At 40.7% G+C, this 288358-nt stretch overlaps 3 protein-coding genes and 1 long non-coding RNA gene across 10 annotated transcripts; 3 read left to right on the top strand and 1 right to left on the bottom strand.

Moving 5' to 3' along the window:
* The first annotated feature begins 94484 nt into the window (after positions 1-94484).
* Positions 94485-188176, top strand: ANO5 (anoctamin 5). Of its 7 annotated transcripts, XM_074955183.1 has the most exons (23): positions 94485-94643; positions 118345-118389; positions 121427-121497; positions 127796-127843; positions 133896-133937; positions 135263-135376; positions 151952-152020; positions 153311-153595; positions 154045-154158; positions 156885-157000; positions 157902-158036; positions 159408-159513; positions 159613-159673; positions 161508-161659; positions 167376-167450; positions 168263-168485; positions 171323-171492; positions 175116-175213; positions 175543-175673; positions 177416-177621; positions 180416-180597; positions 183038-183143; positions 184022-188176. In XM_074955183.1, the coding sequence occupies exons 1-23, from the start codon at positions 94583-94585 to the stop codon at positions 184244-184246; spliced, it is 2835 nt and encodes a 944-aa protein (XP_074811284.1). In that variant the 5' UTR covers positions 94485-94582; the 3' UTR covers positions 184247-188176. The 7 variants fall into 7 exon arrangements, with proteins under 7 accessions (XP_074811284.1, XP_074811287.1, XP_074811291.1 ...); XM_074955186.1 differs by lacking the exon at positions 118345-118389 and having other exon boundaries at positions 184022-188175; XM_074955190.1 differs by lacking the exons at positions 118345-118389; positions 133896-133937 and adding an exon at positions 128857-128995 and having other exon boundaries at positions 184022-188175.
* Positions 188177-201755: 13579 nt separating this feature from the next.
* On the top strand, positions 201756-204695 carry LOC141989746 (P2Y purinoceptor 1-like). The gene is made up of 2 exons (XM_074956670.1): positions 201756-201776; positions 203715-204695. The coding sequence occupies exons 1-2, from the start codon at positions 201756-201758 to the stop codon at positions 204693-204695; spliced, it is 1002 nt and encodes a 333-aa protein (XP_074812771.1).
* A 15401-nt stretch (positions 204696-220096) lies between these two features.
* SLC17A6 (solute carrier family 17 member 6) lies at positions 220097-270023 on the top strand. The gene is made up of 12 exons (XM_074955174.1): positions 220097-220635; positions 223502-223754; positions 225271-225389; positions 249213-249327; positions 251198-251285; positions 251399-251485; positions 252859-253001; positions 258068-258217; positions 261027-261159; positions 263611-263721; positions 266539-266666; positions 267939-270023. Exons 1-12 carry the CDS (start codon positions 220550-220552, stop codon positions 268272-268274), a joined length of 1749 nt encoding a protein of 582 aa, XP_074811275.1. The 5' UTR covers positions 220097-220549; the 3' UTR covers positions 268275-270023.
* On the bottom strand, positions 228267-286592 carry LOC141988992 (uncharacterized). The gene is made up of 3 exons (XR_012639883.1): positions 286402-286592; positions 280106-280219; positions 228267-228376 (listed from the first exon to the last, which is right to left on the bottom strand). It is a non-coding gene; the product is annotated as an uncharacterized LOC141988992 (long non-coding RNA).
* Positions 286593-288358: the final 1766 nt, after the last annotated feature.

Genomic DNA, 288358 nt, shown 5'->3' with positions numbered 1-288358 from the left:
TTTTTCATTGCTGCATTGATCATTTAATACAAATGTTTTTCCTGAAAATTGGGCTGTTATCCAGGCATGGGAAATTAAACTTCCAGCTCCACAATTAAAGGCAGCATGCTGATGAATGGGGCAGTGATACTGATTTACTCTGAGTGGTTCTATGACTCAAAGGCATGATGTAAAATATCTTTGCCTCCTTGGCAGAAGCAGCAGGCAGCCTTGAAAAGCCATTGTCACCCTGTTCTCCTTTGCTATCACTCTCACTTAGAAACCTTTACTGTTTATGAACATGAAGAATTTGTGAACAGCACCAATTCTTTCATTCTTTAATTTAAAAACAACCAAAAAATCAAATATTACATGCTTGTGAAGGGCATTATGTCAATGGCCCGCAGGTGGAGGTAGTTTATTTATCCAGAAGAGAGTACAGAATAGGCAATGCCCATACCATTTTCTCCATACTACCTCACTAGTGTGAATAAACTTTGGTCACAAAACAACCTCTTTGTAAAGGATAGGAAATGTCAGTTTCCAGGCCCATTCCGTCTTCCATTTATCTGCTGAAATTGCCAATAAATGTGTTAGCAAGAGGCTGAACCTATAGAGGCTGCTGAAGTTGGAGGGGCAGAATTAGATTAGTCTGGAACTCAGTTCAGATCTGGCATCTGAAACAAAATGGTGGAAGTGCTACCAGAACAGACATCTAAGAATCTGGCAAATTTGCACGGGCTTCTGGAATTTGTAGTTCAATTGAGTGATGCTACCAGCAAAAAAATAGAGCTACTCCTCCTTTTGGATTAGACCCTTTATTGATTAAAGAATAATAAATATCTAATGAGTTGTTTAACTAAATAATTTTCAATTTAGTGGTTGCTCACAAACTCTTTACTTTGAATATTCAGTATTTATAGATTTTTATGTTGGGTGATTGGTCACATGGTATTTCTTCTGTTCCCTTATTGGATAACTGAAAGTTTTTAAATGGAAGACTGAAGAATGAACAACAAATCATGTAACAAATTTTCAGATAAATAAATAAATAAATCAAGTTAAAATATGCAAAACTTCCAAGAGTCACAAACATTTTCATGAATTCATGACAGTCATAAATACTTGAGAATAATCCCAAATCATAACGCACTGACTCTGTGCTTTTATTTGCAAAAGATGTTTTGCAACTCAACCTTAAAGTGGGGTTTAAACTATAACTCCATTCACGCCGGAAGAGTTACACTAAGGGTGCACATCCTGCCATGTTCAGTGTCTCTTATATGATTTTTTAACATGTACAAACAAAAAATAAGAAGGAATAGGGAGGCTGAAGGCTTGAAACTATTAGAATACTGACATTTCCAAATTATTATGACACATGTTCACATAGGTTTAAAATCCTGCTGAATAGTTCATCATTAATATATGAAAGGTGCTCTCTGACACTGTTTTCGAAAGGGTAGATAAAACTGTCATGGAGAGTTTCAATGCTTAAGAATGAATATTAATATAATTGCTCAAAACATTTTAAAAGATCTAAAAAAGCATTTGCTGATTCTTCATCTGTAAGAATATATTGAGGTTGGCATCTATCTCTTGACAACAGTGTGATCAGACCTGTTGCAGTCCCAAGATAATACAATGGTGCCTGCTAGTGCTGCTACAGTTAAGCTTCTGTCAGCATATTCTTTATTAATTCTTGTTTTTGCAGATTTACAACTCCTTAATACCCAGGCATAAGGAAAATATTATATCACGGTTTCCGTGACTTTCAGAGACCGCAGTGACATTTTCCACTTCAGCCCTGGGGTGGGGTCAGAGCTGTCAGCTGGTGGGGGGCCCTGGAGCTCTCAGCTGCCTTAGGTGGTGGGAGACCCTGGAGCCATCTGAACTGAGCCACTGCAGGCAGCAGGAATCCCAGATCTCTGAGCTGCTGGGGTTCTGGAGGGGGACCCAGAGCTGTTGACCATCACCATGGGGGGTGCTGAACCTGCCTTCCCCACAGTGGGGCTCAGCCTCTGTTCCTCCCTCTTGGGCTTCAGTCATTCTCCCATCATCCCCCCCCCCCCAATGTTATTTTTACTAAAGTCGCAGACAGGTCACGGGCTTTCGTGAATTTTTGTTTATTGCCCACAACATGTCTGTGACTTTTACTAAAAGTAACTGTGACAAAATCTTAACCTTACTCATGCATTACTATTAACTCTTGGATGAAACTGGCCATAGAGCATACTGGGGTTTTTTTGTCTGTTGGTGGTGTTTTTTGTTTTTACTATTTGGAGAAAAGGGTGAGGCATATTGTTTTTAATTTTTAATAAACAAATGCTTTTACATTAGAAGTCAACAGCTAGAATTTTGAAGATTTGTCTTTAAAATTCTACAATGCCTCCCATTCCTGCTATGTATGTGCATGGAAAACAACGAATGTTTGAATACTCCTGGGTAGTAACTTTAGTTCCGTAAGGTCTTTGCATATACCTATTAGTACTGACAAGCTAATGGATACACATGATATGGCCACATATGTTCCCTACTGGATGAAATTCAAAGGGCCTATACAAGCCCCTCCACACATCACTTAATTTTATTTAGGACCTTATTTTTAGAGATGCGGAAAATCATCTGTAGCTTAGAGTTTTGATGCTCAGCAACATAGCAATGCAGAAACTTAATGGGGGGTTTGTGTGAGGCATAAATATTCTGGGGGGCCTTGAATGGACCCTGTGAACTGGGATGTATTTAACCAATAAAAGAGAGTAGAATTTTGACCTCACTCTGCAGTTATTAACTTTTTAATACTAGTATCTGTGTAAAAAGATATTATGGAACAATGCGCTGGGATGAATTTCACTCTTTATGCATGATGGATTTTAATTTCATTCTCCTTCAAGTCCTGGATCTCCCCACAGGAGTACAATATTGGAGCTGTGATCAGCTATGCAGATTGGAAAATGGAGTTTTGCCTTTGAAGGGACTTCATAACAAGGAAATATGTTAAGATCCATTTAATAATACTATCATAAAATAGACTAGCATAATACCAAAAGAATACATATATAAGGTACTAATTTGTTCTAGAGGAAAAATAATGCACATTTAGGCACATATTGCTTGCATTGTCACAGTATTTTTCACAAATTAACTCATTAATCCTCTAAGTAATTAATACTAATTATTTACTAGGCTATAATTATGCCAGTCTACTGCCACAATACTAATTAATTGTAAATGTTTTCATGATACACCATAACGTTTTATATGCAGTTCTTATGGTCTGTTATAATGTGCATCTTGAAAAGTCCCTGTAATGCTCACTCCAAAATAGTCTATTATGTTTTTACATGACATGTTGCGAATATTATACTCTAGCAGGTGAATAATATACATGTGCTAAAGTACCTGAAAAAGTCTTTGTTCAACAGTCATTTTCATTGCAACACATTTAGAGATGGGCGAACCAACATGGCCTCATTCCCTCCACTATTTACAATTTTGGGGAACCTGAAAATGCTGAAACACTATTTATTAGTTATTATTGTTTAATATTTGTACTACAGCAGCATGTATGGGCTCCTACTGAGTTTGGGGCCTCGTGGTGCTAAGTCCTGTACAAATGCAGAATAAGAAACAGACACTGTCCAGGAAAGTTTGCAATCTCAGTAGTCAAACAGACAAAGGATAAGGCAGGAAACAGAGACCCAGAGAGGTGAAATGACTTGTCCAAAGTCCCAGATCTTCTGATTCCCAGCACAATGCTATATCCACTAGGCCATGCTACCTTCATTTAAAAGAGTTTTATTGTGGAATTTTTTATTGAAATGGAAGCAGATAGTACTGGAAATCTATTCTTCCATCACTAATGGCCCATCCCATTGGCCAGAAATAGGACAGGGCCCTAGATTCACAGGATAAATAGATATTTAGATTTTTTTTTAATATATGTTATTGGAAATTTAGAACATTAGAAATTTCAAAAAAGAAAACAACAGTGAGATGCACAATGTGATTTACACCCACAAAAGTATGGCTCCATTTGGTTGAAAACACTTGCTTCCCGAGAAACTGTCTCTCTCTCCATTCACTGCCCTACAGGTTGAAGTCATTTTATGCACACTCTTTAATTGTCCCCAGATTTGACTATATAAGGGCTGCTGACAGGGGCTATTCAGTGGGGACAGGTCTACACAACACATTTTTGCCAGGATAGCAATATCAGTCAGGTGAGTGACTTTTTGTGACATGTTTATACTAGTGAAAGCACTAGGTGTATATGCTATACTAGTACATAGTTATCCTGGCAAACCTTTTCTAATGTAGACTAGGCCTGGGATTTTTTGTCAAGCGTTAAAACCCAAGCTTTCAGATAAAGCCCAAGCTTCTTAACCTTCAGCTCATTATGCAAAGCCTACCTATTTGACAATGGTTTCAGATGTTTACAGTTCTGGTCAACAGTTGGAGAAGGTGGCTCTGCTTTTCATTGCAGCAGTCTAAATTTCGAAAGAGCATTTTTTAAAGTACACTGTTGGCACAGCAACATGGTTGTGTTTGTAGTTACATTGAGGTGATGGGCACGTGTATTTTATAAATCGACACTAGACTGTTTCATCTGATTGCCAATTAACTCAAGACAGTTAGCGTGTTGGTTAAGGCTATCATGACCACTCCTTTGGGGGAGTGGAACAAATGCCCCTAGTGTACACATTGTTATTCTGGCAAAACTACGCATTAGCTGGTAGAGCAGGTTTGCTTGGGGGCTTAAATAAGCTGCACCCGCAAAAGCTCATCCACACTAGGAATGCTTTGCTAGTAAAGTATGCCAGAATAGCTGTACTGGCAAGGTACTCCTAGTGTCGACCTGGAATGATGGGCTATTCTTTGCTTCCTCCTTTGTGTTTACCTATGGTAACTGTCAAGCTCTGTGTTAAGTTTGAAGCTATAGTGGGAAGCCATGCAAGAGATGGGCTAGGCAGCATGTGAAAAGTGAAGCATAAAGAGACAGAATATCTTAGGTACATTGTTATTTCCCTTATTCAAATCAACCTCTATGTTTAGTGCCAGAAGACAGTGACACTTTCTGAGATTCTTCACCATTGTGTTGACAGTAGCTGATACAGGGATTCTTAAAATATCTTTGTATCCTGTGTTCTGCAGTAGGACTTCAGCACCACAATAAAGCATAACATTTTAGCCCTGAAGTGTATTTATAGTTAGGAAAGTGATGCTGCAGAAATGACTTTGTGGGGTTCCATATTTATTCTCTCTCGATGACTCTAGATCGAATCAGCTGGGCTTGGAAAACAAAAGATGATGTTTTCAAGTGCCAGCTCTGGCATACTCAAGCAGCAGCATCTGAAAGTGAAGCTGTATTCTTTCTGCCTCTTATATCATCATCAGTCATAAAAATTCTGCTGTAGGAATTTAAATGACATCTTTTGACAGTCTAGAATCCAGCTCAATACTCCACAGCTGTATTGGCTTTGCATGCTAATAATATCAAAACATTAATTTCCATCAGTAAATTAAGCATAAATGACTGGAAGATACAAGATTAATTTTCCATTAATTTGGGCTCAAATACTGCATTTCTTCTGTATCCAAAAGTGCTATTTATTTCAGTGGCGCTTTAGAGGTAAAAGGAATGCAGGATCAGATCCTTTAGCTCTGAATTTTAAAGAGTGAAATCCTGGACCGAGTGACGTCAATAACAACAAGACTCCCACTGACTTCACCAAAAAGTCTTAATTCAAGTCAAATCTTCTCTAATATGAAAGAATTGTCATATAAACTAAACTATATTACAGTGATGCTGCAGTCAGAATGGGAGCTTCGTATATTTATACAAGTGCTCGAGGGACCAATTTACTTAACACTCAGGGTTTGATATTGCCACCCTTACGTTTTGTAATACCTTACTCTGCAATTTATGCTCTGGACACCCATGGGACTCTTGCAGCACTAGGTCCTATTCTGCATGAGTAAGGCTGGAAGAATCTGGTACTTATGCAGTAAGTAATCAAAGTAAGAGAAAGCACTTATCTAGAAAAAGTGCTTTTCTTGGAACTGTTTATTATTTTATTTTGGTTTTCCAAAATGTCATAAATTGATATCTTTTGGACATTTATCAGCATGTGTAACATTGGTGTGTCTCCTTGAGCTACACCAATGGAGTCTGTCAGCTGAACATTTCAGAACAAAGTTTTAGAACAATCCAGGAGCTTCTAATGGGTCTTACAAACAGATATTATAGATCTCAAACTATAACTAAATGCAGGGCAGGCAATGCCCTCAGATGTCTACCAGTAATTAATTACATAGCCTCACAAATATTGGCATACTTAGGTCATCCCTAATAACTGTTAGCAATAAACCTAATTTTCATAAATAACAAACACATACCTACTTTTTATCACTGTTCATTTAACTTATTTCAAAGCCAAATTCTTTTTTGAGTTACACTATGTGACTGCAATAGGCTTGTACAGGGTATAAATCAGCTCAGAATTTGGGCCTAACTTTTGAGCAACTGGATGCGTTCTCTGAATTGGCATGCAACAGAGCACTAAAGCTTTGTTGTCTCGATCTGTGTAAGCCTATGTTTTTCCGTCCCCAAATTTCTGTTGTTGTGGTCAGAGTTGTGGCTGAATATTGAATTGATATGAACATTAGAATGCAATCCATAATCCCATAACCAGGATTCTAAAAAGGTGGGAGTTATTTTTAAACCCATCTGGACTTTCTCATATCATGTCCTCTTTCACCACAACCTAGAGAATGGACTTTCCATTGAAAATTCTATGTCTGGAAAACTAACCTTATAGGGGAATATACCTCTCCTGCAGGACCTGATCATAATTTGATGTTTGAGTTCTTTTCTACAGGTGAAATAAGCAGCAACTTTTACTGACAAGCAGTAAACAAAAATTGTTTTTCTAGATACATAACTTTGATTAAGTAAATTAAAGAAGGCTGACAATCAATAAATACACATGAGGAAGAAAACTGAATAAAATAAACTGGTCTGTTGGTTCTTAGATGAAGTTCATATTTTTATATTTAAGGGAAATACTTTCCAAGTTACCTTTATGGAAAAATTCTGTAGAATGAAACAGTGATTAAACCAACAGAGTTTTATAGATTTGTAACAAGGTAATATCAACACCACACTACTCTAAGACCTATAGAATTTAATAAAGAATTACAGTCTTTGTATAGTTTTTTTGAAATATCCTCTACAATTCTATAGCAGGGATATAATTTTCTATTAAATTTCTATAGGAATTTTACATAAAGGCATATGAGTGTGTGTGTGCGTGCGCGTGAGCCTATATGTTTTGAAATTAATGGGTCCTGTTAGATCTGGGCTCTTCCTCAAAGCTCAGATAGCAATTGTAAAAGAGCACATTTTCTCCTCTGGTAAGAGCAGTGTGACTGTTTCTTTCCAGTATAGACCTTGCTACAATAAACAGTACCATTTGTCACCATGAGATTAGACTATTGCAGTAAAATCTATGTAGCTATTCCAGCTACTCAGGGTAGTGTTTAATCTGCTGATGTTTCTGGATACAATGGAAAGTCTGTCTCCAGGTTTCAGCTACCACTTTTATATACTGCTTTACAGCAAATTCAACTGCTTCTTCCTCTACATTTCTAAAAACACACCATTCCTTACTTTTCCCCATTGCTTAAATCTAAGATCATGCTTTGGTTATCTCATGAATTGACTGCTGGAATTCCTTTTGTGTCTTTGCTTTGCATTCCTCCATTCTGTTTAAATTGCTGTATCCTCTATTCCCACCCTACTCACCAGCTCATTCTTTCTGTTACTGAGCACCATCATTGGCTTCCTCCCCATGTCAGCATCAAACTCTTCATCCTCACCTTGAAAGTTCTACACAGCTCTACCCACTTCACACCTCTGCTCTCATTTCTTACCACTGCCCCTTGTACTCACTCTTTTCTCCTGAATGCTCCCTTTGTCTCTTTCTCTCACTTGTGACTGTCTCCTCACTGCTTGAAGAAGTACCAGCCTTTCGCCTTCACCTCCTCTGTTGAATCCTTCCTCAAAAGTCACTTATTTCTCCTAACTTTCCACCACAAAAGTCCACTTCAGAATGCAATACCTATTTTTGCACCCTGACCATTAGAAAGCATTAAAACAAATTATATGATCTTTCATTGAAAAAATATCTTCTCCCCAGAGTAGTTTTCTCTTTCTCCTAGCACTCTGTTCTCTTGCCTCCTTCCCGTCTCACTCTGTGGTTTATTGTCATGATTCATTAAGTTATCTGTCTAATTTAGACTTGAATCATGAACTTTGTCTTCTTATATGTCTATACAGAGCAAACCACGCTCAAGAAATGGCAATTTTCAACAACTCATAACTTGTCCAAATCTGAGTGGATTGCCAAGGGGCTAACAAAAGGCTAATTATAGTTCCTGCTACAAACCACTGAGGCACTAGAGCGCTTCAAAACAAGTTGGAAGAATTTTTATAATGGAAAGTTTTGGAAAAACTAAATATACTACTCCCTTTACTAAAGTGCCATGCACATCAATGGTGGTATGTAAATAACAGTAATAATAGCTGAAACATCAGCTGCATTGTACAAGAATGAGTTTTATTCATACAATAGCTACATGGTATTTACATTCCACAAACAAAGCTTTTATACATTTGCTCCCAGGGAGAGGTACAATTGTTTACACAACAGAAAAAGAATCATTAAGACATTTATAAAGCACAAAAGAAGATGATGACAGCAAATTTGATCTACCTATTGTCGTATTTATGTTGTAAATGTGAATATGCAACAATGACATTTGCATTCAAAATGCACAGAAAGAATCTTGCATAATGGAATGTACTAAAGCTTATAACTATCTCCACAATGAGCATTAGGTAGTGGGAGCCATGATAGCTGAGAAAATGACCCTGGAGTAAATGGATAAAATTATGGTATTCTGTATATACCCAAAAGCCCAAGGTTCAATTGAAAGACAGCCCAGGGTTGCCAGAAGGTTCCTGGCCATTTGTGAGCCTTTTAATGAATCTGGGCTGAGTTTTAGATTGGCAGTGAAACCCAAAACCAGACAAAAAACTTGACTTATAACTTATTTAGAAGGGTATTATTCAAATTCTCAGGGCTTGACCCTGTAAGGTGCTCATAACCTCTCAGGAGGTACCTTGCAAATTTTGGGCTGTAAATTCATAGGGTTAGATCTGATTTAAGCTACAACAATGTATAATTAGGATAACTGCAGTGGAGTTACTCCATATTTACAATGCCCCGTAGTATGGTGAGTGGCATGTCTTCATTAAAGCGACACTCTTTTTTAAATAATGTCACTTCGGCTGTACTGCAGAGAACAACATGGCCCTGAATAATATAACATGTGGGAAGTGATCTGGAGAAAAATACCAGCCAAAAGAGAGCACTAAGATGGACGACTTAAAAGTATCTCCGTTTTCCCCTCTATGCAGATAGTTTTGAAAAAAGTCCTCATCTGAGTTGCCCCAGTCAATCTGTTCTTTCCAGACTTTCAGGTTTGTCGTTATTAAAAATCAGTTTCACTCCCAAAGGCTATATCTGTAGCACACAATATACTTTTGTAAGCTAGGTTTTATCGCTGGGAGCTCTTTTATCCTCATTTTTCCCCCCACAGAAAGACGCTGCAAATTATTGTCTCTCTTTGCCACCTAGTGGGAAACTTGATTTTACAGTTGCCTTCCAAGCAGCAACTTCCCATTAAAAATAAGGTCATGGAATTCTATATGAGCACAGAAAAGGAAAAGTTCAGGGTTTAATGTCTATGCTGAGTCTTCTGCAGGTGCAACATAGAAGGAGCAGGGTGGAAGGTGGGGAGACAAAAGGTAGCTTTAAGCCATCTCTGGACCTAGACTTTGCATTGCTCTGAGGGCCATTGTAAACACTGTCAGCTCAGAAGCCCCCACAGTGCAAAGTGTTTGGTGCCAAACCTTCCTGCCCTGAAAAAAGCCCCCAACACACCCCTTTCAGTATAGGGCTGCTTATGGTAGCCCTACTGGGAGCATTCTCCCTCAGCTTCTTCCGGCATAGTTTTAGCCCTTATATTCCATGACAGGGTTAGAAAGGGATCAGTGGTTTGGCATACTGGAGTGGTCATGAAGATGCTATCCTTGCTGATAAGTGCATGTAAAGAAAAGACAGACAGAGCCTAATTTTGATCTCACTTACATTGGATTTTCATTACTGATTTCAATGCAGTTACTCCTGATTTTCACCAGTGTAAGGGGCAATGTTCCTCTTTGCCATGTTATAGATTTTGAATTTTGCTTTTCACGTCTGTGTGATCTTGTCTGTTTACATGCGTCAGTTAAGCAATTGCATATAGTGCAGTGTGAGAAGATTGTCCTCTCCCAAGTAAATGGAAAAGCCTTTTGCAAAGCCCTGTACTTACTAATGGGCTAGGGGAAATCAAGGGGACTAGAAACGCTAGGGCAGTTGCATCTCAGTGCCCTGCCCTTCCCCTATTGTTATTGTTTTTTTCCTGGAGAGAATATTGCAGTGAGATAAAAGATTGACCCCAAGCCCCAGCTTTTTAAAGGTATTGAGACACCTGAAGATGCAAATAGGATTTTCAAAAGCACCGAGGAGCCAACTGCCACTGAAACCACTGAAACCACTTAGAACAGGATATGATTTCACATATCAAAAGGGACACCATGGGGCCAGACAAGATGATAGCCAATATAATAGTAAAAAGGCCAACTCTGATACTAGGAGCTGATCCCTTGGACTTGAAAACTGACTCACGGTAAGTTGTAAAGTACCACTGAGGTGGTTTGAAAGTCATGGGGGGGAAGGAAGTTTTCTCATATTGGTGAGAGAACCAAACTTATGGTGAACTTGGAAAAAGGAGGAGGTGGAGTGTGGGCCGGTGGTATCTTGAGGCAGGACTTTTTTGGTTTTGAAGGTATAGAAAGGTTATTAGGAGAACCTAGAAGGGTGGGATTTGCATAACACTGTTTGAACTTGAAGTAGCACCAGTAAAGAGCAACCTTAAAATATCTGTGGATAATTAGGATGGCCAACAAATGTGTATCCAATTTTGGTGAAAAGCTAACAGACAGGAACTGACACTACTTTCTGCCAGCTGGATGAACATGAAACAAGGTTAATTTCAAGTGCATTTAAAATACGAATCGAATGTTTTGTACTTCTCTATTCTCAGTCTATCATAATATGGCCACAAACCCAGCCATTTCAACTAATTTTCTTAAATCAAGGAAATGGCATTTGACATATACTGTTCCTGCTAGTATTGTAATAGGTGCTCAGGCTGATGCAGCACTGTCAGCTAGTAGCTGCCAGTAAACAGCCAGACATTTTTCAGACTGTTACACAGAAAAAAAGTGATATATGCTATCATGTGCCAGCAATGCCCCTCTGCCATGTACATTGGCCAAACCAGACAGTCTCTACGTAAAAGAAGAAATGGACACAAATCAGACGTCAAGAATTATAACATTCAAAAATCAGTCAGAGAACACTTCAATCTCCCTGGTCACTCGATTACAGACCTAAAAGTCGCAATTCTTCAACAAAAAAAAACCTTCAAAAACAGACTCCAACAGGAGACTGCTGAATTGGAATTAATTTGCAAACTGGACACCATTACATTAGGCTTGAATAAAGACTGGGAGTGGATGTGTCATTACACAAAGTAAAACTATTTCCCCATGTTTATTCCCCCTCTCTCCCCCAAGTGTTCCTCATACGTTCTTGTCAACTGCTGGAAATAGCCCACCTTGATTATCAATACAAAAGGTTTTTTTTCTCTCCTGCTGGTAATAGTTCACCCTACCTGATCACTCTCATTACAGTGTGTATGGTAACACCCATTGTTTCATGTTCTCTGTGTATATAAAATCTCCCCACTGTATTTTCCACTGCATGCATCCGATGAAGTGAGCTGTAGCTCACGAAAGCTTATGCTCAAATACATTTGTTTGTCTCTAAGGTGCCACAAGTCCTCCTTTTCTTTTTGCGGATACAGACTAACACGGCTGCTACTCTGAAACCTGTCAGAAAGAAAGTTGTCCATGTCCTCAAGTCCCCCTCCTATATAAAAGATTTACTTAAACAATAGCCTCTTTTCTCTCACTTTCTACCTGATTCAGAGCTATTCTCAGATTGCACTTCTTCTGTAACTTGGATTTCAAATAGTCAGTGCTGGAATTTGATAGACACAGAAATGGTAGCTAATTAGTTTCTGTCAGTTCAATGTCAGCTCTTGCTTTTGCCCCTTTCCCAGTGCTTCACTGAAAGTTGAGGAGGAGGGAAAGCACCTTAATTATGTTCCAGAGTATCAAAGCCATGAACAGCCTCACAATCTGCAGAATATTATTGGCATGAATGGATTGCCTGGAGAGGCAATTTGCAAGTATAATATGTCAAAGCAAGTGTGGGTCTTCCTTGGCAACACATTGTTTTGGTGGAAAGACAGAACATGGATCTGATTCACCTCTCTGTTACTCTGATGTCAGTTCAAGTCAGTGGAGTTACCCAGGTGCCAATGATTGGGTGACTACAGCATAATGGCTTTCAATATTTCTAGTGATCTTGAAAAATGTCTATACTCCACCTAGAGGTACTGCCTTTTGGGGATTTTTGTCAGAACAAGGTGGCAGTGGTAATTCAGAAGGACACACTTTTTTTTTTTTATTTCCATCCCTCCATCCAACATGTGGCGTATTGAAAAAGTGTTTTCTAGATATAGATTATATGGGTTATATCGCCCTTAAAATACATGAATCAGTGTGTGGACTTGAAAAACATTTTAAAACAGCCAGTTTGCATGATCTCTGAAATACATCATCTGACACAATGCTTTTTAAATGTATTTCATTTATAGAATGTCATATTAGAATGTGTTCCAATAACATGCACAGCAGTGCATGAAGCCCTGAATATGCACATAAACTGATCATGTAGTTGCTTGTAGAAGATGCTGTTTAGAGGACTAAATGCTCATGTAATTACTTGTATAAACAATGCATTACATGTTTTTCTCAGCATTACAACGAACACATTTGTCATGCTGCCTGGAGTGACTTACAGCTAAGAATGCCAAATTCAGGACAGACTGTCAGAAAATAGGGCAGACCCTCCAAACTGATGGTGTATTCTATCATTAGATTTCACTAAGTCAGTAACAAATGTGTAATCCTGGATCACTATATTTGTCTTACCATTGAATTGCAGACAGTCCCCTTAAGCATTCCAGTCCATTTTTACCACCCAGACAAAGTGGACTTTATTATGAAAAGTTATTAAAACCCAGTTCACCACATATTGGATTACTTCCAACCCCAAAGGGTCAGTCACATACCCCCACGTCAAAATATACTCAAGATCTCACTAAAGACAACACTGCAATCAAAACTTTTACGAAACTAACTAAAAGTTTATTAACTAAGGAAAGAAATGAGAATTATTAAAAGGTTAAAGCGGATAAAATACATTACAGCTGGATCAGAGTTCGTAGTCCAAATGGTAGCAGAGATAAAGTAATCTACCTGTCTCTTAGAGTCTTTTCATAAGTCCTCAGGCCCAGAGCTTCCCAAAATGGGGTTTTGGGGGCCTTTGTCACTGCATCTAGAACCGCTCTATTAAAGGTGCAGAATCACTCCCAGTGTGCTTTCTTATAATTGAAGACAGTCTAGCAATTGTCCTTAGCCCAGCATTTGTCCTTAGACTTTCCACAGTGGAACTCTTTGAAGTTAACCCTCTACTTCCCATGCATACACAAGTAATCCAGTTAAACTGTTTTACACAAGGCAATTACCGGTCATTCATTATAACATGGATAGATAAGTGAAGACAATACAGGTGACGTGCATTAGTTTCATGCAGTATATACATATATTTGATCTTAAGGTTAATTAAGTACAGGATACAGACATGAAAAAGGACATTGCAACAACGGGTTAATTTAGTTACTTTAGTACACATTAAACAGGATACACATACAATGTAATTAGCATTCAGCTGGTTAATAGTCAATAACATTAGCATTCAACAGACTAGTGAACTGGGACACTTAACACTGCTTTGAGGTCGTGACCTGAGCTCAGCTAGCTGCTAGTGCCACAATGTTCATGTCATGTCAATCATTTGTTAAAAATATATTACAGTGCTATTTTCTATGTTATACTTTATGGCATTTACTAATCGTGGAATAAAGAAAACCTGACGAATGAGCAAAATCTCATTATTGTTTCTGCCTATTCGCTATCTAGAGTGATCACCATATAAAGAGCAGCCTTGGGGTCTCAGGTTGCCAAATTATGCCATCAACCAGGATGCTGGACATTGCAATTTAATGAGGCTAGCAGAGAATTGAATGTTCTTTATATGCAGACATGGAACAATTAGTTAAGCAACATACACCTCAGTGGAGTGCATTGTGTACAACGGCTCTTAGAAATGTACTGATTTTTTTAAATGTGGAAATGATTTTAAAAAAATTTTAAAAATGGAGGCTGAATAGATAGTTATAGCTAAAAACTCACTGGGGAGATGATCAAAGGCACAAATGGGAGTTAGATGCCCAATTCAAACTGATTTTCAATGTGTTATTGAATTATATTCAGCAAATTATTCACTTTTACCTCTTCCCCGCCCCCCAGAAAAGATCTATATTTACTAAGCAAGAAAGAAGAAATGTGCTATGAAATCAGAATCAGTTGAAAATAGATAATTAAGAAACTAGAACATTTATGGTATTGATGAGAGTAGTCCACCGATTATGAAAATTCCCACTGATGTAAATGGGGGTAGCAATTGTTTGCATAGGGACTGCAGATATGGCCTTTTAAAGAACTGTGGTTTCTCTTGTAGTAGAGAAGTTGCAGGACGCTCTTGTAATGAATCAAAAGGGGACTATTTTTACTGAAGCTGTTACCCAGAGAGACCTTGTTGCCCATCCTCACTCTCTTATCACCGAGACTAATACAGATTCAGTGCCTTAGAATCACAGCTCAGGATCTTCATAAATGTAGAACTGAATTAAGCAGACATGGTAAGGATTGTTATCTACACAACAGGACCCTCCTAGAATTCTGAGGCAGGAAAAAAATTGTGTATACACTGAAAAACTTTCCCCTAATTAAAAAAAAAAAAAAGGTAAATTTTTGCTCAAATTTGCAGAACAAATACATATCTTGCAGTAATTCCTTGCATGGAACTCTCCAGGCCTGCTAACGTGTATTATGCATGTATTACAACTACATTACATGTGACAAGGATTCCCCATAGCAGATCATAATGGAAGTTCTTTGGAGAAGATTCTCCTCTTACATTTTCTCTCCAGACTGTTACAGTAACTGGATATCCAGGAAGAGATATGAAATTTCAAACTCGGAAGCTTTCTGCAAGTAAGCATTCTGAAGGCACTAAACTTGAGGATAATAGGAGGACATTATGATTTAATTAAGGACACGCAGCATGGAGCCACAAAAAGGAGATTACACTTAAAGCTAATATATATAGCTGAGAAAGAAACACACATAGTATTAATTAACTAACATAGGAGAGGCCATGGATATAACCAATTGGCCACAAAGTATTACACATAAGAAGTGTCAGTAAATACTTCATTGGAGTTGAGCTAATTAAGTGGATAAAGAGTTGGCTTTGAAAGAGAAGAGAGAAGGTATCAAAGCAGTATGGGATGAAGGAAATTGGTCAGTGAATGCACTTCTATTTGTACAAATATTAACATTAAACATTAGCAGCCCGAAGGAAGAGGAAAGGAAGGTGATTAAATTTGTTAATGAGTTTAATGTAGGGAGGGGTAATCAATAGAAAGCAGGAGGGCAATAAAATTTAGAATGATGTGAACAGATTTGAAGCATCGGCAGGACTAAGTGATTCAGTGTGGAGAAATGTAAAATAATGAGCCTGGGGATAAAAAAGGAGGATTCAAAATACAGCCTTAATGGCCATATGCTCCAAAACATTGAGCAGGAATAGGATCTGGGGTAGTGGCGGATAAAACTCCAAATACTCTTGGCACAATGCTGAACACCAGTAAAAAAGAAATGCAAACAAAACAGTGGAAGATATTGGACCAAATTCAGCTGCAGAATAATCAGGCACAATTTAATTTAATGGGAACTGTGCTCTAGTACAACAAGGCTGAATTTGGCCCACTGAATACAAGCCAAGAGGATTTGGGTAACATTTTATAATGGAGAAGAGGCAAAAATGTCAAATAAATTTTCTGTTTCTCTGTGAGAAGTTGTGATTCTCTCCATTTTATTTATTGGATGTTATTCACCAACAGTTCAGAGAATAATTCTTGGCATGAAGCCTGTAGTCTTTGTACAAGGAATTAATTAATCTGTGGAACCACTCATCTACTTTATGTGATATCTTCCTGTCCCCCGCTTTGATAATTCTTAGAATCAGGTTTCAATATGAATGCATGTGTGGTGAATTTTAAATTTATTTTACATTATTATGCTCTAAAATTTATTTTAAATGGGTAATTTCCATGATCATTCATGCCATTGGACTCATTCACTAGAATATTTGTGGAAAGTTGAGAAAATAAGAGCATGGTATTTTCAGTTTTACACGTGTTTTATATTCCTGAGGGGTGGCTGGGGAAAGCCCAGCGTGATTCTGTCTCTCCTTCTTTTGATAGTTGAGGAAGCTCCTGCCCCATGCAGTGTCCCAGAGTCGGATCCCATAACAAGCCTGGGTGGGAACTTTTGTGGGCAGAACCTGGTCTGTTATGGCTTGGTTTCATTCACCAACTGTTCCAGCTCTTCCCCGTGCAATGTGTGATGATGGTGCCATTTTGGCAGCAGTGTGAACCTGCATCTTTAGAATATTTGTGTTCAGTTATTATTCCGACAGTCTGCTAATATTTTTTCCAGCAGAACATAGATAAGGGAAGGGAAATGGTAATTTATAACAGTGTATAATTCAGCCGAACCTCCACATATTTTAATGAGAGAGTGAAAGGCACATTTCTAGCCCAAAGGCTTTGTCCTTGCTAATTTTACAGCTTCCAAAAAGGGGTTGTTACCAGTCCCTAGTATAATACACCCCACTGCTTTAGTAATATTTCCTTTTACTGCTAATCAGTACTGTGCCAATGGTAATTAGAATTTTATCCACCACTTGCCCCAGATAACACTACTCCTACTCCATGTATTGGAGCATATGGCCATGAAAGATATATGGAAATTTCTTGGCTTTGATCTGCATTGCAATTTCCTGTATTCTTTTTATATGTTGTACAATATCTTAGCACAAAAGAGTTTATTCTGGATACATTAATGATTCTGAGTTTCTTGTTATTCATGATTTCTTAACCTTTACATTACATTATATTTAATGTACCTTTTTAATGTGTTATATGGACCTTCTATTAGACCAGAGGAGCATTTTGGTACAACAAAAGAGTAAAGATTTTCCACTGATAACAAAGTTTCTTTCTCTTTAAGTAATAAAAACCCTACACACTGGGACACTACGTCATGCTTTGGAGCACTTTAAAGGCCTCATGGCAATAAAAGTTATTATGTGTTTTCCCATGAGGGATAGCATCCACAAGTTTGATAATGCTATAGCATTTATTGAACCTACAAATAAATCATAATACACAAGGCTTTCAGGCCGAAGAGGTGCCTTTTTTCAGGTGTATCCATAGAGTGAATAATATGAATTGAGATATTAAAACTGAAATCATATTGAGTCCACACAAGCTGGAGATTCCAACTATTTTCAGTAGAGCAGTGGTTCTTAAACCATGGGTTGGGATCCAAAGTGGATCATGACTCTGTTCTAATGGAGTCACCAGGTCTGGCTTTAGACTTCCTGGGACCAAGGGCTGAAGCCCAAGCCCCACCCCGTGAGGGCAAAGCCTGAGCCCAACTGCCTGTGGCCAAAGCCTGAGGGCTTCAGCCCTGGGTGGTGGGACTCAGGTTACAGGACCTATGCCTGGGGCTGAAGCCATCAGGCTTTGGTCCCCCTGCCTGGGGTGGTGGGGCTCAGGCTTTGGCAGGGCTTGGGTGGGCTCAGGCTTTGGTCCCCACTGTGGTTGTGTAGCAATTTTTGTTGTCAGAAGGGGGTCACAGTGCATTGAAGTTTGAGAAACCCAGCAGTAGAGCCATTACTGTTTTTCCAACGGTGATTATAATGGCTCCAATATGAAAACTGATGAGACTGATGATGTCAGTAGAAATGCCAAGGAATAGCATTTTGAATTTTCCATCTTGAGAATAATATCATAGGGTAAACATGATAAATTCTAACAAACCTTGATATAAAGGTACAATATGACATTTTCAGTTAGGAACAGTATATACTGAGATCCTTCCACTGAAACACTGGGTTTCAGAGTGAAACATTTTGTGGCTTATAGAAGTTACTGAGAAAGGCACAAGTTCACTCAAGTGCCTTCAGTCTAAAAGTATAAAAAGGATTCTTCTGAAAAGGACTACAGATCTGAAATATACCTGAAATTTGACATCTGAGTTGACAATGCTCAGGTCAGATTTTAGCCAAAGCCTAAAACTGCCACAAGGACACCTAAAATGTACAGAGCCCACATTCATTTATTTCATTTGTATAAATTATGAACAGTAGACTAGATTCTCAGCCAATATAAATTGACTCCATCTGATCCAGTGATTCTTAACCCATGGCCCAATCAGCACACATCTGTGGCCTATGTGACATTCTCAGGGCCATTCAGGTAGTATACATATTGTGGGGATGTGGCCCACATAACATACAAAGAGCTGCATATACAACCCACAATGGTAAATAGACTGAGACCATCGATCTGGTCCATTTCTTAAAAACACACTTCACCTATATTCTTTTTTGTACACCAATAGCATTTTGGTCAACTGTAGGGGAGCTTTTAAATTGATCTTAAATTTTTGCTTGGATGGAATTTCCTATAATAAATGCACTGACAGTGCCCCACATTACATATTGTCAACAAGTCACAGGAGAGAGGCAGGGAAGCATTTATCCAACACATTTTAGTCTCATGCTCCTTGCTATACGTCTCCTTCCTCTCCAGAAATAAATACAGGATACTCTCTGCTTTGCTCACCTTTCCTGCCAGCTTATTTCATGAACAAAGGATCTTTCTTGTCTGGGAAAACAAGAGACTGTTAGTGAAAGCACCATATCCTACTCAGTAGCCTAATTTAAAGGTATGGGTGAGTGAGTACGTCAGATTTGTCAATAACTACCCATCTCATAAAGGATAGCTACATTTTGAACTCATTTTTATAAAAGGTCCCCCAGACTTCCCTTATGCATCCATATAGGTGAGTACACTGAATATCTTTCTTCATTTTGTATGGTATCTCTTGAGCTTGATTGAATTGCTCCGGGGGAAGGGCAGTTTGTAACACCCCTTCCTCCAGACTTTAAAGACCTTGTTCTTGAAATACTGAGACAAGGTCTATCCTTGTAATAGCCACAATTCAAGATAATTAAAAGCCATTCATTTTCCTTTCTCAAATTAATTTTAATCAAGCTTAACCATGACACAGAAGAATTGAATAAATATATGTATACATTACATTTTGAAATACTCTCATAAGCAGGAAGCTTTCAAACTATTAATTAGTCTATTGTCACAGGTAGTTGGACTACAAAGGTCTTAATCCAAGCATAGTAATTTACAAATGGGGAAATACAGGATTATCATTTGCACAGGCACATTTTGATGTTGACTTGCAGCACAATTTCCTAAATTTAATGGATGTATTGGAACAAGTTAATATTTGAAAAAGAGAATGGAGGTATTTCATTATACTGTGGTACAGATATTCCCTTTGACAGAGACATTATTGGTAATGGCCTCGAGCCAGGATCTGGCCGTTATCTTATTTGTACAGGGCTGCACTTGAAAATCAGCTTTGAATGCATTATTTTATGGAGTTTAATCATTTTGTTTGTCTACACAGGGGTTCTCAAACTTCATTGCACCATGACCCACATCTGACAACAAAAATTACTTCACGACCCCAGGAGGGTAGACCAAAGCCTGAGCCTGCCCAAGCCCCACTGCCCTGGGTATGGGGGGCCAAAGTCCAAGCCCCACCACTGCGGGCTGGGGGGCCAAAGCTGAAGCTCAAGGGCTTCAGCCCCAGGCAGGGGGCCCGCAACCTGAGTCCTGCTGCCCAGGGCTGAAGCTCTTGGGCTTTGGCTTTGGCCCTGGGTAGTGGGGCTCGGGCTTTGGCCCTGGGCTCAACTAAATCTAAGCCAGCCCTGGAGACCCCATTCAAAGGGGGTCATGAGCCACTTTGGGGTCCCAACCCACAGTTTGAGAACTGCTGGTTGATTTGTTTGTGGAATCCTCAATGAACTAAGGGTTAAATTCACCCCTCTGTAGAGCCAGCAACATGCAAGTCCCACTTAAGCCCTCAAAATAGGGCTTTGGTGGTGCATATACCCTCCACAGGCAGGAATTTCACCTTAAATAATGACCCCTTTTGGAACCAGCTGCTCTACCTTAATCCTAGTAAATTTCTGTTTTGCTAATGAAGGGTCTGCTCTAGGCCTGGTGAAAAATCTACTCAGCTCTCAGTGCCTGTCTTCTTCTTTCACAGAGAAACTGCAGTGATTCTACAGTGTTGAGGCCCTTCTGCAGCCATGGAGTATGGAGGAAATGCATACAGTCCTTAATCCTTTTTCAGGTATTCACTCACAAAAGGAATTGCTGTAATTTGATTTGTTTGCATTGGAACCATTCTTTCAAACAGAGTTATTCCTGTACCAGGCAACCATTGCTTGGGCTTTCCTGTAGACCATGCAGCCTTGATGCAGGCTTAGCACTCAGTCTCTGGTTTCTGTATGGTATTGGTTCTGACTGCCTTTGTCTCTATATTCACTTTCAGGCTAATCTCTGTATTGTGTTCATTCTTTCTGTCTTCAAAAGAGCAGACAGGAACAGGCAGCAGTTTAAAGAAATTCTACGTTTCCTTTGGCACTTGTTTTACAACAGCTGAAGCCTTGGAGGCTATATGGAGTTTATGGTCTGGCTCGATGACCAGCTCCCTGGATGAATCCAATTAACCTTCATTCATATGTTCTCACTGACTCTTCTAGAAGCTTCTCCCACTGTAGCTACAACATTTGACCCTGCCTACCTGCCCCAGCCCCTCCACTCCAACCTTAGTGACAAGGGTGCTCCAAATAAGAGATGACCAAAACTATATTTAAAATTAGTGATGGATTCAGAAGTTCACTTTAGGCAAGCATCTAAACATTCAGATGCTCATACAAACCAATTGAATCTCTAGGGTCTGCAAAACTGAGCTAGAAATCTCATTAAAAAAAGGGAACATACACCAGATTTCTGGCACTTCTGATTCAGCTTTGGCTGCAACCCAAAAGTGCTGAGGTGAGCAAAGGTAGGAGATCATTTTAAGTTAACACAGCTAAGTTTCTCAAGTAGAGGAGTGACTAATGTCTTGCTCCGTGGTTGCATGTAAATAGAATGGATGATGATACATATGTGGGATAGTTATATTTGACAATACATTATTCTTTTTCTCACTAGGAAGCCCTGGCCTTTCATTCTCATTTACATCCTTCTTTAAGGGGGAAATTCGTACACAGATGGGCTGTATGTGGGGGACTCCCACAGGGATTCAGAGGAATTCTTCATACGCTGGAATACCAACTACTGTTGCCCCCACGGGCTCAGCTGGATCTCTTTGCCAGTGGATCTATACAACTATTGATCTTATTGCCAAAAATCCAACATCATTATTAATTAATTATTATTATTTGTGTTACCATAGTGCCTAGGAGGGGGGCATGGACTAGCATTCATGTCACGCTCCCCATCAGTGCCTGGCCCGGGTCGCGGAAGTCAATGATCCAACCAGCTGACCAAATTCTGTGATGAGTCTTGGTCACGTGCCAACTGAGGCATGTTGCACATAAGCTAAGAAGAAGTGCCTAGGAGCCCTAGTCTCTACCAGGACTTCATTGTGCTAGGTGTTGTATATGCACAGAACAAAAAGACAGTCCCTGCCCCAAAGGGCTTAAAATCTAAGCATGTTCCAGTCTATTTGGAGCTGGCACTAGGACTCTCTCTCTATGAGTAATTAATCTGTATTTCTGCAGAGAGATTCCTTCAAGAACAGTGTATTTTACACAACAAATGCATCACACAATATAAAGATGCCCTCTGACAGCACTTGATCACTAGCTTTCAACTACCCAAAGATATATAGCTTGTTATCTTACTGCTTAAGTGCTGATTCAAAATACCAAGATCAATGTATACAAAGCAGCTGAAATGCCACACTCTGGCTTGGAATAGTTTTCATATCATTTCTGTCATATTTACCAGGCATTTCAAGCTACATTGACCTCTGTGACACATATATAGAAAACAGAGATGTCCACTTGTGGGAGGCGGGAAGTGGAATCAGCCTAAAAGACATGTTTCTATGAAAGAGATGGAATTATTCTGTTGCAGAGAAAGAAACGGAAAAAAAGATTTCACTCCATAGAATAGAAGGAAAGTGTTACCATAGTACCAGCAGAATCTTGATACGTACACACACATGAACCTTTCCTGACAAAATAACAACATAAATATACAAGGCAAATGATTTTCAGTTAAATTTTTTCATAGTGTTCTTAAGTAAATGTGTTTCATAAATGTTTTCATTCATATGTATAGTTAACACATAGGAAATCATCCCTATCAGATCTTGCTGTTCATCTCTTTTATTAGCATGTGATGGGAAGAGTATACCTTTGCATTGGCCAAAGTAAAACAAAATATGCTGCACTGACATTATAGAAATATATGGCCTCAAAAGGTGTTGGATGGCTCAGGGGACTGAGAATGAAATGCTGATATTTTCACTTCTAGGATGTTCCTCCAAAATGATAAAAAACTATCCTCCTCTGATCAAACAGATACTTGGCAGTTAAGTGGATGTGAGCTAGATGACAAAGTTAACAGTGATGAAAGTGAATGATTGGGAGTCATGTTGTGTTCCAGTTTATCCAGCTTTATAATGGACATAAGAATGCTTTCCAATTTCACAGGGGTGTTCTCAGACTTAGGTTTTACTTCGGAAGTATTTAGAGGGGAAAAATTATTATTGCCTGATGGATGGGAATGTTATGTAGAGGTACATGTAGAGGTACGTGTCAGGTTGGAACTGGCAAAAGCTGTTACCATCAGATGGCTGTTCGGTGGCTTAATATGAAAATAGTTTGGTGGGTCCAAATCTAATTCTAAGTAGGCAGGTGTTCACATCACAAAAACAAAACAAACAAACAAACAAACTGTCCCAATTGTCATTAATGGCAATCTCAGTTGAAGGACTGACTAAGCCTGGTGACAACATACCTTCTCACACCTGCATCTGGTCCCTCCAGCTCAGGGTTGTAGTAAATTCATAGCACAAATTTTAAATTCAGAAAGAACCATTATGATCATGTATTCCAGGCTACAGATTTTTACTCTGTGACAGATGCATCAAACCCATAACTTAAGGATAAGATAGAACATCTCTTTTTAGAAAGACACCCAATCTTTACCTAAAGACTTGCAGTGATGGGGATGCCATCAGATCCGTAGGTAAGCGGTTCCAGTGGCTAATCGCCCTCACTTAAAAAATTGTGTCTTATTTCTAGTCTGAATTTGTCTAGCTTCAGCTTCCGGACATTGATAAAAAGAATCCTCTACTATCAGAAATCTTCTTTCCATGTAGACTGTGATCGTCATCTCTTAATCTTCTCTTGGCTAAAGTAAGGAGTTTGAGCTGCTTTAGTCTTTCGCTGTAATGCAGGTTTCCCTGATCTTGAATCTTTCTTATAGCTCTTTTCTGAACCCTTTCCAATATTTAAACATCTTGTTTCAAGTGTGGATACCAGAAGTAGACACAATATTCAAGTAACAGTCTCACTAATGCCATACACAAAGGTAACACTACTTCTCGACTCCTATTTGATATCACCCTACTTATAAATACAAGGATCGCATTAGCTCTCTTAGTTACAGCTTTGCACTGGGAGTTCATGTTCAGCTGGTTATCCACCATGACCTCTAAGTCCTTTTCAGAGACAATACTTCCCAGGATATAGTCCATCATCCTGTAAATGTGTAAATTCTTTGTTTGTGGATGTATGACCTTGCATTTGGCTATATTAAAATTCATGCTGTTTAAATGAGCCCAGCTTAACAAGTGATCCAGATGACTCTGTATAATTAACTTATCCTTGGTTGGGCAGTATATGGAGGCTTACATTCCCTCTGCAGTATCTCTGTGCTGTGGATAAAGAAAGGACTTCATCCTCCAGTGCTGCCTGTTTGGCACTTTTCACCAGCATGACATTCACAGAGAATGTAATGAGCAAAATGTTGTAATTCTTAACATTGCTATTTTTAACCCTTTACTTGATTAGTTATACACACACACACACACAGTGTCCTTCCATTACACCTTCCTTTGATAAAATCATCCCCTTTGGATTTCTGAATCACACTGCACACTCCAAATCTGGAACACACATTCATTCCCAACATGCAGTGTCCCATCACTTCCTTTCTGTGACTCTCTCCCCCCTCTTAGTGAACAGTTGTAGGCAAGCAACTGTAAAACAGATGTAGTACTGTGCTTTGTTACTTCCTTTTCAGCCATGCTATATATTATATGCTGGTGAGAAAGAGTATAAATAGAACAGAGCTTCTTTCTCATTACAGTGATTGTAATGGGAATGATAAATGGGTCGAAATAAACCCATTGAGGCTACAGAGATAAGACTGTTATCTCCTCTGATGCTATATCTAACCCAATTTCATTATGTCATTATCTTCCTTGAAATGTAATGGAATTTATGGCAGTTTAAAAGATCTATCCTTGTATATTTTATATATGTTATGATTTCTCTGGCAAAGAAAAGCTCCCATCATCTGATCATGCTGATACTACAAACTTTAACTTGCCTGAAATTCTGCTTTCACAAATGATAAAATAACTAGCTACAGAATAGCGTGTACATTGATCTGCACATGTATAGCCGCTATTGCCTTTTGGTTGTTGGTTACACCTAAAAGATCAGAGATCATGTGTTATGACTTGAACTGAGATGAGTAGTGTAATTAAATGAGACCCAGGAGAGACTGGGGGAAACTGCCTGAAAAGCAAACTCAATTGTTTTGTTTTTTGGGTGGAGTTTGAGAACAGGCTGCCAAATTCGCTGCCCTGGAGAGAGCCTAACAAAAGTCAATAGAGGGTTTACAAGTGGAAAGGGTAATAAAATACACATGCAGCATTAAATTATGTCAAGCTAAATTTCTCTGCCATCAGCACAGAAAGAGCCTGGAGTTCACCAGCATCTGTTTCTGTTGATGCAGAGAAAGGGGTGTATCCAGGAGAAAGAATGGTAACTGAGAACTTCAGTTAGAGCAGGTGACGTGGGGGCACATATGACCACACTGGCATCTTCCCATAACAATAATACTTATTCAGTACTGCTAGTTCTCGTGATTGTATCATGAGTCTAGACATATTTGGTGGTTGGAGTCACACCTCCTGGCGTCAGGTGATTGCTTGAGAATCTCAGTTTTCATTTAAAAAAAAGAAGTCTCTCGTCCTCATGGTTGTGGAGAAAAACTTGAAAATGTGACCTCAGTCTCAAAACACAAACAAATAGAGAGAACCCAATGTTTATTCATGATTTTTTAGTCTTGATTCATGATTTTTTTAACAGTTGGCAATCCTACTTACTGCCTCTAAATCACCTTTTGGCTGAGATCTCATACTGATTAATTCAGTCTGACAACACACTGATAATCTTGGTAAATTATAGCTATTTCCAGAGGAGTATACTGAGCTCTAGCAAGTTTAACTGAAGCCAAACAGTGGGTAAGTGGCAGAGCCAGGAATAGAACCCAGGATCCTGGTGCTAATCACTGGATCATAATTCCTCCCAAATTGGTCTAATAGCACAGTAAGTCTGGTCACTTTGTACTTGACCTAACTTGTAGGAATAATAAAAGGAGGCCCCTCAGTGAATGGTACTGTAATGCAGTGTATTCCATCCAGGACTTTCCAGTAAAATGGTCATCCCCTCTGACAAGAGAAAGAAAACCAAAACTACACAGAATGGTGCACAAACACACACATCCACATTTACTCCGACCTACTTATCTAAATACTGATTCAGTTTTTATGGAAAAATAGGCAAATCCTGCAAGATTTACACAGGTCTTTGTCTTTCTGAGATTGATAAAGTTTGTTCAAGAGAGGATATTGTATGTGGGGTCAATATGATAAGACCTCCCCAAGAATTAGGTGTATTAGCAGGCATTAGGGATGGGATTTCAAAAGTGCTCAGCTTGACCTGAAAGCGCCAATAGCCCTTTTCCTAAGACACAGAGCTTTGTCCTTGTGTCTCTCCTCTTCTCTATTGTACTTCAGCAGGCTCTCTGTTGTCTTTCCATTCCAAAGGTGCCTACATAATTCCTGCGTGTATAGTCTGTATACAGTAAAGTGCTTCAGCATGAAAAGTGCTGTATAAATCTAAGCTATTGTTAATTATGGCTCTCGAAGGAACATCTAGGTAGCCCAGTCTCCAAACTAAACCTACATTAAAGCTGCTATCCTGTATATTCTAAACATTGAGAGTCTTTTTTATATCCCTGTTTAATTCTCGACTGTTGTCAAAGAAATACAGTCACAATTCCTGCGAACTTCTAAAACCTGTGTGAGCCCTCCCTGCTGACTCAACAGCAGCAGTTGACTAAATAAACACTATTTCTTTTGCTGTGCTGAGACTGACACTGCTAGGAGACAAAAAAAAAAAGAAAAAAAGAGAGATTGCTGTATATATAGCTCTAACACAATCACGAACTGGGAGTAGAGAGTGGGGCGTGGGGGGAATCAATGGTTGTCAAATGAAAAAGGCTGAAGCTGCTGGAAAAGAGGTTCTGTTTTCAGGTTTCCAAGAGGTTAAACTATAATATACCAGTGAACAGAGAAGCAGGAGAATATAATCATAATCATGCTTTGTTCTTCTATAGCATCTTTCAAGCAGAAATCTCAAAACACTTGAATTAAGACTTACGACATGCCTGTGAGGTATCTTAGGGGAACAGAGGGGCATCTTCACCCACCATTCAGGATAGAAGATGACAGCAGTTAAATATTGCAAATCAACACTTCATAACAATTTGGATAGTAAAGAACACAGCATACAGTGGGAAAGTGAATCTACAGGGGAATTAACAAAGACAGGATGTAATTGACTGAACTTGAATTGGGTCAAGACATCAGCCCTAACATCCCTAGTGCCTCAAAAAGTGCAATAGGATCATTAATGAGTTCACCTGCCAGAGGTGGTGGTGGAGGTAACATTAGTCCCTTTGACTGAGGGAGTACATCCACTCCTAGTTACTTGGGCTAGCAACTTAGGGTTGCTGCTGCTACTTAATGATGATATTACAGCGGTGACCCGTTTGCTTTCTACCATCTGGCTGGGAGGTTATGACTATCTGGCTTGGAGGTCATGACTCTTCCTTTTGGACGCAGCCTTGCCCCTGTTATCCAGGGACTTGTTACTTTAAGATTAGACTGATCTAACATGCTCTACATGGTCCACAGCTTAAAACCATTTGGAGACTGAAGCTAAGGCAGAATGAAGCTGCTTGCTTAATGAGCGGGGTATCTTGCTGGAAGCATGTGACCCTAGTGCTCCAGGATCTGCATTCTCTGGGTGGAGTTTAAGGTGTTGGCTATGACCTATAAACCCCTACATGGCCTGGGATCAGCCTGCCTGACGGGTCACCTCTATCCCCATGCCATCCTGCCACAGTGCGGTCAGCCAGGGCACTGAAGCCGGATCCCCCTTGCTGATAAGGCATTCTCTGTGAGGGCTCTGGAACTTGCGGCCTCTCTTGGTTTGAAATAGTCCAAAATCAGTGACCTTCCAGACATACTGAATAAGACATCTACTCAATTGGGCTTTTGGAGAAGTTTGAGGTTATGAGTGCGAGTTGACGAAGGGACAGAAAGGAGTTTTTGTAGGTGGCTGACTAGCTGGCTGAGCTCCTGCTGAATTTATCATTTAATGCTGCTGAGATTTAAATTGTATCATTAATGTACCTTAGGGTGCCTAGCGCCTTGAATAGGCAGCTTTTTATTTATTTATTTAGATTTTAAAAATAAATAAGATAACTTGGATTTCAGTTCTACATTGCCTCTGAAAGACAGCACCTCCAGCAGTACACAGCCCCATGCCGAGGTATTGGTTTACTGTTGATTCAGGAGGGAGAGCAGCACTTACTGAATCACCAGTACCACTTCCTGCTGGCTCTAGGTGTTTTGTGGAGGTCTAACTATTCAGCCAGCCCAGTCCAGCTTCACTTGAAAGACCAGTCATGGCCAAGGAAGCCATGAAAGAACCTTTACTTGTACACAATCGCAGCAGCCCCTATACCCAAGGTATTAGAGAAGATGACCTAAAGTTGTGGCTTTTGTGTAACCAATCCTGGGATCCTGTTTTTGATATTCACCACAATTTGGCAAATAAACAGAATCTACCCAATATAAAGGCAGTTGCAAGCTTAGTGAGCAGCTTGGGAGTCTCAAACTGCGATATTCCACATGATAGCCATGGGCAGACATTGGGAGGGGCACGTAGGGGCATTGCCCCCACAACTGTATACTAAAGGTTTTCAAACTGTGGGTGCCCCCTCCAGGAGGATGCAGAGGAACATTCGGGGGGCCACCTAGAGTCGCCACTCATCCCCACAAGTGTTCCTCTGCACTCCGTAGGGGGGTGCTCCCCATAGTTTAAAAACCTCTGGTATAGTTGAGGGGAGGCAAGTGGCACGGCCTGGTGGCTTGGGCCAGCTTTATGTGGCTCCAGGAGGAAAGGGTTCGGGCCAGCTCTACACAATGGAGGGGGAGGGATTTGGGCCAGCCCTGCACAGCAGGGCTCAGGGAGTGCCACCTCCACTCCCTGACTCACTCATTAAGTAAAGTACCACTAACAATCAGCAAATCCGGAAGTTAGACCTATACCTATTATTAATAGTATTAAGTCCCCTATTTCCCCCTCCAAAAAAAATATAGAAGTCACACTATGCGTATGATGATGACCCATTTATTAGTTAATAGTGGAGAGGATGAAGACCTTTCATTTGGAAGCTAAAATAATATACAGATCCTATGAAAGCTAAACAACAACTATCTTAAAACCAACCACAGCACCATTAGTGAGTTTAAAGTGGCTCCTAACCCTCATTTTTAAGCACCTTTGGTGCCCAATACCTCCATTGCTTTCCCAGAATTTCTGCAACCCAGCCAGGATCTACACACACAGAATCATAGAAATGTATTTCTGGAAGGGCTCTTCAGAGGCCACCTAGTCCATTCTCCTGCCCTGAAGCAGGCTAAGTACGCCTACAGCATCCCTTACAGGTGTTTGTCTATCCTGTTCTTAAAAACCTCCAGTGACAAGGATTCCACAATCACCCTAGGTAATTTGTTCCAGTGGTTAAATATTTTTACAGTTAGCACATTTTCCTAATATTCAACCTAAGTTCCCCTTGCTGCAAATTAAACCAATTTCTTCTCATTCTACCCTTCGTGGGCCTGGAGAACAACTGATCACCATCCTGTTTATAACAACCTTTAACATATTTGCAGGTTTATGTCTTCCTTCAGCCATCTTGTCTCTAGACTAAACATGCCCAATTCTTTCAAAAAACTTCTCGTATGTTTTCTAAACCTCATCATTTTTGTTGCTCTCCTCTAGACTCTCTCTGATTTGTTCACATCTTTTTTAAAGTGTGAAGCCCAGAGCTTGATACAATACTCAAGCTAAGGCCTCACTAGTATTTAGTAAAGCAGAACAATGACTTCTTATGTCTTACGTATGATGCTCCTGTTAATATATCCCAGAATGACATTTGCCTTTTTTGCAACAGCATCACACTGTTGACTCATATTCAAATTTGACCCATAGATTCTTTTCTGCAGTACTGCTGCCTAACCAGATATTTTTCATTTTGCACTTCTGCATTTTATTTTTCCTTTCTAAGTCTAGTACTTTTGCACTTGTCTTTATTGAATTTCATCTTGTTGATTTCAGTCCAAGTCTCTAATTTGTTAACATTTAATCCTGTCCTCCAAAGTGTTCACAACCCATTCCATCATGATTTCATCCATAAATGTTATAAATATTCTTTCCACTCTATCAGTGAAGTTGTTAATGAAACTATAAAATAGTGTCGGACCCAGACCAAACCCCTGCAGATCCCACCTGATACATCTTCCGAGTTTGACAGACAACCATTAATAACTATTGTCTGAGTATGGTCTTTCAACCAGTTATGAAACACTGTGACCCAAAGCACCCTGTATTCATACCCTCCACACTATTGTAATAATCACAAAATATGCTTGGAAGGTATGATTTGAAAACTAATAACTCATTCATCATTAATATTCTTGTGTGATTTATGTATGCAATGTATATTAAGAGTTATGAATATATGCTGGAAGCATGACTAAAGTGTGTGTAAACCAGGCATGTCGGGGGAGTTGTTAAACAGGCCTATGCTAAACAAAGGAATATGTGTTTACCTCAATTTACATATAAGCAGTCAACTGTCAAGAGAGCAGGGGGAGCAGATGGCAGGAAACAGAACAATTTGCATTTTAGCAACCAGTGGGGAAAAAGAACATGGAGCTTCCTTCACAACCAGACTCCATGTCGCCTTCCTCACAGCTTGACTGGACTTTACTTTGAGGGGTCACATTCAGAAGAATCTATTTCAAAGCTTCACTGGACTATAAAAGAAAGGGGCTGAGAACCCCAAGTCCTCTCTTTTACCTGAGAAGACAAAGGAACCTCCGTTTTGGGCCTCTGAAAGAGATCCTGACCCAGGCGGGAGTCAGCCACCATCTTGCTGGAAGCCTATGGTTGAGAAACACCATCTTGAACAAAGCCTTGAACTAAACCTTGCTAGATTAAGTTTTAGACTTAAACTAGGGGACGGCTGAGGTCCAACAAGACTGGAGAAGAGGGGAAAAGGAGGACCCGGTGAATTACAAGCCAGTTACCTTCACTCCAATACCTGGAAAGACACTGGAACAAATTAGTAAACAATCAATTTGTTCAAGTCTAGAGCAGTATTTCCCGAACTTGGGACACCACTTCTTCAGGGAAAGCCCCTGGTGGGCTGGGATGGTTTGTTTACCTACCTGGCCGCGGTTCGCTGCTGCAGACCAATGGGGGCTGCGGGAAGCGACACGGGCCGAGGGACGTGCTGGCCTCCCTTCTTGCAGTCCCCATTGGCCTGGAGCAGTAAACAGCGGCCAGTGGGAGCCGCGATTGGCCGAACCTGTGGACGTGGTAGGTAAACAAACTGGCCCGGCCCACCAGGGGCTTTCCCTGAACAAGCGGTGTCCCAAGTTTGGGAAACACTGCTCTAGACTTGAACAAATCGATCATTTACTAATTTGTTCCAGTGTCTTTCCAGGTATTGGAGTGAAGGTAACTGGCTTGTAATTCACCGGGTCCTCCTTTTCCCCTCTATTTGCCCTTCTCCAGTCCTGTTGGACCTCAGCCATCCTCTATGAATTCTCGAAGATAATCACTAATGGTTCCTAGACTATTTCCACTAATTCCTTAAGTACCCTAGTCTGAATTTCATCAGGACCTACTAGCTTAGATACATCTAACTTATCAAAATGTTCTTTTATCCTGTTCTTTTCACATACTGGACTGCTGCTTTTCTATTGCAGCGTGCACATCGGTCAGGGGTTAGTAGGGTCAACTGGCCGAGCTAGAGCTGACATAGTGCAGCATCTCTAGGTTTTACTCAGTTGCTTCTCTGCATTTCTGGAAGCTTCTCTGTCTCAGATGGATGGCTGGGAAAGACATCATTCCCCTCATTCCCTAGAAATGACAGAAGGTCAGAACAAAGGAAGCACCCCAGAGTCTCCACTCCCTGATACACACAGACACCATCTAGAGCAGTGGCTCTCAACCTTTCCAGACTACTATACCCCTTTCAGGAGTCTGATTTGTCTTGCATACCTCCAAGTTACACCTCACTTAAAAACTATTTACTTACAAAATCAGACATAAAATGAAAGTGTCACAGTACACTATTCTGGAAAATTGCTTACTTTCTCATTTTTTACCATGTAATTATAAAATAAATCAATTGGAATATAAATATTGTACTTACATTTCAGTGTATAGTATATAGAGCAGTATAAACAAGTCATTGTTTGTAAAAAATTTAGGTTGTACTGACTTTGCTAGTGCTTTTTATGTAGCCTGTTGTAAAACTAAGTAAATATCAAGATGAGTTGATGTATCCCCTGGAAGACCTCTGTGTAATCCTAGGGTTATGTGTACCCCGGGTTGAGAACCCTTGATCTAAAGGCTGGGATGAGTGGCAATCAAAGGAAACCTGTGACACTTGGTGTGAGTTGGGTGGATTTGGAGTCTTAAAGTTTGCTTGATTTTCAGATTTCAAAATTGAAATGATAGATTTGTATTTTATTTTGTAGAGAAAAGATAGATAGTTAGAATCAAGATGTTATCATATAGTCTGACCAATGCTACGGAGATCAAACTTCAGTGCTGAACTTTTCACTACATAGTCACATCCCTTATTTAACTGACATTACACCTCACTAATCAGTATCCACAACTATAAAGTAATGTATTAGCTTCTATGTTATAAACACATTTGCCCTCTATTGGATAGAATCAGAACTGTAGAGCATATATATGAAGAATCCAATTTTATTGTTCATGAACTGACAAAAAAAATAAAATGATGCTTATTCCAAAATGGGTTCATTTTAATTTTTGCCAACTTATGTTTTTTATTAGCATGAAAGTAAATGAAAAACAGATACTGATTTGCCCTCCTCCAAATTAATGATTTTGAATAAAAGATAATCCAATAATTTTATTACTGTACCATAATTATTGTTTAGTAGAATGGAAAGCAGAAGTTTTATACTAGTATAACATAGCTAGTGTTTTAAAATTCCCCTCCCTGTACATTTGATTATTAAAAATAGATATTTTTTTGTGTGGACGTACAAATTACCCAGTATGAATCCTGACATTTAGCAATTTCAACCTAACTCATCCAGACCTATTTATAAGCAAAGTTCATACTGCTCCCTGAAATCATACTGTGTTTTTAGAGACAGTTTGTGCATACCATCCCCTCCCCTCCCCTGTTCTGCATCCATGTACTTAGATGATCACCACCACGTCTGTGTAAATCTGCGACCACACAAAATTACAATACAAACATCTAGCACAGCAGAAGCATTTACTGGATCAAAAGTCTCTACCATTAAGAATGTTGCTTGTTATTCTCAGTAGAGATAGAAGTAAATGAGAACACCAGATCCAGACACCACGCACACAGCTCAAATCCATCTCTAATTCACATTTTTCAGAGTGGTAGTACAGTTTTGGGGCCAGACTGGGATAAGTAGATAATGACTGCAAGTTGTGTTATATTTGTGTGGAAGGTGGACACAGATGGGTTAAATGATTTATCCAAAGTTTGATAGTCAGTCAATAAGGTCCCAAATCCAGGAGAACTCAAATTCCCATACCAGTCCTAGAACCACAAGAAAAACAAGTATTTTGTAAGCCTCCATTTTGACAATGCATAGGGCCCCTGCATATGCATCTGTGGCTTTTTGCTGCTCTAGTAGCTATTGCAACATGAAAAGGGAATAATTCCATCATATTGGCACTTCCTCTTTTAATTTGCACAGGATTCAACTGTTTTTCCTCTTTCAGCTCTTCAAGAGTTTTATAGGCCTTCAATGAGTAATTAAAAAGGGTGAAGACTTGGTGAGCCTCTGCCAGATGTTGTTTAATTATATGATCACTTAGTCTTTGGGGAAACTAGATGATTGGGATTGTACTTTACGGTCTGGTCTATGTTCTTTTTAAACTTAACTGTTTCAGTAGTTTGTCTTGTGCGGATGCTACACTGAGGAAAAGAACTCTGACTTAATTGGCAGGCTATTTTTTTTCACCTTATCTGTCCTACATTTGCAGCCACATCATGATTATACAGTGCATCATTCTCATTTAAATACCCGGGCTTATTCTCTATGGAAAAGTGAGGGTATATGGCACAGTCTTTACTATGTCTTCCTCATCATAAGTGCTTTCACCTAGCAGATGTTAATGACTTTGTGCTCTTGCCACCATGTGTGCTTTGAAAGGATCTGGTATCTTAATCCCCTCTATCTCGTATGCTTCCTTTATACCAGCAACGTTGCTGTCTGCTGAGAGATAGGAATAATTTTCATTTCTCACGGCACATTCCTATTATGTTTAGTTGTGCCTCACAAAAATACACGTTTCAGAGTGGTAGCCGTGTTAGTTTATATCAGCAAAAAGAACAAGAAGTACTTGTGGCACCTTAGAGACTAACAAATTTATTTGGGCATAAGCTTTTGTTGGCTAAAACCCACTTCATCAGATGCATGGAGCAGAAAATACAGTAAGATTCTATATATATATATATATAGAGAGAGAGAGAGAGAGAGAGAGAGAGAGCATGAACAAGGCAACCCCCATCTTTTCATGTTCTCTGTATATATATATATATCTTCTTACTGTATTTTCCACTCCATACATCTGACAAAAACGCTAGAACTATACTGTATGCATGTACTCTAGGTTGCCTGCCTAGCTTTATGTGCTCCTAATTAATTGCATGGTAGGTCCTTCTCCCTAGAAAAAATTACAGCTCTTTCAGCACAAACCTGTCATAGATTTCTATCTACTGAGTCCACTCTTCTCTTTCAGGCCTTCTTCCCCACAATGGCAAACCTTTGTCTAATCACACTTAAAAAAAATAACCCCTCTCTGTTTCTCCACTGTACTGAATTTAAAAGGCTTCATGAATCCTTGATTACTGATAAACACCGCACTTGCACTGAACATTGTTGTTTAAACCCACTACTGAGGCATTTCTGTTAGGCTCATAACTTTCCAGGCTGTTTCTACAATGATTGCAGCTGACTCTAAGCTATTCTTTTATAAGGCCCACTGGGGTACTACTTCTCATCCCAGGACCCAATCAGGTTTTCTCATTAATTAGGCTGCTTGAGAGCAGCAAGCTGAACATGTTTCCTAATCATGTTAAATGCTGTGCTAGGAGCCTTTCTATGGCTCCTACCTCTCCAAAAGGGCCTTGAAAACGCTTCCTTAATAATATATTCTTGACTGGGTTAAATACAGTTCTACATGGAGAAGGATTCTACTATTGTCTGTGGGAGTGGGGAAGAACTTTTTCTGATATACCCACTGTCCCCCTATTGCCCCTAAATTTCTGCTCCTTTGATCCATCTTTTCTCCCCACTCCTCTGGGGTGGCTGTGTAGTCATGTCTTTGCCTTACTTCCACATATCTCAGACAGTGCTATTTGCTTGCTGCCCTTTTTATTTCTCTGTATATCTCTTTTTATTTCTGTGTTTCTTGGCCCCTCTTTCATTTACCTTGCTTCCCCTCTCTGGTCCCTAATTTTCATACAAGTACCCCTTTTTTCTAGTCAGTTGAGATTTGCAACAAATCCATCATACTGTTCACTAGTTCACCCCCTCAGGACTTTGACTGCTTTTTGAAGTATAGAAGAGTTCTTCCTGATCATAGCCTGAATTCCTTTACTTTCCTCCACAAAAGCCATCCTCTGTAAAGGTTGCTGGTTCAGGGAGGCAGGGCAAGCACAGCCATCTTGTTCTTGGTTTGCCTGAGGTACCCTAATATTGATAGCAAGGGGTGAAAGATCAAAACACAAACTGACAGATTCTGATTTCAGTCATGCAGGTGTAAATCTAGAACACTCCTACTTCTTTTGAAGTCTATGGACCTGATTCTTAGTTGTTCCTTTCCTGTGCTTCAGGCTGGGATGAGGAGAGGGGGCAAAGGTGGCTTTAAATAGCCTTTGCATTCCCATAATTGGGCCTGTGGATGATCCTGCCTATCCCCTGGCAAACATCAGGGCAGCTGCAGGGCTGCACTAATTTACACTCTTTTCCCCAGAGCTCTCTCTAGGCCTTGGGAAGCAGAGAGCAGCTGTAGTGAAATGCACTTTTCTGCCCACTTTGAGTTTCTTTTACGCCATTCTAAAAGCTTAAAGGGATCCGAATGTAACAGAATCAGGGTTGATTCACACTGGCGTAAATGAGATTGTAATCTGGCTCAAGGATTTAGGAACTAGGAGGCCCCTTCTCAGCAGAGAGTATTCTGGAAACTTTTTCTAGAGAAAACAGTAGTAATGAAAATAAGGAGGAATTAAAGATTGCCAACACTTTCTGAGACACTTTCATGAGGTACTTATTATCCATTTTAGGTATTAATGAAGCTCCCATTACCATGGTGTCTGAGCACCTCACCATCTTTAATAATAAGGTAGAGAAATATTATCATCTGTATTTAACAGGTGGAGAACTGAGGTAAGAAGGTAGCATGTAGCAGATTGAACTCAGGCCTCCTAAGTCCTAGATAGAGGACCTAACTACTGGACCCCTCTTCATCCCTGCTAGGCCTCATTCTCATTCTTAAAGGATAGGTAGTTCCATCACTAAACCACCATCAGTATCACCACCAAATTACACCTTTTTGGAAGTATCAGTAGAAAGGCCAAGGTTTAAGAGTCTGATCTTCCCACTGAAGCCAATAAGAGTTTTTATATTGGCTTAAATGGAAACAGGGCCAGGTTTTAAGGGTTTGACCGAAAGCCCTGAGAAGTCAATTGAAAGATGAAGCCTAAGTTTTGTGTAGACACTGGACCACCTTTATGGTATGTCTATACTGAAATGTTAGCCCAGGGCTTGAACTCAGGCTCAAGCCTAACCCCGCTTCTGTCTACACAAATTGCATTAAGCCAGGGTCCCAGGGTTCAAACCTGTGGAGGGCCTGAGTAAAGCTGGGACCCAGGTTTCAAACCCTATTGCTCTGCAATTAGATAAAGCCCCTGTTGACTCACGCTCTGGGAGGCTGCCAAAAGTTTCCCACAATCCCATGGGACGACTTTCTTTGTCCTCTGGACAGTTACGTTTGGTAGACAGTCAAGTTTTCCTACATTGCACCATAAACAAAGGGCTAGAGCAGCCACATTTTGGGAAAGTGCTAGGAAGTCTGCGGTATGGTGCTTGGACTCAGGCCCACATAATGAGGTGTAGATGCTGGAGCCCCAAGTTAGGACACAGGGCTCAGCAATTCCTAACCTCGGGTAACAAATGAGTGTAGATGCACAAAGTCCTAGGTCAACATTCTACTAACCCTGGGTTTACATGGCAGTGCAGACATAGCCTGCGGGTATATCTACACTGCATTAAAACAACCATGGCTGGCCTGTGTCAGCTGACATGAGCTTGGGCTATGAGGCTGTAAAATTGCAGTGCAGATATTTGGGGTTGGTTTGGAGCCCAGGTTCTGGGACATACCCACAGTGGGGAGAGTCCCAAAGCCCAGTTTCCAGCCCAAGCCTGAACACCTACACTGCAATTTTATAGTCCCACAGCCTTATCCCCACCAACCTGAGTCACCTGACACAGGCCAGCCCCAGGTGTTTTATTGCAGTATAGATGTATCCTTAGAGATTACTATTTATATCAGGGTTGAGGCTTTTCTGAGTAATGTTGCCCTCAACTACACAAGCTCTAGGGTGACCAGATAGAAAGTGTGAAAGTCGGGACGGGGTGAGGGGTAATAGGTGCCTATACAAGAAAAAAGCCCCAAATATCGGGACTGTCTGAAAAAAATCTGGTCACCCTAACAAGCTCTAGGGTAGTAAAATGCAATTGAATAACACCTGCACACTGTGGCGATTGGTGCTACATAAATACCTTAAATAGACTCGCTAGCAAAGCCCCCCCAACCTGCAGTAGAGGGAGAGCAGCAACTCACCTGGGGCTTGTAGCAGACCCTACTTGTGGTAAAAGTTGGGACAAGAGTAGGTGAGTATGCTACACTATGTTCTCTCAGCTCCAGGCAGTTGGTTGAAAATTGAAAAAGAATTTGCAAATTTTTTGAATTTTTCTGTTTTGCGGGGTTTGAAGTGGAGAAATAATTTTATTTTAAAAAATTGAAAAATAATTTTGAAAAAAAATCCATATTTTTATTTCCTACATTTTTGCCTTTTCACAAATGAGTACAATAAAATTAACAATGTGTGTGTTGTGGGGTGTTTTGTTGTTTTTCCTTTTTTAATTTTTCCTTTTGATATTTTGCAATATGTCTAAATCTTTTGAAAAGATCCAGACTGGCAGAGTTTTCCTTTTGCTTTTGATACTGTAGCTTTTCCAAAATGGAGGATGTTTTGAGAAGGTATAGAATGGGAAAAGTGGCTGGGAGGGTGGGCAATGAAAGAAAAAGGACAGAAAAATTGAAAGCAAAACAAAACCAAAGTAACCCTGTACGTCATCCATTTTACTGAATTCCATGGTAAAAAGAGGAGAAAGGCAAAACCCAAAAATCTAAAGACTCAAAATGTTGATGTTTTATATTTTGAAACTCCAAAATTTCAATTGTTTGAAATTTTCAATTTTGATGGCTACCTGGACACTTAAAAAAAATTGAAAAATTTTTGTGAACATTTTTATTTTAAAAGAGGCCATTTCTCATTTTTTAAAACGTATAATGAAAAATTTCAACCAGCAGGGCAGATTGCCGTGAGGACATTTGTCTGGAACTGATTTCTGGTTCTACCAACAAAACATCCTCATTAGACTGTAAACCTTCCCTGGAGAATGGTGCAGTGTCAGGTGTGGGGTAACAACAGTATGGCTTCTAAGGTTGCTATAGGAGAAGGAAACCAGTGCACTTGCCAGGGAGAGTATTACAAGATCTTCCTGTTGAAGAAAAATGCATTGGAATGAACTTCTGTGCTTGGATCCCCACACAGAGATTCCATTGACTTCAGTGGGATTCACACGTGTCAAAGGGTAGAATGCAGCTTATGGTGTTTCATTTGCATTGTGGAATCTTTAATCACTTACTCTACCTTTTCAAAAGAAATTAAAATGAGTATATCACTAAACTATGGAACATAAACAACCATTTATCCTTACAATTGGAATAACTCATTTTTTAACCAGACAAACTTAGACTAGGCTTTGTGAGAACCCAAACTTTTTTTTTTAAACACTGAATGTCTGCTATGATGCTGCAGTCCTAGGATAAAGTCCTGTGTACAGTAGGCATCAGAAATGCCACAAATAAAGCTATGGTAGTTCCTTGGAGTCTAATATTTTTTTGTTGCATAGCACTCATTTTCTATTTCCTTCCAAATAGAGGGAAAGATTGATAGAAAGTCCAATTTGCATTTAAATTAAATCATCCACATTTTCTCACATCCTTCGGGGTCTTTGTCACTTATGGCATAAGCTGTAGAATCATAGTCATAGCATTTAAGGCCAGAAGGGATCACCAGATCATCCAGTCTGCTGTATATCACAAGCCTCCAGCACCCATAACCTAAACTCCACAACCAAAATGAGACCAAAGTATTACAGCCCACAGAAGACTAGACTTTTATGTGTCACAGGCAGAGAATAGGAGGGACTGAGGTGCACCAGTGCCCAAGGCCCATGCAGTGGCAGGGAAGTGATTATGTGAGATATACCCAGATAATCCTTGCAAGTGATCCACACTTACATGCTGGGGAGGAAGGTGAAAAAAACCCCTAAGGTCACTGCTGATCTGACTTGGGGGATAATTCCTGACTCCTCAGGTAGTGATCAGTTAGATCCTGAGCATGTGAGCAAGAACCAGCCAGCCAAGCACCTGAGAGAGGATGCTCAATACCATCTTGGACTTCTGGTCCACCCCTCCGCTGTCCCATACCCCCCAGTCTTCGCCATCTCTGATACTTCAGATGAAAGAGAGAAAAAAAAACTTTCTACAACAAATTAGGGTTGAATCCCTTCCAGATCCCTCCCATCCTGGGGAGATGTCAAGAATCCAAGGCTCTGACATTATGGCCATCCTTTTCATGAGTCAGCACTCGAGACCAGTTTATGAACTCAGTTTCACCACTGTAAATGCAGAATCATTCCACTGCCTTTCCTGAAAGCAGATTTTTTTCCCTACTAAGGAAGTAGGCTCTGCTTATTGGCCAATAACTCTTCCCACTTAATGCCTGTTGTATTAATTTAGATGGACTATGTGGGCCCAAAGAGTCAAATGTATTAACATAATCCACACATTGTCAAACATTAAGCAGTTTTAAACATGGTTTGGGCTTTAGAATACAGAGACCACAGTCTGCCATGGCAACACACCATTAAAAATCCTTTTAACCCTTTATTACAGATGCAGGAAAAGAAGGAAAAACCGTTAAAGAATTTCAAAGGTAAATTATAAGGCTTTCATTTTAACAACATTGCTTGCTCCCTTTCCTTTGGGCTGGAGAGAGTTTTAAAAAGAACTTTCCTTCCCTCTCCCCCGCCTTGTTTGACTGTCTTTAAGACAGTATCAAAGATGGTAACAACTGTTCTTTTTTGGGAAAAGTGAAGAAGTTAGTTGAGATGGGCCAGAAGGTGTTATTGCTGCTGCTGTTAAAGTCTGATCTCGTTTCCTAGAGGACAAAACAAGAACACACAAAAAGGGGGGAGAGAAAAGAACAGCAAAGATTGAAAATGCAGCCGCTGTGTCTGATGTTGTCTTTCACTTGCAACCTCACAGCTGGAAAAACACAGGCCCAGTCTTGTCAGCCACTCCACGATCTGAACAACTTGTACCAGCAGCAGGCTGTTTGGAGTACTGGTTTTAGTTGCCTCTCTGGTCACAGGCTTACAGCAGTGCGGCAAAATATGTAGTCTTGCCTACCTAAGCCAGACTCTTATTAAACCAGAAAGCAAAAGGAGAGAGACAGGAAAGAAAATAAATAAGATGGGGGAAGGAAAAGGACACGCTGGCAGTGAGGGGGAGACAAAGTCTCACATCCTAGGTGGTGGTCAGGATTGAGAAGGAGTTGGTGAAGGTGACAGTGTCATCAGGGTCCCTCTCTCTAGTTCAATGTGGTCAGGACATCTCTCAGGATCAGAATGATGAAGGCCTGAGGTCTCAGGAGATGCGGGGGTGGCAGCCATGATGATGAAGCTCTCTCCTTCTCCTTCTCTCATCTTTCAGTCAGCCAGCATTTCAGTTGCCTGCTTTTCCTGCCCACAGTCTTTTTTTGAAGGACCCGAAAAGGGAGCAACAGGTAGAATAGCCCATACCCTCAATATTTTGTCCAATATTTTGTAATTAGGCCTAATTTCCAGCACACCAATTTTGCTTCACTGATTTCTGATCCCACTCTCCTCTTGTTTACCGGGCATGATCTTAACACAGGCCTTGAATCATATCAGTAGGCCTTTTTGTTTGGACTAATTCAATCTCTCTTTTGCATTTGTTGTTATAGGTTATCATGGCAGTTTATGACCTTTTATACGCTTTTTACAGTTGAGCTCACAATTAAGATAAATTTGTAGGCCCAATTATTGCAAAATGCCAGGCTGGTGGAAATTGTCATGGAAGCACTTACAATGCTAGCTGTGCTTCAGGGCCAAATTCTAATGCCATAAAAGTCAATGACAAAACTCCCATTGAATCAGGGGTGAAAGTGAGCCGGTATGGGCCAGTACTGCAACGCTTTAACGTCCCTGCCCCTTTTGGCCTCCCCGGCTGCCGGGGGGAGGGTGGGGGAGGTAGTAGCTACCCTGGGGCCGGCGATTTAAAAGGGCCCGAGACTCCGGATGCCACTGCTGCTACTGCAGCAGCAGCGTCCAGAGCCCATGGCCCTTTAAATCAATACGGGAGCCCTGGGCAACGCGGGCCAGGCGGCCTCGAAGGGCTGGCTGAGGGATGCTTACCCCCAAGCCCTGCCCTTTCCACCCAAGGCCGGGCCCCTTCCAGGGGCCGGAGCCGCCCTGTACCAGTAAGTGTCCTAAGTTACTTTTGTCCCTGTCATAAATATAAAGGGAAGGGTAACCACCTTTCTGTATACAGTGCTATAAAATCCCTCCTGGCCAGAGGCAATATCCTCTTACCTGTAAAGGGTTAAGAAGCTCAGCTAACCTGGCTGGCACCTGATCCAAAGGACCAATAAGGGGACGAGATACTTTCAAATCTTGGGGGGAGGCTTTTGTTTGTGCTCTTTGTTTAGGTGTTTGTTCTCTCTTGGGACAGAGAGAGGCCAGACAGAAATCCATCTTCTCCAACCCATCCTAATCCAAGTCTCCAATATTGCAACCTGTATAGGTAAACCAGGCAAGGCGGATTAGTTTATCTTTTGTTTTATGTGAATTTTCCCTGTGCTAAGAGGGAGGTTTATTCCTGTTTTCTGTAACTTTAAGGTTTTGCCCAGAGGGGGATCCTCTGTATTTTGAATCTGATTACCCTGTAAAGTATTTTCCATCCTGATTTTACAGAGGTGATTCTTTTACCTTTTCTTTAATTAAAATTCTTCTTTTAAGAACCTGATTGATTTTTCATTGTTCTTAAGATCCAAGGGTTTGGGTCTGTGTTCACCTGTACAAATTGGTGAGGATTATTTTCAAGCCTTCCCCAGGAAACGGGGTGTAGGGCTTGGGGGGATATTTTGGGCAAAGACGTCTCCAAGTGGTCTCTTTCCCTGTTCTTTGTTTAAAATGCTTGGTGGTGGCAGCATTCTGTTCAAGGCCAAGGCAAAGTTTGTACCTTGGGGAAGTTTTTAACTTAAGCTGGTAAGAATAAGCTTAGAGGCTCTTTCATGCGGGTCCCCACATCTGTACCCTAGAGTTCAGAGTGGGGAAGGAACCCTGACGGCCCCTGCACTGAATCCAATAGTAACTAAGAGGAAAAAGTGACACTTGCATATGGGATAGCTAGGGGCTAACTCACAACATCCTTACAACTCACTGTGCTTAGAGGGATACACACAGGGCCAGATACTTGAACTCTCATAAGTCCCACAGCTCAATGCAAACTTAAAGCTGCCTTGGTGCAACTGCAGCATACCACTTACATAATGGTCCTCAGATTGTGTGAGGCTGGTATTGTCAGGAGCTGCTTCCCATAGCAGGCGTTTAGGCTGGGGAGAGAACAGCTAGAGATCCCAGTTAGCAGAATTGCTCCTAGAGCCATGAAGGTGCTGTAACTTGCACTGGCGGGAGTTCAGTCTCTGGCAGCCCCCAGAATGGGCATCGGCAAATGGGGGGTGGGGGCTGAAAGGTGGTACAATGCCACCTATGCCTCCCCACTTTCCCAGGTTTGCCATGCATTGCTTGGGAGCACCAGGATTTAGCCCCCAATTTCTTCCTTATTCTTTGGTGTGCTCTACTAACTTGCTGTGCAATGCTTTTCCATTGATCTACTTCTCTGCAGGGGTCCTTAGTTATAGCTAGAAGAAAAATGATCTACCTTGTCCTTTTCACAGTGCCTTTGTTCCTCTGCCCTGTGTAATTATACATGTTAAGTGAGTGGGAAGAAATGGCCAAAGTCTAACATTTTTCCTTTGCAGAACATGACAGAGTTACTTGGGTTGTTGTTGACTAAGTCAGGATTCTGCCCTTTACTGGTTGTTTATTCCATATGAAGAGCTCACATGTGGGCTCTGTCACTGGTATTTGATTCAATTTGTTACTTGGGGCCATTGTCTTGCCTGCTTCAAAGAAGCCTCCAGGCAGCTGTGGTCTGCTGCAATCTTTTCTGACACCCCAAGTAGTACTGATGAGTTTCTATGCACCTGCGGCAATGCAACCTGTCTCTTTGGCAGCCAGAAATGACTGCATTTGGTGTATTGCTTTCCGGCACGGTTCATGTATTCTTTTCTTGGCACAAAATTTTCAACAGGTGTAATCATGCCTTAGGAGGCCCAGGGTACCAGTCCTATAGTAATGGCTCAAAGGAGCTGTGCCTTTAGAAGAAATGACACTTGCATTGTTGTGCAGGCTACTGATCATTGCCTGGCACCTATGCCCCTAAGGCAAGGATCCAAATAACTTGTGAGAAGGCACTTTGCCATCTTAGCAGATGGACATGAGTGCAAGCAGCCAAGAGACTATGTCTGTGCATCCACCATGGCATTGAGGGCATGATTCCTGGCAAAGAATATTGTAACTGCTGTTTATCTTTTGCTTACCAACCTAGGGTTCGGGGAATATATCATTACTAATTGAGGTCTGGGCTGGATTCGGTTTCAAAAAAATTAAATATGACTGTGTAAGACAAGTGTCTAGCTGGTTTGAATCAGGCAGAAAGTCTTGAGAGGGCGCCAAGAGAGGGATCAGGATGAAATCTGCACTGGAGCAGCCCAAATGTTGTGCACATGAAGCAAAGCCAGAAAATGTTGCCATTTTATCAGAGTTATGAAAAGAATGGGGGAGATGAAAAAAGGGAAATCGTTTTTCATTGGCTGGGTTCTTCTGTTTTCTCATGGAACAAAAGTGAAAATTCACATAATAAAGGGGGGAAGATGGGGAAAATTCAGGCTGGATATCAGGAAAACTTCCTCACAGTGAGCTGCATGCATTTATGGCCTCTCTCAAGGGAAGAGATGGAAGCTCTATTGCTTGACAAATGTGATACTTGGAAGGACAAAACTCCGGTAACTATGGGATAGTGAACATGCCTGAAGTGGCAGAGAGATGGCTTAGTTGACCTAACTAGTCTTATCTCTCTAGATTCCCTGATTCACATGGAGTGATATTCACCCTTGTGCAGAGGTCCAGCAGAAGTCCTGTGCTGTGCAACTGTGCCTATAAGTGAGACTTAAGTGGGGCAAAGGTCTCATCTGGCACTCTGTACTGGGGTGAATTTCACCCCTAGAAAGAGACCTAGAGAATATATTATCTTTGCTGTGATATGACACACTTTTACTGGCTGGATCCACCTACATGCAGTGGTGAGCTGGAGCTGGTTCGCACTAGTTCGTGCGAACCGGTTGTTAAATTTTGAAGCCGGTTTAGAACCAGTTGTTAAAGGGATAGGCAAACTGTCCTTTCTGTCCCGCCTGAGCTCTCGACTGGGGAAGCTCCCCTGATAATTTTTACTCACCCAGTGGCACTCCGGGCCTTCGGCAGCACTTCGACAGCAGGTCCTTCAGTGCCGCCGAAGACCCGGAGCGACTGAAGGACGGTGCCATCGAAGTGCTGCCGAAGACCCAGAGTGACTGAAGGAACCGGTTCTTCAGCTTCTGGCAGCTCATCACTGTCTACAAGATCAACAGCACCCAGACTCAGAGCTGAAAGAAATGGGAGACAGACTGAGTACGTATTGACATGGTAAAACAAGGATCATAAAAACATAAAGAGCTTCCATATTGGGTCAGACCATGGTTCATCTTGCATGTATCCTGTCTCCAACAGTGGCCCACCACAGCTTGCTGTAGAGTGTACAGGACAGGGCAATTATGGAGCAATCCAGCCCTGGCTTTCATGCCCAGTTTCTGGTAGTCAGAGGTTTAGGAGGATAGGGTTCCTTCCCTGATCATCTTGGCTAATAGCCATTGATGGACCTATCCTCTGTGAAATAAAACAGTTCTTTTTTTAATCCAGTTGTACCTTTGGCCATTACAACATCCCATGGCAATGAGTTCCACAGGTTACTTGTATGTTTTGTGAAAAAGTACTTCCTCTGTTTGTGTTAAACCTGCTGCCTATTAATTTCATTGGGTGATCCCTGAGAAAGGCTGAAAGGGTAAATAACCCTTATTCTGATTCTGCTAGATGAGTTGAGTGTATGCTCAGCTTCTGCAGCATCAGGTCCATCATGAACAAAATTGCAAACAGTTCATAGTTACATAGTAAAATCTTGCATCTTTGCTTCATCTTGGTGTATTAATAATAGTAACAATATGGAGGAGAGGTATTTGCCTTGCTGATAATACTGATCATAAATAGACAGGGGGGGAAGCAAGTGAATAATACATACAAAACTAAAACTGAAAGGGGACAATTGTAAGCTATTGCAATGTGTAATCTAAATATAGGGCACTCATAGAAAAATATAGCCTAGCAATAGAAAGAGAGAGCCAACAAAGTTATGATCTAGGCATGCTAGATTCCAGAGCCAATGTTCTTTCATACAGGAGGTTATCCATTCAGAATGAATAATAGGACTATTTATTTAACATAATCTTATTTCATGTATCTTCATTTTTATACCCGAAGCTAGCTGAGTCAAACCAAGTTTGAATGTGTAGGGTCGTGTTATGGCTGTCATGGCTGTGACAGCTGTTGGACAGGCTCAGGAAATTCCTCCCCTTCCCCTGACCCCACCAGCACATACATGGGGAAGGCAATGATCATTTGTTAGCTGCACAGGGGAGCTGACTAGTGCTATAGCCATGACCTGGCTCACTCTCCCATCCCCCCCTCATCCCACCCTGCACACACCAGCCAAAGGTTGATTGGTGCCATGGGAGTAAGCATAAGTTATACCAACCACCGTCCCAAGAGATGATGTACACAGAACACTCTGGGGCGTTTCCATAGTTATATGCCTGCTTCTTCACTGCCTGGAAGCCCAGCATGCCTCCCCTTACCAAAGCTCTGCACGTTGCACATGAGAGGCATCATTTAGCCCTTTACTTCAGAGAGTCTTTCCAGCATCTTATTAGTTTTCTAAGAGCAATAGGTATTAAAATGTCTATCAGTATCTTCCAGTTTGGGCTCATCTTTATCTGGCTGAGCAGCCAATTTCATTATAATTATGTTAGAATTTAGATTTATATCGATTTTTGACTTTTTTTAAAAAAAAATATCCCTGTTCCAGGACCCAGAACCTATACGCACAAGGAAATCCATAGGATGTGTGTCTGGCAGTATCAAGAAAAAGTTATGTGGCCAGCACATGACCTTGCACTGATTAGTGTGACATTGCAGATATTTCAGGACACAAGATCAATGAGAATAAGCCTGCAGTTTTGCCTCTTACTGCCTGCTGGTGCAGCATATTCCCTATCATAAATATTTAGGGCCTGATCCAAAATCCAGTGAAGTCATTCGGAGTTTTCCCATCAGCTTCAGTGGACTTTGGACCAGATGCTTAAAGAGAACCAAGAGAGGATCAATATAAGGTGTTATAAATAAGCAGCATCAGTATATACAGCTATTGTTTTCTGTCTTGGTTTTGTGCTTGAGAATGATTAAATTATTTCTGTTTAAATCTCCTTTGAATAGAGTCAATGGAACAGGGACGTGGTGTCAGGAATCGGACAGCTGCAGAAGTGAAGACATGGGTAAAGAAAATGTGGGGTGTCAGGGAGAAGGAGCTTCACTCCTGCTATAGCACTAATAAACCCAGAACATTTAAGGCTACATTGTGATTTAAGGTTTAGCGCTGTGTAATCTGCACCACCCCAAGAGTAATTTAGGAGGCATTGTGCCCCAGAGACACCACTATGAGATACAATTTCCTCCCTGCTTTCTCCTGGGAATAATAATCTACTTTTAGCCCAGTGGCACTGCCCCCCAGAAATTTTTCACATGGTATGCACCAGGGATGCCCATTGCCCCCACTCCTGGCCAGCTCTTCATTGCAGGCACTCACCGCAGCTTCTTTTACTTGTAGTAGGTCTTGAGGCTGTCACTGAGTGAGTCCTGTGGGCAGAGTAGAGGGGACAAGGGCTGCTGAAGTGGAGTGATGCCAAGCAGGCTCCTTAGGGTGGGGAGTCTTGGTGAAAGTGCCAGCCTCAATGCCCCCTCAGGTTTGGCTGCATGATATCTGTCTTGACAGGGGAGGTGGTGGGGCCAAAATTGGGCGAGTGGTCTTGCGACCTGCTGCACAGGAGTTGCAGTACCACTCAAGTTTGGGAACATGTTTCCATCACAAGGGTGGAGTGGCCAAACCTGAGTGGTCTTGTGACTATTGTGCACCAAATTGCAAGACCACTCATCCAATTTTGGCTCTGCCACCCCCATCATGAGGATGTGCCAGAGGACCAATGGTAGACATTGTGTGTGTGATGTGGCACCATGGTTTAGCCTAACCTAACAGTAATTTACTGTCCACCCCTTGCTTACTCAGCTTCTTTGGCCGGTGAGTAGGGGGTGGAGCCAAGGCCCTGTCTATTCTCCGCCCATCCCACAGCTCCCCACCCACCTGTTTCAGACGGGAAGTAAGTGGGACAGTAGCACAGCTTACATCCCAGAAATTATATAGGCATAGGCGCTGGAAGTAGGGACGCTGCTGCACCCCCTGGCTTTAAATGGTTTCCATTATATACAGGATCTGCAGTTTGGTTCAATGGTTCCCAGCACCCCCCTTAAAAATTGTTCCAACACCCATGTATACAGGAGCACAAGGCAGTGTTCTTACTCCTTTGCACAGGCATGCAGTCCTAGTCAGACTCTAGCCCTTAATTAATAAGGGGCTATGCAAAAAAACTCAAGCTACAGTAATTACAGGAAGAGAAGCAGTTGGTGGGCCAGATGTTGCCATAATCACAAGAGAGGCAGCAACAGTGAAGGTAGGGCAGATGATACCACAATGATGATGAGGCACCAGAAAGAAAGGCAGAAAGATACTCTAGTTATGAAAGAGCCGGAGATGGGAGAAAGGGACTAGATACTACAATCAAGGAGTCCAAACCTGCAGTGTTTTCTCAGACGAAACTCCCATTGAGGCTTTGCTTAATAGTGCCAGTAGGATCACACTAATAGTAAAGGTACAGTAGAGGTAAGGGCACATGTTGCAGTAATGGTAGTGGTTGGGGAAATTATTTCATCATTTGTAAAGTTAATACCATTCATATGGATAACTCCTAGTGTAATGGTAAACACATGAGTTTACAGCAGTATGTTGGATTGTTACTGTAGCACTCTGGGTTTTTTTGTTTGTCTTTTAAGTGAAGCTATCGTATTCCTCTGTAACTTCTCCTTATGTTTCTAATCAGAGCAAGCAGTAGCTTTCCTAATTTTTAATCAATAAAAACACTTCTTGTGAGAGCTTGTCATACTATTCATCATGGATTATACTGAATTTTTACTCATGAACATATTTATTGGACCAGATCCTGATCTGCTGTAAATTAGTGCAGCTCCATTGGACTTCCCAATGTATACCAGATGAGTATCTGGCCTGTTATGTGTAAAGTGCTTGCTGAATAATTTTTGTGAACAATTTTCAGCGTATGATTTGTTTGTGAACTATTCTCCCTGAGTTTTCATTATTTGTTATACATAGTGTGTGATTGGTCACCTAAGTCACACGCTGTTGTTTCCTCTTATTCATTGGTTGGCAAACTCTTTAAGCAGAACAATAAAGAATGAAAAATTCCAGATAACATATTGCAAATAAAACACTGTTCAATATGAATACATTCATGCTAAAATTAGTGAAACTTTCAGGATTAGTGAATACTTTTACAAATAAACTGATAGTTGTAGTCCTGAATAAACTCTCATAGGTTTGACTAAGGGCTTGTCTACACTGGCAAGTTTCTGCACAGTAAAGCAGCTTTTTGTGCTCAAACTGCAGATGTGTACAAACTGCCAAACCACTTTGTGCGCAGAAACTCCTCAGTTGCAGTGCTGCAAAAAAAAAACCTCGACGAGAGTCGTAAGGCTATTTCCACAGAGACTCCAGCACTCTGTTGGCAGTGTAGATTGCTTTCAGTGCTGTAATTGGCCTCCGGAGCTGTCCCATAATGCCTCAAGTGACCACTCTGCTCATTGTTCTGAACGTGTGAGAGAGAGAGAGAGATTGTTGTGCAGAGAGCCCAGGGAAGGAGATGGGGGCTGATGTCGGGATTTCCCCCTCCCCCTGCCTCAGGACTGGTTTTTTCCTGCCGCTGTCTGAATTTACAAGACAGCATGCTGACACACTCTCTCCCCCACTCCATACACACACACACACACACACACACTCCCTGTCACACACTCTGCTCCTCCCCGCCCACCCTTCAGTTGAAAAGCAGCTGGCAATGTAGTAGGATGCCCATGGAACAATGAGATTGGGAAACCTGCGTCATGTGACGCTGTGCCTGCCCCATGAGGCATTGCAAACCCTCCCCAAAGCTCCCTGCAGCCAGTTGCACAGTGGAATAGCTACCACAGTGCACTGCCATCTTTGCCGTTGCAAGAGCTGCTAATGTGGATGCGCTCCAGCGTCACAAGGAGCACAGTGTGGACACGCAACAGCGGTTTAATTCCAGTGTTTTAATAAAAGTGGTATAACTTGTGGCGCAAAAACTTGCCAGTGTAGACATACCCTAAGTAATACTATTGTCCCACAAAGAACAGCAGAGGGAAATCAGCCTGTTATGAACTACTGTTTTCACAAACATGTTTTTTCATGATACAACCAATTCTACATCACATCCTAAAATCACATTCACCACCACCCCACACATGCATACAAACTAGCTGATGTGCCACAACTTAATTTTTTATGATAGTTCACAGTGCATGCAGCTGCATTAGAAGACCACCACAAGTCCCCAGCCAGGATGAATGAAATCAATATATTCAGCTTACTTAGGATTTTCTTCAGTTCTCGGCTCTGTGAGCTAAGATCAAGTGTAGCCATTATATGAACAACATTCCCTCATGTCTCAATGTCTGTACTTTGACCCATTAACCTTTTACCCCCAATGGGGGATATTGCAGATTATGTATTCCTTATGCCATCCAATCCTAAACCGAACTTTGCACCCCTTGATAATCTGTACCTTATTCCCTGATAACCAGAAACTTCTACGCTTAAACTCTGTACCATTTTTTCTATTTTAACATCTTAATAAAATTATTAAATCTGTTCTTATCAGTTTAATATCTATGTTAGCCATACCCCCTTGCTGTAGTAGAGGGTTTGTTTGTATTTTCCCGTTCATATCTCATAGGTACGAGGTGACTTGACCTTTTTTTCTGAATGCTAAGAGGCAAAGCTAAAGGTCAGCACTGAGCAGGATTGCATAGCATGAGGGAAAAGAGAAATCTTAAGAACATAACCAGCAACTCAAGATGAATAAGCGGCAAAGAGTCCTGTGGCACATTATAGACTAACAGATGTATGGGAGCATAAGCTTTTGTGGGTGAATACCCACTTCGTCGATACCCGTCTGTTAGTCTATAAGGTGCCACAGGACTCTTTGCCACTTTTACAGATCCAGATTAACATGGCTACCCCTCTGATACTTAAGATGAATAGTACACTATGTCTCATTGGTGATGATGGGCATGAGCCTCTTTTTTTTGTTTGTTTGTTTGTTTTTTGTTTTTCTTAAAGATACATTAGTGCAGAATGAAGCTTTCAGCAGTGAGGGGGAATATATTGGATATTAGGATAGGAAGCCTGGGGGCATGCTGCTGTGAATTCAGGGAACTACTATAATTTATACCAGGTGAGGCTCTGTTTGAGATTCTTTTAGTTAGGGCATGGGACTACGACACAGGAAATCTGAGTTCCATTCCCATCACTGCCTCAGACATTCAGTGTAGGTTTGGGCAAATCACTCAAGCTCTGTGCCACAGTCCTTCCCAACCCCCACAATAATAGCTGCAAATAAATCACAGAAAAGTAAAATGGGAAATACTTATTAACTCATCTTACCCATGGCTAGTCCAGTGTGGGATTGTTTCATGCCAATGTATGGGATCTCAAGTTTTCTGTTTTGTTGGCTCAAGTTACAGCTGCTTCTGCCACCCAAATACATTACATCATTATTCAAATATTTTTAAAAGTGTTGTTTTGTGACAGGTCACATAATTGGCATCTGGACGGTAAAATATCATTGGCAAACAGTATCTTGACTAGTTTTAGTTTAGGATCCACTTTTTGTTCCTTTAAATATTAGATTGTCATCATCATCATGGGCTGAGTAAGAATATCCTGCTCAGAGAAATGTTTTCCTCTTTGCATCAGTATCATTCCTATTGTTGCCTATTGACAAAGGAAGGCTAGTAGGTTACAAACTGTTGTAAGGAGCCATCAAACCAGTGTCTCTGTGGAGCACCTGGTTTTTGCAGAGATGTTAATTGCCCACTTCATTTAACTGATCTCCTGCAACATGTGTTAACTCTTTATGATTAACAATCTGTCCCACCTCTGACACTCTGATTACTTTTTCCAGGCCTGAAGACGAGCTATGTGGAGCTCAAAAGCTTGTCTCTCTCACCAACAGAAGTTGGTTCAATAAAAAATATTACCTCACCCACTTTGTCTCTCTAATATCCTGGGACCAACACAGCTACAATACTGCAAACTACAAAGGAAGTCAAGTGGCACACCTGGGAGTATAACCCAAATGCCTTGACTCCCATTCCTCTACTTTAACCACAGGATGACTGGATTAAACAGAACCTGATGTAATAGATGGACAAATAGAGGAGTTCATAACAACACTAGAATGCCCCAAAAGGAGGGACTCACAAGAGGGGCAAAATGTGTACAGTATAAATTGAATGTACAGTGAACCCTTTTTAAGAGCCTCATTAAAATCATCTAGCAAGGCAGCTATTCGCTGTTGCACAGTTCGCTGGTCAACATGTTAAATAAATTATTGACTTAAAATCCTGCTGGGAACAATAGTCATTAGGCTTTGCCTCCTACTGTACTTAGTTTTGAAGGATCTTAATAGAAAGAAGAGGCTATTGATGTATATTAGGATTATTTAAAAAATGTATTAAATTCTATCTTAATAATAATGACTATCAGCTGTCTCTTGGTCTACAGTAGGAGACACCTGAATTTTCAAGAATAAATTTACCTTCTAAGTATAGTGAATTGCTATTTGATAAAAAGAAAAGGAGTACTTGTGGCACCTTAGAGACTAACCAATTTATTTGAGCATAAGCTTTCGTGAGCTACAGCTCACTTCATCGGATTTGATATTGATTTCTCAATGAGTTTTCACTACTCTTTCCTGCCATTTCACCCATAATAATCTGGGATTGTTTGGTCAGCATATAGGCATGAGTAATTCAGATTTATACTGACAGTGCTAAATGCAAGCTTTTCAATTAGTCTGTGTTGCAGTGAAAATCATATGTATTTTTTAATATGTGTTTTCTCAGATGCAGATGACACTGGCATCTCTGCTGCCCATGGGAACACAGGAAGGGAATGCAGGAAGAGAGAACACAGGAAACCCTTACTGGAACAGACTAATGGTCCATCTAACCCAGAGTCCCATTTCTGACTGTGGCCAATACCCAGTGCTTCAGAGAAGGGTGCAAGAAAGCTCTGATAGATAATTTGGGAATAAACTGCTCAGGGGGGTTGTTGGTTTATGCCATGAAGTGCGACTGTTTATATCCGTTTTAATTTTTTCCCCATCCCATCTAATTTGATTAAAGGTTCTCATTATGCTGATGGTTGGCAATACTGGGATTAGTTAAACTCACATCCTCCTATAAGCTATTTTATTGCTATGCCACTCTCTTCCAACCTCTCAGCATCTAAATTACACTAGCTCAGGCTCAGTTAGATCTCCTTCCACCCATTTACCAACATATATATATATATATATATATATATATATATAAATAAACTGCTGGCCCCTTCACTACAGAATTCCTGAAGAATATAATGAACTCACTCCCATTTTTTAAAAAAATAAACTTATTTTGGCAGGTGGTCGTGGTCTCATGTTCCAAACTGGACTGGCTACAGTCTCCACTCAGACAGCAAATTGTCCCTTTTCATGTATGATTTGAAAGGATTTATACTTAGCTCTACATCTCTTTGGGTTAGGTTCAGGCTTTCTTATAAGCAGATACAAAGATCTTACTATCTCCTTCCCCTCTTCTCCCTCCTCGCCTCAAATAAACTCTCCCCATCACATTCCTTTATAAAAGGAAATTAAAGTCTGAGGCTGTAGCACAAGCAAAGGCGCTATTTACAGCTAGCCCATCACAAAGACAGCAGTGCAAGAGATTTCTACAATGCACCCTGTGCAACATCTGTATTCTCGAGACCCAATTGCTCTCCTCAGTTATTTCCATTTTTTTTTTTGGAATCATGGGAAATCAGTGGCCTTGATTATGTGTTTGTCAAATAGATTGTGATGAACTGCTTGGAAGGATATTTGACTAGTTCTGCATTTGTGCTTTCCAGCAGAAACAGCTCATCAGCTTGGCTGATATATTTCAGCAGTAAGGGCTGGACAAAATGTCATGATGGTGTACAACATTCTGCTGAATGACTTGAAAGGTTTTCTGACCTAATTCACTTTAATTTTCCCTTTTTTTCAAGTGGAGTCTGCCTTAGTAAACCTAGTATGTGACTTACTACTGATTTGGAAGTAAAAATTACAAACATTACTTATGTGAATTACCATGCAATTCATTGAGTGGCAAGTCTTATAAACAGATGCTGAAATAATCTTTCATTAAAGGTATATTAGATGCTAAATTAATCCAAGACACACATTACACTTTGTGTATATATATATATCTGTATGGGGGGAAATAACACATAAAGTTAGGAGTTTGTAATCTGTTATTTAAATGGAACATTAATGTAATAGAAGGTATTTGCTTGTATCAGCAAGACTACCATCATAAATTTTACAGAGTAATCTCTTGCCGTTAATAGCATTTCACAGGACTCATTACAGAGAGCATAGGAAATGTATCCATACACATGTAGAGTGATACCCCATGGATTTTCCCATCCCATAGAACAAATTTGTTTCAAAATTAGAAAGTTGCCTGAGGTGAAAAGTTCAAACTCCAGATTTGGTTTTGCATCTCAGTTTCCCCCAAAGCTTGAGGGTAGGGTATTGTTCTGATCCCAGTTTTTGGTTCAACTCATAATAAAGATAGAGGACTACAGTGAAATTTAATCTGGTTCTGAACATCCACTCAAGTGGAGGAGTGTGTTCAGATTTGGGCTATGGATTTGGTTTCACCTCTATGGATAATAATGCACCTGATTCTCCTCTCATTTACACCTGCCAGTGCAGATCAAGAACAACTCTGCTGAAGTCTGTGAGCCAGATCCTCAACTGATGTGAAACAGAGAAGCTTCATCGACTTCAGTGGAGCTACTCAGACTCACACTAGGTGAGGAGCTGGCCCACTGGAGTTACCCAGTGAGTAAAAGTAATGTAAGTGAGAGAAAAAATCAGATTAATTATGTGGCCTTTATACTTGGCCTGACAAGGTAAAGTACCAAATCTCTGGTTTCAGAGTAGCAGCCGTGTTAGTCTGTATTCGCAAAAAGAAAAGAAGTACTTGTGGCACCTTAGAGAAATGTGTTAGTCTCTTAAGGTGCCACAAGTACTCCTTTTCTTTTTACCAAATCTCTGTAATTTTACCAGTCTGCATTGTATGCTCCCACTAATGAAGCTATGAGGTGCATTCAGCAAGCTATTACCAAAACAAAATTTATTTGTATTCTTTCAGATTCTGAAATACTTAAACTCATTGCAGCCTGCTGGCTTTTAGTTCAATGTGGCTTTCTCATGAGCACCATGTTGAGACATCCTGGCTTTCACTACAGCATGGAATTAGCCCACAGCAAAATCTGGAGAGTGACAGGGCCAGATTTTCACTTACATTAAGGAAATGAAGGGAAGGGGGTGTTCCCTGACCTCTCCTCGCTTGTATTCTTTCCTGGGTTGCTTTTATACTCCAGTAGGATTCCACAGGTAGCTGTGATGCCATGGTCTGACATTACATTATTGTAATGACTATACAGAAAATGTGCCAGTTATGGACTTTTGAGACAATAAGTGTTCAATGGATTTCCTGGGGAATCCCTAGAGAGAAACTAATGCAAATTCCCCACCTCTGGTTATGCAAAAACCCAGCAAGTCTCCCAATCTGGATTAATAGATTGGGTTTGTGCTAGCGCTCTAAAAATAGCTGCGTAGCCAGAGTTTGAAGCTTTTATCTTTTTGTTAGTGGTCAGATCTCTCTAGTATACTAAATGCAATAAAAGATGATGATATCTGTGATACCTACAGAGTTCTCACGTGCACTGCAAACAGCAAGTCAAGATTTTAAGGGACTTTCTTTTAATTTACTTTGAAAGAATTAAAATCATTGCTGAAATGTATAGTCAACTCCGTTTCTTAGGCTTTCCCCAAATACATTATTTTTTACTTGAATGAACTGAGTTGAGTGAGAAAGATTCCCCTGCCCCAATTTTTACGCAACCATTGCCTATCATGTCTAATCAGACATGGCTTTCACTAGCGACTATTTTCCCACAAGTCCAGGTTTATTTCAATTTGTACTATATCCAGCTTTACGGAAGGAATATGGTCTACTGGTAGAGGACACTGGGAGTCAAGACCAACCTAGTTTCAATTCCCAGAATCTTACAGTCACGTCTATTGGATATTGGAGAGAGAGTTCTATTCTGTCTGTCTTGTCTTAGATTTTAAGCAATTTGGGCTCTCATAAAAGTGTTTGTACAGAGCCTCGCAGAAGGGGGCTCTCATCTCTGTAAAGACCTCTCTTCACAACTGTAATACAAATAATAATAATTATAATAAATATTTCCCAGTACTGCCAGCAATGTGCTGTATACTTGGGGCAACCTATCAGTGTCATAGTTTCCCCATCTGTAAAACTGGTATAATAAAGTTTACCTACCTTACCGGGTGTCGTAGAGTTTACTATATTAATGTTTTCAAGAGCTTTGCACGAAACATCTACTGTTAGTAGACTTTTGTTATTTCTCAACAAGTATATGTGTAAAATGGTGACCCAATTCTATGTTGCCTCAAAAAGGTCTTAAATCTGGTAATTCTATAGAACAAAGTGCCATGTCATAAATGAACAAAATGCTATTATTTTTTCCTTAAACGTCTACACTGGCTGAGAGAAGTAGCAAAATGTCAGATCAGTGCTAATTGCAGGTTGCTGGGAATTAGTATTTTTTCAATACTCAGGAATAGTAGGGCCAAACTGACCTCACTCCCACTGAAAACATAACTTGCCTTCTCTTTTCTGTGACTTTGGACACACACTGAAATGCCTTTGTGCTATTAATGGGACATTCTTTTTCAGGTACACAAATTTCAGAATATTTCTGGATTAAATTTCAAGACAGTCATAAATCTATTTTAGAAAATACCTTGACTAGCTGTATAGTGCATGTGTATACGTAACAGTAAATAGTGTTACATAGCAAATTATTGCTTCAAAATTTAAGGGCCACAATCAGACCTACTATAATCAGGAGCAATTTAATTGAAGTCAAGAAGGTCCATTTACACTACATCTTTATTTCATCCTAAAACTTTAGGAAATATGGATAAAATTTGTGACCATGACACTTAGGGCCAGATCTTTAAAGGGATTTAGGCACCTAACCAGACATGTGCCTAAATACACCATGTAGGAACCACCAAAGTTTCTACCTGTTGGCATTTTCAAAGCAGCCTAAGCCTTGCTGCCATCCCACAGCTAACAAGCTGTTCAGAGCCCTAACTCAAGCTGAAGCACTGGAGGCCCCGCAATGGGATTTTTTAAAGGTGTGTGTGTGGAGCGGGGGGAAGTGTCCAATCCTATAAGCATGCACAGAGGAGAAGCAGGCCACCGGTTCTTTCATCTTTAGGACTGAAATTTTCCATGTTTCATGTTTGTTCAAAGGTAATTTATTTTTGCTTCTTATTCTTGTAAATTTGTGCAAACTCCCTTAAGCTGTTGTGGGACCAGATATTCAAAAGAGCTCAGCTCCCATTTAGTTATGTGAATAAGGACCAGATGTTCCAAAGTACACCCAGCAGCTCCCATTGTGATACTTATAGCCAGATTTTCAAAAAAAGCTTGGCGTAAGAGCTGTCCAGCGAATGGAAATCTGTTCCTGTGAAAAAAAATTGCATTTTTACAATTTTCTGTCACAAATCAAGATGAAAACTCAAAAATGTTGAATTTTTTATGGGAAGAGGTTTCTAGGAAAATCACTTTTTGGAAGAAATTAAAGGTATTTCTCCCAGCAAGTGAAATTGGAAAGATCCTTCCAGGCAGGCAGATGGGCAGTCTGTGGAAAATTTTGATTTTCCAAAAAGAGCATTTTCCATTGAAAAATTATTTCACCAGAAAATTCCTGACCAGTTCTGTTTAGCATGTAATGTGCTGAACTCTGGATAATCTGTCTGCTTCTTTGGGTGCCTGCGTAAATGCCAGCTGAACTCTTTTAAATATCCAGCCCTTAGGGTTTTTCCAAATGTAAAAGAACAAAGTTTTCCCATATAACATATATATATTTATTATATGTAATATATAAAATGTTAATCACATTGATCATACAAATACGCCTGAACCTAGAAACAAGAAGCTTAGGGCTTGATCCTGCAAACATTTACAAACCAATGCAATATTAAGCAATGCATCTAGTAAGAATATATAGGATTGGGCCCTTAGATTGTAAATAGGCCTCACTGAGACATATTTTCATGAGTAAGTCTGAAAACAATTAGTTGACTAATAGTAATGTTTGACTAATGAAGCCGCAGTGCAATGGCAGAGCCTGATGAAGCCCTGTTTTCTCTGTGACATGAAGGTGCTTATCTGATCAAAGGTCTGAAAGCACAGATGTTGCTGCTCTTCAAGCTGCTGCTGTGACAATTTATCTGAGGAAATATCTCTCTGAATATATATGAATATGTATATGTAAATATACAATGTAAAATGTATATGTAAATATCTCTCTGAAATATAGAGCAAAATTTTCCAAAAACAAACAAACAACAGAACAAACTCTGCCTTAGTAGTAGAAGCAGGAGAGAATCGTGTGCAAAATTGTCAAATACCTCCATTCATGGTATCACCACAAATTTGGCTGCATTCTCTAATAATTCTATCCTGTCACTTAAAAATATTTCTCTTTTTCAGTTGCCAAACTACAGCCACATAAACAGACACTCTGCTAACCTAGTGTTTTAGGAAACTGTCTCCAGAAGGAGGAGGATCCAGTGGCTGGGAGACAAGCCTTGGCCTTGTGAGGCTGGGTTCAGTTTCCAGCTCTGTGTGACTTTGAGTGAGTCACTCTCTGTGCCTATGTTCTCTGTCTATAAAATGGGGATAACAGTACTTACCTGCTTCAGAGGGGTGTTGTGAGGGTAAAAACATTTAAAGACTGTGAAATGCTCAGACACTATGGTAGTGGAGGCCATATAAGTACCAAAAATAGATGGTAGGAGAACAACAGCAGGAGCAAACATGCTGCACACTTTACAGGGCTTCCTCACCTAAAGTAAAATGCTTTTGTTCTTTCCAGTTCTTTTATGATTTGTAATGCAAAGTACTCTACTTAGGAAGGAACAATCAGTTGGACACATACAAAATGGGAAATGACTGCTAGGAAGGAGTACTGCAGAATGGGATCTGGGGGTCATAGTGGATCACAAGCCAAATATGAGTCAAGAGTGTAACACTGTTGCAAAAAAACCCCAAAAACCCAAACCCCCCCACATCACTGTGAGATGTATTAGTAGGAGTGTTGTAAACCACACATAAGAAGTAATTCTTCCACTCTGCTCTGCACTGATTAGGCCTAAACTGGAGTGTTGTGTCCATTTCTGGGTGCCACTTTTCAGGAAAGTTGTGGACAAATTGGAGAAAGTCTAGAGAAGAGTAACAAAAATTATTAAAGGTCTAGAAAACATGGCCTGTGAGGGAAGATTGAAAAAATTGGATTTGTTTTGTCTGGAGAAGACTGAAGGGGGGACATGATAACACTTTTCAAGTACATAAAAGGTTGTTACAAGGAAGAGGGAGAAGAATTGTTCTTCTTAACCTCTGAGGATAGGACAAGAAGCAACAGGCTTAAATTGCAGCATGGGTGCTTTAAGTTGGACATTACGAAAAACTTCCTTTCAGGGTGGTTAAGAACTGGAATAAATTGCCTAGGGAGGTTGTGGAATCTCTGTCATTGGCGATTTTTAAGAGCAGGTTAGACAAACACCTCTCAGGGACGGTCTAGATAATACTTAGTCCTGCCTTGCACACAGGGGACTGATTAGAAGACCTCTTGAGGTTCCTTGCAATCCTAGAATTCTATGATTCTATGATGGAATTGTGGGGCAGTTTCTCTGCTGTGTCCAGCTTTTGCTAGGTAAAGCTGAGCAATTATAGCTTCCTGATTCCCTGTGCCGGCCCCAATGCAGGTAGGAGGAATCTGCAAACTGCTCTAAGTTGTGCCAATTGGGTATGGTCATACACCAGGATAGCTGAAGTGCATCACTCCCTGACCAAAAACACTCCGTCCCCTGAGCCCAGGACTGCAGAGAGGGAAGGATAGGAGCTGGCTCTGTCAGCTGTCTGCTTGGTGGGCTCCCTCATGCTCTGGGTATCAAGTGGAGGACTAATGGGAGGATTTTGCTCCCATGAGAATCTGTAGAATCTGCTTTTTCTGCTGTTGTCTTGCTGATGTCATTTTAATGAGCAAGCTGCATGCAAGGGATAGAGGAAGTTGTACTGCACAACCAACTATTATGGACCATTTTAGCCAATGACAGAGCAGTTTTGAATCATAAGGAAAGGAGGCATGCCGTCTTCCTTAGATTAAGAGCAGTGCCCACGACATGGTGTTCTGCATAGTGTTTGTTCTGTCACTTGCCTCTGCTACAGTCAAAGGTTCCAGAGAGGGCCTTTGGTCCTGACCCAGGCATGGGATGCTTCTTCCTCTCTTTCTTTTTGCTATATATGGAAGGGAAGATGACCCCTAGCAGACAGCAAGAAATATATGATCACAGAGCATTTGGAAAGGAAGCCTTTTGGGGGGAGAGGGGAGGCGAGGGGCTGAGTTATTTTGCCTTCGCACTTCCTCAAACATAAGAGGTTTTAAGTTTCAACCTTCTGTATATGTTATAAAGAAAATATTCAGTATGTCCTAAAATATTTCCGTCACTGGCAGTAAACAGCAAATTGCTGATATGTGAGAAATTTTGCAAAGTTAATGTCAAATCAGACAATGGCACCTTGAGACAAACTGTGCCATAAAATGACCATGACAATCCTCATAACATGGTCTTTGTACAAAAAGGGAGGCAGTCATCCAAAGAGGCATAAACTCACATGGCAAAAAAGGTGTAATGGGCAAAGTCATACATGAAATTTTGCATTGTTTTTTCAAGCAGAACAAATTGTGTGGATTATGATTTATGCTAAAATTGATCTACTATCAAGTCTGAGTAGACTTGGGATAACACCAGTCACCTTTGATGGAAATTTGATTCTATGTAGACTCTCTGAGCTTTTGATCCATGACAGGCCTTTAAAAGAAATTCAAAAATAAAAAGGAACATCCATTTTTACCCTGCAGTTAATGTTAAAAATTATTTGCACTGTATTACTAAACATAACTTTAAATCTAAAGAGGACATGTAGAGGGGAAATGTTAAGTAGTGTCCACCCCAAATTTGACCTGCTTTAACACTGACCAAATATCTTGACGAATAATTGCACATGCTAAATATCTTTCTGTGCTTGTCCGAATAAAATGGAGAGATACCATTTTGTTGGATGCACAAAACAATCAGTGAGCTCCCCTTGCTGGTTCTGCAGTAGTATTAAGCCAAGAAACACTTTCTTCAGAGAGCTGTCCACATGATGAATGATGCCAGTGCCCAAATAAGGAAGTAAACAAAACAAGTCCTTTTCACCTTAGCACCATTAGGAACACAAGGAAAAAATAACGATGGCCAGATTTTTAAAGGTTTCCATTTGGAAACACCACAAACCAGATTTTCAAACTTAGACACATACAACTACATGCATACCTTTGCACATGCCTTATCCTTGCAAATACCCACTGGCCACATATGGCAAGTTTTCTCCCTATGTGGACAGAAAGATAAGATGATCATGTGGCTGACACTACACATCTCTCAGAAGACCTGGGTTCAGTTGCCAGCTCTACCCCAAATTCCCAGTGTGACTTGAGGCAAGTCATGTAATATCTCTCAGCTTTAGTGTCCTTCCTATAAAATAGGGATGATATATAGTATTTCCTTGGTTAGTATTGTCCATTCAGATTGTAAACTCTTGCAGACAAGGGCTATCTCTTGCTATGTGTTTGTACAGTAGCTAGCACAATGGTACACCATGTGGTTGGGGACTATAGACATTATTGTAATATAAATAAAAATATTTGTGTTTAGAAGTTTGTTTTGAGCATACGTATAAACTACATTGCCTACACCAGAAAGCTGGACCACTTGCTCTGAGACAACTGCCAGTATGTGCTATGCATATTGCATAATTCCAAGCTACTGCCTACTTGCTAGCTTTATATCATAATGTGGGGATGAAGTGGGCACTATAGAAACAGGGCACATCTCTTCTTTCCTGGGTCCTCCCATCCACTGCCTCTGGCTTATTGCTGTTTAGAGCCCCTTCTTGGACCTTAAGACTCCTCTTCCTTCCCATACCTGAACAAAGTGAGGAAAAACTACACTATACATAGCAGCATTCAGTGTATATTGCTCCTGCCAAAAGTGAGAATCAACACTTCATAGAAGCAGTGCAGAGACAAATTGAGCTCCTGACGCCTCAGCATCTGGTGTATCCTGCATTGGCGTATGACAAAAACACAGAAAATAAATCAGTGACCTATATCACTTTTACTTCTTAGCTGGAGATTCCAGTGGAGATGTATATTTTCAAAGCCACCATTAGTGTCAGCACTTTGTTTCCACAATGGGGATGAAATGAGAAGAGCAGGCAAAGAAGAAACAGTGAGTAAATGGGATTCTTTGTATATTGGGACAGTTTGAAATAGTTCCATTGCATTTTCTTAAAAGGTTATTAGTCACTTGTAACAGGATGCACTTGATAAAACTGAGATTTAAGAGATGGGGAGGTTTGAGTTCTAGAAAGTCAACACTTCTGCTTTCACTTCCACAACAACAACAGGGAAAAAGTGACTTATCTGTCAAAAACTCAACACGAAAAGAAATCTGAGTTGCAAATGGATAAAAAGAACATATAAGAGCTAAATGGAGACCATATGATCCATCTTAGATTTAACCTTAATAAACTGATTCACACAACAAAATAACCTTCTCTTCCTCATGCGTGCACTATAGAAAGGGATGTTATTGTTACTAATACTAGCCCAGCATTGTGGATTACAGTAAATTGGACCCATTCTATGCTCACTGCAGGCTCTATAAACAACACTTTTTTGGTACATATCTAGTTATCAGTAGTCTGGGGATATCTGATGAGTACATTTATCGGTGTCATCTAACTGTCATTTAAGACAGTCATTTAAGAGTATTACTAAAGTCAGTAGAAGAGACTTGTAAAGAAAAAAACCAACAGATCCTCAGAACACTGTTAGTGCATACAGACTATGTCAGACAGCTCTTCCAGATTAGAAACTCTTGCTGCAGGCACACACTGTCTGACTGAGCGCAAGCAGCAGCCATCCTCCCTGATAGCATTTGGAATTTCACTCAGGAAGGCACATGGCAGAGGCCCACCAAATTAACAATTTCACCTTTATTAGACTCTCCAAGATTTATTACTCACTTTTCAATTTGAAAAGGTTCCCCCAGGTAATTTCTAAGGAGCGCTTTATTTATTAGTCTTTATTAAGTTGGACCATTTGACAGCTTGTGTGTCACGTTTGAATAACAAAATCTTTGATAGGAGAGGATCAAGTGACCTCTGGTGACTGATATAGAGGAAATTAATTTGATTTGAGCTCAATGCTCCTAGTTTCCATTGTTAACAGAATACAGACAGGCTAATTTACGATATTAGTAGGATCCCTGCACACAGTATGCACAAAGGAGTCTGTCTGGGTCAGTGCTGCAACTTTCATTCATGCAAATACTCCTTACTCCCACAAGTAGGCCCACCGATTTCAATAAGACTACGTGTATGAGTATGGATTACTCGTGTGAGTAAGAATTGTTGATGCCTAAACTTGTGTGTGTGATACTCACAATTTCATTCCACTGATGTATGATAGAAATCTTTTTAGGGCCTGATCCAAAGCTGACTGAAGTCAATGCGAGTCTTCACTGGTATATTTAAGGACAGACACTGAATGATATGTATATTTGTATTATGTACTGAAGCCTATCCAATGCAAAATGCATTGCTCATTAAACCGAAGTCGAGTTTATTATGTCACTGACAGTGAATGCATCAGAAGTTTGGCTAGTTTTATTATTAATTATTGATACTCAATAAAAAAAACAAAACTAGTTTGGCTAGTTTTATAATTAATTATTGATACTCAATAAAAAACAAAACTATGCAGTGAAGTGTTACAGCAAATTTCAATTACGCTCCAGCCGGCCTTTGGGGTAGACAAGTTATATATCTAATCAAATGGGCAAAATTCTTCTCTCTTTTGTCTGTGCAGCCCCACTTCAGTTGCCTTGCCTGGGCCTGACTGCTGAGTTTCGCAGAGAAGTAAAAGTAAGAGGCAACATGGTGAGTGGATGGCTCACTACACCAGGAAACCTGAATTCTTTTCCTGGATCTGTCACTGATCTACTCTGTGACCTTGAGCAAATCATGTCTGTGCCACTGATTCCCATCCCACCTTTCGTCTGCTTAGAACATAAGCTCTTTAGAGCAAGGTCTATATCTTATTACATTATAAAGTGCCTAGCAAAATGCAGCTCTTGGGTGGCACTGCCATGTAAACAATAGTTGCACTGAAAAAACACACATTAAAAGAATGTAAAAGTCAAACACATAAAATTTAGGATGTGCCAGAATTATAGGTGCTCATGCAGACTTGTGCTTCTCTATTATGATACAGGAAAAGACAAGTTTCAGGATCAAGAGAAGAAGAAAAGAAGAGTGTGGCAATGGGAGCAGGAGCAAGAGAGGCAGTCCCAGTTGCAGCAGGAGGAGTAAGGCAGTGAGCTTTCCAGCGCCAGAGGCTTAGAGCATCATTATAATAAAAAAAGGCATAAAACACAAGGAAGGCAGTGGGGAAGCCTATTATCACAGGTATGACCCTGTTGTGAAATGGCCCTCTCAGAACTCTGATGAGAGAGGAACAGACACCAGTTACTGTGAAGTCAATCCCAACGTGGGAGAGAACTGCAGTTCCTTCATCTGTCCTCTCTCCCCTCAGGAGAAAGTGCTACATGACTTCTCCTGACTGAGCCAGGAGGACAGGAGCAACGTATCCACAAGAGTAGGAGACTGATTGTCACAAAAGTACCAAGTGCCTATGGCAGACATGCATGTCAGGCCCAGAAAGGAGCTCTGAGCTAGGGGTAAAGATGATGACTGCGTATGAATGTATGGAGATAATGGACACCCACACTGTGAAAGAAAGAGGGGATGTACAGTTCTGAGAGCAGCTCCTGAAGAGACATCGTCAGGAACTAAGGATGCATCCCAAACTGCCCCACCAATCTGCAAGCCTCAGGCAGGCATGAAATTTGCCCCCCAACACACAGCCCTGTTGGCCTAAATGGAGTCCCCCCCTCTCCCCCAAATATAGAAGTCAAACTACACCTATGTATCCATTCAAAGGCTGCTTAGCTGGCTGAGTGGAATTTGGGCATAAAACCCTCCGGTGCTGGAGGGGCTAGATGAGGGAAATAAATGAGGACACAAAGATAGATCCAGGCATTGATTCAATTATGCAAACAGACTCCATCCCATTTGTGTGCACATATACAAAAGCACAGATACATTTGGAAAGAGACACACACTCAGGCACATGCACAGGCTCCATGTAGTCATGTAAAGACTGCACCAAGACAGTGCATTGATTTTGCTAGTGGATGTTCCATACCACAGGCTATATGGGCTACCTCGAGACTTGTATTTGTAGTGTCTTCCTCATAGATTACTGAATAATGATAAAACCAGCCATAGTTCTGACTCCTCCTGGGCCAGCTGACGTGGGGTGGGATGGTTCTGGCAGCTTGAAGGGAGTGAAATTAATGGGCTGTGTTTCTCAGGTAACAAACTCAATTCATTAGCAAGCATTTGGAATATAGGACCTAACACCAAGGATATCAGTCTGGTTACGCTCTTTAGATCCAGTCACAAGATGAATGTTAAATAACAACAGCAATATAATAAAGTGAGTGAGCCTCACTGGGTTGGAACAGTTGGGATCAGGGTGCATGACTGGCACTACAACTGTGAGATCAGGTAAAATGCATAATGCCATGTCCTTCCTTTCTAGGCCAGGGAGAGAACAGGAAACTCTGCATTGCTGTCAACATGCTCCTAACACTTGCAGCTCTGCAAGCAGCCAATTACTATAACCAGATCTCATGTTTTAGGGCTACAGCTGCTCATTCACAGGATCAGCAAGGATTTTTTTCCCTCTGATGCACAATTGGCAAGATGCATTCTGGGGTCTTTCATCTTCTTCTGAAGCATCAGCCACTGTCCAGACTTGCAGGCAGGACAGAGGGACAAGATGGGTCAATGCTATGAGAAGATACAGTGCATCCTGTGTGCCTAGAAGTTCTGCTGGATAAATCTTGCTCACATGCTCAGGGTCTGTGGATTGCCAGATTTAGGTTGGGAAGGAATTTTCCTTGAGGACAGCTTGGCAGAGACTGTGGTGGTTTTTCATCTTTCTCTGCAGCATGGAGCAGGGATCACATTCCAGGATCATCTGGACATATTTCACCGAATCAGTTCACTGCCAATGCAGGGGCCTCAGGCACTCGTGGCATGTTGGTCTCTCCTGTTCACACACTATGGCACATAACAGTTTAGCCTTCTGAGGACTGGAAAGTGGGCAAGATATTTGCCTCTGATTTGGTCAAATAAAATGAAGCAGGAAAGATTCAGAAGCGAGTTGTCTTTTATCCCTATTTATTTCTAATGTGAGAAACAGAAAGGGCCAGGGATTTACCTTAAGTGAGTGGCAGAGCTGGCAAGTGAGTGGTGGAGCTGGAAACAGAACCCCGCAGTCCTGACTCTGAGATGCACTAACCTTACACCTGGAGAATTATTGACAAGAGGAAAGAATATTCAGCATCAAGAAAGAAGGAGAAAGAGAGAGGCACTGGGAGCAGGAGAGAGAAAAGCTGCCCCATTGCATCAGGAACAGTCAGTATACTGGCAGTTCCAGAACCAGAGAGAGGAGAGGGGACAAAAGCAGCATGAAAAAGAACAGGCACAAAATTCAAGGGGAAAATGTGGGGTGGACAAATACAGATACAGTCCTGCTATTAAAATGGCCCCCTTGAAACCCTGACAAGGGAGGGATGGGATTCCCAGTTAGTCGGAATTTGGAAAACTGTGTAGCCAGTTCCAATGCAGGAAGGAATTGTGGGGCCTTCATTTCTCCCCACTCCTCTCAGGGGAAAGCTTTCTCTCCACTGAACCAGGATGATGGGCATATAGTATCTATGTAAGTTAAAAATGGGGTGTTACAAAGATACCAAATGCCCATGGAAGCTCATGGCAGACACAGCTCAGGCCCAGAAAGCCCAGGGAAAGAGTTCTGAGATAGGGACACAGATGGGGACCATATGGATGAATGGATGGAGATGGTGGATGCCCATGCTGTGGAGGTAAGAGGGGATGTAGGAGCAGGAGGAGTTAGTGCGATGGTGATTACACAGCCAGAGAGATGAGAGGGTAGTCCAGCATGGTAGAATAGCACAGGCCCAAAACTCAATAGGGAAAATGTGGAGGCCCATGAAGGGACGATACCCTGCCATATCCCATTTTCTGTGCAACCTTAATTGGCCCCCAGGTATAAATGCATTATAATACAGTGTTTAATTACATGATCAAATACTTTTCCCACAAGACCCTTGCCTTTTGCAGTGCTCAGGACAGAGAGTGTGCATGATTAGCTAATAAAGGGTTTTTTTATCCTCATTATTCAGTGTGTTCCTCTTAAGAATGTTGCTTAGTTGTATACTGTGCAAATACAAATTGAAGAAAGAGTCAATTGGCAGCAGATTGACTCATACAAGTGTTACAGGTTATTATATCTAACACCCTCTTTATCCGATCCCTTCCACAGTTGTCACAGTATTGCCAACCCAAAGCATTCAAATATTGTGAAAAAAAAATCAAGACTGTCTTAAACGTCATGATGTTTTTAAAAAAAATTATAGATTTTGGGTGTGACAGGTTCCCCCGAGTTGCCACCCGGAACTGGGGTACCACTGAGCCCCCTGACCCACCAGCCTGGGCTCCCTCTAACACGGTACTGATGTGACAAGCTGCAGAGCCCTCCAGCCTGCACTTTCACCAGCATACATACAGGTAGGGACATACCCAGCTGCAGTTACATGCAGGCTCTCTGGCCAGCCCCTGCATAGGAAGGCTACAGTTAAGGCAACTCCCAGCTCCCTAAGCATGCCCCCCTCTGGAGTATAAACCCAAAATTATACAGTCTTGCGCTCACAGGGAGCTGTAGAGCATAAGCTCATAAAATTCACCTCCTCTCTCAATGTGGAGAGGAATATGCAACAGTCCTTTGCCCCTGAGCTAAGATTCCCATACACTTCACTCCAATTCACTGGTTTAAATAAAGCAAAAAAAGTTTATGAACTACAAAAGATAGATTTTAAGTGATTATAAGTGATAGCAAACAGATCAAAGCAGATTACCTAGCAAATAAACATAAACACAAACTAATCTTAATGTACTAAATAGATCTGATATTCTCCCCTAAGAGATGATACAAGCAGGCCGCAGTTTCTTAAGGGGCAAGCTTCATTTGCTTTACAGCTTGGAATCCCCAGGTCTTTCATTCACAGGCTAAAAATCCCTTTAGCCTGGGTCCAGCACTTCCCCCAGTTCAGTCTTTGTTCATCAGGTGTTTCCAGGAGTCTTCTTGTGTGGGGAGTGAAGAACCCCAGATGATGTCACTCCCTGCCTTATATAGCTTTTGCATATGGCAGGAACCCTTTGTTCCCAAAGCTTGGTTCCCAGGGCATTCTGTGGAAAAATACTGACATCCCAAGATGGATTCTAAAGACATGTGGTCTCATCACATGTCCTTGTAGAGTCATAGCAGCCATTACCTGGAGATTGTCTGTAGTGTTCTCAGGAAGGCTCCCCAGGTAGGAGATAAGCTTCTCCTAAGGCCTATTGTTTTTTCCTAATGGCTCATTGCCCTGGATGGGCCCTTCCCCACCCACTATATAGGCTGAAAGCATCTTGTCTAGTGGGCATTATCAAACAACGTGTAACTACATTTGAAATACATATACATAGTCAATATTCATAACTTCAGATACAAAAATGATACATGCAAACAAATAGGATAATCATATTCAGCAAATCGTAACTTTTCCAATGACACCTCACATGTCTTATCTTGTATAAAATGCATTATAATTATGCCATAATCATATCATAATAATATCACTGTGGAGAATATGGGGTGCAGTGTCACATTGGGATTCTTTTTATTTGCTGTCTGGTTTCTGAGAAATGGGGTGCACATCAAGCTTTTCTCTGCAATTGTGAGGGTTAGAAACTTCCATTTTCATGAAAATTGAAAGCTGAGATTTTCCTGTAATCAGGATACACTAGGATCTGGGATGTTAAAATTAGTACTGCAAGACTCATGGTTATTGTGAGATGTGGCAACATGGCAGTCATCCCTATCAAGGCTATGCAATGGGCCAAATTCATCCTTGGAGTAACTCCTTTGGATGGGGAAGGGTCATGTATTTTAGAGTTTGTTGGAGAAAATAAATTAGCGGAGAAATATCTGTACACCTCCTTCTTGGAGTTACTGCTTCTTGTCTCTCTTATATTGGTATAACTCCCCTGACTCGGGTTGACTCATCCCTGATTTACTTCACTGGAATGAGGCCACAGTCTGGATCCCAGTGCCCTTCCTTCCTAACTGGAAGCATTGTGCCTGTCAGCCTGGAGTTGCAGGAGTCATATGCTTGCTGTGCCCTGGCTAAGGGCAAAAAGTTAGTGAGTGGCTGTGATTCTCTAAAACAGACAGAACACATTATCTGCCATTTGCCCCCTCTTCCCCCGCTCCAAAAAATGATACCATATTGCATTTCTTCCCAACAAAACTCTGGCTAGGCTACTAAAAGGCAGAAGAACAACTCAAGAGTGAATGTTCTGCAATGTAATGCAGTGCAATTCTATTCATTACGCACTATAATGCCTCAGTGAATGAAAGAGATCAGGCACGAATGCTTCTTGAAAGGCATCTAACAAGGAAGCAAGGGAGGAACACACCTCTTCAAATTAAACCAATTCATAATACCATCTTCAAATTGCTAGCTATAAATGACAAAGCCTTGTCAATTGTACAGGCATATTAGGGAAAGCTGTAGTCATTATGATATTGACATCATAAAGCAAGAACCACTCTGAAACTACGGAGCAGCACATAAGATCAGCCTCATGCAAAGAATGATTGATTACTTGCAAAGAAGTAAGAAATTACACAGGATAGCTCTTTCCAGGGACTGCATTATTACTCTTGTTTTTAAACCCAAGACAAAGCCTCCGATAATGTTGTGAAATATTGATTTAGAAGAAGAAAAAATCACTTTAACCTGTTGCATCAAAACCCTGCACTTACAGCCCTTTCACTCACAATACAGTGTTGGCTCTTCTCAGTGATATTTATTTTTTGGTTCTGCCTTGTTATTTAAGATGCAACCACTGTTATCTAAAAATGAATACTTTGGACATTCTTCACTCTTTTTAGGTTTAAGTTTCAGTGATGTTATTAAAGGGCCAAAAGTCCTGAGGAATTTACTTTAACAGGAGTTTGGCCAGAGTAAGGATTTCAGGACTAGGCTCAAAGCGTCAGACTCTGATACCTGTACTCATGATGAATACTATTTTACTCCACATTTGTGGGAGCATGTAGGGGTACCAGAATCTGACCAATAGAGATAAGTTTCAGTCAAGCTGTCCTGCAGAGACTCAAGAAAATGGGTACCAACCTCAAAGCAGACTGTTAAGAAGGAGGGTACAAACCCCAAATTGTTTATGAGTTCTATACTTAGATTTCACCAACCAATTATCAAGTGTGAACTCTTCAAGCCACTATAACTACCTTAATGTGGAGTCACAGATAGTCCCTTGGGGTACTCCAAATTATCCTGCCCTGCAGATAAGCTTACTTTTGTGACAGATGGTCCCTTACACCAAAGATTATAGCAATATTCAGGTTACTCCCAGTCACAAAGGATCAATCACTGACCCAGGTCAATTGCACCTGAGATCTCTAAGTGAGATTGTAGCCAATCCTATAATAAACTGTCTAAAGACGTATTAACTAGGAATATGAAATAAGAGAGCTATTTACAAGGTTAGAACATGTAAACATGTATACACACAAATGAGTTCCAGTCTTAAGTTTCAAAAAGCAATAGAAGCTTCTATAATAAGCAAGCTCTAGATGTCCTTTACCGCTAACCCAGGCCAAACACTGGGGATCTGTTGTTTATGCTTAATAATCCTTGCCTCCCAGAGTCCAAGCAGCAAAAAGATACAGTTCGTTCTTGTTAGAGATTTTTATTCCCTTCTCCCAGAGTTCAGGATGATGGGATGAATTCATGCACACCTCTCCTCTTCATCAGGGGAGGGGAGGGAGGAATGCAAATAACAAAATCTTTGTTCTTTGATGTTTCACAGTGGCTCATTTGGTTTCAATGGGCCTTCATGGTGTGCAGGACCTTATACCTTCTGTAGGAAGCCAGCATTTTACATTAATTAATGTTTCTTTCCTGTTTGATGACTTACACAATTAAAGAAGATTACATGCAAACACTTAATATCACCTTATATCATGCTGTACAATTGTTATGAGATTAATATGTTCAGCATCCTACATGCATTTCATAAAGTCTAAACAATAAACAAATTTTTATAATTCTAATATCTATTTTATCAACACTAACACACAGGTAATCCAGACTGGCTCCAGCTATGTATTTGTTAGTGTTCAATTGAGGACTAGGGGACTTTCACAAGTTGGCACCTGGTCTGCCAGCATCATAGTTTCTACCACTGAGCTTGGTGAAAACTGGAAATTCCTTATACACTTAGAATTAAATTCAGGTTCAGGCAAAATGAGTGCAGACAAATGCATGAGTCTGATTTCAAAGGTGACATAAACAATGGGGCACATTATATGTCAGTATATTGGTATGAGTGTAAACAATTGCAACTTTCACCCTGAATGGGTCGATGGGTGAGATTGTGGCAGTAAAAGCAACCAACCAGAGAGCGTGACATGATAACAGAAGATATAAGAGAAAGTAGGGGGTGGGAACCTGCCTTGCTTTGGGTTGTTTTCTATACAAAACATGCTTCAATTTGGACAATTAAGGGAAAAATTAAATGAAAATATGTCAAGTCTTCCTGACAGAGCAAATACCCTCTGGAACAGGCATCTTGAAGTGATTCACAGCACCATCCTCCACAAGCAAGAAATGGGAGAATTTAATGGTGATGGACACTGAAAAAAAGAATCATAACATCTTCTTTATGTTAAGTTGAGGACACATACTTCACTCAGTTCTTATTTAGACCCTTCTGTTGAAAGATATTTCATACCTTCTTCTTCCTGACCCTTGTTCATCCTTGGCCTCTCTATTGGTCCAACCAGCTAGAGCTGGTTGAAAAAGGAGGCAGAGGGGGTAATGAACTTTTCTTTCAAATATTTTTTCCTGGGTCTTTTTGTCAAAATTTTGAAATATGTATAATTCCTGCTGTGCTACTAACAAGGGGGCTTAGTAGTGCAAGTTACCTGGGTGGCTTTGTGAATGTGAGGTAACATTCTCAAAAATGCCTCAGTGAAAGTTAATGGGATTTAGGCTCCTAAATAAATAAGTCACTTTTGAGAATGGGACTTGGGTTTTTTCAAAACTTGTACACAGTAAAGGCTGAACTCACTTCTCTTAAAGCATCAGAAGGCTGTATGTGACTTACTGTACAGCAGACCTGAAAGGTTGTTCTATCACTCATAGGCTGTAGATCCCACCTAAATCAGCCGATCTCCCTAATCTTCCAAATTACTCCAGTAATTTAGAGCAAGAATGTGGCTTGCTTTTTGCCCTGATGCAAGAGAATAAGGAGGTGTAACACACTCACTTAGTTACCTGTGTGGGAAATGTGCACAATGGATCATACCACAGTGGGGAGAGCAGCCTCTGCCAAGCTGCTATTCTCGGTCCTGTGCAGGTGGGCAGGGACTGGGTGGACAAGGACAGGGATGAGAGGACATTTGGCTCCACCCCCAAAGTACTAGCTGTGCAGGAGCTGAGAGGGAAGTAAACTGTGGCAGGAATGGGTCTGGCAAAAATTATTTCCCTCAAGGACCAAAGAGACCAAATTGTGAATTTCTGAGTAATAATTCAGTCCCTAGTCTGCTCCTGAGTCAGCCAGCTACATGTTACCCTTACTGTGAGCAGATTTCTTTCTTACAATCTAGCTCTTGCTATTATTATTTCATGCAAAACTTCCATACTTTTATTATTTGATAACAATGTCTGTATTAACTGTTTATTTGTGATATTTACCTAGATCTCATTTCATTAGAATCATGACAGTTTTCAGAGATACTAATATTTCACTGATCATTATTTTTTAAAAAATACACATATAATAACACTTGAAAGCTGAAAACAAACTTACCACAGATAGAAAAACATATGACTGGTGGAAAACTTTATAGAAAGACATCCATTTGTAGGCCTTGATCCTGCCGTCAGGAGGAAAGACTCACATGCAAAAGGGTTTTCAAAATTAAGTCCATCATTAATACACATCAAGGACCTGATTTTTAGAGATTTAAGTCAATGGAAGCTTTGGATGTTCACAACTGCTTAAAAACAGGCTCCAGTCCTACTGAAAGGTGTGAAGTTTATCCAGCGTAAAACAATTATTATGGCTACTCCTTCCCCCTCATGAGGAATCTTAGAAACAGCACAGCAGTGCACAAAGCATTAGACAACCAATTCATATTATTATTGTTGTTGTTAGTATTAGAACTTGGGAGTTTTGTTACAGCTTAGTGGACTCAAGCAAATGTTGGGTGGATAATATAGAGCAGGTTGTAATGTTACACAAAGTCTTCCATATTCATTTTCTTAGTATGTGAGCAAAGGTTCAGTCTAGGGACCATATCATGTGTTAGTTTTACTATGCAAGTTTCTGTGTAGAGGCAGTGGTTCTTGGAGAATGAGCTGTGTGAAAACAACTGGAGAGTTTGCTCTCTGCTTTGGCCTCTGGTTGGAGTCAATACTTAAAGCTTTCTGGAAACTGTCATTGGGGTTGGGCTGAGTTTCCTGAAAGAAGGACTTGCTCTTTGACTACCTTTGTTCTGAGATTGATGTAAATAAAACAAATGTAAGCAGCGTCTGAATGAGCTCTCCCCTGACACACCTAGTGAGGAGCTGGGGAAAAAGACTTCAGGAACAGACCCTGTTTGCATAGACTTGCCTACTCTGTCTAGCTATACAACATGATTCATAGATTCATAGATATTTAGGTCAGAAGGGACCATTATGATCATCTAGTCCGACCTCCTGCACAATGCAGGCCAAAGAATTTCACCCACCACTCCTGCAAAAAACCTCTCACCTATGTCTGTGCTATTGAAGTCCTCAAATCGTGGTTTAAAGACTTCAAGGAGCAGAGAATCCTCCAGCAAGTGACCCATTCCCCATGCTACAGAGGAAGGTGAAAAACCTCCAGGGCCTCTTCCAATCTGCTCTGGAGGAAAATTCCTTCCCGACCCCAAATATGGCGATCAGCTAAACCCTGAGCATATGGGCAAGATTCATCAGCCAGATACTACAGAAAATTCTTTCCTGGGTAACTCAGATCCCACCCCATCTAATATCCCATCACAGGCCAGTGGGCCTATTTACCATGAATATTTAATTACCAAAACCATGTTATCCCATCATACCATCTCCTCCATAAACTTATCGAGTTTAATTTTAAAGCCAGATAGATCTTTTGCCCCCACTGCTTCCCTTGGAAGACTGTTCCAAATCTTCACTCCTCTGATGGTTAGAAACCTTCGTCTAATTTCTAGTCTAAATTTCCTGGTGGCCAGTTTATATCCATTTGTTCTTGTGTCCACATTGGTACTGAGCTTAAATAATTCTTCTCCCTCTCCAGTATTTATCCCTCTGATATATTTATAGAGAGCAATCATATCTCCCCTCAACCTTCTTTTAGTTAGGCTAAACAAACCAAGCTCCTTGATGAAGTGGCTTTGCCAAAATGATCATTTTGTCTGGTGTTGAGTACTTGAGTGCGGGGGTCATGAAATCATGAAATATTGTTATCAGTGCCGGGTTTACAATGGCACCAGTGGCTCCCTGGAGCCCGGCCCATGCTCAGAAGGGGCCCCCGACTGCTACGCTTGCACTGTGCCCCGAGACTTGCTGGCTCCCCCAGCGCACCACTTGCTCCTCTCGGCCTGTCCGCCGGCTGGCCGAGAGCTCCTCTCTGCCCCCTGGTCCCACCCCCCTGCTCCTCTCTGCCCCCTGGCTGGACCCCAGTGCACCTCTGGCTCCACGCAGTCTCTGCTTCCCACTGCCTGTAGGGCCCTGCCTGTCTCCCCGGAGCTGAGCCTCCTGGGACTGGTGCAGAAGCCTGGCCAGCCTCAGCCACGTGTGAGGAGGGACAGTGGGGGCTTGGCTGGGCCCCTCCAGGCAAGTGTGTCTTGAGGGAACCCACCAGGGGCAGGCCCTGGCCTGGTTGATTGCGCCACTCCCAGGGGGCTGGAGTGATTCCCGGCCCCGGGACTAGCCCTGGCTGCACTGCCAGCTCATCCCAGCAGACAGTCACCTCCCAGCAGGGTTGGTGAGTGCGGCCGGGAGGCAGGGCATGGGGGAGTGGGTCTTTTGGAGGTCTGGGAGGGAGGGTGCTGGGCTGTGAGGGGGCAGAGAAAATGGGTGTGTTGGGGCACTCGGGAGTGCGGGTTCTGTGGGGGGAGCTGGGCAGTTGTGGTGGGGTTGTGGGCAGGGGTGGTATTGTGCAGGACGTTGTGCATTTGCGTGTGGGGATCGGGGTGGGGGGCGCTGGGCATAGTGGGTCTGGTGGGACTCTGGCCATTGGGAGTCGGGAGGGGTGTTGGGCGGGGAGGCTGTGTGGCACGGCATAGGCCCAGCCCTGAGGGGAAGGGGCATGCTGGCAGCACAGGGCCGGGTGGGCCACTGTGTGTCTGACAACTGCTGGTTTGTAAATAGTGCCCTAACACTGGGCAAGCAGGGCTGCCCCTGCCATGCCGTGCCCCATTGCCTCTGGCTGGCCCCTTGCTCTGGGGACTGACCTCCCTGCACCATGCTCCATTGCCTCCATGGGGGCCCACAAATATATTTGGTGGTGGGCCCACAAAAGGTTAATATGGCCCTGATTTGTTACACTTAGCCAAAGAGTCCTAGCCACCATTTGCCCTTCCCCTCTCCAGTGTTTAAAGACAGAGCTAATTAGATTCGATTGAGAATCTTTGTTTCTCTTCAGCAAGGACCAGAGCTGAATCACTGATAAGAAGGTCTGGGGCTCTGCCTTAGACCTGGCGTCAGGACAGTGGTGAAAGGGAAGACAATGGAGAGGCTGTACTGGAAGTGAGGTTCCCTGCTACCTGGTAAAATCACTAAGAGCTGAAATCACTTAGCAATGGAAGCTTAGAACATGGCATCGCAGAAATGGCAGTGAGTGTCCAACAGCGTCAGCATGCAACCAGCAGCAGCAGAGAAAAGCAGTGGTGGCCGTGGTAGCAAACACCCACTTGCAGAGGCACACAGTGACCGTGGAGACATTGATCAATGCCCTCCCCCGCCTTTTCTGGAGTGGGAGCTGAACACCTGAGAACACATTTCTGAACCCTAGGTCTTCGCTTACCAAGGACAGCCAACTGTAGATGGGGTGCAGTGGAGGGATTTGTTAAAAAGACATATGTTTGTCAGACTTTCCCACCTCAAGGTGGGAAACGGAGGCAAAGGACACTGCCCAGTGCACTGTGGGGTCGAGTTTTTGTTGCATCGTTTGAATGTGTTTGAATGTGGTTGTGGTGTTTTCCCAAACTAATGCTTGGTTCCCTTTCCCTTATATTAAAAGTTATCTTTTGTTATACACAGAAACAGTGCTTGTAAGAGGGGAAGTATTGCCACTTAGAGGCGCCCAGGGGTGGTGTTAAGTTTTCTTAGATTACTGGGTGGGGGCTCGAGCTGGTTCTGTTTTGTATTCAGAGGAATCCCTAGACATTGGACCCGGTCCTCATTACTGCCAACTCCACCTGGCAAAAAGGTTACACAAGTCACATTTAGAATATACCCAGACTCCCCTTCCCTGATTTCTCCTCCTCTGGGAAGCAGACCTGCAGGTCTCTGCATATCTGCTACATCTTGGCAGAAGGCTGACATTGGTATCAGAATGGGACACAGGTATCAGAAGAAGGGGCAACAATATCTTTGTTTAGTTCGATGTGTCACCAACTTTCATTAAATAAATAGGAAGTGAGTGATATACTGTATGCTTTGTTTTGTCCAAATATGCAATAAAATACCTAATGAGATTGTATAGCTTAAAAATTGTGATAATAGGTTTGTGATTATGCATTGTGAGGGTGTCGTGTATATGAGCTTAAGCACCAATCCTGTAAATGGATCCATGGAATCTGTGGAGTCCTACTGGAGTACAAGTGTGTTTGAAGGTCTAATTTGATCAGTATATACATTGAGAGGGTTATTATTTTCTGGCTGAGCCACTAAGCTCTTCACTTCATTTTAATACTCTGGCTTTTATACACAGAAGCCCCGTTCACTCTGTTCATAATCCTCTGTTTATGAAATGAATATGTTACTTTAGTTGGTAGCCAGTAATATTCATATCCAGAACCAATATTTAACTAGCTATGTGTTCTTCATATCTATATGTGCACAGTTTATCCAACTATTGCCCTATGTAAATTGACAGAGATAGGTATAAATAAACTCATATAAAACAAGACACACAGGTCAACAGATTCAGCCTCAACAGGAAAGTACATTTTCGTTCCGCCAGAGGGCGCTAAATACTGAAAAAACAGAACTATCCAATTTGAGACCAAACAGAGACAGATTCATCTTTTCACTAGAGGATGAAAAGTGAGTTCAGTAAAAAGGTGCAGCCTCTAAACTTTATGTGGTTAAATAGGCTTTGCTCATCAGCGCTTTGTAGATAGAATCTGGTGACTTGCGAGGGCCTTATCTTGCACTCAGTGAAGTCAATTGTTGCTTTTCTATTAGCTTCAATGGGAGCCCAGGCAGATTGCTAGTGTCCTATGAATACAGCCATCTACATAACCCACCAGAACCTGATTCTGATCATGCTTGGACTAGTATTAATTAAGAATAGTTCACCTGACGTTAATGGAATTACATCAGTGTAAAAGTAGTGTGAGAACAGAATCAGGCCCCATATGTTGTTAATAAATTATGAATATAAAAGAAACTAAATCCAGATTTTTCCCCATAAATGGACCTTTCCCTACCAGCGTGGAGGAGATGGAACCCACCCCCCTTTCACTCCATGGGAAATCTATAGGAAAGTGAATTACCTGGTGTGCCTTAGGGTTTCTTTTGTTTCTGTGGAACTTCCCCTTTTCAGGAGGTTCTGGAGGCAGCTGTGCACTGAGTACAGTCTTACACACTCCTTTACAGCTCGACTCCAGTGAAACTGCAATATCAGAGAGCACAACAGGGGCCTTGATCCAGAAGCACAAGGCATGTGTGTAGATTCCCTTGGTATCTGGTGGATTTCCCATGATGTGTGTGGGTTTCAGGAGAATCATGAAATTGGGGTCTGAACCCCCTGGTTTTTTTCATTGGGGCCAATCCCTCACAAAGATATAATTCAAAACAAGTTCTACAAAGTCAGCATCATATAATTTTCTTCTGCTGCGGGAGAGTGCAATCGGGGACTCTGCTTTCACTTAGATTGGTCACGGTGTAAATCTGGAGTAATTTAGGCAGAGAAGAATTTGGCCCATAAACTGAAAAACCATCACTTTACGAAAATCTCATTTTTTTCTTTTTGCACAATTTGTTTTTCAACCCAGAGCCAAGATCACAAACTGCTAATAACTGATCAACTGAAAAGCACTGACTTTGAAAAAAATACAGTGCATACTTATGTGCCTATTACTACCGGGAGGAACCCTTTATTTCCCTTGAGAGCTGTTTACATCTAACTGCTCTTTATACAGGAAATCTTCAGTGTGCACTGTCATTATTACTATTTCCTGTAGCTTACAGAAGGACTATATACTGTGGTACCTAATTTAAGCAGCTTTCTTCAGAAATGTAGGATATTATATACAAATACATCTCATCAACACACATTACTATATGATTCCAACACACATTACTATATAATTCCAGTCAGAATTAATGTTTAAGTGTCTCTCCAGGTACTGTATATATTCAAAAGAACCAACAAGCTCATTAGGATCTCAAATTAGGGATCTTTAATTTTTTTGGTGGGAGCACATTCATGATATTGGAGTAGGAAACTATTAGTTTTAGGAGTGCAGTTTATGAGCAGTAGAACCTCAGAGCAACAGGACTGTGGATGATTTAGCTATCTGGGGAGCTGTTAAACATTACAAGGGGAAAAATAGCAAGCTGGAGATGAGACTAAAAGGGAAATCAGCTACTCTCCTGTTGCTGTTAGTTCTATTTCAATTCTTGTGATTACATTTTCTAAAGTATGTACAGATGGAGCCTTGCAACTCAGATTTGCACACAGTGCCTGCTTTGAAAATTCAGTCACTCTGAAGTTGACTGAGAAGGTATGATTAGGGAAAACATTGTTTCCAGGTCCCTTGGAGGAATGCAACTGGTAGAATGATTAATTCTCTGTCAAAGCTATGTTGTTTAAACAATACAATGTCATTTAAAATTCTGAGTGCACACAATACCTGGGATCCTGGTTGCACATGGTACTTGAGAAGTACAGAATGCATGAGATCTTGAGTTAGACACCCACACTCTCCTATAAAAGGCATGGGAATTGCCTAGTATAGGAATTGCATCCAGAAAAGCCAGCAGGCTGAGCAGGGAGCTGCCCAAGCTAGCCAACAGGAAAGGCCAAGGGGAAGGTGAGGCCTAAGCCCCCTGCCGCTTAGGACCTTAGGTGCCTAATTCTAGGCCTGGAGGGAAGCTCCTCCCTTTGCTTAGGATTCACAGCCACACACTTTATTGGAGTTAGGTAGCTAAGCCCTTTCTTGCAAAAATCTAAGCGGGAGAAAGTGTTGGTGGTGGTTACCCCCTATAACTTTTCAACAGCACCTAAGCAGCTTAGATCCTAACTCCTATGCTTTGAAAATCCCCCTAGCACCTATCTGCATCTCTAGTCACCTAAATAAGCACTTAGGCACTTTTTAAATTTTTCCCCATAGAGAATAAGAGTCTAGAAGTTCTAACACTTAACAGAAATACTCCTTTAGCTTACATAGTTGAGGCCTCATCTGTGACAGTGAAGGTCCCGGGTTCAGTCCTTGATGATATGTGATACTAGTGGTCATTATATGTAATATACCCAGAGATTTTCTACTTATTTCCATTCTAAAACATAAATACTTACATAAAGCAAATATATCAGCTAAAAATGTTTCAATTAAATCCCACCAATTTCAAAGAATAAAGGACTACAGCCTCTTTTAAGAGACTGGGGAGCACAGGGATTCCTTCCTCTTCATAATAATGGGGGACTGAATCATGCCTATTGTGGGGCTGAAGGATGCTCCATCCTCCCCACATACTGGTCTGTGGAACTTCCTGGCTATGGAGAGATGGGCAGGGAATGTAATTTTAAGGGCTGGTACAGCATGCACACTTTCCAGTCCTCTGGGAGATACTCTTGGATGGTACTGCTCTCTGCCTCCAGCATGGGACACTGTGTAATTTACACGATCTGGCCCCATACCTCAAGAAATCATAAACAAGTTCAATTACAGAGGTTTATTCTTGGAATTCCAGATACAGTGTTTAGAGCTGTATAATAACATGGGGATATAATACAGAACAACTTGCAGCACATGTTGGGTGGAGGAGGGAGGAGACAGCAGATAATTAGAAGACCAGCAACCTAGTTGTAACCACTGGTATTCTTGCCATCCCTGCTCTTGCTGAATCTTAGCATTATAATTGTACCCCCTGTGTACCTAAAACATGTCCCCTGTATTTGAAACTGTGATTAAATTAAAGGCTTAAAGAAACTGTGTCTTTTTAAAGAAAATATTTTGAGTCAGTGAATTGTAGGCAGTAACTTGCAGTTTAATTGCCTTCCTCAACTCACCACGAGCGAGCAAAGTACTTAGGCAACTTTAAGCAGATGAATAGGCCCGTCAGGGGAACTACATGTGCTTAAAGTTGGACACATACTTATATGCTTTGCTGAATCAGGTACATAGTGCTTACTACAGGAAGAGGTGTCCCCCTGAATTTATCACCACATTAATTAATTATTTATTATTATTATTATTATTATTATTATTTGTATTGTGCTAGTCCTGTGAGGCCCCAATCAGGGCCCAATTGTGTCAGGCAGCATATAAGCTTAAAATAAAAGACAGCCCCTGTTGCAACGAGCTTACAGTCTAAGTAGTGTGCTCAGTAGCATTTCTAGTTTTGAGCCCTTATTTTGCATGGCATCCTTCACTGGAAGCTATAAACAGATGTCTACATGGTGCAATAAAGCACATTAGAGGGGTGTGATTTATTGAGCACGCTAATGTGCTGTGCTCTAACTGACTCTGCTGGCATGAACTAAACTGGCATAAACCAGGTACCTTTTAGTTCACACCAGCAAGCTCTGCGCAGGACAGTTAGAGCGCAGCACATTAGAGCGCTCTACAAATCACACTCCCTAATGCGCTTTATCACGCTGTACAAACAAGACCGAAGTTCAGTAATACTGAGCCATACTATGACGTCCATTTTTAATTAGAACATTTATGACCCACAATAGAGATTAAATAAGGGAAGAAGGGAGAAAAATTAAGAGGTCTGAGCAAGAGAAGAAAGAGCATAGATTTTTCAAATCAGATTTGAAAAGGGATGGATTCACTGAGGCCAAAAATATAGGAAGCCTGTTCTAGAAAACAGAAGTGCAGAGAAAGTATACAGAGACACAAAAGAGATGGCTAATGTTATATGGGTGGGAGAGAGACATGAATAACAAGAGACTGGAGTCAATTTTCAAAAGCACTTCAATGACTTAGGAGCCTAAGTCCCATTTTCATAAACGACTTAGGCTATGTCTACACTACCACTTATGTTGGTATAACTGATGTCACTCATGGGTGTGAATAACCACCCCCAAGTGACATAAGTTACATCAACCTACGTGCTGGTAGGATAGCTGGACAATGCTATGTAGGCAGGATAGCTTCTCCTGCCAACATAGCTACCACCACTCTTTGGGGGTGGATTAATTAAGATGACAGGAGAGCATCGGTGCAACTGCGCCACTATAAGCTCTCTAGTGTAGCCATAGCCTTAAGCACTTAAGGCCAATTTTCAAAGGTATTTAGATGCCTAAAGATGCAGATAGGTAACCACCAGGATTTCCAAAGCATCTAAGCTGGTTAGGCACCTAGCTCCCATTGAAATCAATATAGGTCAAATTTTTGAAGGACTTCAAGAACAAGCAAGCAATTTTGAGCTGAATCCTGAAATGAATCGGGCAGTAGTGGAGTAAGAGGATGGGGGAAGGGAAATGTGATTTTGCTTCTTACTATACAATGCCTTTATCTAATGCAGCACCTACAGTAAAGATTATATAGGAACTATCAAAACTGACTAAAAAGATTTGTAGTGCAATCAAACAGAATGCATTCCACATGATAATACATCCCACAGTTCCCCCACTAAAAATAATTATTCTTTTTGATGTTATCCACATTGACTTTAGAGTGTTCCAGTGAATGGTCCAGTGAATGTGTAGAACTGAATGGCTAGGGTAAAAAAATAACTTTGTGGTTACTTCAAATGCAGTAATGGTTTCAAGTAATTTACTGAAACATTAAAAATGGATTAATGGAAGAATTTTTTAGCCAAAATGTAAAGAAATATTTCACTTCCTTTCCCTTCTTGAAGCAAAATAGAGCTAATGAAGTCTGATGTTCATGAAGTCTTTCTTCTGGATAGATCTTTATCTGCTCTAGGCTTTGTTTGAAGTTGCTAGTATTATATTTTGACATTTCATCATGTACCCAATTGTAGTCTATGAGACATATAATAAATACATATAGATAACACTTTGTGTATCTTATAAATACCTCCCGATTTCACCTGACTTTCAGAGTTACTGAGTTATAGATAAGCTTCTTGGCATTCCCCTCTTAAAACAATTTTACTGGACCACTCCATTCCAAACAGGCATCTCAATTTATTTAATTAGTCATCTTGTAACAGTCACAAATAATCTCAGACTTTTTCTTCCATGCAGTCCCATCCTTCCATTCATATTTTCATAGCATTTGAGGCCAGAAGGGGCCATTAGGACATCTAGTCTGACTTTCTGTATATCATAGACCATTAAATTTCATCCGTTACCCTTATATACTGAGTCCAATAATTTGGGTCTGTCATAAATATAAAGGGAAGGGTAAACCCCTTTAAAATCCCTCCTGGCCAGAGGAAATCTCCTCTCACCTGTAAAGGGTTAAGAAGCTAAAGGTAACCTCGCTGGCACCTGACCAAAATGACCAATGAGGAGACAAGATACTTTCAAAAGCTGGTAGGAGGGAGAGAAACAAAGGGTATGTGTGGCTGTCTATATTTTGTCTTTGCCGGAGATAGACCAGGAATGGAGTCTTAGAACTTTTAGTAAGTAATCTAGCTAGGTACGTGTTAGATTATGATTTCTTTAAATGGCTGAGAAAAGAATTGTGCTGAATAGAATAACTATTTCTGTCTGTGTATCTTTTTTGTAACTTAAGGTTTTTGCCTAGAGGGGTTGTCAAGGTTCCTCCCCCACTCTGAACTCTAGGGTACAGATGTGGGGACCTGCATGAAAAACCTCCTAAGCTTATCTTTACCAGCTTAGGTCAAAACTTCCCCAAGGTACAAAATATTCCACCCTTTTGTCCTTGGATTGGCCGCTACCACCACCAAACAAATACTGGTTACTGGGGAAGAGCTGTTTGGGAAGTATTTTGGGGGGAAAGACGTGTCCAAAAACCTTGCACCCCACTTCCTGGACAAGGTTTGGTAAAAAGCCTCACCAATTTGCCTAGGTGACTACAGACCCAGACCCTTGGATCTTAAGAACAATGAACAATCCTCCCAACACTTGCACCCCCCCCTTTCCTGGGAAATGTTGGATAAAAAGCCTCACCAATTTGCATAGGTGACCACAGACCCAAACCCCTGGATCTGAGAACAATGAAAAAGCATTCAGTTTTCTTACAAGAAGACTTTTAATAAAAATAGAATTAGAAATAAGAAATCCCCCCTGTAAAATCAGGATGGTAAATACCTTACAGGGTAATTAGATTCAAAACATAGAGAACCCCTCTAGGCAAAAACCTTAAGTTACAAAAAAGATACACAGACAGAAATAGTTATTCTATTCAGCACAATTCTTTTCTCAGCCATTTAAAGAAATCATAATCTAACACATACCTAGCTAGATGACTTACTAAAAGTTCTAAGACTCCATTCCTGGTCTATCTCCGGCAAAGACAAAATATAGACAGCCACACATACCCTTTGTTTCTCTCCCTCCTACCAGCTTTTGAAAGTATCTTGTCTCCTCATTGGTCATTTTGGTCAGGTGCCAGCGAGGTTACCTTTAGCTTCTTAACCCTTTACAGGTGAGAGGAGATTTCCTCTGGCCAGGAGGGATTTTAAAGGGGTTTACCCTTCCCTTTCTATTTATGACAGGGGTTCTCTATGTTTTGAATCTAATTACCCTGTAAGGTATCTACCATCCTGACTTTACAGGGGGGATTTTTTTTTATTATTTCTGTTTACTTCTATTTCTATTAAAAGTCTTTTTGTAAGAAAACTGAATGCTTTTTCATTGTTCTCAGATCCAAGGGTTTGGGTCTGTGGTCACCTATGCAAATTGGTGAGGCCTTTTTATCCAACATTTCCCTGGAAAGGGGGGGGTGCAAGTGTTGGGAGGATTGTTCATTGTTCTTAAGATCCAAGGGTCTGGGTCTGTAGTCACCTAAGCAAATTGGTGAGGCTTTTTACCAAACCTTGTCCAGGAAGTGGGGTGCAAGGTTTTTGGGAAGTATTTTGGGGGGAAAGACGTGTCCAAACAGCTCTTCCCCAGTAACCAGTATTTGTTTGGTGGTGGTAGTGGCCAATCCAAGGACAAAAGGGTGGAATATTTTGTACCTTGGGGAAGTTTTGACCTAAGCTGGTAAAGATAAACTTAGGAGGTTTTCATGCAGGTCCCCACATCTGTACCCTAGAGTTCAGAGTGGGGGAGGAACCTTGACATGGTGGCATAGCGGTGGGATTAACCTGAAATCATTTTGAGATCCAGTTGAGATTTTTTTGAACTAGAAATACAGATTTTAAAAAAGGAGATTTTTTTTTCTTTCCTTTGGAAAGGAAGTCCATAGCAGCTGAAACTGAAAGCAGCTTGTTTTTTTCTCTGCTTTGTGGCCAAGCAGAGACAAAAGGGGATTATCTTTGTGAATTGCAGGTTTTCTTTGCCTGGAGGCAGGGTACTTAACTCCTGCAGGGAAATTCACAGTCTTCCAACCCAGAGTTTTTTTTCCCCTAAAAGTAAATAGAAGGGGGAGGTGTTCTACCCATTTGCCTGGAGACAAAAGTGGCAGGGTTTTTTTTTTTGGATTTTGATTTTTTACAAGGAGCACAAGTTTAAAAAGGAAACTTGTTTTTTCTTTGGGCTGGGTAAACAGGTTTCCAAGTAGTTGGAAGTTTTTTGCTTTGATTTGGGCCCAGAGCAGAGACAAGGGAATTGTCTTTTTCTGTAGGCTGACAATCACTATCAGAGAATAGGTATTCTATTCCAGCACAGCAAAATTTTACAGCCAAGTTTTGTTTATTTCTAAACTTTGGGTGTAAAGTTAGTTAAAAACAGAGAGGTTAGAATGACCAAATCCGCGGCTCGACTACAGCTGGAATTAGCCAGATTTCAGGCTGAGGAAAGACAAAGGGAACATGAAAGACAGATAGAACTCATGCGGCTGAAGAAGGAGGAGAAGGAACAAGAAAGGGAGGCAGCGAAAGAGGCAGCAAAAGAGGCAGAACAACACCAAGCGGCTGCTCACAGGAGAGCTATGGAAGCAAGGGACAAAGAACTGGAGGAGAAGGAAAAAGAGAGGAAGTATGTGGAGGAGATAGAGAAGATAAAGGCTCAGCAGAATATCCCAACAAACCCTAGCAATCCTTCTCCAAGTACCACTTCCCATCCCAGAAAGTTCCCCACCTACAAGGCAGGCGATGATACTGAGGCCTTCCTAGAAAACTTCGAAAGGGCCTGCCTTGGGTACAACATCTCTACTGACCAATACATGGTAGAGCTGAGGCCACAGCTCAGTGGACCCTTAGCTGAGGTGGCAGCTGAAATGCCTAAAGAACACATGAACAAGTATGAACTGTTTAAATCCAAGGCAAGAGTCAGAATAGGGATAACACCCGAGCAGTCTCGTCGGAGGTTCAGAGCCCTAAGGTGGAAACCAGACGTGTCATTTACCCGACATGCCTACCACATTGTGAAACATTGGGATGCCTGGATATCCGGAGCAAGTGTTGAATCTCCAGTAAATTTGCCCTTCCTAATGCAAATGGAACAATTCTTAGAGGGTGTTCCTGAAGAAATAGAAAGGTACATCCTAGATGGGAAGCCCAAAACTGTAATCGAGGCAGGAGAGATTGGAGCCAGATGGGTGGAGGTGGCAGAGAAGAAAAAAACTGGTCGCAGTTGGAGCAGAGACCAGAAGGGACAACCCCAGGCCACCCCCTATTACCGGGGGCCGCCCAAAGCCCCACCTACCTCCCAAAGAACCCTCCAGACCCCTTATCGTCCCACCACCCCGTTCTCCAGCAACCCTTCTCGCCCCAGTGACCCGTCAGCTGGACGATGTTTTAAATGTAACGAGCTGGGGCATGTAAAGGCCAACTGCCCCAAGAACCCCAACAGATTACAGTTCATTGCACCGGAATCACACCAGAGGTCCACAGGCCCAGATACCTCCCAGATACCCTTGGAGCGGAGGGAAACTGTGAGTGTGGGCGGGAAGAAGGTCACCGCGTGGAGGGACACCGGAGCACAAGTGTCAGCTATCCATGCTTCCTTAGTGGACCCCAAGTTAATCAACCCAGAGATCCAAGTGACAATTCAACCCTTCAAGTCCAACTCTTTCGATTTGCCTACAGCCAAGTTGCCTGTCCAGTACAAGGGCTGGTCAGGAACGTGGACTTTTGCAGTCTATGATGATTATCCCATCCCTATGCTGTTGGGGGAAGACTTGGCCAATCATGTGAAGCAGGCCAAGAGGGTGGGAACGGTCACCCGCAGCCAGGCTAAACAAGCCGTGAGGCCTAGCTCTGTTCCGGAAACTTCTATCAGGACCCGGTCAGAGGTGATGGACCCGGACCCCAGACCAATGTCTGCAACAGCAGTAGTGGATCCAGTCCCAGAGACCCAGACGGAACCAGTCCCAGAACCGGAACCAGCCGAACAACCAACACCAGACCCATTGCCAGCACTGAATCCAGTACTTGCAACCTCAACACCAGAGGGCCCCACCGACCCTGAACTGGTAGCAGCCGATAACCCGACACAAGAGGCTCAGCCGGAGCCTGAATCCCAACATAGTGCACCAGCGGAGAGCGGTTCACAGTCAACAGAAACAGCTCCATCCCCTATATCGCTTCCAGAGGGACCAAGCCTAGGTCCACAATCCAATGAGGAACTGATGTCTCCAGCATCAAGGGAACAGTTCCAGACCGAACAGGAAGCAGATGAAAGCCTCCAGAGAGCTTGGACGGCGGCACGGAGCAACCCACCGCCTCTCAGCTCTTCTAATCGATCCAGGTTTGTTGTAGAAAGAGGACTTTTATACAAGGAAACTCTTTCTGGTGGACACCAGGAAGACTGGCATCCTCAGAGACAGTTGGTAGTTCCAACTAAATACCGGGCCAAGCTCTTGAGCTTAGCCCATGATCACCCTAGTGGCCATGCTGGGGTGAACAGGACCAAAGACCGTTTGGGGGGGTCATTCCACTGGGAGGGAATGGGCAAGGATGTTTCTACCTATGTCCAGTCTTGTGAGGTGTGCCAAAGAGTGGGAAAGCCCCAAGACCAGGTCAAAGCCCCTCTCCAGCCACTCCCCATCATTGAAGTTCCATTTCAGCGAGTAGCTGTGGATATTCTGGGTCCTTTTCCGAAAAAGACACCCAGGGGAAAGCAGTACATACTGACTTTCATGGATTTTGCCACCCGATGGCCGGAAGCAGTAGCTCTAAGCAACACCAGGGCTAAAAGTGTGTGCCAGTCACTAGCAGACATTTTTGCCAGGGTAGGTTGGCCCTCCGACATTCTCACAGATGCAGGGACTAATTTCCTGGCAGGAACTATGAAAAACCTTTGGGAAGCTCATGGGGTAAATCACTCCTTACCACCATCAAACAAATGGCATGGTGGAGAAGTTTAATGGAACTTTGGGGGCCATGATACGTAAATTCGTAAATGAGCACTCCAATGATTGGGACCTAGTGTTGCAGCAGTTGCTCTTTGCCTACAGAGCTGTACCACACCCCAGTTTAGGGTTTTCCCCATTTGAACTTGTATATGGCCGTGAGGTTAAGGGGCCATTGCAGTTGGTGAAGCAGCAATGGGAGGGATTTACACCTTCACCAGGAACTAACATTCTGGACTTTGTAACCAACCTACAAAACACCCTCCGAACCTCTTTAGCCCTTGCTAAAGAAAACTTACAGGATGCTCAAAAAGAGCAAAAAGCCTGGTATGATAAACATGCCAGAGAGCGTTCCTTCAAAGTAGGGGACCAGGTCATGGTCTTAAAGGCGCTCCAGGCCCATAAAATGGAAGCATCGTGGGAAGGGCCGTTCACGGTCCAGGAGCGCCTGGGAGCTGTTAATTATCTCATAGCATTCCCCACCTCCAACCGAAAGCCTAAGGTGTACCATATTAATTCTCTAAAGCCCTTTTATTCCAGAGAATTAAAGGTTTGTCAGTTTACAGCCCAGGGAGGAGACGACGCTGAGTGGCCTGAAGGTGTCTACTACGAAGGGAAATGTGCTGGTGGTGTGGAAGAGGTGAACCTCTCCATGACCCTTGGGCGTATGCAGCGACAGCTCCAGGAGCTGTGCACCAGCTCCAGGAGCTGTGCACTAGCTACGCGCCAACGTTCTCAGCCACCCCAGGACTGACTGAACGGGCATACCACTCCATTGACACAGGTAATGCTCGCCCAATTAGAGTCCAACCTTACCGAGTGTCTCCTCAAGCTAAAACTGCTATAGAACGGGAGATCCGGGATATGTTACAGATGGGGGTAATCCGCCCCTCTGAAAGTGCATGGGCATCTCCAGTGGTTCTAGTTCCCAAACCAGATGGGGAAATACGTTTTTGCGTGGACTACCGTAAGCTAAATGCTGTAACTCGCCCAGACAACTATCCAATGCCACGCACAGATGAACTATTAGAGAAACTGGGACGGGCCCAGTTCATCTCTACCTTGGACTTAACCAAGGGGTACTGGCAGGTACCGCTAGATGAGTCTGCCAAGGAAAGGTCAGCCTTCACCACACATCTCGGGCTGTATGAATTTAATGTACTCCCTTTCGGGCTGCGAAATGCACCCGCCACCTTCCAAAGACTTGTAGATGGTCTCCTAGCGGGATTAGGAGAATATGCAGTCGCCTACCTTGACGATGTGGCCATATTTTTGGATTCCTGGGCAGACCACCTGGAACATCTACAAAAAGTCCTTGAGCGCATAAGGGAGGCAGGACTAACTGTTAAGGCTAAGAAGTGTCAAATAGGCCTAAACAGAGTGACTTACCTTGGACACCAGGTGGGTCAAGGAACTATCAGCCCCCTACAGGCCAAAGTGGATGCTATCCAAAAGTGGCCTGTCCCAAAGTCAAAGAAACAGGTTCAATCCTTTTTAGGCTTGGCCAGTTATTACAGACGATTTGTACCGCACTACAGCCAAATCGCCGCCCCACTGACAGACCTAACCAAAAAGAAACAGCCAAATGCTGTGCAGTGGACCGAAAAGTGTCAGAAGGCCTTTAACAAGCTTAAAGCGACACTCATGTCTGACCCTGTACTAAGGGCCCCAGACTTTGACAAACCGTTCCTAGTAACCACAGATGCATCCAAGCGTGGTGTGGGAGCAGTTTTAATGCAGAAAGGACCTGATCAAGAATTCCACCCTGTAGTGTTTCTCAGCAAAAAACTGTCTGAGAGGGAAAGCAACTGGTCAATCACTGAAAAAGAATGTTACGCCATTGTCTACGCTCTGGAAAAGCTACGCCCATATGTTTGGGGACGGCGTTTCCACCTGCAAACCGACCATGCTGCACTGAAGTGGCTTCACACCGTCAAGGAAACTAACAAAAAACTTCTTCGGTGGAGTTTAGCTCTCCAAGATTTTGATTTCGACATCCAACACATCTCAGGAGCTTCTAACAAAGTGGCTGATGCACTCTCACGTGAAAGTTTCCCAGAATCAACTGGTTAAAATCGTCCTTGAGATGTGGAAAATATTGTTAGTCTTTATGTACTTGGTAGTATATTTAGAGATGCATGTGTCTTATTAACTCTGTTTTTCCTAGAGCTCCAGGAAGAAATCCCAGCCAGTGTTTCACCCTAGCTGAGATTTGGGGGGCGTGTCATAAATATAAAGGGAAGGGTAAACCCCTTTAAAATCCCTCCTGGCCAGAGGAAATCTCCTCTCACCTGTAAAGGGTTAAGAAGCTAAAGGTAACCTCGCTGGCACCTGACCAAAATGACCAATGAGGAGACAAGATACTTTCAAAAGCTGGTAGGAGGGAGAGAAACAAAGGGTATGTGTGTCTGTCTATATTTTGTCTTTGCCGGAGATAGACCAGGAATGGAGTCTTAGAACTTTTAGTAAGTAATCTAGCTAGGTACGTGTTAGATTATGATTTCTTTAAATGGCTGAGAAAAGAATTGTGCTGAATAGAATAACTATTTCTGTCTGTGTATCTTTTTTGTAACTTAAGGTTTTTGCCTAGAGGGGTTCTCTATGTTTTGAATCTAATTACCCTGTAAGGTATCTACCATCCTGACTTTACAGGGGGGATTTTTTTTTATTATTTCTGTTTACTTCTATTTCTATTAAAAGTCTTTTTGTAAGAAAACTGAATGCTTTTTCATTGTTCTCAGATCCAAGGGTTTGGGTCTGTGGTCACCTATGCAAATTGGTGAGGCCTTTTTATCCAACATTTCCCTGGAAAGGGGGGGGTGCAAGTGTTGGGAGGATTGTTCATTGTTCTTAAGATCCAAGGGTCTGGGTCTGTAGTCACCTAAGCAAATTGGTGAGGCTTTTTACCAAACCTTGTCCAGGAAGTGGGGTGCAAGGTTTTTGGGAAGTATTTTGGGGGGAAAGACGTGTCCAAACAGCTCTTCCCCAGTAACCAGTATTTGTTTGGTGGTGGTAGCGGCCAATCCAAGGACAAAAGGGTGGAATATTTTGTACCTTGGGGAAGTTTTGACCTAAGCTGGTAAAGATAAGCTTAGGAGGTTTTCATGCAGGTCCCCACATCTGTACCCTAGAGTTCAGAGTGGGGGAGGAATCTTGACAGGGTCAGACCAAAGTATTTCAGTCCTCTAGAGTCTAAACTGTTGTGTGACACAGGATGAAAACAGGAGAGATCAAGGGGACCCCAATGCTGAAGGCCCCTGCAATGGTAGGGAACTGATTAGGAGAGATATGCCGTGATGATCCTAGAACCTAGCAAGTGATCCACATTTATGCAGAGGAAGGTGAAATCCCACCAAGGTCCCTGACAATCTGACCTGAGAGAATATTTCTTCCCACCTCCAAATCTGATGACCAGAGCTGCAAGTGCTATGTACATGTTGAGGGCAATGCAGGCAATTGTATTCTCCCCATGGCCCATGAGAGGAGGAAATCATAGATTCACAGGTGCACAGACTCCCAGGCCAGAAGACTCCAAGGCCACAACCATCCAGCCTGACCTCTTGCTGTAGAATTTCTCCCAGAAACTGGAGTTAAGCACATCTTTTTTAGAAGGACATTGACTTTAATCATAAACACTCCAGCAATGGTGGGTCCACACCCTCCCCTGGTAAGCAGCTCCAAGGTTTAGTCACCCTCACTGCTATTTCAGTTTATTTCAAGGTTGAATTTATCTAACTTCAACTTCCAGCCATTAGATCCTGTTATGCCTTTATAAGCAAAACCAAAAAGCTCCTCCCACTGTCAGACCACTATTTCTTTCAGGGGGAATTACTTCTCAGTCATTCCTACTAGCTCTGCTTGGTCTAGATCAGTGGTTCTCAACCAGGAATGTGTACCCCTGGGGGTAATTAGTGGTCTTCCAGAGGGTACATCAACTCATCTAGATAGTTGCTTAGTTTTACAACAGGCTACACAAAAAACACTAGCAAAGCCAGTACAAACTAAAATTTCATACAATGACTTGTTTATACTGCTCTATATACTGTACACTGAAATGTAAGTACAATATTTATATTCCAATTGATTTATTTTATAATTACATGATAAAAATGAGAAAGTAAGCAATTTTTCTGTAAGTGTGCTGTGACACTTTTGTATTTTTATGTCTGATTTTGTAAGCAAGTAGTTTTTAAGTGAGGTGAAAGTTGGGGGTACGCAAGACAAATGAGACTCCTGAAAGGGTACAGTAGTCTGAAAAGGTTTGAGAGCCAGTGGTCTAGATCCTTTGGATAAGGATGAGGGCAGACACTGCACGATACAGGGCTTAGTCCTTTATTAGCTTCCAGTCAAACTCCATGTTAGTCCATTTGCAAGATTGTTTTATGCCAGATACTTCCTGTACCAGGCAAATAGCCCAAATACTATATATACATTACTCAGAGGCATGACAGTCATGCAGGTTACAGGGTTTCCCTGTCTGGTTGCCTGCTCCTCCTTAATAGGTGCAGCCAAGAATAATAAATGTTTAATCCTAAACATATTCCATGTGCTTAATCCGACAATAGTGTTCATTCTCCCTAAGGGGAAATTCACTCTAAGGGACTAAACCAAATTGTAACAGCTGGTGTATGATGCCAACTTTCAGGCAGCACTATGGTATGATAGAGAAAAACAGAGAAAGATCTGTATTTATCTACTCTATTCTTTGATTTAATGGCCCCCACATTCTCCTGCTCAGCCAAGAATGCCAACCTTGAATACTTATTTCTCTACTTCTCCTATCAATATTTCTGAACGTTCTTCCACGCGGGGCTTTACACAGCACAAACTCAAGCTGAAAGGTTTCAGAGTAACAGCCGTGTTAGTCTGTATTCGCAAAAAGAAAAGGAGTACTTGTGGCACCTTAGAGACTAACCAATTTATTTGAGCATAAGCTTTCGTGAGCTACAGCTCACTTCATCGGATGCATACTGTGGAAAGTGTAGAAGATCTTTTTATATACACACAAAGAATGAAAAAATACCTCCTCCCACCCCACTCTCCCGCTGGCAATAGCTTATCCAAAGTGATCACTCTCCTTACAATGTGCACGATAATCAAGTTGGGCCATTTCCAGCACAAATCCAGGTTTTCTCACCCCCCCCCCAACACACACACACAAACCCACTCTCCTGCTGGCAATAGGTGGGAGGAGGTATTTTTTCATGCTTTGTGTGTATATAAAAAGATCTTCTACACTTTCCACAGTATGCATCCGATGAAGTGAGCTGTAGCTTACGAAAGCTTATGCTCAAATAAATTGGTTAGTCTCTAAGGTGCCACAAGTACTCCTTTTCTTCAAGCTGAAAGGGCTTTCCTTCTCCACATCCCTCTTCGGAGTCTTTCAAAGGAGAATCACCTGAAATGGTCTCGCTACATGTCTTTCCTGTTCACTGGCTAGTTTGCTTTCTCTTTGAGCAGTTGTAGTGAACAAGGGCCGCTTTCGATAACTCTGCAGCACTCCACGCACCGTGTATTTTTCTAGGTACTAATATTTCAGGACACGTTGTCTCTGCTAAAATGAAGCTCGACCCAGAGATTCTGGCCCTAGAAAAAAGCCAGCCGTATTCTGCCGCTACACCAGCTTCTGGGGCGGAAACAGCAGACGCATGTGATTAAGAGCCCGCGTGTAGGCAAGGAGGGGCATCCCGGCTGCATCACCAGCAGCATGCATCATTGCTGGCACAGGCGCCACTGCCGCCCCCCCCCCGCTCCAGCTGGAGCTGGGAGAAATGCGCAGGCCGCCTACTGCCCGGTAACCCAAGCCCAGCCCCGGGTCAGACCCTGACTCAGCCCGCGCCCCCCTCCGAGCTGACAGCGTAACCCGAAACCCGGGCGGGCGCGGAATCCCGGCGTGCTCCCGGAGCAGGAGCAGGAGCAGGAGCAGCCGGCGAGGGGAGGGGACAGGGAGGAGTGGAAGTGGGAAGGAAAGAAGGGAGGGGTGCTGCTGCCGCCGCCGCCGCCTTGCTCCAGCACCGAGGCGGCTGGGTCTCAGTCTAGCGCAGGGCCCGGTGAGCGGAGCAGCCATGAACAGGCTGGGGAGGAAGGACAACGAGACCCTCATAGAGATGGCGCTGGCCACGGATGGTAGGTGCCTGCAGCCGCGGGGATGGGCGCTGCTGTTTGTCCTCCATGTGTCCACGCCCGGGCTCAGGCTGGCTGCGGCCCCACCCCAGAGCCGGGCGCTCACAGGGGCTTCCCCCCGGGCGGCGCTGCTCCAAAGCCAGCCCTGATCTCTGCCTCCCCGGGCTGGCGGAGTACAGTGCCTGGCCTGGGACCTAACGGTGCCGCCGGCGGCTGGGCGTGGGAGGAGGCTGGGGCGCTGGGCGGTCAGAGCGAGCCGGGGAGCCGTGGCTGCCCTGCCGGGGGCTTGTGGCGACGCTGGGGCCCTGAAGCACCGGCAGCAGCGGGGCATTCCCCCAGGCCTGGGCAGAGAGGGTCCCACGGACGGGGAATAAGGCGTTGGCGGCGGTGCTTTAGGTAGTTTAGGGGCCGCTGGGAGGCCCACGCGCCCCAGTCGGGAGCCGCCTCCTTCTCCCCTATGTTGGAGCCTTCCCCACATCCTTCCCTTCTTCCGAGGTGGGAGACCGCACCTTCCCCGTCCTGGTTGGAGCACGCTCAATGCTTTAGGCACATCAAATCCCGCATCTTGGTAGGGGCTGAGACTAGATGACCCTTGCGGTGCCTTCTAACCCTGTGGTTCAGTAGACCCAGGGTATACAGCTTCCAGCTCTGGTGCAGAACTCTACCTGGGGCCACTGCTTGCTGCTCCCCTCTCTCTGTGCTTTGCTCCGCTTTCTGTAGAGCTTGTCATGCCAATGAATGGACTCCCAGAGAGGCCCCCTGGCTTGAGCAATGATGGGCAGTGGGGCTGCAGCCTGATGCAATTTGGGGACAGGATTAGTCTGTCACAGTGGTTTTCAACCTCTTTTCATTTGCAGACCCCTAAAATATTTCAAATGGAGATGCAGACCCTTTGGGAAATCTTAGACATAGTCTGCACCCCCCCTGGGGTCCATGGACCACAGGTTGAAAACTACTGTTTTATGGTAACCACCATCTTTTGCGGACCCCTTAAGACATAATCTGCAGACCCTAGTTTGAAAACCACTGGTGTGTAATGATTTGCGATCCTGAAGCTAATATTTTTAGGTGCCCGAAGTACTTGTATACACTCCCCCTTTTTTATTAAAACAAATAAACCTCCGGAGGAATATTTATATTTTAAATAAAACTCCTTTGATTTTGATTTTTTGTAATATCCTCTGTAAAGCTTGAAAAGGGAGGCTTTTGCCATATCACAGTGGTCACAAATATTTTTTCTCTTTTGGAATGCAGTTGAAATTAACATGGATGCCATTGTCTAACAGCATAACTTTCTTATTGCTTAGAACAGCAGTCTGCTTCTACTCTCACTAAAGATAATAGAAAATATCCACTGACTTTAGTAGGTGCAGGATGAGATCCATTGTTTGTGCACTAGTATTACAGATTAATAGGAGAGGAATTCTGAAACTGGAGTTTGTTTAATGTTGCTTCAGAGTGCATGAGCATTCCCAAAACAGCAACTATCAGGACTAAAAACAAAACACCACCAAAACACCTATTGAGAATCTAGTGGACTTTCCTCATCAGATTCAAAGTATTGAAATCAATCACATTTTAGCCTTGAAGGCAAGCACTTGACAGTATTGCTTTTAAGGAGTTTGATAGTGAGCAATATCAAATGAAAAATTAACTACCAGGAGCTATTTGCGGTGACAGGTTTTCTGGGTACACAGTTCAGATATCACTAGGTTCACGGTGAGTTTGTGTGTTCTGAAGCTAATGCCCACTGAATATTTGCCCATATTCACATTTGATGGTACTGGAAGGAGTGGGGTATTTGAGCCTGCTGATCAGCAGTACGTTATCGGATCCATTTGGGGAATTCTGTGTGGCTTGTCTTTCCCGCAGTTCACCTAAGCACTGAAATTCATAAGATGTGCCTAAAACTGACCTACTAAAGTACTTCATAACATATTCCAACTAGTTGTTTTTCCTGTAGTAGTCTGAGATTAATTTTTCTGAGATGAAGTTTTCCTCATAAGTAAAAGGAAAGATTAATATTTACAAAGTACACAGTAACTTTTAGGAATAATCCTATTGCATTCATTTTTACCTGTATGTCTCCTTTTATTTATATATATTAATCAAACAGAAAATGTAAGGAGAAGCACACTCTTTTCCTGCTAGTTTTAAGTTTCCATGGTCATATAAAGAATGACAACCCTACCACATAGCAAATGTAACAAATGAGAAACCGTTAATACATATTTTAAAAACTTTTTTGGCAAAATTGGAGTATGGTGAATCCTTTCATTGCTTTAGTTTTTCCACACATTTGCAAAGCAACTTGTAACCATCAGATTCCTAGACAATTTTCTAGGGTTGGGTTTTAGTGTTTGTTAAAGTGTTAACATACAGCTAGTAAACTGCTTCTTCATTTTTTATTTTTTTTGGTAAACATATGCATAATTATCTAGCACCAGAGTATCAGATCTGGTAATGTTTGAGATCATGTCTCCAACAGTATTTTCTTCAACCAGTGAAGAGTACAGTTCTTGCCTCAAGTATTGGCCTCGTTACATCTTCTGTTGGGTTGAGGACATTCTGGATGTACTTGTACAGTACGAAATATCAAGTTATTAATCAATAGCCACAGCTGTTCACCAGTGAGGTAATTACATAGGGGGTCTGTACTTTCATCATGGTTATCTAAATAAATGCCATGACATTAGAAACACTGCAGTATATAAAGATGAGTTTCAAAAATAAAATCACAGTTTTATTAGTTTTACCACACTCTTAGTACTTAGTACTCTTACTACTTCTGAAGGAAAAGCTAAGCAAAACCACTTGCCCACTCTTTAAAACAAAACAAACAACAAAGAGCAAAACACAGACCTAGTCAAGCCTTCTTCATAAAGAAGCAAACAGGGAATAAGATCAATTTTGATTTTTTTTCAGATCATGTAAATTGTCCTTCCACTTCAGAACATTGAATTATTAATGTTTTCCCTAGATGTGCTGCGATACAGATCTTGACCTATATGCACCAATTAAATAATAAAAGTGTAAGGAAACAGAAGCCATCCAAGCTGTATTAGAAGTCACACAAAGTGGGTATGGGTTGATTGGCACAACAGCTCTGCAGAATAGGCCCTATAGTAGAGACATTATATATTTTTACAATGCCTAGCATAAAGGGACCTTGAGCCTTGATTGGATTCTGTAGGGGATTCTGTATTCTAATGCAATTGCTCATGATAATAGCTTCCCACTGAACATGTAGAAGCTTTTCCATGCTATAGGTATTCAGATACTATGGTGATGGGTGACAGTATAAAACCCCTCAACTATATACCCTATTGGCCCTGTATGCAAAGGTCTGTGGCCCTGTGGATCAGGAGAGGCAAAGCAAAGTGAGCAACCTGAGCATATTTTCCTCTAAGCCTGGTTCATATTTGCATCGGAGTTAATGTGCCTTTGCACCTGTTGTACAACTGCAGTCCCTTCAGGCACTTGAGTAGTGGGAGAACAATGATAGTATAAGGGGAGGAAAGTTACAGGTCTACCTGGGACTGCAGCTTCCTGTCTTTGGATTTGGAAGTCCCCCTCAAAGGAGAAGGTTTGGAGTGTAACACTTCAAGGAAGCTGAGTTTCCTAGACTTTCTTGCCTCGGTCCTGTGGTTTTACCACAAGAGGGCAGGGTAATGGTCCCCTATCTTCATGGGTGTGACATGAAGTTTTTTACTGAAGAATTTTATTTCTTACTATTCTCGTAAATTTAAAGGCATGTCAGACATCACTTGGGAAATCTGAAACTAATAATAAAAGGCAGGAGACTGTGGGCATTGGCTGGGAATATTTTTTGAGTAGCAGCTGGCTCTCTCCTTTGTTTTTTACATGAAAAATTAATGATAAAGGTAGCATTGTTGTGGAGTATAGCCCAAGGCTCTGGACTATCAGAAAGCTGGTATACACTTCAGTGCCATGTTGCAGAATGTATTGCTTTCCTGCAGTAGTTCTTCATATTTTGAAGAAGAATTGCATAAACCACATACACAGTTTGAACTCAGAATAATTAATACAACACAAAGAATTTGACAGTAATAACCTAAATTCCAGGACACTTATTTATATTGCTTGTTATCTTATTTGTCTTTTCATATCTGAGAAAGTAAAGTAACAAAATGACAGCAGAAGATAATGTTTTCCCTGAGTGCACTTGTAATGAGTTACTGTAGTCTAATAACTCATTCTGGGCCATATTCTGATCTCATTTAATCCAGGGCAAACTCCACTTATTTCAGTTTAATTACTTGGATTTACACTGGAAAATGAAATTAGAATATTCTGTGTTCAGTCCTACAATAAACTTCAGTAATTGAAGTGATGTATAGAAGAACTGAACAGGATATCCTATTCTAGGAGGATTTGAACTAGAATGGGAAGATTTATTAACCTGAACAATGTTTGAAAAATTACTCTTATGTGCTGAAAAACAAGCCTGTAAGTTTAGAAACAGTTCAGAAAATATGTTTGTAAGAGACAACATAAAAAAAACTCCTTAAAAATCAGAAAACATGTAAATTGTGGATGGGATTTAGTTAATAGAAAAGCTGAGATGTAACTGCGTGTGTCAAAAGTAGATGAACAACTTAAACAGATTTTGGCTAACCAAAAGGACAACAGAAAAATTCAGCGTAGTTTACAATTTGGAACTGGACCCAGCTAACTTCAATATTACTAGTTTATATAAATGCAAATACATATGGTAAGTGTTTTAGTACATTTAATGAGAAAATGAATGTTGCCCTATTTCAACACAGCATTTAAGTATTGTGGAAATCTGCTCCCACTTGGCACAGCACCTAAGCACATGCTTAACTTTAAGCGTGGGGTTAAATCAATTTATTCAGCACATCACTAAAGCATGACTTCAGTGGGATTTAAATACATGCTTACAGTTAAGCAAATGCTTTCATGCTGTGCTGAATCATGGTCTAAATGCAGTTAGGATAATGTCAGGTAAAGTTATTAATTCTTTAGCATGTATGAATTATAAACTTGCTTATGGTGAGTTACAAATGGAGCACTTTCCATATAAAAACATTGTTTCAGGACGAGGAAAGTTGCATGAGGTGAAACTTCAATTTTTTGACCACAACTGGATTGTGTATTAACTTTAAAGTTATCAGAAAAATTAAAACAATTTAGACATAAGTTTGTATGGTATTCAGTCCTGGATTTGGAGGTCTCTGTTCACATGAAGTCTATTTTCCTATTTTCCTGTTAATATTTTATTTTAATTGGGAAAGCGTCACTCCCTTGCCTTTTATTAAGTCTGAATGTACTAGCTCTTTAGCACTCTTAGGACTTGTCTACACTTAAAATGCTTTGGTATCATGGAGATGAGGGAGCAGGCCAGAAATTAGTCTAGATATCCAGCTTGACAGTGCATAACAGAGTAATTGGACCAAATTCTTTTCTGTTGGACATTGGTATAGTTCCACTAAAGTCAATAGAGTTGTGCTCATTTACTCCAATTTGGCCCCATTATTTTAATACATTTTAGCACCCAATCCAATGCTCATTGAAGTAATGGAAAGACTCCCACTCACTTCAGTAGCTATTGGATCACACCTCTCAGTTAATTCTGGTTTAACCTTTGATTTCCATGGAGACATATTGTAATTTCCCATCAATATCCAACAGTCTGGAGTCAGTATCAGAAACTTATCCTGTCTGCTCTCCCCCCACCACACCCCATACTGTTCCCAGTTTTGGGAAGCTCAAGCAGTCAAAACCAAGAGTCAGGTCTGACAATCATAAGATTGGTTTAAAACTCATGAGATTTTAACAAAAAATAATGCCTTTTGGGTTCTTTTAATTTGTCTTTGGCTTAGAGCCTTTTGGGCACATACGAGCCATATTTTCTAGCTTTTCTATTCAACCATGAGGTTAGAAATTTACGTATTTTTTTAAAAATGAAAGTTGAGATTCTCACATAATCCCAGGATTCCAGCAGTTGGGGAGTGAAGAGAAACTCTGCATCCCACAGGACTTCTGATAATGAGAACGGTCAACACTGAGTTCCACTCAAATTAGATGTGTTCATTTGGAAGGCAGCTATTTCATTAGATTTTATTTTAGGGTTGCATCCACTTTGCTTGAGTTCAGATTGGATTCTTTAGAGCCCATCCGATCTAAATGAAAACCTATTAATTTAATTGCCAGCATTTTCCAACAGTGAAATGGTTCCCTTACAAAAACAAAGGGAATTAGTAAACTGAAAATTGCCTTTTTACCAGTCTGTGGAGTATAGTTATTGCTGCATATCTTACACATTTAGATTAGTCAATTCAGTGATTAAAGCCCAATCCTGCAATGGGCTATACATGTGTCAGTTCAGGGACCATCCTTGTGGAACATACTGCAGGAGTGGGGCCTAAACCGTATGCTCTCTTGCTTTATGTGGTGTAGTGAGGAACAGCTTGTGCTAACTCAGGGGTAAAATTGATTGCACACTAAGCTTAGACACCCATATTTGAAAAGTTTGGCCTTAATTACCAAGACCCCAATTCAGCAAAGCAGTTAAGCACCTGCTTAAACTTTAGGCCTAGGTTTTAGTCCATCCCTCTTCATCAGAGCTCTTAAAAGCACACTTAATGTTAACTTTAAGCAGGTGTGCTTTGTTAGCCTTATGTTATGTGCATGTGATGTGTTAGGTGACATGTTTGTACATACATTTTCACTTGACTTCCATGAACATCCATTTGAGCAAAATTTTGTTTGGATGAATGTTGTCTGAAAGCAAATTATGGACCCCTAGACAACATTTGTTTAATCAAGAAAAAAAATTGTAATGAAAAGGAATTTGTCTTGAAGGGATGCAGAAGTATACTTTGCAAACATTAAGTCATCCAATGAGGGAACAGAAACAACACTATGTGAGTTAGGTTGAATAGTGATTTCTGAATATTGAATAATTGTATATTTGCTATGAAGAATCAGCAAAACAACATTAATTGCACAATTTCTAATAATGAAGAAATCTATATAAAATATGTTCTGCTTGTGGACAGTTCATTCATTCAAAGCAGGGAGTTCAGAAGTGCAGCAGTTAAAATTAATGAGACCAAGCAGCAGCAGCAGAAACACATTGGAGCTGTCTGTTTTGGTGTGCAAGTGATTCAAATCTGGATGGTTATCTTTGCAACCATAAAGGCTAGAAACTCTTAAAAAAAAAAAAATGAAAGCTCAGGTGCTGCAGAGGTCAATAGCATTAGTCCCCTTGCTAGTCCAGGATAGCTTCTTACTTGCCCTGAGGTGTGGATTTTTCAAACCCTCTAGTAATTAGTTATGGACCAGTGAGCAGAGGAGAAAAAAATAAAAAAATAAAATTCACATTTGACTTTTCCATCAGCCACCAGCCTTTCTTGTGAGATTTCTACCATTTAAATAACACTTTAAGGTTAGAGTGACTGATACAGATATCTAAGTAAAGCTGAAGGGTGGAATGCTGTCAGCTTGTACAAAATAAAGTCGTATTGATGGTGTTGTATTGTTGACACTCCTGTTGGGGGGAATCTGAATACACATCAAGCTGGAGAAAATATATTAGAGAACATTTTCAGAAGGAGAGTGTTTTCGCATGTGTGTGGTGGGACATGAGGGTATGGGCGTGTGATGAGAATTTCCAGAGGTTTGAAAGGTTTGCTGTTACATACTTTGAAGGCTCCCCAGCCAATCTGGGTCTAAACTTTCACATTAAACCCTTAGAGGTCTGTAATACAACACTGAAGTAAAGCAGTTAGTTCAGTGGCTAATGAACACTCAAGTGGCAGCTTCCTCCAGAGAAAAGGGTGGGGAATCTTTTCTGCAGCTTACTCTTACCAAATATAGACTGAGCTATGCAGCTGACTCATATACATACAGTACATCCGATGTGCCCGTCGCTCCACAGTGCTGAAAAGCGACTCGTGTGTTGTTTAAAAAACCGAAGCCATTGTAAACATTTAGGGCTGGAGTTTTACCTGCCGTAAATTGGTATAGTTACTTGGAAGTAAGTCTGTGTAGCTCCATTGGCTTCCATAGAACTAGACCAAATTACACCATTTGAAAATCTGTTTTGAGATTTGTAGTGCAAGATGGTATCATATGCAGTTGTCTTTTGCAGTCTAGCTAAAGACTTAGAGAACTATAATAGAAATAAAGTAGTTAAATCAAAGTGCACTTTGAGTTTAGAAGCCAAAATTGTTAAGCAATTTGTTTACCAATACATGTAAATCATAGTATGCCACATCCATATTGTATCACTTATGATTCTATTCTATAAATCCTGTTAATCTAGAGAAAAATGCATCGTGTCCCCAGCACTTTTCAATTCTTATCTGGTTTAGCAAACAGCAGCATGCTCCAGGGCAGAATACCAGTACAGTACACATCTGCATTAGCAACATAATCTTCATACTAAAGTACTTCATTATGTAATGTAAGCCATCAGTTTTGGCATTTGTGGCTATCACATCCACACAGTTTGCACACACAGTTCACTGGTTAATTCACAGTCTTCCCCAAATGCAGTGCTGTTGATTGTCCCGCACAAAGCCGTTCCACCACTTATGGCCCCTTGACTCCTCAGTTTAGAAGTGACACATTGGCCAGGGCTTTTTGAATAGCAGTGAATTTCACCCACAAAGAGTTGCAGAGGAGTGTTGAATTTCCTTCTGTGGCTTCTGCTATTTAGCTCCCCTCACACAGCAGAATCATGGCATTTTCATTTCAATTTGAGCCATCCACAGCTGCAGAGGTGCCAAGAATACATCATGTAGCTAAAGGGGGAAAAAAATCCTTTCTGACTTACTAGGGTGCAGCTGCCTCTACATTCCTCTGAGCAAATCTTTTTATACTACTAAAAAATTTAAATACTTTAGAAATAAAGTCTGAAAAGCACTGTAAATGCAGACTAGTTGGCTTTAGTCAACACTCCTTAACTACAAGATGTTGAACTGGAGCATGAGAGGTTTGTTGCTGTTGCCCCGGAGATAAGATTAAGCACTGAGATAAGCTTTTCTAAATGAGCGTATTTCATCCATCAGACATTCTTGGCTGTTCTTACTGTATAAAGTTTGCACTTCTTGCAATATTGAACAGCTGCTACTTAAAATGGAAGGCCAGTGTCACGTGTCTAGATGAGGCAGCTTGCAATGTACTCTTATTCAGTTGATTGGATATTATCCTAAGGAATGATAACTACCAAAAATGCTTTTAAAAATTATACTAAAATGTCAAATATTTAGTTAACAACCCAAGATACTTTAATAAAAGATATTCACAAAAGTAATGAGCCTTCTAAGGAGTTGCAAGTGGTTCTGATCATTGTTAAATAAAGGTATGTAACAGTAACATTATCTCTGACACACAACAGCTTTCTCTACAGATTTATGTTGTTTGAGATAAATAGCAATTCAATGAACATTGGTACTAACTGTTTTATTATCAAGAGACTGAATTAAAGGAGTGATGTGATTGTCGGGTAGGCTTCATTGCATCGCACACTAATGCCCTAGATAAAGCTAATTAGATATTCTCAGTTGTACCTGTGTATGCATGTAGGGACGGAAGAAAAAAATCATCTTGTATTGTTTGGATATTTGTTGCAATTATAACAAGATCTCACCTTTGGAATGTCAAATTTGTTTTTCACTGTAAGGCAGTAATATGCAAAAAGGTCAACAATGTGTGTCAAGGATAATATCTAAGATGGATGGAAACTTAGTTTTTAAAATACTGGTTAAGGACTTATTACTAGGTGTACTATACTCCCAGTGATATGCAACCATTTGTGATAGATTTGTAAAAGTCTACAGCTGGTTAAACATTGGTCATAGAAAAAAACTATTTTGTTTGCCAGTTCTACACCAGGAAAATTACCCTGATGATGTATTTCAGAAAGTTATGGGGACAGATTTTAACCGTAGTTTTCTGAACCAGAGGTGAACAAGGGAAGTCCTGATCTACAGTTGCAGTTAAACTGTGTTCAGCACCAGTTCAGCCACACACATTGTCAACTTTATATCAGCAATGGGTAATGTTTTAGTGTCAATCAGGACTTGAATGCTATTAGATGAATTCAACATACTACAGTAGCACTCTTAATTTTTGGCACTTTACAGTATCAGCAGTCATTAATATCCTAAAATCTTTAAAATAGATGTTTAAAATACTAGTTTTAGTGTATTTAATTGAAAAGGTGTCTTATTGACATACACATGCATTTGAACAAAGTTAAATATTAAACTTAATGTTATCATATAGCTTATATTAAGGTAATGGAGTACGGACAGTTTTGACCATAATACACTGTAGTTGTCAATACTTGCTTCCAAAAAGCTTTGAGGCTTGTCCAAATTAACTCTCTCATATCACCAAGGTTTAATAAATGATAGACTGACCTAAACCAAGTCTACTTACCAGTAGGCACCCCTCTCATGGCTAGGCATGGTAGCTCCTCACTGGGCTAGCACTTCCTAGCTGAAGTCACTCCAGTGCTGTGGCACTTCCTATATCTGGAAACTCATTCAGCAGCTCAGCTGCTCTGGCTAGGTCATAGTCTTTAGTCTACCCTTCCTAGGTCAGCTGTCCAAACTGAAAATCCAAAACTGTTTTTAACAGAAACAAAAATCCTTCTGCCTCTCAGTGCTTCTATATCGTGATGCCAACTTTTCCCAACCTACTCCTAAAAATTTCCCAAATCTGGCGAAATATTCCCAGACTCTGGGAATTTTTTGGCACTAGCTAGTGCTTCTATATCCTGGGAAATTTCCCCAAATCTGGGAATTTGGGAGTAAGATGTTTCACCTTGGGAAATTGCAGGGCAAATTGGGAAACTGTAGGGCACGTGCTGTTAAAAAAATCCCAGATTTGGAGAAATTTCCAAGGATATAGAAGCACTGCTGCCTCTCTGGGACTGTTCGTCAGAGAGCCCTCCATTCAACCTACAGCCTCCTTGCTGGGCTCAGCAACCATTGTGACAGGTTTGTACACCCCATTCTCAGGGCTGGTAGGGGAATCTAGTCCAATTCTCTACTGTAGGTTCCAGCCTAAGGTCCTGTACTGCACTGCTAGGGTCAGCTTCTTGACTCATGTTGAGGTTTTCCCTAGGCCACTTCCTACCTCACCTCTTTACTTTCTCTCTGAGGTGCCCAGTCCCTTCCCTGTTTGTTGAGAGTCTCTCCTAAGCTTCCCTGGAAAGCTTTCTTTTCCTGCTATAAGAAAAGGGGTACTTGTGGCACCTTAGAGACTAACAAATTTATTTGAGCATAAGCTTTCGTGAGCTACAGCTCACTTCAACGGATGCTCAAATAAATTTTTTAAATCCAGTGATTGTCAGAATCCACAGAACAGGCTTAATGTGAGCAGTCACAGCTTGAACTTCCTTGCATAGCTCCGGCACTGAACGACCTGGAGGGGTGAGAAAGTACTCCAGTGACCGTATCCCCGTCTCAGTTGTGGGTCTCTGCCGAAACTGCTAGCAAAGGGTTCAGGTTAGTGCCAGTTGTGGTGTTGCTGCTTGTAATGTGGGTATTTAGATATCATGGGCAGAGATGCTGCAAAATACCTAAGATGGATGGGGCTGGCTTTTATATAAGTTTTGGGAGGTAACCCTGCAGGTGTGTGTGTTTCTCAAGAGCGGGTGGCAGAAACACCTCCTCTCACTCCCAAGATGAAGTGCCCTGGGTGGTGCCTGAGCCTGCCCATTTAGGAGCAAATTCTGCTCTCTTTTACATTGGTGTAATCCAGTCTAACTTCAGTGACTTCGGTGGAGTTATTCTGGATTTACATTGGGATGACTGTGATGTTTTGGGGATCGTCCAGACTGGTCAGGAGCTCTGTCACCACCTACTCTGTAGCTTCAGGGTGTCTTTGTGCCATGTGGCTATGGTTCAGATCCCTGCCACAAGTAGCCAGCCCATAAGCATAAGGTTTCACCCTGGCTTTCATCAGCCTAGTTACTCTTTGCAGGGTGACACCAACAGCCCTTCCAGTCCTGTGTGTTTCCAGATCCATCCTCACCAAGTTCTTAATTATCAAACACTTGGACCGTTCCCAGGTGGTTTGTCACGCCGAAGGTAAGAAACCAATCCACCAGTTACTGTTCACTTGGGCATACACAGTACACACAGTTTTCACACCAGAGACCTGCTTGTCGTCTAAATAAACAAACATTTATTTAATAGAAAAAAACACACTCAAAGATGAAATAATAAGAAAACAAGCATACACAAGTTACACAGAAAATAAACATAATGACTTTACACTTCCATGTTAGATAAAATCCTTTTTCTAATATAAGTTACCTATTGCTTTTAAAAAGTTTCCCAGCAAAACCCCCTAGCTATAGGGGGGATCCAGTATTCAACAGACAGTTTCACTCCCAGAGGCTGTCCCTTGGTTTCTAGATAATTTTCAGTTCAAACTTGTTAGAGAGCTTATTCTTTCACCCGCTTCCTTCCCTGGTCCTTCTCGCATGAACAGAGAGCAACAATACCCGAAGTCCGAAGGTGCAAACAATTCGATGTTTATTGGGGTGAACTTCCAGCAAGCTTAAATACAAGTTCCTTTTTCCTTATTTTCAAATCCCAACTTACTTCCTGTTTGCCCCTAATTTATATAGTAATATTCTTAGCTATACCTTAACCAATCATTCTACTGAAATTTAACTAACCAGTCCTAACATATTGTAACATGATTAGCTAACCAATTATATCCCATCACCTTAATTAGTTTACACCCAGCAAAATTAATTATACAGCAGACAGAAACAATCACAGAACCAGACAGAGACCATGCCAATAAACAATAGCAAAGTGGGAACTATAATGACAAAACAATACAGAAGTGAGGATTTCACATCCCAGTATTGATAAGTGAGTTCTTGCCAGACAGGATGCTATCAAACTAAGTTTCCTTTTACATCTTCCAGGCACTTCCCTTTCTCTGGAGGTGATAGGCACTATCAGGACAGGATTGTATTCCTAACAGCCCAATAGCACCTGATTTCAATGTGACTAGTTTGGAATGTGAGGATGTGACCGTTCACTTCCCAGCTTATGGCTGCCTCTGTCGCTTAGCCAAAGGCCTTAGCCTAAGAACAGGGCCTCAGACTGTCACAGTAAGAGAAGGACCTTACACTGGCAGACAGTGATTTTGATTCTTTCTTTTATACCTCTAACTAGCCAAGTGATAAGAATACACCTAAATTCTTTACAGACAGGCCTGAGTATCTATATCCTAACAAAACTACTTCCATTTTAAAATAGTTTGCAGTTTTTTTCCTCTTCAGTCACTGTAAATATTCAAAGGGGAAAACTCCCTCCATGCTTAGTTTTCAAAGACTGCGGTTTTCTTTTCAGTTTCAAGCTCTTCCCATGTGCTTTGATGCTTTCTTGTTGCTTTTTCTTGAGCTGTACAATAGCTAGGTGCTTTGAGTCAGTTTCATCTGGTAAAGAACACAAGAGCTACCATACTGGGGTCAGACAATGGTCCATCTTGTCTGGTATCTGTCTGTGACAGTGGCTTGTACCAGAGCTTCAGGGAGAGTGCACAAAACAGGGTAATTATGGAGTGATCCAACTCCGCCTTCTGCTCCTGGCTTCTGGCAGTCACCCTGAGCACAGGGTTGCATTGCTGGCCATCTTGGCTAATAGCCATCGATGGACCTATCCTCCATGAACTTATCTAGTTCTTTTTTGAGCCCAGTTATATTTTGGTCATTACAAGATCCCTGGGCAATGAGTTCAACAGGTTTGTTTGTGTTGTGTGAAAAATTACTTCCTTTTGTTTGTATTAATTTCATCAGGTGACTCCTGGTTTTTTATTGTGTGAAAGGGTAAATAACACTTCTCTATTCACTTTTTCCATACAATTCATGATTTTATAGACCTCTGTCATATTCCCCCTTAGTCCTCTCTTTTCTAAACTGAACAGCTCTAATCTTTTTAGTCTCTCCTGGTATGGAAGCTGTTCCTTACCCTTGGAAGGTAGCCTCTCCTTGCCTGATTGCTTCATTGCCCTATTGCAGTGTTTCCCAAACTTGGGACGCTGCTTGTTCAGGGAAAGCCCCTGGCGGGGCCGGCCGGTTTGTTTACCTGCCGCATCCGCAGGTTCGGCTGATCGCGGCTCCCACTGGCCGCGGTTCACTGTGCCCGGCCAATGGGGGCTGCGGGAAGCGGCGGCCAGTACGTCCCTCGGCCCGCGCCATTTCCTGCAGCCCCCGTTGGCTGGTCACAGTGAAGCGCGGCCAGTGGGAGCCGCGATCGGCCGAACCTGCGGATGTGGCAGGTAATCAAACTGGCCCGGCCCGCCAGGGACTTTCCACCTTCTGTTCTCGCTTTGGGGTGTCTGGATCCTGATTGTCACTGAGAGCAAAATTTGGGCCATTGAGTTCATTTTCACACTGAGTTATATTAGGGTTAGATTCTGGTTGTAGATTCTGTGCCTGGTTTCATCCTATCCCTCCTCCTGTGGGGATCCATGTACCACTGTCAGTGCTATCCTAGTGGAGTGCTTGTACTTCCCACTGATTGTTGCTGGCCCCTAGTAAGTAAGCAGGGAGGAACGGTCTGCTGGTGCCCTTTTACCCAGTTGTAATCTGGACCTTATTGTGCAACCCTTGGAATGTTTGTTTTTACATTTGTAATGCAACAGTAACATTCAGATCTATAGATGAAGAATAAATGTAGGGTAAGGAACTAATTATAGTATTTTCTCAGCCAGAGCAGCAGTCACATATTATCTTGCTGGTGTAAATGCTGATCATTTCAGGCTTCAGTTTGAAAACAGACATTTTAAAGGAACGTACGGGTTACTCATGAACATAACCATGTAATATCAAAACTTCATTAATTTACCAGAACTGGTATTTTAAGAACTGATTATTCTGCGTGGAGTTCTTGATTATGGTCAGAACCTTTTTGTATACCCTCTTGGGTATCCGTGACTAATTAAAAGCTTCCAAGCACGTTCTGTTAAGAAGCAAGAATCTTTTTAGGTGTGGTGCAGTTTTATAACGGAATCTCAGGAGATGACGTGGCCTTCTCAGCAAGGTTATAGGGATAACTGTGAAACTTCAGCATTATCAAATACTTGGCAAGAGAGCAGAACACCATCAAGCCATGAAAACTGTAGGTGGGGCACATATATGCAGGCAGCACATCTAAATATATCATAGTCAGGCTTTTAATTTTTCTACAGTCTGTCCTCAAACTATAGAGTGCCCTATAATTTGCTATTCAAAGAGGTTTTCTTAACTATGAGTTAGGATATTGGAGAGCCTGAAGTTGGCAAATTTGTAGTGTTCTGTAAATGTATCATGCTGACAAGTAAAAACTGTAATAGACACGTGTATAGTAAATATCCATTTTCGAGGCCATTGTCAAGTTGAATGTCTGTGCTCACTTCACTTCGTTTTAAAGACTAATGCTTATATCAGATACTGTAAGCTCTGAGGACCATGGTCCATTGCCCAAATCATCTTACTGATTGATGGGAAACATTTCTTTCTGTGATGATCTGGGATCTAGTGCCAGTTCCCAAAAAGTTATCCCATCTCTGTTATAGTATCTTGGGCAAAAAACATGAGCTTTCCAAATTGGGAGTTCACAAAACCAAATAGAAATCGGAAGGTTTTAAAGAGACTGTTTTTAAAAAAAGTCCCAAACAAACAAAACAAAACAACAAAAACAATTTTCTGGTGTTCTGTTTTTGTTATGGCTGCTTTGATTATAAGCATAGAAGGTGAAATCCTGGGCCACTGAAGTCAGTGACAAAACTTGCAATGACTTCCATAGGTCCTGTATTTTACTCATATTTCTGTAGAGGTCGGGTAAAAGAAATGGAATAGATCACCAAACTTGAGCCTGAGAACCAAAAAGTGAGGAAAATAACAAATATAATGTGAAACTGACCAGTTGAATTCCAATGTCGAAATGGAATGAAATTCAAAAAACTTGTCTAGTGAACAGTAAATCTAGGGCCTGGTTTTGCCTTTACTGCTTCTGATCATCTTATTACATCTACAAATTGTACACACACCTAGTCTGTGTAAACCATTTTATTATTATTGTTATCCCATTCACTCTGCTTATTCATTACACCCAGCTGTTACAGTCTTCAAGACTGTCAGCTTTTTGGGGCAGTGACTGTTACTTACTCTGTCTGTACAGTAGCTAGTGCATAGGGTCCCCCACCAGGTTGAGACCACTATATTCTGGGCATCACAGAATGGGGAAGAGATGGCCAGCCCTCTGTGGAGATAGAGGTGGTTAGGGACTATTTAGAAAAGCTGGACGTGCACAAGTCCATGGGGCCGGACGAGTTGCATCCGAGAGTGCTGAAGGAATTGGCGGCTGTGATTGCAGAGCCCTTGGCCATTATCTTTGAAAACTCGTGGCGAACGGGGGAAGTCCCGGATGACTGGAAAAAGGCTAATGTAGTGCCAATCTTTAAAAAAGGGAAGGAGGAGGATCCTGGGAACTACAGGCCAGTCAGCCTCACCTCAGTCCCTGGAAAAATCATGGAGCAGGTCCTCAAAGAATCAATCCTGAAGCACTTACATGAGAGGAAAGTGATCAGGAACAATCAGCATGGGTTCACCAAGGGAAGGTCATGCCTGACTAATCTAATCGCCTTTTATGATGAGATTACTGGTTCTGTGGATGAAGGGAAAGCAGTGGATGTATTGTTTCTTGACTTTAGCAAAGCTTTTGACACGGTCTCCCACAGTATTCTTGTCAGCAAGTTAAGGAAGTATGGGCTGGATGAATGCACTATAAGGTGGGTAGAAAGCTGGCTAGATTGTCGGGCTCAACGGGTAGTGATCAATGGCTCCATGTCTAGTTGGCAGCCGGTGTCAAGTGGTGTGCCCCAGGGGTCGGTCCTGGGGCCGGTTTTGTTCAATATCTTCATAAATGATCTGGAGGATGGTGTGGATTGCACTCTCAGCAAATTTGCGGATGATACTAAACTGGGAGGAGTGGTAGATACGCTGGAGGGGAGGGATAGGATACAGAAGGACCTAGACAAATTGGAGGATTGGGCCAAAAGAAATCTGATGAGGTTCAATAAGGATAAGTGCAGGGTCCTGCACTTAGGATGGAAGAATCCAATGCACCGCTACAGACTAGGGACCGAATGGCTAGGCAGCAGTTCTGCAGAAAAGGACCTAGGGGTGACAGTGGACGAGAAGCTGGATATGAGTCAACAGTGTGCCCTTGTTGCCAAGAAGGCCAATGGCATTTTGGGATGTATAAGTAGGGGCATAGCGAGCAGATCGAGGGACGTGATCGTTCCCCTCTATTCGACACTGGTGAGGCCTCATCTGGAGTACTGTGTCCAGTTTTGGGCCCCACACTACAAGAAGGATGTGGATAAATTGGAGAGAGTCCAGCGAAGGGCAACAAAAATGATTAGGGGTCTAGAGCACATGACTTATGAAGAGAGGCTGAGGGAGCTGGGATTGTTTAGTCTGCGGAAGAGAAGAATGAGGGGGGATTTGATAGCTGCTTTCAACTACCTGAAAGGGGGTTCCAAAGAGGATGGCTCTAGACTGTTCTCAATGGTGGCAGATGACAGAACGAGGAGTAATGGTCTCAAGTTGCAATGGGGGAGGTTTAGATTGGATATTAGGAAAAACTTTTTCACTAAGAGGGTGGTGAAACACTGGAATGCGTTACCTAGGGAGGTGGTAGAATCTCCTTCCTTAGAGGTTTTTAAGGTCAGGCTTGACAAAGCCCTGGCTGGGATGATTTAACTGGGAATTGGTCCTGCTTCGAGCAGGGGGTTGGACTAGATGACCTTCTGGGGTCCCTTCCAACCCTGATATATTCTATGATATACCAATTTAATACAAATAATAAATAATAATAAAATTAACCACTGTGTTAGTTCAATTTTACACCAATATAACTCCAGTGATTTCAGTGGACTTTATAGTATGCAGTACATCATGGCTGCATGCTCATGCAGAATCTCTTCTCTTGAATATAAAGACTGGGGTGGTCCTTGGCACATCTCTATGTGTGCAAGTTAAGCAGGTATCCAGAGCATTTTCATCTTCTTGTGCAGCCACATAGTAATGGAAACATCTGGCCCTGAGGGTATAGAAGATGTAAACAGTACACTACAGTGAAAACAAGTGCATAGTACTTGTTACAGCTGAAATGCACAATTAGATCGGTTTTCAGGAATTCCAGAGTTTGGTATTTTGCCACTCCACCCTTGGGAGGCTTCTTCAGCATCTTGTTTCCCCTTTATTTAAAATACCCCCTAAATGTCTAGCAGTTTAAAAATACTATAGGTTCTCCCTATGTCCAATACCACAATTAAGAATATTCCTTTTTGGAACTGTCATTGATCAATGTAGATGTGTATCATTTTGCAGTATGATCAGCTGATGATACCTGTGACATATAATATGTATGGAATGATATTTTATTATAGCTCACATTGGAAAGAACTCCCAGCACTGCTAGCTATTCAAATACGGGTTGATGTTGAAAAGAGTTGCCAACACCACCACATTAAAATACCATTTAAGTAATGTGCCACTAGACCCTTGTTTGTGGGTTTTTGCAAAAAACAGACCTTTTCCAAAGCTGATGCCTTTTATACCAAAGGGAAGCTTTATAATCCTTTGAAAGAGAGACACAAAGGGTCAAATCCAAGGTCTGTGCTAAAATTCCCATTTATTGCAATGGGAATTTTTCCTGAATAAAGATTGACTAAAAACCGAGTAAGGATTTTAAAATTTGACCTGTGCTGTGTAGGAGATCAAAGACATTGCACAATGATAGACTTTTTCTTTCTGACATATTGTTCTGGATTGCATCAATTTAACATGTTGGAGCTGCCCTTGGCATTCTTTCTAAAATGACAAATGAGATTTTGTTAGTACTGGGAATAATGCCTCTGTCTCCGGTATGTTGATGCCTTGTTACACTATCATTCTTGTAAGTTTTGTTTCTTCTACGTGAGTAACACTTTGTTCTTTGGAACAATTCAACTTGTTTGTCGCGAAGTTTAAAAATAAAGCACTTTTTGTAAATGAAAGTGTCAGTGCAGCAGATAACACTGGCTACACCCTTTAAAAGGGAGGCACAGCTCCTCCTCCAGCATGTTCACCCTCAAGGCTTCTTCCTGAGTCATCTGGGATGCCTCCTGCTGCGGCTGCTAATGGAGTTACTCTGGATTTACACTGATGTGAGAGCAGAATTTACCCCGCATTCACTGTAGAGAGCGAGTATATTTAAGGTTAATTTGGGCTTGGTTTTTAGAGATGGGACACACAGTACAGTACTAATATTGCATTACATAATAGCGGTACCAATGTAAATGTCTGTAGCAGCATCTTATTCCTAGCTGCTCAGGAAAACAGGTATCTCTAGCTAAGAGAGGTTTTGCATCAACTATGTTATCATGAATTCACATAAGGAACATAAGAGGTGATTTCCGTTCCTTCCTTACACTTTGTTTATATTTCTGCTGATTTAGAAACATAACATTTTCTTGTAGCTTATTTACGTACAATATTAATGTATTATATGGTAGCAATTCAGTTCTTTTGATACAAGGGCCCTTTATATGAGGCTATATTATTTTTAATTGCTGTGTTAACTGGACATCTCTGCAATCCCTAGAAAGAGGGAGAGAGAAAACCTGATTAGCAATAAATTATTATCTATTAATTATAGATTATTTATAAGTGTCAGTTCAGATGTGCTAGCTTCTTAATCGTATCTTTAAGGGAGGCTGTGCTACTGGCTCTGTCTGTGTTTTGTGTATGTATTCGTTTGAAAATTGGTCCAGCTTTTCAAGAATATAATGATTGCTGATACAGGGGATGTGCAGTAGCTTTTAGGGCTGAACAGTATGATTTATAAAAAATTTACTTAAGGAGAGTAGATCCAGTACCTCAGTTTCTGTGTGTGCATGTGAAATTGAGTTGGGGGACACGTGCTTAAGTTAAAGGGCTAAATTCATCCATAACTCTATTGATTTCAGTGAAGCTGTACCAAGGTAAGCTTGGCTCTATGTGCAGCAAGACAAACATTATAAATCATGTTGACATCACTAAGAACTCAAACAATGTTTTTTAAATCTACTAAGAAATAGATTGTGTATTTAGGCACAGCTCTGAATGTGTGTAAATCACCAGTTAGGAGTAATCCAAGGAGGCATTGTGTCTCAGAGACATGCTTCAGAGGCACAGTTCACTCTTTGCTTCTCCCTTGCAGAGATTCAGATAGTAATTTATTGCTTATGCAAGCAGCAAGTTGCAACACTCCCCACATTAACTTAAGTGTGCTGGTCAGCATGCTGAATGGAGTCAGAGAGCCACCTCTCCCAGCCCACCTGCTCTAGAGGTCCGGGGTGACCTACCTGCTATGCACCTGGACCCAAAGTCCAGGTAGCCTATGAAAGGGGGCCCAGGGTGTTCTTTTGCAGGCAAATACTCAAAGTCACAGTCTATCCCTATAGTATTTTTAAAGATATTTATAATAAAAGGATGCTACATTTGATTGACCCTCTTGAAAGGAAGGTCCATATTGGGGCTCTGACTGGTTGTCAGTGTTCTTTTGATTTGTGGCCATTTCATTATATCTTTGTATTAGCCAGTAATGTTTTTTTGTTCTCTCTCTCTCTCAGTACTCAGAATTGTGGAGTAAACATTTATTGAATGATCTCTGTGCATCTGGGTTTCCTATAAACATTTATGTTAATGTTTTTCTGGTGACCTTAAACCTGAGCAATGTTTGTTGGGCATGCCTCTCTTTTTGAGTGACAATACTGAATCAGACGCCTGGGTCAAAGATAGAAATGAGTCAAACCATGACTCACTCGGAAGTTTGGCACAGGTTCCACTGTGCTCCTTAGTGCACAGAAGACAAACTATTGATAAATAATTCATTGACTCAGTAAGTTATCATGATGTGAATTTTAATTTACTTTTTGTGTCAGAACAGGCCATGATACTAGAACAATGAGTAGGATTTGGTAAGGCTGTTACCTTAGAGACCTTCTAGGATAACGTTCTGTCTCACTAGTTGAGCATGATGATGGCTAGGGAGTGTTGTACAAAGCAATTATTTCATCCTAGGTACATTATGTTTCCCTTTCCTCTGAAACATCAAGTACTGATTGTGACATTGCACTCCATGTGTTTTATGGAAATATGCTTAAGAGTGTGAATATATTGTAACTGGAATATGCTTTTTATACAAAAGGTCTCTTGTAAGGTATCATTACAAAGCTTATAATCTACTGAGTGTGTTCATCCTATTTGTATGTATGTATGATTTTTGTATCTGAAGCTAGAAATATGAAGTATAACACTGAAGTCCTATTGTAATTATGCAAACTGTGAGCCATTAATGGTGGTTTGGAAGCTTGATGGCTCCCATTGACTAGGACAATTGGTTGTAAATGGCTCTGTTTACTTGTAAGCCTTCCTTCCAGCCAGTGAGTAATGAAGTCTCACAGAACATGTGAACATGTCACATGATCCTGGAATCCATCTTAAACCTGGTGCTTTTCCATTTAGAAGGAGGGGTGGGAACCTAGAGAGAGACAAAGGATTCCCGTATTGTGCCAAAGATATAAAAGGTGGTGGAACAGAACAAAGGAGGCTGCTGGTCATGAGAAATCCCCAAGTTACCACCTGAGCTGGAACTAACAAGGACTGTACCAGGGGAAAGGATTAGGCCCAGACTAGGAGGGAGTCTAGTTTGTGAAAGAAGCTTATTGGAACATCTCTGAGGGTGAGATTTTATCTGTAATCAGTTTCTTAATGTATTAGGCTGAGACTTGCTTGTTTTGTTTTATTTTGCTTGGTAACTTACTTTGTTCTGCCTGTTATTACTTGAAACCACTTAAATCCTACTTTTTATACTTAATAAAATCACTTTTGCTTATTAGTAAACCCAGAGTAAGTGATTAATATCTGGGGGACCAAACAGCTGTGCATATCTCTCTATCAGTGTTATAGAGGGCAGACAGTTTATGAGTTTACCCTGTATACACGTTATCCAGAATAAAATGGATTTATTTGGGGCTTGGATCCCATTGGGAACTGAGTGTCTGGGTGCTGGAGATAGGTGACATGCTGAGCAGTTTTTGGTTAAAGTCTTTGGGGGCATGGACCAGACCTGGGTCTGTGTTGCAGGAGGCTTGTGTGTCTGGCTCAACAAGACAGGGTTCCGGAGTCCCAAGCTGGCAGTGAAAACGGGCTCAGAGTTAATCTCAGCACGTCAGGTGTCAGTCTCAAGGGGGTCTCTGTGACCGAACCTGTCACACTGATTATGACCAGAGACAAGATATTGCAGTAGATCGTCCAGTGGATAGCATCTGGGGTGACAGATATTGTGTGCACGTACTTCTGTGTTTTTCCCCAAACCCAAAACTTTCACAAAGCAATATGGCAGCTAGACTAACGTTTTATCCAGCAGTTTTTTGCTAATTTGAAGGGACAGTTAACTAACTGTTAACTTTAACAGGTATAAAAGGTAGCCTACCTTGACGGTAGTCCCAAGGCTTACCTATATTATTATTTCCATATGTTATTTTTGCTAGAGGTTGATGAGGTCTGAGCACAGGACTGGGAATCAGGAGCTCTTGCATCTTAATCCTGGTTTTGAGTATCTCTTTCTTAGTAGGCGTAGGGCAGTCATTTACCTCTCTACACAGTTTGCTCATCTGTAAATTGAAATGGAAAGTACCTGTAATTCTATGGGTGTGCATACATACAGATAATGAAATACGCCCTGGGATTTGGTTGGCAATACATTTCTACTATTACCTTCTGCAAGCAATGGCTGCTTGTACAACCAAAGTGACAGCTTTGGCCATGGGAGGGCGGGAGGAGGTATAGTGATTAAGGGGTAAAATTTTCAAGTGTCTACGTCCCGTTTTCATAAGTCTTGTTGACTTACAATGGGATGTAGGGTCCTAAATCGCTCAGGTGCTTTTGAAAAATTGCAGTGGGAAGTCATTTCTTTCAGAAACCCCATGTTGTTGACTATGGAACGGCAATAACATTTACTAATATTTAAATGTGGAAAAGTGTCCTTATCTTTCTAGTGTGTACTTCGATAGATGTAGTTTATCCTGTGATTATTTCCTAACTGCTTGAGCCATTGCAGAGGCTGACAGCAATTTATTTGCTTGAATTCTGCATTGTAAGGTGAATCAGTCTATTTATTTTCCAATAGATGTGTTCATTGCATACTCCTTTGAATCTGAAGTCATTTTAGATCTCTGTTTACCTTTATTAGACAATCGAATGTTGAACAGCAAAACAGGGCCTCTGCTGTTTTTGTACTCTGTATGTGTGGGAAAATGCATTCTTTTTTGTCATCTTTGGCAAGCGGAAGTAATGTTTACTGTAGATGTGACTGTCCTTTTCTTGCCGTGTGGCTGTCATGCTGTTTTAGGCTGCTGAATAAGATACTTGTGTAAGAGGGTGAAGGACAAAAATGTGCACTAGAGATTTTTCTTTTAGGAGGTAGTCTTATAAAAACCATGCTGTTTGCTCAGCTGTTAACCCTTTATCTCTAATGGCTTGTTCTGGTTATGGCAGCTTTGTCTGCTGCAACAGGACAGGTCTGTACTAACTGTATCATGATATAAAATGGATGTGACTTTCAGGCTTTTGGTTCTTATTGTAATGTTTTTTCCCTTAAAGATAATATCGCAGTTCTCACCAAGTTCAAGCCATCAAGGTCAGCAGGTATTGTACTAACCAGCAATATGCCTTGTTCTCTTTTGTGTGTGTCATCTTTCAGTTTCTCTCTTTGTTGACATTTGGAATTTAGATCAGTTGTGTCATAGATATTTCATAAAACCAGATCATAGCTCAGTGAGATTGATGGAACCATGTTAAATTTATAACATGTACCTCATACATTCTAATGTAAATTCTTGATTGGAAATAGAGATTGTCCTTATTAATACTATTAAGGAAAGACACTTTTGTTTAAATACAAATGCTGCCAAAAACAGATAGAGCTCTTTTCACTCCCAGCATATGTAATCAGCTACATTAAACTCTGAGTTATAGTTTCCTTTGAATTTAGCATTAAACTCTCCAACTCTACATTCGTGATAATACAACATGATTAAAAATTGTAAGGCTTTCATCCCAGACTGTCATTGTCTAAAGTTCCAGCTTTCTCTTTAGGTATTTTGTGACATGAACAGCTTTGCTTTTCAAATAAATGGGACAAGTATAAGAATACTAATTACTTGTTATCAACAACTATCAAGCAGTCAAATGTTCTTTTTTGTGACATGCCTCTCATGTTAAATGCAGGTCTGTTTTCTGTTGTGTGTTAAGTATTTGTGCTGGGCTGAAGATGTACTGAATTAAAAGGTCAGCGCTGAAGCCTTTTTCCTTGTCTGTACTTCTGAAAATCTAGTGTTATTGTTTTGAAACAAATATTCACCATGGGGATTATGAATCTCTATTTTGAGAAGAGCACAGTTTTGTCTGGTCCTCCAACTGGTACCTAGGGGATAGTGGGATATGAAAGGAAGAAAATAATCTTATTACTCCTGAGCCGAATTTTCAAGGATGCCTTAACACTGGCCTGTAAATTTGCATCAAAAAACGTACATGTGCAGCTCTCCAAATATGGGTACACAAACAAAATTTGTATGTGCAAATTGTGCAGATATCTAACTACAAATTTAACTGTGCTGGCATAACTGCATCGTATAGACAGAGCTTGCACCAACACTGTGGGAACAGCACCTCCCTGAATGACAGTGACTCGGTCAGTGGAAGCATTCTTCCATTGATATATCTGCATCTACACTGGGCGTAGGTTGGCATATGGATTTTTCACACCCTTGCCTGACATAGCTATATTGAGCTAAATGTTAAGTGTAGACCAAGTCTCAGATAATGTTTTATGGGGAAGCTTCTGGATGTGATAGTAAATTAATGTGTCCGTTGTTTAGTATCTCCTCACCTTAGATGGTGAAAATATAAAGAATGTATTTTAGAAACAAGCTTAAATGGACACATATTACTTTAAGAGCATTAAGTTTGCTCTTAAAGATAAAGTAAAGAATTTATTTTTACTCTGAATTGCTTATCATAACTTTTGGAGAAAACCAGATGAGTGCCAGATGAGATTTTGGCATCAGATATGGATACATTTGCAGGCACTAGAAGTGTAATAGATTTGTTACTTAGTTTATACTAGTGAGGAAAAAAATATACAAATAAACCAACACTGAGGTTTGCAACAATTTGTGGAAAGGAAAAAGGCTGATAATGCAGCACTTGATGTGAATTGTCATTCCGTCTTGTCGAGCAACTCAGTGCAATATATGTTTGTCTGTGGTATTTCTTCAAGCGCTTCTGGTAAACTGCATAGGCTTGATTTTAGATGTGCTAAGCCCCCACAGCTAAATTCAAATGAATGGGAGCTACAAGAGCTCAGCACCTCTGAAAATCAGACCCTGTGCACATCTATGTTCTTGGCAATGGAGGGAAATGATGATGATCTTCCCTCTCTATAAATGCCCCAATGTGTGGATCAAATAATTCTCTTATTTCTCTTGTTTCTTTTAAAGGCATATTTTTCCATGGACAGCCAAAAACAAACTGTCTTGTTAACCTTGTGCATGAATGCCTCTTTGTAAAAGTGAAATGCTGAATTGACACTTCAACCCTATAGTGAATACTTGTTTAGCTATATGACTATACAGTTTCATAGTAGCAGAATGTGGAACACACACAATTTTTCAATATTTAATTTTTTTTCTTAATACAAGGAAATCCTATAAAATGTATTTTATTATTTTTTTTTAGAATGAAACCTGAATATAATAAAAAAGTTGACGTTTAAACTTTTAAACATTAATAAAAGAAAAAAACTCAAACAGGGACAGAATCCACGGCCTCCTCATTAGAGTTAGGGCCAATATAAACCCTAGCTCCATCGTGATATTTATTAACTCTGCCCTTGCAGAGCATCTAGCAAGGAGAGGCAGTCAGTCATTCTGGTATTACAGTTCAAGCACAGGTGTGGGTGCAATAGATGACAGTGATATCAACACCAAGCAGTAGTATTGTGGGCTGAGTATACATGTGGTAGGTAATGCTAGCGATCAGTGCTGCTGTCAAAGTAACACCATGAAGTCCCTTTTACTTTTTCTTTAAACGACAAAGAGTTTGGTAATCTGAGCTGTAGTTACCTGTCCTGAGTCTGCCGCCATATCTCCATTACACAGGCATCTGTGATTCACAAAGACCTCTTGTGAAGTTTCAGAGCTATACTCCACTGATTCCCCAACAATGACAGGCCAATTTCAATTTCTAGCCAAGATCCTCATGGAAAATTGAATTTTCAGAACTCAGGCAGCAAGGTTCCCAATATGTGACCTTTATAGATATGATCCTATCAGACGTTCCATGCAAGAATGGATTTTATCTTCTGAGATTTCTGACATTCATTTATCAGAGTTAAATTTATTTCTGTGACTGCAAGGTTACAATGAGGTAGTGGAACTTGAGCACAACACTTGGAGTATTTTGTCTCGGAGGCTACAGGAATCATTTGTGAGGGTAGTTTCTGGTTGTTGTTGAGAAGTACAACTATTTCCCAGCTTTGGCTTTTGATTTTTTTTTTAATGTAAAATTAGTATTTCTAGCTTGATGCATTGAATTTTTGCTTCACTTACACTTTCAAATATAAAAAGGTTTTAAATGGGAAATATATATTTTCATGTGATTTTTTTTTCCCTGCGCTCTTTAGGGGAAGATAGCAATGGACCTCTGTGTGAAACTATTTCAAACACAGAATCAGAACTTCCAAGCAATTCTGAGGTAAGATACAGGGTATGTGCCATTCACTTTTCAAGTTTGTGTACATCAGTTGTAGACAGTAAAGGGAGCACCGCTTTGGGAGATGGAATTAATCTTGATTAATAGTCTGCCTTTAAATGTATTGACATTAGTTTGTCAATCCTGATATAAACACTAATAATATTATCTATGCAACAGCTTCTTCCTTCACTGGTTTTGTGATGAGCAAATCCTACCTTAATATTGTCCCTGTACGTAGCATGATTATGTATTGAATCTTGCAAAAGAGTGTTACAATATATCAACATTAAAAATATGGCAAGCAATTTGGGCTGAAAGTATTTCCAATACCAATCTGAAATCACAGTGCAGTGCCTTGGCAATTGGGAAAACACAAATGCTTCTATATAAGCACAGCACATTGCTTTATGTTACAAAACCTTATGATATTAGCCTGTTGAATGCAAATACGCCTTTGTCTTTTTCTCTGCCCTAGGAATTATTTGAGAGGCAGATGTTGAACTTGGTTATGAAAAGGATAAAGGAAATTGTCTAATTTGGACATGTGAGCCCATCTGCTTAGTATAATGGTGTACAGTTCCATATAATGAAATAACAAAAGGTATAATTGGTTTAACAAAGTTAACAGTATCTCATTTCTAAGTATATACAGTACATTGTTTACTTAAGGAGGAGGAAGGGCATGTTCGCTATTTTTTAATTCAGGTTTAAAAAAAAATCTAAAAAGACAATATTGAAGATGACATTCATTTTTTGTAATGGTTTAATGATTTTTAGGGGATGCTTGGGACATCTAATCCCCCAAGAGTTTCAGGTGTCACAGCAACAGAAATATGTGCCCTAGGAATGTATTCACACGCTTGTTATGAGCCACTAAGCTGAAACCATATCCTTCAAACTTCGGTAGGCCTTTTGCTACTACTATTGAACCACTTCGGTGGTGAAACTTCTCTGTTCTTATCACTAAAAGGCTTACACAGAATTGCTTCCATTTTCTTTGCACTGGTCCCTCAAAAATTGTTACAATAGGAAAATATTAATGGTCCCACTTAAAGGCACAATGCAAAGAGGTTTAGAGAAAGGAATTAAATCATAACATTAAAGGAGAAATGAGAAGACAGCATACTCCTTACATTAGACCTATCAGCTTTGATCAAAACATCACTCCCCTTGGGCTGTCTGTTTTGTTTGGAAGGGAACAGAGGTGCACATTTCAGGGACAGCATGACCAACCATGCTCACTGTGGAAGAGTAACCTATGGGCTTGTTTTTGGTCAGTCATCAAGATGAGCGGTTAGGATTTTATGTTTTCTTATGGAAAGATAATGTCGTTTATTTGTTTGTTTTTTGGGGGGGTTGCATTCATATGGAGTGATTTTCCCCCTGTAATTTGTACCAGTACTTTTATTAAATGATGATTTAATTAAAAACACAAAACAAAAATATAAACAGCTCAAAAAAAAACCACAAACCCACTCAGAAGCTTATCTGGCAACAAAAATCTACAATATTTATTTTTTCTTTCTTACCCATTCTGTTCTTATTTTTCCAGTTTCCCTGCATTTGTGACCTATTTTGGCATTACTTCCCTATTTCTTCCCCTCTCATTTCACTGGGTGGTGGGGTGGGGTAGTCTTGTCTAATTTGCTTCTTTTCTCAGTCTCTCCCAAGCAGGATGCAAGCTCAGTAACATTTGAGTGGAACTTTCTAATTCACAGTGTTTATGTGGGTTTGATATTGTGCAGAACGTGCCCCTTCTTAAATTCAGACCAGTAGCTTTCAAATGACAGGCACTAAATTCCATGAATCTCTCAGGATGCCTTCAGTGCAATGGGAGAAGAAGATCTTAGCAGTTGTCAGAAAACAGCTGATTGGGGAGGAAAGGAAAGGGATTCTTGTAAATAGCTGCAGCAGGGAGGACAGTGTTTCAAATTGCTTTCTATGGTTCTGTCATCTGAGACTGGATGCAATCATAGCATGGATTAGACTATAACCCTGCCTACCAGTCATGTCCAACGTTAATCTTTGTAAACAGACTGCTTGGCAGATGCTCAGGGGATCTTACCTCGATTATCCTTAACTCTCCAAGATACACATAAATAACTCTGAAGCACTCAAGTGACAAACAGGGCTGATTTAAGTTATAATGAGCCTGATTTTCTTATGCATTTTATCCTATCTCATCACTTAGGTGAGTGCAAAGATGGTGGAAAGTGAATGTAAAATGCTACCATTCCAATTTTACATCACTTTTCACACCTGCAATTGATGACGCAAATTGTGAGGCAGTAGAGAATCACTGACTTCATTGCTTTCCAATTCTTTCACTTCAGAAATAGAGGAGAAAAGGGCACAAAAGAAAAACAGTCAGAATTTTTTGGGTTAGAAGGGAAGTTGAAATGGAATTTTTAAATTAATGCCCAATTCAGGTATTGTAGCACAGGGGAAATCAAATCAACCACAGTTCTTTGACCTCTGTGGTAGCTGAACAATACGTATACTTGGGTAGTTTACAGATGGAGCTTTAGTCTAATCTTTGTCTATCTGCTACTGTAGATTCAATTAAGGGATTAATGTTACTTGAACATAGCATTTTTTGGTTTGTTGGTTTTTTTAAAGTTCCTCACCACCGTAGAAGGCAATAGCATTACTCACATAAATCAGGTGGTGAACCTGTTAGAGCTGTGTGAAAATGATGAGAAATTTTTTTGCAAATTTATGCTCCAAAATGTTCATCATTTTGCGTGATTTTGTGTCTAAGAAATTTTGTCTTTTGTGAAGTTTTTGTGAAATTAAAATTTCCATCATGAAAGGCTCTCAGCACCATCATCTCTTACTAAACCAGATCATCAGCTGGTTTAAACTGCTATAGTTCCATTGTAGATAATGATGCTACACAATTTACACCAGTTGAGTGTCTGGAGCATTACTTTTACCTTTTCCCATTTTAGACAGACGTATTTCCAAGTAGAAAAAACGCAAAATGCCACTTTTTGTAAGTGTGAAATCAGATCAGTTTCAAAAACTGGAAATTTTTTTAAAAAAATTGTAATTGTAATTTTTTTCCCCTACAATTCTACCAAATGCATCAGAGAAACATTGCTAGAGGAATACTGTGTATATATTGAGTACAGAAAACATATAAGGTCAGATTTCTAAAGCACTCAGCATTGGGCTAATTCTGCTGCCACTGAAGTCAATGGAAATTTTATCTTTAACTTCAGTGTGAGCCAGTTCTGATTGGTTTTGAAAACCCCATTCATATTTCTTCCTGTTGTTATTGTTTGTATAGTGACAGAGCCAAGGTAACGTGCACAGACATGTGACAAGATCTATGCAAAAGATCTTGCACATTAAGTATATGAGGAGAAGGTATTTCAGCTCTCTGACCAGTTTGACACTTCTGAACTCCAGTAATGTCAGTGAAATTATTCATGGTTTACACCAGCGTACCATGAGAGCAGACTCAGGTCCCCAGCTTGATGAGAAGGTCTTTTAAATTATACGTGTGTGTTTCTAACGACCCGGGAGTTTCTCGGAATCAGGCCCTATCTCCCAGAGGCTACTCAAGCCAAACCGGGAGATTTTAGGCACTGGAAGTCCAGCGATGCAGCGGGGCTAAGGCAGGCTCCCTGCCTGTCCTGACCCCATGCCACTCCTGGAAGCAGCAGTCACATTCCTGTGGCCCCTAAAGGAGACGCAGGGGGTGCCACAAGCTGCCCCTGCCCCCAGTGCCCATTGGCCGCAGTTCCAGGTGCTGGCAGTGCGCACCATGCAGAACCACCTGGCCATGCCTCTGCCTAGGGGCCAGACATGCCAGCCACTTCTGGGAGCAGCGTGGAGCCAGGACAGGCAGGGAGCCTGCCTTAGCCCTGCTGCATCACCGGCTGGGAGCTACCCGAGGTAAGTGCTGCCCGGCTGGAGCCCTCACTCCGAACTCCCTGCCCCAGGTCAGAAACCCCTCCTGCACCCTAACTCCCTTCCAGACCTCGCACCTGTGCCCCAGCCCTGAGCCTCCTCCCACACTCCAAACCCCTTGGCTCCAGCCCAGAGCCCCCTCCTGCACCCCAATCCCCTGCCCCAGCCCTGAGCCCTCTCCAGTACGCAGACTCCCTCTCAGAGCTTGCACCCCAACTCCCTGCCCCAGGCTCAGCCCGTAGCCCCCTCCCACACTCCGAACCCTTCGGCGCACCCCCCCAGCCCAGAGTCCACACGTATTTCCACACCCCAACCCCCTGCCCCAGCCTGGTGAAAGTGATTGAGGGTGGGGGAGAGTGAGCGAGGGAGGGAGGGGGATGGAGTGAGTAGGCCGAGGCCTTGGAGAAGGGGCGGGGCCGGGCAGGGGGCGGGGCAAGAGCGTTTGGGTTTGTGTGATTAGACAGTTGGCAACCGTACTGACTACACTGAGTTGTTGGCTTCATCCTACTTTGTTTCATCTTTGTTCTCTACTGTTTCTTTATCTCTGATTTTTTTTTAAAGTCAAGATTTTATTAAAACAAAGCAGCTGCAGAAGCCAAATGAAGGGTAGTATGGGGCCTGAAACCCATGTTGACAGCTGATCATGGAGGAGATGAAAAATGTGTGAATGCAAATGCAGAAAAACTCAAAAGGGAGAGCAAGTGGAATTGTGCAAACTTGAAAAGGGAGGGCATTTTTCAGATGAAGAGGCTGAAATCCTTAGGGGAACAAAGAAAAGCAAGAATAAGCACTTCCATTGTTCACAAGCTTGCACAGTACTTTCAATTTTTAAACATATTAACTATGTAGTCAGGGGAAACTTTTCCACTGAAGACTGAACTACAAAGATTTAATATACTTCTCTAGCCTTCTTCCACGGCTGCCAATAATGGGCATTGGCATTAACAGCAGCAGGATCAGTCCTCAATGCAGAATTGAGTCAAGGTTAGCATATCAAGGCACGGCATTTGTTTGTATTTGCTCATTTGCTCTTTTCCCTTGTGGAATCATTTTAACCATCAAACAGATTGATCTACATAATGTTGTCTAGGTGGGACTTTGTTATGGGGATTTCTTTTTTCTTGTTTGAAGAAAATATCAAGAATTGGGTTCATTAGCAAAGTAAAGAAAGACAAATATTTGTTTCTTGACTTAAAATTTAAATGCAGACAAAACTTTTATGTTTGCTTTAAATAAATTATATTGATATTTCTATAGTTTTCCCCAGGTAGAATTCTAGTAAATGAAAAAGTGAAAAGTAATAATAAAAACATTGTTTCATTTCATTGTAATTTCATTTCGGTTTTCAAAATTCCGTGTTTATTCCATTTGACTAACAACAAGGTGTTTTTGTTTGTTTGTTTTTTTTACTTTATTTTAATGCACATTATGCAAGATGAGTTATGGGAAATCCATTACCGAAATGCTGTAACTGCACAGTACTAATAAGCAAGGATTTTATGTGATGTAAATAGGCTACTCTGTCCAGCATCAATTCCAGTTGGCAGACAACTGCCATATTTTCACATCATGTGCCATCCTCTGCCATTGCTGGACCACTTTATATCCTACCACATCCCATTGCTTATCTCCATCTTTATGCTGTGATTTAACTTTGGAAACAGATTTGTAAAATGACAGTACAAAAGATTATCACATATTAGAAAAGCATTTTCTATAGTTGTTTTGCAAACTATTGTCTTTTCCATTTTTACAGGCTTGATCCCACAAACTGTCACTGGCACAAGCAATGCTTATTCACACTGGTGGGATCAGGGCATGTGGTTAACTTTGCTCTCATTATTTATCTTGCCTTACTCACCTCAGAAACCAAATCATTTCTCTCATCATACTTGTTTTCATTGTGAGGTGCATGTTGTACTTCTAGTTTACATGGGAAGAATAACTCTGGATGAAGGACTTAAATAACCCTTTCCAAAATTAAGTAGAAAATAGCCTATTTCTATAAGATTTTCCTTTATCGTGTGGTAGACTGTCATGAGTTCCAAAATATTTACTGATTGATTATCATTTTTACAATGGAAAAGCTTAGATATTGGATTGGCACCTTTTTCTAACTGTGCATTTCTCTGTTCTGCTAAACCATGTAAAACATCAGTGGCTATAATCCAAACAACCTGTTTCGTCTGAAGAAGTAAAGATGATGAAATGATTTAGTTAATCTACAGTTTCCTGGGGCTGAAATCCAGCAATCACTCTGCACAACTTTTGACAAAAACAAACCCAAAGCTTCATTGTTTCTGCTGAAATAACTTTTAAAACGTCCTGCTGCCTTTGCATCATCACTAACATTATGTCTTTCCCATGATGCCACTGGCAGGGCCTAAGCAGCACTGAGACTACTTTACTCATCCCTGATCATCAAGTGGTAAGCAGCAAGCAGTATTCATGCTTCCTTGCATGAATTTTTGGTGTCTTCTATTATTGTGTGCCAAAATATAGCCCCGTGAAAATTTTCCAGTTTTTCAAACATGTCCTCATCCTTCAAAAGCTAATCATGTTTTCTCTAGTATGTGAAAGCAAATGTGGATTTGAAGTATTCAGATAGTAGATTGGCCTATGGGCGGCACTTGTGTTTGGTTGCAATCCATAAACCAAGCAAGTTGAAAATGATTATATAACTTAATATGGACAAAATGCAGATGTTAAATGAGAGAACTGGAAAGTTTTTCTTTTATGTTTGTACTCATTGTTTTGTTTGACGAAATAATCTATATAGGGTGTGTTCTAATTCTGGTGTTATTAGTCTATGTAAGTTTGTTTCCTCCTACCGTAATGATCTGTAGTTGTGTCAGAGTCAGCATGATACTTTAAAATGCGTTAAAGATGAAGAAATAATCACTAACATAATTTGAGGTATTTTATGTGCTTGTTTCTTATTGCAATAAGTTGTAAATAATAAGTATAGGCTGCAAATGCAACTAATTAATATTGAAAAATTCTCCAACCTATTCCTTGTTTGCTTCACCAAATATACTACAACACCCGATATACATACTCCCTTCATAAAGCAAAAATAAAGTTTAAATATAAATGGAGAATGACATGCTGAGATGCACTGGAATTGTATGCTTACTTACACTGGGCTCTGGTGTCTTACATTAACACACATTTTCTCTTTTAGCATAGTTTTTTTCTTTGTTTTTTGTTTAAATATTTCCCTGTATCTTCCTAGATTTTCTGTGTATTTTAACTTCAGACCAAAAAGTGCAGGAAATACTTATAAGCATATATTTTTTAAATTGAAAACTTTATTGCAACTTTGTGCTGCTTGCGTGAAGCAAACCTTGAAATTGGGACATTCATGGTCTTAACAAGGTTTATATTACACTTTCCTGGCAAAGTGACAACAACCAATTAAATTATATTGATTCCTTACAGCAAGAAAATGCTACAGAACCTTATGCTAAATGAATCCCTCATGTAATAATTCCATTGGAGTTACTGGAGAACTATACCAGGGATGAATGAATTGGCTCATTGATTTTTGGTGGAGCACATATACATTTGCATGTGCCATGTAAGTGCAGTTACAGAATGTTTTTGTTCTTTAGGAATGACTTTCATTTTAGAGGGGTTTTTTTTAGCAGGAAGAACTTTAATCAGTATCTCTCTCTTTTAGTTTTAAGAAAATGTTTAGCTAATTCTGTTAAAAAGGTGTTTTTTCATGAACATCAGATTCAAAAATTAAACCTAATAAACTCCTGGTGCAAACTGTGTTTGCTTTATGAGCCACTGGAGTTTTTACCCTTATGATTAAGGCTACGTTTTAGTCATGGGTATTTTTAGTAAAAGTCGTGGACAGGTCACAGGCAATAAACAAAAATTCACGGCCCACGACCTGTCCATGACTTGCTGGAGCTGAGGGGTGGGGGAGGCCAAGACTGCCCCAGCAGTGGCCGGTGCGGCTGGCCAAGGGGCCGCCCAAGCTGCGCTGGCGGCCCTGGGGTCAGTCGTGCTGGCAGCTGCAGAAGTCACAGAGGTCCCAAAAAGTCACGGAATCCGTAACACCTGTGATAGACTCGAATCCTTACTTATGATTAGAACGCTGATTCCTGTAATGCAGCTTTCACGTCTTCCTAATTTTCATGCATTTCAGTATCCACAGGGAATATTTCTGCAGTGGATTGTTAATTTGTACAAATTAATAACTAAATTATTTATAGTGTATTAATTTCAAATTGCTATGATATTATCTCAGAGATAAAAACCTACAAACCAGGCTAGAAGTAAGACAGGCATAACTATTCAATAAAAAAACAAACTAAATCATCAGTTTGTAAACATTATTGTTACAAATCTGCAAAATATTCTAAAATTGAATTTATTTTAGGACAGGTGCAATAAAGATTTCAATTCTGAGGGATGTGGGACATTGGCTATTGCCTTCTCCAGCAATGGAGGCCAATAATCGTACAACTCCTAGAGCCAAATTTGAGAGTAATGTTATTGGCATAATTAGCTAGTTAACTTATAAATTATTTTCATATCCTATAGCTCTTCAATACAGTACAACTCTGATTAAGCTAATTGATAAGGCGTCCTTCCTAAAGATTTGAAAATGACTGAAGTACTTCTTAGATTACAGTTGATTTAGTGCCCAAAAGTAGCCATACACTGTGAAAACAAAATGGAACATTATAAAACTATAGATTGGAGGAGCAGAGTTTGAGTCTTTTGTCCCAAGTCTGCAATGTTGGGGCTCTGTGGGATGTTAGGGAATGTGCTAAGGTTGGAAGGGAATCCAGGCTGGGAAGTACTACGTTCCAAAACATGCACCCCCCAGGACCACACAGATTTCTGACTGGAAATAAATGTGGAAATGAATGCTCAAAGTAGAGTTCCCTCTTTGGCTTCCACTGTGTAGACACGTAGGTGGGGAGATGTTTAATGGCAGGATGAATTCTGAGGAATTACTATATTGCCATTGGAAAGGGAGTAGTGCATACAGCAGCATAGACAGGTAGCCTTCCATGTTAATGTGTTGGAATGCAGGATGATAGGATTTTCCTGAAATCATACAGGATTCAATCATCAGTGGCTGTGACATTATCACCTGCTAAATGGTATTGAATGTGTGCGTTTTTTACCTCAGTAATGAGGGATATTTGACAGAATAAGTTAAGGTCAGAACTCTGCATGTTAGTGGGTACTTAATGTTAAGTAAACATTTACAACAGTCACTATCACTTAGTGTGAATCCCAGGTGGGAGCTAAGTCATTTTTATAAAGCACCTTCTGTTATGATTTTTCAGTGGTTGATGCCACATTCAGCAGTTTGCTTTCCCCTCTTGTATTAGTGGTGGCTGGTTTGTTTGCTTTGGATCTGAGGAATGGCGAGAGGTGGTCAGGACTTGTACATAAGTCAAAACAGAATGTGAAATTTGTTTACAGTTGTCCTTAGCTCGAGGGCAGGTTTTGTTTAATTCCAGACCCATATTTTAGTCCAGTTTATAACCTTTATTTTGGATCTGAAGTCCCTGGTATAGGGCTTTAGCTCATACCTATATGAACACTGCAACATGCTGCTAGCAGGGCCATTCTTTGAAGTAGCTGTTAAGACATAGTCCCTTCTGCCAACTTCTGGTGGATGGTTAGATGGAAGATAAAGATTTAGGGTTAAATTATGAACTTAGTTAAAGCAGTGTAACTTTAATAGGCTTGCACTTGCATAATTACATGAAAGGGAAATTTTGCTCTTAATAATAGATAAGTGATAATGCTCAATTACCTGACTGGTCCAAATTTCATAAAATCACATTGCTCTCATATAGGTTATTGGACTGTATCATTGGAGAGTTACTATAGGTGAAGACTGGAAACCAAAAAGTCAAATAATTTTTTTTTTTTTTAAGAATAGTTTCTATTCATCTATCTTACAACTGTTGGATTTATCAGGTTCTTGTAGGCAGTTGTAAACTATGAACATTCTGGGTGACATTTCATAAGCCTCCACCAGTCATCTGTAACACTTGTGAGGTACCTTGTAATTCAGTTATAGATTCCTCCAAGAGTCATATAAATCACATGATATAATAGCTGCTAAATTGAATCAGGATATTAATGAATGTAATAGATAGTTTGTCTCACATCAAATAGATCTGCCATAATTAATAACAGAACTGTTAAGACAGAGAAAATATGAATCTGTCCAACTGCTGCTTTAGAATATACAGCTGATACAAATTACTTTACAGTGGTTTTATATGTGAGCCCCTAAATTTGCACATGCACATAGTGGGCAAGAGTGGTCTTGCTTTTGCTGCAAAATCTAAAAGCAGAAGGTTGGAAGGGCATAATTAATGTGCTAAATAAGAAGGCGTTCCACTAAGTGTTACAGGTAATTATATTTGTGCTGACTGAGAGAGAGAGAGATTCATATGAGTATTTTCCCCATCCTAGATTAGATCCAAACAAATTATAAGATTCTTAGATATCTAAACTGATACTCAGTACTTTATGGACAAGAACAAATTTAATGTTGTTCAGTACCGTGTAACTGTGGTCAGAATTTGGTTCACCTGTGAAACCTTGTGGATTTCACTATAATTGAAGGCCAAATATAGTTGTAGGTGTATTGTAATACCTGAACACTGCTGACCTCAGTGGAAGTTTTGCCTGATTAAGGATTGCAGAATTCAATTGATTTTCTTTGTTTGTGTAGATTTTAATCAGGTTATTTGAGTCAAATGCTGTTCAATGTAGTCAGCTCCCACACAGGTAATTAAAGGCAGAATTTAGCTCCTAGGGCCTGATTTTTAGAAGAGACTTCCCATTCTGAGAGCATAAAATACTGCTGGTGCAATTTTTTCAGGCCAAATACGTATGTGTGCAATTGAAAAATGTGGACAAATTAGGGAGAGTCCAGAGAAGAGCAACAAAAATGCTTAAAGGTCTAGAAAACATGACCTATAAGGGAAGACTGAAAAAAAAGTGGGTTTCTTTAGTCTGGAAAAGAGAAGACAGAGAGGGGACATGATAACAGTTTTCAAGTACGTAAAAGGCTGTTACAAGGAGGAGGGAGAAAAATTGTTTTTCTTAACCTCTTAGGATAGGGCAAGAACCAATGGGTTTAACTTGCAGCAAGGGAGGTTTAGGTTGGACATTGGGAAAAGCTTCCTAACTGTCAGGGTGGTTAAGCACTGGAATAAGTTGTCTAGGGAGGTTGTGGAATCTCCATCATTGTAGATTTTTAAGAGCAGGTTAGACAAACACCTGTCAGGAATGGTCTAGATAATACTTAGTCCTGCCTTGAGTGCAGGGGACTGGACTAGATGACTGCTCAAGGTCCCGTCCAGTCCTATGATTCTATAATACCATTCTGATGGCTATCTGATTCAAATCAAGGATTATATGTCTAAATAACAATAATTGCATCTGTAAGTATTCACCCTCTTATTTATTTGTACCTACAAAATTATAAATGCAAAAGCATATGCTACTCATAAAATTCAGATGCAAAGTGTCTTTTCTTCCCTTTCTTGGATTGCATGTTTTCTGGGATCTTCTCAGTCTTCAGGGGTCGTGGATGCAAAATCATTCTCCAAGACTCCCCATGTTTCTTCTCTAATGAATTAGTCTAGCTTAGTTGGTCTGGTGTAATTATTATACACAAAAGTATTGCTAGTTAATGAACAAGAGGACCAGGGGGAATTAAAGAATAGTTCTGAAAAAGATTATATTGTCACTGTATGTTTCTCTAATTTGAAATATATGGTCAATAATTCTCTGAAAGGTTGGCATATTCTAAAGAAACATAGAAATTGCTACATCAGAACAAACGAAGGGTAGCTGGTCCTGTATCCTGTCTCTAACAGTTACCGATACCACAAGTTAAAAATGAAGACATAGCCCCTCGATTCACTTTTTTTATGTTGTGGAACATAAGGGACATCTCTTTCTTGATCCCATTTAAGATGAATTTATGCCCTGAAGCATAATTTTATCGGATATGGCATTATATAGCTACCCATTTGCTTTTTGTGTGCTGCATGACTCCAAAATAAAGCAAGCCTAAGAAAAAGATGCTTGATCTTTTTATGAGCTACTGCTTGGTTTTGTTGTTACATTTGTGTGCTGATGACCTTTTCTTGGCCTGTTTTGATCTGCTTGACTTTTTAAGTGACCTCATAGTTTGCAACAGGTAGTATTATAGAAATAAAATAAAGAAATTGGGGGATCCTCATTTTTACTTGATGAATGCCAGTTGCTGCATTAGATTTGTTATAATTAAGGATGATATAGCCATGTAGGGCTTGTTTTAATCCCCTCCCCATATGCTTGGAGCCTTATCCTGCCTTTGACTTGGACACAGAATTCTCACTAACTTCACTGTGAGTTCTGTGCTTGGAACAATGTCAAGATTTGGGTCCTTGAAGTGGATGACATGCTTGCTAACTCCTTGTTGGTTGTTCCAACAGACCGGAAAGAGATACAGTCTGTTCCTGAAGCGACGTCTCAGGGTAAAACAGTAATGAATGATACTGCTAGTGGCTTGGATGGCTGTGGTCATAACATGCTTCACTGTGTCATGTCTTTTGTTAATTGGGAGCAAAGTTCATACTCAGATAACTACTTTGCAAGTTTTTAGAGAACTTTTTATGTACTTTGGGGTGTAAACTAGAGCAGAATTTGATCTATAGTTAACAATGACATACCTCCTTCGTACATGATTCTTTTTCCAGCTCTAATAAAATGTAGAATTGAGCCCTAAAAACCAAACTCAGCCCTTGTGTAAACACACGCAACTCTTACTGAAGTCTGTGACACCTAAACCCTTTTAGGCCAGTGTTGAATTTAGCCCAAAGTGTCGGCCTGTGTAGTTTGCTTTATTTTGGTAAGGCAGATTTTCTGGAGTGGGATAATCAGAAAGATCCTGTTTTAGAAAAGTTGTTGTTTCTAGACAAAACATTGTGTTGGATTATCCAAGCCTAACAGTATTGACAAGAGCAGACATGCTGAGGTAGTGATCTTTATTAATTTGAAAGTATAATTTCAGTAGCTCAGTTACACTGATAGAGATTTATGCCATTCTAGCATCCTGCAAATGAAAATGTGAAATTAACTATTAGATTTTTTTTTTTTAAGTACAATTTCCCTGCTCTCCTGGTCCATTGGTCTGGGAGATTTTTTTTAAAGGACGGCAAGTAATAAATTATGTAACCTGTTAAATGTAACCCATATGTTCTTTGTGTTCTAATTATATATGTGCTCATCTAAGTATTGTTGCTTAGCAGTGTTTCTGGACAACTGCTGCTTTAATGAGCCTTGTTTTGAAGTGGAAAGTGCATGGACTTTCTTTACTTTCAGAGTTGCTGTAGTGCCACCTGCTTTCAGGTTTTTAAACTGTGCTCTTGTTTGCCTTTGTTTAAAGGGGCATGCTAATATTTTACCGTGGACACCATACTCTCAGACACTAAATCACTTACCATGATCATTTTTGCAGAAAAGTGTTAAACTGAAAAGAGGCATTTCAGAAGATTGTGAGTGACCTTTAACTATAGCAGTTTTGCCAAGCATTGTTACACTAATGTATATCATTGTATATTGTAGTGTATATAACATTTGTGACACATAAGGTATGTGGATGGGCCATGCATATGTGCAGCCAGTTTTGAGATCACTTCATATGTGGAGCTGTTGTTCAAATTTCACCTGAGTACAGATCTCTTCAGGTCTGAAAAGACTGAAGAACTGAACCAAACTGAGGAAACAACCCTCTCCTCTGCCTGGTTTCGGAGCAATAACAAGATTTGATTTTTAATTATGTTTCTTATGTTCTCCACAGATTAACAAGAGACACCAAAGCAAAGATTCTATTTTCTTCAGGGATGGTGTCCGACGAATTGACTTTGTACTTTCTTATGGGGATGATCCAAATAAAGAAGAGGAAAAGAAGGTGGTAAGTTTCTTTTACAATATCTTCTGAATGATGACCTAGCGTAGACCTGAACCTCCTTACTAAGCCCTTGGAATCATTTGCATGAATTCGACTATGTAAAATCTCATAGCTTGGAAAGAAAGTTCATGCAATATACTGAAGTTTTTGGTGTGGAATTTTGTTGTGAATTAGGACTGATCCTGCAAACTTGTGATCACTCTCAGATCCTGAATATGCTCAGCACCTTGCATGATTGGGTCCTAAAGCCTAACTAATGATTTAATGATATTTATTTATCATTTAATGATATTGTCCTATAATTAGTATACTGATGGTGAAAAGTTTCTAAGTAGTCATAATGAAGCTTTTCTTTTTTCAAGAAGCATGAACTGTGAACAGACTGATGTATGGGAGCAACTGAAATACTTTTATACAGAAGAACTGCAGCCTGATTCTTCTCTCATTGATGACAGTAGAATTTTGACTTCCATTAGAGTAGGACTAGACCTGCAGATGCTGCATTGAACAAGCTTGATTGTCCTTTTAATACCGATAATGGAACAGCAGTCAGTGTCAAAACATCAGAAGCTGAGTTAAAACTAAGAAATTACATCGCAAACTCAATTTACAGCAACTCTAGGTTCCTGGAGATTGAATTATAAATCTCAGATTTCTTTGAAATTGCTATCTTCTGCTACCTTCAGAGCTCCAGATACTCTTCTTCATTATAAGGCGCCTCTTTAAACACTTTGTCTGAAATAATAATATCTAGCTTCTTCCACTTGGTGCTAAATCTCATCTGTCTGCCCAGAGCTTATTACAGGGGATGCGTCTCTTCTCATGTTTTACCCTGGCAGTTGTGATCTACTGATGCTCGACCTTCCTCTGGAAGGCCCTTGAATTTGGAACTAACTCTTGCTCATTGGTTTATTGACCTTCGGAGCATGCTGCAAAACCAATCTATTTCACAGGCTTATGTAGTTTGAATGGGGTGAGTGGGGCTCTGGCGAAGGGGTATAGTTTTGTTGATTGAGAAGGATAGTGAATGTGGCCATTAGTTCAACCAAAAGTCTCATATATGCTTTTAAATGGTATTGTACGTGAGCCCAGAGACATGGATTAGTACATTCAGTAAATCTTAAAACAATTTAATAAATAATTACATAAATAAACGTAGGCATCTTTTCCCTTGGGAAACCAGATTGAACTGCTGCATTTTAATAAATGTTTGCTGCTAGTCATAGTAACTTTTTGTCTGGATTTCCTTATTTGGAAGCATAGTGTAAAAATAATCTTATCTTATAAGAGTTTATTGAAATGAAGATGACTTTGTCCTTGGAATTTGGAACTTAAAGGAGCAAGAGGTTCCTTTAAAACTTTTAGTTTAGGAGTGGAAATAATCCACCCTGAACCTATGAGGTAATTTTTTTCCCCCTCTGCTTGTAACAACACTGAAAATGCTTGGCTCCTGAGGGTGATAGTGCACAGAGACTAAAGTTGACGTAGTCTTTTGGTAGTCACTAGAAGAGGAAGGAATCTTGATTCAGATTTTCCACTGTTTAAAGTACAGAGTCAATTACTAATGCTTTAAAGGGAAAAAATCCAATTTTGGAAAAATTAGTGGCTTAGCCGAGTACTTTTATGTAAGCAGGTGTGAGATATTGGGGACACCATTTATTCCTGGCACTAGCATTTTTATAAATACGTTAGTAAATGCATTGATAGTGTGCTAGCTTCTTAAAAACGTTGATGTTTACCCTTTACAAATAGAATAATGTTTTAGTGTACTGGTTAATAGGAACCATCATTTTATGATGAATGACATGCCTGGGGAGAGACAAAATAAGGCAGGCACCATGAGAAAAAGTAACACTTGATACAGAATCCAGGTTTGATACTGTTGTCCCTACTACTGTGAGTAAGAGCTACATGACTAGGTCCTGCCTTTCCACAGCTGTTGGACACATATTTGTTTAACAGTTAAAGTGTCTAAAATGTAATTTTAGGGTTACACCTACAGGCATTCCTGTATTAAATTAATTTGGTCTATTTACCGGTGTGGTTCATTGATGACTCATATCCCCCCACATCCTCCTGCGGTTTGTGTGATGGATGAGGTCTGTGTGGGGCTGTTAGTGGAAGAGCTTTTATTCCTAATTACTTACTTTATACTCCAAGCACTACAGTCTCAGCACCTGCCCCTTCTAGGCTCTCTGCCTGGCATTTTGCCTCATTGCCAAAGTACTTGTAATTTATTTCCTTTTATTTTTATTATTAAAGCATTCTCATTCCTTTAAAAGCAAGTTTAAAGTGTCCATGAAGTTGGAATCTTCCATACAAGAGGTCATTAAGTGCGAGCATGCTGGGTGTTGCTGCAAAGTCCCAGTTGGAACTCAACACTCAAGTTCCCAGCAAGGCAAAACAGCAAAGGTGGCGACTGTGGGCCACATTTCAGGAAAGAATCAATAAGTGACTCTTCTGTTTTTTTTTGTCTACTTTGATATTTTGGGCTTGACTCAGGCTGTTTACATTGTAAGTTCCGGTATTGCCAGCCTCAGGCGTTTAAAAAAGAAGTCACACGATTGACCTAAAAATGCTAATATTTTTAAATATAGTAAGCTTGGGGTTATTTTGGCTTTTTTAATATGCCTTCACTTTCATTAGAGATTGCATGTGGAATGAGAAATAGGTCTTAACCATATTTTTAAGCATGCTGTACATTTATGGTGCCAAAAATGTTATGTAAGTAACAATAGTATTTTTTCTAAGAAAGGAACAGTAAGGCTGGGCTCTTTAATACATTATCAGCTAAATTTATACTTTCCTATTAAGGAAATAATGCTTTGTTTAAGAGTTTGTGCTCCCTGCACTCTTATGCAAATGTTTAAACAAAAGAGTCCTGTGTTCTAGTTGTAGGAGGCAGAACAGCTGGAAAGATCAGTCCCTGACTTCCAAAACCCTGGAATTTTATTCTTGTAATCTCAATAAACTAAAAAAAAAAAAAAAAATCAAGAAAATAATCAAAAGAGAATGCCCTTTCTTCTGACATCAGCACATCTGTTCTGCACTTTCCTGATTTTACAATCTCGCCTCCTTAGCAGTCCCAACCCAGCCAAAGTGTCTGGAGAGAGTAGAGTTATTATAACAACAACAATCCTGTAAGACCATGCTTGTTTAAAAGCACTCTATTCTATTCTCATATTGATCCTTTGGCTTCTGCATATACAGCAGTATGATTCCCCAGCCAGGATTATCAAGAGGCTCCCTCTTCTACCATATAGCAAGAGGAATAAAAAGATGGAAGAGGAGGCCAGTCAATAGAGAAAAGAAAGAAACAGATATACATACATGATGAATGCTTCAGCACTTCTGCTGTAAACACAAACCCCTACACATTGGGCAGCAATAGTCAACCTCAGGAAACAAGAAGGAAGAGAGGGAGGCTTAATTACCAAGATCACAAGTGGAAAAAGATGAAATAAAACCCCAAGGCAGTAGTTAATTCAAAAGCACAATTGAAAGACTGCACACAATGTGTTCTCTCTAAGAATATGTCTACACTGCAGCTGGGACCCTGCTTCTCAATGTAGGTAGACAGATTTGCTAGCTCAGCTCAAACAAACATGCTAAAAATAGCAGTGTAGCTGGGGGTAATATGGGCAGCAGCTAGACCATGAGTGGGCAAACTACAGCCCGGGGGCCACATCCAGCCCTTCAGACGTTTTAATCCAGCCCTCGAGCTCCTGCTGGGGAGCTGGACCAGGGCTTGCCCCGCTCCATGCATGCCGTGTCTCTGCAACGGATCCTGGAAGCAGCGACATGTCCTCCGTCCGACTCCTATGTGTAGGGGTAACCAGGGGGCTTCACACGCTGCCCCCGCCCCAAGTGTGGCCCCCACAGCTCCCATTGGCCAGGAACTGCAGGGGCGGTGTCTGCGGAAGGGGCAGCGCGCAGAGCCACCTGGCTGCGCCTCTGCGTAGGAGCCAGAGCAGGGACATGCCGCTGCTTCTGGGAGCTGCTTGAGGTAAGTGCTGCCGGGAGCCTACACCCCTGACCCTGTCCTGTGCCCCAACCCCCTGCCCTAGCCCTGAGCCCCCTCCTGCCCTCTGAGCCCCTCGGTCCCAGCCCCACGCCAGAGCCCTCAACCACAGTTGGAGCCCTCACCACCCACCCCCCCACACACCCCAACCTCCTGCCCCAGTTCGGAGCCCCCTCCCACACCCTCAACTCCTCATTTCTTCCCCCCCAGAGCACTCACCCCCCCCCCGCACGCCAACCCCCAATTTTGTGAGCATTCATGGCCCACCATACAATTTCCATACCAGATGTGGCCCTTGGGCCAAAAAGTTTGCCCACCCCTGTTCTAGCTTTACACTGGGAAGGCTACCCTAGCATGCTGCTTCATAAATGTACAACTCAATCAGTAGAGGAATGGAAGAATCTTAAGTAGTTTGTCCAAGAAAATACAGTGAAACATAAATGCATTCCGTAGTGAAAGTCACTGATCAGCGGCATCTCTTATCTGTGTCCTGACTGAGGATATAACTTTGAAGAGTAATAACAAATACTAACTAATGTTCAAATGTCTGTGTGAGGTAGACATTATAGCTACCACCCCTTTTGATTAGATGGGGAAACTCAGGCACAAAGAGTTTAGGGGTATGTCTGCATTGCAGCAGTGAATCTCAGAGCATGGATAAGCTGATTTGGGCTTGCAGGGCTCACGCTCCAAGGCTAAAAATAGCAGTATAAATGTTCCCACTCGGGGTGGAGCCTGGACTCTGAGACCTCCCTCCTTTTGATAGGTCTTAGCTATTCTTTTCGGTAATTAGAATTTTTACTTTACACTATTTTAGGTCTCCTCCCACAACCCCCTCCCCCCCATTATGAATTAAAGCACAGATATGCACTATAGGTGCGTAAACTCACTCAGAGCCAAAATTTTCACTGTAAAAGTTGCTTCAGTACCTAAGTTTTGTCTCTGGGCACGTGCACTGCTGCCTCACACCAATGTCCTGCCTTATCCCCAGAGCAATCCACAAACCAGGGAAAACTAGGAAGAGAAGCATCTTTCTCACCTGTGGAGCCTGATCCAGTGGGCATACTCAGAGGCCATCTGTTGGATTGAATCTCATTCAGAATCTGGCCGGAGGAGGTGGGAGTGCTATTACCGACCTTATAATTTTTAGCCCAATGGTTAGAGAACTCACCTGGGATGTATAAGACCAAGGCTATGGGATATTCTGGTATGGGGCTTCTTCAGTCTCTCCTATGGAAAATGTTCCACTGTGGATAAATAATTAAAGAGTCAATGGAGCAGGGGTACTGGCCCCAGAGTCCCCCATCTCCTGGATAACTGCTCTAACCATCAGGCTATAGAGTCATTCTCTCTCTTGCTCTCTCTGGCCCAATGACTACTGATGTATTTAAATGCTTTAAGCACTGAGCTAAAAGCTATTAGGTGGGCATCTCTTCCTCCTCCTCCAACCATTGTGTGTGGAGTGAGGCAGGGCCCTAACTCATTCTCACAAGAATCAACTTAGGCACCTGTGCCACCTGGTTCCTGGCTGTGAATCACAAGCAGAGATAGGTACCTCCCTGCAGCTTGGATTTAGGCGCCTGTCTCCCTGAAAGGAATGGGGCTTAGATACGCCCCTCTCCTTCACATCTTCCATTGGCTAGTTTAGGTGGCTCCCTGCCTAACTTGCTGGCTTTTGTGGATCACATTCTTAGACACCCATCTCTCCTGATACATTGTCTAGGGAAGGCACCTAACTTAGGCTTTGTGGATTGCATTATTGTTCCTGTGATTTTCGAGGTGCCTAAATCCTTTTGTGGATCCAGGCCCATGCACAGAGCAGGAGTTAATACTTTGTTTAAGCCCAGCCCCTGCTGCAATAAAAGGCTACCACCGTAGGCCTGCCACTGCCAGCAAACAGTCTTCTGAACCACAAACTCCATTGAATTGCAGCTGACGGCGTTGAGAGTTAGAAATACGTGTACTGAAGCTATGACTTTTCCATTCCATGTCCCCATCCTATTTACTCCCACTTCCCCTCCATCAGCATAACTGAATGGGACCATCAGATCTTAAATTTGGAGCAGATCAAACCTGTTTCCCTTCACCAGTTCTCCCAGCAAGGAGAATAGGACTAAAGCCAAAGAAAGAGAGTGGTGCTTTCACAGTTAAATGGCCTGATTTTCATCCTGGTCTTAATGGAACCTCCCTGCTTTGCACTCACAAAATTAGGATTGCGGGCACAGTTTTGTAACAGCAGTGTTTTGTTGTTCTTCGAGTGATTGCTCATGTCTGTTCCACAATAGATGTGTGCGCTTGCCACGTGCACCAGTGCTGGAAGTTTTTCCCCTAGCAATACCCATAGGGGGGAGCATCCCCCGCAACTCCTAGAGTGGCGCCTACCTGGCACAGTATAAGGGGAGCTGTGCGCTCCCCCCACCCTCAGTTCCTTCTTGCCGCTAGTGAAGGTGCGTCGGAAATGCTCTGCTCCAGCTTTGCTGTAGCTCGTCCCCAGAACTGTTCGTTCGTTCAGTGATAGCACTTGTAGTTAGTTACCTGTTTAGTCAGTCAGTGAGCCTGGGATGGGGCATGCCCCGCGCCCCAGGGTTTAAGTTATGCGGCTCTTGTCGGTGTTCTGTGCCAAGAAGTGACCCGCACGCAGATTGTTAGCGCTGTTTGGGAGAAACCCATATCAGCGAAAGGTGCAAGATTTGCAAGTCGTTTAAGTCTCTGACCAAAAGAGAAAGGGACATTAGGCTCCGGGCCATCCTGATGGAGTCGGCGCTGACCCCGACCCCAGCAGGCCGCTCCAAACCAGTACCCGGCACCACGGCATCGGTACGCGGCGACCCTCCAGTGCCATCGACCATTCAGCACTGCTCCCCATCCACGGGGCACGCCAAGAGGGCCAGAAAGACTCCCGCTTCACAGCAGCACCGAGGGAAGTCTGGGACAGAGGCTAGACCCATGTCGGGCAGTCCTCAATCCTCACTGGGCCCCAGGCCTCCGACTCACATTGAGTGGAGTAGCCTGGCCCCTTTGGAACAGGCCTCTCCGGATGCCGTCCACGCCTGAAGCCCTCCAGGTGACCTGGGACGTTATGTCCATGCCGGTGCCCGGAGCGGTGCTAATGTTGGCCCCGTGCTCCAGAGGCAAGCCACCACTGGGATCTCTGCAGTCACCTCCGGCCCGGTACCAGTTTCGGTTGAGGGAATGTTCCCGACACCGGACCTCTCCGGGCAGAGTCCATGTGGATTGCTCTCGACGCCGACCAGACTGTCTGTTTGGGTTCCGGCCGGCTGGGACTTGAGGCACCGCTCGTCCTGAAGGAGCGAATATCGATGGGACCGCAGCGGGCATCGCCATTGGTCCTCGTCTCATAGAGGGTACTGCAGTCGTCACGGCATGGTTGTCGACACCGTTCCCGCTTGGACTCCTGCTCCAAGTCGCAGCCCTGGATGTCGATCGCTAGCGTCTCACCGTCGTGGGTCCGCCCGTCAAGGCTGTTCACGGAGCAGCTGTTACTGTCGGTACCAGTCCTCCACGTTGAGATCGCTGTCCCATGGCCGTCATAGATCCCGGCACCGCTGCTTCTCCCAGTCCAGAGACAGCAGCAGATCTTACGCCATCCCGGTCTCCATTCATAGCCGTCCTTCAATGGGCCAGCCCAGCCAACCCGAACAGCTAGCCCCACCAGTGCCTCAGCAGGTGCAGTGGCACCAAGCATCGTGGCTGGCCCAATGGTACCAGTGGGCACCGTGGCCTCCGGCACAGCCACCGGTGGGAGCTTGCTCGGTGGCTGAAGCTTCGGAAGCACTGTCGGCCTGCCTCTCCAGACCTCTGAGAAAGGAGTCGGTGGGACGTATGTCCTCGGCACCGTGCCCGGAGTCTGACCAGGTGGCGGACCCTCCGTGCCAGCCGACACCCAGAGCATCGCATTGGCCTCTTCGCCCTGCCCGGGAAGGTGATTGTGGCCCTGCCCCCCTCTACCCCAAAGGGGACTTCAGGGCCCACCAAGAACTCTTGAAGAGGGAGGCAGAGGAGATGGAGAAGCCCTCAAACTCCCTGTATAACATGTTGTCCCCATCGGCACTGGGTAGGGTTGCCTTGCCTCTCCATGAAGGGGTGGCTAAGATTTCAAATGCCCTGTGGCAAACACTGGCCTCTTTGGCCCCCATCTCTAAAAAGGTGGAACGCAAGTACTTTGTACCCACTAAGGGGTATGAGTACTTGTATACCAACCTGGTGCCCAACTCCCTGGTGGTCGAGTCGGTCAACCACAGGGAGTGGCAGGATCAGCCGGCCCCGACCCCAAAGAACAAAGACTCTCGGAGACTGGACTCTTTCGGAAGGAAAATTTATCCATCTTTGAGCTTCCAGTTACGAATGGCAAACCTTCAGGATCTCCTGGGCTGGTACGAATTCAAACCTGAAATATGCCCAACATCAGTCTGAGTTTGAGTATGACATCCCTCCATGTCTATTCCACAATAGAAGGTGGGGAACTCCCCAGGTGGATCTATTTGTGACTTGGCAGAACCAGTGATGCCCCCGGTTCTGCTCCAGGCGGGCTTGGAGAGGGACACTATCTCCGATGCCCTTCTCCTGTCAGGCTGGCTTCTCTACGCCTTTCCCCCATTCCCTCTAATCAGCAGGGTCCTGGAGAAGAAAAAGGCAGACAAGGCCTGGGTCCTCCTGATTGCCCTGGCGTGGCCCAGGCAGCTTTGGTATGGGACCCTCACGGGCCTGGCGGTTGCTCCACCATGGCGGTAGCCGCTCCACGCGGACCTGCTCTCTCAGGACCAGGGCCGCTCCTCCACCCCAACCTGACAGCTCTTCACCTCACGGCGTGGCTGCTCAGTGGTTAGGTGGAGAGTAAAGGACGTGGTCAGAGCAGGTTCAGCGCGTCCTCCTCAAAAGTAGACGGCCCTCCACTCGCCGCGCTTATTTGGCTAAATGGTCCCGGTTTTCTAGGTGGGCGGCGGACCAGGGTGTCTCTCCGGTGACCACCCCAATCCAGCTTATCCTTGATTACCTCCTCCACCTGAGGGCCCAGGGCCTGGTGCTGTCATCAGTCAGGGTGCACCTGGCAGTCATATCGGCCTTCCATCCGCCAGTGTAGGGGCACACGGTATTTTCCCATGCTATGACTGGCCGGTTCCTTAAGGGTTTGGACCGACTTTTTCCATATTCTAGACCTCTGGTCCTGCAGTGGGACCTAAACCTGGTGTTGCTCGTCTCACGGGGCCCCCGTTTGAACCACTAGCCACATGCTCCTGGTCTCACCTCTCGTGGAAGGTGGCCTTTCTGGTTGCAGTCTCATCGACCAGGTGAGTCTCGGAGCTCAGGATCCTAACTTCCAAGCCGCCGTACACGGTCTTTCATAAGGACACGGTCTAGCTCCGCCCACACCCGCGTTCCTCCCGAAGGTGGTCTCCGCCTACCACATGGGTCAGGACATTTTTCTACTGGTCCTCTGCCCCAAGCCTTACGCATCCAGTGAGGAGCGCCATCTCCACGTGCTCGATATGCGGTGGGCTCTGGCTTTCTACCTCGAGCGGACCAAGCCATTCAGAAAGTCCTCGCAACTGTTTGTCGCCTCGGCTGAGCGCGCGAGGAGCCAGCCAATTTCCACTCAGCAGCTTTCCAGTTGGATCGCTTTGCGCATCTGTTCCTGTTATGAGCTGGCGGGTGTCCCCCTCAACCCATTGTGAGGGCACACTCGACTTGGGTGCAGGCCTCATTGGCTGCCTTCATGGCCCACGTTCCCATCCAGGACATTTGTAGCGCTGCCATGTGGTCTTCGTTTCACACATTCACCTCGCACTATGCGATCGTCCCCCAAACCAGGGATGACGCGGCTTCAGCAGGGCTGTCCTCAGTCCTGGGAACTTTTGAACTCCTACCCACCTCCAACAGATATAGCTTGGAATCACCTATTGTGGAATACACAAGCAATCACTCGAAGAAGAAAAGACAGTTACCTTTTCCGTAACTGGTATTCTTCGAGATGTGTTGCTCATGTCTATTCCACATCCCACCCTCCTTCCCCTCTGTTGGAGTTGTCTGGTCAGAAGGAACTGAGGGTGGGGAGAGCGCGCAGGGGTCATGGGAGGTGCTTCCCCCACCCCCACGGGTACTGCTAGGGGAAGAACTTGCGGCACTGGTGCACGTGGTGAGCACGTACAGCTATTGTGGAATAGACATGAGCAACACATCTCGAAGAACACCAGTTACGGAAAAGGTAACTGTCTTTTCCCAGAGGTAACTGTCTTTTCCCAAAGTAGACATCATTCAGATGTTTCCTTTTTTGTGCCAAAAATCAGTTCAGGTTTTGAAAATTTGGCCCTAGAAGCACAAACGCGATTGCACAAACATCATTCAGCATGGAGATAGGGTGAAATTCACCCCTGTATTTAGGGCTAGCACAAGGCCTATGTGTACAACTAATGTCCCACTTAAGTCCTATGATGGATAGGTGCTATGCTGCTCTCAGCTCAGAATTTTATCCACAGAGAACAAATCACCATCTGTGGTTTCATATGAATGAAGTACACTCTCAGGCACTGGATTTTGTTTGAAAGGTTACAGAAATCCAGTTCAGTTTGTTGTTGTACAATAATCTCTGGGCAGAGATGTGCAGTCGTCTTACTGCAATACAGTGACTTGGCAGAATTGTACAGGCTAAGAATAGAAACATTCTTAGGAAAGGAATAAAATCTGTGACAGCAGGTTTCTAATGCTCATTCTTGCTTCAGGGAAACAGTTTGTTTTGCATAAATAAGAGTGGGATTAACTTCTTCCTGGCATTTCAACATTGCTATTCAGACAGAGGCACTTTAGATGATAAAGGATATGTGCATCTTTTGTCTTAGCTTCATGCAAAACAAATCCAGATACTACAGACTTAGTGTTTTGCTGATCTCTAGCTCACAGTAGGGAATCTGCCAAGTGAAGTCTTGAGGAAAAATATGCTGTTAAGAAAATGGTCATACTTTTGAGACCAAGCCCTTAAAATGGAATCAGTTTGTTCACAAAAACAACAAGGAGTCTAGTGGCACCTTAAAGACTAACAGATTTATTTGAGCATAAGCTTTCATGCTACCCCCTGATACTTGTCACCATGCAAGGCACTAAGTTTAGCTGTATGGAGTGGAAATCCATCAACCTCAACCAAAAACTCGCACAGATACAGACAGACATCATCTTCCAGCTACCCCCTGATACTTGTCAGTTTGTTCAATTCAGAGTTAACAGGGTATTGTCTTGAGATAAATCCTCAAAGTTACCCTTTGAAACAGATTTGTAAATATTACCTCCATAAAAGGCTTTCTTATGAATAGAGCTTTCCTTATCACTCATGGACCTGAATAGCAAAGTTTGGATATGTATCCGATTCAAACCCTCCCAAAGTCTGGACGTGTTTGTACCTGGGGTTTTGACTCAGGCCTAGTTTTTTCCCCATTTGATCGCCCCTGCCTGTTGATTCCCATTATCTCTACTATTGATTCTCTAATGGCTGTTGTGGAATGCTGCGGTCTATGTAAACAGTGCTTTTTAGTCTCTGGATTCAGTCCAACTCTGAGAAGTGTTCGCGTCAGCTGTCTTGGAAGTTAGACATTTATTTCTAATACTGCTTTGTCTAGGTGACTTTTTAGCAGGCAGCCATCTGGTTAGTTGTTTTAATTTTTCAAACCAAGCTGTCTGATGATGCAGGGAGATGCTGAGTATCCCTAGCATTCACTGAGGGCAAAACTAGATAAAGCCCTAAGATATTGAAATTTGGAGGGCAGTTTTAGTAAATTTTAATCAAATATTCAGTCAGGCTGGATATATTTAAGAAATCTATTGTGATTTATATTCATCAGAGCCTTACTGTATTCATTACAGGTTCCCAGTGATCTAGCACATGTGAAAAGAGAGATTTAAAAAATAATTGGTATTTTAGGGGAAATCCATAAAGTTACTGATTGATTGCATTACCTTTTTCACTTTAATGCAAATGAGCTTATTAATGGGATTTCAGTATATTTATTTTAAGTGCAAAACAGAAACCCACTATCTTGTACATAGCTATATATAACTTTTATTCACAGGGGAAGGGAAAAATTTAAATGCAAAAGATTCAAATCAAAATAATCTATGTAGTAAACTGTTTTTTTGTGTATTGTACTTGACTGTTAAATAAGCCACATGACTGAATCCTAGCCATAAAGCTTTTGGTTAACAGAAGTTAAATTATGTTGTATGTTCAGCAATTTACTTTATATTTCTATTCATTACCTCTGACAGATAGTGTTTATTTTTCTGACTGATCTCACTGCTGTTTTATTTTTATACACACATATTTACTGATTTTATTGATTAAAAAGAGCTACATTTGTTTTTTTAAAAATTCTGACTAGACCTATTTATTTGGGCCTAGAGCAGTGGTTTTCAACCTTTTTTCATTTGTGGACCCCTAAAAAATGTCAAATGCAGAGGAGGACCCCTTTGGAAATGTTACACATGGTCTGTGGACCCCCAGGGGTCTGCATGCCACAGGTTGAAAACCACTGGACTAGAGCGTGCTCTTTACCACCCCATGGGGAGCACCCCAAACTTTGTGCCTCTGGGAGCTCTCATATGGGGAATAATTTATCACACCATTTTATGGGGTGCAGAATCTCCCTGTCTCCAAGGGCTAGCCTGAAGGGACAGAACTATAGTTTCACCCACAGCCTGCCCAGTTTTTGCCCATTTGCTCTAGGGAAGAGCCATTGACGTGAAACTCCTGCGTACCCCTAAACACTGTGAGCTATGTTCTGGGTAGCGTTAATATCGGTTGTGCAAGGGGAGATCCTTACTCTGTCCTATTCCACAGTGCATGACTATAAACAGATAAACACAATCTGGCCTTGTCTGCATTATCACTTGGAGATTAGTATTAAACGTAACATTTTATTGCCTTTTTAAAGTAGAAAAAGTAAATACATTTCCAAAATGTAGGTTTTGGACCTGCATTCCTTTCACACTCAAAATTCAAATTGCCTCAGTGGGAGTTACAGGAGCACAATATATAGAGGACTGACCTTTTGTATTTATGGATCTGATCCTGCCAAGTGCTGAGCACATTCAGCAAAGTACTGAACACCCTATTGGGAACTGAAGATGCTCAGCACTTCATAACATCAAGCCCGTAAATTCCTAACTGAGGGCCAAATTCTACATTGACTTATGCCCTTTGCAACTTCAATTAAGTTAATGGGGTTGCATGAGGCTTAGATTAACACAGAATTTGGTCACATATTTCAGTATTTTTTTGATATAAGAATGTTTGTAATTTTTCTTAGGGCCCAAAATTGCACAGATGGACTTCAGTCGAGACAGGAGTGGATGTTCTACCACACACCAAACTTTTTCAGCATAACAATCTGTTGCTCAAGAGTAGCTTTTTAAAATTTATCTTAAGGGATAATGTGCTGTAAAGTTTAAAAATTAATTTTACTCTATTACCCTTTTTTATTTATTGATTATTGTTACTAACAAACAGCATTGTTATCAAGAGATGGATTTATCTTTATAATATGTGTTTATCTTTCTTAGATAACTGAGAATATATGAGAATGTAATATTATACATTACTTATGTATGATATTAAACCTGCATTAGTTCCCCTGTTCCCATTGGACTTTGGGTCTAATTTAGGTAATCTTCTCAAATATGTTTTCAGATCTAAGTCCACTTTAGGCAGTATATTCATAATGAATCACTTCAGTGTGTATAGGGAATACACGATGGTGTGGTTTGAAATGAAAGTCGTATTAGCATAGATGCGGGATGGGTACACCTTGATCATGAGACGCAAAGCTGGCAGTGAGTTTTGTAGGTCATTCCCTGCGTGCTGATTTTAGTTTATCCCACCCTCACACTGTCATGTATCCTGCATATACTGCATGTGCTCCAGAAAATATCTGTTAGAAACACTTAAGAGAGTTTTTAAGTTATTTTTTCACCTCTCCCTGTCAGTCCCGCGGATGCCATAGTGTTATACCAATAAAATAAAAACCAGCAGGATCTTATTAAAGGGGAAAAGGCAAAATACCACATTTATTGTGAATACAGAAAGAATCATAGTAAGCAGTTAGTTATAGCTATAACATTCCATTCAATTTCATATTTATTCACACATTCATTCATACACACACACACAGGTTCTGCAAGGTTGTTATCATAGTTACCAGCCTTAGAGTTGCTCATGCCAAGCCACTGGCCAGGTGGCCTGGACATGAGGAGGGAGCAGGGCCTTGTCAGAAGATGCACATCTGATGCTCCTGGAAGTTGGTTTGCAGAATCAGACCCCCCCAAAGTTCTCACTTTCTAGAGTCCATTTTTATAGGGGTTTCTTCCTATGCCAGTCTATGGGAATTGCCTCATCATGCTGTTGCTGAATCAATCAGCAGATGTCACATTCCTGACTGCTCCGTGCTGCTAGATGTTATCTTGTTCTTTGGTTCTCCCATTCTTGAGGCTGTTGGGTGGATTCCAGTCTGCCCTCCGGGGGTCCTCTAGTTATTTCCACTTGATGCCTTCTTCAGCCGATGGACACTGGATTCTTAGGCTGGCACCTCCCTGATCATTCAGTTATTATCCACACCAAGCATCCATCCACATATATCCTCTATGCATGTGTCACTTAGGGCTGGTCCTCTGTATACCTGAACCTCCTGAGCAGCACAAAGGATGAAGAGACTGTCCGTAACTTTCCTGCTGATGATTTTGCCAATATGTTTGAGTCCCCAGTGGGCATAGAACCAGCAGAGTTGGCTCCTAATTCTCCTCTTCCCACAGGTTCTAATGCAGGGGCTAGGGAGAGTGAGGAGTTGTTGCTGGCTGTTGCAAAATTAAAGCAGACCCCAGCCTGCTCTAAACTGTATGTAGGGCTGAGACTCAGGGACTGACAATCTCCCCTGTGCTCTATTTAGCTGAGTACCTGCCCCATAACATGGCATCATTTTTAGATAAGCCACCTGAATGTAATGGCTGTCGTACTATCTCACCTTTTCAGTTGCATTGTTTTGTGTTGATCGGATCATCAGCTCAGTGAACTACAATTCTGTGTCTGTGCTATGCTCGTATGGGAGACAGAGAAAATGTAAAGGTCAAAATGATTCCAGCTCAATACATAAAAAGAGTGGGTTTCAGAGTAGCAGCCTTGTTAGTCTGTATTCGCAAAAAGGAAAGGAGTACTTGTGGCATCTTAGAGACTAACCAATTTATTTGAGCAGAAGCTTTCGTGAGCTACAGCTCACTTCATCGGATGCATGCATCCAATGAAGTGAGCTGTAGCTCACGAAAGCTTATGCTCAAATAAATTGGTTAGTCTCTAAGATGCCACAAGTACTCCTTTTCTTTTTATAAAAAGAGTAATTAACCAAATCATAAAAGTCATAGAAGGAAGATATATTTTGTCTCAATAGGAAGTCAGTTTCTAGGAACATAGGACTTGCCATACTGGATCGGGCTGGTAGTCCATCTGGCACAACACTTGGTGTTTCAGAGGAGAGTGCAAGGCTACTGTGATCAGTAAACATACTGATCTATTTAGCATATAGTACCATAAGACGTGGGATCCCCGTTTGACACACAGTCAAATGCAAAAGGAGTATCCTGCATTTCCTAGTGTTCTATGGAATTCTTGCTTTACAAATTGCCTTCATACAGAAATAGTTATGTCTAAAGGAAATTTGGTTGAAAATTAATTTTTTGATGAATGGCCTAAAAGTATTCTGTAGAAATATCTATTCAGTTAAAAAAAAATACATCTAATTGTAGGCCTGATCTTGAAAGCAGTAAGAGTGTTGCCAGTGATTTCTAAAGGAAGCAAGATTGGTATTGCTTATTTAGTTTAAATGATAAATCCAGCATGTAGTGCAATTAGCGACTGTCACCAGGGCCATGCTTCTCCTTTGCTCCAAAGCATGCATTGCCATGCTCAGTCTTTTGCAAGGAGGTTTATTTGCTCAACAGGTAAACAAACCAAAAAACAGTCTTAATTGATTCCTTAGCCTCACGGTCACCCCTCCCAGGAGTCTCTAGTTCTCCTGCTTCTGGCAGTTTACCAGTCTGTCAGTGCTCCCTTCTTAGAGCAACAGCCCCCAGGGCTGCTTTCCTGAGCCCCTTGCTCCAGGGACCCACCACTCCAGTTTGGCTGTCACAATCCATCTCTCCCAGTTGCCCACTAACAGTGCATTTATAGGCCCAGGTGTAGCCCAGCTCTCTTTAATTGGCTGGATTGGGCTCACCTACTCTGGTCTGGGGAGCTAGTCTGAGTCAATACACAGGGACCAGCTACTCTGTGACAGCAACTTTGAAAGAGATTGGTGATTAAAAGGCAACAAAGTAGAATTTTGAAAAAATTACTCTTTGGAATCCAACCTTGCTCCTATTTAGGCAATGACAAAACTCATATTGACTTTGATGGGTACAAGATCAGACCCTATACACAGGGATACAGGGAGGGTTAAAGTTTTTGACAGATGAAGTAAAAACTGCCTCCGCTTCATTTTTTTTAGTAAAGTCTCTTTATGTATCCTCAGGAAAGAAGGCGAGAATTTGAGAAGAATCTACAAAAGGCTGGTCTGGAATTAGAAACAGAAGACAAAAAGGTAAAAAAAACTCAGTGTTCTCGTCATACAGAGCAAATTAGGTCGAAATACCTGAATTTTCGGATTGCTAGAGAATACATTGGTTGGTCTGTTCTGACAAGATTTTATCCACCATTGTATCAGTGGTTCTAAGGGATTTCAGTACTTCAAACTATGAAACTGAAGTTAAATAGGCTAATATAGGAGAAATTTTTCTTGATAAATATTTTAAGCACTGAGAGAAGAGAACTGTTATGCTTCAGGAGGAAGTGATTGTGTTTTACTCAGTAATGAAAAGGAAATGGTCCCAAAATAACTGAACTGTGAGTTCATTTACACAGGGAGACCAGTGTAAAAAGGAACTTCTGATTGGGCCAGATTCTCCCTCCAGCCCCTCCGCACAGCATACCAGTAACATCTATTGAAGTCAATGGGAATTACTCATATCCTGTGGGGGATTAGGATCAGGATGGGAAAAGGCTTGGGGTGGCGGTTGTGTCCATTTGTTTAGTGTTACTTTTCTGCCTCATATGATTTGGACAGCGGAGGGAGTGTTTCTCTGATCAATGTTATCCTTGCTGTACTTGAGAATAGGTGGAGCAAAATAACTTCTGACAAAACCAACAGACTCCATGAGACCCAGAGATGGGGCTCCAGTAAGCCAGTGGTTAAATATTACTGTTTTAGAGTCGGACCCTCACATATACTATGTGCAGAGAAATTCTTAGGGATGTGTGTTGCGGGAATCATTCCTTAGCCTCTGCTGCAAGTAACAGGGTTGCATGCTCTCCATGACTGCTGATTTACAGGGTGTTTTGCAGGGAAATCTGCACACTTGTGGATTCCATGGTCTACACACCAGCAGTTTCAGTAGACCAATCCTAAAACTGCCATCTCTGCTTGGGAGATGGCACAGCACCGTTGCATGCAGGGAGTTTTGACTACTGTGTGGGGTTTCTATACCCTGAATAGCCTGCTCTGTAGAACCACACCATTTCCAATGCATTCAGTGTCTTCTGTGGCCTTTAAGTAGGCTGGAGAATTTGACCTTTAATGTGCAAGTTTGATGCAGTTTGAAATTTCCTCATAAGCCTCTAATCAGTGCAAAGAAGACAGATACCCACTACCATCAATCATACAAGCTTTCTGGCGGAGGGAAATTTTTCCTCCTATTTTTTCAGAATCAATGTAAGCCTTTAAGATAATAAAAGAACAAAGAGAGAAAAGTTTTGGATACCCTCTCACTTGATTTTAATCTAAAAAAACCCACCCCACCTCAGTTTGACCTCAGGCTTAACTCTTCTTGTACAGGAATCTGAAGATGGCAAAACTTATTTTGTGAAGATCCATGCCCCATGGGAGGTTCTGATCACATATGCTGAAGTGCTGAACATTAAAGTGCCCATCAAGGAAAATGATATTCCCTCTACTGCAGAGAACCCATTGGACTGTATGCTTGAACCGTTTAGGCTACCGGAGAAGGTGATGCACCCTGAACCAGACTACTTCACGGCACCCTTCAGCAAAAGTAGGCAGGAGCTCTACCTCATTGAGAATGAGAGCACCTTCTTCTCACCATCCATGAGAAACAGAATAGTATGTATCTCAACCCATCTGTTTACATGTGCATGCAGAATGTAACATAGGCCTGTGGGTGGGTGGGTGACTGGGGATGTGTGTGGTCACATATCAAACACTAAGCTGAGACAGCCATTTGAGTTCTGAATCTACAGAAGGTCGATTACTTTGCTGCTGTATGGTACAGTAACTCTGGATGTTATGTGATGAAATCTGATGTCTATGTATCTTTCTAAGTACAGATTGCATTTGAGAAACCAGTTCTCAGTGGGGCAGCTGGGGCATCCTTGTTCCAGCTGGAGCCTTGAGGATCCTCGAATTTCCCCTATATTGCAGCTACTACAATGCATTACCTTTGAGGGGGATTGGACAGTCCCATCAGCAGTGCTCCATCATCCATCAGTAGAGTGTGGTATTAAACCATATTATAAAAGAAGAGGAGTAAACTCTCTGTGTTTGCATATTAGGTGTACTATATTCTAACACGGTGCCCCTATGGAACAGAAGAAGGGAAGAAAAAGTTTGGGATTAAAAGATTGTTAAGTAATGGCACCTACACAGCTGCTTACCCTCTCCATGATGTAAGTATTTTAGCTTTGCATTCCCAAAGATATATCACAGTCCAGCTTTCCTCCCTCATTTGCTTTGCCTGCTGCAATATTACTGTTTTCAGTTGAAATGTATTTGGTCCCCAACCCCTTCAGCTTTTATTTATTATCTGATCTGTTGCCCTGTGATGTACAAGGAATATCTGCCAGCCCTGTTATGCTGTTTCTGAATGCACTACAGTGCTTTTCCATATGCTCAAGCGTATTGGGTTTACCTAAGTGTTTCAGTCATAGAGTTCAGTATTGTGACTTACACTGGAATGCATTTTATAGATGTTTTTATTTTACATTTTGAGATAAATTATTATAGTAACATATTACAAAGACAGATGAAAACAAGGAAATGAATAACATTTTTAGCTGAGCTCTGTGGGTCATATCTATATGTGGTATAAAATGCCACTGAAGTAGTTACACCAGGGATAAATTTGGCCCTACAGTTTTGTGCGGTCATTTCTCCACATCAGGATGCCCTCTGGTGGCATACTGTCAGTATTGTAAAGTCTGTAAGGATGGTAGCTTTCTCTGTTTTGCTTTAGGGCAGTGGTTCTCAACCTATTTACATATGCAGCTTTCTGTGTGTTATGTGAGCTGCATCCACACAATATATATGCTACCTGTATGACCCTGAGGATGTCACATGGGCTGCAGCTGTGTGTGCGGCCGGCCATGGGTTGAGAACCACTGCTTCAAGGTATGCTTTAAACACGGAATACCTGCATATAGCCCTGCAGCCCCTATTAGTGTAAACAGGAGGGAGCTATGCTACTAAATACCAGTGTATTACAGTGGAAGTTTACCTCCGAGTAGCATTTTTAATTTATTGTTTTTGTGAAGCTCTAATCTAATTCCTTATTTGTTTTTTAATAATTGTTTGAGGGCTGTAGCCCACGAAAGCTTACGCTCTAATAAATTTGTTAGTCTCTAAGGTGCCACAAGTACTCCTGTTCTTTTTGGGGATACAGACTAACACGGCTGCTACTCTGAAACCTATGATGCCTAGTGGCATTTTAAATCACTTGTTTATTTTTTGACAATCCTTTGATAAGTTTCTATCACAACATAAATCTGAGAAAGAAATACTCTGAAAACCAGCAACTTCTGTTGAAAGGAATGGTGCCAGCTACTTGGGTGAATGGGAAGTTTTCTGGTGGTTTTCAGATTTTAAGCTTGGCAGGGTAGGCCCTGTGCAATTAATATGCTTGGCAAGCAGCAATTACATTGTGGGCAACATCAGAAACAAATAATAATCAATAATAGCGGTGGTGCCAAAATACAATTTTGATGCCTTTCCACACAATACCAGTATTAGCAACCTCAAGAGTTTGAAAATTGAGTGAGGCTCCCAGAATAATGATATTGACTTAAAAATCATGAGCTATTTAAAATATAATATGTGTGGTTCTTTTTAACTTACTTTCTGATCTTTGAACCTGTGGGGTGCCCTTCGGTCATATTTACATGCTTTTTCTGAACAAACAATGAGGCCTTTAAAAAAAAAAAAACAGAAGCAGAAATTCTCAAAAAGGGAATGTCTAGAGCTGGAGGTGTGATTCCCAGCTCAAGGAGACATTGCCACTGCAAATAGAGTATAGCCGTGGAGGTGTGAGCCCCAAGAGGGGCTAGCTGCCCCAAGTGTGTACCTAGAGTCTTGGATGGGATTGTACTCAGGGCAGCTAGCTGCTCCCACCACTTAAACCATGTAGCTACACTCTATTTTTAGTGAACTAGCTCAATTATATCTAGTGCAGGTATTTCTCCTCGAGCTGGGAATTACACATCCCAACTCAGAATGTAGACATACCTATAGTCATGTGACTCCAGGAGCTGGGAAAGAAATGCATTTTAAGAAATGCAATAAAAACAGGAGAACTGACAACATTCCAGTACTTCCATCCTATTCATTTCATAGGAAGCTGAAATGATCAGAAAACTCTTCTTATTCCTAGTATTCTGTCATACAATAGGAAAGTCTGTGAAAGTACAGCCTACCATTGAAATGAATTAGTGTGGCAGTCTTATTTTAGTGGATGTTTGCATTATAGCCACAGAAACTGCAGTGATAAACACAGTATAACAATCTCTGAAGAAACAGAAAATAGCTTTACTTTGTGTTATGTGTATATCTTTGCATCTCTCAGTGGAAGGCCCTTGATTATGGAATTTATCAAAAGAACCTGATTCTGACCTGCAAGGAATTTGGACTTGAGTTTGTTTCATGAGGTGGGAATTGTTTGGGGCTCATCTACATCAGGAAAATTTGCACTGATGTAGCTTCACCGCTGCAACCTCCTAATGTAGACAGGTTATACCAATGGAAAACATGGCTTGTACTAGTACAACTTACTCCAGTAACTTACTAGAAGAAATCAGAAGTGCAAGGCCCATTTTCCAAGAGTGCGGCATCCCTACATTAAGAGTTTACATTAAATAGCTATATCAGTGCAATTTTCCTTAATGTCTAACATATGCAGGCCTTTCATGTTGACAAGTGGTCTGTGGGTACATATGTTTTAAAATATTGTGTGTTGAAAGGGCTATTCTAGGGATGAGTTATGATGTTGAGCACCAAGTAATTTTAGGTGGCCCTAAAACTCACCCAGGATGTGTTGCTGTTCAGATTTGCATATTTTAGTGTAATGTGTTAGTCTCCTGATGAGTTTCTTTGTCTCTCCTCTAATCTGCGCACATCCACACAGTGCCAATATTGGAAGAAGGCAAATGATCCAAACTGTGACAATGAGAGATACACATTGTATATGGAATGGGCTAGGTTTTTACGGTTTTACAAGGAGCAGCCTTTGGATCTCATTAGGTAAGGTATGGGCTGTGAAGTGTTCATTGCACATGGCCACAATTCATTGGTTTTCACTGCATTCATTTGTGATTTGTTCCTCCTGGGGATTTTTTTATTTCTTTCTAATGTTTGAGGAAAAACAGGTGCCTAAACAGGCACATGTCTCTGAGAGTACACAATGTATGTTTTATTAGAGACAGGCAAAACTCTTTACTTCAGATCCAAAGCCATTCAAACCAGCCGAATGTAGAAAGGCCAATTTTCCAGATCTGCATCAGATGCAGAAAAAAAATTTGAGGAGTATCCGGTATTTTGTAAAATCAGTTGATCTCTTTCACCGCTTAAGATAGAAATGTTTCAAGAACAGTCAATGAGATTTTGGCACATTGAATCTGAACCTGAAACTTAACTCTAATTAAACCTAAAACCCAGCATAAACCTGCTTGAGATTCAATCAGTGTCTCCTTAGTCCATTTGTTCCTTTAGTAACACACCTTGTTGCCTTTGTTATGATAAATATCGAGTTCTTTTAAAATGATCCATTTGGAGCCATTGTGAACCGTTAGATTTTATACTCTACTATCCCCTTTCGGTGCATAACACAGGTAAATCTGCATTTTCATTATATTGAGAGTGGAGGAAAGAGTTCCTTAAGCAAGGTATTCCTGGAAGGGAAAACAAGGGGTAGCTTCATCTTTTCCCTAAATAAGGTCCATCTTGTGCTTGTTCAACATGCGTAACTCTCATTTATGGGCTAGATTCAGATCTCATTTATACAGCATAAATCATTGGATTTACTATTAGGTGAGGTCAGAAGTTGTCCCATTGTCTTTAGTTTTGCTTGGGTCTTGCCAGTTTTGCCTTTTGTGATTTGCAGTCTTCCTGTGTTTCCCTACCCAATTGTATTCTTTGTGTGCAGGAAGTACTATGGAGAGAAGATTGGAATCTATTTTGCCTGGCTGGGTTTCTACACAGAAATGCTGTTCTTTGCAGCAGTGGTTGGCTTAATCTGTTTTCTGTATGGTTGGTTTACAATGGATGAAAATATGAGCAGGTGAGTGCAACTGCCAAAATTACATTGAAAGAGATATTTTTACCTCGTTTGTTAAAAATCAGGATTATAGTTTTAAAACGTCTAGTTGCATACTGTGTTTTTAGAGTATCACATTTTCATAACAGCTTATGCTCAGTATTTTTTGTATATGTAGAAGTCATAATTTGCATTAACGTTTACCAAAAAAAATCACAAGTTAAAATTATTCTGAAAATACAAAGCCAACTAAAGAATGCAGTTTTGCTCATTATAGAAAAGCAGCAAACATAAAATGTTTTTAAGCAGAGGGGAAAATTCTGCTCTGTTACACCCCGACAACCACCGGTGGCTTAAATGGAGTTGCACAAATAGAGCACAACTGTCCACTGTACAGTAAAAACATATAGTTGGAAGTTGAAATTTTTGTTTTAATTTGGCAAAGGGTTTTCTCTCTGCTCGTATTTGGGCAACGCTGTGGCTGGTAGGGTCCTCAGGATACTGCCATTTCTGCCTGTTTAAGCTTCTCTCCCATAAAGATTGTTTATGTATCACCTGTTCATTGTTTCCTTAGACCCTCCAGTTTTGATCCATCTTGTAGTGAAAGCTATTTTTGCCTGCTTCAGAGGGCCAACAATGGTGAATAATTACCCAAAATGTCCAGGAGCAATGCAGAGAACATGCCCCATCAGAGATGAATCAGACTTCACATGTAGTGGACATTCCAAGTTTGCTTTGGTCTCTGACGTGTATAGCTAAAGAGTACATTCAGGAATGGGTACCTGAGTGCCCTGTTCTGCTGAATTATGCCAGTTTGAGACTTGTGTTATAGTCATACTATCCTACATTCTTCCCGAAAGATCCCTATGCACATTCAGACTTAAATGGTCATTAAAAAGTATACACACAGGTCACTTCACCTAGCCTTGCAATACAGCTGCTTATGATTAAAAAATGGAAGCTGCTTAACATCATACAGCAACACTGCACAACAAAATAGAACAGGAAGTAAAAATAAGAAGCAAGTTGAAGTTACAAAAAGTGCAATGAGATCTTTAATGACCAGATTAGAAAGAACCTTTGTTTATATCTCATCTGAAAGACTGTACATCCAGCACAGTGCCTCCCGAACAGAATGCTGAAGTACTGATTCAGTACTGACACAGAGGGAATCATGGCACCAAGTGAATCACCAACTCCATTTCCAGGAGCAACTGAGTTTTTCCTGGAGGTTTCTCTGACCCTGTTACATTTGTATCAGTGGATGTAACCTTCACACATCATCAGCAAAGCTAAAAACACTTAAGTTTGAACAAGTGAAGCTTTGATCTTTTTCCGAAAGAAATGTCATATTGAGCTTCTGAAGAAAATGTAAAACCATCTTCTTCTCCTCAGCAAAGAAATCTGTGCCACTGCAATTGGAGGAGAGATCATCATGTGTCCTCTTTGTGATGAGAATTGTGAGTACTGGAAGCTAAACACCACATGTGAATCCTCAAAGGTCTGTATCCAACTCTGCAATTATTTATTTGTCATGTTCTGCTTTATTTAAAACTGTTCTGTCACTGAATTGTCCTGTCCCTGTGTGTTTCTGTTACAGTACTCCCATTTGTTCGATAACGTGGCAACACTTTTTTTTGCAATTTTCATGGGCATATGGGGTGAGTATATTTGATAACAAGGTTTAAATAAAGCAATGGGGAGATCTTGACTAAACCTTTCAGGGACATTGGGAAAGCCATTTTGTTTTTCCTTAAATCTAGAAATATTTACCCCATCAAAGAATAAAAATAATTTAAACTTGTGGAGGAATTGCTCTTTACAGAAAACATAACCTAGTGCCTTAAACAACCTACACACCTGCTGCAATGCAATTAAAAGACTGTTTTTGCAGAATTGTTTATCTGCAAGTCACTCTTAATGTTACAATTATTAATTTTCTTTTAATAACCTAATTTGTAGTGAACACATCGCTAGTTTCTTCCCTACATGACAGCAGGTTTTATACAGTTCAGACTGTGTTTTCTCTTTTCTCCTAATCCTTGCAATAAAGTTTCTCTTTCTGACCCTATGAAGCAAATTTCTTCTACTTCTGATTGATGGCTGCCACAAGCAGAAAGTAGTACATAGGCTCAAAGAATGCATTATTATAGGTAGCCTTAGGACCAGGACCCGTACATTGTCCCAGTTTTGCACTAGAGAAATCAGACAATGAGTGTATTTTGAAGATGCAGAAGGCAGATGTATTTAACTGAGTTGTCTTCTCTGTGATGAGACTTCCTGTGAGCATGTATTTGTCTTTGTTTTATTCATACCATTTAACATATCCATTTTAGATACAAAATTCTATTGACTTTGATGCTTGTTCTTTTGTTAAATTTCATATGCATCTTTGTAAATGTCTGTGAGAGCATGCTTATTATTTCCTATTCTTTACCTTAATTAATGAAGAACCTTCTTTCCTGTTTGGGTGACTAAAGCATGAAAGAATGTATCAAATGTCTCAGCCCACCAGAAATAACCATATTACAGAGTTTCCATTATCCCACAAAGGTCTGTCTATCATATGTCTGTTTATCATCTTAGCATCTAGGCACCATCTTTTACACTGGGATCTTTCAGGAAATTTCAGAATGAATAGATTTTTAAGCCTGTGTTCAAGATCTTTCTTACTTTTAAACATTGTCCCTTGAATGGCATAAATAAGTTTGTATTTCCAGAATGCTCTACCAAGGTTTACAGAGCACTACAACATAAACTCTTTCTTGTGTGTGTTTAACCCACAAACTCTTGCCAACTCAGATACAGACATTTCAGATTACCAGAGGTTTACAGCATTTTAGATCAGTTTGTAGAAGGCCTCATCATTTTTTTATATAAATATACACACAAGCCTCTACACACTGCTATTTCAAAAAAGAAAGTTCTTAAACCAGGCTCTCCCTTGACTTTCTGAGAAACATCAAAAGCTCAGTATCTTCAAAACACCATCTTATCAAAATAACCCTCAAAAGAGCATCTGATGCTTCATGTAAAACTTTGGAAAGCATTCTACTGAAAAACAGTTCTGCTTATCTATAGTAAAGATGTTTCCATAATAGATTCTCGTACCCAACAGCCTGATCTGAAATATCCCAGCTTATCTGTTAGTTCTGTGTAGCTGCTTGTGTTTTAACTAATCATTGTAATAAAATGTGTGTGTCTTATCTAGTGTGGTCATGAGGGCTTGCTACTTTGTCATCCTGCGCTCTACTCACATTTACACTTCAATTTACCAATAAATATATCTAATTCATATTACAGTTCTTGGCAGTGAGCTTTCTTGTGTGGCTGATACACTGAATGAACATCAGGCAAATCACATTGAGAGAAGAAGTAACAGAATAGCAATCATGAGACACAGGAGAGAAGGGTTGTTTAATGTGGATGGTATCTAGAACCTACCTGTCAGTTCACTTTTCATAACAGGGCTTATTTGACACTTTTCACTTATAGTAACACTTTTCTTGGAGTTTTGGAAGCGGCGACAAGCTAGACTCAAATATGAATGGGATTTGGTTGATTTTGAAGAGGAACAGCAACAGCTCCAGCTGAGGCCAGAATATGAAGCCAAATGTACCCACAAAAAAAAAAATCCAGTGACTCAGGTAATTTAAAAAAAATGCTCAGTGTGTGAAGATGTCTGTTGAGAGGACACCTAAATGAATAAAACTTCATGCTAAAATTCCATACTAACACTTTTTCGTAATGTGATACTTCTATCTTAGGAACTAGCTAGTATCTAATTGCTGAGTAAAGATCTGTGACACTATGGTGGCAGTGAACCACTTGTATGAGGGCAAAGCAGACTTTCAGGTACTGTGCTACACGAAGCAATGAGGCACATTCTGCTGTCTGTTATACCAGGAGCAATCTGGAGTAAATCCACTCAAGTCAGTGAAATTCTCTCATTTACGGTGGTGTCTGACAGCTGGTTGAAAAATGGATAAGCACTCCAACATTATGGTGATGATGGTTATAGAAGAACCAAGATATATAGAGAGCATCAAAAAGATGTTGCAAACACTTGGTAAAATTATTTTCCTTGTTTGTCGTCAGAATGATTTTGTAGATGAAATTTTTTTCAACAAGCTCTATGTCTGGGAGTAGAGAGTTTGGCATATAGAACTTTATAGGACTAAATTCAGTCAGCCCAGACCCCGTGCAATCTCACTGAACACAATAGAAACACATCAGGTTTAAACTAGGGCAGAATCTGGCCCCATAACTTGTCATTTATTATTTTCTTGCAGCAGGTAGCTGCATGGTAAGTACTGAAATTTTCACTCTTCACATGAATGTAATATGACTATATATACACAGAGAGAGAGAGAGACATTGTGACAAAATTCCTCTTGTGTCTTGGTGGGTCCTGTGCTTATTGGCGGATTTGCTCACCTCAGAGGTTCATGGCAGCCCTCAGTTTGGCCACTTTTGCTAGTGGCTCAAACCTGCCTTTCACTCAGCTAACCTCATCACTGGCCAGCATGGGAAAAGGCAAGGAGAACAATCCCCATAGTCTCTGCTGATCCACCATGTGGGTCAGGGAACAGCCCAGAGACCTTTCCCTCTGGTGGAACCCACAGTCCAGGGAACTCCTCTTGTGTCTGATCAGGAGTTGGGAACCCAGGCCCACCCTCTACTCCGGGTTCCAGCCCTGGGCCCTGTGGAATGCAGCTGTCTAGAGTGCCTCCTGGAACAGCTGTGCGACAGCTACAACTCCCTGGGCTACTTCCCCATGGCCTCCTCCCAACACCTTCTTTATCCTCACCATAGGACCTTCCTCCTGGTGTCTGATAATGCTTGTACTCCTCAGTCCTCCAACAGTACCCCTTCTCAGTCTCAGCTCCTCTCACTCACACACACACACACACACACACACACACACACACACACACACACACACACACACACACACACACACACACACACACACACACACACACACACACACACACAAACTGAAGTGAGGTCCTTTTTAAACTCAGGTGCCCTGATTAGCCAGCCTGCCCTAATAGATTCTAGCAGCTTCTTAATTGGCTCCAGGTGTCCTAATTAGCCTGCCTGCCTGAATTTGTTCCAGCAAGTTCCTTCTTGTTCTGGAACTGCCCCTGGTACCTTACCCAGGGAAAATGGACCTGCTTAATCTGGGACTAATATATCTGCCTTCTAATACTCATTCTCCTGTAGCCATCTGGCCTGAGCCTGTCACAATACACACACACAATGTAGCTAAGGAGAAATGACCATTCAACAGATGTTTGCTGTCTGCATGATAAGGAATGCCGCAAAGCAATGGAAAGTACTAGGTAGAGAAGAGGAAAAGTCTGCTGGACAGAGATAGCAAAAGTCATACTGGCTTTCGGGTTTCCGTGCAGTAGACATTTTTGTTTACTAAAAGGAATGCTGAATACAGAAATAATGATACAGCACAAACTGAAGTATCCCTCCTTTCTATTTCCAGTTGAAACAAACCTATACTTTTTCCAGATGAAAGAAAACACATTTGTTGTCTTCATTGCAGAATGCAATGCAAGACAAATAACTCCTCACACAAACAAGATGCAAAAAAAGTTGGTAGTGTGTTTGTCCTCTGATAGCTAAACTTTGCTTGTGTTAAGTGCTGGGGAAGTAAGCCTTGTGGAGGCCCTTGATATGAGTCTGAAGTTTAATTAGGGATGCAGTTAGATAGTATGTGCTTTTTAGTTTTTCCATTATAAAATTTTTTAAGCCGGTGTTAATTTGTAAGTTTCTAGAATATATGATTGAGATTTCTTGCATTCTGGAATAGCCTCTGTCATCTTAAAGTGGACAGTTTCAGTCACACTCTTTGTCCCTGGAACTATGTTTTAAATGGTTCCTTTTCACCAGTCATGCAAATAGATACATGAAAGTAACACATTATTCAGAGGAAAACTTTCAATTTAGCCATGGCTGTTAAAACAGCATACTGTTATATGAACAACATGGCCCTTCCCTTCAAGCCTCCGTACTTTTTAGGAGAAATATACATTGATCTTTTTTTCTCACTGAGAGTTTTTCTGCTTATGCCAGGGAACCATGGTCATTTTTATGGCTCAGTGTGATATACACTCCAACAGTGAGATAAATATCTCTGAAGATCACACAGCATGACTGCTAGAGCACAAGACCATGGGTGTAGCTCTGTGGAGGTTTTGTTTTTAGATTGATCAAAAGAACATTTCAGGCAAGTACCTGTTTTTGACTACTGGATCAAACTAATTGGAAAGGAACATCTGCCTGTTTAATAATATATGTTGACCTGTGTCCCTGTCTGTGCTTAGGGCTAAATACTTTCCCTTCTTGTATAGCTCCACAGTACCCACAAGGCAGCAGAACCACTGTGGTTCTACTATGTAGGGAGGAAAGGCGATGGGAAAGTCATATAACTCTTGTGTCTTGCAGAGCTGCAGCCTCACTGTCCATGACAAAGCATAGTGGGTTTTGGACAGGGAAGTAAGGGCATGACTAGTGGGCAGTGATTGTGTACATCTACTGGCCTAAAATCCCAGTGTCGGGTCATGGAAGGTGAAGCAAACATAGATGCTTATACAGTTACATATAAGCTATAGTTGCAGAATATCTGGAGCAGTTTTGCTGGTGCCACTGGACTCAGAAAGTATTCCATCGCCCCCAAAAGCATGGTGGACCCTTGTGCAAAATTGTTTATTTTGTCTTTGTACAGGAGATCAGGAGTTGGCCATCAATGTATTTTCTTGTCTCAAACATGAAACATAAGACAGAACAAGAAATCAATCCACAGCTGTTTTTTTTTCTTTGAGCATGTATTGACAGTTGCCATTAAAACCTCAGTTACCTTGTGATCCTTTTCTTTATGACAGAGAGCATTTGTTATCTTTGCAGATTTCCAGAGGCTTTTGTAGCAATCCCTGTCATTGCTCAGCCATAGAAAACTATACAGGTTAGCCACACTGTAGCTTAATTTCCTTTCATTATCTAGTGTGTGATACTGAAAGTGTGAAGGGACATTGGTTTCAAACAGATTAATTTTGCAAACTGAAAAGGTAATATAGATACAGTTCACTGCATTTACAAAGCACTGAGGCTAGCTTTGCATCAATTGTAAAACCAATTTCTCATCACTACTTGCAATGATTCAAGGTCTTTGCCCCTCACTGGATACACTGATGCAGAAATTACCCATTGTGAGAAAGTAATCTTCACCTTGTTTGCTATTTCTGCTGAGTTAGCATCACAATAGTTGATGGTGAAAATACTCAACTAGTTCATAACAGGTCAAATTCTTCTTTCACTGGCTTCAGTATATGTGCAAATGAAGGAGAATTTGGCCCAGAAATTTTAAGGCTTGCTCACTATACAGCATCAGTTCTTAAGTAGGAAACGAACTATGTGTCAAATAGCCTAAAATAGTTCGGAGACAGTCATTCCTAAAACAAAAGTGTGTATCCCTTGTCAGAAATCCTTGAACTGCATATTATGGGCCTAAATAAATCCTCGAATATTTGTATACATCTCACATTAACTTCAATTGTTTTTATAATTCCGTTAAGGAGGAAGCCTTTTATTGTATATTATCACTGAATATAACTTATGCCAATCAAGCTGCAAGAGTGCTCAGAATTATTCATTGATAAAAGTTTAAGTACATTTTAGACAGTCATGTCTCTCCCCCCTCCGGCTCCTAGGCACAGGGGAAGCCAGGGGGCTCCGCACATTGCCCCCGCCCCAAGCGCTGCCCCCGCAGCTCCTATTGGCCTGGAACCATGGCCAATAGGAGCTGCAGGGGCAGCACCTGTGGATGGGGCAGCACGCAGAGCTGCCTGGCCGCACTCCGAGTATGTGCCGGAGGGGGGATGTGCTGCTGCTTCCGGGAGCTGCTTGAGATAAGAGCCTTCCGGAGCCTGCACCCCCAACTGCCTCCCGCACTCCAACCCCCAGCCCTGATCCCCCTCCTACCCGCCAAACCCCTCGGTCCCAGCCTAGAGCACCCTCCTGCACCCCCAACCCCTCATCCCCAGCCCCACCCCAGAGCCTGCGCCCCTAGCTGGAACACCCACACTCCAACCCCCTGCCCTAGCCCGGAGCCCCTCCTGAACCCTGAACTCTTCATTTCTGGCTCCACCCCAGAGCCCGCACCCCCAGCTGGAGCCCTCATCCCCTCCCGCACCCAAACCCCCAATTTTGTGAGCATTCATGGCCTGCCATACAATTTCCATACCCAGATGTGGCCCTTGGGCCAAAGAGTTTGCCCACCCCTGTCCTAGAGAGTTCCACGCTATGGAGATCATATGATTAGATGACCCTTGTGATCTCTTCTAACCATATGATTCTATACCAGCGGGATAGCTTTGTACTGTAGATGCAGCCTATACCATGGAATGTTTCTTTCTGTAAGTGTAGAAACACCACCTCCCTGAATGAAATTATCTATATCAGCGGGAGCTGTCTTCCATCAAGAGACCTGTGTCTACACTGGGGATTTGTTGGCCTAGCGATGTCAGTCAGGGCTGTGGTTTTTTCAGACCCTTAATCAATGTAGCTGTGGTTTTTTCACACCTTTGACCTGTATAACTTTTTCAGTGACCATGCGTAAGTAACATAATTAACAGATTATATGTGCTGTACTAATTTCTCTGCCCTTGGTATTAGTCCTTGTTAATCCATCTGATCTGATATTTTAGGAGTTAGAAATGGTTGCTAAAAAGAGGACTTTACATGAAAATGGGAAACTGTTCTTGTGCTATATGGGAATAATCTTTTGGGTAAGATGTAGCTGCATGATAGTGCAGTTAGATTGGCAACTAATAAACTTAACCATTTCTTCAACTGAAAAAAAGGATTTGAAGAAGTGGAGTAAAATGCTTTGTGGCTGTGTGGAACAACTTAGTGCATCTAAGTAAACATTTATTGTAAGAAACCTTGACTTGAAAAACACTGAAAACAGTCATGAAATTTTGAAGCCAGAGCTGTATTACAACTGACTTGGAACTAAAGCAATAATTCTCTCTTGTTCTCAGAATCAAATACTGTTAATTGGAGGAAGCAAACACAATCGTCCTTCAGGCACTGTGACTGATTTTGTTTAACCTATTCTTCCTGGTTATTGGCTTTATTATTGATACTGTTTATTGGCCTCTTCACTTCTGATTTCTTTGCTACCACATGCAAACAATGCAACATACGTTCTTCAGAATAAAAGGGGTTAAAATGATTTTCATAGGATGTTTGCTTTCACACAGCTGTTCCAGGCATTGTGTGCTGCTTGGGGTCCAAATATGTATGTGGATTGTGAACTGTGCTGTGCTTGCTTGACTGTTGCAGGAGATGGAGCCTTATTTGCCTCTAACTAGCCAGGCTGTACGGTTCTGCATCTCAGGAACTACAGTGTTGTTCTGGGTGAGCATCTTTTTGAATCATCACTTTAACATGTATTATAATCTCTGATCTTCACTATCACGTTAACTTGTATTACAGTGGTTGTTTTAGATCTCCCAATTAATACTATCCTGCATGTTTCCTGCTGTCATGCAAAGTACGCTTTAATTTATATGGAGAAGATAAAGATCTTGAAGATCTATCAGTAACTAATGATTTGGTGAGTTTTGCTAGGTTAGAGCCAACTTTCACCTGGGCTCACCCCTTAGTGTAACCCAATTATCTTTGAAAAAATCTATTCTAATACAGAAAACTGCATGATTATCATGCTTAAAAATAAAAGGGGAATTTTTTTTGGCTAAGATCAAATGTAGTGTCAGTTTGATAGCTATATAAACAGATAGTGAGTTTGCAGGGAGATGGACTACCTATTACTATTATAATTATTATACATTATTTGTATTACCATGCACATAGGCGCCCTAGTCATGGAGCAGAACCTTATTGTGCTAGATGCTGTACAGACCCAGAACAAATAATTTAACAGGTGTTCTCCATCTCTAAGTCTACAGTCCAATGTCTTCCCACATGTGTATTTTGAATAATTAAATTTCAAACTTCTGTTCTGATGAAATACCCTGTTATATTAGTTACATAATCCACCAAAAGTATTTTATCTGTGTACTTTGCATTTCAGTGCTCCTGAACTCATAGCCAAAAGAACTAAAGAAAAAAAAATCTAAAGCATGACCCTATGAATTTCCATTCTTAAAGTGCATGTGCGCAACTGTGTTGTAGTGTAAATATACTCTACATCTCTCTCCTTTCCTTAGATCTCTCTGATCATAGCTAGTATGATAGCTGTGATAGTGTACCGTCTTGCAGTCTATGCTGCCTTTGCCAGCATCATGGAGAATACACAAACTCTGCAACCCATCAGTGGACTACTGACCCCACAGCTGGCAACTTCAGTTACCGCATCATGCCTGAACTTTGTCATGATCATGATACTGAATTTCTTATATGAGAAAATAGCTATCTGGATCACTGATATGGGTAAGCAACTTGCAAGAGAACAAAATTGCCAGGGAGACATTCCGCTCTATAATGGAGTCACTAAAAGTAGAATCTATCTGTTGGGGCCTGATACTGCTTTCCTTGCTCATGCACAATTTCCATTGTGCCCAAGCCCTATAGGTTTGTGGTGAGTCTTTGTCTTGTAACTATGGCTATGCTGGACAAAGTTGAACAATTTCACTCAGTCTACTTGTATCTGAGTAGCTATTGTCATACGTGGCTCTGTCTTGTTATGTGTGTATCTTTTTTTATAATGTCTGCATGTGCTGAAATTATCCTGACACCAAGGCAATCGTGTTCTGAAGTCTAATTAAAAATTATAATTGTGTATAATATTAAACTCTTCAAAGCAAGATCAAACCATCTTGATTTAGCAGAATTTCCTTTAGAAGTCCTGAATATGAACTACCTGTGATTCTAAAAATGGAGCACTGTTTTCTATGTCAAGTAGGACAATTATACCAGTTAAATAAGCGTGCTCCTTAATTTTATTGGCTACAATTGTCTCACCCAGATTTGTACACCTGGATCTCCCTTATGGAAAAGCACTAGGGTGAGGAAAGCTTCCACAGTACTGGAGCCTGTAGATCCAGCATTCATACAGGGAAGAGAGTGGAAACTAGACAGACTGATGGCAGGAACAGGTGGATTTAGGACTGTATCATCTTTTTCCTCATGACTGTGACCAGATGGGGGCCCTGATAGTGCATCTCCAATAGAGCCACGCTGCCCAGGAACTGGAGGATGTTGCTGGAGGCCCATTGCCGACATGGGAGTGTGTATGGTTATTTGCATGATGAGGTGCTTGTAGAAATTTCCTCTCCCAGGGCCCTCTCTGTGTGTTTTTCTTGGGAGGGAACGATCTGATTTCTTATTATTTTTCAGTCCCTCGAAGTTGCTTTGCATTACACAGAGAATGAGTATGTTGCCAAATGTTCAGTTTTAACAAACAAACTAACTAAAAAAGTACTGTCCACTAACATGTTAGTTTGTGAAACTAATGCTAAAGTATTCAGATAGTCTTAATCCTGGCATCATACTTCTAGATTTAAGGATAGGGAGGGGTCCGTCTTGGAGTAAGTCAGTAACACTCTGTGGATTGGACTGTGCACTGTGAGAGTTCACTCTCTTTGCTCCTGCCTGTCTTTATGTAGTCGGAGCTTACCTACTCCCTATTTGTAACGAAATCACAGTGGGAGTTTTGCCATTGGCTTCAGTGTGAGCGGAAGAGGCCCAAGAACACCACATCTAGAACTATAGTTCTGTATTGCTTACTTCTCTGGGATAAATTTGATTGTCTGGCTCTTAACTTTTATTCCCCTTTCTGTCCAATAATGGGATAATAAGCACAAATAAACTACTAAGATAATCATTTGCATAGAAGAGAAAATGATTCCTATTTAATTTGTTTTTTCATCTTCAGATTGAATCCTGCTAAATCCCACTAATACATGCATGAAAGCTCAAACAATCATTTTTTTTATGTCTGCACATTAATGTGAAGGACTAATTCCTTGTCTGTGAAATACCATTGACCTCTGTAAATTAGCTCACACTGTTTTGTGGTGATCAGCTAAAATCAGAAAAGATCATCCACTTCTTTGCTTTTGTGTGACTACTGCCCTCTAATGTTGAGAAGAGAATCTGCACTCTGCTGAGACTTGAAGCTTTAGTGGAAGAAAGGAGTATGAAACATTGGCTATATCTCTCAAGAATGTGTTTTGCCACCTTCATTCCTGAATTATATGTAACAATTAGGCCAAATTTTGCTCTGAGATGCACAGGTTTAATTACCAGTGGAGTCAAAGTTTGAGAGTAAAATTTGAACCCGAATGCAAAATGTGTCACTTCAGTAGTTCTAAGACAAGAGTTCCCAAATATTTTCCTATTGTGACTCCCCTGTTTTTGACTGTCCAATTACTTGAAAGCCCTTTATGGACTCCAGAAATTATTTGTCAGGCCAAACTCAGTAACATTCATGAAGGGAAGAGTAAAGTAGCCCTTTCCCGAAGCCAGCTTCGTCCAGTGTGTCTACCGCGAGATTCGGCCCACTGCTGGCCAGCCTGAGTTCTTGTGGTTTATTTTTCTCTCTCCTCCTGCTCAGAATGGCTATTTATCGAATGTTTATTTTACCAGCGGTGGGATTAGTGCTTTCCACTATTGAGAAAAGCAAACATGATGGAAAACGTGATTATGAGTGGAGCAGAGTCCTCAGTAGCACCCTTGTGGTGTTCACACCAGCATGTTACCTCTTTGCTTCAACTATCTTCCTGACAAATAGGAATCCTTCTTTTGCTCTCACTCACCTTTGGCCTTTCTTTGAAAGGTGCTGAGTACCTACAGCTCCCACTGACTTCACTTAAAGTTATGAGAGCAAAGTACTTTTGAAGATCCGGCCCTATAAAACTGCAGCAAGTGATTCTCTTTCAGGACACAAGAGATCTTCTCCATCTATGCTAGGTTTCTATTTTACTGCCAAAATGGAAACTTTCTCACCCCAGAGGGCACAACCAACAGTTTGGGAAATGCTGCTCTGAGGAATTAAGTGATGAAAGATTCCAAGGTGGAGCTGGTGACAATAGCCGGTATGTGAAAAGGGGGAAATCTGATCTGATTAGCATTTCTAGAATGAGTCCCATGTCCCTCCCTGCTCAGAGCTGTGCTGTGCATAGAGGACATACTGTCTGACAATAGGAATGCTGGCTCCTTACCGTAACGTTGAGATGTTAGAGTACCGAGGGTGACAAACATTTATGAATCTGCATGTTTGAAATGGGCTAACAGGAATCTAAAACTGTTTTATTTTGGTTTCACAGAGATCCCAAGAACTCACCTGGAGTATGAGAACAGACTCACTATGAAGATGTTCCTGTTCCAGTTTGTCAACTACTACTCATCCTGCTTCTATGTGGCTTTCTTCAAAGGGAAATTTGTGGGATACCCTGGCAAATATACATATATGTTTAGTCGCTGGAGAAACGAAGAGGTATGCATTCCTCTGGACTTTAGGAGGAGTATATGTAATAAATACAGTTGGCCAGAGCCTCACCACTGCCTCCATCCCCTTGATACCAGAAGTTTTCTAAATGTAGGAAGGTGCTTGGAATGAATGCTCTGTTGCTGCTCTAAACTGGCACAGGGACCGAACCACCCCTTGACTGTTCCCAGGATCAGAAAGATGAAAAGATAATAGAAAGCTACCTAGGGCCCCCACCCCTTCTCCTTGGGGACACCAAGTGGAGGTCCGGTATATCTGAGGATCTAGAGCTAGATCCTTAAAGGGAACTTAGGGTCAACATTGCAACACTTAACATTTAGGCACCCTGCCACCCAGTAGAATCCACAGCCCTACATTAGCTGCCGAGGCTCCCTATACAGTGGAAGGGGCGAGTTAAGTAGTGAAGAATGGGATTCAGAGAAGCCAGCAAACTGAGAGGGGATATGCCTAAACTACACTATAGGAAATGCAGAGGAGAGGGATGTGGCCTAAGCTCTGCTCCTCAAAGGGAGTTAGGTGCTGGAGGAAGATGCTTGTCTCTACTCGGGATTCACAGCTGTGAACCCTGTCCTGGAGTTAGGCTCCTAAGCCAGCTCAGCTCTTTCTTGCCAAAAAATGATGGTGATTGTGGAGCTCCCTTAGGCCCAGCCATCTTATACCCAGTGATTAGAGCACCTGACCCACTGGACCAGAGAGTGAGAATAACTCTATAGAGTAGCAATTAGTGTATTCTCCTGGAGGACCTGGGCTCCATTCCCTACCCCAATGACTATTTAAGTGTTTTACACAATGTGAAATAGTTTCAGCAGGAGAGATTGAGAGAACCCTCGCCCAGAATAACCCATAGCTCATTGGGCAAGTCACTCACCTGGAAGATGGGAGACCTGGGTTCAAATCCCTGCTGTGAATCAGGCAGAGTGGGGATTTGAACCCAGGTCTCTCATAACCAAGGTGAGTTCTCTAGTCACTGGACTGTTAGTATAGTGGTGACTCTGGCATCATGACCACCTCCAAGGCTGTTGTCACAGTTTGGGGCAACTGCACCTGTACTTCACCTCAGTGGTTCAGCCAGGGAACCCATTCTTGGTCTTTCAGCTTCGCAGCCATTGCCTTTCTTGGAGAGAGATGTGTCTCTCTCTCCCTCCTCACCAGGTATTTCCAGGGTGAACAGTTTCCTGCTTTCACTGTGTTATTCCCAGCGAAAGACAGGCTGCCTAAGCAGATTTCTTTTTCATTCTCTTCTGAGAGACGATACGCAGTGTAATTGCCACAGTTGAAAGTTACCAAAAAGTTCTTTCTAAGCAAGCACATATTCTTCAGGTAAAAGCACTATAGAGAAAACATATTAAAGACAATAAAACCTACACACATGCTAATAGCTTACCAGAGATCACCCCAAGTACAACCTGGGCTCTGGCAGGAGCACTCCTTCAACCTGGGGTTTTCCTGTGGTTTCAAGTTCACCATACCCTTTGCTATGAACAAGAACCCTCAAGAGTAAGAGTCTCTCATTTATCCATCATGGCTCTTTGAAGAGATCATGACCATGTAATTAGCCAACGAGTCTCTGCTCAAAATGCAGTTTCCGAAGGATGGATTTGAGGTGGGTCATTTGCATTCCCCTCACCCCTAAGTATTTCTTAAGAAATCCACTTCACACTTACAGTCCCCAAAAGACCTTTGAAGTTCCTGATACCTTCCAGAGGTTTAATTAATCCTGCCTTCCTCCTAAAGAAGTTCTGTACAATAATACACAGTTTGCATTTTCAATATAAGGGACCCAAAAGGTATTAAACTTAAATCTGTAAGGTTTGCTCAAGTTATGGCAGGATATTGTCGTATTGTCACAGCTGTATTTTGTGCAGGGCTGGATCTGATAGGCATGGCCTAAGGCGACCTCTAAGCCTGCCTACCAGATCAGACCCTGCAGGTAAGATAGTTGGGGAAAATGTGTAGTTTCAGGGTTCTGCCAGAGTTTAGACATGAGCTTGGCTCTGAACAGCTTGGCAAAGTCATGATTTGAACAGTATTGCACATGCCCAAAGAAGTTTGTTCACCACTGGGACTTTACAGGTGAAAATTTAGGTACCTAGGGGGTTTAGATATCTACAGGATTAGGTGGCTGCTGAGTGAGGATTTGGAGGATCTAGATTTTGGATTTATGTGCCTAAAGCAGCAGTTAGGTGCCTAAATCCCTTTCTGGGTCTGGATGTATTTAGCACGTCTCAGGATTTGACCCTTGCTATTTGCCAAGAAGATTAGTCTTTAAAATGTCTGCTCTTTATGAGTGCCACCATGAGAATTTACTGTCCCTAAACAGCATGAGGACCTTGAGCTTCCTTTCCCCATGAACAAGATTATTTTTTATAAATCATTGATGGGCACCTTACTTATCTCAGTGATGTACTGGTTCTGTTTAGTGGGGCCTCTGGCTCTGTGAGTACTGTATGCGGGTGAAGACGGTGCTCCTCTGGGCAGATTAAAGCCATTGTAAATGAAAGTGCTCACTGACATTAAGGTATCTCCACCAGCGTTTTGAACACTGAGGTTAGCATCAAAGAAGACTGGCCTTCTGCTGAATGCAAAACACTTCTAAAAGTTCTGGCTTTGGATATTCATGCGTGACTCCCAGTGAAGCCATGTGTAAACCTCTGAAGGCAGCATTGGGTGTTAAATGTTGCCTGGAGGGCAAGAAGGAGGAAAATAGCTTAAGGCAAACAAAGGGCAGCTATCTTAGCAAAGTTAGGGACTGAAGTCTTCTAGATGTTTTCAGGGCTAGTAAATTCTCTTGGTGGACCTGATAAGGAGCAGAAATTTTAAAAAACTGCAAACAGCGAGGGCCAAATCCTGAGAAGTGCTAAATACATCCAGCTCTCTATGAAGTGAATAGGAGATGCAGTAGTTCAGTAGTTGGGATTTGGCCTCTGGTATTTCGAGGTAAATGGTGCCATGTTGGCATCTCACTGGACTCAATGGGAAAGGCAGGAACTGTTACTGGAGGAAGTTGGAAGACTGCTTATGCCCCATTCACATGCACCCATATAGGGTATGTCTGCACTCAGCTGGGAGCGTAGACTAGGTCTGTTCAAGCTAGCACACTCAAAATAATAGTGTGGATATTGCTGTATGGGCAGTGCCTCAGGCTAGCTACCCAATCTAAGGCCCCACTGGGTTCAATCTCAGGGGGCCAGCCCAAGCCAGTGTCCATGCCTCTACATTCACACTGCTATTTTTAGTGTGCTAGCTTGAGGAGAGCTAGTGCGAGTCCGTCTCCCTGAGCTGTGAGGCACACTCCCAACTGCAGTGTAGATATACCCATAGAGGCCAGTCTAAGCCCTGTTGAGTAACTCTGTCTTTCAAATGGTCTGTATATTTCAATTTTGAAATATTTAACCTAGCACATTTCCTTTTTGGATAAAAATACAACACAGTTTAGCCTTTTGTAACAGTCTCCCCGAAGGTGAATTTTCAGCTGGGAGCTGAAGTGCAAATTACTTCTTTCCCTGAGCACTTTAAGAACTCTTTCTTACATTACATTGTATTTTATTAAGGTGATGGCCAATTTAGTAACTTGCATTACTGCTTTCTCCACAACTTTTTTTTTTGGTCAGTGTGATCCTGCAGGCTGCCTGATTGAATTGACGACACAGCTCACCATAGTTATGGCCGGCAAGCAAATTTGGGGAAATATACAAGAGGCCATTGTACCGTAAGTGATGCCTTACACTGAGCCACTGAGTTTGTAGATGGCTGAAATTAAGGGTGATGAGTAGCATCATTTCACTGGCCAAACTGAGAGGAATGCTGTAGGTAAATGAACTGCAAAAGTGCTGAAAAGTAAATCAAATTTTTAGAGTTCTTTTTGGCTTCTTTTCTGTAGAAGATGTTTGTAAAGACTGTACAGTATGGGAGTGAGGAGTTGGTTTCCTTTGGGGGAAAGAGGTGCTTATGAATCAATTTATAGTGCATAATATATTCTCTAATCATGACTCTATCTTCCCCCCTCCCTTATTGTTCCCATTTCCCCTCCCCACACAGCTGGATTTGGAATTGGTGGGGACGCAGGAAAGCCAGATGTAATCCAGAGAATTTATATAGTCGCTGGGAGCAGGATCATGATCTGCAGAGCTTTGGAGCCTTGGGGCTATTCTATGAATATCTAGAAATGGGTGAGCTGAAAACACAACTTTGAAATGAAGATAAGAAGCTTTGTTATTAGGTTATAAGAGCAGAGCTTTCCAGTTAAAAGTTGGCATGTTCTCTGATAAGTATTGTAAACAGCATAAAATTCACTGATAGAGTTAAATAGGTCAGCCCAATAAATGAAGCTGCCTTTATATTATTATAATGCATTGAGCAAAGTTCTTGTTCATAGTATTATATATCCAAGAACTATTTCTCTCTCAGTTGGATGGTGGATTTGTTATCCACACTGCAGCTCTCTAGTGCATATTCTGCCATTCTTCCTAGGCATAACTTCCACTGATGTCAGTGGAAACTCTGACCATGGGATGAGTGCCAAGTATGCTGTAAGGATCTGCACTGCAGATATGAGACCCACAATGTGGATCAGAGAATCCACTGTGTTTTGGGTCTGCACTGATTTGTGCTCTGATACTACCTAACTGACCAGCAGAGGGAGCATGAGCTAACCAACTGGCACTATTTCTAAAATGATGCCGACATGACAGATGAAACAGTTTGCAAACAGCTAACTAAAAAACCAGAAATTAAGCCCATGAACAATCCAGAAACACTGAAAAAAAACAATGTTTGTCAAATAGAAAGGGCAAAATTTGTTGAAGTTTGCCTGGTGGTGTCCCTCTTAATGCTACTCCTAAGCTGTGCATATAAATCTGTAAATCTTGTTTGGAACTATCTAGCCGCATTCGTGTCATGTAGCCATTTCACCTTGGCCTGTGATCTTGTCAAATCTCACATGCCAACCATGGTCCGGCCTGATCACTACTTGGATGGGAGACCCGCAAGGTAAAAAATAGCTGCTGTTGGTAGTGAAGATGCAGTAGATGTCTTTCCTTCTGCTGAATCATAATTAAACCATTCCCTCAGCATGATTCAGTGACCACTTGGTTGTTGGGGATTATGTTTTTTTGGCTGTGATGGAAAATTGAAGTCCTGACCACAGGTGGTCATGAGATCTCTAATAGCAGTTTTGGAACAGTATTTAACGCCAATATCTTGGTGAAATGTTATGTTGTTTTACATTCTCCTGGAGCTTTAAGTAGATATAATATTCCTTTTCACTTTCTGTGCCTAAACTATTGTGGGGTAGTGTTGGCACAACTGAAAAGGCTGCTACATACCACACCAGAGGAGGTTTGATTTTGGTGATAGCTAAAGTGATTATTGACAGTTCATTACATATGTGTTTAGTGCCACTGGTAAATCTTAATATGAATTAAAAAATTACAAACTATATACATAAATAAACCCATGAACAATAGGGTCACAAGGGGAGAAGCTCAGAATATTTGTTTCTTGTTTGGGAATGAATTAAAATTAATTAAAAACTAAAAGAGGTTGGTCTATAAAATAATTGTATAAATTGGAGGGCTTGAGAGCCAGCATGCAAAGTCTTGCATCAGTCAAAGGCTGGTCAGTCAGACTTTACTGCTTTGTGTATTCAATCTCTTCTCCAAACTGCCGAGTCTTTCAGTTATAACACACACGCATGCTTTTCTTTCTTGAAAGTACTTGGATACTATACTTTTATTAGCACATTGTTGCAATTTAGAAAATTGGTGATATGAATACATTCCACTAGAGTTGTTTTTCACTTGGTAAGGTTATCTTGAATGCTCTGGAATTTCAATAGCATGAATTGTGAACTTAAAGATAATTTCCCTAGAGTTCAAAACAACTGTTGTTCATTTCCCTTCCTCCCATGCAGTCATTCAGTTTGGATTTATTACTCTGTTTGTGGCCTCTTTTCCACTGGCTCCCCTTCTTGCGCTGATGAATAATATCTTGGAGATTCGAGTGGATTCCTGGAAGCTTACCACTCAGTTCAGGAGGCCTGTTGCTGCCAAAGCCCACAGTATAGGAGTTTGGCAAGAAATTCTAAATGGAATGGCCATCTTGTCTGTTGTCACTAACGTAAGTAAACTAACTGTGCTAAGTCCATTTTCTTATAATTCTTTATATTTCCAGGATTTGTAGGTTTTATAATCAGCTTCTACTGTTTTTCATTCTGTATAGAACCAATTCATTATGTGTATAACACCACCATTTGAGTTGCAGTGCAGTGCAGTGATCATAGAATCATAGAAGATTAGGGTTGGAAGAGACCTCAGGAGATCATCTAGTCCAACCCCCTGCACAAAGCAGGACCAACCCCAGCTAAATCATCCCAGCTAGGGCTTTGTCAAGCCAGGCCTTAAAAACCTCTAAAGATGGAGATTCCACCATCTCCCTAGGTAACCCATTCCAGTGCTTCACCACCCTCCTAGTGAAATAGTGTTTCTCAATATCCAACCTAAACCTCCCCCACTGCAACTTGAGACCATTGCTCCTTGTTCTGTCGTCTGCCACCATTTGAGAACAGCCGAGCTCCATCCTCTTTGGAACCTCCCTTCAGGTAGTTGAAGGCTGCTATCAAATCCCCCCTCACTCTTCTGCAGACTAAACAATACCAGTTCCCTCAGCCTCTCCTAATAAGTCATGTGCACCAGCCCCCTAATCATTTTCATTTTCATTTCCCTTCACTGGACTCTCTCCAATTTGTCCACATCCTTTCTTTAGTAGGGGTCGGGGGGGGGGGGGGGGGCAAAACTGGATGCAATACTCCAGATGTGGCCTCACCAGTGCCAAATAGAGGGGAATAATCACTTCCCTCAATCTGCTGGCAACGCTCCTACTAATGCAGCCCAATATGCCGTTTGCCTTCTTGGCAACAAGGGCACACTGTTGACTCTCATCCAACTTCTCGTCCACTGTAATCCCCAGGTCCTTTTCTGCAAAACTGCTGCTTAGCCAGTCAGTCCCCAGCCTGCAGCCGGGCATGGGATTCTTCCGTCCTAAGTGCAGGATTCTACACTTGTCCTTGTTGAACCTCATCAGGTTTCTTTTGGCCCAATCCTCCAATTTGTCTAAGTCACTCTAGACAGTATCCCCAGCCTCCATCATATCTACCTCTCCCCCCAAATTAGTGTCATCTGCAGACTTGCTGAGGGTGCAATTCATCCCATCATCCAGATCATTAATGAAGATGTTGAACAAAACCGGCTCCAGGACTGACCCCTGGGGCACTCCGTTTGATACCGGCTGCCAACTAGACATTGAGCCATTGATCATTACCCATTGAGCCTGACGATCTAGCCAGCTTTCTATCCACCTTATAGTCCATTCGTCCAATCCGTACGTCTTTAATTGCTGGCAAGAATACTGTGGGAGACCGTATCAAAAGCTTTGCTAAAGTCAAGGAATAACAGGTCCACTGCTTTCCCCTCATCCACAGAGCCAGTTATCTCATCATTGAACGCAATCAGGTTGGTCAGGCATTACTGCCCTGGTGAATCCATGTTGACTGTTTCTGATCACCTTCCTCTCCTCCAAGTGTTTCAAAATGGATTTCTGGAGGATCTGCTCCATGATTTTTCCAGGGACTGAGGTGAGGCTGACCAGTCTGTAGTTCCCCGGATTCTCCTTCTTCCCTTTTTTAAAGATGGGCACTACATTAGCCTTTTTCCAGTCGTCTGGAACTTCCCCTGATCGCCATGAGATTTCAAAGATAATGGCCAATGGCTCTGCAATCACATCAGTCAGCACTCTGTTACCTTGCACATGGCCCCATTGAGTTGTGCTCGTCCAGCTTTTCTAAATAGTCTTTAACATGTTCTTTCACCACTGAAGGCTGGTCACCTCCTCCCCATACTGCGCTCCCCAGTGCAGCAGTCTGGGAGCTGACCGTGTCTGCGAAGACCGAGGCAAAAAAAAGCATTGAGTACTTCAGTTTTTTCCACATCATCTGTCACTAGGTTGCTCCCCTTTCAGTATGGGTCCCGCGGTTTCCCTGACGACCTCCTTGTTGCTAACATACCTGTAGAAACCCTTCTTGTTACCCTTCACATCCCTTGCTAACTGCAACTCCAGTTGTGCTTTGGCCTTCCTGATTACACCCCTGCATGCTCAAGCAATATTCTTATACTTCTCCCTAGTCATCTGTCCAAGTTTCCACTTCTTGTAAGCTTCCTTTTTGTGTTTAAGCTCACCGAAGATTTCTCTGTTAAGCCAAGCTGGTTGCCTGCCATATTTGCTATTCCTTCTGCACATCAGGATGGTTTGTTCCTGCACCCTCAATAAGGCTTCTTTAAAATACAGCCAGCTGTCCTGGACTTTTTTCCCCCTTATATTAGCCCCCCAGGGGATCCTGCCCATCCGTTCCCTGAGGGAGTCAAAGTCTGCTTTTCTGAAGTCCAGGGTCCGTATTCTGCTGCTCTCCTTTCTTCCTTTTGATGACATGCAGCTCTCCATTTCCATTTAACTGGAACCAGGTGGTTTGTTCACTTGACTTTCCCAGTGTCTGGCCAGATTGAGGCATGCATGGGAGGTAGTTCACTGAAGCTCAGTTCAGATATGTCATTGGCAGTACCAATTGGCGAAGGGAAACCACAGGAGATGCCCAAGATAATTTCATTCCTTCCATTGAATGATTAATAAGATTCACAATCTATGGGTTCAGTTAGATCCTCAGCTGCTTCTGGATGTCCAGAGAGCAGCAGTGGTTAAAGATACTTTTTATAAACTGAAGACCAATAAAGTGCTGCATCTAGTGTTCCAGCTTCACATGAGACCGTCAAACAGAATCAGATATTTCATTTCAAAGGAAAATATTAAGCGAGACACTAAGTCACTTATGCAGCACGATCTCAAGTTTTGTTTCTTTTTTCAGGCCTTTATTGTAGCCTTCACATCTGATATGATCCCTCGTTTAGTTTACTACTATGCGTATTTTACAAATGAAGATTCACCCATGTCTGGATATATTAACAACAGTCTATCCGTGTTCCAAGTCTCAGATTTTCTAGAGGGAAAGGAGCCTAAAAATAATTCAGAGAACTTTCTCACATGCAGGTTAGTGGTGATTTTAAAAAAAAATTGTCTCTGTGTTTTACATGCAGTTTTCCAAGTAGATAGTTGAGACTTAAATTAATTAGAAAATAGATAGGCCTAATTCTTCAATGTCAGAACTAGTGCAGAATCTAGCTTCCTTTAGAAAATGATTTAGATAATCCCACTAACCACCAAAAATCACTTTTTTTTTTCATTTGAGTCAAAGGGAGTCCAAGTTGGTGTAACTAACAAATGCAAAGGCATGAAAAAGGGCACAGAAAGCAACCAACAGGAGAGACTAAGAATGTATGATTTAAAGCCAGCCCACTTTGGTAATTGCTGGAAATAGGTCTGAAGGTATCGAACTGAATCTAGGGAACCCAGATACTCACCACTCATTATCACCTCTGAATTTGGCTCAGTTTCTAAAACTGATTTTGGTCTATATAAGGGGTGATCAAACTGTGGCTTGCAAACCACATGCGGCTCTTTTACTGTTAAAGTGAGGCTCATGGAGCTCCTCTCACTCCCCCCCATTCTCTACCTACCAGACTGGGCGTGGGGGGGAGCTCAGGACCTCTGCCTTGCTGCGGGGTGTGGGGTAGGGACTTCTGCCCAGCAGAGAGGTGGGCCTCTGGGCTTCAGCCCTGAGGGGCGCACTTGCCGGGGCTTGGGGCTTCCGCAGGAGTGGGGCTGAAGCCCCAGCACCCCGGCAGGCAGGTCCCAGCTCTCAAACTAATGAAGATTATCGTATGCGGTTTGGAGGGCCAGTAAGTTTGGCCACCCCTGGTCTATGTATTGGTCACAAGCAGTTTGATGCAAGTATTCAAAATCCAAGCTCAGCAAGTGAGTTTTGATTGAACACACAGTGCATATGGTGTGGTTCTGTTGCCTGATTGGAATCCTCTTAGAATCAGGTTTAGAATGGAGGCCAGGGTTTTTTTGCTGGATTTCACCAGTTGTGAAGGGAGGCGTTCAGTTTCACGGGTAAAGAAACCAGACATTCTTCAGAGCTTTTCTTTGGGTGTTGAGACCACATTCTGTCACATGTGATGGGGTTCCGGTGTCGTTACTTTTGTCTCAGGATGGCCCAGTCTAATTGTGTTGATTTTGTCTTTGAAGTAAGATGAGATTTCTTTGCAATGGATAGGGCTTGTGTCTGGTTGTGTATAGACAATTAGCCAGTTCACTGCACCGAAAGGTTCTTCTGCATATGACTTGGCTATTGCAATTCTCTGTGAGAAGCTTCTTGAAGCTTCTTTTGTATCTGTACATATGTTTGTAGGTGGCCTGGAGCTGTTCTCTGACTTTTGCTGTGCAGCTTTTGCATACCCAGACCTCCAGCCTTTTTGACTTCTTGCTTAATTTTGTGCAATTCATGAAAGAACCTGGGTGACCTGTGTACGTGGTGTGGAGGTTGGGGTCACTTTGTGGCTAGCTCTTTGATGGTTTAGGTCAGCAGTTGATTATAAAGTTCTTCTCTAACCATAGAGTTTGAGACTGAAGGATCCTGCCTCAGTTTGCATGGGCTTTGGACCATTTGTTCATTATTACAATATGCAAGAAGTTCCGTGCACAGTTCCTGCTATGGAAAATGGATGTTGTGTTTACCCAGCCATAGTGAAAAAATACCCAAAGAATAAGGCCCTGGCATACCACAAGTTTCTCAAGAGCAATGTTGAGCTTCATACTATCATGATGGAGCCCTGCATTTTCAAAGTGATTCTAATGTTGTCGTCTTCTGCCTGGCTTTGCCAAGGTATTTGACATTTTATACAGAAGGGTCAATATCTGCATAAACATATTGGAACATATTCTTAGCTGGTGTACATTAGCATAGACGTATTTTACCAATGGCAGAGGAATTTATGTCCATAAGGTTTCAGTGTATTGGTGAAAAAGCGCGAATTTGTCCATAGTGAAGGAATTGTGGATTGGAGAAGGAACTTCAGAGACATCCATAACAAAAGGGAAACATATGATTGGATACAAAACAAATCCACTTCAGACAGATCATGACTCAGAGTAAAGCTCCAGTAGTCTGTCTTTATCCTGCCATAGATATTAATGCTGAACACACACATGCCTACTCACCCATTGAGCCCTTGATTTGTCCAATAAATCTGTCCATTCTGATACCATTCAATCAGCTTCCATTGTGCTATTCAGCAATGTCCATTATTTGGTCACCACCCGAATACAGTAGTAATCCACATATAAATTTCACTTCTCACACATCCTCAGCCATCCTATGTTGTTGTGAATAAGGGTGCCTGAGCAAACTGGCAATAGAAACAAGTTATAAGGGCTAACCTGTTCCTGCCAAAGAGAACAGAACATTTAGAACAAGATCAAAAGGTTCCTTAAATGACAGCTGTATTGCATGTAAATGTCACTGAGCTTGTAGTCTGTCTCATATTAAATATGACATTTCACCTTTACATTTATTTATATCTAACAGGTACAGAGACTACCGATATCCACCAGGCCATGAGAAGAAATATTTACACACTATGCAGTTTTGGCACATTCTTGCTGCAAAATTGGCCTTTATCATTATAATGGAGGTATGTGCCAATCAGTCTTCTGAAATCAATACATCATACATTCTGTATATAGTTACTATTTTTTTATGAAAGTCAAACAACTGCTGCTAATATCCTGTATTCACTTGCATAAGCGACACAAAGAAAATATCAGCTGTACAAAATAAAGACCAAACCCTTAATTTTCACTCAGTCAAGACTCCCTTTGAAATCAAGAGATTTGGTCCAAAGAAAAGAGCAGAGTTAAATCCTTTTATGCAAATAAGAAAATAACTAAACCACTAGGCCTCCCATATGTATAACTCCCATTGGTTTAGTTGGGAGTGCTGCTTGTGAGAGGACTGCAGTACTGCCTTCTAAAAGGGTTTTAAGATGATGAGCAGCAGCTAAAATTGCTCAAATCAATCATTTTGAGTAGAAAGCCAGCCTTTTGCAGGCTGTCAAAGGAGTAGGGGATTGTTGATTAGCTGTATCCATGGCATGTCCCACTGCGATCCTGTCGGTTCTCACAAGTTGAGCTGGGTCAATATGTGGATGGGATATCTACAAGGAATCACCTAGATGCAGCAGAATGGTGCTGGCGATTCAGAGGGTATCACTCTTCCTCCTGAACCTGTTATGAAGCACTTTGGGATCAAAGTTGGTGTTTAAGTGTAAGGCTGTTTTATAATCTTTTTATTTGTACATAAAATCCAAAAATAGCAGCATGTTTTTGTAACATGATGTGTATCGTTCCAGGACAGTCATATTACAGTATGCTCAGTTTTAAGGGAAAAGAGAAAAAAATTAATAATACCTAGCTCTTATGTAGTGCTTTTTTAGCTGGAGATCTAATTATTCCTTTATTCTATAGTACATCATCATCACGTTCCCTTGCCTCTTTTTTTTTTTTTTGGCAGCATATTGTGTTCATTGTCAAATTCTTTGTGGCCTGGATGATTCCAGACGTTCCAGCAGAGGTAAAAGCCAGAATAAAACGTGAAAAGTTCTTAACACAAAAAATCCTGCATGAATATGAACTCAATAAGCTGAAGCAGAAACTGTGTGAATGCAAGACATATGAAAATATGGAAAAGGAAGTAATTGCCACAGAAGGAAAAGTAGAGTTATCCCAGGCAATGTAGCTGGAGGAGCTATCTGATAGATTTTAGTCTCTGAAACTCTGGTCCTTATTTATCTGTGATCTGCTCAGTATGCAGTTTGTTGAAAGCCATATGATAGTTTTAACCCTTTGCTTTCAGTCCAAAGATTTTAAACATTTGTTTTTCTAAAAGACACCTGTCATTGAGTATTGTAGGCTTGGTAAATTCTATTTCTCAATTTCCCTGTTTTGTAGCTGTTTTGTAGCTACCCTTTGGACTGGACAATGGATAAATCTCATGGGTCTAAAAATCAAAATATTATTTGGAAATCCTGTGACACTGGTTCCCAGCTTAGGGGTTGTGATTCTCCTCAAAAGGTTGTGATCAGGTATATGAGGGTCATGACTACTCTGAGCTTCCCATACTTCTGAATGGGAGAATGAGGGACGGTGCCAACTAGCTCCCAGCTAGATGGCAAGGTATATACTGGACAGCTCCTGCTATGGAAAAGACTGAGAGTGAGTGTCTATAACATCACAACTTAATTAGCTAACATTGGAGGCAGAATGATCTTTTTTTGTATCCACTGCATATCATATATAATATTTGTTCACAGGCTTGCAACTTTTATGCATTTTTTGAGGAACGTGTGTGTTAAAGATATATTGACTTAAATCTACTTCGGATTTTTTAAGGCACAGAATTGAGAGGCTAGTGAAGAAGAAGAATAGTTTAATTTATTTTCAATTTTTTACTCCTAACAGTCCTCATCTGCTAAAGAGTTTCCTCACAATAAAGTTTAAACATTGAAAGTTTGTGGAATAATCTGCTAGTTATAGTACTTTTGCCAGGGTTTGATAGTTTAGTTTAGACTACATCATTTAAGGAAACTTAGCTGTTTTATTTCTTAACTCTAAAAGACATCATTTGAAAAACTATACTAAGTTAATAGGGGCCTGTCCCATCATATGATTTCTGATTGTGCACGTTATCTCTGAGAATGACAACTAAGAGATAAAATGGTTTGAACCGTCTAGTCAGAAATTCTTCAGGAATTAACCACAGGGCTGTGAATTTTGAACAGACCCCAGTGTGGGGAAGCTGGACTGTAATACAGATTGATCTATATATGTCATTGTGTTTGTATGTGAATGTGATTTTAAAGCGATAAAGTTAAGTAGTCTTAGTATTTTAAAAATGCCAAGCAATGTACATTTATGTAGCCATTGTCCTTATAGTAGGAACCCTTGAATTTTTTTGTTTTAAATCTTGCCAAAAAGATTTAAATTTAAGATTTTTTATTTTGCCGTGGGGCTGTTCTGCAAAGGTATGACATATATTCATTGTCAGCTATTTTGCAAGTTAGCTACAAGCTGTTTATGAGCAGTGCCCTGGCTATATAATTTTAATTACAAATATTTTACTGATTTTACTGTATTTTAAAGACATATCAACCTTATGATGCTTAGTGCCTTGTTTATATGCATTTGACACAAGATATGAAAATGCTAGCTGTATAATTAAATGATATAGCATATCTTAAAAGTGAGCCTGCAGGCATCATGAAACTTTGAACCTCCATATGGCAGTGCATAGTGTTGTCTTAGCAATGGCTGCATATGCAAACTTCAGTTTGTCAGTGCTATGCAAAAGAGTGGACAGCACTGTGAAGTGGACTGCGAGCTGAAGAAGCAATGGACTTGCTGTATTCTCCCAAAATAAAGTATGCTAGATAGTCATATTTGGAATTTTAGTATATCTGCACTTTGAAAGTTATAGTTAAATGTACCAGACCAAAACCCCCATCATCTATTTTGCCTTTCAGCTAAAGAACTCGTTGTTTACTAAATCCACAAGTTTTCGGTTCCACTTTTGGTTTTAGCAAAGCAAACTTGTAAATCAGAAAAAGAATATAATAAATATCTGGCTAATTAGCTGATATTTAAAGTTTTAGAGTTTTAAATTTGTGTCTTGGGCAGAACTAACATTACTGGTAGAATTTCTAATGGTAAAATGTTTACCTCTAATGAACATCACATGATTCTCCTACCAGCCAGGAAGGTTAAGCAGATGTACATCTCTTTCCATTGTAAATTCTGCAAGGTGTGCTTTAAGAGCAGAGTGGCAACTGACCAAATTGGATGACTGAATACTCACTGGGCTTTCTCAGCCAGGCTTCCCAGAATCTTTCTTGACTTGAGAGTCCCCAGGGCTACTTCGTTAAATCTATAACATTGGTGATTAGTATATGTGATGAGCTGAGATTGCTCTGTAACATTCATGTAACTTTAAAAATTCTGATTCATTGTAGAAGTGCATGTACAGTTAAGATAAGTCTACTGCTTAAGAACGTATGTTATATTATGAAGTGCAATAAGCCAAAGATTCATTACAATCACTGTAATTCTGTATACTCTACCAAACCATAGTAAACGATACAAGCACTTTGCTGCTTTTTACAGATATTTTACAAATACTGTAAATTAAATGGAGAACTTGCATTATTTGTATTATTTTCATGTTTAAATTATTTTTATAATTTTGTTACTGTTAGCAACTGGCAAAGCATGTGTAATGTAGTAAAGTGAAAAGATACAACATGGCAATGTAACCTCTGAACAAGATGCACAAAAGGTCTGCTTTCAAGTTAAAAACCAGTAAAGTCAGTATCAGATGTTGTATTCATGCAGATTTAAGAGAATGTCAATTACTCTAAGTCTTTGTAGTTTAAAAAGAAAGTCTTAGTTTGCCACACTTGAAAAGTTTCCAGCAGTGTAATTGTGTTGACAATGGTCAATGCGTCTTAAAAAGCAAGAAGGAGAGAAACAAATAACTTAAAGATAAGGATGCAGCAGTGATGTGCAGAAGCACCAGGTAGTAAAACAACAAAGTTGATTTAATACGTGGCCCCATTTCTTACTTCTAGTTCATTTTCTGAAAGAACTTACTATGTAATCTTATATTCTAGGAACATTGGGTTGTTTTCGTCACATACTGTAGTATATATTAAAAAGTGAAAAACTCTGGGATCAGCTTTAAACATACACATATTTTACACTTTAAAGCATCACTTTTTGGCATGCACAAAAAACTATTTAAAAGACAGTAAATTGTCATGAAATTAACAGCGAAATTTACATAAGAAGAGATGGGTCTGAGCTATCTCAGAATTTAACTATTTACCTTTTCTTTGTTAGTGGCTAAGCACTGTTTCAACAAACTTTTATTAGCATAACTAGGGTTATAACCTTTCACAGATTATATTTTTTTTCCTGAAAGGTGTTGCAAAGTGGCAGAAATAAAAGCCATACTGGGAATCTGAAAGTATTAAATATTCTGTGCTGGGTTTTTGTACATTTGAATACATTTGATGTTGAAAATTAATACTGAACGTACAAAATATATACTATGACTGTATATATGTCTCTAAAAGTGTCCTTTAACTGCAATGAAACGAGTTTGGTGTTGTAGCTACTGTAACTTTTAGGCAACCATGGATTACTTCAATAGAATTAGTAAATGAGGAAGATTATTGGCTTTTAAGTATAAAGAGTAACCCAATCAGGGAATTTTTTTCCCCAATATATTGGTTATATTTGTGCTATAGAAAGATTTAACACGCTACGATATAAGCAAATGACCATGAAATAAGCATGCAACCACAAAACACTATACTGTTTTTCTAGCAAATTTTATTACTGTGGTTTATCTTTTTTATGTAAATTGTTTAATCATGTTGCCAGTTTCAGACTGCAGGAGAAAGTGGCAGGGAAGGATAGATTTTCTTACTGAGCTGTTTGCCTCTTTTGCTTCCAACTGATATTGTCATGTAAATGGACTGGTATTTTTGACTGTTAAGTATCGTACTGATGTATATGATTCACTAATCCTGGGATAATTTTTTAAACATTGCATTAAACTAACCTATGTGTACAATACTGAGATTTAAAATGTGTTGGTGAATAAAGCAATGTTTATTTTTTAACTCTACTGTCAATTTTTTTTTTTAAATATTGCTTCTTTTGTTAAATTCAGCGTGTGTCTGGAGTTAAAGGGCTGAGTCTGTGTTCACAGTGCCTCAAAAAAGGTGATATTTGTATTATAGATGATTAATCTTTGATCATCGATTTCACATGACAGTGTATTTAGATTCAACAAAAATACATATCACTGATTAATTCCTTTTAAATACTAAATGCTATAATAGAGAAAGAGTATAGTGGACCTATATCTTGTTTGAAAGAACTAATACAAAATCACAAGATAGAATGATTTATGTAGCTTCATCGTGATTCATAAGAAACCAATTGTAAGGGCCAATTTTTTCTTGTATTGTATGCACTTCCCCTTGACCGATAGGCACGTGTACATCATATCTGAGAGGAGTATATCCCTGAATAATTTATTTGCTAATTCCGAGAACCATGACGACATGAAAAAGCTCACCACGTCCTCCACATTCCAATAACTTTGCTCCTGGTGCACACAGGACTGTACACAAACAGGCTGTCATCTCAGACAGGCTACCTTTTCCTGCACTATTTGAAGCAGTCTCTTTTCTCCTCCTGAACCCAATAACTCAGATGGCGATTTCCTCACATGCTTTCAGCTCCCAGAGTCTGTCCTGCACTAGATACCACTAGTAGAACCAGTGGACCACACATTTGGAATTCACGTTTTTAGAAGTATTTTTGTTAAGATATTGGATCAACTTGTGGTCTCAGTTACAGTTGTGCATCTCCCATTGCTTCTGCAAGAGGCACCAGGATTGACCAATAGCAACTGTAATTACCCCTTAAGTAAAGTATATACCGTTAACTAACTTACGGCATGAGCATAGGCAAGAAGTGCTAAAAAAGGTAAAAGGTTCCTTATGAAGAATTTTTACAGTGCTTTACTCAATGGATTTGTAAACATGAACATATTTTATGCTCTTCTTTCAAACTTATTTGTGACAACAAGCGTCCATCGTAGACACCATGTTTGGCACTCCCACTGGTGAATCTGGAGTCTGGTCCACCATTTGCCAGAGAATTCACTTTATTTTCAACATTCAGCAGATGCTGCCACTATTATTAAACAAAAGGCAACAGGACATCAGATGTTATCAGATGCTCTCTGGGGAAAACTGAAGATGAGTCACAAAAAGCACTTGGGTTGAATTCCATCCAGACTTCAAAGGGGTTTAACTCTAAGAAATGAATAAGTACAGGTGCAGTGACAATATTTGAATGCAAACATAAAATGACACTAGCTTGGGAAAGAATGCTGTGCAAGAGATAAAATAGACAATGTGATTATCTACCATGCTATTGACTCTGTAACCTTATGTTTGGTGGGTTCCTTAACTGGGTATCGAAAGGTAAAGTAACAACAGTAGTAGGAAAGTGAGGGGGAGGAAAGCAGCAGCAGAGAAAGAGAAAAATAAACAGAAAAACTAAGAAAAGGTGAGCAAGGTAGAAGCAGATAAAGTGTAGGGGGATGATTTAGCTATGCCTTGATACATGATCATTATGTTTTATGATAGGGTATCTTTCAGAAGCTCCCAGAAGAAGAATTATTAAAGCTCATTTGACACTCTCAAGAAACAATAGTCTGGCCTTGAAGGCCAGCAGTATAGACACAAAGGGTCAAATCCTGGCTACATTTAATTCAATGAAAAAAACACTCATTGACTTGAGTGGGTCTAGGATTGGACCCAAAAAGGGGTACATTGTAATGGGAAAAATTCATAAAGACTTGTGAGACACATTGTTCAGTCATACAAACAAATCATGGGACCTCGCAGAGGACCCTAGTCTACTGTTGTAACAGGTATGGCAATGTCCTGCAATATCCCTGAAAAACATTATTGAATTAAGATTAAGTATCTTTGGAGTCCATTGTATAAAATGCAAAGGTTATGTATTATTGTGGGCTGGGATGATCAAAGGACTATACTGAACAATGTGCCAGACAAGAATGGTCTTTTGGGACAATATGTGTGAAGTGGATTTCCTGGGAAATATCTAGGAGGATGTGAATAGAAATTCCTCCCTCTACCCCCAAGTTATGCAAAACCCCAGCCTTTTGAAGCTACATCCTGTGAAGGGAGCCGTTGTCTGCTGATCACCTGTTACCTAAAGCCAAGATCAAAGGCCCAAGGTGTATAAAGTGTAGAAGCAGCGAAAGAAAGAGAGGGTTTAAGTGCAGCCATTTAAGTGTCAGAGCCAGAGCAGCACAGAGCCAGTGTGACCTAGCCTTGAGATAACGATGTTTTGAGAAGTGAAAGTGAGAAAATGCTGGTTTAGACAGGACATAACAAACAAATTGCAGATGTTTTTCATTAATGCACGCCACTAAAATGTATAAATGCTTGTGTGATATTGCTTGTACTTTGAAGAAACTGAGGCAAAGATGCTCTCTGTCAGGTGTATACTTCCCTTGCAACTGCTTGAATAAAGCTGTCTCTGATTTTGTTGCTTCCAATCTGAGAGTGGAGTTCGTTTTCTTCCACAAAAGGAAGACTGAACTATTCATGGGTGTGTGTGTTTTGACCTAAGGCTGTTATGAACTTTTAACCACAAAAAAACCCCTTGAGGGCATTTGAAGGACTGACTCTTACCAGAGCCCTTGTTGAAATTGGGTGTGGGATGATCTCTGGTATGTATATTAATATTCACGTAGGTTCTTTTGTTGTTTTAATATCTTTTCTCTGTAATGCTCTCACCTTAAGAATAAATGTGCTTGATTATATGGGGCTGTGTGGTAACTTATAACTGGTAGCAATTACAGTGGTTCATAGTCTCTGGAGAGAAAGCAAAGCACAGGCAGTGATCTGTTTAGGCAGTCTGGCTTGCTGGGGATTGTCACAGTCCAGGGCAACTGCACTTGTATTTCTCCTCAGTAGTCCAGCTGCACAGTTCCCTGCACAGACAGGTTGCCGAAGGACACCTGCTTACTTTCTCTTCAGAGATGGTTAACAGGTCTAATTGCTACAGTTATAAGGTACCACACAAAAAGCACTTCCTATGGAAGCCTACTTTATTCTTAAGATAAAAAGCACTCCAGAAAAAATACATTATAAACAATAAAAGGACCAACACCCATGTCAATAAACACACTGGACTTAATTGCAGCTGTAACATAGATTCTGGCAGGAGCAGTTCTTCAAACCCCCACTCAAGGGGGATTCCCTGGGGTTACAAGTTTATTGCACAAGTTCAGCTCAGTAGAAGCACTCACTCTTATGAGACCTTGGTAGGTCCCAGTGTTTCCAACCCTACCTCAAGGAGGTGGGCCCTCCTTGGACGGGGAGTCCTGGCCGTTTGCTGGAACAGAAAGAAGGCCACGAGCCTGTTTAAAACCAGGCTCTTTCTCCAAAAATTCTTTCTTTGTCTGTTGGTCCCTAGATAATCCAGTCTGAACTAGTATATGTGCACCTCTCCATGGGGGTGGCTTTCAAGGATTGATAATGGAGGAAGTACATAAGCATCCCCCAATCTCCACTAGAGATGGTACAATCACACACACACACACACACACAATTGCATTTTTAATGCCATGTACCCTAAAGGTATTTACCCTAATTCAGTAAGGTTTAACTTTATACACTAAAATTTAACTAAATTCTAAAAGCTTTGTTCAGACTATTACAGGATATTGTCAGTCTGCCGTAGGGATATCACAGTGTAGGCCGGGAACTGTGTAGCCTGGTAAAACTCTGGTCAGGAGGGAGAGAGGTGGGTGCATGCCCAAGATGGTAGCTGAGGAGTCAGGAGCCTACAGTGGGTGCCCTTGGCAGACCACAAGGGGGAAATACAGGTGGAGGTGCCCTGAATTGTGACAACAGTCCCATACTGCCCCCATTAATATAAATGGCAAATTTTCAATGGGGGAAAATATCAAAACTTTTATTTACCAAATACCCAATACCAAGGGCTGCACTCAGAATATACTACTTCTGTTTTTACACAGGGTACAAGAGGAGAAATAGTGCTAGTGCTAGTTTTGGCCACTGCACCTGTGTGTGGCTAGTCAACATACTTCCTTTATGTTCCTCATTTCTCCTATGCAAAAATGGGAAGGGTGTTCTCCATGTATTAGGATATATTCGGATGTCTGACAGGACGACGGTCAAAATGTAATGAACTTATATTAAATATCAGCCACATTCATATTATACATAAATTAATTGTAATTCAATTGTAGAAATGTAAGGGTCCCATCAGTAGGTATGTGGGAAAGCAGCTGCTACAGCTACTGTCTGGAAGGTAGCATGCTACCTCATCAGAATCTGCACAGAAAGTGCTCAGGAACAGTCAGCATGGATTCACCAAGGGCAAGTCATGCCTGACTAATCTAATTGCCTTCTATGACAAGATAACTGGCTCTGTGGATGAGGGGAAAGCAGTGGACCTGTTATTCCTTGACTTTAGCAAAGCTTTTGATACGGTCTCTCATAGTATTCTTGCCAGCAAGTTAAAGTATAGGCTGGATGAATGGAGTATAAGGTGGATAGAAAGCTGGCTAGATCGTCAGGCTCAATGGATAGTGATCAATGGCTCCATGTCTAGTTGGCAGCCGGTATCATGCAGAGTGCCCCAGGGGTCGATCCTGGGGCCGGTTTTGTTCAATATCTTCATTAATGATCTGATTCTGGAGAATGGTGTGGACTGCCCCCTCAGCAAGTCTGCAGATGACACTAAACTGGGAGGAGTGGTAGATACACTGGAGGGTAGGGATAGGATACAGAGGGACCTAGACAAATTAGAGGATTGGGCCAAAAGAAATCTGATGAGGTTCAACAAAGACAAGTGCAGAGTCCTGCACTTAGGACGGAAGAATCCCATGCACCGCGACAGACTAGGGACCGAATGGCTAAGAAGCAGTTCTGCAGAAAAGGACCAAGGGGTTACGGTGGACAAGAAGCTGGATATGAGTCAACAGTGTGCCCTTGTTGCCAAGAAGGCTAACGGCATTTTGGGCTGTATAAATAGGGGCATTGCCAGCAGATCGTGGGACGTGATCGTTCCCCTCTATTCGACATTGGTGAGGCCTCATCTGGAGTACTGTGTCCAGTTTTGGGCCCCACACTACAAGAAGGATGTGGAAAAACTAGAAAGTGTCCAGCGGAGGGCAACAAAAATGATTAGGGGACTGGAACACATGACTTATAAGGAGAGGCTGAGGGAACTGGGATCGTTTAATCTGCAGAAGAGAAGAGTGAGGGGGGGATTTGATAGCTGCTGTCAACTACCTGAAAGGGGGTTCCAAAGAGGATGGATCTAGACTGTTCTCAGTGGTAGCAGATGACAGAACAAGGAGCAATGGTCAGTGGGGAAGGTTTAGGTTGGATATTAGGAAAAACTTTTTCACTAGGAGGATGGTGAAGCCCTGGAATGGGTTACCTAGGAAGGTGGTGGAATCTCCTTCCTTTGAGGTTTTTAAAGTGAGGCTTGATAAAGCCCTGGCTGGGATGATTTAGTTGGGGTTGGTCCTGCTTTGAGCAGGGGGTTGGACTAGATGACCTCCTGAGGTCCCTTCCAACCCTGATATTCTATTATTCTATGATTTCAAATCTGTCTCAAAATGGAGCTCAGCAACACACTGAGAAGATGCACTTGGAAATTGCCTTTTCAAAATTAAAGAGAAGCTGCATCCATAAAGAGAGGGGCTTTTTTGGACCTGACACCCTGGAAGGGTTGGAAGTCAAAGGAACAACACAAATTTTCAACAATTGAACATCTAGCCCTCTGTTTTTAAGCACAGTCTTGGTGTCTTTAAATGGTGACACTGAAACTTAGGTTTTTGTTCTGGTTTAAAATGGTTAATTACCTACTCTCAATTATGCCCATACATGAAATGCTTTATGAATTGCATTGCAATGGTTCAAGGCTGTATTTTGAGAAACTAGCTAGGAGATCAGTGGGGTATGAAATTTGGCAAGGAGAGCTCTACTTTGAAAGATGCCCAAGAACAGTCCTCTGCCCCAATAACTGAAAGTCTTCTTTCTTAATGAGAAATGATAGTCTAAAATGTGAATTAAGTGAGTTCAGTTTCTTTAGCTGTGGGACAAAGCAGTGCTGCAACAGTTAACCAGGAAATAACAGCTTTTTCTCCGAGATTACTAATTGACGTTGATTTGTCATTTTGTAGTCACACAGTCACAGCTGTTGCTTCAGAGTACTGTGCACTAACTGAACAGCCTGGGTCAGGAAAGGAATAGAAATCTGTATAGCTCTGTTCTTAAATGTGGAAAATCTATGGAGTATATATATGAACATAAACAGCTTATTATTCAACTCAGATGGATTTTTGATATACTTTTTGATTTAAATTGGACCATTGCTGGCTGCAAAATACCAGACTAGAAAGTCCAGTAGTCTGATCTGGAATGGATGAAGTGAGCTGTAGCTCACGAAAGCTTATGCTCAAATAAATTGGTTAGTCTCTAAGGTGCCACAAGTACTCCTTTTCTTTTTGCGAATACAGACTCACACGGCTGCTACTCTGAAACCTGATCTGGTATGGTAATTCCTATGTTCCTAGGCACAAGAGCTCCTTGTGGAATGTTCTTTCCACTCACAGGGGCCAGATGCTGATCTGGTACATGGTCAAATCCAGGGTAATCTCATTGATATCCCTGGAGCTACTTCAGATTTACACTGGTGTAACTGAAATCTAACCCAGCCCAGGATCCTTAGGTCTACATTGTAAAAGCTATGAAATCAATAACAGCGTATTTAAAGTAATGGCTGGTTACTTCTAGATGGAAAATAGCTATGTCGCTAATGAGAACTACTAATGTAACACACTGCAAACCATGCTGAAAATGTACACTTTGCAGGGTCTGATTCTATTATTTACACTGGTGTTAGTGAGGCGTAACTCCAGGGCAGTCACTGGAGTTGCACTGGTGCAAAACTGTTGTGAGAGCAAAACAAACTCCATCCATATTGATCTACATACAGTCGAGTGCTAATGTTGTACTGGTAACCACACTCCAATCTTTGCCTATGAGCACTCATTCCTGGCCTCCTAACATACTATCACTAGATCAAATTCTGAGCTTACTGGTGGAAATCTGAAATAACCTAAGTGAAGTTTAACAGTTACTCTGGTTTTACATCATCCTAAGAGCAGAATCTGTCCCACTGAATCCCAGCTCCTTGTAGAACGTATTTCCACAGGCCTATGTGACCTTCTCACATAAAAAAGAAAAGCCTCTCATATTGCTGAATCCCTCCTATGCGAATATTTCAGCTCCATCAGTTTCAGTCCTGCCAGTCACCTATTTTTAGCCTAGTGAACTCCAGTATGCTACCCCTTTCCCAGCCAAGACAGGATTGGCATTTCTCACCTTTACACACAACCTACTTAACATAATAACCTTGGAAGTCTTCACTGGCATCCCATTTCCAACGAGCACAAATGGAGTTCGGCATAGAAAGATGGCATTGAAATATATTGGGGCTGGGACATCATAAATTTCTGCTGACATTATGTGCATTAAGTAGCTGGATCTTTTATAGAAGATTCATGTTTTCCTCCCCCATCTCGGCATACCTGACATGCTTGCCATCAATGCTATGTCCAGCAGCTAAACTGGCCTGCACTCAGCAACAATAAACTTTGGTTCAACAGCCCGTATTCCATTTAGCTCTTATCACATTGGCCTGTGTTGATTTCCCACAACCATTACTTTGTGCAATTTCATAGAGAAAAAATGTTCCGGAAGCATGGACCATATGCTCACTGACTCTTTGCATATATTTTCAAGAGTAGTTTATGGAAGCGGTATAAAAATACCCCATCAGGAATGTACTAAAATGAAAGAACTGCTCGGAAGGTAGAGAGAAGTCTATGTTGTGTTGCCATATAATCACAATGTAACACTTTGCTATCGAGGTCTCTTGAATAAACATTTCAGTTGACTTTATCCCATTAGCAGAGTATCAGTAAACATTGCAGTGATGTAGACAGTTATTTGTTCCCAGGTATTGCCATGTATTCTAGAAACTCTTTGGGTGAAATCCTGACCCCACATGTAAGAACCTTGGCCCAAAGGGATTCTGGTCTTCTTTTATTTCCACATCACCACTGGAAGCTTAGAGTAGGGGCTTTTGGAGGACCATATGCAGGTAGACTGTAGGAAATACCACCCAGCAGGGTCTGTGGGGGGGCCTTCACACCCTACTTATTGGCTGATGCTAGTATTTAGACCAGGAAGCCATTATGGGCAGCTGCCTGAGCAACAATGCAGACTGCTCCAGAATCTGCTCGCTGTAGACCCTAGACTCTGGCTTCTGACCCTGGTTTGTCCTTGACTCTGCCTGCACCGTGGTGCAGGACTCTGAGTTCTTGGCATTCTGAGCCGGCTCAGCCCTGGTACTCATCTCCTGATCACCATTTAGCAGCTGACTGATGCAAACAGGCTGCCCCTAACACCATCAAAGTACAGCTGTGTGAATAACAGATTGTTCAGTTCAATGGCCATACCAAAACGTCTAACTTTAAAAACAAAATTTGTTTCAGATTGAAAAAAACTTATTTCATTTTGGAGATTTAAAAAAAAACCCTCTTTTAAGCATAAACCTGAAGTATATTTTGACACGAAAAGTCTTTTGAACATTTTCTAAATGTAATGTTTTAAATTTTTTTTATTTGAAACAAACATTTTGATTTTTTTAAATTGTGGGGGGAGTTAGAGTGGAGGGAGGTTTAAACCAAAACAATCCTGCAAATTCAACACAAATTTGTGTTGACTCTTTCATAGAAAATAACTAATAGTGAGGAAAATCAGAAACAAAATACAAGAAAATATTTCCTTACACAGCCCACAGAATTCACTGGCCTTGAAAGTCACAGTCAAGTATTGTGGCTGGATTTTTAAAAAAGGCTGGATTTTGCCACCAATGACAGCAGTTATATTTTTTGCATGATAAGTTATAAACCTCATGCTGTTAGATGCAAGCTGCTAGCATACAGAAGTCAGGAAGGATTTCCTCCTTTTTGGCATAGCACTGCACTGCACAGCTGGTTATGTGCATCAGGAAAGATTTTTGGCTTTCTTTGAAGCCATGTAAGAGAAAGGATGCTAAACTCCGTGCTCTAGTTTGCAAATCCTGTAGACCAGATCAGACCCCTATAGCTCTGCTAGTGAAAGAGTCATCCAGGCAATTTCCACTTCTCTATTGGAAGTAGGCTTCAGCTGTCTCTTTGACACTGTCTTCTTACCTCCTTCCTAATGGACATTACAGAGGGCTCGCTATTACTGATCCCAGAGAAAGAGCAGTTTCACACAATGTAATTGGTGCATGTAGCTCATTGGAACACCTAGGCACAATGAGGTGAGTGAAAGGCACCATGGCAGCCTTTAATTAAGATACGACATTGATAAAAAAGATGTAGCCATTGTTTGACTTCACTCATGGTTTGTTCTTAGAATTGTTCAAGAGACAAAATAACTGAACTTAGCTACATTTATTAGCTAAAAACAAAGCAGTACAATATGAAAAGGAGGTATACTAACCTCCTTATGAAAAGGAGATATACAGGAAGCAATTCTTATCTCACAGCATGGTTTAGCTACACAGAAGGTGTACTTCAGTGATATGCATTTTAGCTAGTAGTCTTTTTTCGTATGATTTTTACAAGTTACAAAACTCTTTACATTTCACTAAAATCCAACCCACCAGTTCTTTAACTTGTTGTTTTGTGTTCTGTGGTTTTCTTATGTAGCTCCAAAAAAAGAGATTTCAAATCAGCTGGGTGTAGAGATACATTCTGAGCTGTGCAAGACACACCTCTCATGTAAACCTCTTGGTTTTCACAGGCTTCCTATTTTCTAATGCCAAAACTGACTTCACCTTTGCAAATGTTGTAGGATACTTTATGGGGGTGAACAAAGGTGTGGTGAGTGCATCATATGTTCCATTAACATAATTTCCCAACACATCTCTCATGTATATTATATTAATACCATGCACATAATACCTGTTAATGTGGTGTATACTACGCTTTCCATGTATGTATTCACTGATTCATATCAGTGGACTGGATTCTCACCATAGGAGAACCACCTGCCATTTACACATGGACACACAGCGATGAAAATGTAGTTATAAAGCAATGGCTTCCCCTTTGCTGTGACATAAAACCAAGGGCCAGATTAGATTAAAATGTATGAAAAGCCATGGGAAGACACTTTTTCCTTGAAAAGCTTGATGAAGAATCCGTTATGGTTATACCAAATTGTCCCATTAAGGGGTGGGATGTTCCCCAACACACATAGGAAAGCCACTCTTAAACCTGATAGATCCCAAAGGACCCACACAGTGACCCTATACCTGCATAGTGTCTCTGGGCCCCATAACACATTCCCCCCTTCTCCAGTACCAATGGGGTTGCACTGTTAGGAAACCCTCTAGCTTCAGCTGCCCAGTGTCCACTGGCTGGTCATAGGGAATCTGCTGAAAGACACATCCAGCTTGTGGCTGTGCTGGGAACAATGTGCATCACACCCAGCCTCACCTCCTTACAGTCCCTGACTCTCCCCTCTTCCCCATGTGGAGCCCAGACTTTGCAATACTCTGTCATCAGCCACTTGATTCACTCTGTCTGCGGTCACTCCTCTGCACTGTCAATCACTTGGCATGACTATTTATTTTGCTCTTGCTGACATCAACCATTTCACTCACCTTTCACCAGAGGTTAACCAGAGTCTCTGGCCAGCTGTGTTCCTCTGGCAAGCTAGCAGTGCCCTAGACACAGGATAACGTCTTACTTCGGGCCATAGCTAATACACGTGCGTGTTTACTGTTTCCAGCTGAGCGGTCTGTGTGGTAATGTGCGGTTAAATGCTGAGCAGCCGTATTTGAACCAGAATGTTGCTTCCTGTTCCTGAGAGATGTGTGTGAAGTTTTGGAACTGAAGGGCTGGGAAACATTTTCCCATGGAATTGTGGGATAGAGTGGGCACACTCTGAGCTATGTCCACACTGCAAAATGTCTGAGCTTTGACCCGTCACAGCGGAACTTGGGCTCTGATCCACCCACCTAGCAGGAACCACGGGGATGAGTCCAGAGGGGTTCCTGGCTCAAGTCACACATTTCTGTATGGACAGAAGGGAGGCTTGCGCTTAAACCTGAGTCTGAGCCCAGTCTTAGTGTGATGCGTAGACACCCCTTCCCCCCACCCAACGCGGTTGCAGAGCCCAAGCTCCAACCCAAGACCAAATGTCTATACAGCAGTTTTATAGCGCTGCAGCCTGAACCCCACAAGACTGAAGCAGTTGACACAGGCCAACCAAGGGAGTTTTATTGCAGTGTAGACATACCGTAGGCGCCCCTTTATGCCAACTGGCAAAGGGTGCACCCAACACACTGTCTTTAGATTATTTAGCCAAACAATTTCTTGTAAGGTATATAAAAACTGGTGACATGCTGGTTATTAATATTATTGTGTGATGCATGTACAGTTAGTGTGTAAAGAAATATGTATGTGTGCTGGAAGTATGTTCCTAAAATATGTGCAGCCCAAGCATTCCAAGGAAAGCGAATAAACAATCATAAGCAAAGGAATGTTGTTTCACCCATTTGACTTTGTCTCTAATGTAAATTGAGCAAGGTGAGGCCAGAGACAATGGAAATACATTTACATCTAAGGTAAAAAACATGATTAAGACAATCAAAAAAGCAAATTGAGCAGAGGATGAGGAAGACAGCATGGCATCTACCAGCAGGGGAGAGAAACTTTGTCTGGATTTACTTTGTAAAGAATACAGTTCAAAGGTTTACTGGACTATAAAAGGAAGGGGAAAGAACCCCTTAGTTATCCAAAGGGGGCAACACCCTCTGATTCTGTTAGAGTTGGAGCCTCAGGCCTGAAGGACTGGAGATGCTGCGAACTTGACGTAAGTGAGAAAACTTCCTAGGCAAAGATTGCAATTTACTAAAATTGAGTTTTAGTCACTAGACCAGTGGTTCTTAACCTGGGGTGCACGCACCCCCTGGGGGTGCGAGACATGCCAGATTTTTTAAGAAGGTAAATCATCAAAAACACAAATTAGGCACAGGCACGTAAGTACAACTACTTTGTTTCATCAAACCTATGTATTTATTAATATTATACATTTTTAACGATTACTGTAATATACAAACAAAAAATATATCTAGGTTTAAAGAACTGACCTACTTCAACAATTTTTTATAAGGGGTGCGAGAACATATTTTGATTTTTGATAAGGGGGTGCGAGAACATATTTTGAGACCCAAAGGGATGCAGGCTGCAGTAAAGGTTAAGAACCACTGCACTAGACAGATTGTTTTGTGTCAGAACCGTACCCGTTTCTTTCTCTCTTGCTCGGTATCACTTAAATCTCTGTTCTTTATTACTAAACTTAAACATCTAAACTATAAAACATCTCGGTGCTGTTATATTGAGTTAAAGTGTGAATCTTCAGTTAAACTGAGGGACTGGAGTGTGCACTGTCTCTTTGGAGGCAGCAGACGTAATCATTTCTGTGAGTGTCCAGTGCGAGGGACTGGACACTGCAGAGAGATGTTTCTGGGGGGACACTGGTTCACTGACTGTTACCTGCAAGGCAAAGACTAGCAAAGTCTCTACAAGTTTGCTGGTGAGGTGGACAGGGAGCTGACACACAGTCCAAGCTCCAGCAAAGTATATGCCTTGCTGAGGCAGAGGGGTAACACAGTGACTCACTGTTCTGGCTGTCCTGAGGAAAGAGTCACAGCTGGTGTTATACTTATTGCTGCCGCAGTGATTATATTAGAGAGAGCGAGAGACCTTGTAGGAAATCAAAACAGCAGGAAACCTATTTCTTTGAAATGTAACAGAAGTGCTCAGTGCCAAGGTCATCAGCTAATCATGTGAAGGAAATGACCTCGAAATTAAAAGTCTTTTTGAATTTTATGTTAATGAAACTATGAAGGGGAGGGTTATTCAGAAAACACTTGCAGTGTGAAGACTGATTATCTGAGCAATGAGGGGAAACTGAGGCAACGCATCCAAACTGAGGCAGTGGATGGATTTGAAGCCAGACAAGGTAAGTCCCTGCTTCAGGGACCAACAGAATGCTTGTTATCTTATGACCAGGAGGAGTTTTTAAATTAAAACTACAGTCTGGCAGTAAATCATTCTTTTCTTCTACACAAAAAAAGACAGAGGAGCCAACTTATGGATAATGAACAGGAAGAATTGAAGTTGGGCATGCATAAAAAAGGCTGGTTGTGGGGAAGGTGGGTTTTTTTGTTTTTGCAACTAGCAGCTGAAAGAAATTAGAAGCAAAGGCAGAATTTGGAGCTATACAGAAAATCTGTTTTGACTCACTTTCAGCTTTGGGAAAAAACGCTTCAGATTTCCACCCAGTGTAATCAGACACCTGCCTATGTATGAAACACCCTCCCCTCCTCCTGTGTAGATGCAAAGCCATTATATCTGTGATATTATTCACACATCTGTCATGTCAGGGAGCCGGGCAGTTACCTTAGTAAGTGCGTAATTACAGGAGCAAACAGCTTTACAAAATAGTACAGTATATGGGATGAGGATGGGGAGAACACCTGGCCAGGTAAGTGCTTGCCATGTCTCTCTTTTTTTTGGGTGGTGATGATGTTCATGATTTCATATAAAGCTTGATGTGTGAGGTTTCCTAACTCAGTGTTTAAATACAATTACTATAGTCCAGGCATTCATGGGCAATTCTGGGACTTGATAGTTAACTACTGCAAAAGGTATCAACAGTTTATAGTTCTTAGCCCAAGAAATGAAGTAATGAAGCGACACTGTCATCAAAGAAACACTTTCTTTGTTCCTTTTAGAAATACAGATTTTCATAACTCATTTTAGAATCTCTTCCTTGCAGTCCTGTTACAGTATGGCAGGTGGTGGTAAAGCAATGAAAATAGAGTACAGTCCACAAAACATATAAGAAATAGGGGTGGGGGGAATTGTTTCATTCTTTAATATTGTACATTTAACACAAGTAGATCGTTTCTTATGGTAAGAATTGAGGCTTAGTTTGATTTTTAGAGCCAGATTTTTGCATAATATTATCCATTTCTGTGGGCATTGAATAATTGCTGATTCATTTTGTCCCTGCAATTGTGTGCCCCAAATCAAGGCTTCTCGATGGCTAAGTGAATCAAATATTGAACAAATTATGGCTGGACTGAATATTTGGTACTTAATCCATCTGGCCAGAATGTGATGTCTGTACTCAGGAGGAACAATAATTTACACCAAAGGTACTCCCTTTGAAATCAGTGTGGCTAGTTGTGGATTAACATACTTCTCAATGTGCGTAAGGGTATCACAGTCTAGCCCCTAGTCATTTGTTACTTAGGACAAATTTGAAGACTGTGGCATGAGTCTGGATTGTCCTCTCACACAGTGTAAATCAGGAGTTACTCCACTGAAATCAGTGATGTTACACTGGAATAAGAGGAGAATAAAGTCACAAATCTTTTTCCAGGAGACTAGGGAAAAGTCCATTCCAGAGGTCCTGGTCCCTCACTAATTTCTCTTGATGTGAGAGAGGATAAAATACAAGTTCAGGATTGCAGATCGCTGGAGTCCCCAGAGATTCTTTGCTAAAAGATATAGTCACAGCAAGGGGAACAAAAGACCATATAGAATGACACTTGTTGATGAAGCAGAACTTCTAGATCTCAAGTCGTGCTGGCGACTTTAGTGTACAGCAGTGGATGATTACTTTATTAAGTATATTTTCACACCTTTTCTCTTCATTAACTGTCTGCTCACAGTTTTCTCAAATTTATTTGCTATTCATAATTGTAATTTCTGTGAGTGCATTTTGGTCCATAGCTCCTTTCACATTATGAAGCTCTAGTATATGAAATTCAAGCTTTGTTGACTAGTTTCACTTGGCATATAGGTTACACTGCATGTTTTTGGCCCCTGATTGGATGAGCAGAACTTCTAGAAACAAGTTTTGGTGCAGATAGTGACATCGACAAACTAAAAATATGTTTACCACAATTATGCTCCAATATTTGCTTAAAATTTGCTATTTCTGGAAACACTCCCACCAGCAGACTAGTTTGCTTGGAAGTTCACAGACAGCAAACACAACCTGGATATGAACACTTGCTAAGTGAATTCACTGAAATGAATACTAATGAATACTTTTCATTTTGGCCCCGTTCTAGCAATGAAGAGTCAGAAGAGCTGATTCCCTTCTAGATTGCACTGTTTTAAATCAGGATTAAGTCCACTGAAGTCAGTGGAGTTACATCAGTGTACATGACAGATGAATCAGCCCTGGAGTTACTATTATAGGCCTTGATCTAAAGCCCATAGAAGTCAGTGGGAGTCTCTATTGATTTCAGTGGGCTATGGATCAGAACTATAATGATTTATTTGTCATGACAAGACCAGTTAGCGAAGGCTCAGACATCTCATCTTGGATACGATGGGAGGCGGACAGACTTTATTCAGTTGATAATGTTGAGTTTCAGTGAAACCAGTTTGCTTTTTATTTGGACAGAAAGCAGAGGCAGACTTCTGTGGAAGTGCTGGCACCATCCTAGGCACCATCCAGAGGACTCTCATCCCAGGGACCTTCCTCTTCATCCTGGCTGTGGGACTAACTTTGAACATGCCCATCATCTGGATCCTCGTGTTCCGGGTGAAGCGCTGGAACAGGAGCACTGTTTTCCTTTGTAACTTAGTTTTGGCTGACATCGCTTGGATCTTAACCCTCCCCTTTCTGATCTCCTACCATCTGAATCAGCTTCATTGGATCTTTGGAGATGCTCTTTGTAAGATTACCAGGATAATTTACCATGTTTGCTATTACTGCAGCATCTACTTTGTCACTTGTCTGAGCGTGGATCGCTATTTGGCTATAGTGCATCCGCTAAAGTCTCTGTGGTTGTTGAATAAACAACAGTCACTACTGATTTGCCTCTCCGTATGGGCAGTAACTAGCTTGGCCAGTGTGCCAATCCCCTATGTTGCCAGCACCCAGATATGCCCAGACAACAAAACTATTTGCTCTCTTTATGTATTTTCCAGCTCCACCTATATAACGCTTCCCCTTTCCATGTGCTGCACGGTTGTTGGCTGCTTGCTGCCTTTTGTTGCTATTTGTTACTGTTACTGCAGCAGTGTCAGGACACTGCAAAAGACTGGCCTTCATCACTTTCAGAAAAGGGATAAGCTCACCAAGCTCATGTACTCTGTTCTGATCATTTTTGCACTCCTTTATTTCCCTTACCACCTGTCAAGAAACACCTGCATCTTCTTAAGAGCATTGTGGCCCAATGCCAGTAGGTCCATTGAACATGCAGACACCGTGTTCTTTGTAGAGGTAGCAGTGTGTAGCCTTAATACTTGCATTAACCCTCTCTTCTGTTTCCTGTCAGGAGGGGATTTTCGAGACCAGGTTTGCAAAATAGCCTCCTCTTATTGTCACACCAGAACCTGGAGGAGCCAACAGCAAAGGACATCTGTGTACCCAGTATAACTCCATTCCCTCACAAAACTAATTTTGTCAAGCTGAAAATTATGGGCAAAATTTTAGCCCCATTGAAGTCAACGGCAAAACCCCATTGACTTCAGTTGTCAGTAGTTTACTGTTTATATAGTACCTTGGAGATGCTTTTATCTCTCAGGTTTGTAAGAACCATTAACTGGGGAAATTTAATTCTGGAGATGTGGGAGATGGTTATAAGCAATAAAATTATTCAGGAAGTCCTAGAGTCTAAAATTTGTGTGAATCCTGGTTCCATTTTATTCAAAACACCAAAAATTAAGGAGGTAGTGAGTAGAGCTGGAAAATGAAGTTAATATCGCAAAAAGTATTACTTTTCAAAGGGTTCAAAATGGATCTTTTTTTGGTCAAAATTGATCACGAAATTTTATAAACAAAATTTGTAGCAAATGTGTCATTGAAAATGTTAACAAAATGCATACTGGTATTTTTCATTTACTAGATCCCCCATTCCGATGAACAAATATGTTTGTTTATTTTCAATACTTTGATTTTTTTCAAAAATATTTTAAAAATGTAGTTTTTAAATGAAAACAAAATTGTATGATAATTTTTCATAAATTTTGTTTTGAGAAAAGCCCATCTTGCTACAAAAACTTTTCACTCACAAAAATAAAATACCTTGGGTACAAGAAAATGTCTGCGTCTGGCAATGATTTCAAAGGTTAAGGGGACAGATGCGTGCATTATTTTTGCTCACCTTAAAAAGTAGAGAGTGCCTTTTCTTCTTTCTGGGGCTTCTTGATCCTCCACCAATTCTACCTCATGAGGAATCTACAATTTCTTCATTTTGGTTGCATTGCAGCTACCTGGATTTACTCCTTGTGCAGATTCTCCCTGGCCTACAGAAAAAAATCAGTGTATTGTGATAAGGCTGCAATACCTTTTGAAGCTTATTCATACCAAACATGTTGTGATGGATAACCATCATAGGCCATCTCATTTCTCTAAAAGAACACATACTGAAACTGGGAGATACCAGGTGCTTGGATGCAATCAGGAACCGAAAAGCTTGGTTACACTACCTTTCCTCCTCATCCACAGAGACCAGAATGGGCTTGTTTCTAATCTTCTTTACACTGACATAAATCAAAGGAATTACACCTGAATGAAACTTTTGCAAGTGAGATCAAAATTAGGTCCAGGTGTTTTGCAATCCTTATCAGCCACTTGTTAATCATTTTCATTTTAAAATGTTTATTAGTTGCTTTACATTTTTCCATAACCCTTCATGAAACAGCAAAGGATTCATTAAGAAGAGGTCTTGGAGGAGAGGGTGAAAGAGGCTAAAATCTTAGATGATGGAATCCTTAACTAAATGGAACACATTCATTAAGAATGAATAAAGCCTCATTTTCAGAAGCACTGAACACCCAGAGCTCCCACTGATTTCAGTGGGAGCTCAGCACTTTTGAAAAATCAGGCCACAAAACTAGCTGGAGACAACTTCTGCTTATAGAGTGGCATTCACTCACATGCAGGGGGCCCATACCTTGCCTTTTGCAACACTTTGCTCCTTTACAGGGAAGTGGAGTATGGATAGAATGGCCATTCATGGGCTCCTATCCCAATATGTGCCAAGGAGGGGTTTCATGCTGGCATTCAGATAGCTTACTGGGAGCAGACAGGGAACGAGATAGTGGATCAGCACTTATGAGGATCCAGAACCCAGGCCTAAGGGCTAGCGAGAATCTGCTTTCAGCCCCACAGACTGTCCACAGGTTGAGAAAGGATTTCCAGCCCTTGCATCCCTGAGGAATTCCCTGCATAAGCACCAATGCTTTCTAAGAAGATTCCATTACATTTAAGGTAGTACTTAGCTTCCTGTAGTTGAGTCCCAACAGAGAAATTTGCAGACTTTCTTATAATTCCTTCCCTTCAGTGCCCCACCAAATCCTACTATTTTTCTCTCACTTGACACACACTCCCATTACCATTCAGGATTTATGACTTACTCGCCATGCTTCTAGTCAAGGAGGACTGATGGGGGCTCTCTGTTAATACCGCTTCTTAACTGCCCGGAGGTGGGGTGGCTTTTGAACAACAGGCAATTGATTTATTAAGCTTTTTGGAAAAGAACAGTCAAGGCACAGTGTATATGTGAAGTTAAGATGCCCATGCAGACTGAGACAGACTGCAGTGCTTGATACCTTAGGTGTAATGCTAACCAGATGTGAAGGTACTTCTGGATGATTTATGATGCATACTGATGATGAGGCATGCACCATTCAGAGGGTGATTAATATTCTTGCCATAAATCATATAAAGCAGGCATCATGCAATGAAAATCTGTTGAAGCAAAGAAACCAACTCAGTTTAGAGGGTGACATAATATTAGACTGGCTGGACTCATGGATTCAATAGAGCTCTTTAGCAAGATAAATTGTCTCCAGGGAATGCTGTTTCCATGAACTACAGGTGCCTCCCAGTAGAAGAGAGTGTGAAGGTGAACACAACCATGCAAACAGAAAGGATTTTTAGAAAGTATTTGCATCCCAGAAATTCAGTCTAGGAGTTTGTGGCTAATGAAGAACTTTCAAATTAGTGCTAATAAGAAGTCAAAACTCTATTATTGGCCTGATTCAAAATTCGCTGAAGTCAATGGGAGCCTTTGCAATTAATTCAATGGGCTTTGGATTGGGCCCTTACAAAGGAGCTGACAGCCAAAAGTCATAAATATTTGACAACATGCTCAGTGTGAAAGGAACGGGTGGTCTCCAATTCTTAGTACACAAGTGCTGTGTCACAATTGGCTCTAATTGATACCAATATTGGGAGGCTGAATCTTCATCAGAAACACTGAAGGAGCATGAAGACTGGGCTAGTGTCTAAACCTGAGAGGTGGTGGACATGGTGTTGGGCATATTGCATTGCCCCTGCCCATGCTGTCCATGTTGTGGTGGATAAATGCAGGCAGACAGATGATGACTCCATTTTCCAGGTCTGTTCATCTGACACCTTCTGAGAAAGGGCTCACAAGCAAGTATGAAAAGTCAACTTGCTGTGGCTAAGTCAAGAAACTAAACTGTACAATTAAAATGGAAAAAGACTCTGACACTCTTACTCATGTGGTTCAGTGCTCTTAACTTTGGACCCAGCCTCTTGATTTTAATGGAACTACTTACAGAGTACGGTACTGGTACGGTCACAGTGAATAAAAGCTAGCCCATGGTTCAGAATGAGTGAAACTGTTGAGAGAGAACAAGAAAATAAATAGCGAAGTTTAAGAAGTTATATACTGCAGGAATTAATTATTTACCCAACGAACTCTCCTCCCTCCCTTTGGTGTGATCTCAGTACCTGTGGCAAGCAGCTATAGCACTGCATTTTCAGTGCTCAAACACTGTTCTTTCCTGCCTGTTTATACAGGTCTCATGTTTGACCCCTGCTTTCCTGTAGTTTAATGGATGTTTTTCATGATTAAGACATGCTTAATGTTTTGGAAATGGCCCTTCTATATTCCTGAGCAGGACTTTAGAACACCCTAAGTGAGACAGTCACTGAAGTACCTATGGCAGGTTTAGGACCAGAGCATAAGGAGACAGGACATTTGAGATGTTTAGCTAGGAAAGGGTAGAGTACTACCCAGCAAAACACATTGTGCTTAGTAAAGCTGCTAGATTTTTATATTGAATCAAATCCTCAAATCCCAATTTGATTTTTTTACTAAGGACTTTTTTACAGTCCTTACAGAGGCAAACTCTCCATTGGCTTCAGTAAGAGTGTTGCCCAAGTAAAAACTTCAGGGCTTGTTTTCTTATTATCAATCACTGTTATTTCTTAATCATATATATACTGTAGTGGAAATTTGCATGGCATTTTACACACACACAGAGTAAGATGTGTTCCTTGTCAAGTGATTAAAAAAATTAATCACGATTAATCGTGATTAATCACACCGTTAAACAATAATAGAATACCATTTATTTAAATATTTTTGGATGTTTTCTACATTTTCTAATATATTGATTTCAATTACAACACAGAATACAAAATGTACAGTGCTCACTTTATATTTATTTTTGATTACAAGTATTTGCACTGTAAAAAAACAAAAGAAATAGTATTTTTCAATTCACCTAATACAAGTGCTGTAGTGCAATCTCCTTATCTTGAAAGTTGAACTTAAAAATGTAGAATTATGTACCAAAAAACGCCCCCTGCATTCAAAAAATAAATAATGTAAAATTTTAGAGCCTGCAAGTCCACTCAGTCCTACTTCTTGTTCAACCAATCACTCAGACAAACAAGTTTGTTTACATTTGCATGAGATAATGCTGCCAGTTTCTGGTTTACAGTGTTACCTTAAAGTGAGAACAGGCATTCTCATGGCACCGTTGTAGCCAGCGTTGCAAGATATTTATGTGCCAGATGCGCTAAAGATTGATATGTCCCTTCATGTTTCAACCACCATTCCATGGGACATGTGTCCATGCTGACGATGGGTTCTGCTTAATAACAATCCAAAGCAGTGCGGACCGATGTATGTTCATTTTCATTATCTGAGTCAGATGCCACCAGCAGAAGATGATTTTCTTTGTTGGTGGTTTGGGTTCTGTAGTTTCCACATTGGAGTGTTGCTCTTTTAAGACTTCTGAAAGCATGCTCCACACCTCGTCCCTCTCATATTTTGGAAGGCACTTCAGATTCTGAAACCTTGGGTCGAGTGCTGTAGCTAACTTTAGAAATCTCACATTGGTACCTTCTTTGCGTTTTGTCAGATCTGCAGTGAAAGTGTTCTTAAACTGAACAACACATGCTGGGTCATCATCTGAGACTGCTATAACATGAAATATATGGCAGAAGGTGAGTAAAACAGAGCAGGGGACATACAATTCTCCCCCAAGGAGTTCAATCACAAATGTAATTAATGCATTATTTTTTAATGAGCGTCATCAGCATGGAAGCATGTCCCCTGGAATGCTGGCCAAACATGAAGTGGCATACGAATGTTTAGCATATCTGGCATGTAAATACCTTCCAGTGCCAGCTACAAAAGTGCCATGCAAATGCCTGTTCTCACTTTCTGGTGACATTGTAAATAAGAAGCGGGCAGCATTATCTCCTGTAAATGTAAACAAACGTGTTTGTCTTAGCAATTGGCTAAACAAGAAGTAGGACTGAGTGGACTTGTAGGCTCTGAAGTTTTACATTGTTTTGTTTTTGAGTGCAGTTATATAACAAAAAAAAAATCTACATTTGTAAGTTTCACTTTTATGATAAAGAGATTGCACTACAGTACTTGTATGAAAAATATTATTTCTTTAGTTTATCATTTTTACAGTGCAAATATTTGTAATAAAAATCATATACACTTTGATTTAAATTACAACATGGAATACAAAATACATGAAAATGTAGAAAAATATCCAAAATATTTAATAAATTTCAATTGGTATTCTATTGTTTAACAGTGCAATTAAAACTGCAATTAATCATGATTAATTTTTTAAATTGCGATTCATTTTTTTAAGTTAATTGCATGAATTAACTGCGATTAATCGACAGCCCTAGTTCCTTGCCCTGAAGAGCTTTCATTCTCCACCAGACTTAGTAATTTTATACTGCAGGTTTTCTATAGCCTGGGATATAAGCACATGGAGCCTGGAGTCAATGGGAGTAGGATAAGGACCATGCTCTTGAAGAGGTCAGTAAGGTGCAGGGCCATAGGTTTCCTGAAAGGAGCATACATTGCTCTGTGATACATCAGATCCATCCCATACCAAACATGGGGAATGGTACTTTCCTTCCAATTTGGCCTAGTTGGTCATCTAATTGCACATACCCAATTGCATTTGAAGCCACAGCTTCCTCTAACAAAGCCAAATAGCTCTTCCAGGGCATAGTGGGTCCTTTTCCAACATATAACAAGAATGTTTGTGTATAAAAGGTGTAAAATTAGCCATCATATGATGAAATGAAATAAGATGAACCACATCCCCAGCCTCAGGTTAGTCTGTTCCCCAGAGACACTTGGAAATGAACACTGTGTTCAGGAGAAGCCAATGTTTCCAGTTACACAAGATCATGTCAGGATCACAGATATTTCAAAAGCAATGGAAAACAGAAGGGTGCAGTGTTTCAGTCTCAAACTAACAAGTGTCTTACACCCCTGATCCCTTGTTCCCTTGAACACAGCACAGTCGTCAGCATGCTCATTAGCAGTGTCCTAAAATAAAGCAGAGGTTTTTCTGCCACTTTTAATGATGTACTGTTGAAATGTTCCCAGAGGGAAAACTGAGAAACACCCTAGGTATTCAACAAAGCTCCGGCAATACAGTCATTCTGTTGCAGAGGCTTCCTCAGAACCTTTTAAAAGCTTCATCTCTCCTTTATGTCTTGTGGTAAGAAAAAAGGACATTTATTCTCATGTTCACCTTGAAAAATATGGACTCTTTCCCCAAAGAAGATATCTACCACCATTTACCACTTTAAATATTTATTGTGAAAAAAAAGCCAAACTCTTTCTTGCTCATAGGCAGTGAAAGAATCGTGTTTCAAAAGATAACAGAATATCAATGAAAGCTTCTAACATCAACAAGACCTGAGACAAATAACAACTAGAGTTGACTGGGTATTTTTGTATTGTTGTGGTAATGAGAAAAATGAAATAGAAATTTTCCTCAGAAAATTAAGAGCCATTACAAGATTTTTGTCATCTTAAACTGTTCTTATAAGAAACTTTGCAAGAAAGCACTGTGTCTGTTCAAACAGAATAGCTACATAACAGACAGGAATGACACAGTAGGAGTCAAAGTTGCTCATTAACATAGCGCAGTTATCCTGCTTTTCTAAAAACCTTTAGTTGAGCATCTCCATATATAACAAAACCCCTCCAAAATGGGGTAACCTATTGTGGGGACTTTTTTATGCTTAAGAGGTATTTTTAGAAGTGGAGTGTCAAGGACCCAAAAATGGCCTTTAAAATAATATAAAAGCAACAAAGCAACAAAAGGAAGTTGACACTGTGCTTCTAGAGGGGCTGGGGCTGATCCTTATTTACACAAAACCCCTTTTACACAGCTCTGGCAACATGAAGGTATGCTAAAATAGCATAAATTATATTTATATTCACTTTAAACTCCCCTTTACACTGTCAGAGTGGTGTAAAATAGCCTTAATGTAATTAAGAATAAGCCACGCTCGTCTATTGTATAAGATTTAATTCAACTTTTAAATCCAGCAATAAAGGATGTTATTAAAACACAAACAAAAATAGATTAGATTATATATAATAAGGTAAAATAGAGGTCTTGACAATTTATGATAATTAAATATCTCATAATAGCATTAATAAATGAACACATGTTAACACCAATGTGCTTGGCCAGATTTCAATTTAAGTAATTACTTCTCATTGACTTAAGTTCCACCACCATAAACTTTTGTATTGTGTTCATATGCACTGCTAAAATTGTTGCTGTTTCACCCAGAGGTAGTTGCACTTCGATATGTTCTATTACTGATTGCTAAAGACCTTTGGGATCCTTTGGTATTAAATTTTAGATGAGCACAAGAATGTAAAGCATCAATGTTGCGGTGATAGACAAGAATATAAGAACATAAGAACGGCCATACTGGGTCAGATCAAAGGTCCATCTAGCCCAGTATCCTGTCTTCCAACAGTGGCCAATGCCCGATGCCCCAGAGGGAATGAACAGAACAGGTAATCATCAAGCGATCCATCCCCTGTTGCCCATTCCCAGCTCCTGGCAAACAGAGGCTAGGGACACCATCCCTGCCCACCCTGGCTAACAGCCATTGATGGACTTATCCTCCACGAACTTATCAAGTTCTTTTTTGAACCCTGTTATAGTCTTGGCCTTCACAACATCCTCTGGCAAGGAGTTCCACAGGTTGACTGTGTGTTGTGCGAAAAAAATACTTCCTTTTGTTTGTTTTAAACCTGCTACCTATTAGTTTCATTTGATGACCCCTAGTTTGTGTGTTATGAGAAGAAGTAAATAACACTTCCTTATTTACTTTCTCCACACCAGTCATGATTTTATAGACCTCTATCATATCCCCCCTTAGTCGTCTCTTTTCCAAGCTAAAAAAATCCCAGTTTTATTAATCTCTCCTCATATGGAAGCTTTACCCCTAATAATTTTTGTTGCCCTTTTCTGAACCTTTTCCAATTCCAGTATATCTTTTTTGAGATGGGACAACCACATCTGCATGCAGTATTCAAGATGGGGGAGTACCATGGATTTATATAGAGGCAATATGATATTTTCTGTCTTATTATCTATTCCTTTCTTAATGATTCCCAACATTCTGTTCGGTTTTTTGACTGCTGCTGCACATTGAGTGGATGTTTTCAGAGAACTATCCACAATGACTCCAAGATCTCTTTCTTGAGTGGTAACAGCTAATATAGACCCCATCATTTTATATGTATTGTTGGGATGATGTTTTCCAATGTGCATTACTTTGGATTTATCAACATTGAATTTCATCTGCCATTTTGTTGCCCAATAACCCAGTATTGTGAGATCCTTTTGTAGTTCTTTTCAGTCTGCTTGGGACTTAACTATCTTGAGTAGTATCTGCAAATTTTGCCACCTCACTGTTTATCCTGTTTTCCAGATCATTTATGAATTTGTTGAACAGTACTGGTCCCAATACGGACCCCTGGGAAACACCACTGTTTACCTCTCTTCATTCTGAAAACTGACCATTTATTCCTGCCCTTTCTTTCCTATATTTTAACCAGTTACTAATCCATGAGAGGACCTTCCCTTTTATCCCATAACAACTTACTTTGCTTAAGAGCCTTTGGTGAGGGAGCTTGTCAAAAGCTTTCTGAAAATCTAAGAACAAGTTAAGCAAGCATATTTATTTATAAGGCATAAATAAAATTTATTATATCAGATTTCTCTATAACAAAGCAGAAAAGCTGCAAGTGTTATAATACAGTGCTGCTTTGTTTGACACTTTAACTGGGCTTTGTCAATTGTTCAGAATTTCCGTTATAAGTTTTTGTTCAGTACCTAGCTGTCTATGTTAAAAGTAAACTAGTTGGAAAAAATGAAACTAGAACCTCCCAATGTAGCTTGAAAATTTGTAACTGCAGAGCAGTCAAATATGCTAACCTAAAATCAAACTCTCTCTACGTTCAGGCTGAAATACCATACATACTCTTACAGGAAAAATAAGGAGGAGTCCTTGTGACACCTTAGAGACTAACAAATTTATTTGGGCATAAGCTTTCATGGGCCACAATGACTCCTCATTGTTTTTGCTGATACAGACTAACACGGCTACAACTCTGAAACCTGTTACAGGAAAAACAAAAACTTAGTCCCATTTACATTGTATTATTCGCTTCCACCACCAGATGGCACAAGCAGTGCCTTCAACCAAATAAAGCACGCTCTTGATTCTTGTGTCAAATTAACTTTTGAACCAACCCAGAATCAGATTCTGACATTATAATAAAACCCAAAACTTGAGTGCTTTAAAACAGAAAAACATACCTTTAAATAAATGCTCTGAATTAGTGCAATAATCTCATTTTTCTTTCTTTCTTCTTAGAATTATTAATTTTATACCTTTGCCAAGCAAATGCAGCAACATGGAAGTGGAAGGAGGAGAGAGAGGACTTTGTAGAGAGTCAGTTTTTCCACTGAAAGAGAAAACAGTGACAAAGGGAGTCTCAGAATATTTCCCAATTTAATTTATTCTGTTTACTTTGAACAGAGAGTTTGCCAGCAGAGCTACACACAGAGGATTCTACTTGACAAAAGACTGCACAGTCCAACACTGCAGCCAGCTCCTTGTTAGATCCTTGGTGTCTTTCTCTCTCTGTATCTTTTCTTGTGACCTACCTGTTCCTGTGCTCTCACCCCAAAGCCACAGGACTGTATTTTCAGTAAGCATGGGCTAATTCAGGATAGATCTGAGCATTAACTTTGCTTCTGTCCAGATGCTTAGGAACTCCTCAGTCTGATTCAGCTAAAACCATATTCAGTAGAGCCGCAAGAAGAGAATACTTACAGGGGGCCTTTAAACTGTATCTCAGACTGCTTTGTACTGGTATAGTGGAATAATATATTCCAAAGTATGGCATATGCAGAGACATTATTTATTATTATTTGCCTTTTGGGAACTTCCAGCCACCCCTGTGAGGATCAGGGTCCCACTGTGCTAGATGCTGTGCAGACACACTAGAAGACACCATCCTGTCCTTGAACAGTTTATAATCTAATAAACCAAGCAACATATGGAGGGTGGGGGAACAGGAAGCAATCAATTATATGCAGTTTTAGTACATACATTACAGAACCTCTCAACATAATCCCTCAGTAGCCTTTACTTCCATATTTGCCTGTGTAGGACTGGAGTCATAACCTCAGGAGAAAGCGAGGCTAGCTGGTTATGAAGCAGATCTGCAGCTACTTCTGAGAAGGCACCTCAGGCAAAATCATCAAGGAAGCAATGTTAACCAAGCTGCAACTATATGTGACACTGGCTGGCATTCTGAGTGCTTCAACAACTGGGCTTCAGAGCAGGACACAGCACAGAGACCTCACTAATGGATGTCCTCCTATGACAATGGGTAGAGACCACATTTGGGTTCTTAAATGACTTGATCTTTGCAGCTTTCAACAGAGTTGACCACTGGTTAGGTGCTACTAATCAGGCCTTCAGGACATAGCTGGATCAGCCAAAGGCTGCTCTAAATTCTGCCAAGGACAAGACCAGCACAGACCCCTGATGGGGAGAATGGTGCAAAGATGCATTAAAGCCATCTTTGTGTTTCCTTTTCCTAGCTGTAGCTAAGGATCTGCCACAGGATTTATTTAATGAGCAACCTATTAACATAAAACTAAATTATAAATCAGTGGTTCTCAATTCATGGCCAGTGGGCCACTTGTGGCCCAATCAGCACACAACTGCAGCCCATGTGACATCCTCAGGCCCATACAGGTAGAATATATACTGTGTGGATGTGGCCCACATAAACATAGACTGCTACATATGAGACCCATAGTGGTAAATAGGTCGAGAACCACTGTTATAAATGCACAGGAAATAGATGCCCATAGGTTTAATGAGCTATTGCTTCTTCCAGACAGTCTCCCTTCAATCAATTTCTCTGACCTCACACTTCCTATATGGCCTGACTTCTTTCCAAGAGAGAGTATAGTTCTTTGCATCCCTTTGGGATTTTATAGTTCCCCAGTCCCAAAGGAGGTACCAAACTGCACCATTGTTAAGGTGAAATCCTGGCTTTATTGATGTTAATGGTCAATTGACTTCAATGGACCCAGAATTTCAGACTTAATCTGTGAGCCTTGCTCACACTAGCATCATTCCCAAATTGATTTGGATTCGGTTGCAGTCATGCACCTTACTGCTGAATTTTTATGGGATAAACAATTGTGAGCCTCAAAGAATTGTACTTTATATTATGCTATTTTATTGAAACAGATTTTCAAAGCCTCCAAGGGGCTCTGGATACCCCAAAGTCTCAGGCTGAATGCGAGTGTGTGCGTAGAGGGGAGGGTCTTTTAAATCTTTTAAATTTACATCTACAAAGTTGCACTTTTGTAGATAGGATTCTATCATATAATACCACTTCATTGGTGGATCTGTGTGCATGTCACATAATAAGAAAGGACAATACATTTTGTAATGAGTGATGTAGCTAAAGCAAGGTTGCAGGCAATCTAGAGAATCCAAATATTTTTAAATTAATCAAAAATCACCAATTTATTTCACTGATGCAATCTACAGATATCTAATATGATAACACTGTGCTGTGTTCATCAGTGACACAACTAAATTTAGCAAGCTGAGTCAGACACCCAGTCAGAGATATATATTATCAGGCTGATTCTATAAATCTCTAGATACTATTGTGATGAGTTCTATAGAAAACTTAAGGATGGATAGATCAATATTAATATGAAAAACTGAGCTTTGAAAAACACAGTCATGAACTCTCAGCTTCTATTTTGCTTAATTCATTAGGAATACAGACAGTCAGAAGACATATAGGGAGACTATGCAGTATTTGGGCCATTTCAGGCACCCAAACCTTCAGTTTTCAGTCAGAAAAAAACTTCCATTCACAGGTAGTGGGAATGCTGCCTGATCAAATGGTGCAGGATCAATCATAAATATAATTGTCTGCACTCAGTTCCATGAGAAAAACTTTGGAGATAGGCAGCATCCTGCTGGACTCACACATCATCCCACAATTGTTCCAAGAGCTTCTTTGAGAACAGTGTTCTTATTGGATTATTTGAGACAGATTTATCTGCTTTCAACTAATGTGTGCAAGTGCTATCATAACTGGTATTTACTGCATAAGGGCCTGATCCAAAGCCCACTGAGGTCAATGGAAAAACATCAATTGATTTCAAGTGTGTTGACAGAAAGACTTTAATAATAATAATTAACAATGATTCATATCTTCAGGCCACCAACTAAATAGGTAAATCTCTAGTGTCATTTAAAAGGCTGACTGGTCTGGGCATGTTTTATAGCACTAGCCATCATAGTCTCTTACTACGCAGTTGAAACTGCAGTTGAAACAATAAGTAGAGCTCTCATTGGGAAAGGTCTCAGGAAACTGCCAATATGGTATACACTAGGCATAGTATACCCACTTCAGAACTACCACTGCACCTATGGATGGTCTCATTTTAACTTTCCAAGGTCCATTGTTAGAGTCTATTTTTTATATACGTAAGGAATAGTTCATTTTTTTCAATGAACGAGCACATCAGTCCTCTAACACTATTCTTGGGTGGTATTAGGCTGGATACAGATGGACATCATTAATTATTATTTAGTTCTCCCAAACCAGTGAGCACTCCTTATTCAATGAGCTTTAGTAGTAGCAGTACAATAAATGTGGCAATGCTAAGGAATCCAATTCGGGCTCAGAGCCCATTCATAGTAGGTACTGTGCAAATGAATAACACAAAGATAAGCCTCTGAGGCAGAAACTAATACTATAAAGCCCTGATTTAGAAAAGCACACTTTAAATTTTAGATATGTGCTTAAATGCTTTCCTGAACAGGGATGCTTTTCTGAATCTGAGTCTAGAACATTTCCCCATTACTGACTGAATTATTCTCTATCCCTTCTGCCTCTTGGAAATTTCTATTAATAAATAGGTTTCAGAGTAGCAGCTGTGTTAGTCTGTATTTGCAAAAAGAAAAGGAGGACTTGTGGCACCTTAGAGACTAACAAATTTATTTGAGCATAAGCTTTCGTGAGCTACAGCTCACTTCATCAGATGCATTCAGTGGAAAATACAGTGGGGAGATCAGTGATCTGAATGCATCTGATGAAGTGAGCTGTAGCTCACGAAAGCTTATGCTCAAATAAATTTGTTAGTCTCTAAGGTGCCACAAGTACTCCTTTTCTTTTTATTAATAAACAGGTTGTCAAATATCTGCAATGGTAAACTGGAGAAATGAAGCAAGGTGACCCAATGGACAGATGCAGTTAAAAAATTATGGATGGCAATAGAGACGGTAATAAATCCTAAAGTTCCTTTCAACAAACGAAATGAGAAGTATAAAGAAGGATCTATAATGAAACCTGCACTGAAGGCCACATCCAGTATTTAGCATTCTGTATAAAGCAAAGCTGAATTTCAATATGAGGAAGTATCTTGTTTTAGGAGTATATAGTTTAAATGTACTTTCTATTGTGGTATTTTATGGTGCTTTCATGTCTTTGAAATACCATTACAAACTGGAATCTACTATCATTGCAATAGCGGCAGTGTTATAAGAATTGGCTTTACTGATATGAACGTGCTTTGCTGATGTAAAATATCATTGTCCTTCCACCAGGGGGCAACATTAGTAAAAATATTTAAATAATCCAGAACAATTGTTTTTAGAATATTGTGGCAGGACTATATATTTTAGCAGGAAATTATTCTTTTCACCTTGATTTTAAAAATATTTTATTTATAGAAACTTTTGTTACAGAGAAAGTAAGCAAGTGCAAGGGCTTCAATTTTCAAATAAATTTGTTTTTGGGTACAGAATTATGAATGTCCTTTTTTCTGATCAATAAACATTGTAATAGAAACTTTGAGATGGATTTCATATTGGAAAGAGATCTAAGATAAATGCAATCATCATGATTTAGAAATAAAACGTTACTTTTAACATGTACAATCAACTGCTAGGTGATTAAAACTGATAAATGACTACCAAATTCTGTTTGCAGTGGATGTGTGTACACTGGAAAGCTTGTCTCTTTCTCTAAGAGAAGTTGGTCCAGTAAAAGATATTACTTCGCCCACCTTATCTTTCTACCAAATTCTGGAAAGATAAGATGACCAAACTCTCAGAACGTACCTTGATCACTGCAGTGGTGAAAAAATATCATATGTAAAAGTTATATTAGATATTACACAAAAGTGTCATTAAAGGGCAGGTCACAAAGGTATAAAAATTACACATGTATAAGCGTTAGAAACCATGTGCATGTCTAATATATAGATCTAAATTATGACAATGTATTAGAGAGCTATAAATGTTGAGCTAGAAATAAAATATGATCTTAGGTGGACAGACAGATTCTATCTATTTATGGAGATACAACTGTCAGATGACACCTGGTATTAATATTCCGATGTATTTTGCCATTGGTGCCCTGTTTCTCCAGGGGCTCTGACTGACTACCTTTTGCCACATGATCACGCCCTTTGTTTACATTAACAGCACAATTGAATTAAGTACAATAGCCTCTGCATGCAGCAAACTCCCTCGTAATGCTCTGTAGTCCTTGCCCTGAACAACGGGGTCGGGCTATGCGTCAGAAAAAAGGGGGGGGGGGCTAACGCGAGCGCTCAAAAGTAAATTGTCAGCGTTTCATAAACTCCAGTTTCCCTTTTAGCTGCATCATCCTCTGGAAAACCTGGATGGGGACGATGACACGGCTCCTCTTCGGTTTCCATAGCATCCAGTCTTCAAGCCCCCCGCAATGAATCCGCCCAGTTCCCCATGAAAGTTGGCAGCCCGGGAGGCTCCCGATTGCGCTCTCCCCGGTGCTGAGAACACTCGGGAGCCACGGGCGCTGTCTGTGGTGCTGAAATCACTCGGGCACACTCGGGAGCGACAAAGGGCGCTGGGCGGATTAGAATCACCAACCCCCGACGTGCGAACTGCCCGTCTACTCTAGAGCCTTGCCCTGGGCGCGCTGCCCTGGGAGTAAGTGGCTGCGGACTTGCTCACAGTAATGAAGTGCTAGGGCTGCTATTGTCCGAGAGCTTGGAACTTAGCCGTCAGGTTCTCTCAGGCTGGCACGTGCTGGGCATTGGGAACTTTTGACTTCTTCTTTGGAGTGATAAATTAGATGGCCCTCCCCACCCCCCCCTTTCCCTCCCCCCCCACACCTCTCAATCCCTACGGGTTAGGGAAACGTTCAGCAGAAAACCAGGATTCTAAACACTGGACCATCTTCTCCTAGGAAGTAGGGTCATTCCCCCTGCCAAATCAGCCATGGCACTGCCTCCACCGTCTGCCAATGAGTCCTGCACTTCCGAAAAGACTTTCTAATTGTGGCTCCCAACTCTGTTCTGTTAGGAAAGCCGTGGGTTGCATGTAGCTTGCTCGCTCTCGCTCTCTCTCTCTTTCTCTCTCTGGCTCTCCCCCCTCTCTCTGTCTCCCTCTTGCTCTCTCGCACACACACACATACACACACTGACTCAGGCTCCCTTTATCTGGAGACGCACCGATAGCCATGGGAGAAAAAGTTAGAGATTAAACCAATATGAGCGATCATAGCTGTTCATAGCAGTGCCCTGTTCAACACAGAGTGGAGCCCAGTGAAAACCTCTGGAGGCATGGAGTCGGTAAAACAAAGGATTTTGACCCCCGGCAAGGAGGGAATGAAGAATTTTGCTGGGAAATCGCTCGGTCAACTCTACAGGTAAGAAAGATCTCGGTCCGGGGGCTGGATTTCTTACTGGAAAGAATGGGAGGCTTTCCTTAGCCTAAAATTGCTGGATCAGTTCGAATATACGCTATTTGTGTACGTTAGGTTGCTGATAGACTGATAGCTATTTATAGGTTTTCTTGATATCATCTACAAACTAACGCTACCATTACACTATGGCACCGAAATAACTTGCATAGCTGGCTTGCGGAGGATGTTTTTAAATGTGTCCTAAGAGATTTCCCCCATCTTTCTACCCAGAAATTTGATCTCATTTTAAAAATAGAATCAACAGAGAGCAGCACTCCTGTATTTTTATTTCATTTCAATGCAGGGCACCCGTAGGATCCCTTTCACTTTCCTTAGAGAGCGTATTTTTTTTAAAAAAAATGAAACTATAAAATCATTCCTGATTTCGATTAACCGGTTCCCTTGTGTAACCGCCCGTCAGATGAAGAAAAGCACGGAAATGCATAAATAATTGATAACCGAACGATTTCTCTCTCTGAAGCTAGGACAAATATATTGAGAGAGACACCTTCAATTATTTATCCGTCTGCATAGAAAAGGATCCATTTCTTTTGTAGAAAATGCACAACCGCAATAGATGAAACCATAAAGTTAATCCAGCAATAGGGGGGTGCGTGTATTTCCATCGTCTTCAGGTGTGTGTATAGATGCACGCAACCACACACCTGAAGTGCATTGACACGAAATTTGAACACACCATTCCTCGATTGGATCACACCATTCCATCATAAATGGCTCTGTGAAATCTGACGACTTTGGTGACCCCCCAAAATATGATTTTTTACGAGAAAACTACAAAATAAAAATCGGGAGAATATATTTTCGGACATTTGCGTTTAGAACAAAGTACCCCACTCTCTCCAACGTTATTAGAATTTTCTGAATAAAGCAAAATGAGCGATCGTCTTAATACCTACAGTAGAAGTTGTTTTTCTCCACCTATGCGGCAGTGGAGAATAGGCACAGTATTATTCCAACAATAATGGTACATGATTTACAACTTCCTATATAATTTTGAGAGGAAAGGAAATATGAAGTCAATTATCAAATAAAATGATGCTTTCTATTGTAATAGAAACTAGTACAGTTAGAGTCTAGAAATATATGGTTATTTTACCACCAGCCTACATAAATTCAATCGTTTTAAATTGACTGAAAATATGTAAAATATCTGAAAAACAGAATAAATTAGTATGGGCCTCTCGAATATCATGGGAAATGTACTTTTCTTCTCTACGAATATAACTACAATAATCGAGTTCAGCACTAAATATTCTTCGATAGGTATGAAAACACACCTGCAACTCACAATACCTTCTATATCATATCTCAAACAGGTTTTTAAAGAATGATCTAAATAAGGCACTCTGTGAACTTCCGAGGATTTAACAAATATTCCATCAGGACTAGCCACACTTCAGAGAATCAACGTATAATTTTCTATTCGTAATTTTAAAGTGGAAATAATCTGTTTATTATGTCCCATGATCTTTGCTTCATTTCAGGTGGAATCAAATCAAATCAATTCTGTGCGAAAGCTGGTGCTCAGATTTTATAGTTTGAATAAACCACTTTTAACTATAAAATATATTGTTCTATTTTAATTACATTTTTAAGAGGATGGGGATCTTGCAACCCTGACTCAGGGGAGTAAGCCTTACACCAGTGAATAATAAGAGTAAATTCAACTGAGTACGTGTTGCAGGGCATGGCCCATCCTTTCTTTATACATAATATGAATAATGTTTGGGGTCTGATCCTGCCAGTCGTTACTCACCCATTACTCAGGGGAGTTGACCTGGGTTGAATTACTCACCTGCGGAGAATTGTTCACGTGGGCAAGGATTGGCAGCCTTGGAGGCAAGGCAGCGGTCTAGCAAAATGGAATGTTTGGATGCAGTTTTCAAATACCCTGTTCTGCAGGGGCTGCACTTCTGAGTAGTTAATCGGCCTCTTTTGCATCTTACTGTAATGTGGGGAATGTTTTAGCGATAAACCCAGCACATTTTTTCCTCAAAAAGGCATATTAAGATTTTTCTCCCCTATAAAAATAAAATACACGTACATGTTTTGAAGCATACGGTGTGGGTGCAAATGGCTGCATTGATTCATTATATTATAATCAAAATGTGTAAATATTAATGTATGGATTTTCCTTTAGAAGTTTAAACTTGAAACCCTGGGAGCTTCGATTTAATATTTTGGTAAATATGGGCACTGAGAGCGCAGCGGAAAAAACAGACCTAAAGTAAGTCTAGTTAATAATCAGAGTGCAGATTATTGCATGTAATCTTCACAAATTCATGTTATTAATATTGCAAGGGTATTGAGTCATCTGCAGATGGGTAGTTCTCAAACACTGGCATGTTTCGTTAAAATGGCTATGACAGCCATTTTGCAGATCTGGAATACATAGAAATAATTGCTCATCTTTACAGCATTTCTTCCGCTTCCACATTCACAAGCACTGTAGAACTAATTCCTCTCATATTTATAATGTAATAACAATAGAGTTTAAAACTCCAAGATAATTTTTCATCTCCCAGCAATCCCCTTTGAATTAGACAACATGGCGCCTCTGCAGTGGTTGCAGCTGATGTCTTCTTAATGTCTCCTACATATTTAACCAGAGATCTTTAATGATAGATGAACAGTTCCATCTGCTGCTCCTCCCTCTTTTTGGGGGAAATGAATAATTATGCATCCCACAGGTCTTGCTAAAGAACAACTGAAGGTAATTTTTCAGTCATAGTGACTTTGCCATTCAAGTGACCTGTTCGGGAGAGTTGGCTTCAACTCTCTTGCTTGTCTTTCCCCTTCTGTTGGGCAGAGTCCTAGAGAAGAAACAGAAGCCTGGGGACAACATCGAACTCACAGAAGATGGGAAACCCCTGGAGGCGCCCGTGAAGAAAGCCCCAGTGTGCGACTGTACCTGCTTTGGGCTCCCCCGGAGGTACATCATTGCCATCATGAGTGGACTGGGATTCTGCATCTCTTTTGGAATCCGTTGTAACTTGGGAGTAGCCATCGTGGATATGGTCAATAACAGCACCATACACCGAGGAGGAAAAATTATTAAAGAGGTGGGAATCACTCCCCTTTAATCCCGTAACACGAATATAAACCATAATATCTTCAGGATAGAGTAATAACAAAGAATGAATAGAATAAGTAAGACCCCCTTTAGATTTTTATGATATTTCCAATCATTCTAATAATAACAATAATAAAATCGAGACGGTTTCCTCCTTCTGCTATAATCTGCTCGCTTCTGGGTAGGAGAATCCTACAGTGAACTGCCCCAGAACAACGTCGTATTTTATTTATAACAGAGAGGACAATGATCCAAAGAATGTTGTGTGTGTGTGTGTGGGGGGGGGGAATAAAAGCTCGATTGTGCCTATTTTGTTTTCTTTCTTTCCCAGACCAAGAGGTCATTCCGTGGCACAAGTTTGTGTGCAGATATTTTGCTTTTATACCCAGCTTTGGGGACCTCAATCATTTCGTAAATTAAATGCACGGAATAGAGAACATGAGCATGAATAAACGACTCCAAAGCGGCTGCCCAATTCTCTAAAGGAAATGGAGTGGTTTGTTGCGGAACGTTTGGAAATATCAGGATGAATGAGTTTTGGTTAACAAAATGCAACGTTGTAAAAGTCATCTATGGCCCAATGAGAAAACATTTTTCATTTATAAGGTGCTTAACCATATGTATATCGCCTATGTACACAAAGACAAGAATATATCTGATATGTAAATGTATACGTGTAGAAATGTATACATTTATATATCATATAGAATATATATTTGTGTATATACACATACACGTGTGTACATACACAGAGGGATAAACAGGCAGCTAGATAGACCGATATGGCCGTTTTCGATTCCACTGAGTTCATGCTATAGATATATTCGATGGGCTCCATTGCAAATGCAGGTGATCCACTTACGATGAGCCAAATCATTTTTTTCCCCTCCAAAATACCTTGAAGCACTTTCCTCATTCCCATGTTTGTGAGCTTACCTGCGATGTAGGCAACTGGCTCTCTCTGGGTCTCGCTCTCTCTGTAGAGAGATGTATTACAACTGGCTGTGTGTGCCAGGGAGCGTGAGAGTGAGTGTGAGTCTGAGTGTGTGTTTGTGTGCGGGGGGGGGGCTTTCCTCTCTCCTCCCCTCAACCCCTTCTCTAGACTGGATCGGACAGAAGAAAACACATTTGTTGCCACCCCTTTCTCTAGGAGATTCAAGGGTATCTTTGGTTCCAAGATTCCCATATTTTTAGGGTTAACAGCGATCACGAGATAGAAATCATGTCTCTCCTCTCTCCTCCAGTACTAATGCCAGATTTTTGTAGGCATTCTAGCATATTTGTTCTAGAGACCAATTTTAACGCAAATCGGTTATTATTTTGGCGGTTAGCACCTTGCCCCATTTCTATATCGTATCGGCTAGTAAATGGGCATGTTCAACATTAATCGAAATTCCGCAAAGATTGCCTAGCGTTAAACTATTATTAATAAATGCTTTCGTTTGGCCTGCTTACATCCTTCCTATTTTCTTTCTCCCCTTTCTCCTTGGTTTTTGCACTGGAAGAAAGCGAAGTTTAATTGGGACCCTGAAACCGTTGGCATGATCCATGGCTCTTTTTTCTGGGGATATATAGTCACTCAAATCCCCGGGGGATATATAGCATCCAGACTAGCAGCTAACAGGTAATGACGGTCTAATATAAATATATAAATGTATATAAACAGAAACATGGATACTATACATCGGGTTGCTATGTTTAGATTTTGACTGTTAAAACAGCGGGTATAAATGCAGGCACATTATGCGAAAAGCAGACGGAGCAGGGTGTCTGGTTCGTTAGTGCTATTCTGCTGATGGCTTCCTACAATTGTCATCTGTTGAATTCAGTATAAAGGCAGCTTTCCTCTCTTCTTTATGGCTGCTAGAGGGGCAATAGCGGACGGGCACTTTCCTTCGGCAAAACTCTACTCACTGTAAGTAAGATGAGCCTTTATGGATGGTGTAGACGAGACAAAGTATGTTAGGCTTTGATTCGCAGTATCAACTGCAGCGTGCAAACCAAACATGAACCCCAACCTAACCGTCTGCCTCTGCAAGCCAGCATTTTTTGCTGGCACTGCAGCACATTGAGGCAACAATTATACAGCGAGGAATTATTATTCAACTCAAGTCACCGAGAGGCATATTTCTGAAAAGCATGGGGTATTGAAAAATATGTCTGTGTTCCTCTGTAGTCATTGAAATAATAATACAATAATTTTGAAGGTCAAGAAACAAACATTCGAAATAAATGAAAATGAATCTTGGAATTGTATTTTATTACCATTTTAATTATTTTCTGATTTTATATGGATTTCATGTTTGTTTCTTGTCCTTTAAAATGTATATTGCAATAAAGTTGCTATGATTATTTTTTACTTTATTTAGTTTCCTTTTCACTAAGAGTATCACGATAGAATTTTTCAAAGTTGAAAGACACTGAAATCCCTTTACTTATTTAAATACAATCTTTTTGTAAAAGAAATGGGGAAAATAACAGATATCAGTAGTTATTAATTGGCATGGAACTGAATATAGTCCACTCTGAATAAAATGGAAGAAAAACATGTTTCAATGAGCTTTGCACAATGAAAAGGAAGTGCAGATGGTGCAGGGTCTTAAAGATTCGTTTCTATGGTGTCTGGCAATATTTCAAGCACCCAGGGTGTGATTCCACCTGTTAATTAGATCCACTGAGTATTCAAGACACACGAGGCATTCATATCCATCCTTAATGCCACAGACTCATCATTTGGAGAGGTAGGAAAGGTCCTAGTGCCACTCCTCTCGAGCAGCAATGGACTAGGTACAAATGGATATTCAAAGGGAAGGTGCAGTTTTAGCTCATCACAGGAGTGTGCAACATCAAAGGTAGGACTAGGAGCGTTAGACAGACTTAAACAATGAAGTTCTCTCACCAGGCCATGTTTTTTATTTAAACAAGGACACAAATATACTTGCCAAGCCTGCAGTTCTCTTGAGAGCACAGAGCTCCATTAAAAGATAAATCAATGAATGGTGAGATCCTTAGCTGTGTAAATTAATGTAGCTCTGTTGATGCCCATTTACACCAGCAGAAGTTTTGGTCCATGATTTTGGAAATAAAACAAAAGCAGTGTTAATATATACAGTAACCCAGTATGTTTTTATCTTTTAGTTAAAATGTCCCTTTCCCCAGCTTTCCAATAATAGATTAGAAATATAAAGGCAATTTAAAAAAATTCACAAGAGATCATCCCCTAAAAGGCCTCTATCCATCCAAATACACCACCTTTCTTTTCTGTACCAAATCCTGTAATCTTCATCCAGTCCATTACAATTTACTTCAATGGGAATTTTGCTTTAATAAAGACTGTAGGATCTGAACCAGAGAGTCAAATTCCATTCTTGATTATCCTAGTGCAATTCCATTTAAGTCGTTTGACTCAATACAGAGTTATAAAAGTAGAATCGCAATCAGAATTGGATCAAATAGGTGGAAAACAAAACTTAATTTGTTATTGGCAGGGTGCTGCTGAGTATGCAGGAGCTTGCTTGCTTGATGTTAAGATTCAGTCCAGAAGCCCACTTTTAGCTAATTACAAGGATTTACACATATCTCTAAAATGTCATTAATTTATTAAAATATGGAAAAAATCAAACTCCAGTTAAAACACATTCATGTTCACATCGTGGAATCCTTCCTACAGTCCAGTAATTCTCAATTTAAATTGTAGAATATCTTTATTTTGTTGAACTGAAACACATTAGCCAGGCCTTTAAAGCTGTCCCCCCAAACCATCATCTACTTCCTGCCAAGCTTGAATCATCAATGGTGAGCCAAGCCATGGCTTCTATTTATTTTTCATCTGGTCAATCAATGGAGAGCTTTTTACTGGGATCATGGATTTCTTTGCTAATTGCAGAAATCAAGACATTTGCTGCACGTTGGCTCACTTTCTAATTTATTTGCAGCCTCAGTCACAATTCTTCAGGTTCACTTTTAGTGTCCCATGACAAAGAGGACTGAATAGAGATTTCTAGGATCTGCTTATCTAATTATTTTTGCATGATAGTTTGGCTCATGGTTAATTTCACATTGCAACAGTGAGATTCTTGTTCCTTCAAGAACTGTCTGTTTTTAAATAAGAAATCCATATATCCCTATAATTAGATTGATGTTTTAGTTCAAAGATAAATACATTTACAAGACTGACAATGGTGGCAAAGAAAATAATGGTCTTGGACAATTCAGAAATATATTTTTGAATTGTTCTTGATTGACTCCAATAACATTTTCAGTTTTGAAGTCAATGGGACTATTTGCATGAGTAGCAGGAGCTGGGTTTGGCATTGTATATTTCATTCTGATTTGCATTGTTGACGGACTTTCTAATCCTCTGTTGTGCTGAACACCCTCAACTCCCATTGACTTCAATTCATTTAGTGACTCACAAGACAGAATCAGCACTTTACAAAATCAGGATCAGGCCTTAAGTGCCAAAGCTCATTTTTAACAACGAGTTTCAAACGTTGCATCTCCCTGTGTAGTAGCTAAAAATGGAACAGAGATCCCTTTGGCTAGAATGCAAGAGTCATCTCTTCTCCCAGAGGAGGTTCTGCCATTGGAGGATGTTGATGTGACATCAACCTGCAAACAATGAGAGCAGAGAACAGGAATCTAGGGTTGAACAAAGTCCCAAGGCTTCACATTTCCTCCAAGTAAAGATAATCTTTCCATTGATTAAACCTTAAGATATTAATAGCATGGAGTACAGGGGACCATTCTGGTAGTTTTGTGGCAGTCCTCTGCCACCTAGGATTCAGGACTAACAATTTCTTTCTCCCCAGACTCTCAAGCTCTGGGAATATTGTAGGACTAGTGAGCTCACTTCTGTTCAACTTCTCATATTAAACAACACTACTTTCCTCCCAGGGCTAATTTATACTGGGAATGGAATTAATGGGATTTGCAGAAAGAGAGAGAGATAGATCCTTAGCTGGAGGAAATGTTGTCATGACACAGGGCCCTTGAGGTTGCTGTGGTAAAAGAGGAGAGGTAGATTCCAAGAACTACCCCAGAAAAATGTGCATGCACAAATATACTATAGATCAGTTACAATACCATGCCCATTGCTGGTCTCATGCAAGATGAGCAAGTTCAAGCTCATACTACTTGCCCAAAGGTCTAGAAATGACAAGTATTTATTATTATTGGTTTTACTGGATTCACTCTGGATTTCCTCAGGATAACTTACAGCAAAATGCATCCCAAGGAAGGAGGGTGGGAAATGAGCGCACAATTATATTTGCATTTTTTAAAATTCATTTGAATATTTTCTGTAAAACCAGGAAAATTCCACTGCAGAATTTTGGTATCACTTTTCTGCATTGCTAAATCAACTGAGTCAGAATTCACAATGCAAGTTACTGACAATTGAAAGCCCTAAAAATCATATCTGGATGCTTTTAAAGGTTTGAATGCCAATATTATAGTGGTTCCCCACAAGAGTGCCTAACATTAGGGACTGACAGCATTTCACAGTGTCTGAGTAAATAGCACTCCATGAAATGCTGACTGTTCTCTAACCCTAACCCTCAGAATTTAGAATTAGGCCATAAAAATAATCATGGTTCATCTCAGACCAACAGAGATTTTTAAAGCAAATGCACTTTACACTGATTGAAGCTTTGTTAGATAATAAATAAATGAATATGATTTGTGGTTTGGGAGTTCTTGAGCTCTTATAATTAAAAATGGCTCATATAAAATTGATGACCAAGATGGTTAGGTATTTTATAACCGTGTGGGGGGTGGGATATTTTGGTAAAAACATGCAGAAATTATTTTTCAATAATTAATTTCACTGTCCATTTGTAGCACAGCAATGACATTATACTGAATATTTTCTAAGTATTACCCTTACACCATAGTCTAGAGAAGCTGATGTAGTTTGTTTCGTTTCACGAGTATATCAATTGATTAAACATACATCATAGGATATTAGGGCCCAGTCCTGCAAATCTTAACACATGAACGGTTGTGCTTAAGTCAGAGGGCTCAATTGTTCCTTGAGTTTAACCTCTGCTTGATGCAGGAGAAGGGTATTGGGGAACCAGTTACAATCACTTATTCTGTGCCAGTCCAGACCCATCATTTGTTAGAGCAGCTTAGGGACTGCATTACCTTATGGCACAAGTGCAGATTTCCCTATCAGAATTTAAATCAATGAAAAACTGATAGTACAGTGGAGCTCTATCAATTCCTTTCCCATGTATCCTCTTCCCTATACTAGGGGAGCAGTTGGCACATGAATCAACTCTCCTGGGAGTTCCCACTCCCATCATGGGATTTTCCACTGATGGGTTGCAGCAAGGATCTGGACCCTTTGCATCACCTAAGTGGTACAAAGTGGCTGGAGTGTAATGCAGAATCGGGTCCAAAGTGATAAATCTCATGACAAAGGTTTTACACAACCAACCTCTTACCTTGTAGAGGCAACATTGTCTAATGGGGTGAGAACAGGACTGGACAAAAAGAACTCTTTAGTTCTTATCCTGTGCTAACACTGACTGATGGTGTGAAACAACTCACTTAGGACAGTTCAATGGTGCCATTTAGGCAGGCCATGCATTGTGGGAATCTACTGCCTAATGCCCTAATGGGAAGCTGCAGGAGGAATTCTGATGCAGGGAGACTGATGTCCTCCCAGAGCTCAGTGGCACACAAGAGGAGTGAACCAATATTAACTATTTCCCCTGTTGTGCTGGTCACACTCCAGGAGATAGCGCAGGGGGAGGCATATGGGCCTGACTCCTTCTTGCCGACTCTCACTCCCCTTTTGGGCACTGTGCAGCCCTGGAGGTGAATGGAAGGGATACTCCTATAATTGTGACAGGATCATTCAAATAGAGGAGAGATTCCTTGTGCCTTCCATTTCCAAGCCAGTGCTTGTAAATGAACCAATGCTGATGAACTCATTGGGGGTGCTGTGAGGATTAGCTACTTGTGCATCCTTCAGAGATGTAAATCTCTATCTCTAAGCGCTGAGGGTTAACTGGAGTTTACCTTTAAACTAGAAAAGTAATGAAATTCTGAATTTAGCCTTCTTCTACACTCACACCTCCGTGAATGTTACAGAGGTCTGAGAATAACGTGTGATTTTATGTACCTGTTGTGCTATATAACACCTAAGTGAAAACGTGTGGAACTGTAATATCACTTTCATATTGTTTTGCTGCTTTTGCCAAGCAGAATTCTAATAATCTACGATAGTTAAAATAGGATTTTTAATTGAAAACAACGGGACCACATTCTTATAAGTTAGGCTAAAAATCCAGGGTGAAATCCTGGCTCCATCGAAGCTAATACCAAAATTCCCTTTGACTTCACCACTGATTGATTTCACCACTGATAGACAGCTAGATAGGGTAGGCCCATTGAAGTCAATGGAGCTATGCCAATTTACACTAGCTGAGGAGCTGGTCCCATGTGTGCAATTTCATGCTTAATGTAGGAAAGCAATACTTGTGTTTGTACATGAAAATACGGAGTTGAGCATCCAAGCGACCAATCAGATTCACAACTGGTCATGAGCACAATAAATAAATAAATAAATAAATCCATTCAGCAGGAGTAATTATCAGTCATTGCTTGTGAAAATTTGGTTTTTGAAAATCAAACTATAAAAGAGTTGCATGCTTCTGTTGAGTAAAACAAAGGGTCATGAACATTTTAAATGGTGAGTGTTCAGATGCTAGAACTTTCCCTTATGAAAAATCATGTAAAATATAACAGAAGATAATGATTTTAAAAAAGGAAAGAAACAACCTATGAAATTCTATGGCAATGACATAAGATTTTCTTTCTCTGTTAAATCCCGTGGGTCAGATGGTGTAAATGGGTATAGTTCCATTAAAGCAGCTGGCCTAATATGTTTTTAGTTCATTTCACAGAATGCTGCTGAATTTCTGTAGAACCTTTGTTAATTTAATTTCTATTAAGTTCTATAGCATTTTCTCATGATGGCTTAAATAGAAATATATAAAGCAACCTGTGACTTCAAGCTCTTCCTTTTATTTCAGTTTTTAAAATCCAATTTACCCAAGCAGTAAGGACTGAATTCTGATCACCCTTACTCACAGCAAGTAATCCTTTTTATTCCACTGAGATTACTTGCATGAATAAACTGAGCTATATTCCATACAGATATATCAATGCATTTCTTCCCAAAAGGGCAGAAATATTTTAATCTGAACTGTGGCATTAGAGTGAGAGTGAAATTGTTATTATTGTCACCGATCCCTAATTAGTAAAATAATAATAAAATAATAAATAACAATGTAAAGCCAAATCTTTCTAAACTAAGGTATTCTGAATTCAAAAGTGTGACTGCAGCTTAATATCTTTATATTCACTTTTTTGCAGGATAAATTATTCCACACTCATTTTGTATACAGAAGTAACAAAGTATTCTTATATTTAACATAGAGTATTGTTATATTTAGCAAACAATAAATGAGTCATACTGTAACTGGGATATGTAGGAATGTTTGATTTCCGGTTTGGTTCTGCAAGTTCTAATTTCTTCCCTTCTAATGTAGCTGCATTATAAAATAACCCCTGAGGCTATTCCTGCCAACCCTTCCTTTCATGTTCACTTCACAACCATGCAGATTGAACTGGGCTATGCTGCCAGGCACAGGTGCATGCCGCTTCTGTTTCCAGTCAGAGCAGCCAACACAGCACAAAGCACTAAGAAGTCTCTGTCACCCCACTGTGTTGCAGAGCCTTTTAAGTACCACTCATGAGGGTGGCTGGTGGTGCTGCTCCCTGTGCCATATGGCTCTGGATCCTTCCATTTTTCTGTCAAGAATGATGAAGCCATTTTCACAATTTAACGATTCACCAAGGGATTTGGGTGGGGTTTTTTGTTTGATAAAAGCAGGCCTCAGATGTGTGGCAAAATTAATAATGCAGCCAATCCTTTATTAGATTGGATTAGATGGTGAGGGATCAGCTTTTACATATTAATGTTTCACAAAAGGCTTAAAATAGGATTTAGTATGAGTAGCACACAGACACCTCCCCCATCCCATGTAGCTGCATGAATGGAAATAGCCGGTTTCATCACATTTTTTAGATGATGCGCAAAATTGCTGCTCTGGCACAGCTCGTTGAGATACACCGCATTATTAACAGGACCAGCCTGAAGGCTAACAGCACCATGGACAAGCACAGACAAAACAAAAGCATTAAGGATAAGAGTTCACCTCTAATTTTGGTGGTAGCTTCTTGTATTTGTCTTGCTGAGCAGCTAGGTTGGTAAGCCTTTCTGATATTCATGGAACAATCCCAGTTTTGTTGGGCTTATTCTGTATCATTTGTACTCGGAGGCCATTTCAGCAAAGTAATTAGGCATGTGCTCAACTTTGAACATGAGCCATCCTATTCCTGTTTAAGTAATTAAACATGTGTTTAACTTTGCATCAAATGTTTCCTGAAATACCTTCAGACTAATGCAATGCCATCATCATGTTCTGAAAACGTTGAGAAACGTTAAAGACAATTTGGAGACTATACCTTACAGATCAATCTTGAAGAGTCTATGGAAATGTGAAGTCTCTCTCAATACTTCTAGTGAAGGGTAAATAAAATGGGATTGGAAGAGAACCACTAAATGATATAAATCTTAAACTTATTAAGAAGTTCTGTTTTTCTTCATGGTCAGGACTATGTCAGCTTGGTGACATACCTGCTCCTCACCTTGAAAAGAGTTGTGCTCTTAATGTAAAAAAGATAAGCATTTAAAACAGTATCTCCAAATAGGTGTCTCAGAATTCTTGGACCAAGTTAATTGACCAAATTCTCAAGATCACACACATCAGTGACAATGCTGAACGTCACTCTCCTGTATTGCCATCTAACCCATGAAAATGTTTGCATATGGTGGGCAATGTACAGTGATGGATGGTAGTTTGTCTAAATATTAGGGCTGTCAAGCAATTAAACAAATAAATCGCGCGATTAATCGCAATGTTAAACAAATAAATCGCGCGATTAATCGCAATGTTAAACAATAATAGAATACCATTTATTTAAATATTTTTGGATATTTTCTACATTGTCAAATATATTGATTTCAATTACAGCACAGAATACAAAGTGTACAGTGTTCACTTTATATTTATTTTTGATTATAAATATTTGCACTGTAAAAACAAAAGAAATAGTATTTTTCAATTCACTACTACAAGTACTATAGTGCAACCTCTTTATCATGAAAGTTTAACTTACGAATGTAGAATTATGTACAAGAAAAACCTGCATTCAAAAATAAAACTATGTAAAACTTTAGAGCCTACAAGTCCTTGTTCAGCCAATTGTTCAGACAAACAAGTTTGTTTTCATTTGCAGAAGATAATGCTGCCTGCTTCTTGTTTACAATGTCACTTGAAAGTGAGAACAGGCGTTTGCATGGCACTGTTGTAGTCAGCATCGCAAGATATTTACATGCCAGATGCACTAAAAATTCTTATGTTCCTTGATGCTTCAACCCCTATTCCACAGGACATGCGTCCATGCTGATAACGGGTTCTGCTTGGTAACGATCCAAAGCAGTGCGGGCCGACGCATGTTCATTTTCCTCATCTGAGTCAAATGACTCCACAGAAGGTTGATTTTCTCTCTTGGTGGTTTGGGTTCTGTAGTTTCTGCATCAGAGTGTTGCTTTTTTAAGCCTTCTGAAAGCATGCTCCATGCCTCATCCTTCTTAGGTTTTGGAAGACATTTCAGATTCTTTGCATTTTGTCAAATTTGCAATGAAAGTGTTCTTAAAGCGAACAACATGTGATGGGTCATCATTTGAGACTGCTATAACATGAAATATATGGCAGAATGTGGGTACAACAGAACAGGAGACATAAAATTCTCCCCCAAGGAGTTCAGTCACTAATTTAATTAACACATTATTTTTTAATGAGCGTCATCAGCATGGAAGCATGTCCTCTGGAATGATGGCCAAAGCATGAAGAAGTATATGAATCTTTAGTGCATCTGGCACGTAAATATCTTGCGACGCCAGCTACAACAGTGCCATGCAAATGCCTGTTCTCACTTTCAGGTGAGACTGTAATTAAGACGTGGGCAGCATTATCTCCCGCAAATTAAAAAAACTTGTTTCTCTTAGCGATTGGCTGAATAAGAAGTAGGACTGAGTGGACTTGTAGGCTCTGAAGTTTTACATTGTTTTGTTTGAGTGTAGATATGTAACAAAAAAACCCTACATTTTTAAGTTGCACTTTCATGATAAAGAGATTGAGCTATAGTTGAATTGCACTACACTATGAGGTGAATTGAAAAATACGATTTCTTTTATCATTTTTACAGAGCAAATATTTGTAATAAAAATAATATAAAGTGACCACTGTACACTTTATATTCTGTGTTGTAATTGAAATTGATATATTTGAAAATGAAGAAAAACATCCAAAAATATTTAATAAATTTCAAATGGTATTCACTTGTTTGACAGTGTGATTACTTTTTTTTTGAGTTAATCGCATGAGTTAACTGCGATTAATCGACAGCCCTACTAAATATAGAAGTTATGATTAAATCTGAGAACCATATCTAGTTCTAATTAAGGCTGGATTGTGTACCCATGTTGCTGCGAAGATATAACACCCAAGTTGGACTTCCATGGGACACAGTGCTCCCCAGTAGACATTGTTACTGTGTCTCTCCTTGGCCCCAAGCACACAAGTATGAGCTTAACTTTAAGCATGTGAGTATTCCCATTGACTTCCAGTTAAGCATGTGCTTAAATGCTTTGTTAGACTGTTGTAGAATATGTGATATTCAGGGTCTTTGCAAATTCTCAGGCCTTGAGCCTGCAAGCCCTCGCAGAGCATGCAGTAGAGAAAACAAGGTGGCTGCACCCCAGTGCCAGTGTGAGCAAAGACTTCATGTCAGCACAGTTAGTGTTCTATTTAGTCCTCACACCAAATGAGCAGTGTAGATATCAAATCACTTGTCTTCACTGCAGTTATCTCATTTTATAACTTGGGGTTTCTCCCTAGTTTAAGTCCTGTACGCACACAAAACCTTTTAAATCATGTGTGGTGGTGCTTTTAACTCAAGTTGGCTGGCCCAAGAGGGGGTATAGACTAAGGCCTGAATTAGCATGATTCCTCAGCTGCTAACACAATTACTGTGTATAGTGCACACAGGCTAATTCCACATGAGTACCACTAGTCCTCCAATGCCTTCCCACAATTCTCCCTCTGTGCCTGGAAAAGACAGTTCCCACAATTCACTAGGAAAGAATTAATAGAGTAGCTCATCTTACTGTGGTGCTAAGAAGCATGGAATGTGCATCCAGTATTCTTAGGTCGCACATGAGAGAGTACAGTGCCTGTGTGGACACAGCAACTTGAGTGCTATTTTGCAGTCTGGCTGCTCTTGCTTGTACTAGAGTAACTTGAAAGGACTAACCTGAGAGTTGAGAACATGACTTGTCTGGGAATGTTGTGAAGACCAGAAGTATGACTACCCTCAAAAAAGAATTAGATAAGTTCACGGAGGATAAGTCCATGAGTCGCTATTAGCCAAGATAGTCAGGGATGCAATCCCATGCTCTGGGTGTCCCTAAGCCTCTAACTGCCAGAAGCTGGGACTGGATGACAGGAGGTGGATCAGTCGATAAATTGCCTTGTTCTGTTCATACCCTCTAAAGTGTCTGGCACTGGCCACTGTCGGAAGACCGGATTCTGGGCTAGATGGATCATTGGTCTCACCTAGTATGGCTGTTATGTTACTCTGCAGTGAAAACATACTCTACACCTTCTCTATGGAGGATTAAGCCCTTATGAATCTCTACCTAGGGTGAAATTCACCCACTAGTTTGGCTGTGTGAGTTCTGGATGGACTAGTGTTGAGGGAGAATGTGGGCTGAGTGAGGAGAAGTGGCTGGTCAGTTGGGACCATGAATACACGGACACAGTATTCCTACGCATAATTCATATGGATCACAAATCCTGTTTCCAAGCAAGGGCTGGTGTAGAGTGGTGGCTGTACCCTGCCTGTGGGTTGTCCCAGCAAACCCAATGGTTCTCACACATAAAGCTTGTTTCATTAGGTTTTACATGAGTGTTGTTGTATTTCACCCAGAAGAACTAAGAATGCTGAAATACACCAAAAAGGTATCCACCATATTGCACGTTATCAGTGATGACAGACAGCTCCAGTCTTTGCTTGAAATGATGTGAAGATCACAAAAGGATAGGAAGGGGATGGTGAACAAAAGTAAACAGAGTGGATGTGGGAAATACTGTTCTTCTTGGTGAAAATACTTAGTTCAGTAAATATAGGAAGAGTATAAAAAGGTAGGGGAGTTCCTCTCTCCTAAGGCTTAAAGATACAAGTGTGCAGTGGTGAGAGATCCTGGTGATCATGCAGAAATGCACACCCAATTGCATGCCTAGGGTTGTACATATAGCTGCAGCCATTGCAAGCCAAATTCTGTCATCAGTTATATTGGTATAAATTGCCATTGTGGGCAGCACAGTAGAAACATGTGCTCAGGCTCACTGCAGAGCAATAGTTAATAGAGCAAGCAAGATACTAGGCCATATTAAAAAAAGGGACAGAGAATAATAATGAAGATATCAGAATGCCACTAAAATCACTCAGTGGTATGCTCTCACATTGAATACTGGGTTCAGTTCTGGTCAGCCCATCTCTAAAAAGGGAGTGAACAGAAATAGCAAAGGTCCAGAGAAGGGCAATCACTGTGATTAGAAGCAAGAGAAGGCATCCATATAACGGAAGATTAAAGAGATTATTAGGACTATTTAGTTTAGAGAGGAGATGAATAAGAAGTGACACGATAGTTGCATATTAAATAATGAAGTGTGCAGAAAAGGTCAGTCAGGTGCTCCTAATTAGCCTCTCTCATAATATGTGATCAAGGAGATACCCAGTGAAACCAAGAGGCAACCCTTTAACTCTGGTAGAAGGAAATACATTTTAAAAAAAACAAACACACTGCATTATTATCATGTAGAACTCATTGTAACAAAATATTATTGAGGCAAACAATGTAGTAGGAGTCAGAAAAGGATTAAAATGAAAAGAATATAATCTGCAAATGCATTAGCTGGAATAAAAAGGGATAAGGAACATCTATCCCCATTTTTCAGGACATCAGACACTAACCACCAGGGTTTAGGACAGAACTTTCTCCATTACTGAGAAACATCTGGTACTTGTCAGAGTTGGAGACATGAAACTGGACTAGCCACACCATTGATCTGAACCAGAATGGCAATAACACTTACATTACCAAATCCAGAGTACCAACATTCACTCCAATGGAGTTAATTTCAGAGATTTATATCAGTGTAATTGAATTCATTATTTGGCCCTGCATGTGCAGTTATGACCATCAAAAATGAAAGCAAAAGTAGGCTGTAAATTAGAACTGAATATTGGACCAAATACTTTGCTGGCGTACGTCAGCAGAGAACATGGCCATAATCTGTACAGAATGACACTTTGGGATAAAGCAGCATAAATAAACATACAATTTAGCTAGATGAGATACCTCTGGGTCCTCCACATGGTAAATATATCACAAAACAATTCCACAAAGTATTTTAGATTAAAACACACTGGATTAATTCTAAAAACAGCAAGTGCATCTAAAATCAAGAGAGAAAAGTGGGAATAACAAAATGAGACCAAGTGCTTTAGTTAGGTACTTCGAATGAGCTTCTCTTGTATTGCAACATGATCTACCAGATTATATATGTAAGGACTAAGGCATCCCAAAGTTAATGTATTAGAAAGAATGAGTCAAGACATTAGCTAGACCTAGAAGATTATATTGGGCTGTAAAGTGAAACCCCTGGGTTGAGTGTTACCCTCCCATAGATCAATAAATGTCATCCAGCAATGCCAAAATATACATTCACATTTCAAAACCAGCCTGTGAGCAAACAATGGAGAAGGCAGCTTGATAGTCACATAGGTCCACATCTGGGTCATTAGAGTCAGTGGAAATTTTGCCATTGTCTTCTAAGTGGCTCATAGCAAAATAAATGCAGAAGTTATTATGCATTAGTGATGCACTGGATTGTTAAACTCACCCCTGGAGTTTCACTATGCCACTCAGTCTAGCCCTTCTAGATAATGTCTGGACTCCTTGTGGTGAATCAGTTAGCTTTTGGGTGTTTTGTTCTTTCTTCCACATATGACCTGATGGACCATGTTGCAAAACAAGTGCAGATCACTGAAGTACTAATGCTCTGAACCAGATTTGTATGCACTTGTACCTTGATGCAAACTCAGATGGATTTAGTCTTGACAAAAATAAATTAGTCTGGAGAAAAGAGGAGGCTCAAATACCTGCCTTAAATCCATCAAGGGTGGAATGAGCAGATCATTTGTGGATCCTAGAGAATCTACCAGAAGGAATTATCTTCCACACAGAGGCTTGTTACCTCTATACAGCCCCCTGGCCCACTATCTCTCCTTGAAAGTACAATTCCTATAGTCACTATCCAGGCTACTAAGAACTCCCCATACAGCCTGCTGTCCCCAGAGCCTTCTTGGAGTGGGGGTTCTTAGTGAAGCAGCTTGGGAAAAGATATGTGCAACTGACAACTAAAATTGTGGGAGGTGTAAGTGTTCAGCACATCTCAGGATTTGGCCATCAATGTCTCTCCACATTCTGGGCCAGATCCTGGCCTCTGCTATGTCCCCTGGAATTGTTCTTGCACTGAAAAAGAAATGGAGGGCTGTCTTAAATTTGCTGTATGGGAATTACACAAGGGATTTCCTAGGTTATGTAAAGACAGTGTAGCTAGTCATATACTACCGGCTGCTGGTATTCTGCTGTAGATGTGCCAGGGATAGGAAAGAGTAGGATAGGTTGTGGGCACAGGATGTTACACTCCAGTAATTGTGGGCTGGCAGAATAGTCCCACTGAGCATTATCAACTGGGCAAGTTAAAGCTGCCTTGCTCAACTTGCACTGGGAGATGAACTATCCCCGGCTTTCCCCCAAATCAACATGGTGGAAAGATAGCAGAAAGCAACCTATATTTGTTCCTCAGGTGCTCAGCAATCAGACTTCGAACACATCTAAGGATCTGGTCCTGGGAGTTTTTGCATTTTTAAAAAATAAACTGCTTTCATTTCTAGCAATATTTGTACTTTTCACAAAGGTGGATGCATCATCTGGGAGGAAGGGGTAGTGGCAGGTGCAATAATAGGCATCTTCCCAATCCACCAGCCTATCCACATTTCTGGATGGCAAATACCTTGCTTCTTCCACAGGGAGCAACACTCCCACCTCACTTTGATGGAAGAGTTTGGAGAAACTTTGCAAAGGGAAACTCATGGATTTTCCCTTTTCCTTAATCTGCTCCCCAAGGGTTTTCTGTGGCAACAGAGATCTGGATCTAAGACATCAAAGCACTGAGGAAAAAGTTGTGTAGTACGATATATAGTTGTGTAGTACTAAATCATGAAGTCCTTTTACAGTTTCTACTCAGTACCTCAAACAGGCAAAAACCTCATTGAGTCACATTTGCAAACCTTCATTTCAATAACAAACTATTAATTCACTTTGGCTTTCCCCAAACATTCCATTTTTGTTTTCAAGAATGAATGTGGAAAGGCAACATACTGTGAATACTTGTACAAAGGCATTCACACAAATGTGCACACTGGAAGTATTCACACAATCGTCTGGAAAAGTATGGGAGTTGACCAATCCAGGAGCAGAAACAAGAGTAAGAATGACAAAATTATGAATAGTGAATACTCCAAGAAATGGTGATGATTAGCAGCTTGTAAGTAACAAATAGGCTGTGGATAATTCACTAAGAGAATAAGAAAATAAATGTGTTAAATAAATTGTTTAAGATTTAGGACTTAAAGATTTGGCCAATTAAGAATAAATCGCTGCTTTATTTGCATAATCATTTACAATTAAACACAGTTATAGGCTTCAGTAATATACTAATTGTTATTTTATGATTCTTAAACAAATCCAGGTTCACTTCTTGGCATATAATAACAGGTCTGTTTCTTCTCAGGCTTCTGCTTCATGATCAGAATAAAATGCCATGTATTGTTTTGATGTAATTTACTGTAACAATACAGATATGAATCGTTGTCTCTCTATTTCTGAGAACAACCTTGGAAACAAAAAGCTTCATCTTCAGTATGTAGTTCCTTTTAAATAAAATGGAGCTTGGCAGCTTTGGGGGGCGAAATACTCTTTGTTCCTTTTGTAGTTTAGAAATAGTTATGGATCTGAACCAATTTCCACTGAAGTCAATGGGAGTCTTTCCAACAGCTTCAATGGGAGCCTTGTGTGTATAAATAATTACATTTTTAATGAAATTTCATGAAAAAACCTTCATAATTTTGTTCCGTCATTTGTCACCTGGAAATATCTTTTTAATTATTGTTTTGCATTAAATGGCATGGTTTAGGTTTGAACTCCTTAAACCATTTAGCGTCTTTTAATCTAAAATAATCTCTCTCAAATAACCAAAAAATTTGATTTTCAAAATTAAGGATTTTCTTTAATAGTTGAAAATAATTTATATTTAAAAGGATTCTACATTTTGATTTTCATAGGATTTTTACACAACCTTTTTACATTCTGAGCATAACAGCTATGGTTTATCTAGCAATTTGTCAATGCTATCAGTGAATGGTATCAACAGAACTATGCCAGTTTACACCAGCTGAGAATCTGACCCCTAATCTGTAAGCATATAGAAGTGGCTCTTAGCTTTTGAGTATCATCCTAATAGCTTGCATTCACAGTCTTTGGAGTTAAACACACCTCCACATTATCAACACCACAAAAGGACACCTCCAAACCTGCACTCCTGCTCCGTGTCATATCTCTAACCCAATCAGCCACCCATCTGCCTTTAAGGAATTTGAAACTTTTTTGGCATGTATCTGTACTACCATTATTTTCAGTTCACTTTGGGATCTGGTGTTTCTTCAAAGGCAACAGAAAACAGTGTCTACAACGCTCCACAATACTGTGTAGTCATACAGTGCTAGCTGCACGCCAAAGGCAGCTGACAACAGCAGAGCTGCAGAGCTGTGGGGATGAGAAACCCAGAGATGAAAAACATTTATTCTCTTTCATTTCCCTCAAAGGAGGGCTATGAACCAATCAGTTTAAAGGCAAAACAAACAAAAAAACCAAGTTCCCTCTGCAGCTTCTTTCCATTTTAATCACTTTCTTCCTGAGTCATCATCATCTTTTCTTTCCCCCATTCCCATCTCAACTATTCCAGTTCCTCCTTAAAATTGCTTTTGCTGTTATTACTCCTTGTATTACAGAAGCACAAATAGGCATACCTCTTGGCATTCAAACCTGCCAATGTGTGTTAGCATCAGTGGAACATTGGAGCTCAGTAATCCTAGGTACTACCCCTGGCTTTGGGAGAGGATTGCATCTAGTGATTATAACAGTGATTGGATATAGGATAATCTAAGCCCATAGGTTTGGCACGCTCACTCTGAAAGGGAGTATGGCTGCTTGGATAAGACTTGGGCCTACCTGATAAGTGACCTGAATTATAGTCCCAACATTTCCTGAAGTGACCCTGTGAAATTTATTTCTAAAAAGTGGAGTTAATACTTGGCTGATGTCTACACTTGAGGTACGAGACCTTGTTTGGTAACAAAGGTTATGAAGTGTCCAGAATTATAACTAGCAGAGATGAGACCATAAACGTGTGATTTCCTGTCACCCAGCTTAGTGCATATTCCCCTAGGCTATAGGATATTTGGAGGAGAGGTCTCTCTCTCTCTGAATGCTGCTTGACTTGCTGGTGCAGCAACAGAACAGGTAAACAGATTCCGCTCCAATGTACTATGTCCAAGACAATCCAGTACACCGCAGATCCCCCCAGGATAGGGTCCCCATTATGGTAGGTGCTATTCGCAGTCCCTTCAGTTCCCAGATGTGTTTCAGCAGTGTTTGTGATGGCTTCCATAGACTCCCGTTGGGTCAGGCCCCAGAAGAGAGACTGCAAAAGAATCTAGAGTCTGGGTAAAAAAAAAGTGAAAGTGTCTAGTGACCTAGAAGCCCAAGTGCCACTGACTTTCTCTGAAATGGTGAGGTAATATATGGGTGAGCTGAAAAACCAAGTAGGATGGGGAGCAGTGAGGAAAAGTAAGACAAGAAAAGATGGTGGCAGTTAAGGGAAGGATTGGGAGGGTGGCTTAAATAGAATAATGCAGCGGTAGCAGATGTTTTGAAAAATGGTACTCTTTGGTGCAGGGACCATCTTCTTGTTCTGCATTTGTATAGCTCCTAGCACAATGGGATCTTGATCCACAATGGGGACTCAGAGGTGATACCATAAGGCAAATAATAAATAATAATAATGTCGCTAAGATAATTTGGATAGGAGCTAAGTGTTTTAAATATAATTGGGGGAATCCTGATATTGCTTTAGACATATATGTGTTTTAGAGTAAGATCAGAATATAGTGTGCAAATGAGTGAAATGTAAAAGATCAGAACTTTGATCACAAAGGACATTCATTACTCAGATATTGATCTGGATAGGATTTCAGTAAAAACAGTGGGAAAATATTTCTGGAAATAGTGCGTGTTTACTTTCTTATCTGCTTTGCTGAGCAGAGTACAGGATTAGAGGCAATTCTGAACCTAATTTTATCAGATGAGCCAGGTATGAGAAAGAGGACTGAAGCTAAGGAGCATTTAATGTATATTGATCAGAATATTATTAGAATTTAAAATACTAGCAAGAGTGATAACTAGAAGGAAGCAATCAACCAATTTTGATGTTAAGCAAACTGATTTTGTGGGACTATAACATATTCTGAGAAAATTGCAACTTCATTTCCTATCTGTGGGGGACATCTATTAAAATGGGAACATAAAATATATACTTAGCAATGTTATAAATGAAAACTATCCTGGTTTAGTTCAAACCAGAATAAACGTCAGCTGTGGACTATGTGGTTAGCCAGGGTTATATAAAGTAATAAACAGAAGGCTTATAAAAATATAAACACTCTGCTAATGAGGAAGAATATGAGATCTATGGAGAACAAATAAGCAAAACAAGGTCAAAAGACAGATGAACAAAAGGAAACACTATGTTCAACTGCAAGAAATAATAAGCTGTTTATATATGTGGGTGTGCATAAAAAGGCATAGGCAGATATAGAAGGATATATTTACTCAAGACTTAAGGTAAAATAGAAAACTGGCTCCCCTAAAACAGAAAGGCATTAAAATGGTGCTATTTTTAATTTTGCAACAGAGAATGAGGATAAAGAGCTGCCTAAATCCGGAATAAAAATTTTTGGTGCTGTTTTATCCTAGATTTGAGTTCATATCCATTTAGAATAAAAATAGCAGGGAACAGGTTTTTAAGAGGCTGTGTTAAAGCATGGTACTAGGATTTAAAATAACTTGTTATTAATAGCATTGTGGCGTTCTCTGTTTATTGTGTCATCTGCTTATAAATGCCACTGAATGTTTACTGTTATTTGTAGTTCTAAATAGGTCCCATCTGGGAGATATATGTTTGTGATCATTCTTGCGGGGTGAGGGGGGGGGGGCCTCTTCTAGAAGAGGACAGGTTTAAGGAACCAACTTATATCTGTTTGGTGGAGACTGAAACAAAGGTAATTCTGGGAAATATAGCCTTAAACTGAAAACTAAACCGTGGAAAACAGGCTCTAGGGGCTGCAGTCTGAACTCAGTTACAGCAGTGTAGATTTGGAGTCAGTTCACGAAAGCAAAAATTTATGCTGATTTCTGAATCTCCGGTCAGAGAAAATTTTGGGAATTACATCCTTATAAGGAGGTGGTCATTTCTAACATACTATCGTTCCTGGCCTGACTGCTGAAGGGAATGGTGATTTCCACTGATTGCAACTAGGTTGCATTGATTCACACCAGCTGAGAGTGTAGCCCAAGGAGGCATCAGTGAAAGAACAGATTTAAAAGATGTGCATTATTATTGCACAAGACACTTAGCTAGATGATCTATTCAAAAAATAAAAGGAAAAAAACAAACCAAACCAAAGAGCCCTTCATCCCTACCTATGAATAAAATAAAACTCACCTTGCATTCTGTTTTTGCCACACTTGCATAGGACAGTTACAGTCTATTGCTCTAGAGAGGATGAAAAAACCACTCTAGAGCAATAATAAAAATGCATTTTTAAAACGAAGTTCCTAAGAAGTTGAATTTATTCTCATTTGTAAAAAGAAAAAAAATATTTTAATATGACATCACTGTAGTATGCTTGAATATCTGGGAGGGATCTGATTAAAATGAAAGGAAATGAACTGCACGTGCTTTTGACGGGATTCATCAACCAGGAAACAAAACCTATACATTAAAAAATGAAGAGTTAACACAGAATTCAGACATCTAGAAAAAAAATACAGAAAATGTTGCCAAGCCATGCCATAAATATATCCTATCGGGAGCTAGACATTGTTTAAAGTGTTGATAGTAGACATCAACAAAGAAGAAAAAAAGGGGTGTTGAAAGGTATATAAACAGGGGCCTCTTCCTGTACAGCTGCCCTTTACCAGTTGTCGAAATTAAAAGTACAGTATATTTAATTTCCTATTCAGGGATTTGTATCAATCTGTAGCCTGAAATAGAGATATATGAAACAAACATATCTTTGGAAGAATTCTTCCTTGTAACTAATCATTCCTTCCTGCTTGTTCAGACTAAGGCCTGGTTCTTACTAAGTTTTGGTCATTAGCCAAAGATAATGTTGACAAATGCCTTGGTGACTTCTTTCCTATCAATCAGCTCTAGATGTGATCGCAAAATGTTATGTAATTGGGGTCCCTAGGATTTATTTTAGCAGTACATCTTTTCAAAAATAAATGGCCAAGCCTTGGCCACTGGCTGCATCCTCTTTGTATAGCTCCAGTGGCACAAAGGGGACCCTGGGATGGTGTAATGATAGCATGGCCAGTTGGATGCTACCTGCTCCCATCCCACCATCCACCTAGCATATGGAACATTGTTGGGTGGACAAGTAGCGTGGACCAGGAAAGGAAGGGGACAGAATGCAGAGCCAGAGGATTACTGTGCTCCAGCAATAACTATCCAGTGGAGTGGGGCACCTTCTTCGTCTCTCATAGATAAGTCCCCTGCCTCATCATGGTGTATGCTGTCCTCCTTGGGGAAGCTGGGGATGCGCTTCTCAATATTCTGTGCCACAACTCTGTGGGAAGCACTAACTCTGTGACACTTTCTGGGCTGGAAGCAGAGGATGGGAAAAACAAAGAATCATTTGATTTTAACAATGGGCATTTTTAAAGGAATCAGTTTTTCAATACAAATCCACTTGCAATTACAAGGTGACAGAAAGAAACATAATGAATATCAAGAGACAAAAGGGACAATCATATAAGGCCCAAGACAAAGCCCACTGAGGAATCTTTCCATTGAATTTTGGATCAGACCCATAATAAATGTCAAGAGGTAGGAGAAATGGAAACTAAAATAGACAGCTGAGCTATGTACAGTCCTGCAGACACTTCTGTAGTAGGGAAGCTGAATAGCTTCCTCTTTGTTGGATCTTGTCCTAAAAGACGATATAATCATAGACAATAGTGACTAGACTGAGATCTTGTTATGTAAGTAACTCTTTAAAACATTCAGATTGTTTTCACTCTTACGAGCATCATGTAGATTTTGTATTAACAGACATACCCCACAGGAATTAAGATTATAAACGATCTGGTTTAACCAAAATGATCGCTGTAGGTTTCACACGGTATGTACAAAAGTTGACATTTTTTGGATAAGTGTGGTTTACTTCAGACATTTAGTTAGTGAAAATTTGAGTGCTTTTTGAGCACTGCTGTAGAACTGTTATATAGTCATATAAGCCATTCTGAGCTTTTATAATGAGCAGGCTATGGAAACAAATGACATTTTAGGAAGAATATATAAATTTCACAAAATTGTCGTGGAATACCCACAAAATCATCTATGCTGTAAACTCATTAATTACATGATATCTGCAAACCATTTTAAAGATGAGAAGATCTATATTGTTTACTTTAAGCACTATTATTAAAGGCCAGATTCTCATACACTTTGAAATATTCAGTGGCACCAATAAAACTATTTGAGGAGTAAAATGCTGCTCATAAGGCTGATAAAATTTGGCTCTAAATTAGCAGATGTATTGTATATTGTTTGACTGCAGGATCAAGACTTTGAGGCAAACAGATATTGTAATGAATGTTACAGTGGGTCATTTTCTTAAAGTGAAGAAGAGTTTGAATATTATTGTTATATTTCACATCTGTTTGTTTTAAATATTAACAGGCTACATTGTCAGCTATCCACAGTCAATTACACCGGTGGAAGTCTGTTAACTTCAATAGTTACTTCTGATTTATATCAGCATGAGACAAGAGTCAAGCCCTTGGGGCCTGATTTTCAGGTGTGTTAAGCATATATGAAAGTCAAAAGGAGTTATGGGTGCTAGGTAATTTCAAAATGAGGCCACTAGTTTCCAAGCAGACACTGCGGTTAAAGAGTGTACCTAAGGAAGAGATTACATTACACTACATTAACTATGTTACACTACATTTAAAAAATGATATTTACCCTAATTTGGATGTTTTATTATATTTAAATAGATATAATTAAGAGAATAACAAAACACCTGAAAAATCATGGTATGATATGGTCTAACCAGCAACATTTCCAGAAAGGAATATAGTGTGTCACAATTCTCTTAGGCCATATCTACACTATCACTTATGTCAGCAAAATGTATGCGCTCAGGGGTGTGAAAAAACACCCCTCCCCCAGAGTGACATACGCTTTGCTGGTGTAAGTGGTAATGTGCACAGCGCAATGTCAGTGGGAGAGCTTCTGCCACTAACGTAGCTACCACAGCTTGTTGGGGGTGCTTTAATTATGTCAACAGGAGAGCTATGTCTGTGTAAGGTCTCTAGTATAGACATTGCCTTAGAATTCTTTAAAGGTCTCAGTAAAGTAGTGGGTAAAAGAGAACCTGTTATCATTAATTAGACTTCCAAAAGGCCTTTGATAAGGTCCAGTGCTAGATGCTACTAAAGAAATTGAGTGGACACAGGGTGAGAGGTATTGTGATGGATAAAAATGGGCTAGGAGACTGGAAGCAAAAAGTAGGACTGAAAGGTCAATTTTCATTGTGGCCAAAGGTTAACCATGGGCTGCCTCAAGGTTCCATACTAGGTATCCATGTTGTTTTATATATTTATTAACAGAAAAGAAGAGAGGGGAATGAGAAGTGAGGTAACAACATTTTTAGATGATACAAGGTTATTTATGTTAGTCAAGTCCAAGAAGACTGTGAGGAATTTCAGAGGGACTTAATCAAGCTAGGATAATGGACAACATGATGGCAAATGAAATTCAGTGTTGATAAATGCAAAGTAATGCACACTGGAGGGAAACAATTAAACCAATTGTATACATTACAGAGTTCTAAATTAAAGGTATCAGCTCAGGACCTGAGTGTAGACAACTCCACTGTAGACAACTCAATATGCAGCTGTGATCAAAAAAGGAAACAAGACGTTATAATGCATAAAGAAATGGGATGATAAAAAATAAGAGAACATTATAATGCCTCTATATAAATAAATGGCGTGACCTCTTCTGGAATAGCGTGTGCACTACTGGTCATCCATCTCAAAAAAGGTATTGCTGAATTACAGGAAGTTCAGAGAAAAGTGATGAAAATTATTGCGGACCTGGAAAAAAAATCTTTCATGTGTAGAGAGATTGTAAAGACAGGGATTATTTAAAGTAGAAGGGTGATGAATAAGAGGGGCATGATAAAAATATGTAATGGCAGAGAAGGTAGAACAGGAATTTCTGTTTTCTGTGTCTCATAATGCAAGAACAAAGGGACAGACATTCAATGAAATTAAAAAGATAAGAAATTCAAAATTGATAGGAGAAATTTTTCACACATTTACTTAGACTGTGGAACTCAATGCCACAGGAAGATGCTGAAGTTAAAGTAATTGAAGCCAAGAACTTCGGAAGATAAAAAAGGTGATTGGACATCTATACGGATATCAAGAAGGTTCAGAGTCTTCATAATTACTCATACACATTTTGGAAGGGATATTAAACCTCATGCTTTAGGGCTTAAACCAATCACAAACTGTTACATATCAAGATGAGCCCTATGTGTGGAGGGGGACTGATTACATTGAAGTATACAGTGCTGGCCACTTATCAGGGAATACTGGACTAGATAGACTTAGTCTGCTCCAGTCTGGTAATTTCAATGTTCCTTTATAAAGAATGTTCATTTAACGCATACTGTACATATATGTGTCCACGTGTGTGGGTGTGAAAATTTCTGTTGTTTTGACCACTACTGCAATCATTTCCTCGGTTTTCTTTTACAGGGTGTTTGGGGCTGCTATATTGCTGACTGCCACTCTTAATATGCTAATACCATCTGCTGCTAAGGTGCATTATGGGTGTGTCATCTTTGTCCGCATCTTGCAGGGCCTTGTAGAGGTATGGAAAAGAAGTTGGAGTTACAAGAAAATGTGATTGTGGATGTTCTTTAGTTGCTAACCAGCAGTCTTTGTTATAAGTGAAAAAAAATAGGATTCCAGTTAAGAGTTGAATCCTAGTGCAATGAAATGCAGCTATTTGAACTGTTAGGTCACGTTTTCAATGCATCTTTCTTTCACCTATAAAATTACATTGTAAAATCCACCCCTGTTCAGAGGGCCAGCACAGGGCATACAACACCATTTAATTCCCACTTAAGCCAACACTGCATAGACCTTGATCTGGGGGGTGATCTCCCACACAGGGTAGTTTGTGGACCAGCACCAGAGAATGAGCACTCTCTTTAAAATCAAGTTTGTATTTCTATAATAGGCATTGAGCATGCGCCCATTGACATCAGTAGGAGTTTTGCAACTGAGTTCAATGGGAGCAAGGTCAAGTAAATTTGTATTGTAAATTTGATTGTCTCATGAACATTTTTAGACCAGACTTGAATACATGGTCTCCAGGTCACCAATGAACCAATTTTTGAACGCATCTTATTACATAAAAACCTTAGATTTGGGTGAACAAGCTACGTGCAAGGTGGATAGTTAGTGTACTACCCATATTTCCATGTGCAAGTTAGGTAGTGAGGTATCCAACTATATAAATTTGCATGCACAAATACAGGCCCAGTCTTGCAAATTAATTTATGTAGGCAGAACTTTACACCTCCTGAGGAAGAGGGAAAGAGAGAAAGAAGACTAGGAGATTAAAAAGTAAAACAAGATATTTTTAGACTTGTCCCATTAAACTATTCTCTTTCCCTGTTTGATGGAATTCTGTATGCAAAACTAGCTTCTGAATAGGATTGTGAAGAACATTTGCATGGATTCTGGAAACATCCTAATTGGAGTTTTGCATAACTTGTTGAAAATTCACAAAAAAATGTCCAAGTTGTAAAACAAGAAAAGTTTTGAATTTTAAAATTATGTTCAGTTGAAGATCAAATATTACATTAAAAGAAGGGAAGATACTACTGTTCTAAAAATATGCAAAAATCCAAATTTTAATTTTTAATGTGTAATTAGCTATTAAGTGAAATTTTTGTAAAAACTTACTGTATATTGCAAGGTTGCAAGATGGTCCATAAAAATATTAATAATTCTGAGTGAAATTCCATTATTTTTATACAGTTAAGGCTAAACCTGTGTTGCAGAGAGAACAGTCATATTTGAAAATGAAATCAACTAAAGATTTCAGATTTCCTTTTTCATATGTGCTTAAAAAATTTATTACAACAAAGACAGTGAGAAAGACTTCACTTGCAATATTTGCTAGTCTCCCAGAATCACACTGCTCTTGTTTTCTAGGGTCAGGGTGAAGGTAAAATGGCTGATTTTTAGCTTCTATGTCATTGTACTTTCCAATTACATTACTGGTGGCTAGAACTTAGGATAGCTCAAGTATAGTCTGAGGGAAAAAACTTGGGTTTAGGAGAAGTCAGGAGGCCCAGAGTTCTAATACTGGCTCTGCCATGAATGTGATGGGTGGCCTTGGGCATATACTTCACCTCTGTGCCTCACTTTCCCCACCTATAATTATTGTAACCACCTATTTCACAGGGGCACTGTGAATATTAACTAGTTATTAAAGTACGTATGGTGTAGTAAACATATAGGGCTTGATCCAATTTCCATTCAAATCACTGGGAGTTTTTCCACTGTAAAACGGGAGTTGGATTGTGTCCATGCAGTGCTATAGAAATTCTAGTATAATTATTAGACCATTATTTTCTTTATATTAGTTTTAAACAGAAATAAACGCACAAACAATACACTGACTAATTGATCAGCACATGCTAACTTGTGGAATGCCGACTCCACAGGGTGTCACTTATCCTGCCTGCCATGGGATATGGAGCAAGTGGGCCCCTCCTTTAGAAAGAAGTAGGCTAGCAACCACGTCCTTTTGTGGTAAGCCCCCTTTAATATTGTCCTCTTCTCTTCTCCCCTCCTCCCCCAACAAAATTAAATAGTCCAGTAGAGAATGTATTTCCATTTTCAGTCATGTCTTTCTTGTTTTATAGGTTCCTATGCAGGAGCTGTTATTGCAATGCCTTTAGCTGGGATTCTAGTGCAATATACTGGATGGTCTTCTGTGTTTTATGTGTATGGTATGATAGTTTTTGTTTACCTCCCACCATTAATACAGGAATCTAGTCTGTGCTGTTAACAGCTGCATTGTTAACATAAGATGAAAATAAAGGAAGACTAAAGTTTGAGTCTAAACATACAACCTAGAGAAATAGGTGTTGGAGGAAGGGAAAATGTGAAGGAATTTAAAATTAGAAGAAGAAACAATGGTCTTAAAGAGGAGAAATTTCGGCTGAATGAAAGAGAGAATTACTTTTATGTTGTACAATCACCAATTCATGATGCCTCATTCTCCTCCCATTTACATCAGTGTAAATCAAGAGTAGCTGAACTGAGATTGATTGGCAAATCCTCAGATGGTGTAAGTTAATTAAGCTACACTGATTTACACCAGTAGAGTATATGGCCAATGGAATTAATTATTCAGTGTAAAACTTGTATGAAGTAGAGAAAGATCCCATAAAGAATGAGAATAGATCTGAACTACTGGGAAAGATTTTGAGGAAGTTTGAAAACTGCCCTGCAGTAATGCAGAGAACTGGATTAGATGCCTCAAAGTGGCCACAATTTTTAGGGCTGTATTAGAAATGTATAAGTCAGAAGAAAGACCAAAGCATAATGGTAAAATTTTATATTATATGCATAAACACACGCTCTGCGTAATCCCACTGAAAACATGGGGTGTAAGGCATGGGTTGAATTTAGTCCTAAGGGTTTATTTCTCTAATCTAAAATGGCTTTTAGCCAGAATGAATACCTCTTTATGGTATAATATAATTAACCAAACTAATCACAGGAAAAAATACAGAATACCACACAGCTCTAATTAACACTGTTCATTTCACATGCCTCCTAGTATATCACACCAACAGAATCTAGAAAATTTCACATAAGAACTGTTACATAGACTAGACATTTTTAAACCCATTTCAGTGTTGGTATGAACAGGGAATAAGTTCACTCAAAATGGCACAGAAATGTGGTGGAAACAGTGCCACAATCTTATATCTTTCAGGTAAAAATGTTAGTGTAGTGAATTACTAACAGTGACATAGGATAAGTAGAAATGAAATTTCACTCTAGGTATAATGAAACTCTGAAGCTGTTTCCATGCACTGAAATATACCAGTGGCTATTCAGGACTCAGTGGATTCTTCATTTATAGCAAAGTCATTCTGTAAATGAAATGACAGCCTCATTATGGGCCCAACCTGGTAAACACTTCTCACCGACAGTAAGTGTTTGTGGGATCTGGTCTCTGTGAGAACGACTCCGTAAAGAAGGCAACCCCAAATGCCATTGAAATGAGATGTGCTGGTATTTTTCCTGGTTTGTTGCTTTAGTGCATTTGTATTTCCTTTCAAGGTCCTTCTTCCTTTTACATTTTCAACAGGGAGCTTTGGGTTGGTCTGGTATATGTTTTGGCTTTTGGTGTCATATGAGAGTCCTGCAAAGCACCCAACGATCACAGATGAAGAGCGCAGATACATAGAGGAGAGCATTGGAGAGAGTGCCAACCTCTTAGGTGCAATGGAAGTAAGAACTTTATATATATTTCCATCAATCCATACAGTGGTATCAGATTATAGCATGGTTTTTGGGTGGAGAGGAAAGGGGTAAAATAAACTTAAGATAGGATGTAGTTATTCTAGACAATTCAACTCTCCAGAAAACAAATTCCATCAGACATGTCTGTATGGCTCGTGCTGTTACATAAAGCATACAAGGCTTAACTCTTCCCTCCTTTTAATGGGACTACACATGGAGTAAAGGACTGCTCTATATAAGGGTGACAGTGGATCAAAGCTCTTGATCATGGGAAAAATGGCCTATGCCAAATGAAAAGGGTTTGAGATAACCTTTTCACATAGTTGGCAAATCTCATTAAGCTTTCATTCCTTTAGTTACCATTCCCCAATTATCCCCCTTTGCAGCTTCCTTCACTTCTTTGTTAGCTTCCCAAAGCTTTCTGCTCCCTTCGTATCATCCCCCCCATCTCAACACAATCCTTACTATGTACAGATATCAAGTACATAAATTAGGCTTTGTCCAGTGAGTATATTTTTGCACAATACAACAGAAATATTATGCTATGGAACCGCTGATGTTCAGTTAATCTACATCAGTTGCATTTTTCAGTTACTGATTTTTTTTAAAAAAAAGCTGTTTAAAAGTGGCCTATGCTATGAGTGATTCTGAGGATATTCCTTTAGGAGCCGTGCTGTCTCCCTCACAGGTGCAGAGTAGCTGCCATAGAGGGGAACTTGAAGGTGCTAATCCTCCTTGGAGCAGCATTAACTCCTAATCAGACATTGTCTCTGTGGAGTTTTCCTGATATTGCAGGGAAAGCAGGAGCATGCTGTGGAGTGGGTGTTTCTCCCTCACACTCCACTCCAGATCTAGTGCCTCACCACATGTAGAAACCCTGGGGGTTGTTAGGCTCTAAATGAGGTTTCTAGGTCTAGGACAGATGACCGTGTTTCCATTTCCTTTCCATGCGATCCCTTCCCAACCATTTTACTGTTAAAATGAGGAACAGATAATGTATAGGAGAAATTGGGATACACAATGAGATGCTGAGAAGTAGAATCAGATAGGGCTGCATCACCATCTGGTCTAAGTTCAACTTGTCTGAAAGCTTATGAACTGAGAAAGAGAAGCTCTCACAATTCTGTGCCTCTGACTATTGTTTTTAAATCATACTATTATAGCTTAACTGCAGAGATGTAGGGGGATAATAGTTCTCACCTCACCACAGCTTTGAGAAACAATTGTAACTCCATTATCTAAGGCTGACTTCAGGAAGAAGTCCTCATGATTCCACTGGAGTCTCTTTCCAGTTATAATGAACACCCTTTCAATGAACGGACCTTTGGGCCCTGTGTAGTTTGAGACTGTCCTATACAAATTTACATCTCAGAGAATGCTGTGAAGTCTGGTATGAAATGGAGACATTCCTAACAGCCATTAAGTAAACCTACCATGCAAAATGAGCACTTTCCTATTCCTTTAATTTCTAAAAAGGTTTAAAGAAATAGCTTTACAAATGCTAACTAAGGAAAATCAGCCATTGCTGTTTGTTTCTTAGCTTTCTAGCCTCCTCTCTTACCCTGCCAACCTTTCTAGTCCTACCTTCCTTTATCACTGATTCCCAGAGATCTCTCTTTATAGTATTTTCTAATTGGGTCAGACCATTTGCTCTTGATTGAGCACAGGCTTAGGCCACTTTTCCCATGATCAAGAGCTTTGAGCCACTGTTGACAGCTGCAGTATCCAGTTTGAAATTCAATGGTACTTGTGCTCCTCAATGACATAGGTGCTTTTGAAAATCGCACACTTGATGAAATATTCTTCAGATTGAAATTTTAAACACAACATCTAAGGCTTGTGCAAATATTATTTAAAGAGAAATCAGTATATTCTGCTCAGGTTTGGGTTGGAGATTTCCTGTTTCATTTATTTGTACTTTCATTATTTAAAAATGGATTCAAAATTATATTTGGAAGTGATTAGTCTGTATTAATGGCTTAATTGCTTTTGATATGTGCAGTATGACATTCTTCCCAGGGCATTCACCAGGCCCTCCTCACCAATTAAGACTCACTTAACCCTGTCTAAGGATCTTAAGTAGAACTTAATAGGTGCACAGGGCATTGCACATACTGTATTAGAGTGAGTTTCACCACTTCACTTTGGAACCATGCCAGTTTTCAAGACATAATGGACCTAATCCTACCCTCAGCTGCACCCAGGAAACCTCTTTGAAGTAATTTCCATATAGTCCTATATGGAAGAAACCTGGCCCAATGTGGCGCTCCAGTCAAGTCACTGGGACCTGGATCATCAACTTAAACGTTGTGATAGTGAGCAACACAATGCCTAGAAAAATCACAGGAACAACTGTGTGATCCACAAAGCCTAAGCTGTGTGCCTAGACTCCTTATACAATCATGCCGAGACACAGGCACCTAAGCATATGATACACAAAAGCCAACATGCTAGGTGGGGAGTCCCCTAGATTAATCAGTGGGAGATGCTGAGGGGAGGGCTGTGTCCTAAACCCTGCCAAGAATTAGATGCCTATCTCTGCATGTGATACACAATGAGGAGACCCTCTCCTGGAGTCAGGTGACTTAGGTGCCTAAGTTGTTTCTTGTAAGAATGAGTTAGGTGCCTATTCATTCCACATACAACAGCAGGAGGAGGAGGTTGTTTTGGTGCCACATAACTTTTAATCCAGTGATTGGAGCACTCCCCTGGGGCATAGGAAACCAAGGTTCAATTTCCCTCTCTGCCTGAGGGGGGACCAGGATTTGAACAAGGAGCTCACACACCACTCAGAGGCACCCGTTAATCACAGAGCTATGAGATAGTCTAATGGGGGACCCTCAACCTCTCCTGTTGAAGGTGCTCCACTGTGTTTAACTAATTAAAGAGCCATTGGAGCATGTGTGTGCCCTACCATCAGGCTATTGAGTCATTCTCTCTCTCTGGCCCAGTGACTATTTAAGTCTTTATCCAAAGTGGAATTGCTTTAACAGGCAAGGCCTGGCTCTGTAGTTCAGGGGGTTAGTACTGTGGCCTTGGCAGGCAGGGTGGAAGGTTCAAATCTTGCTAGGGGCCTAGGTAGTAATCTCTGCATGAATTGAAGGAACTCCCTATGAGAATACCCCCTAACCTGCTCTTTAGAGCACTCTCCTGAGAGAGGTGTGGAGCTCCCTGTTTAAATCCTTTCCTGTTCCTCAGATGGTGGTGGAGGCAGAATAGAACCTCAGTCTCCAGCATCCTAGCTGAGCACTCTAACTACTGAGCTAAATGTCATAAGGTGGGGACCACCTGACAGATTTCAAAATGGGACCCAATCTGGTAAGTAGTCACTGAGCATGCCTACCAGATTGGGTCCCAAGAGTGAGACAGGTGCTCCTCTGCCTATCTTCCCCTGGATCCTTTTGGGACTTAGGTAGGTAGGACATAGGTGGCTGAAAGCCTAGAGTGAGGTTGCAGTGCACATGCCCAGAGGCAGAAACTTAGGTGCTGAGGGAACTTTTACCCTGAAAACTTAGGTGCTGAGTGAGTTTAGGTACCTACAGAGTTTGGCAGCAGTGAAGCAGGAGTTTAGTGCATCACAGCATTGCCTAATATGAATGATAGTATTGAGTAAAAAGAAAAGGAGTACTTGTGGCACCTTAGAGACTAACCAATTTATTTGAGCATAAGCTTTCGTGAGCTACAGCTCACTTCATCGGATGCATTCAGTGGAAAATACAGTGAGGAGATTTATATATACACAGAACATGAAAAAATGGGTGTTATCATACACATTGTAAGGAGAGTGATCACTTAAGATGAGCTATTACCAGCAGAGAGTGGGGAGGGGGGGGAAGAAAACCTTTTGTAGTGATAATCAAGGTGGGCCATTTCCAGCAGTTAACAGGAATGTCTGAGGAACAGTGGGGCGGGGGGAAAATAAACATGGGGAAATAGTTTTACTTTGTGTAATGACCCATCCACTCCCAGTCTCTATTCAAGCCTAAGTTAATTGTATCCAGTTTGCAAATTAATTCCAATTCAGCAGTCTCTCGTTGGAGTCTGTTTCTGAAGTCTTTTTGTTGTAATATTGTGACTTTTAGGTCTGTAATCGAGTGACCAGAGAGATTGAAGTGTTCTTCGACTGGTTTATGAATGTTATAATTCCTGACATCTGATTTGTGTCCATTTATTCTTTTACGTAGAGACTGTCCAGTTTGACCAATGTACATGGCAGAGGGGCATTGCTGGCACATGATGGCATATATCACATTGGTAGATGTGCAGGTGAACGAGCCTCTGATAGTGTGGCTGATGTGATTAGGCCCTATGCTGGTGTCCCCTGCATAGATATGTGGAATTTAATTTGCAAACTGGATACAATTAACTTAGGCTTGAATAGAGACTGAGAGTGGATGGGTCATTACACAAAGTAAAACTATTTCCCCATGTTTATTTCCGCCCCCCCCCCTCCCCCCCCGTTCCTCAGACATTCCTGTTAACTGCTGGAAATGGCTCACCTTGATTATCACTACAAAAGGTTTTCTCCCCCCCCCACCCCCGCTCTCCTGCTGGTAATAGCTCATCTTAAGTGATCACTCTCCTTACAGTGTGTATGATAACACCCATTTTTTCATGTTCTGTGTGTATATAAATCTCCTCACTGTATTTTCCACTGAATGCATCCAATGAAGTGAGCTGTAGCTCACGAAAGCTTATGCTCAAATAAATTGGTTAGTCTCTAAGGTGCCACAAGTCCTCCTTTTCTTTTTGCGAATACAGACTAACACAGCCGCTACTCTGAAACCTGTCAGTATTGAGTAAATTTGAGTTGCTTCACTGAATACTATTGCAGACATTTGTCCATTTGCTCAGGTTTCTATGCTAAGTCTTTGATTCTCCACATACTTATGCATATGTTTTACTTTATGAACATTAAAGCCAATGGAACTACTCATGTGTAAAGTTAAGCACCTGTTCCCTTGAACAGTGGCTAAAATAGCATGCATGATAAGGGAAGCGTAATATTCATTAACCAATAAAATATTAACTGGGCTTTTCTTTCCACATTTCAGAAATACAAGACTCCATGGAGAAAATTTTTTACTTCTATGCCTGTCTATGCAATAATTGTTGCAAACTTCTGTAGAAGCTGGACTTTTTATTTGCTGCTTATTAGTCAGCCTGCTTACTTTGAAGAGGTGTTTGGGTTTGAAATAAGCAAGGTATTTTATCATAATGTAACATCAGATATTTTTGAGTAGCAATAACTGGCGAATCATGTTTGTAGATCTTTACTTGGAGTGGGAAAATTGTAAGCACATATTTCCCAGTGTTTTATAATTCTTGAAGCTCCTTTCCAGTGCAGAAAATCACCATTCCTTTTATGTACCAGGATATGTGAGTGAAGTGACAAAACTGAAAAGGGATCGTATCCTTTTGATTAGGCTAAAATTTACACATAGTGCACTTGCTAAAAATTTTTTAAGAGGAAATACTTTATAGTGACTTCTTTGGAGCCATATTGGAACATGACTTTGCACCAGTTTTGGGCGGTGAAGCATGCAAAGTGTTTCTGCCGTGTAGACTGCACAAAGGCCCATCGCAACTGCAGTCCATCAGTGCACCCCCTGGAGACCATGGTGCCCCCAAGACTGTGGGGAAAGTTGCAGGGAAAGTAGGAGCATCCCCTTCCACCTCCCTCCATTGGTCTGGAGAGTACACTGGTAATAAGGGGGACAGCAAGCTGCATCATCCAAAAAAAAAAAAGGTGCAGCTTGCATGGTCCCCTATGCATTGGGGCATTCACCCAGGAATTGCACCTCTCATTCTCCCTGAGGTTGATGCTGTTATGTATCACCCCTTACATGGGTCAGTGGCACAATCTGACCAATAAGGACTGATCCAAAGCAGTCTTTCCATGGAAGTCAGTGAGCAAATCAGGCCCTTGATTTGCCCATTAGATAGATGGAATAATAATTTATCACCTGTGTGTCTTAGGTCCTATGCTGCAAAGAGCGAACAGAAATTTTTCTTAGCTCAAGTGGTAGGGGCCTGAGGTTTTGGTGCAGGAAGGTTTAAATTCTATCCATGTTGTTACTATGAAGGTTCAAGTGTCTATGGCGTGCAGCATATTGAGAACCAGAAAACCCTAAGTAGCCACAGAATTGTTTCAGTATTATAGGATAAAATCACAATTATATTATGGCATTCAGCAGTCATAGATGGGCATAAGCTGCAAAATTCATATCCAGATTCTGCACCACTCACTCTCCCTCAAAGTTCAGATTGAGTTTTGGGTTTAGCCATCACACAGAGAAAGGGACCAGTGGTGAAATTCAGGTCCAGATCCAGGATTGGATTCTGATCACCTATCTTCCCACCTCCAAAAACTGTTTTTGATTCCACCCCCTCCTTAATATACATTATATAATAGTGCAGCTTCAAAGAAAAGTGTGAATGGTCTATGGGAATTTAACACCGCTTCTAACTTTTTCACAGAAGAGGAAATATTAGAAGTTCTAGTTCAAATCCATTGTGCCCTTTCCATTCGCTGATGAACAAGCAACATGGCTGCTTATCATGTTTCACTTGTTTTTGTACAGCAGATAAATTAATCTGGAAATTTAAATGTTAGTCTTCATGTGAGCCTATGAACTGTTCAATGTTCTGGGTTAAGGAAATGAGTCTATTTGGGGGTATTCTAAGAACTTTTTTGTAGTGTATGTTTCTAAAGAAACCTCTTCTATTGGGCATATGATTAGAATGGTCATTTCATATAGAGTTAGTCTTAACGTTTTAGCCCCAAAAATTATTTTAAGAGCTAGATATTCAAACAATGGTCCACCTATTGTAAACCTAGAAAAAAATATTTTTGGCATGAGGACCAATATTTTAGCTGCCTCGCATGGAGCTTGTTTACTGACAGTGGTTGCAACTGAAAAGCCAACATTTACCTGCCAGTATCTTATAGTGGTACCTGAAATACTGCAGCTATTTCCTATTCTAAATACCTGACTAAATTGGAGTAACACCTGCTTTCATCAGGGATGAATCTGGCCATCTGATTAGCTTTCTATCTTGTAAACTACAGCGAAGTACAGAATTTCACACTTCAGATGGAAAAAGGAAGAGATCATTTTCTGCCTTTGATCATAGTGCATTTTGTAAAAGGTATCACAGAAATGCTGTTTCCCCACATACCCTCATTTTTAATATTATCCTTGGCATACATATTTATTATATATTTTCAGTGAAGGATTTTCTGTGAAGTTTTGTGTGTGTATGGAGCCAATCGTATGAAAAATACCACTGATTTACATCTGTGTGTGTCATTAGTGTGTAGCTTACATATGATTTCTAAACATAGAATCATAGAATATCAGGGTTGGAAGGGACCTCAGGAGGTCATCTAGTCCAACCCCCTGCTCAAAGCAGGACCAATCCCCAATCAAATCATCCCAGCCAGGGCTTTGTCAAGCCTGACCTTAAAAACTTCCAAGGAAGGAGATTCTACCACCTCCCTAGGTAACGCAATCCAGTGTTTCACCACCCTCCTAGTGAAAAAGTTTTTCCTAATATCCAACCTAAACCTCCCCCACTGCAACATTGAGTATTCTGGGCCTCATCCTCAATTCCTTGCCCATTACAAAGTTCCACTGGCCTCAATAGGAGTCTGAAAGTTCAAGGAATGTAGATCCAGGACCTCTGTGCTTCTTGATGCTTTTTAGTTCTGAAAACCCCTGACTTAATTTACCTATTGATCTGTATCCTGTGATGTTTAGTACTTAGAGTTCCGTGCATGATTCCCAGTTTGTCTTGCCTATCATTTAGCAGAGAAAATGGCAAGTTACAATCATGCACATTGTCACATTTCACTCATTTAATACAATTAAAATCAAGATGCCTGCTTTAAACACCTACCCTGGACTTGTAGAGAATCAATTAAGTAGTTGTTGATTGCCTGATGCTTCAGAAAATGATAAATCAATATTTTATTATGGTGCCAACACTTCCCATTTGTCATTATTTTAGGTGGGTATGTTATCTGCTTTGCCGCATTTAGTGATGACCATTATTGTGCCTATTGGGGGACAGATTGCAGATTTCCTAAGAAGCAGGCAAATTCTTTCAACCACTACCGTGAGAAAGATAATGAATTGTGGAGGTAAGTCACTCTACGTTATTTATAGGTTTCCCGTATACCTTGAAGTTTGCAGATGATACTAAACTGCTCAAGATAGTTAAGACCAAAGCAGACTGTGAAGAACTTCAAAAAGATCTCACAAAACTAAGTGAGTAGGCAACAAAATGGCAAATGAAATTTAATGTGGATAAATGTAAAGTAATACACATTGGAAAAAATAACCCCAATTATACATACAATATGATGGGGGCTAATTTAGCTACAACTAATCAGGAGAAAGATCTTGGAGTCATCATGGATAGTTCTCTGAAGATGTCCACACAGTGTGCAGCAGCAGTCAAAAAAGCAAACGGGATGTTAGGAATCATTAAAAAAGGGATAGAGAATAAGACAGAGAATATCTTATTGCCCCTATATAAATCCATGGTACGCCCACATCTTGAATGCTGCGTACAGATGTGGTCCCCTCATCTCAAAAAACATATACTGGCATTAGAAAAGGTTCAGAAAAGGGCAACCAAAATGATTACGGGTTATGAGGAGAGATTAAGGAGGCTAGGAAAAGAGGAGACTAAGGGGGGATATGATAGAGGTATATAAAATCATGAGTGGTATGGAGAAAGTGAATAAGGAAAAGTTATTTACTTGTTCCCATAATATAAGAACTAAGGGGCCACCAAATGAAATTAATGGACAGCAGGTTTAAAACAAATAAAAGGAAGTTCTTCTTCACTCAGCACACAGTCAACCTGTGGAACTCCTTGCCTGAGGAGGTTGTGAAGTCTAGGACTATAACAGGGGTTAAAAGAGAACTAGATAAATTCATGGAGGTTAAGTCCATTAATGGCTATTAGCCAGGATTGGTAAGGAATGGTGTCCCTAGCCTCTGTTTGTCAGAGGGTGGAGATGGATGGCAGGAGAGAGATCACTTGGTCATTACCTATTAGGTTCACTCCCTCTGGGGCACCTGGCATTGGCCACTGTGGGTAGACAGGATACTGGGCTGGATGGACCTTTGGTCTGACCCAGTATGGCCATTCTTATGTTCTTATGAATGTGATTTAGAATAGAGTCCATAAATAAATTGCATATGTTCATTTAGGAGCCATGGCTAAGTTAAGTATCACTTTCACCTTTTACTTGTATGATAAAGATGTGGCTATTAAACAAATGTGGTTACTAACTGAAGGTGACCTCCAAGCAGAGATACAAGGTTGTCCACTTATGCCTTCTTATTTCATTCACTGGAGAAATTATTTAGAGAGACAAGGGGACCGTTAGATATTTAAAGGTGCAGATAGAGCCTAGTGAGATTTTCAAAAATGTCTGAGTAGGTTAAGTATTCAAGTGTCATTGACATCAAGGGGGGTTTGGTGACTAACCTGCTTAGGAACTTTTGAAATCCCATCAGACCTATCCACATCTGTAGGCACCAAATGCTTCTGAAAATCGGGCCCAAGATGCCCAGTAGAGTTTCTTTCTCAGGCTCCTTTCCCACTCCTTGATCCTCCCTTTTTTTTCTTCCTGGCCTTTGGGACATAGAGAATTTTACTGAGGGAATGGTGGTTGCCACCATGGGATGAAGGTTTCATACATGTCTTTCCCCTGTTTTATTGCCTCCTGTCTGCCCAGTTTCTCCTCACTGAAATTCAACCCCCTTCTGGTGTAGACATGTGGTAGCCATTACAAAAAGATTACAAAACAGTGGCTTTAATAAGGAGACATTAGAAAAGTTCACACAATGTATGAATGGGTTATAGGCAGAATTCTAGTCTAAGACTTCTTAGAGCTATCTGAAGTTACTCACAGTAGATTAAGGTAAAGGGCTTCCCAACAATTTAGTGTGCACCAAACAACATTATTCAAATGGCTGAATACATACAAATAAATACACTATCACATTATTGACTTCCACAATTGCAGACAGAGTCTAAGTGAAAAATGAAGTAGCGGGGAAAATTGGCCCAGTGTGTGTAATTTTTAGCCGTCTACTGTATACTTCTGTGTGCCCTTGAAAAGTTGTTATATATTCTTTGCATTACTCATAGTCTCAATTTCTAGTGACTGGACATATGAGAAGAGAATATAACTCTTACAATGATACTCCTTCAGTTCGAGGGTGAAATTCATACTTAGGCCCTATGCAGCACTTCAGCCTTTAATACAGATAGCCATAGGGCAAATTTCACCTGCATAATGGAGGTACTGCATTTGGATCACTGTCAAAAGAGACAGACAGTTACAAAAAGCTGGTATGCAAGTACTGAACAAAGAGGTTATTTGACATTGCAAAAGTGTGTGTTTTCTTGGGGGGAAAGAGTTGTATAATTATAATACCAATTAAAATAATGAAATAAAAAAATAATGTTTTTTCACTGCTTTTTCAAAATGAGTACCAGGTCTGGTGCCTTATTGCTTGCACTTTTTAATAGGTAGTTAAAACTGATATGTTTCCTTATATTATTTCCCTAGGTTTTGGTATGGAAGCAACTCTTCTTCTGGTGGTGGGGTATTCTCATAGTAAAGGAATGGCTATTTCATTCTTGGTACTCGCTGTGGGCTTCAGTGGATTTGCCATATCCGGTAAGATACCATTTCTGCTAATAGGGGGAAGTTATTTCATCTCAAGAAAAAGATAATGTGAGGTCCTCACTCAGTTTTCAGTCAGTGACATTAAAATTGAGTAAGAACCTCAGGTTTCAGCCTGGTGTTACTTATTATCATTTTCAGAGAAAAGAACAATGAATACCACATCTTGTATATTATATTTGCTCAAGTATTTCCATTCCCTGCCCCCATATACCCTGCATGTAGATAAATGCAAATATATTACTGTAAATTTTGCTTTGGAATCTGCCTTCCAACAATCTAGCTTGAGTTTTACATGTTGTTTCTACTGTGTATTAAAAAATAATAAAATCAGTTATTGTTTTCTTGATGTAGTGCATATTCAGAAGCTGCTTTCTCTGTTTTAAGGTTCTGCACAACTCCGTTCCTGCCTACATCTCAGCACTCATACTTCCCTTCTCATGCACTTGGCATTACCGGGGTCATCTGCCTTTGCATCATTTTCCCACTGTCATCTTTGCAACCTCTCCCATGCAGGCACAAATGGAGTTAAGCTTTGTGACACTCAGCATTACAATGTGTAACTTTTAGGTGCTTAAAAATCACTGCAATTCAGAAATCTTGAGTTCAACACCTACGTTCCTCTACACTGAATGGGGAGACATAGGCACCTTAGACTGCAATTCACAAAACCCAGCATGCTAGGCAGGCAGTTGCCTAAGCTACCCAATGGGAGATGATGACGATAGGGCTGTATGCTAAGCCCTGCCCCAGTCTTGGAGATAGGCACCTATCTCTGATAGCAATTCTCAGGTGTGAACCTTCTCTTGCAGTCAGGTGCTTACGCTGTTTTAGTAAGTGGCTGGCATGGGACGGGGAGAGGAGCAACAGCTCCCTCATAACTTTCAACCCAATGGCTAAGGTATTCATCCGGGATGGGGAAGACCCCAGGTTTAAGTCTCCCATCCACTTGAGCAGGAAAATGGATTTAAATGGGGCTGTCTTGTGTGAGTGCTCCAACCACTGGGCTATGGGATATTCTGGTGTGGGGCTCCATCAGTCTCTGCCGTTGACCCCTCAATAAATAATTAAAGAGTCACTGGAGCACAGGAACTGGAACTCTCATCTCCCAGCTGAATGCTCTAACCACCAGCCTATAGAGTCATTTTCACATTTGTGCTCTCACTCTTTCTGGGGGGGGGGAGAGAGAGAGAGAGAGAGAGAGAGAGAGAGAGAGAGAGCATTCTAGTCCCCCTATTCTAAAGTCTTTAATTATTTATCCATGGTGGAACAGGTTCAACAGGAGAAACTGAGGAGTTCCCACATCAGACTATCTCATAGCTCAGTGGTTAAAACACCCACTGGAGAGGAAGCAAATCCCTTCTTAGCCACTGGAGGGATTTGGGAGTGGTGGTCTTCCACCTCCCAGCTGAGTACCCTAGCCACTGGGCTAAAATTTATGAGGGAGTTCCACCCTTCCCCCCGCCCTCGGCTGTTGTGTGTGAGTTTGCTGGAGGCCCAGTTCAGTAGGCAACCTCTGAGCATGCCTATGGGGATTGGGCACCTCATGAGATTTAGGTGACTGAACTCCTATCTTCCCCTTGTTTGTGAATCACTCTAGGGCTTAGGAGAGAGAGAGAGAGAGAGAGAGAGAGAGAGATGACTGGACACCTAGAGGGAGGCAGCAGTGTGCATGCCCTGAAGCAGAAACATAGGCACTTAGGGAACTTTTACTGCAAAAAAGTAGGCGCTGATTGAATTTAGGGGCATAGGGGTTTCAGCAGAAGTTTTGTGCATCACAGTGACCCCAAAACTGGGACTTAGGCACCTAACTCCTTTTGTGCACAGAAGTCCTTATATCTGGAACAGCCTCCATGATCATTTATGTTAAACATTTACTGTATCCTTATTCCAATCTCTCATTAAAACCCATTAACCCTGCAAGACCTACCAGCTCTAGTTCTTCTACTGAAACATAACTTAATTCCATCATTATAAAACTCCTCTAAACCTAGTAACAAACAAAATACCTAACTAAGAGAACTTTGTGGCGTGTCCAGTGTTTACCACAAACTTTCTGTAAGAAATTGGGCCCTGAAAGGATGTATTATACTTTATTTTTTATCAGTTGTGCTCCGTACACCATCTATCTTTTTCTCTGATGCCTAGAGATCCTGGTATTCAGATTCTATTTTCATATATTTTTGGTGTTTATTTGGGGGAATTTTAGAGTCTTGTAACTTCCTAGAAACACTTTCTCCCCCCCACAGGATTCTTTGAACAGTGGCAGTCTACATTTGAAAAGAATTTGCTTGTTGGAGTTGCAGGAAATAAACACAAATGTTTTTTTTTACATCAAACAAATATGAAATCTTTTTAAAACAGTCTCCTTTTATTGATTTTATCTTACCCTCCCACACAAAAACAGCCATTACCCTGATGCTTTTTGTGACCAAGAAGATAAATGTGGAGAAAATGAAGAGGAAGTGATATAGGCTGTAACAGGAAGTGACACACACACTCTGTAATTTACAACATGAAAAGGATGTGAATTACACTGCAAGTCCCTCTCTGAGAACTTCCCCCAAAGCCTAATCATTTTGTGGGTTCAATTTCTCTCCTCAGAGTTTGTTTTTTAAACAGATTTTTTTGGGGAAAAATACATTTGGTATCATTTTATAAGCTGGTTTCAGTTTAAACTTAAAACACGAATCTGTCTCATATATTTAGTCTTACTTCACATTGTCCTGTAAAGCACCCCAAAAATGGCTCTCTATAAACAGTCATGGACACATTTTATGGTGGGAATGCACTTTTGTATTTGTGTTGCAGGATTCAATGTCAACCATTTAGACATAGCCCCAAGGTATGCCAGCATCTTAATGGGAATTTCTAATGGAGTTGGGACATTGTCTGGAATGGTTTGCCCTATAATTGTTGGAGCAATGACAAAGAACAAGGTAAGCTGTAATGTGGTTTTCAAAATAATTCTCATTAAATTCAAGTGGAGCAGTTTAATTCCACTAGTATTAAAGACAAAACTCATTCCTAAAATTACTTTCCATATCCCTTAACTTCTGGCTTTATCCACTAACTATCCAGTATTTTGACTTCCTGGAAATCTCTGAGCAACCTTTGTCATATGCCACCTAAGTCAGGAGTCTCCTGCCCCTTGGCTTCCTCAGCTCTGTTGAATTTCCCAGACTGCAACTGTCTTTGTGTGGATATTTATTACCCTCTCTTAAAGTAACCAGCTCCTTCATAAGGCTCGAACCTTTCAGCACACAAACAAGGGTTTAAATTGTTTAGATGGAATTAATAGCAAGTTTGACACATATTTCAAGTATGAATTTTGTACATTTTAAAAAAACGACATTTAAAAAATATTCCCGGATTAAATAGTCCTTGAAACTTTTCATAACTAAAAGTAAAGTACAAAAGGAGAATAAGGTCTAGTGACTGAAAGTACTCATGGAAGAGAGAACAAGTGTAGTGCAGGGGAAAGCAGTAATAAACCTGAATGAATTGGAAGCAGTGCAATTGTTTCATGATACTCTGAAATATAGTGATGTTTTCCTTTTTTAACTGGTTAACATTTTCACTAGGGACGCCCTTTTATCCTCTTTGATGTCAATGGGTGTTTGGCCATAGTTTTCAATGGTTCCAGGATTGAGGCCTAGAACTGGAAACAACAGTCCAGATTCTTTGGTCTAACTGAGCAGTGCTTGACACAGATTTTGCATTTCCCCAAGACTGGGGCCAGGACCTCACCAGCAACACTCTTTTCCCCTCAACCACTGCCACTCCTCTGCCAGATGCCAGCAGGCAGGATTTCCTCAGGCAACGGGATATTTCTCAGGGTGCTAAATATTTTGGGTTTCCAGTTGTTTTGCACTGCACACAGCAGTGTAAGAGAGCTGAAACCGACATGAATATTGGGTCAGATATTTTGGTTAGCTGGTCATGTTGACTTGTGCATATGGATTAATGATAGAGGAGGTCCCTTGTTAATTGATTTTTACAGAAGTTAGCCAATAAGTAACAGAAATCTCCTGCAGTTGTACAAATTGAGTTTTTAGACTACGATTATCAAAGGAACCTGAGGGAGTTAGATGCCCAGGAGTTGGGCTCTTTTGAAAATTATAGCCTCAGTGCCTTAATCAGCCCTTTCAGCTCAGAACAGCCATCCAGTCTGTGCTGCTATTTTGACTTAGCAATACTCTTCTTTACAGACACGTGAAGAGTGGCAGTATGTCTTCCTTATTGCTGCTTTAGTGCATTATGGAGGAGTTATATTCTATGGCATATTTGCTTCGGGAGAGAAACAACCTTGGGCTGACCCTGAACAGACAAGTGAAGAGAAATGTGGTTTTATTCATGAAGATGAACTTGACGAAGAGACAGGGGACATTACTCAGAATTACATAAATTATGGTACCACTAAGTCTTATGGTGCTACGACCCAGGTCAATGGTGGTTGGCCAAATGGTTGGGAGAAGAAAGAAGAATTTGTACAAGAGGAAGTCCAAGACTCATACAGCTATAAGGAAAGAGAAGATTATTCATAACAAATCTCAATATTGGATATATTTTGTAGTGTTTGTGATTAAATTCATTGTGATTGTTTGCACACAAAGAATGTGGTATAAACATGTAAACACATATCAAACAGGAAGGTCTGTTTAAAAATAAGGTTACCATTAAAGTGCAATCTGTACGAATTGTGATATGTCATCACCTCCTCTCGGGTGTATCCATTCTATAAACATTAGAGTTTTAAGGGTTTACTGGTCAAAACTATAGAGGCAACTAGATACTTTCAGTATACATGAGCTAAAGCTCATAATTAAGGATTAAAGCACAACTAACCAACTAAGTTGGCACATCTAATAGTCTATTTAGAAAGCCAAAAGTACTTGATCTTTAAAAAAAATGCACTTATATATTTGTTACACTGTATTGGAAGAGATCATAAACTGATTGTGCTAACTATACACGTTTAATCCGTAAAATGTAGAGATTGTGTGTTTGGTCTAAGACAAGGACTTTCTTCAAGAAGGAAGGATTCAGTCCTAGACATCTATAAGGGGTTGATACATTTCTCTCCAATGGGAATTGGATCAGGCTCTAAAAGGCAGACTGTATATTTATGGTGATTACATGCTGCAGGCTACTCTGTGATAAATAAAAGAATTTATTTGGGTGTTTTATATCAAATGTTTAGGCACAAATTCTTATTTGTATTCTTTACAGAATATAATGAAATTATAGTATGTGTCATGTTCTTCCTTACATTTACCAACCAGTATAAAAACAACATATAATGTTCAATCTGAATTTTCATGCAGACTATAAAACAACTTTTGCAAGAAATGCTTCAGTGTATTTTTAGTTATAGTAAATTACTTTGTACTGGTTGCAAATCACTTTAGAAGAAAAAGAAAGATATAGCCTACCCCCCCCCCCCCATAATCCAAAGAAAAAATTACCGTGAGCAAGTAGCCCTACACAAAATGGATGTATTTGTTTTACAGAATATTTTGAACTAAATGAAAGAAACAGAAAATAATTTAATCATCCTTCTTCTCTTGATAGTTTTCGTATTTTGTCATATTGTGGCACAGTTGTATAAACAGATAAAAGTTTATTGAAGATACTGTAATTATAGAAAATGTTGTTATTTTACAAATCCCTGAATTCAAAAATGTATTTGTCAAATAGAATTATAATGAATGCTGAATATGAGTAACAATCCTCACAATAAACCAAAGTGGCAAATAACTAGTGATGGATTTAGGAAGAGCATTACTTCTACTTTCATTATGCTTATCTTCTCTTAGCATAACTCAAGAAGAATTGCAACATTAGTGTACCAAGCAATAAGTGCAATGCATTATAAAGTGCATAATATTTTAGTCTATATAGTACCTTTATATTAAGCTTGTTGTAGACATTTGGGATTGTTGGGATTAAACCAAACCAAGCCAAATTAAAGTTAGCAACACTTGACCGCTTCTTAATGCTCTAAAAATGACAATGGTGATCCATTTCCCAACTCAAATCAAATGATTATCATTGTATGTAACAATCCATTCTGGATTTTTAATCTGTTCATTGTATTGTGCTAGTGTTTGGAGGCCCTGCTATTGCAATATACAACTTGAGGATTGTTTCTTCTTCTTCTTCTTCTTTTTTTAAATGCAAATCATACCTTGACCTTAAGGAAAAAAATATTTTGCTTTGTGCCTCAAAGTGATGTAAAATGTGACCATAGCTTTTGCTGTGTTTAATGAAAAGATGTGGACTGTGTCACTTTTGTTGCTGCAAAAAGTGTTAATAAAATGCTCTATTTATCCTTTTATATAAAAAAGAGTATTGTAATCTTTTTTGTTTGTTTGGGATGCAGACAAGCATAAACAATTTGAATCATGTTACTACAATTACTTATTCTGGGGTACCTCATGAGCCCTGCTGTGCACCTATGCAGGGGAGCAAAAAGATATAAAGAGCCCTGTGTGGGCTATTCACATCACCTATCTATACACAGATATGTAGTAAGAGAAGCAGCCACTACCAGATTGTTATTCCCCCTTCCCCACTCAGGTGAGCGAGGAGTGTGGGGCAGGGATGGGGAGCAGGTGGAGCAACATGCCAACCAGGGCAGCAGAGCTGGCACACAGAAGGAAGTAATCTGTGCCAGCAAAAAGACTGGTGCACTTTACTACCCCCTGGAATGAATGAGAAGCCAGGCTCATAATATGACTCACAGAGCTGGAACTATTTCCTGCCCTGTTCCTACTACTCTGCCCATTACTTAGGCTAGTACAGTATATAGGGTTGCAATCCATCCCTCTATAGCAGTGGGTCTCAAGCAGGGGTACACATACCCGTGAGGGTACACAGAGGTCTTTCCAGACGATACGTCAACTCATCTAGATAGTTGCCTAGTTTTACAGCAGGCTTCATAAAATGCACTACTGAAGTCAGTACAAACTAAAATTTCATACGACTTGTTTATACTGCTCTATATACTGTACAATGAAATGTAAGTGCAATATTTATATTCCAATTGATTTGTTTTCTAATTCTATGGTAAAAAAGAGAAAGTAAGCCATTTTTCAGCAGTAGTGTGCTGTGACACTTTTGCATTTTTATGTCTGATTTTGTAAGCAAATAGTTTTTAAGTCCAGTGAAACTTGAGGGTATGCAAGACAAATCAGAAATCCTGAAAGGGGTACAGTAGTCTGGAAAGGTTGGGAGCCACTGCTCCATAGACAATCTTAATAGAAATCAGTGAAATTCCACCAGTCCGAGAGTGAGGGTGGGTATTTTTTAATAGGAGCTTAATGGTGTTCAATTGATTTTACCCTGCAGGACAGAAGGAATTGTAGGGCTCAAAAAGATTAGTTTTTGAGAATGATTTTTGTCCCAGACTTTCCCACTCTTAGGCTAGGCTAGTTATTAGAACACAGAGTCAGGTAACATTTGAAGTTATCTTTAATTGCTTCTGTGGGTCAGGGATGTCATGATGGGACCATGCTGAAAGATACAGAAAGAATAATTACAGGTTTCAGAGTAGCAGCCGTGTTAGTCTGTATTTGCAAAAAGAAAAGGAGGACTTGTGGCACCTTAGAGACTAACAAATTTATTTGAGCATAAGCTTTTGAAAGCTTATGCTCAAATAAATTTGTTAGTCTCTAAGGTGCCACAAGTCCTCCTTTTCTTTTTAGAAAGTACAATGAATAGCACCAAGAATACTGTGGTATTATGGTAGAAAGTGGACAACTCTGAAAATGCAACTAATTAACAAAATGAAAATCAACTTGTCTCAGTTTTCAATCTATCTCAAAGCTTCTGTATCTTTAGGAATTATTTCCATCACATACTTGCACTAAGTTTTGGCAATATTTTTTCTTACTAGCTTGACATCTTTTCATTTCTTCAAACAACGGAGGCACTTTAATTTATCTATTAAGTACTGCCCCATTCATCCATTCAGAACTCAGAAACCCAACAATGACCTTATTTTATAGGACTGGGAGAGCTCTGCCATTTTAAAGGAGATTTTTATAGGAACAGGAACACCTTCTGGTTTGCAAATTCTTTAGAACCATTGAAAAGAGTTCTGCATATTTTGCAAAACTTTCTAGAATGTCTGAATATGTAAGACTGGGCAGCGTTGTAATATTCATCCATCATTTAAAACTATAGTCTATATACCACTTTTCATCTTCAAAGCCCTTTATTAACACTAACCTGTAAGCACACAAAGCATCTAGCTGTTTTTTTCTGTCTCTTCAAAGGATATATTCCCTCCCTGAGATCTCTCATTAGTCCTCCACCTCCCTTGACTTTCTCCTCCACTCCATCCCCAGGGTCTCCTGCCTCCTCTCTCTCTCTCTCTCTCACACACCTCCTGGTGCTTTCTAGTTCCCTGAGCATGGGGGAAAGGAATCTACATAGCAGGGCAGGAGGAGGAAGAGCTGTAGGCATCTTCCCTACAGATATGGGGGCTGTTATGCCCCAGGAGCCAGCCAACAGCAACGTGACCTCAGAAATGAAGGGGAGAGAGAGACTATTGTTTGATCCACGAGACCACTAAGCAGGAAGAGGGCATGTTTACGGAAAGGGGAAGCTTTTTCATTTTTAACTCCCCTAGGATGGAGATGGCAGAATTAGGAGGGAAATGAGAAGGAAGTTGAGGGGACGTGTCCCTTTCCCCTCCCATCTTGGTGATTATATGTATGCCTCCCTCTGTTCTAGGCTTTATCTTCACACAGTATCATTACTTAACCGCCCCCCCCCCACACACACCTCTTCAGCCTCTCCTTGACTGTGCTAATTCCAGACCACAAGTCCCAGTCCTTCAATCAGTTCCACTGACTTCAGCTGAACTCTGCATAGGCTTTAAAATACACCTGCCTTGCCTTTTATTCTTCCCTTTATTCCTTGCTGCTTTGCTTACCTGATACATGTGACTTGGTGACTGTCGTGAAAGGAGGGGAAATGAATTCTCACACAAATCTTCACTGTCCCAGTTAGCCTTTAAATTGGCAGCATTAAATAGAGCTCAAAGTCAGTTTTGCCATTGACTTCAGTGGGGCCAGGATTCGACCCTCTATGTCCAATGGCTAAGATCTGTAATGATTTCACATGGATGTTATCACTAGCCTGATGACCACTATGTATATTTGAAGCCACAGTGGCTGACACCCTTTTCTGTTCACATGTACTCTTTGTTGCAGAGATGAAGTTATCATAAAACACTCTCTGCCTTCAGAGGTGGTCATGAAATTTAATGGAGCAAATTCCATGAAAATGCCTTTATATGGAGAAAAAAACCTTCAAGGTAAAGGCTGCATTATAAGTCACAAAAGAATATCTGTGAATCAAAATGAAATTCCCCTTCGGTATGAAGCTTAGAATGGGAACAAATACTGAAGTCAGAATAAATGTCACAGTTCAAAGCTGTTCTGTTTGAAAGATCACATCGTAGTCGTAAGTCACCGCTTCTGAAAGATAAAAATGTTTTGTTCCTTTCAGTGAAAGCTATGTGGGAATTTGAAGACTGAGTATTTATTAGTCCTACTTTAGATTAACTATTTAAGAGCAGGTGCTTTATCCTTGGTTTTCCTTTGCCCCCTCAGCTTGTTTAAAAAATAGCTCATGCTGCCCTCTGAGATTTAAAAGTAAATTATAATTACACCTAGAACTGCACTGGACTACTTTTAATTTGAATATCTATGTACATTCTTTCCAAGCCACCGTCTGTGGCTGATGTTGCTAGTCTAGTTCTTCTTAATAATTTTTCAACATGCTATTGCCTAAGGCACAGCACAGAATAATCACTGACTGGTATTGTGCAATTGTATATATTTACAAGTGTGTATCTGTATAGCGTATGTAATTTATTCAATCCAGCCAGAACCCCTTGTTGTGCTCTTCTCTCACCTTTGGAGGTAACGCTATAGAAAGACTGCTAAGTAATGCACCCTTTTTAGGGTTTTTATACTCCCCCCCAAAAGCAGAGTATTGTTCAAAATTTCTAATTTGGGATTTTGATATATAGCAACCCCTAAGGAAAATGCCATGGATAATCCATCCTCAGGCAAGTCATTGCCTGCAGGAAAGAGAAGACCAATGCTGTCTGAAAGGCAGATGTGACCACACTGGAATTAAACTTTAAATATTAACATTTAAAGATAAGTAAGAAATGACAGAAAGTAAAGGAAAGATGGTGTTTAGAAAGTTTAAATGATTAAATGTAACAAAGCAGCCTAGATTCTCTGCTACATCAAACTTCTGTTCAGGCAGCAGTGAGGGAGGGGACAGGTCAAAGTACTGGTAAAGCTCCCTGATTTTCAGCATGGATCTTGCAGCATCCTGAGTCTAGGGGCTGCTCTAACTTCTGCCAGCTCCCAACAGTCCCTAAGAGACTGTACATCAGATGAGCAAAGCTGGAGCACAGCATGCTCCAGCCACACACCCCCATTGTCCCTCCTGTCTATGATATGCCCTCTGCACAGGAGCTAAGTGACAGTTGACACAGAAGTCAGCCATACCTGCCCCACATCAGTGGAGAACTCCCCCACAGCAGGGAGATTCTCAGCTGGCCAGATATCCTGCGTGCTTTCCAGCCCATCATGATAAACTTATCCAGAATCCATAACTCAAATCACAGTAAATCAAAGTCTTATAACAAAGTGATAAACTTATTCTAATTCTATGCTATTCTGTGGAGGGCAGGGGGTGGTGGGAGTGGCTAGGTTTGGCACTGATATGGATCATGTATCCTTAACACAGGCGCTTATCTATTGCTAGACAAATTATGTCTAAATCAAAAGATTTCTGTCAGTGAGAAATCACACAAAAGTAATGATAAGTTAGATATTGCAACAATGACTTAATTACTTAAATATCAATCCTGTTCAAAATTACCTTCCCAGATAATGACAATTCATAGCCAATCCTTTTCTATTCACATAACACACAAATATCACAAACCAACTTCAGGTATGCACTTGGGGACTGACCCATAGCCCACTGAAACCCTTAAAGACAAAGATATTTCTAATTTTTTTAATTAATTTACCATAGGGCATCTATAACCCAAATCTTTGTTGAAAAGAAACTCTTACATTACCCAAACTACATATTAAACTCTTTGGGACAAATTCTCTGCTGGTTTACATAATTCAATGGATTTATGCTGGCAGCTAATCTGATCCATTATCCAATAGTTCATCACTTATAGTAAATGACTTTTATCCTAATAAATCAAGCTTTTGGTATTGTCTTTGAAGCTGTCATTTTAAATGATTCGATAAATTGGGTGTTTTGAAAAATCTCTCTTCTAAAATTTCCCTAGGTAAGCATGCTGGTTTTAGCTATCTTTTCACTGCATGTAAGCACAGTTGCCTGCTCGAAGCACTATGCTGAACTAGTGCAATGAATATTCCCAGTCTCAGCACTTTTAGCCGCTTATTGACTCAAAACTATTTCCATACATGTAGGATGAATCTTTTCATGAAATACAAGTACACATTATGGCTAGGATTTTCAGAAGGGGCAGAAGGGAATTAGACACCCAATCCCAATGAAAGTCAATAGCAATGTGCATCTTTAGCTCCTTTGTAAATCCCAGTCCAGGTTTTAGTTATTTACAGGCTTTTTATTACTCAGCTTTGAACTCTTTGAAGTGTTGAACTTTGAATAAGCAAGTAAGCACTCAGATAAAAGAGGTACACATAGAAACTTACAAAGCAGAACTTGCATGTAGATCGGTTCTCCAGCCTAGTGTGACCATTTGAAATGTCTGGTCTCAAGAGATATGTAGAAACATCAGTTCAGTTCTAAGCAGCATTAGCTACAGATGGTATTATAGTAGCAGTCTTATTAAAGTGGTATTACACCGGTAGTGTTGCAACAGTCTTCCCTGACATACTTAAGCAACATCCTTTCTGTGATAGGTGAGGCCATGTCCAGTAGAAGGAGTACTCAGGGGCCAGTCAATGCTTCCAGTTCTTTGTCTTTTGTGCTTGTGGGAAGTAATCCAAAGCTGAAGCCATCCAAAGCTTTTGACCAAATTTTATAGTGCAAGCCTCACAGTTATATTTCCTTTCAAGATATGATCTCTGACAAAGAAGTGGAAGAACCACACTTCCAACATCACTCTCCATACATCCAACTAGAGTAGGTAATGTCTGCATGTTATCTAGAACTTCCCTATCGTTTATGCATTAATTTTTCAGATGGGCATACTCCTGGCTATCTGTGGGGGAGTCCCGTTTAACTGCAAACCCTTCTTTGTGTTATTTATATTCAAACTGTTCATAACTAATGCTGTTTTATGCTTACCACCAGCTATTCTCTTTTTGTGTAATGTACATGAAGATTGATTCAGCTTTTCCCTTGAAAGGCCAGTTTGTTTTTTACTATAGCATTATTCAAATTATATTTTAACAGAAATTCTAGGACCCAGGGCAGTTTGTCTTTCAGACTGTTTAGAAGAGGTGATGTTATCATCAGCTCTTGCTTGCTTGGGTATTTCTCTTTTACCTGTGGGAGCCTTTGACATCAGTGCTCAGCATTCTTCTTACAACAGCTCTTCTCTCAGAGGTTATCACTGATGAATTTTTCTTTCTGCTTTTAGGCTATTTGTTCTGTAAAATACTAGTGTGAACTGTACAGTTTTAACGTTTCTTATGCTACTGTTACAGTATTCGTTTTTAATTAATTTAAAACTGTTGAACATTGCCTCAGAGAGCCTTTTAGCGTATTTGGACCTGACTCTGCAAAGACTTGCTGCTCTGCTTTTCTTTTCACATTGAACTCACACAGTTAAGCACATGCTTAAGTCTTTGCAGAATCACGGCCACGGCTAGTTATTCCAATGTAATTTTTCCTAAAATATATCCGGAGATTGATATATTTTATGTTTCATACATTGTATCACTCAAGTCTTTGTTTAGCATTCTCAAGATTCCTCTTTTAGGTCTGTTAGTGCACAGATGCACTATACCATTATCTTTCCATGATGTTAAGTTTCTTTTTCTAACACAGAGGATGTAGAGCACTCTCTTGGCATGAGCAAAAGACTCTGTTTCATTTGTCATTTGTGTCCTAATGAAGCAATTTCTAAGCTTTATCCTGTGAACTCATCACAGCCAGTGGTGGATTAATGCATGGACCCCCCCAGGGGCCCCAGCTAAGTTGGGGGCCCCGGAGGCACACCGGAATCTGGGTAGAAGTGTGGGGGCACCAGTGCCAGAATGGTAGCCCTGTACCCTGCTCCTCCTCTTCCCCTCAAGGCCCAGCTCCTTGGCCAGGCCAGAAGCTGTAGCTGGGTCATGGTAAGAGCCACCCAGCAAGCCTGGGCTGCTGTGGGGATTCTCGGCCTCTTCAGCTGCCCAGGTGCCAGACAGCAGCTCCAGCTCATGTCCCCCCCTGGTTCTGGTGCCTGTGGATCCCCAGAGTGTGGAGGACCAAAATGTTCTTTGTTCACATGACACCAATAAATATTAATCCACCTCTGGCCACAGCCTTTTCTAACTCTGTTCAGAAAGCTGCTGCTATTACTGGTTTCCCTATCACCACTGGAGGCAGTCAACCTTTCCTTGTAATGTAAGACTTATTTTCCAAAATGCATAGACCTTTACACAACTCCTGGCTTAGCATGGCTGCACAATTGCCCAGCATCTGTTCAGAAATACAAGCAAGGACATGTTTTTCTTTGTCTTCCTACTAACCAGGTTCAGCAGTTCAAACAATGAATGTGTTCCAACGGCAGCGTGCAAGGCATTATAAAGACTACAGTACCTCTATTCTAATGACAAGGAGTCAGCACAATAAGATGCATTGCTTGTACCCTGAAGATCAGCTGGCAGATTCTGTACACATAGGCTAGTGAATGGGATGAGCATTTGAGACAGGCATACAGTCCAAATGTACTTGGCTAGGTGACGAGGACCCCAGTTCATTAAATGCTGAGTAGGTTGACTTCATCCACACAAGTGCTCTGACAGGTAATCCTGCAGCCTACATAACTAATTTCTAGGTAAGCTGTCTGCTGATTTTCTCTTGGAAGGTATTGTGTATGCAGGAATAATATCATAGTTAGAAAGCTGTATATTTTAATTTTCAGCCTAACAAAATACATGAATGAACCCAATCAGAAATCTGAGCAATTTACTCCAAATGGTAAATATCACATATATGAAAAGGACAACAGCATTTCCTGGACAAAATGTGCTGTCAAAGATTAATGCAAGTCTGAAACTCCTGTTAAAATTGAATGTAATTCTGTCTAAAGTAATCTTCTTGCATGCACCCAACAATATAGTGGAATGTGCCTGAAGAGAGATCTTAGTGGATATGAGGATAGATCTTACTTAGCTTTTGACAGGGCACTTGATCAAAATCCTGATATTTTCCCATCTGCCCCATGAAGAATGTGTGCAGGGCCTCTCTTGAAAACACAGCACTTTAAATTGAACAAAGACATCAGTAACAAATATGATCAGTTATGTGGAATCCATAAAAAGTTTGGAGGTTCACGTTCGTTTTGGTAGCACCTCAAAGTTTGATTGCTTCTCTGAAGCTTTCCCCAGCTATCAATCCCTCTTAAGTCTGCAAAACTGGGCTGGATAGTATCTCATATTGAGGTACTGTATCTGGAGACTTTAACATATGGTCCCGGTTCATAGAATCATAGAAAATCAGGGTTGGAAGGGACCTCAGGAGGTCATCTAGTCCAACCCCCTGCTCAAAGCAGGACCAATCCCCAGCGAAATCATCCCAGCCAGGGCTTTGTCAAGCCTGATCTTAAAAACTTCTAAGGAAGGAGATTCCACCACCTTCCTAGGTAACGCATTCACTACGCTTCACCTCCCTCCTAGTGAAAAAGTTTTTCCTAATATCCAACCTAAACCTCCCCCATTGCAACTTGAGACCATTACTCCTCATTCTGTCATCTGCTACTGCTGAGAACAGTCTAGATCCATCCTCTTTGGAACCCCCTTTCAGGTAGTTGAAAGCAGCTATCAAATCCCCCCTCATTCTTCTCTTCCGCAGACTAAACAATCCCAGTTCCCTCAGCCTCTCCTCTTAAGTCATGTGCTTCAGCCCCCAATCATTTTTGTTGCCCTCCGCTGGACTCTTTCCAATTTTTCCACATCCTTCTTGTAGTGTGGGGCCCAAAACTGGACACAGTACTCCAGATGAGGCCTCACCAATGTCGAACAGAGGGGAACGATCACGTCCCTCAATCTGCTGGCAATGCCCCTACTTATACAGCCCAAAATGCTGTTAGCCTTCTTGGCAACAAGGGCACACTGTCGACGCATATCCAGCTTCTCATCCACTGCAACCCCTAGGTCCTTTTCTGCAGAACTGCAGCCTAGCCATTTGGTCCCTAGTCTGTAGCAGTGCATGGGATTCTTCCATCCTAAGTGTAGGACTCTGCACTTGTCCTTGTTGAACCTCATCAGATTTCTTTTGGCCCAATCCTCCAATTTGTCTAGGTCCCTCTGTATCCTATCCCTACCCTCCAGCGTATCTACCTCTCCTCCCCGTTTAGTGTCATCTGCAAACTTGCTGAGGGTGCAATCCACCCCATCCTCCAGATCATTAATGAAGGTATTGAACAAAACCAGCCCCAGGACCTTGGGGCACTCCACTTGATACCGGCTGCCAACACTAGACATGGAGCCATTGATCACTACCTGTTGAGCCCGACAATCTAGCCAGCTTTCTATCCACCTTATAGTCCATTCATCCAGCCCATACTTCTTTAAGTTGCTGGCAAGAATACTGTGGGAGACTGTGTTAAAAGCTTTGCTAAAATCAAGGAATAACATGTCCACTGCTTTCCCCTCATCCACAGAGCCAGTTATCTCGTCATAGAAGGCAATTACATTAGTCAGGCATGACTTGCCCTTGGTTAATCCATGCTAACTGTTCCTGATCACTTTCCTCTCCTCTAAGTGCTTCAGAATTGATTCCTTGAGGACATGCTCCATGATTTTTCCAGGGACTGAGGGACTGAGGCTGGCTGTCCTGTAGTTCCCAGTATCCTCCTTCTTCCCTTTTTTAAAGATGGGTTGGAACGCAGGACTGTAGATGTGTCTACCTGCCATTACTTCACACACCATTAATTGGAAGAGAGGTGAGTTTGGAGAGTGTTGTAGGCTATGCACGTTTATTCAGTAAGTTGTTACTTATTTAGACTAGATACAGTGAAGTACTTAAAAAGTTCATGCCAGTTCTACAGCTATTACCAGCTCTAGCAGTATTCCCCATTTTAAGAATAGGGAATATCCTTGAAACCAGAATGAACCTTTTAAGTGCCTCTCTGTATCTTTCACTTTAATTCTAAGGTGAAATATGAAAAGAAAAGTACCTTTCCTCAAGCAAGGGATTTCTTTCACTTATTCATCTTCCTCTTTCCCACCCAATTTGTGTCTGTCAGGATGTCCAGCAGCTGGGAAGGCCACGGAGCCAAATGGAAGGGCAACTGTCAGGACAAGAATGACAAAAGACAGAGCTGTGTAAAGTGAAAATGAAGCTTGGTAACAGAAAATAAAGCGAATTAGAAAATGTTCCAATAGTAAAGGAGACTGTGGGCAAAATTACAAGGGCGCCATCTATTTAGGATTCGTCATATATAGTTGGTAAAAATGTGTCAACATAGAATAATTGCCAGAGCCAGCCCTGATCTAAATAATTGCATAGGGGTCAGGAACAGCCTTGCTGGTGGGTGACTGCTCAGAGCACTGTGGTCACGGGGGCACTGTGATCAAGAGGCAAGGAGTGGGGTAGGCCTGGGGTGCAAGGCCATGGAAAGGAGCTTGAGGCACTGCAGCGGAGGGGGCAGTAGAGCCCTGGGACAATGGGGGGAGCCTGGGAAGGCAGCAGAGGCCAGGAGCAATGGAGGGACGGATGGATAGGCGGGGGGCTAGGAGCAATGGGTGGGGAGCTGGGGGAGGCATTGGGAGCCAGGAGTGATGGGTGGAGGTCAGGAGAAGTAGAGGGGCAATGGGGAGATGGATGTGGAGACTGCAAGGGCCAGAGGTGATTGGGGGTGGGAAGCCCTGGAAGGCAGGGGTACCAAAATGCAAGTTCACCCAGGGTGCCATTTTCCCTAAGGCTGGACCTCATAGGGGAATGATGATTTTCTTGAAGGCAAATACCAGGACAAACATATTTTTTTCAATCTCTACTCCATTCAATTTGAATTAGAAAATGCACAATAAAATTTTCTGGTAAACATTTCTAAATGCTGCTTTGCAGAATGAAAATTGTGTTGAGCAAAGACTAGCTTATTCCAAACCTCTACCTTTTTTCTTCTTGATCCTTCTTCTCCATGCAGGAGTGACTGATATCATAGCAAGGACTGTTTATCATTATAAGTATGCAGGTGAAGAGACAAATTGCATTTAAATGATGAAAATCTGTTAGGCAATGTGAATATGCACACGAGAGAAAGCATTAAAGCAGCAGCAGAAGCATAAGATGAAAGCTGACCACCTTGATTTTGCCATTTCAAGACTGTCATGGAGACACTGCTCCACAATTGCTCCATGGATGATGGGGTATAAGGGGATGGGGTTATGGGGAAGTGGGTATGCAAATGCACTCATACATAACTGGCTGACTTGACCACACAGTGGTCCACACACACATAGCCTTGTTGTAAATTATTCCTATTTGTAGCAGGAACATAATACGGGACTGCACATGGGGCGGATCTCTGACTGAAAACGGATTTGGAAAATGGCACAGAGGTATAAAGAGATGTATGGAGCCTGCCTCCTCTGAGCTTGTTAATTTAATTGTGTGGGTTTGGATGTGTGTGTGGTGTGGTGGGAGAAGCCTTACATTGCTTTTGCAGCATATATGTGTGTCCATTTTATGGGGAGAAAACAGATTGTGACATTTTCCAGAATCAGGTCCACAAGCTGGAGTGCAGGTCCACATTCTTTCTTGAGTACCACCGTTGAGGCCCACATTGAGTAATACCTTACTATCCAAGTGGTCCAATGGAATTCAGTGGAACCACTCATGATATAAAATAATAGTCAACATGGCTGAGAATATTTGAAAATGTGTCAAAGGAAAATTGGGGTTTTGCCTATTTTTTTTTAAAGTATCCACTTTTTGTCAAATAAAAAACAAAACCAACCCTCACACCTGAAAACCAAAAAAGAGGGGAAACCTTGGTGCCTTATGAAAAATGTTGTCTGGCCAGGGAGCCCTGCATTATAAGGAAATTGGGAACATGAGGCACTGAGATTATAGCTCACATGCAGCACCTGCTGGCATTTCTGAATTTATTTTTTCAGTTATAGAAAGAAAATTTTCAGTGAAAAATTTTCAAGCAGCCAAAATATTTGGATTTTATCCAAAATTTTTCAGCTTTTAATTTTTCACCAAAAAGTCAGAATTTTATTGGAAAATGTCAGAGAATTTTTTTAAATTATTTTTTAATTTTCATAGGAGTATTTGGGGGAGGAAAAAAATTGCTGACTATTCAGTATGAGTGTGCAGATCACAGTCTGGCCCAAAGTGTCTAGCAGTGTAATATATTTTTTGTCTGTATATACTAAACAGTCATGTTTATATTCTTTGCTTTATTACAAATCCTGCCCACTTTTTAATGTGCATCTATGTACATTAAAAATACCTAGCATAACATACAATAATAGAGTTTCATTTCCATAAGCTGTATGTACAAATCCTCATGGAACTTTTCATTTCATTGTTTTAATCAACTTAACCTGAAATTCAGTTGCTGAATTTACAATGTAGTGAAAAATATTTAGAAAAAAATGTCAGAGAAACATTTTGATACATTGAAATATTACTAAAATAGTAACAATCACATGCATCATGTTAACATTAAACTTCTTGTTCCTTTCCAGATAGAATCTCTTTAGAGCTTCAGAACCATACTGAGAAGCTTAAAATTTGACCTTGTCATAAATCAATAAGCCTTATTTGCCAAACTAACCAATCAGTTTTAGATATTGAATATGTCCCACAGAGATGGAAATGGAAATGAAGACAATAAGAATTATCTTTTTGAATCACTAATTGTCCTGTGGCGATGTTTCTGAGTTTATTTCTCATCCTGTGTTTCATATGAATAAAAACAGCGAAGGCAAAACACCTTAAACTCAAGCAAGCATTTGTTTGTTTGATTGTTTGTCTTAGAACATCTTTAGTAGGCTATAACCTTGATCATACAACTGGTGAGAGCTAGCTTTATTGCCACAGTCATATAGTGTATATATTACTAGATTTAATTACACTGTGTTTTATTTAGAATAAAATCCTCTGGGCCATAACTGATTCACTTGTTCTTGACTTAGTTTATAGAATGTATATGAAGTCTATTTGACAAGATACAAACTATACTTAGAGTAGCAGCCGTGTTAGTCTGTATTCGCAAAAAGAAAAGGGGTACTTGTGACACCTTAGAGACTAACCAATTTATTTGAGCATAAGCTTTCGTGAGCTACAGCTCACTTCATCGGATGTATTTTCCACTGATTGCCGCCGATGAAATGAGCTGTAGCTCACGAAAGCTCATGCTCAAATAAATTGGTTAGTCTCTAAGGTGCCACAAGTACTCCTTTTCTTTAAACTGTACTTAGTAACAGAAGATATACAAATTAAAACATTCACCAGGGCCCTGATTCAGCAGCCCATCCATATTTAGGAAAGCATTTAATCGTGTGCTTAACTTTAAGCATTTGCTTAACTCCCATTTCCTAAGAGATGGATATAAGTATGTTTTAAAACTTTGTTGAATTGAGGCCTAGTCTCTGAAAAAGGGTCAGAGGTTGAGAATCTGCTCAATAATAATACCTAGCTCCTATATAATGCTTTTTAAAATCAGTAGATCTCAAAGTGCATTACAAAGGAGGTAAGTATAATTATTCCCATGTTACAGATGGAGGAACTGAAGACTGAGGTGACTTGCTCCAGGTCACCCAGCAGAGCCAGGAATAGAATCCAAATCTCCTGAGTCCCAGACCAGTTTCTAGCAACTGGGTCACAGTACCTCTGACAGTAAAGAAGCGCAGTTGTGTGAAACTCAGTGCTCTCAAAGATCCAGACTTTTGGGGAGAGAGCTGTGATCTCAAGAGCAGTATGTGAGCAGTGAGGGTTGGCACTTGAGGCTGGGGTAATGGATCTTCATTTCTTCTGGTTCTTGGGGAGGCTGCTGCATTTATTTCTCAGTTATGAGTATATGGAAAGGTGCTTTAAGGTGCATTTTCAAAAAAAATAAAAAGGTTGCATAAATCTTCATTTAAAAATAGCATGAGTAATTACAACTTTTGTTCTGGATTAGGGATTTGCATGTATATTGGCAACCCCTGAGTTGTAGTCACTTGAATATAGACAAACTCAGAGCAAAATTCATCCAAAACCACTGAGTTTTGTCTCATTTCAAGTCAAGGCCATATGAAAACACTGAGGTTCATCCAAAATTATAGGTTCCATCCAAACCCATAAACCAGTCTATCTTTATTCAGGTCTTGACTAGAATTGCTCAAAATATTCCATCCAAGTTGAATACCCTTGAAATCTATCCCTAGGCTTGCTCACAATTTGGCCAAGGTTCTCTTGAAACTTGTCTCAAGTGCACTCAATATTTGCCCAACTCTGCTCAAAATTTGACCTAAGTTTGCTCAAAATTCTGCTCAGCTTCACTTAAAACTTGTCCCAAAGATTCCCAGACTTCAGACACCTTTAGATACATCTTGTCTAAGATTTCCTAGCTTGGCTGTCAGCCTTACTCAGTAGTAAAGAGGAATAAGGCTTCATTCAGACTGAAACTCTTGACAAGGAGGAATTACGCATCTAATGCTTCCCCCGAAAGCAAATGGGTGCGGATAGGGTGGGAGTGGATGAAACCACGACTCTGTCCTCTGCCCACCCTCCATTTACTAACAAGAAAGCATATATTGGGAATTAGCTACTCCAGGAACTCTATTGTTACTTCTTCCCCAGAATGAGAGAGTAGCAGGGGAGAAATTGTGACTCTGTGGTTCACAATTCATTTGCTAGTCTGCTCCTGAGCTCATGCTGCTACAATGCCTTTTCTACTCAGAATAGTAAAAGAAAATAGCAGTAAGCATCAAGGCAAATTTTAAAAAATATGTATTTTATTCAGAGCAGTGAATTCAAATGACACAAAAAAGATGGGGTTTCACAAAGAAATCCACCCAACAGAATACTGAGTGTCAACATGTTCACCCAATTAAACAAACTAAAAGCATTATGTCATCAGAACATACACTAAATGGGTAATTAGTGGGCCTGAAGGCAGGATACTGTTACCTAGGAATTTAGGACTGATTAACTTTCCCTTGGTGTTTTTATTGGTACTGTTTTATTTCCTTTTATGATTTTATCATTCCAAATTATGTTATAAAAAATTAATTGGTGCATTGCACACTAATTAATGTCATTACCAGCACCAGGTCAGTGATCCTTGACCCTTTTCTCTAGGATTACTAAATCTTTTCATAATCCTTTCATTCCAAGTGGACTTGGCTCATAAATGAGACCAGATGTTTTCCCTCGGCAGAATCCCACAATAATAATCCAAAGTGGGAAATGGGGTTAGGTAAATCTGGGAAACCACCAAAGAGAAATGAATCCCGCGGTTCAGTGAAGGGATACATTTTGAATATTTTAAGATATTATTGTCAAAATATGTTGCAAAACCAAAGATACAATTTCCGCATTAGGAAAAAACCCACAATAAGTGTGATTAACAAAAATAGAATGCTGCAGTGAGTAAAACAATGGCATTGAGCAATACTGTACACAGGTGTCATGTATACAAACATGCTTAAATTCTCTGTCACAAATAAAATACAGAGACCTCCTCATAACTTTAGTAAGAAGGTAATATTAACTATCCCTTTTTTTCTTAAACCTTTTTGGCTGTAGTGTATATGGATACAAAAAACACTGATTTGGAATACCCTTGAACGGTCCTGAATCTAAGCATGAGTCTGCTTCTATTCCATGAGACAACAGTGTGTGAACCATTGCGTCTCAATGCCATTTGCAGTGAAATGGTGTTGTTCTCCTGGGGGAAAATGGTGGAGTAATTCTTTTCATCTGTCATGTGCTGCCATTAATTTAGTCTGTGATTGTCAGTAAAGTACAAGAAGATGCATACGGATGAATTATTGATTTACACTTGGGCACTGATTGGAGAGAGCTTTCAGTTCATCTCTAAAACACTCTTTTATCTTGTAGGTAATAAAAACAAAAATAAATGTCATTGGTCTTTTTCACATTCTCGCTGTTTGTGATTAATTGGGGATATAAAAACAAATCAGCACAAAGCTGATAAGCCATTTGCAAATGAACCCTTAAGTTTTGCAAATACTCTTTTCCTTGTTATACATTTGTAGAAACAGCAGCAACTTTATATAACAACTTTTCACAGAATGCAAAACATGGCGGAAATTCAATTATACCCTAATCCTTGGCATATGGTGAATCAAAAGTTTGTGTATGAAAACATAGCAGGCAAAAACTATGGATATTTTATAAATAATAAAATAATATATTATCATAATTATCAACATGTAATTTTCTATTGACCATCTCTCTCCCTGTCCCCCTCTTGATCTGCAATGTGACATATCCTGGCATATAGTAGCTAACCTGCAACTCCATTGAAAGCTTCCTCAGAGCCTCTCCTGTTGTTAGCTGTATCCACAGTGGTGATGCAATACTCCCCTTTTCTTCCATTTGCTTTAGAGACAATTGTTCCAAAGAGCAACTTCTGGCACTGACAGCTTAAAATACAGAGCCCTGCCACCTGTGCCGCAGTTCCAAATCTCATGTCACACCATAGCATTAGGGTTTGATCTCCCAGGATTTGATTTAATGATAATAGAGATACACTCCCAGCACGTCAAAATCAGTCTCCACAAAATATTATCTTGTAGCAGCATCCTCTGTCATTAATTCATTTTTATTTTGTTTGCCAAGTCAACATGCTTTGGAGGATCCATCAGGATGACATGAAGAAATATTTTGGCAGATAATAAATATTTGAAGCGTGAGTGATGAGGAAAACTACATGAAATATCAGTTCCCTTTATTTGCTCATCCTCACTTTTTCTAAATATTGTACTCATGTTAATTACATTTATATCATGCTTATTACATTAATATTTTCATCACCTTCCACATTGCTTAGCATAATTAGATTTATTTTATCCTGGAGAATATTAAAATTGGAACAGACTCACTCAAGGTCAGAATCTGTATTCCCTCTGCACCTAACACTCAGTAGCTGACTTGAATCCACAGGGACAGCAGGATGGAGTGCTAATGAAATTCCCTTTCCCCGCTTCACGCCTCTACGGACACACATGCATCAAACTGAGCAGGTGCAATATGTTATCAATATATATTTTATTATACCCAAACTATCTGAAAAAATGCTAATGTTGCAAAATCAAGCACTCATATGTTAAGAACTGCCAGAATTAAGGTTGCCTGTGCAACCCTAATTTGGCCCCTGGGTGTATATGCAAATCAATTAATTTTTAAAACAAATAAATGATAAGACATATGTAATATCTAATTCACGCAGATTTAAATGTGTTCAATTCTTTCAGTTTCCCAACTGAGATTTCTCAGAAGTGCATCCCAGCAGTTTGCATCATCTGGCATTAAGTCTTGCCATATTATGTATGAGTGCATACAACCCAGTCACCGATCTTTCAAAATGTCCCTATTTGTTTTCCATTTTTCAGGATAAAGTCAGAAACCTGTAAGTGAGAAATGTTAGTTTGTGTAGAGGTTTTTGTTTTTTTAATGGAAATTTATGGGGACATATGTTTACTTCATCAATCACTTTGCAGGGAAGACAATATATACTCTCTGTGGGCCTGATTCTCGACTCACACTGGGTTTACATCAGTCTAACTCTATCAGCTTCAGTGGAATTGATCCTAATGTACTCTGGCATAAATGAGGGGAGAGACAGGTACTGGTTTTTAAACAGAGCTTCAAGAAGCTGTGCAAAGTTAAAACATATACAAACCAAATTCTGTTCTCAGTCACACTCATTTTGACAGATAAAGAGGAATTGATTGCAGAACTAAAAATTAGTGGTTGCTTAGGTACCAGTGGTCAAGACTTGATTACATTTGTTATCTGACAAACACATTAAAGTCCAGACCAGTAATATATACTTGGTGCTTAAAAGGGACAATTGCACAAAGCTGAAAAAAACTGTGAGCTAAATCAGCCGGGAGAAAGAATGTAGAGAAAAATGTGAGTGATAACTGGGAACTATTTAAGTTTACTACATTCTCAAGAAGTCACAGGGTTAGATCTACAAAGGGACCTAGGCATTGTAACACCTAACTTTTGGGCATGTAGCCATCCAACAGAATTCACAGCCCCGAGTCAGGTGCCAGACTGCCTATACAATGCAAAAGGAGAGGTATGCATTTAAGAATGGGATTCACAGAAGCCAGCATGCCGAGCATCTAAACTAGCCAATAATAAATGCTGAGGTGGGGTGGGGAGTGACCTAAGCCTCGCTCTTCAAAAGTAATTAGGTGCCTTAGGTCTTGTCTACACTAAACAGTTTTGTCAACAA

Source organism: Natator depressus, chromosome 6, assembly GCF_965152275.1.
Source record: "Natator depressus isolate rNatDep1 chromosome 6, rNatDep2.hap1, whole genome shotgun sequence".
Taxonomy (NCBI): Eukaryota; Metazoa; Chordata; order Testudines; family Cheloniidae; genus Natator; species Natator depressus.
Note: the sequence above shows the minus strand (reverse complement) of the source record. Positions and strands in the feature narration are given on the sequence as shown.

Excerpts from the sequence above, each read along its gene's own strand:
- LOC141989746 (XM_074956670.1), top strand. The coding sequence starts at position 201,756 with ATGGGGAGAACACCTGGCCAG. Across the intron at positions 201,777-203,714 it reads TGGGGAGAACACCTGGCCAG|AAAGCAGAGGCAGACTTCTG; the intron begins GTAAGTGCTTGC and ends TTATTTGGACAG.
- ANO5 (XM_074955183.1), top strand. The coding sequence starts at position 94,583 with ATGAACAGGCTGGGGAGGAAGGACAACGAGACCCTCATAGAGATGGCG. Across the intron at positions 175,214-175,542 it reads ATACAAGAGGCCATTGTACC|CTGGATTTGGAATTGGTGGG; the intron begins GTAAGTGATGCC and ends CTCCCCACACAG. Across the intron at positions 177,622-180,415 it reads TCTTGTCTGTTGTCACTAAC|GCCTTTATTGTAGCCTTCAC; the intron begins GTAAGTAAACTA and ends TTCTTTTTTCAG.
- SLC17A6 (XM_074955174.1), top strand. The coding sequence starts at position 220,550 with ATGGAGTCGGTAAAACAAAGGATTTTGACCCCCGGCAAGGAGGGAATG. Across the intron at positions 249,328-251,197 it reads TCTTGCAGGGCCTTGTAGAG|GGTGTCACTTATCCTGCCTG; the intron begins GTATGGAAAAGA and ends CCGACTCCACAG. Across the intron at positions 263,722-266,538 it reads CAGTGGATTTGCCATATCCG|GATTCAATGTCAACCATTTA; the intron begins GTAAGATACCAT and ends TTTGTGTTGCAG.